This window comes from Caretta caretta, chromosome 11 (genome assembly GCF_965140235.1).
Source record: "Caretta caretta isolate rCarCar2 chromosome 11, rCarCar1.hap1, whole genome shotgun sequence".
Taxonomy (NCBI): Eukaryota; Metazoa; Chordata; order Testudines; family Cheloniidae; genus Caretta; species Caretta caretta.
Genome location: NC_134216.1, coordinates 50,046,889 through 50,335,246, shown reverse-complemented (window position 1 = coordinate 50,335,246; position 288,358 = coordinate 50,046,889). Strand labels below are relative to the sequence as shown.

The following is a 288,358-nucleotide window of genomic DNA, read 5'->3' as shown; positions in this document are numbered from 1 at the left end:
CCCCCCCCCCCTACTGTTTCTCAGACGTTCTTGTCAACTGCTGGAAATGGCCCACCTTGATTATCACTACAAAAGGTTCCCCACTCCCCCGCTCTCCTGCTGGTAATAGCTCACCTTGCCTGATCACTCTTGTTACAGTCGGTATGGTAACACCCATTGTTTCATGTTCTCTGTGTATATAAAACCTCCCCACTGTATTTTCCACTTTATGCATCCGATGAAGTGAGCTGTAGCTCACAAAAGCTCATGCTCAAATAAATTGGTTAGTCTCTAAGGTGCCACAAGTACTCCTTTTCTTTTTACAGAAAACTATGCAATTTGTGACCAATAATGTATGCATTACAAATAGTTTTGATATTTGCAAACTACCCAGCCTGACTAGCAAATATATAAAAAGCTAAATTTAGTGAGACCAATACAGTCAGACAATTTATTAAACAAGTAAAGATGCAGGTGATATAACTTATGCTTTAATGCATACCATTTATCTTCAGCGCAGCCTGAGAAAAGTTACTCTGTGCTACAGAAAATCCTTTTCCCATGCTGAGCTAGCAAACTGTTTCAAAGAGGAAAAAAGGAAGAGAATTTTTTTAAAATAATCAACAATCCCTTTCTTCCCAAATAAAGTCAGACTCAGCAACTGGAGTTGTGACTGTCTGTGCAGCTGTTGAAACAGCCTCAACTTCTCACTATTATTCTGTTGCTCAGTGAATGTCTTCCTGCGATTATAAATGCTGGAACTAGTACATAGTGTCCTACAGAGGCATGCAACAGAGCTGTAGAGGTACTGTGGTACTTTGCCCTGTGAGGCGTAACCAGAAGTATATTTTACCACCATACTCGGGAACAAGTTTTGACCTCAGTGGGAACTGCATGAACCCACACGAGTGTATTATTTGACTCCAAGGGTCATGTACTTAAGGGCCTATTTTTCAAAAAGCAAAACGCTTTTTATTATCTTTTCTCCCCCTCACTATGTAAAAACTTCTCACTACTCCCCATTCTCTAACCATTTAAAGAGTACTATTAAAGAGAGCAAGAGCCATAATAGCATTAGTTCCACTCTTTATGGAAATGTATCACTTATTTGCAAGCCTTTAGACCAATTTTCAGCCTTTCTGAATAGCAACAGTGGCCACACCTTGCCTTACACTGGCAGGGTGGATTTAAACGAAAGAGAGGATTACCACTGCACTTCTACAGGAAACAAGGGCATTTTACTAGACCTGTAGGAAACCAAGGAAAAAGTGACATTTTCCATCATTACATTTGCCCATTTTTGCATCTGCAAAATTGGGGGCTGGGGGGTGAATGGTAATTTGGCTGGTAGCAGTTGCCAATTCACAACATTTCACAAGTATTCGTAGGGAAACTGGGCTCATTTTTGCTAAAAAGAATTCTAATTTCACAAAATGTTTTGTTTAAATTAGGACAGATGTCATGCCTATAGTTCTGTTTATACCAAAGGTACATCTATAGCAACACTGTGTAATGGGCAATAGCATCCCATCAGGAACTTATGCTATGTACCCACTACAGCTTAAGTCAGTATAACTTATGTCACTCAGGGTGTGAAGAAGCCTGAGCGACATAAGTTACACCGACCTAAGCACCGGTTCTGGACAGCGCTATGTTGGTGGGAGAGCTTCTCCCACCAATATAGCATGTCCACACCGGTGCTTAGGTCGCTGTAACTTATGTCACTTAGGGGGTGTCTTATTCACACCCTGAGTGACAAAAGTTATACCAAAATTAGTGGTAGTGTAGACATAGTCTCTGTGTTTCGATCAGTAAGTGAATCTTTGCATGTGTAAGTCTTTCACTGTAGGAATGCATGAAACACCCTTGTTGCTACTTCCCTCCACAGCAAGAATAAACATTCCATGCCGGAATACATGTGCAGCCTGCCACTCGTCCCCACCAGATGGAATCCTTTCAGTAATAGAATTTAGCCACCACTGTCTCCCACATTAACCTGCCCAGAAAATATAACACTTTCAGTGAAAGAGTATTCACTACTTCCCTTCCTGGGACCTCCAGAAAAAAGCTCTAATCGTGTGGCACTGGAGTTCAGCGTTCAAGTCACTCCTCATCCAACCACAGAAGATAACAAAGTCACAGTCTGGTGGAGGACCCAGGATGTGGGGTGGGGAGGTGGATGGAGAAACTCTTTGGGGTTATGGAGTTTCTTGGAGGATTGGACCCCAAAGACCCTACAAGACTGGTTAACTGGTTCACATAACTTGTATGAACCAGCTAGCATCAATCACACTTATACTGTAATTTTTCCATTTAAAATGGATTAAATATTTCCCATCTGTTAATATCAGTTATTATTCATAGAGTCACAGAAGAGGGAGATAAAATAGCTGTGAAAATCATCAAGCCTCTCTCTCTCTAGTGCAGGATACAATCTCCTGGTAGAAGATGGATGAGATAGTAAAGTGGAGAAGTTTAATCAAGATAAAGCATGGGGTAGCAATTAAAAAATTCCACAAGGATTCTTCATACAGACAGTCTGTGCAAATGAAAGGATCTACTGAGACAGAGAGGTGAAGAAACCAGAACACGAGTTCCAGCACAGCATAGTTTTACTTCTTATTTAAGGCACAATTTCTGTGACAATGAAAACTGATTTTTTCTTCAACATTTTCACAACGCCATGATTTACTGCTTTGACTTTCTAACTCTCGCCAATTTCCTTTCCCTCCCTCTCTCTCTCTCTACAAATTGTGTCCAAAATATATAGCACTGGGGGAGCGGGAGCTAGACTGACAGAGAACAGTTCACCCATTGCAATGAGAGATCTATGAATAATAGAGATGGTCCAAAAAATCACAAACACCTAAAGTTTGATGGTAGAATGTAAGTCTTGGAGATTTGTGTTAAGCGCATCTCTAGAAAAAGAGACAAGAGCTAGCTGTTTAAATGTCCTGGTAAAACAATACACAGTTAGGGTTAATATATCCCACATTCTAGGACTCAAAAACCCAAACTTGGGAGCTCAGAACTGAGAGATAAAACCTACTCAGCCTTTTCTGTTTCTTGTTTTACTTGATAATTTCAATAGCTAACCTTTTTACACTATGGCTCTTTTATAGATATTACAGTTCCAACACGCAGCTGCACCGCCTCAGTATCAGGGACATCTGCTATGCCCTCTATACAACTGGAGAAGCATAAATGGGCCTTGAGGAAATAGTGAATTGGACCCTTACAATTTAATAAAAATAGCCGTGCTAACTTGCTTGTTTCAAGATACATACAGTCATCTCACTAATCATCCATATTCCCCATGCTAAATCTTGCCAGTGTTATTAACTTTGCTCTGATTTATTAAGAAACAATAGTATGCAACTTTGTCCTGCGTATTAAGTAGTCACTTCACTTTATTCTTTTTTTTATGAAGCTGTAAAACATCATATGTCAGCGGTAGCCTTAATAATGCTATCACAGACATACTAAAAGCATCCATGCTGCTACTAAGTACAATGCCATTTATTATGTGATTGCAAAATGGGATTTATGGTAGGTGGGAGTTTAATTACTAAGCATCATAGTTTACCTGTCAAGTATTTCAAAGCAATTGTTTAATAGCATAAAAGTATCCCACATCAAAATGATTTTACATATATAGAAAAAATTACTCAAGGTTTAACTCCTTGCATGCAGCATATTGTATTGTCTACTGTTTGGTGTGGCACAGTATAAAGATTTTTTTGGCCATATTACTCACAAGAGGGTAAACTACAAGTGATTTATGCAAGTCACCCAAAAGAATACCAGTGAAATGTATATACAGCACCACACTACATCACCGTGTGTTCTGTTCTCTATATGCCACATACAGTACAGCAAAACTACTTTACAGATATCCTAGAGTTTTAAACATTCTCTCTGGTCAATTTTCCACATCCATCAGTCTAGACCAATGGAAACTAAGGCTCCTTCCTTTATAACTTTCCACAGCTCAGAAGAAGCCCTATAAACCTCTGAAAATTAGCTAAAATAGCTTGCCTCAACATAAAAACGGCATGTTTCTAGCCTTCCCGAGATGCCACATTAAATATAACTCAGTAACATACACATTACTGTATTCTGAAGTTAACCTCACTCATGGTAACAAACAACTACATGTGAGCTTGTGGCCAAGTATAGGTGAGTGCATCGTGTCAGTCACTGGACCACTGACTATATAGTTGCACTGGCACAGAAAACTGGAAGGCAGCAACCGTTATTCCAGCCTGAGGGCTGGACCAGGGGCTGTCCCACAGCTCTGCCAGCCACAGGTTGGGGAAAGAATTCCATTTATCCGAAGCCTGCATGGATATCCCTGCCCAAAAACCAGTTACTATGGGGATAGGTGTGAGGGGTTCAGTCACAGAGGCCCCTGGGGACTGTCACCTGACGTGCTGAATTTACCTCTGAGCCCATTTTTCCTGCCAGCTTGGGACTCCAGAACCCTGCCTTGTTGAGCCAGACTCGCTAGCCTGCTGCAACACAGACCCAGGTCTGGTCCAAGCCCCCAAAGCTGCAGACTTTAACCAAAAACGGCTCAGCAGCTCATTTATCCCCAACACCCAGAAACCCAGTCCCCAATGGGATCCAAACCTCAAATAAATCTGTTTTACTCTGTATAAAGCGTATACAGGGTAAACTCATAAATTGCCTACCCTCTATAACACTGACAGAGATATGCACAGCTGTTTGCTCCCCCAGGTATTAATCACTTACTCTGGGTTAATTAATAAACAAAAGTGATTTTCTCAAGTATAAAAAGTAGGATTTAAGTGGTTTCAAGTAATAACAGACACAACAAAAGTAAGCAAGCAAGCAAAATAAAACAAAACACGCAAGTTGAAGCCTATTACATTAAGAAACTGTTTACAGGTAAATCTCACCTTCAGAAATGTTCCAATAAGCTTATTTCACACACTAGACTCCTTCCTAGTCTGTGCCCAATCCTTTCGCCTGGTACAGTCCTTGTTAGTTCCAGCAGGGATTTTAGGTGAAAATCAGGGACTTTCTCATGACTGGGACCCCTCTTTGTTCTCTTCCACCCTCTTATATAGCTTTGGCACAAGGTGGGAATCTTTTGCCTCTCTGGATCCCAACCCCTCCTTCTAAAAGAAAAAGCACCAGGTTTAAGATGGATTCCACCATTCTTTCTGAGCTGGCTTACACAAACACAGGAAGGCTTGCAAGTAAACAAAGCCATCTATAACCAATTGTCCTAGTCAATGGGAGCCATCAAGATTCTAAACCATCATCAGTGGCCCACACTTTGCATAATTACAACAACACCTCAGAGTCATACTTTACATTTCTAGCTTCAGATACAAGAATGATACATACATACAAACAGAATGAACACACTCTGTAGATTATAAGCTTTGTAATGATACCTTACAAGAGACCTTTTGCATACAGCATATTCCAGTTACATCATATTTACACTCATAAGCATATTTTCATAAAACATTATGGAGTGTAACATCACAATAAGTTCTCAATTTCATCCTATAGGCACACTAGTTACTCCTTGTCAGCACTGCTCAGTTAACTGGAAAATGTAGGGAACTTTTTTTATGATCATCTTCTCTCTATAGATACTGTTGGAAACAAACTTCAGTATCTAATCTTGACAGATCTTTTTTTATTTTTCACAAAAATAAATATTATTCTAAACCTTTTTAAAAAATCTATATAAGAATGCTATTCTGTTCTTCTTTGAGGGACACATGTAACTGCTATTACTATGACAAGGACTTATGCACACTGACTACAAAAACTGACCGCTGTTGTAACTGAGGAAAAGCACCAAAAACTCTACAAAGGAATATAGAGTTCAATGCAAAGAATAAATGTTCCTTGGAAGTCTAGTGATTCACGTAAGTAAGGCAATTATTGTAAGATAAATATTAAATTGCAGCAGTATTCCAAATCATAAAGCAATGCTACAGCTAAACAGCTAAAATTGCAAAGCTCTAGTAAATTGCAGTATTTCTTGCTGTAAAGTTGTTGTAGGTTTTGTTGTTAGGTTTTTTTCTTTCAAAAAAGGTATATGTTGACTATGTAGCACCACCAGACAAAACAGAATGTTAATGCTGCATTAATGTTACAGAGATAAATAACAGAAAATGGAAACAATACAATTCCTATAGAAATGACTACTTGGGCTTCACTGAATATATGGACTATTTTCTATTTTTGTTTTTTCTGGTAAAATCCATAGCTAAAGACATTCTTTGCCACAGATAGAATGGGCACATTTCATTACATTCCCCTTACAACATCCATCCCTCCATTATAACCGTGCTACTGTAATGTTTTTTTTATTTAATTCCCTTGTTTTTAAAAAATATTTAATAAAGTTAGTATTTACTGTGAGTGTGTCGTGTCTTCCTATTGTGGCTGCTGTCTTCCCCACTCATTCACAACCCGCTGTTTTCTTTACTCATTATGTCATGTGTGAAATCAGGTCACAGTCCTAAAATTGCATCCATACAGGCAGACCCCTGCATCTTTGATTTTCATGGAGAGATTGTGGCCTTAGACTGTAAACTCTTCAAGGCAGGGACCTCATGCAAGTGATCTCGGTTAGGTTTTGATGTGTACACCTCACTGAGATGAATGAGGGATAGGGGGATGGGTCACACTTTGCAGTTGATTGAGGTAAATAGGGAAGGAGAATGGTTTGGAAGAGTCATTTGAGGGAAGGGATCAGAGGGTGACCTCATCAACCACAAGGCATGGGATGCATTGTCCTAGGGATGAGGGTTCCATGACCACCACTCCCAAGAGGAGGAGACGGGTGGTGGTGGTCGGGAACTTTCTCCTAAGGGGGACGCAGTCATCCATCTGCCGTCCAGACCGGGAGACTCAAGAAGTGCCCTGCTTGCCTGGAGCTAGAATTCAGGATGTAACAGAATGTCTGCCAAGACTGATCAAGCCCTCAGACCACTACCCCTTCCTATTTTTCCATGTGGGCACCAATGATACTGCCAAGAATGACCTTGAGCGGGTCACTGCAGACTACATGGCTCTGGGAAGAAGGATAAAGGAGTTTGAGGCACAAGTCGTGGTCTCGTCCATCTTCCCAGGTAGGGACCATCGAATTGTGGAGGTAAATGCATGGTTGCGCAGGTGGTGTCAGAGACAGGGCTTTGGATTCTTCGACCATGCGATGTTGTTCCAGTAAGAAGGATTACTTGGAAGAGATGGAATCCACCTAATGAAGAAAGGGAAGAGCATCTTCGCAGGCAGGCTTGCTAACCTAGTGAGGAGGGCTTTAAACCAGGTTCTCTGGGGGATGGAAACCTAAGCCCTGAGGTACATGGGGACGTGGGATCCCAGGAGGAAACACAAAGAGGAGCTTGCAACAGGGGAGGCCTCCTGATTCATACTGAGAAAGTAGGGCAATTGGCTTGTTATCTTATGTGCCTGTACACGAACGCAAGAAGCTTGGGAAACAAGCAGGAAGAATTGGAAATCCTGGCACAGTCAAGGAACTGTGATGTGACTGGAATAACAGAGACTTGATGGAGTAACTCACATGACTGGAGCACTGTCATGGATGGGTATAAACTGTTTAGGAAGGACAGGTGGGGGAGAAAAGGTGGAGGAGTTGCACTGTTTGTAAGAGAGCAGTATGGTTGCTCAGAGCTCCAGTATGAAACTGTAGAAAAGCCTGTTGAGAGTTTTTGGGTTAAGTTTAAAGGCAAGAGCAACAAGAGTGATGTTGTGGTCGGCATCTGCTATAGCCCACCAGACTAGGAGGATTAGGTAGACAAGGCTTTCTTTGGACAACTAACAGAAGTTTCAAGATAACAGGCTCTGATTCTCATGGGGGACTTCAATTACCCTGACATCTGCTGGGAGAGCAATACAGCAGTGCACAGACAATCCAGGAAGTTTTTGGAGAGTGTTGGGGACAATTTCCTGGTGCAAGTGCTGGGGGAACCAATTAGCAGCCATACTCCTTGTCAAGGTTCCTCCCCCACTCTGAACTCTAGGGTACAGATGTGGGGACCTGCATGAAAACCTCCTAAGCTCACTTTTACCAGCTTAGGTTAAAACTTCCCCAAGGTACAAATTAATTTTACCCTTTGCCCTTGGAATTTCCACTGCCACCACCAAACTTTAACTGGGTTTACTGGGAAACGTAGTTTGGACACGTCTTTCCCCCCAAAATCCTCCCAACCCTTGCACCCCACTTCCTGGGGAAGGTTTGGTAAAAATCCTCACCAATTTGCATAGGTGACCACAGACCCAAACCCTTGGATCTTAGAACAATGAAAAAGCATTCAGTTTTCTTACAAGAAGACTTTTAATAGAAGTAAAGGAATCACCTCTTTAAAATCAGGATGGTAGATACCTTACAGGGTAATTAGAATCAAAACATAGAGAATCCCTCTAGGCAAAACCTTAAGTTACAAAAAAGACACACAGACAGGGATAGTCATTCTATTCAGCACAACTCTTCTCAGCCATTTAAAGAAATCATAATCTAACGCATACCTAGCTAGATTACTTACTAAAAGTTCTAAGACTCCATTCCTGTTCTGTCCCTGGAAAAAGCAGCATACAGACAGACACAGACCCTTTGTTTCTCTCCCTCTTCCCAGCTTTTGAAAGTATCTTGTCTCCTCATTGGTCATTTTGGTCAGGTGCCAGCGAGGTTACCTTTAGCTTCTTAACCCTTTACAGGTGAGAGGATTTTTCCTCTGGCCAGGAGGGATTTTAAAGGGGTTTACCATTCCCTTCATATTTATGACACTCCTCTTGACCTGCTGCTCACAAACAGGAAAGAATTGGTAGGGGAAGTAGAAGTGGGTGACAACCTGGGCAGCAGTGACCATGAGATGGTTGAGTTCGGGATCCTGACAAAAGCAAGAAAGGAGAGCAGCAGAATACAGACCCTGGACTTCAGAGAAACAGACTTTGACTCCCTTAGGGAACTGATGGGCAGGATCCTGGGAGGCTAATATGAGGGGGAAAGGAGTCCAGGAGAGCTGGCTGTATTTTAAAGAAGCCTTATTGGGTGCACAGGAACAAACCATCCCGATGTGCAGAAAGAATAGCAAATATGGCAGGTGACCAGCTTGGCTCAGAGAAATCTTCGGTGAGCTTAAACACAAAAAGGAAGCTTACAAGAAGTGGAAACTTGGACCAATGACTAGGAAACTTGGACAGATGACAGAATAAAAATATTGCTCAAACATGCAGGGGTGTAATCAGGCCAACACACAATTGGATTTGCAGCTAGCAAGGGATGTGAAGGGTAACAAGAAGGGTTTCTGCAGGTATGTTAGCAACAAGAAGGTGGTCAGAGAAAGTGTGGGACCCTTACTGAATGGGGGAGGCAACCTAGTGACTGATGATGTGGAAAAAGCTGAAGTGCTCAATGCTTTTTTTGCCTCAGTCTTCACAGACAAGGTCAGCTCCCAGACTGCTGCACTGGGAAGCACAGTATGGGGAGGAGGTGAGTAGCCCTCAGTGGTGAAAGAACAGGTTAAGGACTATTTAGAAAAGCTGGACGTGCACAAGTTCCTGGGGCCGGCTGCAATGCATCTGAGGGTGCTGAGGGAGTTGGCTGATACGATTGCAGAGCCATTGGCCATTATTTTTGAAAACTCGTGGCCACCGGGGAAGGTCCCAGATGATTGGAAAAAGGCAAATATAGTGACCATCTTTAAAAACGGGAAAAAGAAGAATCTGGGGGACTACAAACCAGTCAGCCTCACCTCAGTCCCCAGAAAAATCATGGAGCAGATCCTCAAGGAATCCATTTTGAAGCCCTTGGAGAAGAGGAAGGTGATCAGGAACACAACATGGATTCACCAAGGGCAAGTCATGCCTGACCAACTTGATTGCCTTCTATGATGAGATAACTGGCTCTGTGGATATGGGGAAAGCGGTGGACGTGATATACCTTGACTTTAGCAAAGCTTTTGATATGGTCTCCGACAGTTTTCTTGCGAGCAAGTTAAAAAAGTATGAATTGGATGAATGGACTATATGGTAGATAGAAAACTGGCTAGATCATCGGACTCAATGGGTAGTGATCAGCGGCTCAATGTCTAGTTGGCAGCCAGTATCAAGTGGAGTGCCCCATGGGTCAGTCCTGGGGCCGGTTTTGTTCAACATTTTCATTAATGATCTGGATGATGGGATAGATTGCACCCTCAGCACGATCGCAGATAACACTAAGCTGCGGAGAGAGGTGGATAAGCTGGAGGGTAGAGATAGGGTCCAGAGTGACCTAGACAAGTTGGAGGATTGGGCCAAAAGAAATATGATGAGGTTCAACAAGGACAAGTGCAGAGTTCTGCACTTCGGACGGAAGAATCCCATGCACGGCTACAGGCTGTGGACTGACTGACTAAGCAGCAGTTCTGCAGAAAAGGACCTGGGGATTACAGTGGAAGAGAAGCTGGATATGAGTCAACAGTGTGCCCTTGTTGCTAAGAAGGCCAATGGCATATTGGGCTGCATTAGTAGGAGAATTGCCAGCAGATCGAGGGAAATGATTATTCCCCTCTATTTGGCACAGGTGAGGCCACATCTGGAGTACTGCGTCCAGTTTTGGGGCCCCCACTACAGAAAGGAAGTGGACAAATTGGGGAGAGTCCAGCGGAGAGCAACAAAAATTATTAGGGGCCTGGGGCATGTGACTTATGAAGAGAGGCTGAGGGAACTGGGCTTATTTAGTCTGCAGAAGAGAAGAGTGAGACGGGATTTGATGGCAGCCTTCAACGACCTGAAGGGGGGTTCCCAAAAGGATGGAGCTAGGCTGTTCTCAATGGTGCAGATGACAGAATAAGGAGCAATGGTCTCAAGTTGCAGTGGGGGAGGTCTAGGTTGTATATTAGGAAAAACTATTTCACTAGGAGGGTGGTGAAACTGGAATGGGTTATCTAGGAGGTGGTGGAATCTCCATCCTTAGAGGTTCTTAAGGTCAGGCTTGACAAAGCCCTGGCTGGGATGATTTAGTTGGGGATTGGTCCTGTTTTGAGCAGGGGGTTGGACTAGATGACCTTCTGAGTTCTCTTCCAACCCTAATCTTCTATGAAGGAGAAGAGATGTGTATCAGCCTTTGCTGTTGCTATTGTTGGCCCCCACCTGGTTTTATATAAAGCTAGGTTCATATAACAGTACCTTTAAAATCCTCTCCAAAATGTTTGCCATTGAGTATTTATAACTCTCCCTGTTATATCACAGGAAAAATATGCAGTATCTTATACTCTAGAGATCAGAGATCAGAGAGTCAGGAAACTCACATGGCCACTTTGTTATTGCAGCCTAAGTCCCAACAAGTAATAAAGCATATCCCTTAAAGAAACACAATATTCAACATGCAAAAACACTTTAAAATAGTTCAGAAGAATTTTACAATGACTTAGATCTAATGACTGCATGGAGGAGACTATTCTTTGATCTGCTCCCAGGTGCTTCCAGAATCAGTATTTCATTCTTAAGCTCACATGCTTACATAGAAATCTATATTGAGATGACTGCTTGAAACACAAGACAGATCTCCTCCTGAGACCCATATGGAGCTTAATAAGGCACAACAGGTGTCATGGGTATCAGACCTGAAGGGCTTTCTTTCTCTTTTCCAGTTAAGATATTCATATATCAGAAAAGACTGGGAAAGCCTGTGACTGAGTGTTTTATACATATTCAGGGTGATTCCCATGTACACAGACAATGATCAGAAAACACTGGTTTTCCTCCATTTACCCCACAGTAAATTATCATTTTTCCCCGAGATCTTCCTTTCCAGTGACATCACCTCACAGAACCTGTTGCACCAGAATAGCAGATAGACCAGGAATTAATTATAATGCAAATATTTTAAAGAATAATAAATGTTTAACCTGCCTAAAGAACTGTATTTCACTGATAACCTGAAAGACCAAGTTCACATGGCTTGAAATGGGTACAGTACAGTACCCACCTGAAACATCATGATTTTCCCAGTCCTAGGACATTCAAAAAGTTCCTGAAATGAGAAAAAATCCTTGTTGTTTCCTTGATTTGGTAAAGGTTGAAGCTAGTAATTAATGTATTATCTATCAGTATCTAACATAACTTCAGTAGGGCTACTTACATGTTTACACTCAAGCACATACTGAAGTGCTCATCTGGATTTGGGCCTTACAGCATTTTATACCTAAGTGACTTCCAGAACTGCAGAAAGCAGTGCATGAATATTCAGGAAAAGCAAATGTATTGAAGTATGCACTCAATGGAATCTTTTGGCATTTGTTATTGAGCTAAAAATCATTCAAGGGGTTATCTTGTGAAGTTAAGGCCGATGATGTTTCTAAAGTTAAATACTAATGAGAAACACATCAGTTACTTACTCCCTGCATCTCTTTTCTGGATCAAATCTAAGAACAAAAATTAAAGTGTCTAGCATGGAGAAACCAGAGAGGCATCTCAGGTGGGGGTTTTGGGGAGGGGTGGGGGAAGCGGGGACGTGGTAAGAAAGCACCACTGAATAATTTCTCAGACTTGACTTTCTAGCTAGCAACAATATTGTGTGAAAAGGACATATTTGTTGGCAACATTTTTTCATAAATAGAGGAAGTGGCCAAACATAACTCCAATGGGACTATTTGTGCTCAGAGTTAAAGCAGGTGCCTACAGGCTTTGCTGGAATAAAGCTTAAATGGGCTGGATCCATAACTTCAATTCATGCTGCTATTTTTCCTGCTGCAGCTCATTCTTCACTACCAATCTGAGAAGAATGACTAAAATGGCCATTCGTTGTACAGAGAACAGTGAAAAAAACTGAAATGCAAGCACCATTATAAAAGGTAAAGTACTAATGAACTCTCTGAAGACAATATACACTGGCAATCAGTTTTAGGAATCAATGCTTGTAGTGATAATATGGTTAGATGGATCAAAAACTAAAATTTCCAAAGACCATTTTCAACTGCTGCTCATGCATTTGCTGGCACCTTAACCAGTTGCAAGGATCAGTTTGGAAAAAAGTAATTTCTTTCACTTTTCAAACCTAAAAAAATGAATAATGAATTGCACACCTTTTTCAGTGCCACTTGGCCTCAGGCAAGAATGTCACAGCTTGTGAAAAATCCATATAAAATCTGACCAAATATTGGTATCATGATACCTAGAAGAACCTGTTCTGACTTTGCAATGGGGAAGTTTTCTTGTGTGCATGTAACTGGTTTGGGGAGTTCATTGTTTTATGGATATAGATGTAATGATTAATCAGAAATAAAAGTCCAAAAGAGAACTACCACAGTAGTCACATTTATTAACACTGAGAACTATGTTGAGAAGGACTACCGAGGTTTCATACTCAAAGTCTTGTTTACCGAACTCTGTGGTACCCAATAAAAATCTGAGTAGAGTCCTTAGTTGGTAAACCATTTGGAGAAGGGACCTTTTCTGACTCTGCAGCACCTAATGTCATGATTCTGATTCTGAACAAAATCTCTCTGCGCTACCATAACACTGATATTTGATCAATATCCCTCTGCCATGGTGTGGTAGATTTTCCATTGTTGTAGGTACGATAATTCAGTTTTTGGTAGTCCCTGGTTCAAGACGATGGTCAGCAAATTTGTGCTAAAAGCTGCACTTCCAGAGAAACACTTTAAAGAATGTTAATTCTTGGTACGTGACAGGATCCAGAGATGAAGATACTGGTGCAGGGATCTCATTATGCTCTTCAGTTACTGTGATGGATTAGGACTAAGGTGCAGATCCTCAGATGGCATAAATTGTCATAGGTTTGTTGAAGTCAATAGTACTATGAAAATTTACACCAGCTGAGGATCTGCCCCTAACCATTGCCCTCTGCGATTAACTTCACACAAGCTCCTTGTTTTCACATGCCAGTATGTGTAGATTATAATAAAGTATATGCTTCTGTTTTAAAATCCTCTCACCTTAATTTAAAATCTATCTGTTGGGGTTTTTTAAACTGACATCAGATACTCTCTTGCAACCACATTAGCCCCGTTCACCTACACCCTCACTATAGTCTCTAACAAAGAAAAACAGACAAGAAAACAGTAAAAATAACCACAAAAAATGGAATTATGGTTAACAACCAATGTTCAGAGCAGAGCCAGCATCAAAAAATGAATGGTGCTTAATCTTTGTGGAATGCAATTCCGTCTGGTCCAATTTACAACATGTACGTTGTGGAATTTCATGTTTGTAGATCTGTTAACACATTGTCATTAGACTAAGTCAGGAAGCTGTGTAAAACTAATGGCACATTTGGCTTAAAGTACATGAGCTGAGTCTGCTATAAATCACATATCACTGCACCATAGCCAGTGAACAGCTAACCATTTCTATAGTAATCTTAGTTTAATTTGTTGCACTGACAGCTATATATAAGTAAATGATTATCAAATGAAGAGTTCAGTCCATTAAATATGTAAATCCCAACATAATCAATTACACTGGCAAAAAAAAGGGTGGGTGGGGGGAGACCACAGAGTCTCCCCTTTCTAGTTGACTTTTCTGGCACTGACCGCTGCTAAGCTCCCCCACTAGCCGTCCATCCTCATGGAGGGTGAAATTAACTCCTGTGCAAAGGGCAAGCATACAGCCTGTGCACCACTTAGGCCTTAAAGTGGTGCATAAGCTTTATGCTGGCCTCTGCACAGTGGGTGAATTTCACCCACATTGAATATCAGGCATCTGGAATGACATTTCTTTGTTCCAGGCCATGATGTAAAATTCTCCGCTGCTGTCACAAAGATTTTTCAAGCAAACAGCTTTCACCTTGGAAACCTATTTAAAGTCTCATACCGTAGTGGAAATCTGAATCAGTGTAGTCTGGGTATTATTTCATTACATAGAGTAGCAAAAGTTAGATTGGATCCTTAAGAATTGCAGTGGGCATTAAATTCCCTGGTGTCCAGTGGGGAAAAGTGTTCTATTCAACTCCCTTGTACACATGCTGGAGTTCTTGAATATCCTGCTATTGTGCACTTTTTGGATCACCTTATTAATACTAGTAAACCAGCAATCCACAAAAGCCTACATGGCCACAAGGCAACCAGACATGGGGCATAGCTCAGTGCCATTATGTGGAGGGCAAAGTAAAGAGGGACTAGTTAGGAAGGATGATCTAGCAAAGAAGTCGCTGAACTAGGCGACAGGAGACCAGGTTTCAGTTCTCAGCTCAGCCAAAGATTGCCTGCATAACCTCAGGGAAGTGACAAACTATCTGTGCCCCAGCTCCCCATTGGTAAAATGCGGATAATACTTCTCTAACTTGCAGAAGTGTTGCAAGAATAAAAATCAGTTAGCGATTTGAGGTACTCAAACGCTAAACTAAACCATGATGAGGCCCGTACAACCACCTAGATCAGGGGTGGCCAATCAGAGCCTGAGAAGGAGCCAGAATTTACCATTGAACATTGCGAAAGAGTCACATTAATATGTCAGCAGCCCCCCATCCACTACCCCCCTCCAGCCCCCAGCGCCTCCCACCCACCAGCAGCCTCGCCACCCGTTCCCTCCCCATGCCTCCTGCCCACCGCAATCAGCTGTTTTGCAGTGCATAGGGGGCTCTGTGGGGAGGGGGGAGAAGCAAGGGCATGGCAGGCTCGGGAGGAGGGGCAGGGGCCTTGGGGGAAGGGGTGGAGTGGTGGCAGGACCTGGGACAGAGAAGGGGATTGAGCAGTGAGCACCTCCCAGCACACTGGAAAGTTAGCATCTGTAGCTCCAGCCTCGGAGTCAGCACCTATACAAGGAGCCGGATATTAACCTCTGAAGAGCCACATGCAGCTCCGGAGCCACAGGTTGGCCACCCCTGACCTAGATAGTCTATACTGGCTTACGTTGACATCTCCACCAAATTTGTGATGAAGGCATTTCGGAGTGGCTCTAATATCATGGAGATGTTTAATAACAGTGACCACCACACAGCGCAACAACATGTGTTTTTCATACACACATCTACCCCATACAGCATCCTCCATAAACTATCTAACACCTGACGTGTGAGTAAGGCAGTGGTAGTTCGTATTAGCAGCTAATCGACACAAAACAATGGAAATTTCCTCATCCACAAAGATTGATGCTTGCAGGTAGACTGGCACCTTAATGTCAAGGCACTCAATGCTGAAAGTGAAAGTGGGCCTGGTAATTCAAATGTCGCTCATTGTCACTTCACCTCACAGCATTACAACAACTTGCCAGCAAGTAGAGCTTACATTTGGTTTTTCTGACCATCTTCTTGCTGTTAAGCATGAAACAAGCAAAGCCAGGGTGTGTATCCTTCCGAATTGCCAAACCTCTCTGAAAATGTTCCCAATGTCTTAGGAGGCTGATGGATTCTGAAGACAGTGCAAAAAAATCCCAGAATGCTAATGAACTCAGTGTGTGGTAGGGTGAAATCTTAAAAACACCCATAATCCTCTGCCTCTGAAGCAAGATATAATAGATGCCCCAATTTTCCCAAATGCAGCGATGTAAATAAAGTTCAAGGACAGTAGCTGTGAACAGGTCAACACAATTCTGCTGGGAAGAATTATGCTATGTGGATGCATTGAACCATGTTAGAGCCAAGTTACACGTAACACAGTTATATCTGTCTATCTGTAGTGCAAATGGGCCCTAATAAGCAAAGCAGCCTGGTCTCAACTGACAAGCTCCAGCTATTTCAAACCACACAACACTCTTTCTGGGGGGCTAGTAATACATCTTTTTATTACACAAATATTTCTAACCAATTTATTTGAGCATAAGCTTTCGTGAGCGACAGCTCACTTCATCGGGTGCATGTAGCTCACGAAAGCTCATGCTCAAATAAATTGGTTAGTCTCTGAGGTGCCACAAGTCCTCCTTTTCTTTTTGCAGATACAGACTAACACGGCTGCTACTCTGAAACAAATATTTCTAACCGGAAAAGAAACAGTATAATTAGAACATTAGGTAGTTTGAGACTGAAGATAATTAAGTAAGAATAAAATGGTAGGAGCTTCGGAACATGCTGTATCAATTACGTTCAGCATCAGTAATTTTAATAATGTTTTATAACGCCATTAAATTTACCTGCAGATCATGTCTCAGGCCTCCAGAAAAGAAGATTTCTTCACCAAATATCATTAGCCCTCAGCAAAAATTCTTGGTAAATTACCATGGATCTGCAGACACTACCTGAGTGGTAGAAAAATATTTCCTTTACGGACTAGGGTGTGGACACTGAGGGTCACAAAAGTTACTGCCCACAAGTCACGAGTTATTTTCCTTTGGAGGGGACTGCTGCTTTGAAGGATTTTACATTTCTGTGCAAGCTGTCTGATTTTGGAAGGTTTTTGCCAGTAAGCATTACAGCTCTCCATCCTTCCCCTCTGTTGCCAGCAGTTCATTCCTGTCTCTGAATTCTGTTCTCAATGAGGGTCTCTCCAGAATGTTACGATGAGGTATTTTTATTTATAAGGCAGTTTTGATTTATACTCTGAGAATCCTGGAGAGAGGACCCCTTAATCCCTCGGTTGAAGTCATCATGTTGAGATTAGTTTCATTAGTAGGGAAGTGTCATTACTCATAAATTAGACTTTTCTTTTCACAGGGCTGTGTGTCAAACGTGCTAATTTCAACATTTTATTTGAAGGTTCTGTGCTTCCTTTTCTTCTCCCTTCCCCCATCCCCACTCCCCCACCCCTCCAAAAAAATTCAAAATCTGGATTTTGGACACACATGTATACGTTGTATCCAAATCCTGCTTCTTCTCCCACAACGTGTCATACTCAAACTTCTTTTTCTGTCCATACATCTAAAATATATCTATATCTATATATCATAGCAGAGCTCATCAGCACTCTTCTTGATTACTGAAATCTTACCTAGCTTCCCCAGCAACTCCAAGTACTGTCTTCCCACTTGTAAGCAGTGTCAGGATGAGCTCCACCCTGACATCTGGTGGTGAGGTGTGGCAGGTTGTGGAAAAGAACTTCAGGGGCCGATCTCATTTGCATAGGCACACCCACCCCGCCTAGAATGAGACCATAGCTGCCCAAATGGTCACTTTGGCTGCTGTGGGATCCCCAGTGTCTCTGTTATTGGGGCAGGAAGAATAAATTGTTATTACCCTGATTATGGGAACTGTGCTTGGAACTGTACGTGGCCTTTTGTTATGATGGAGGGATTCACCATCAACTAAGTAGCACTCGCTAGGCAAGGGTCATGGGTTCCAAAACTGTGTGAATGGAGAGAGGCTGGGGACAAGTATTAATACTTGGTGGCATGGGCCCCTTGGTGAGGGCCTTACATGCTAATTGCACTTCCTCCTCTCTCCACTGTGGAATATCAGAGCTAATTTTGATTTCATTAGAAGTCTAGTTATAGGCTGCTGAGCTCACTTTGGGCTGACAGTGCCCCAGCACTGGGGCTCCCCTACTACAAGCTGAATTCACCTAAGAGCTGAAATCACTGAGTGTTGTGTTAAGTAGTGGGGGAGCCTGAAGATATATTGTGGAGCAGTTTGCGGGACGGCTGGTGAAGCAGTTCGACGCGGAGCAGTGTGTGGATGGCAGGAGCGGCTTGTGGGCCGTGGAGCTGAGCGAAGGAGTTCGTGGGGCGGCTGGCGGAGCGGAGCGCAGCTGAGTGAAGGAGTTCGTGGGGCGGCTGGCGGAGCGGAGCGGAGCGGAGGAGTTCGTGGGGTGGCTGGCGGAGCGGAGTGCAGCTGAGCGAAGGAGTTTGTGGGGCGGCTGGCGGAGCGGAGTGCCGCTATGGGGCGGTCAGCTTCAGATCACGTAAGGTGCCTCTTACCCCCGTCCCATTTCCACCCAGGTTGGGAGGTAAAGCTCCGCAGATAAACTTTCGAACTCTGGGGCTGCCCTGACCAGGGACAGAGACTTTTGGGGCATTGGACTTTTGGGACTTTGGGTGATTTGGGGTTGCTGGACTCAAGAACCAAAGGGAAAAGGGCATGCCCCAATTTGCCTGGGGTGGGTTCTTTTTTTTTGCTCATGGGTTGTGTTATGAATCCTGTTGGTGGTGTTTCCCCAACATAATGCCACATTGTTTCTCTCTGTTATTAAAAGGCTTTTGCTACACTCAGACTATGTGCTTGCGAGAGGGGAAGTATTGCCTCTTGGAGGCGCCCAGCGGGGGTGGTATATATTTGTCCCAGGTCACTGGGTGGGGGCTCGAGCCGGTTTGCATTGTGTTATTGGAATGGAACCCCTAGATATTGAACCCGGCCCTTGTTGCTGCCAACTCTGACGGGCAGAAGGGTTACACACTCCAATCATACTAATCACAATCACTAAGCTTTTCTTACTTGTCTCTTTCACTGTGTCAACTCCCCTTCCCTAGTTCTCTCTTCTCATCACACCGAGTTTAAACATCTTGTCCTCATCTTCACAGCCTTCTACAATTCTGTCCCCATCTATTCACTGAATTTAGTCTCTTATGTCTAGACTTATAATTTTGGGAGATAATATAGATGATTATTTTAAGCTACTTTTATTTGTATTAAATTTTCACAGCTGTGCAAAGTGATGGGTTTGAAGCATTTTTTTCAATTTCTATCACTTTACTTTGCACAGTTGAAGAAAATTTTGGGGGCCCGACAATAATTATTTAATGACAGTAGAAACTGAGATTCAAAAAGTTAAAGCTTTATAGCTGTTAAAACACAAATTGCATTTTTTGACTTGTGATGTTGATAAATAAGTATCCTTAAATCAAACTCAAATAAGTTCTCAAGCAGCATTTTTCGTACTTTGCCTGTCTGTGAATTTCAGTTACTATTGATGGAAATGTTTTTTCATCCATTTGAGCGTGGATGGTGAAATCAGTTTACTGACATTTACCAATAATAACCTAATACTTCCAAGCCTACCTATACTCTTTCCAATTCCATACCACACTGCTGCAGCAATGCCAACCTTGATATCCTGTTTGTCTGCTTCTCCTACAATAGTCTCCATATTTTTCTCCATGCTGCCCCTAGACCTTACTTGAGTGGAAAAAAAGTGGAAGTTTTTACAACCCAAGAAACACCTCCCGCATATAACTGGAAACATTCAGCATGTTTTGAAAAGTAGAGCTGGGGATCAAAGGCCTATATCTGCTGATCTTTTGATGACTGGAGGGGAGAATGCAATCTATTATACACTGTACATTTTTGTATATAGGACTTACTTACAACACAAGAAATGTGGTCAGAATGTTTACTGCTGAAATTGTCCAGCAATTAATTAGGCTGGGCAAAATAGAAAATGGCTAATGGGTGTTCAGTATACTGGTAAATTTACTTTTTTAATGAGAGATCATGTGTCTCTTGTCAGTTATACTAACCCAGCTCTGGGTTAACCATGTCACTGTGGCTATCAAACTTTACACAAACGTATACAAGAATGTTACAGGTGTGGGGTTTTTTTGAGAGCTAATCTTGAACCAGCATGGGCAGATTGCCACAATGATGCCAGGTCTGAATTGGTGGTGGGAGGCTCAACTGCAAACTATTTACATCCTATTGCTCATTTACATAAGAAAATATTGCTTCTGATGTTTTTCAATTTTTCACACTTGTGAATTTATTTCTCATACACTCCAGATAACATAGGACTGGAAGGAACCTCATGGGTCATTGAGTCCAGTCTCCTGCTGTCACAGGCAATCCATTCACACTTATGTCTCCTTGTTTCTCTCTTGTGCATCTTGTCTATTTCTCAAGTCTCTTTCTTATATGTTTCTCCAGACTTGCTAGGGTGCGACTCCCAAGACATCGCGGGAGCGGTCCCGCGGCAGTGCTTTGAAGTGCGAGCGTGGTCGCGTGCGAGCGCGGGGAAAGAGCTCTCCCAGCGCTCCTGGTAATCCACCTCCACAAGCGCGGCTCCCAGTGCTCAGAGCCTGTCTACACTAGGGCTCTAAAGCGCTCTGACTTGCTGCGCTCAGGGGGGTGATTTTTCACACCCCTGAACCAGCAAGTTAGAGCGCTATAAAATGTAAGTGTAGCCAAGCCCTTAGTTTCAGCTGTGTATTCTATTTATGGCCTGCTTTGTGGTTTAAACCAGCATCTCTCTTTTAATTACATTTTTTATCCTCATCTTAGGTTTTTTAATGCTAACACCGAGTTTTCCTGATTTGAGGCACCAATAAAATATTCCGGGAACATTCAGTTAAAAGGAGTAATCCAGTAGTTCAGATCAATTTCTTTGTGGCATATAGAAGGGATAAAGAGGAGAAAATCTTACCAGCTACTGTGGTGGGTAATAAATGCATTAATTGTGGAACCTGTCTTAGTTAATATTGATGGTACGATGCTTGCCTCTGATCATCAGTAAGTCTTCTAAATGAACTTCACTACATTCACAAGGAGCTCCTCTTTCATGCTGACCCTTCTTACGTCTGTTCAAATTGTATCTCTACGAGTACAATGACTTAAAGGGAAATAAAGGGCATTCTCCAGAGTGAAACTGGCCTCCATAATTCATAATGTTCTATAATTAGTTTGAGTGGAAAAGTGGAGTCTATAAAAAGGCAGTAAGTATTGTAGACCAATGTACCTGACTCTTTCATTCTCTTAATGTGCCGTGCTTCAGTGGGCATCTTACACCAACATAAACTATGTATATGCTGCATTTCCTTCTGGTTTCTATGAGTTACAGTCTATAACTTAATGATGAAGGATAAAAATATCTCGCACTCTCACAAACTCAATTTTCAGGTTGTCTGAAACCTGGCCCCAAGAATTACACCAGCATAAAAATGGGTATTTGCCAATGTAAAATAGATAATTATGTACTTTGTCTAACTGGCAGGTGTTGCATATATAAAACAGGCAGGTGGCATGCTGGAGCTTTCTTTGAAAATCTAGCCCTTTTATGTTGTCATTCTACTTAAGAATGTTAAGATTCAAAGTTTCAGTCCTAAACTACAATGTCCTTAATGGATTAAGACCTAGTTAAACCAGAGGCCAACTCATCATATACATTCTGCTGAGTCAGTTGCCCTCCAGAGGAATGATGCACCAGGCAAGATCCAGAATAAGACATCCAGGCTCTTGGGACACAGTATTTTCAGCAAGATGACACCAGTTGAGGAACTCCATGCTGGAAAAGGCCAGACTGAGCCCAAGCCTGATGGTGATCGGTTCTAAATAGAAGTCCCACAATCTTTTCAATAAAGCCCTTACCTTAATGCCTTCTCTTAGGTCATGATGAAATGAACAAAGGAGAATACTTTACGGGGGGGAAGGATATTTTTCCTGTGCTTTGTCTGCATTTGGTGTTTATATACCAAGATAATAGGTGCCATATCAGTACTTAAAATGCATAGATTTAAACAACTCGGTCATCTGCACCCTCTTCAACATTTGTCTCCCCTTTTGTTCTTAGACTCCTTTCTTGCATTAGCCTAACTGCAGCACTTTATGAAACACCTTCTGGGAACGGACATCTTTGTCCATGCCCTTTCAACTGCTACCTCTCAGAAGGGTAATATTCCAGACATCCCTTTCACTACCTCCCCATTAAGATAAAAGGGGTTTATACTCTTTGGACAGCCTGTGAGTAATTGCATACATAACAATAGAAGATCCACAGTCTTATTAAAAACCAAAGTTAATGGGAATTTCATGTACTGCTCTCCAAGGTGGCTTTGCAAATCACAACCCAAATTTATTAAAGAAAAAAAGGTACTAAAAGAAAAGAAAAGTTGATAGAACAAATCTAGATTAAAATTTTTCAAACTAAGCTAATTAAGGCACCCTCGTCCTAGTTACAGAATAATAAAAGAAGAATACATTGTATTTATGGAAAGTACATCTATTTTCTGACTCTCTTATTACAGGCAAGCTGTCAACCATCCCAATCTCTTCCCTGCCCTCTAGACTGCCTCTTCTCAGATTCTCATGACCTGCTTTTCAAGCCCCATATACATATCCAGTCTTTGGATGATCACAGAGGTTTCAGAGTTCATTATCCTATTCATCCTGTTTAACAAAAGAGATTTAATTCAGAGGTTCTGGCATATTATCCTACCAGACAGCCCTCATCTCTACACCCCACTTTACTGTAGGTTAATATTCAAATTTGTGATTCTTTTCAGTAGTGCTCCCACCTAGTCAGTTCTACCCCATGTTGTATTTGTGCATTTGAAGTGTAGTACTTTGCACTTGTCTTTATTGACTTTCATCTTGTTGATTTTAGACCAATTTATCATGGTCATTTGCATTCTAATCTTGTCCTCTAAAGTGCTTGAAATCCCCTTATAGCTTGGCCTCATCAGCAAATTTTGTAAGCATACTCTCCACTCCGTTATCCTAGTCATTAACAAAAATATTGACTAGTACCAGATCCAGGACTGACCGCTGCAGGATCCCACTAGATACGTCGTCCTTGTTTTACAGAGAACCTTCATAATGACTCTGATTCCAGTCTTCCAACCAGATAGATACCCGGCTTATAGAAATTTCTCCTAGAGCACATTTTTCTAGTTTGCTTACAAGAAGGTCATTGAGGATTGTGTCAAAATCTTTACTAAAATCAAGATATCACGTCTGCTGCTTCCCCCTACCCATGAGGCTACTAACCCAGTCAAAGAAGGACATTTGGTTAGTTTGGTATGATTTGTTCTTGACAAATCTATATTGGTTATTCCTTATACCACTATAATCTTCTAGGTGCTTACAAACTAATTTTTTAATAATTTGTTCCAGTGTCTTTCCAGGTATTAAAGTTAGGCTGACTGGTCTATAATTCTCTGACTATTTCAGCTAGTTCCTTAAATACCCTATGATGAATTTCATCAGACCCTGCTGACTTGAATATATCTAATTTAAATATTCTTTAACCTGTTTTTTCCCCTATTCTGGCTTGCATTCCTTCCCCCTTGCTATTAATATTAATTGTGCTAAGAATCTGGTCACAATGAACCTTTTCAGTGAAGACTAAAGCAAATAGGCATTGAACACCTCAACATTTTGATGTAATCTATTATTAGCTCTCCTTTCCCACTAAGTAGAGGACCTACACTTGCTCCTGGTGTATTTATAGACCCTTTTTTAGCTTTTTATGTCCCTTATTAGGTATAACTATTTTGTGCCTTAGCCTATCTGATTTTGTCCCTACATGCTTGTGCTATTCTTCTGTACTCATCTCTAGCAATTTATTCATGGGATAAAAGCACTTTTTTGTGGGATTCCTTTTTGATTTTCAGATCATTAAAAAGCTCTAGATGGAGCCATATTGGCCTCTTACTAGTCTTCCTATCTTTCCTTAGTATTGGGTACTTTGCTGTTGTGTCTTTAATGTTATTTCTTGAGAAACTGCCAACACTCTTGAACTTCTTTATCCCTCAGATTTTCTTCCCATAAGAATTTACCTACTAATTCTTGAGTTTGTTACAGTCTGGTTTTTTGAAGTTTGTTGTCCTTATTCTGCTGCTCACACTCCTTCCTTTCCTTAAAATTGTGAACTCTATCATTTCACGGACGCTTTCAACCCAAAATTGCCTTTCACCTTCAGAGTCACAATCAATTCCTTCCTGTAAGTCAGAATCAAATCTAAAATGGTTTCTCCCCCACCCCAATTACTTCCTCCACTTTTTTTTTTTTGAGAACAAAAAGTCATCCCAATACATTCCAAGAACTTATTGGACATTTTGTGTTTTGTTATATTATTTCCAAACACATATCTGAGCACTTAAAGTCCCCCATTACTACCAAGTCTTGTGTTCTGGATATTTCTATTTGTTCAAGAAATTCCTCATCTACCTCCTCCTCCTGATTTGGTGGTATGTAGTATACCACTATCATTACATTGCCCAGTTTTTTTCCCCTTTTATCTTTACACAGAGACCCTCAACTGATCTGCCGCTCACCTCCTTCTGGACCTCAGAATGAGTGTATATATTTGTGATGTGTAATGCAATACACCTTTCCTTTTTTCCCTATCTGTTCTTCCTGAACTAGCTATGCCCCTCTATACCAATGTTCCAGCCATTACATTTATCCCACCAAGTGTCTATGACACCAATTAAGTCATAATTTAGCTTATGTAGTAATATTTCCACTTCTTGCTGTTTATTCCCCATACTCCTTGCATTTGTCTATAGACATCTAAGATGTCGAGCATATCACCCCACTGTTTCCTGTCTTGTTACTCCTATGACCCTATTGTAGTTTTCCATCCACACCCTCGTAACATCTGGACCTCTGCTAAGGACACCTTTTTTTATACCAACCTCTGTGCTTTTGTCACCTGCCCCCTTTTTGCCTATTTTAAAGCCCTTCTCAGTAGGTTGGCAAATCAGTGTTCAAAGATGCTTTTCCTCCTCTCAGTCAGGTGGACCCCATCTCTTCCCAACAGTTCTCCTTTCCAGAACAGCATCCCATGGTCGAGAATGGAAAGCCCTCCCATCAACACCATCTATGAAGTCCTGCATTAATCTTTAGGTCACATGTCTCCCTGCCTGAGCCCCTACTTTCAACCAGGAGGATGGATAAGAACACTACTTGGGCCCCCTCACTTCCAGAGTCCCGTAGTCACTGCTGATCTGCTCAGGGTCGTACCTGGCAGTATAATTAGTGCCTTAAGGATAAGAAGCATGGGGTAGCAGCCAGAGAGATGGATAAGCCTTGGTACTCTTCACCTCCCAGATGCCTACAGTGTCTTACCAGCCACTGGAAGTCTATGGTAGCCTGTGTGCTTTTTAAAGTCTGGGCCACACATAGCTGAAATGGGTGACTCTGCCCCTCTTACTCAGCCACCTCTAACATCTGGCCTATTCAAAAAAAAGAAACATGCTGCACTGATCTCACTTCAAAGAGCCCTGCTAGAGATCAGGTGCTAATCCGCCTAACTGCAGGGCAACCTAGCCCAGACAGTGAGCAACCAAGCCTAGATTTCAAATGCACCAAATCAGTAAAGCAGTCCCAAGTCCTACCAAACTTGATGGCAAGTTCCCAGCACAGATTTTTGCCCTCTCCCTCCCCCCCCCAAAGTTAATTAGTAGCAATATGACAGAAGTGCCCCAGAGATACTCACCAGCTGCATAACTCTCTCAGTCTCCCAGTTCAAGTACTGGATTGCTTCTTTTACTTTTCTTTTCTTTTTTTTTTTCATAAGTAAACCAGTTCTGAGAGTTTATAAAGTTTCAATAGCTTTGCCTATCATATGAAGCCAAAAATTCATGAGTGAAATCCTAGCTCTATTGAAGTAAATAAAAAAAATGCCTATTGACTTCAGTGGATCAAAGATGTTGCCTCCTAATTCTAAAATGACTGCTTATTAATCCTTTGGATGTGCCTCACCTATCACACTGTAGAAAAGGCTATTGTTCTGAGAGTTAAGCATAAGGATTTTACAATATAAAGTTCTGGCTCTCCAATTCCATTATATAAGCCAAATTCTATAGGGAAAGTAATATAACCCCTCTGCCACCCTCAGGACAAATACACAAACTGTAAAAGAAGCATTATTATTGTGGTGCTCTATAAAAAGAAAGATAACTAGTTACACCACTCATAAAACTGCAGTAAATCTTGTACAAAGTATGTCATAGAATTAATGGAAAAATTATAATCTGCTAAGTATTATTATCCTGTTTGAATCCACGTATCATCTTTGTATAGGGAATTATGAACATTTGCTACGTGTTTGTATCTCAAACATGTTGTTTTCTTGGGTGTCACCCCAAAAGAGATTTGCATCAAGGCTAGCCAGCCTGCTTGATGGCCTAATAAGGACAATCAACTTGCCCTGTGAGACCCTCCTGGAGATATTTCAGACCGCACTGACACAATAGCTGCCCCATAACTCAATGAGGCATGTAAGGACATGTGATCTAAGACTCCATCTTTCCAGGCACATGAGCTGAAAGTATAAAAGAGGAGACTGACATCACTGCTTTTTCTTCAATTCTCTGGACTGTGATTTCTAACAAGAGGGAAGCTTTGAACAAAGAACTGATGATCCCCAACCTTTTGCGTGATCCAGAGAGACTTACTGAAAGCTAGCAGACTTAATATCACTGCTATTATCCTGACCTACAGACTCTGAAATAAATTGTAATGTATGATTCTTTTAACCATTTATTATCTTCTTTTCTTTTTATTAATAAACTTTTAATTTTTAGTTCACTAAAAGAATAGGCTGAAGCATGGTTTTTGGTGAAAGCATAGGTTGACCTGGGGAAGTGGGTGGTCCTTTGGGATTGGAAGAACTTTATATGTGATTTCTGGTTTTAATAATAATTTATTACCAAAATCCAGTTGTTGGGTGGCAAGTCAGGGGCTGGAATGGGGGACAGTGTCTCAGCTTCTTGTTAACCAGTGGGGTGATACAGGAGCTCACTTTTATTACTGGCTTGGTAAAATCTAATTATAAAATAAGCCACCAGTTTTTGGGGTCTGTTTGCCCTGTTTCTTACAGTCTGTCCTGAATTTGGCAGTCTCATTGGTGACCCATACCAGACAGTGTAGCAATAATGCCTAACACCATTCCTATAAATAGTCTACTTCTGTTAAGAAGTACCCTAATCCAGTGGTGAGCTGGAGCTGGTTTGCTAGAACTGGTTGTTAAATTTAAAAGCCCTTTTAGAACCGGTTGTTCTGCGAGGGACAACCAGCTCTAAAAGGGCTTCTAAATTTAACTGGCCAAAAGTGGCACCTTAGGTGCTGACTCCATGGGTGCTCCAGGGCTGGAGCACCCGAGGGGAAAATCTGGTGGGTGCAGAGCACCCACCGGCAGTTCCCCGCCCCACCCTTGGCCCCAGCTCACCTCCGCTCTGCCTCCGCCTCCTCCCCTGAATGCGCTGCCCCGCTCTGCTTCTCCGCCCCCCGCTTCCTGCGAATCAGCTGTTTGCGCGGGAAGCCGGGGCGGGCTGAGAAGCAGGCAGTGGCTTCGCACTAAGGCCCAGGGAGGTGCAGGTGAGCTGGGACTGGAGGGGGGGAGTGGGGGGCGCAAGGAGGGCCTCCCACGCTGCAGCAGGTAGCCTGGGGCGGTTGAGGGGGGGGCATGCAGGGGAACCACTCCCCACCCCAGCTCACTTCCGCCACCCTCGGCCTGAGTGCAAAGCTGCTGCCTGCTTCTCAGCCCAGCCGAACAGCTGATTTGCGGGAAGCCGGGGGGGCGCGGAGAAGCAGAGCGGGGCGGTGCATTCAGGGATGGAGGCAGAGCGGAGGTGAGGTAAGCTGGGGCCGGGCAAGGGGCGGGGAGCTGCTGGTGGGTGCACCCACCAAATTTTCCCCGTGGGTGCTCCAGCCCCATCCACCCCGCCCCTAGGAGTCAGAGGGACCTGCCAGATGCTTCCTGGGAGCTGCCCCAGGTAAGCACCGCTGGGACTCCCCACCTCATCCCCCAGCAGGTCCCTCTGGCTCTTAGGGGTGGGGTAGGCACCCACTATGGTGGCCCACGAGACCCTCCTGCCCAGTTCTGGGAGCAGTCAGGGGACAGGGGCGGGGGGTGGATGGGACAGGGGTCCTGGGGGGGAACGTCAAGGAACGTGGGGGGTTGGATGGGGCAGGAGTCCCGGGGGGGCGCGGGTGGGCAACGTGGGGCGAGGAGGGAACCAGTTGTTAAGATTTTGGTAGCTCATCACTGCCCTAATCCTTTTATAATAAGCCCTGTTGCAGGTATTTGATGCGATATGAAAGCAGTCACTGGTCCAAGTATCTGCCTACTTATTCACATAGACTATGCCCACTTCCACATGGCCATTCCCTATTATACCTTCAATGGTAAGTGATAGGGGAAATGGCTTTTAAGTAAATTTTAAGATGGACAGCCCGATGCTGGGACTGGGTGCTGGGATGGATCGCTCAATAGCTGCCCTGCTCTGTTCATTCCCTCTGAAGCACCTGGCATCGGCCACTGTCTGAAGACAGGATACTAGGCTAAATGGACCACTGGTCTAACCATGTATGGTCATTATTATGTTCTAATGGCTTTCTGTGGAACTTAGCATTGGGGGTAGCCCTGGGCTCCTGCAGGTTTCCTAGTGTGTCTATAGGCACATTAACAACTAGGATTTAGCCTGTATATTGAAAAGCAGTTTAGTTGCAGAGGTGTCATCTTTTCATTATGTTCTTCCCCTTTACTCACTTGACTTTGGATTAATATTTTTTAAAGTACTGAAATATTCTTATTTTAGTAAGAATTCCACAGCAATTTTATGATTGTCTGTCTATGATCTTTTCTTATCACAGTTGTGCATATATTTATGAATTATTTTCCGCTACTTTAGTCAGTAACGTCACACACTGTAGATTTCTAATAGGATTTTCTTATTCCTATTCAGCATTACACGCACATATACCATCTTAGCAGCAGACTCTCATCACCAAATTATTCATTAGCTCCTAAACCTAATTATTAGCATTCTGCCCAGAATAACAAAGAAAAACATTTGTCAAATTGTAAAAGATCCCTAGGGTCAGCAAATGCTGACATCCAATCTTAGTGTGATACTCACTTTATTATCTAAATTGTCCATGAATTAGTGTCAGTTGAATAGCATGAAAAGAAAAAAAATTGTTAGAAACTGTACGTTGACATTTTCAGATTGGCTTTCTTGTTAGCTGGAAAGCATTTTTAATCTTTGATTTCCATGACAATTTTTTTAAGTTACATGATTATTATGCTATTTCCAATCTGACATATGCAACCATAGAAATAAACATTTAGAATATGAAATGCACAGTTCTAGGAGCTGGTTCTGCAGCTCAGCTCTTACAAAAATTGATTATTTCTACTGTTCCCACCATCTACTGGGAAGAGGATGATCCCATTACTACAGTTCTGCTGCTAAAAACTGATCCAAAATATTTATTTCAGCCCCAAAGAGCTGTCAACTTTCCATAGGTACACTTTTTAAAAAAAAAAAAAGCCAGACATCCATAATTCAAGCACCAGGGTCTCACACTTGATAACATGTTAATACTCTAAGGTGAACAGTAATATTTTGAATGAGAAAGATGAATAACTCAGTAAGCAATTAAATTTTCACTTCAAGAGCCGGAATTCAAGGACCTCTTTCAAGAATTGCATTATTGAACATTTTCAGAAAGTGAAAAGTGGATGGGGGGGGGGGGGGCTAGGCTGTCACCTAGCGGTGTCAGTGGATTTAAAAAGGAAGGTGAATAAAAACTGTCAGCTAGACTCTACTGTATAGGCCCGAAGGAAGCCTGTTGTGTCGAGGACTGACTTATTTAGAGAAAGGTCTGGCCAGTGTGGAAGGGCCAAACAACAACAAAACACACATGCTCTGTGGTCCAAAATGGGGAGCTCACATAAATAGTTTTCCTTGAACTGAGCAATGTTATTCCTAGTTCTAGATGCCCTCTTACCCTGGCACCACACAGAAAGAAGAAGTTGCTACTACACACAACTCTCAATTTACAATAATCCTTTCCACTGGATATGTTCTGGGGATTACCCAGAGCAGTTGATTCTGTCACCATCTGCCTTGTAACTTTGGGTACCTTAATGCCATGTTGCTATGACTCAGAACTCTGACACTAGTAGACAGCCTACAAGCATAAAAGTTGTCACCCTGACTTCCAACCACCTAGTTATTCCTTTCAGGTGACCCCAATAGCTCTTCCGGCCCTGAGTCTCCCCAAATACTTCCCCCAAGTTCTTAACTACCAGATACTTGGTCTTTTCCCCTTTTGTTTGTCACTCCTCCAGGAGTGAAACCTGCCTCCTGTTATCAGTCTGCTTGGGGCTGCACACTCCACCCAGATTGCACAACAGAGACCTGCCTGAGACAAAAATAAACAAAGAATTTATTTAATAGAAAAATCATAGATTCAAAGATGAAATGGCAAGACAAAGACAAACGCATACAAGTTACACAGAAATTAAACATAAAGATACAACCTCAGACTTCACACTTCTATATTAGCTACATTCCCTTCTTTATTACAAGTTACCTATTGCCTCTGAACAGTTTCCCAGCATGACCTCTGTCCTAGAGGGGATTCAGTTTTTTACAGACAGCACCCTACTTAGATGCTGGCACTTTGTTTCTGAATAGCCTTCACTTCAGATTCCATTTTCTTCCCTTTTAAGTTTTAACAGGGTTTGCAGTTCTCTCTCTCTCAGACTGTGGTAATTCATGGTTATAAAGGGCAGGGGAAACTTCCTTAGTTTTCCAAGACTGGGGTTTTATTTTCAGTTTCAATGTCTTTCCATTAACTTTAGTGTTCTACCATTGTCTTTCCCAGCTTGTACAATGCTAGGTGCTTGTAGTTAGTTTTCTGTAAACAACTAGCCTGGGAGGTGCCCCACCCACCCCGCCTGATTGCTTCCCCACACTGCTGTGAGGTGATGCTGTAATTGCTCCCTAATTACAATTACACTTTTCTACATATATGTAGATGCATACATTCATAACCATAACCTGTATACATATCTCCTAATGACCATCAAGTTCAGAACATTACACACGTTCACAAAAGACCTAACTTGACATACTTTTATATGCAATAACATTCTATACAACCAGTGGATTCAACTGCTTATTCTTTGGGGTTCAGACCCCCTGTTCTCTCCTTGGGGTGTCTGGACCCCAAAATTGTCACACCATAGTTCTAGTGGGATGGAGAGAAGGGAACTAGCCCCATCTTTGAAAGATGTAATTCGCAACATTGCCAACCCCAAATATTCAAAAATCATGAGATTATGTAAAAATAACAGCTTTGTGTTCTTTTTATTGGCCTTCTGTTTTTTGAGCCTTTAGGGTGCACCAGGGTCACATTTTGAGGCTTTTTCCACAGCTATGAGGGCAAGAAACTTGCTTTTTCTTTAAGAATGAAGACTGAAATCGTCACATATCCAAAGTCTGGGGCAGCCAGACTGCAAAAGGAAGGGCTCAAACCGGAGATCTGAGTCTGAGAAAGAGCCCTAGAGAGGCCCAGAGCTAGAAACAGTGACTAGAGTCAGCCCAGACTTGGGGGTATGTTGGATTCAGCAGTTGGATGGGTCTACTCACTACAGACTGGCGTCTATCCAGAGGGGGCTGATTTTGCAGCTTTGTATTTGGTTGCAAACATTTCCTATAAGTGCAGGGAGAGGATTCGATTGGATTCTTTTACTTGTGCAGAAAATATTACATCCCCTCCTGCCCCAGAAATAAATCACTTCTGCACAGCTACCTGTTAGCCTACTGTTTGCAAATGATAAGTTTAATACTGATCTCATTATATTAGATCAGCTTAATTTCCTATATTTAATAAAAGGTTGTATGTATTATGCAATAGCAATAGTGTTTAACAATAAGAAGCTACCTTTGTACGCCCCATCATCTCAGGCATTGGCACCCTGACAGCAGGATTGTCTGGCTACACAGACTCCCTCCTCAGGCCCTACGCTACCAGCACTCCCAGCTATCTTCGAGACACCACTGACTTCCTGAGGAAACTACAATCCATTGGTGATCTTCCTGAAAACACCATCCTGGCCACTATGGATGTAGAAGCCCTCTACACCAACATTCCAAACAAAGATGGACTACAAGCCGTCAGGAACACTATCCCCGATAATATCACAGCAAACCTGGTGGCTGAACTTTGTGACTTTGTCCTCACCCATAACTATTTCACATTTGGGGACAATGTATACCTTCAAACCAGCAGTACTGCTATGGGTACCTGCATGGCCCCACAGTATGCCAACATTTTTATGGCTGACTTAGAACAACGCTTCCTCAGCTCTCGTCCCCTAATGCCCCTACTCTACTTGCGCTATATTGATGACATCTTCATCATCTGCACCCATGGAAAAGAAGCCCTTGAGGAATTCCACCATGATTTCCACAATTTCCATCCCACCATCAACCTCAGCCTGGACCAGTCCACACAAGAGATCCACTTCCTGGACACTGCAGTGCTAATAAGTGATGGTCACATAAACACCACCCTATACCGGAAACCTACTGACCGCTATTCCTACCTACATGCCTCCAGCTTCCACCCAGATCACACCACACGATCCATTGTCTACAGCCAAGCTCGAAGATACATCCGCATTTGCTCCAACCCCTCAGACAGAGACAAACACCTACAAGATCTCTATCAAGCATTCTTACAACTACAATACCCACCTGCTGAAGTGAAGAAACAGATTGACAGAGCCAGAAGAGTACCCAGAAGTCACCTACTACAGGACAGGCCCAACAAAGAAAATTACAGAACACCACTAGCCATCACCTTCAGCCCCCAACTAAAACCTCTCCAACACATCATCAAAGATCTACAACCTATCCTGAAGGACGACCCATCACTCTCACAGATCTTGGGAGATAGGCTAGTCCTTACTTACAGACAGCCCCCCAACCTGAAGCAAATACTCACCAGCAACCACATACCCCACAACAGAACCACAAACCCAGGAACCTATCTTTGCAACAAAGCCGGTTGCCAACTGTGTCCACATATCTATTCAGGGGACACCATCATAGGACCTAATCACATCAGCCACACTATCAGAGGCTCGTTCACCTGCACATCTACCAATGTGATATATGCCATCATGTGCCAGCAATGCCCCTCTGCCATGTACATTTGTCAAACTGGACAGTCTCTACGTAAAAGAATAAATGGACATAAATCAGAGGTCAAGAATTATAACATTCAAAAACCAGTCGGAGAACACTTCAATCTCTCTGGTCACTCGATTACAGACCTAAAAGTCGCAATATTACAACAAAAAGACTTCAAAAACAGACTCCAACGAGAGACTGCTGAATTGGAATTAATTTGCAACCTGGATACAATTAACTTAGGCTTGAATAGAGACTGGGAGTGGATGGGTCATTACACAAAGTAAAACTATTTCCCCATGTTTATTCCCCCGCCACTGTTCCTCAGACGTTCTTGTCAACTGCTGGAAATGGCCCACCTTGATTATCACTAAAAAAGGTTTTCTTCTCCACCTCCCCCGCTCTCCTTCTGGTATTAGCTCATCTTAAGTGATCACTCTCCTTACAATGTGTATGATAACACCCATTGTTTCACGTTCTCTGTGTATATAAATCTCCCCACTGTATTTTCCACTGAATGCATCCAATGAAGTGAGCTGTAGCTCACAAAAGCTTATGCTCAAATAAATTGGTTAGTCTCTAAGGTGCCACAAGTACTCCTTTTCTTTTTGCGAATACGGACTAATACAGCTGCTACTCTGAAACCTACCTTTGTACTGTACTTCAGTTCAATAAAAACTGCCTCCAGAGAGAAAAATATTTTCTGCCTTCACTGTAAATGCTGTTCTACTGTGCAATGAATTTCCACTAAACCAGATGAGTTGTTATGAAATGAAGGGACAGCTATATTAGGAACACAAGATGCACTCACAGAAATGATAGACATTAGGAAGGTAAAATGAGAAAAATAAGTGGAAAAGATTCACATTTCATTAACTGTTAAGAAGACCTTCATGCAATAAAAAACAGAGACAGTGGACAAATTATTGGCAGAATGACAAGCTGCAGATGGCTGTCATATAGGCCAAAGCTAATTTTCCATTTATTGGCCTCTGCAGACAGTATAAATCTATTAAATCAAATAACATGACAAAGTTCAGAACACTGACATTTAAATTATGGCTCTGTGGTATTTCAGATATATAATCTTGGTCTCCTTGGTGATGGATTTACGTATCTAGTCCCAATTTTTAAATAAATATGTGCCTCAAATGCAGAGGAAAAAAAGGATAGGGGATATTTGGTACAGAAGCAAATCATCTCAATGATTAGGAGCATGTAGACACAAATAATTACCACTGAAAACTAAGTATGGAGCAGTTATTGATGACAATTTGTGATCTCTTCTATTTGCAATTACTTCACACAACAGCAGCAAAAATCTGTTGTTGGGCCACCAAGTCTGGGTGTACTGACGTGTCAGCCTCTCAATCATCTCATAAGACCTTTCTCTCCTACTTCCCTTATTCCCAAACTTCAATAAAGAGGAAAGTGTTGGCTAGCACAGAGGAGTCCATACTCTTGACTTGTCTGCGCTGTTCAGCTCCAGGTTGGTCTTCTTGACACATGGCTAAAAATGTGCTGGACACAAGCACTAAAAGTCAGTGCTGCACCATTGATGACAAGTAAAAAATGTTCTTGAGTAAACCAGTGTTGTGGGTCCACCTCCAAATCCAGGTAAAAAAAGAGGCAGCACCCAAAAGGCCCAATCCTTCACTATCAGCCATCGAGGGCTCAATTCTGCAGGGTTAAGCACCCTCAATTCCCAGAGACTACAATGGGAATTGAAGGCACTTAGCAGCTTGCATAATCAAACACCAAAAAGCCCAAGATCTGTCATTTAAATGTGGTGCCCATACCTAAAACCAGTCCTGGACTAGCCCAGCTCCTATTCTGTTCTGACATCCACTGCAATTTAAAAGTCCAGAAGCGAGTTGCATCATACTCAGTTGCGAAACATGGAGTGAAACAGAGGAGTATTGGTACCATTTACAAGCTCTATTCTAGAGAAAACCTACCGTTGTAATAGAAAGAGAGAGCCTGAAACATGGGCCTGGTACGAGGCCTGAACTGAAGTCAGGTCCTGCCGCTATAAAGCGAAGTCAGCAAGTCAGGCTATGAGCAAACATCAGGCTCTGTTACAAAGCAGATGCTTCCTTACAAATTCACTGTCCGGTACATGAACTTGGCAAAAAACACAGGCACTCCCAAGTAGTAGTAAGCCCAGGGTATTCATGTATGCACATATCAAAAGATGCAGGTACCCCCTAAGATAAAGTATGTCATAAACACAATTCTGAGAGATGGAACAGGAACACACCAATCCCAAGTGAAACAAGGACAGGAGGACAGGATAGGGTGATAGATGAAAATGTTTTGGTCGAACTAGCAGGTACAAGGCGTAGGGTTGGTAACTAACCACATCAGAAGGGTAATATAAAACTTGTTTGTAGCAGAGTATAAAAGAGAGGTCGCAGAGGGGTTGTCTTTCTCCAGCCTGCGGGGAACAGAATTTCCTGCCGCTCACTGAGCTGAGTCCATTATAACGGGCATACATGTGTTTGTGTCGCCGTACAGTCCACCGGGCATTAGGATTATGCTTTGTTAACAATAAGCCTGGCCAAACGCCTTTGCTACCGAACCGAATCTGTGGTCTTCCTGGGCAGTTCAATAGAGGTCTGCTGTACCGGCTATCTGGCCAGAGCCAGAACAGCACACAGAGAAAACACACGCACACAGCCAACAACTGACAACAACTGTCTTTGTCTTTATAAAAGAGAACCCAAAGGCTAAGTGACATGAGCTTGTTTTGCAATCAAAACAATGAATTGGTTGTATTTTGTTCTGCACTTGTTACAGACATAATAATGTTACTTATGCTACATACCAACACAACTAAAAAGATTTCCAGTTGCAGCATTAGACACAAAATCTCCAAATACATCAATGTAACTTTTTTCGCAACACTCTAGATACTGCATATTAGACCACAGAAATGAAAATATTCATTATGGATTGATTGTCATTGGTTATGCAGCACCCACCACTCAGGAAAGTATTTATTCGTAAATGTTACATGATTTTCATCATTTAATGAAATTGAACACTAATTGTTCACTATATTAGCCTTTAAAAGCATGTCACAAAGTCCACCTTTTCTCTCTAGCTTGTGAGGAGAATAGTGAGGCTCAGTAACAGGGATATATTGAAGGGTGGGAGCTATAATGTTTACAGCTTTTGTTGTTTACCTGTCACTAGGTAATTGTCATTTGGGGAATGACAGAAAGAGACAATCATTTTTTTTTAATGTCGAAGGAACCTAGAGTCATGAATTGATGCTCTTTGTATTTAGTGGGATAAATAAAATAAATGAATAAAATTATATGAACATTACCCATAGCTGGTAGCATTATTCATAACCACTGCTCATGAATTAAAGCATCCTGAAACATTAGCAGCTATGTTGTCAAGAAGCAAAACAGCTCACCAAAAGCTAAACCCAATGAGAGCATCGTGCAGCAGTCCCTGAAGCTCACCAAATGCAGGCTCTTGTGAGCCAGAGGGAGGTGCAACTATCAGAGGTGAAATGACTCTTCACCAAGAAAGCCCTGCCACTGGTCCAAGAAAGCATAACCTCAGAAACTAAGAACATGTGTAACTGCTGTGACATGCTATAGAGCAGTGTTTCCCAAACTTGGAATGCAGCTTGTTCAGGGAAAGCCCCTGGCGGGCCCGGCCAGTTTGTTTACCTGCCGTGTCCACAGGTTTGGCCGATCATGGCTCCCAGTGGCCGCGGTCTGCTGCTCCATGCCAATGGGGCGGCCAGTATGTCCCTCAGCCTGCGCCACTTCCTGCAGCCCCCATTGGCCAGACACAGTGAACCGCGGCCAGTGGGAGCTGCAATCTGCCGAACCTGTGGACACAGCAGGTAAACAAACCGTCCAGGCCCGCCAGGGCTTTCCCTGCATAAGCGGCGTCCCAACTTTGGGAAACACTGCTATAGAGCAAAAGAAAAACAATTCAGATGACCTGGCCTCAGACCATTAAATGATTCCAACCAACATCTTTAAGTGCAAGCAGAGGCAAACAGGGAACAAGTACAGAGTTAAAATGTACACTCATAACGGCTCCTAGTAGCTCATCCCACAGGACGCAGACTGAACTAGCTGAAGATTCCGGATGGTCTTGAAGGTTAACCCTAAGTATCATGTGTTACAGAAATCTAGCCCAGAAATAACAAACATATGGAGACCAGCTGCAGAGTTTATGTTAGAGAGGAATGATCACAAGCTGTTGGCCAGTCAGAGATGACTAACAGCATATGGACCACACTGGTGTCTGAGACCTCAGGATCAACGACAGAATCAATAAAAAACCAACATTGTTAACCATTTTAGAAAGCAGAAAGAGGAGATATTTGTTGTCGGAGCAGCAGTGATCTGTACGCTCTGTATGACTATGTTATGTATAACCTGTATGCTCAAAAGGTCTGTTACACTTTCCCCCACCCCCTTTTGTTTCCTCTCCCTCTTTGAATACCTGTGAAGTGGCTTTCCCCCTCCCCCTCCCTCCTGAAATGCTTGTGGGATAAATGGACTGGTTGAGCAGCTGGAAGATCAGAAGAGGTCCAAGGCAGACAAGGTGTCTGGGACGCTAATTAGGCAGCACTCACACACCCAATGCATGGACACTGGCCGAGGTGGAGTGTGACCAACCAGACACGGCCAAGTCATCTCTAGTCGCAGGCCATGAGGAGCAGGTCCTTAAAAGGGAAGGGGCCATGTGCTCAGGAGTGCACTCACAAACTTGCATCTCCCGTGAAGGCCCTTCACCCGGACCGCCTGGCCAGTGGTTCGCCGCGTGGCATTCCATCATGCCTCGGGAAGACTTACCTTCATCGCACCATCCATTGCTGCGCTGTGGGACACTTAACTTGAAGGATCCTGACATCTCCAGTGCCATACCTGTCCTGGGAACGTGAGTATGTGAGTGTGAGTGTGACCCCCCACTTCTTTTGAGTTTAGCAATCAGTATAATAAACATGCTGCTTTCTGCCAAACTCTGGTGGGTCATTAGTCCTCCCTAAGCTTACTAGCTGGCCCAATTTCGGGTAACAATATTCACCATTTACAGAAACTGCATCTCTTCAATTTTATCTATGCTAAATAAACAGACAGTTTACTTTCATCCAAATCCCTCTCTTGATCAGACACTGGGAGAGATACTTAAGTCCACAAGTGAAGTCTGGAATAATTACATTAACACAACTTTCCGATCATGCAACCCAGTTCTTGTTTTCTGAAAAAACAGTAAAAGCTTTCCAAAATGTGGAGAATATTGAAAGAACATAAAGACATCTTTAAAAAAATGGGTAAGGTGTTTAAATAGTCAAAACTATACAGTGATATTATATACTAAATTAGGGCTTCTGACACTGGGAGATTTGCTGGCTTTACTATGCCAGTATAATTATACTGTTAATATCACTGCTTGTCTGAATACTCTTATTATGGAATAAGAGTGTTCACATTGGAAGTTATACTGGTATAAATACACAGGTACATTTCCCCATGTAGCTAGGCCTTAGTGTAGTATATTCAAAAGCTCTCAGCACTGGCCAAATTTTGGTCCCATTGAAACCAAAAATAAAACACCCATTGACTTCAATGGGAACAGAACCAGCGCTGAGTGTTTTTTTATATCCCACCCTATGTACTCCGCCATTTTGAAAGACTGCACTGTTTTCCGTTTCCATGCGGCTCCGGGGAAGTTTAAACTGCTCCTCTCCAATGACAACCCTACAGAGGGTTATGGCACTATTAGAATGAATACCTCTTGGGCTACAGGTAAGCTGTGGTGCTGCAGGGATAGGACACATTTTCTTGTACATAATACATAAAGAGCAATGTGCTATCTGCTCAACATACTAATGCCACAATTCCGTCAGACGCTTCTCTTGCCCATTTTAACCACAAGAGGCAACTTTGAGTAACTTATCATAGCTACCAGAACCCTGTCATGAAATTACAGTCTTAATTTATGTGGATACATCATTTACACTAGCTCCAAATCCTATCCCACTACCAGCTTATTTAGCTAGGCTAAGCTCTGAGTAAATTCACACACGCCAGAGGGAAAAAATCCTCTCCACAGGTCACGAAGCAAGCAGTAGAGCTGCTCCACTGACGACACTGCAGCCTCAGCAGTGGCTGCAGTATTTTTCATAGAGAGGAATAACAGGTGGATCTTTGTAGCTGCATTTTTTTTCCTTCTCATGTGCAGAAGGTGACTTTATTATGTTCCTTTGGTAAACATTTCATTCCCGTTATCTATTGTTTTCATTATGTACTGTCCTAATGAAAAGTACGTAATTAGACTGCAAATAGCTATTAGTGATCAGCCTGTTACAGGCTTCTTTATCTAATATTATAATTAAAACCAGATAATACAAAGAAAGACTTACATCAAACCTATTTTAGAATCTGAACCTCCTGGAGAACAGCTTAGAGATGAGTAATTGAGGAACATTTATCCAAGAATTAACGAGAAATAGCTTTTTTGGAAATAGCTATATGTTTGCATGTTGACCAGTGGTGGCTGGTAGCTCAAAATAGATTTAAAAGTATAAATAGTAGAATGATCGTATGACTCCTTTAGAAGGTATAAAGTGGTATCACAGTTACAAAAACCCATTAAAGAAAGTATTTACATTATTATAGGGACAGTAGAGAAAATGTCTGAACAAAACAGCATGCTATATTGTGAAGTTGCTCATTCAAGTGTTGAATCTGAAAAGAAATTTTCAGTGTTCCCTTATGGGATACATCTATTACCTAAATAAAGTGGATATGTATTATAGATTTCAATGTTGTGTTTGTAGTCAAGTGTCACAGATTACTTATGGGGAAAGTACAAAGCATAACCTGTAAGGTTTTTGAATTTGCTGTGCAGAAATCAGCAAAAGAGAGCATCCCAAGAGGTAAGAGGAAGAAATGCACTCCACATTGGAATGATGTTGGCATAGCAAATCTTATCATGGAAAGGAATCAAGTTCAACTAGAGACTGAATGGAACCCTGGAGATGAAGAGACCAGATGAAAATGGAACAAAGTCTCAAAAGAGGTAACCACGAAATTGCTGAATGTAGATGCAGGCAACAGAAAGACTTGTGAAAGGCTGAATCTTCACAAAAGAAAAGAATTATGGGTGATACTGAAGTGAACTGAGAACAAACAGACTAAGGCTTTCAATCTAAAAAACACCAATATCCTGAAAATGGAAATACAGCGGCATTGGGCGATAACGTCCGTCAATATGTTGGTCAAAGATTACACCGCATATAAAAAGATGATAATGGAGCTGTTGCAAAACACACAAGATGAATTATTCAAGAGTAAAGACAAAGAGAATCTAAAAACATGCACACAGCCCCAACTGAGTACCCTCGCTTCAGTAAGATCTTTTTCATACCTGATCTAGAAGAAGATGCAACAGGAAGCTCAAACCCAGCAAATGCCTGGTACTCAATGTCATTTTTGGCCATATGATAAAGCACTTTAGGAAGCAAGCTAAAGCCAGGTTATTGATCATCATAAACAAATCATGGATAAAAGGGAAGGTACCTAAAAAGGCAGAAGTCAGCAATTAATGTTCCTCTTCTTAAGACTAGCAAGGATCCCTCTTCCTCAGGTAGCTATCTTTAACTAGACACGTTTGTAAGAAAATTGAAAGAATGGTACAATCAAGTCTTCTATGTGGCTGTTAAAAAAAAAAAAAGACAGAACCTACCCAGATCTCATACAGGTCCTTGTACTCGAATATGGACCTACTGGTGGACTTCTGCTAGCCGATTGGTGGATTTCAATGAAAGCCTCCACAATCATCAATAGGCATCCATTTGGATCTTATTGCAGCATTTGATAGAGTGTCATGAGATGCTCTTAGTGAAATTCAATGAGATGGGAAACTGTGGCAAAACATAGTTCTGGACAAGAGACTTCCTGCAGTACAGGAAAATTACAGTAAGACTAAATGGTACTTTTTCCAAAGACAAGGCCACTTGGAGTGGGAGAGCCTCGGGACTAAGTTCTAAGTCCTCTTCTTTTCCTGCTATAGACTTCTGGACTGTTACGCTGCTTGAAATCATCTGTATACACATATGTAGAAGATATTGTGCTTGGTATCATGGGTCATGAAACTGATGAACTGGAGAATGCATTTAATGAGGACTTAGAAATTGTAAATAGATGGTCAGAGGAGCATAAATTCCATCTGAAACCAGCAAAAACCAAGTCCACCTACTTTACCACAGAGTTTAAGAGGTTCAGGTATCATCCAAAATTGACACTGGATGAAGAAGGTACTGGTGTTGAGAGAAACCCAGTATACCTTTTAGTGACCTTGGGACACAGAATTAAGGTTCGGACCAAGAGTCATAAAGATGGTAGCCAAACCAAAGAAGAGACTGAATCTTCTGCAATGTATTGCTGGCACCAGTGGAAGCTCATACTGTAGGACACTGAACTCAATGTACTGTTTGATAGTTTGCCCAATACTCAGCAGAGCAAGTAGGGAGGTATGGTCCGGTACGCCGTACCAGCACGATACGGCATACCAGAATGCCAGCAGCTCCTCCAGTGCAGTTCTACCGCCCCAGCCCTTCCACACAGGGTCTTCTCCATCTGTACAGCAGCCACGCCAGAGGACAGGGCTGAGGGCGGTACAGTAGCCACGCCGGAGGAGCTGTCGGCGTGGGGCCAGCCAATGGTCCCACGTTCTGCTCCTTTCCCCACTGTGGTTCCCGGAAGAGCCCTTTCCCTCGAACTGCAGTGGGGAAAGGAGCCCCGCTCCCTGTCCTTCCACGGAGCTGTGCCTCCTCCGGCTCCCAGCAGCAGCCCCGCCGGAGGACAGGGCTGGTGGGAGGGAGCGGGGGGTGGAACAGCCACCGGAGGAGCTGCCGGCCTTCTGCTCCTTTCCCCACTGCGGTTCCCGGGAGAGTCCTGAACCACAGGGTTTTCCCAGGAACTGCAACGGGGAAAGGAACAGAATGTGGGGCCACCAGCCAGCCCCATGCCAACAGCTCCTCCAGCGCGGCTGCTGTACCACCCCCAGCCCTGTCCTCTGGCGGGGCTGCGGCTCTACAGACGGAGGAGACCCTGTGTGGAAGGGCTAGGGTGGCCCCACATTCTGCTCCTTTCACTGCTGCGGCACCAAAGACACAGCAGGAGAAGGACAGAGCCCTCCTCCATTCCCAGGTAAGGGGGGGGTGGATCATGGGGAGGGCATAGGGAGATCATGGGGGTCTACTGCCAATACTTGAATATGCCTCATCTGTCTGGTCACATGCTGCTGTCAGTAACCTTACCAAGACTGATGTTGAGCACTTGTCCCCAGTTCACATGATAACTGGAGTTGTAAGATCAACTCCAAGTGCAATTTATTTGTGAAAAAGAATGATCTTCCACCTCTTGAGAACTGTAGAAAAGAACAGCTAATTCAGTATGGAAAGCATCTTTGAATGTCATCACTGTTCAGGTCTATTCAGACTGAAACAATTGTCTTGTATAAAGGTGTATAAAGGCTACAGAAGACATGGAAGTAATTTATGATGCTAGGAAGATGAAGAGTGTGAAGAAGCTTATATGCCCACTAATTCCTCCACGTGAACCTACTTAGATTAGTAAATCTCTCCCCCTTTGGAACTTTCCTCCGAGGAACACATGAACATGCCTACACTAAGGAAAATTATAGAAAAGACCTTCCAACAGTATCAGTCACAAGGCAAACAGATTCATATGTACACTGATGGTTCATCAGACAAATCCTTCTAGAATGGTGGTTGTGGTTCTTCATCCAGTGGTCTAATGGACACAATACAAAAAAGAACACTAATTCAGGACACATCAGCTCAAACTATATGGCTGAAATGAAAGCTATTCTCACTGAATTGAAAGAAATAAACGGAGCAGAAACAGAGGCGGATGTTGTGATGTTAGTTGACCCACAGGCAGAATTCCTCAGTTCCCTTTAAAGAAATCAGAACACTATTATCAATCATAAGGAGGCTTAGAGTGTGAGGCAACACTAACTTCAGTGAATTCCATCGTACACTGGTATATAAAGGAGGTAGCTGATGATCTGGCTAAAGTAGGAAGATTGGAAACTCAGTTGAGGATACCTATGCCCTATCAATGAAAATATTAGCTGGAATAAATGGCTGAAAAATAAAAGATCTTCTGATTGATATCAGAGCATCTCAGAAAATAATATCCACTATTATGAGACTGCAGACAGGGCACACAGCAGGAATGAACATTAGTAGACAAAGGACCAAGATATATCCACTCTACAAGTTGTGTTGGGAGCAGGCTTTAGCACCTGGCCATGCTTTTAAATGTAATTTTGTAAGGAAAATGATACTCTTTGGATTTGGATCAACCCCTAACAAAGGACCCCGTAAGAGTCGCCAAATTCATTCTTGAACTTAATGGCCTGATATGATTATTGTGGGACAATAACAACAGCAAAACAAAACATTCTTATGCTAGAGAGGGGACAAATCTACCCAAACCATATCAAAGCACCTCAATTCTTTTCTTTCAGTGGACGGACTAAATTGAATACAATCATTTATCCATATGACTCTAAAGTGTCATGTCATCTTATTAAGCTTTGATTTATAAAGGTTTCTGTACTAAATTGAAATACTTATTGACTGTCGTTTTAATCTGCATTATATTAGAAGATGACTTGCCGAGACAACAATGTACATTGGCTTGGATTCAGCATGCTACTTCAGCACATGCCTAGTTTTAAATGAGTAGTCCCATTGAAATCAAGAGGATTACATACATGCTTAAAGTTAGGTATCTAAGCTTGCTGAAGAAGGGCCAATATTGCCAGTATCAGATTTTCAATTTTAAATAATTTTACCAGCTTTAATATTGGCAAAAAAAAATCTCTCAAGTGAAGTAACATGGTTAAAGGTGGTTAACTAGATTTAGGACCACACTACAACTTATTAAATGCATTTTGGAACTGTGTTAAACAATAGCCTTTGAAGCCTGCTTTGGAAGATAGTTGAATAAGATAGCTGAATATGACTTTGCTTAAATCATTTTAGCAATAATAAGGTCCACACCTGGGCGTTCCAGGATTTGCTGCAGATCCATGTTAGTTATTCATTCCAATCCAGGGGCACCGGAATGGGGGGGCCAGGCACCTATGGCCCCATCACTTTTAAAAGCTCTTCCGCTTTTTACCTGCCTTAAGGGTGAGTGATGGAGGGAGGGGCGGAGAGGAGAGAACAGCGGTGGGGCCTCAGGAGAAGTGGTGGAGTGAGAGCAGGGCCTTGGGGGAAGGGGCAGAGCGAGGGTGGGGCCATGGTTCGGGCACCGGTGTCTCTCCCACCCTTCTAGGGATCATCTGGCATGCCTGCTCCAATCAATCTACCACACACATTGATGGGCAAAAGACACATGGGCCAAATTTTCTAAGTCACCAACAAACTTGTGCCTGCAAGATATACATGTGCACCCATTGCCTGCACAGACTGTAGCTTTGCACATGCAAATGGGTGTTTGTGCACAGAAATGGTATATTTTCCAGTACAGATATTCATTTGAAAGTATTTTGCACCTAAAATTTAAATGGCCAGCTTTGAAAATATAGCTCCGCAACACCAAAACCCTAGGTCCAGATTATCAAAAGAATCCTGTAAATCTAAACCCACAATTTTACATGAGGGGGAAATTGAATGCCAGTCTCACATCCCAGATAAGTACCCTAACCACTTGGCAAAGCTTATAAGCACCAAGCACCACCACTTCCTCCACCTCCAGCTGTTTTATGCTCTTTTCTTTGTTTTCATAAAAATGCCTAGAAATCTAAACACAACTTTTCAATGAAGTGTTTCATTTTGACTCATTGTTACTCAACATTTTTTCAACTTTTCAAGTCACTGAAAAACAGATTTTGGTTTAACCCAAATAAAAAATAATTCCAATTTTTTGAAATTGCCAGTGAGCTGAAAAATCCATTATTCACCCAGCTCTGTATAGGTGTTAAAAAAAAAAATCAAACGAACATTCAGGTTGCACAAGCAAACTCTGTAAATGTCCACCCACTTTCTGCAAATGAAGCATACATGCAGCAACATGAGTTTTAGGATCCAAAATTCGCACATAAAAACATGCATGCAAAATGGGAACACAATTTTAGATGCTTTGTTAACATCACTTACAATTTTTGGACCAAATGGTCAAAAGAACAAGAAAGACAGATCCTTCATATCACATGTGGATATACAGAAGGATAGCAACGATTACCAATTGCTTCTGTAGTCAGGGGTCTATAAAAGTGTCACATTGTTCTTTACCAGCAGAGACTCTCAAAATAAATCAAGGATCATTTAATAACCTACTAGGATGGCTCTGAATTTAAATAAAATCAGTTTTCAGACTCTGACTATTCTCTTGTATTAGTCTAATTAAATTAGTTAACTGTGCCTCAGTGATTTGGCAGAGATGCCTATTAATCATCAAGATGAAGAAAGCCCACTAGCAAACTGCTATTTATAGTAGAATTCAGTGCATGGTAATGATGAGAACCTGAAGCATGACAGGAAGGTGAAAATTAAGATTGCCCATGTGTAGAAAACATATTTTCATAAACTGTTAGTGTAGCAGTAACTGGAAAAATTTTAAAATGACATGGCAAAGAAAAATAGAAGTATTATTTTGATTTCTATATCTTGTCTCTGCTTTTTTTGGAAATTCTCCCAAGGGCATTTCTGGTTGGTGTCCTTTTTTTCCCCATCGGTTGGCCTGCTGGGGTTTCTGAAATCCAAGCTACATGTAAAGATATGGGTATTTTATGATCGCATCTAACACTAGACCACATTAATACAGAAAAAATTAGTGTCTGTAAATTAATTGGAATAATGTAATTAACAAAGCCAGCCATGGCATTTTTGTGTGTGCCTACAAAACAATTGCCTCTCTCCAGAAACAACTGCCCACTTCTCAACGAGGTCTCACAACACTATCCATAGGACCAGCCTCAAGATTTTGGGGAGGAACAGTAAAAACAACTTTAAAATTCATCTCGCTCTTCCACTATACTGGATATATGGAGAGAAAGAAAAATTATTAAGAAACCATGGAGGAGTCTTGCTCAGTAAGTGGCTGGCCAAAGTGACAAGTACCATAAGAAAATCCTAAAAGTGATGAGCTTTGTTACAAAAGTCATGGCTGTGATAAAAATGCAGTTTTAATCATTAATGTTCATTGGTTAAACTACCTACTGTGGTTGAACACAGTATACTAATTTAGCTGACCACAAGTGGTGAGACAGCACTGTCAACACTGGTCCCTGAGGAACACGAGAGCCCATTCTGAATGGAGCTGTTTGATTTCTAATTTAAAACTAAAACAATGGAGGGCTCAACTGGTTTCCAGTGTTGTGGTGAGGCAGAACATTTAGGGACAGATTCTGACACACTTACTTGTGTTGAAAAGCCATTTACACCTAGAATCTTCCCACTGAATTCAGTTGGACAACTTGCGGATTGAAGTGCTACTCGCTCTGATTAAAGGGATCAGATTCTGCCTCTTATTAAACAAATATGGAGCCATTGGAAGCCTCATAGACACTACAGTGATAGAAGGAATATAAATGGATAGACAGGCAGAAAGAAAGTGGAGGGATCTTTCTTTCTCCATGTTCCAATGGTTGTTTGAATTGTAAGCTCTTTGGGACAGGGACTGTCTTTTTACTACACTTTTGGCCAGTGCCTACTACAATGAGGCCCCCAATCCCTGACTGAAATCTCTATGCTCTATCACAATATAAACAAAAAATATTTTCCGCAGACATTGGCTATTTTTCAAATAGTTAAGGAGAAAGTTTCTCTATCCCCTGGGGGGGGGGGGAGAGCATGGCAATTCCTCACTCTGTAAACAGTAGTTCTGATCCACACACATCTCCTCTCTGACTGCTTAATACTATTTCTTCTGCCCTTCTTATTACCCCACTCATTTGTTGTACTTTATAAATACAAAGCCCAGCTGCTCACTAAAGTCTCTCCTAGAAGTGTTAGAGTTTCCTTTCCCAAGTTTAGTTTATATTTTTCCACCATCCATAAAGCAACTGTCAGCAGAAAACAAATTGGCCTATAAAGATAATTACTGCACTTGAGCCTCTATTCAAAGTATCAGAGTGGTAGCCATGTTAGTCTGTAACAGCAGAAAGAATGGGGAGTACTTGTGGCACCTGAGAGACTAACAAATTTATTTGAGCATAAGCTTTCGTGGGCTAAAGCCCACTTCATCAGATGCATGCAGGGGAAAATACAGCAGGAAGATATAGATATATACACACATACATACATACAGAGAACATGAAAAAATGCGGGTTGCCATACCAACTCTTAATGAGACCAATCAATTAAGGTGGGCTGTTATCAGCAGGAGAAAAAAAACTTGTGTAGTGATAATCAAAATGGCCTATTTCAAACAGTTGACAAGAAGATGTGAGTAACAGTAGGGGGAAAATTAGCATGGGGAAATAGTTTTTATTTAGTGTAAAGTCTCATCCACTCCCAGTCTTTATTCCAGCCTAATTTAATGGTGTCCAGTTTGCAGATTAATTCAGTTCTGGTGTTTCTCATTGGAGTCTGTTTTTGAAGTTTTTTGGTGAATAATTGTGACTTTTAGGTCTGTAATTGAGTGTGCAGAGAGGATGAAGTGTTCTCGGACTGGTTTTTGAATGTTATAATTCTTGACGTCTGATTTGTGTCCATTTATTCTTTTGTGTAGAGACTGTCCGGTTTGGCCAATGTACATGGCAGAGGGGCATTGCTGGCACATGATGGCATATATCACATTGGTAAATGTGCAGGTGAATGAGCCTCTGATAGTGTGGCTGATTGATTAGGTCCTATGATGGTGTCCCTTGAATAGATCTCTGGACAGATTTGGCAACAGGCTTTGTTGCAAGGATAGGTTCCTGGGTTAGTGTTTTTGTTGTGTGGTGTGTGGATGCTGGTGAGTATTTGCTTCAGGTTGGGGAGCTGTCTGTAAGCGAGGACTGCGCTGTCTCCCAAGATCTGTGAGAGTGAGGGATCGTCCTTCAGGATAGGTTGTAGATCTTTGATGATGCGTTGGAGAGGTTTTAGTTGGGGGCTGAAGGTGACGGCTAGTGGCGTTCTGTTACTTTCTTTGTTGGGCCTGTCCTGTAGTCGGTGACTTCTGGGTACTCTTCTGGCTCTGTCAGTCTGTTTCTTCACTTCAGCAGGTGGGTATTGTAGTTGTAAGAATGCTTGATAGAGATCTTGTAGGTGTTTGTCTCTGTCTGAGGGGTTGGAGCAAATGCGGTTGTATCTTCGAGCTTGGCTGTAGACAATGGATCGTGTGGTGTGGTCTGGATGAAAGCTGGAGGCAAGTAGGTAAGTATAGCAGTCAGCAGGTTTCTGGTATAGGGTGATGTTTATGTGCTCACCGCTTATTAGCACTGTAGTGTCCAGGAAGTGGATCTCTTGTGTGGACTGGTCCACGCTGAGGTTGATGGTGGGATGGAAATTGTGGAAATCATGGTGAAATTCCTCAAGGACTTCTTTTCTATGGGTCCAGATGATGAAGATATCATCAATGTAGCACAAGTAGAGTAGGGGCATTAGGGGACGAGAGCTGAAGAAGCGTTGTTCTAAGTCAGCCATAAAAATGTTGGCATACTGTGAGGCCATGCGGGTACCCATAGCAGTGCCGCTGACTTGAAGGGTCACTTGCCCCATATCCTCAGCCGTGCAGAACATAATGCCATCCACAGCCTCAGGAACAACTCTGACATCATAATCAAAAAGGCTGACAAAGGAGGTGCTGTTGTCATCATGAATAGGTCAGAATATGAACGAGAGGCTGCTAGGCAGCTCTCCAACACAACATTCTACAAGCCATTACCCTCTGATCCCACTGAGGGTTACCAAAAGAAACTACACCATCTGCTCAGGAAACTCCATGAAAAAGCACAAGAACAAATCTTCACAGACACACCCCTAGAACTCCGACCAGGTGTATTCTATCTGCTACCCAAGACCCATAAACCTGGAAATCCTGGATGCCTCATCATCTCAGGCATTGGCACCCTGACAACAGGACTGTCTGGCTATGTAGACTCTCTCCTCAGGCCCTACGCTACCAGCACTCCTAGCTATCTTCGAGACACCACAGACTTCCTGAGGAACCTACAATCCATTGGTGATCTTCCAGAAAACACCATCCTAGCCACTATGGATGTAGAAGCCCTCTACACCAACATTCCACACAAAGATGGACTACAAGCTGTCAAGAACAGTATCCCTGATGAGGCCATGGTACACCTGGTGGCTGAGCTTTGTGACTTTGTCCTCACCCACAACTATTTCACATTTGGGGACAATGTATACCTTCAAGTCAGTGGCACTGCTATGGGTACCCGCATGGCCCCACAGTATGCCAACATTTTTTGGCTGACTTAAAACAACGCTTCTTCAGCTCTCGTCCCCTAATGTCCCTACTCACGCTACATTGATGACATCTTCATCATCTGGACCCATGGAAAAGAAGTCCTTGAGGAATCTACACCAAAAGAAACTACACCATCTGCTCAGGAAACTCCATGAAAAAGCACAAGAACAAATCTTCACAGACACACCTCTAGAACTCCGACCAGGGGCATTCTATCTGCTACCCAAGACCCATAAACCTGGAAATCCTGGATGCCCCATCATCTCAGGCATTGGCACCCTGACAGCAGGATTGTCTGGCTATGTAGACTCTCTCCTCAGGCCCTACACTACCAGCACTCCTAGCTATCTTCGAGACACCACTGACTTCCTGAGGAAACTACACCACACGATCCATTGTTAATCTCTAATGTGCCACAAGTACTCCTCGTTCTTATTCAAAGTATGTGTTTCTCACACTCTAAGGGTGTGTGTGCCCTACAAGAATAATACATGAGTAAGCAAGTGCCAGCAATGGCACCACAAATCCCTTTCTCACACAATTTCTATGGTAGTAAGGAAAATATGGCTCATGCCAGTGTATCTAACATCTGAATTTTAAACTGACAGAAGTGTTATACACCTGTAACCTGATTATCGATGCTGGTTTCTGATAATAAAAGCAGGTGATGAGATTTGCTACAAAATCATTAATTTAGCAAAGTGTTGACTGTATTTTCACAGTGAAGCATCCAATTACAGTGATTGATAAAATTTTCTGTGGGAATGGTTCACTGTAAACAATATCCTTACAATAGATCCATTAGAAAATGTAAGTTGCTCCAAAAAGAGTGCTACTTAAGGTGTATTAAATTATAGCTTTTAAATAGCATATGATGTTTACATAATTAGAGTTAAATTTGCAAAAAGATGTGGGTTTCCAACTGCTGGTTTCCAACTGATGGTGTGTAAAAGCAAGGAAACTACTGCATGAGAGCCCTAATCCTATTGAGAAATCCTATGTGGGGGAACTAAAACAAACTGGCAGACTTGGAGGGATAGCCCTTTATTTAAGGACAAAACTGAATATCTAAACCTAATTAATAATGTGCAGTGTTTACATATATAAATAAATATTGTGGCAAAAGTAGCCTGAACAATATCTAACAACTTGTTACTTATTTGGGCTTGTCTACACTCAAAAGTGAATTTGAAGTGCAACCCCTATTCCAGAGTAACTCCATTTCTAGGTAAGCCCTTAGAGATACTGTTGTCTTTAAAGAAATAAAAAATACAAAGGGAATTTTTAAGCCTTCTTTGTTATACATGGTACGACTGATTATTTTAACAACATAACCAAAGAAAACTGAAAAAGCTAACCAACCCAGACCTCATTAAAAATTGCTCAAGTATCCAATTCACAAGGGTCAGCACTGCTTATATTGGAATGTATCAAACACCCAAATTTTTCCTATTGACGGTGGATGGATTACATGAGACCAAGACGGCATGTTGCCTAATACTACCCATTTGCATGTGTTTTACTGGCGATTCAACATCAAGAAACTAACAGAATGGTGGGGGAATATCTCATGGGACATCTCTGTCACTTTTACTTATGCTAAATTGCACTTGTCCCACTGAAATCAATGGGACTATTCACAGGATAAAACTATTGCAGCGGGCAAAAAAGGCCCTCAACTCACTACATTAAAAAGATTAAATGGGTCAAAATGAGTGACATGAGCACACACATTTCAGGAGATAGAGAAGAAAGAAATTGCCCTTCCTTCTTTTAAGTTTGGAATTAGTTTAATCTTTTAGATAATCAGGAAAAAAATCATCATTATGAGGAAGATTTTGCAAAATAAGTATTTTCTGCCTGAAATTTAGCACCTGTTTCCTTGGGCTCATGAGCTGACTTCTCAGCAGGGGAGCAAAAAGCAAAAGTACATTATTTGAACAGATGACGTATGGTGCGAAGAGTTTATGATGGGAAGACTGTGACCTAGAGGCACTTTATATGTTGGCAGCTGTTTTAAAAGCTTGCACAAATTCAAATGGCATAGAAGTCCTTTATTACATCACAATAGAGACACTGAACTTGCCAATGCATTAAAAAAGATACAAAGGTTCTATTTGGTGCATTAAATAACTGCATCATCTATTTCAGAGACTTAGTTTGAAATATTAGTTTGAAATATTCTCATTTATCTGGGTGTCCATTCTTACGAACAATATCTCCCTGCCTAGATGAATTAAGTTTTATTGGTTGCTCAGATAAATATACTTTGTTTCAGTCCAGGTGACATGAAGATCAAGCACAATAAATAGCTAGCCAGCAAGAGACATATGGTATTGTACAAAACCACTCTTGTATTGTAGATTACACATACTCAACAGTTTTACACTGCAGGTCATACGAAGCCACAAAATCCATGGTGTAAAATGTCCACTCCAACTTTAGTTATTTCCTAAAGAAATTTCATTGCTGAAAAGGAATCTATAGCAAAATCTTCACTGGACTCCAATTAAAATTTTAAGTGAAAATGTTGCTGGATTTAGAAAGAGGGAGAAAGAGCGTGTCCCCATTTTAACATAGAGTTAACGGTGCCAAGAGGAAGACGACTTAGAATTCCAGTATTTCTAGTAATGTGATAGTTTTTTAGAGTGGAAGCAATAATACCATTCCACAGATCCACACTGTGTCATTCAGATTTTAAACATAAACCACAGTGGGTACATATTTTAATAAGCAAAAGCTATATGGAGTTATGCAAGTGTGGGAAAAAGACAAGTGTGGGAAAATACAAAGGAGATGGTTAATGAAACTTGTGTTGACCTTTGTTCAACATTCCCAGAAGCTAATACAGATTGAGCTGTAACTCATGAACTGTGGCAATGCTTTTATGATCCCCTGCATTGGATTTGTGAGCACCGCTGTACCTTTAAGAACAACAGTATGAGAGAATAAGGACATAGTCTCTCTAGTTCTCAACTAATTCTAAAACAAAATCAGTTAGAGAAGCATGGGCTCTTTTTACTAATGCTACATCCATGGATTTTTCGGTTTCTCCCTTTTTTTTTGTTTGAGGTTTTCAACAGAAAATCTAGATAAATTTAACAGAGCTTAAGAAAAAGAAACATTCCTTTTTAAGAGTTAAAAATGGACCTATGTAAAAACTATTCTTCTTGAAGGATGCATCCTGTCCATTAGGGCTTCATGTACAGCGAGTTACCATTATTCTGAAATGATTCTTGCCTGACTTCATTCAGCATAAAGGGTGTTTTTCTGAAGTAGACTTGTTGTTGCCTTGAGAACCACTTCTGTCTTCTAAAAGACCTTGCTTTTTTATTATTACCCTAGCAAAGCTTAGGTGCATGTAGCCTCTGAGAACATTTAAGCCATAAAATGAGAATCCAGAAAGATCACTCTCCAAAGCCTTTCAGTGGTAGATGGGAAAGAGCTTCAAGGGGCCCTTCTCAAGATTTACAAGGCTTGAATTGCTCCCAGACATACGCAACTTGGAACTTTTTTTTTCTTTTCTGCTTTTGAGCTTTACTGGACAAGTCCAACCTTGGTGATATTCCTGAGCAGTCATTGCACAATGTAAAACGCTACAAAAAATATAAACAAAATGGCTTAAATAAACTCAGTGGATGGTTTTCTGAAAAGAGTTAAGGATTTAAGAAGCAGCACTTCAAAAAGCCATGGGTATGGCCATGATCTTCCCAGAACCAGAAAGACCAGGAAGGTTTAAGTTGCCCAACAAACAGATACAGGACTTCAGCCTTTCTTATCCCACAACGTTCACGACTGAGTTTAACTTGATCTTTGTAATCATGTAACCTCCACTAAATGGGGGGACTACACTCCTCAGACCCCCATGCAAAGGAAACCATCCTCACACAAATCCCCCCCATTCATCTATGAAAGAGGGCCTCAGCCAACTTTGCGCTACAGTTCCATCTTTACCGAAGTCCTGTGAGGATGCTCCACAGGGGCTGGACCCACATGGTAGGAAGGGGTGGTGAGTGGATGAGCCAAGGACTCACATGGCCTCCTAACCCTCCGAAGCCTACAGCATTTACCAAAAAAGATCATGGGATTATATACCATATGAGATTACATTAGTTCTATTGAGCCCTCTCTAATAGCACAGTTACTTTGGAGTCACTTTATCAGAAAACTGGAGGGGAACTGCCACAGAGATGGCCCTGGCCTCCTGAAAAGCCCCAGGAGTAAGGGGCAAGATCCTCACTGGGTGTAAAATGTCATAGCTCCATTGACTTCAGTTGAACCACTGATGACATACAAATTAAGCACCTGTCCCTTGAGCTGAATCCTGCGGCCTGTTCCCCCATGGAATGATTGGAGGGGATGGGGGAAGGGAAATCTGCCAGGGGATCCTCACAGAGATTTCCTCCTCTGACTCCACTGCCATAGGTTTCACCAGGCAAGATGGAGGGTGATCATGCTCAGTAAACCTTGATACAGACACACAAGTTATTATTTTCTTATCATATGAGTGCAAAATACAAAATAAAAAGTAGGATAACATGGAATACAATGATACATATTATATATATCATAAATACTCATTTTTCAAACTAATGATTCTTTAGAGTTTTGCCAGTTGTTTGGACCTGACCATTTCAATGGGCAACTTTATCCTCTCTATTTAAAAATACAATCCTTTAATATCAAGTCTAGAGGTGTTTTTGTATTTTTTTTTTTTTTTTTTTAGAGAAAGGTTACCCTATATTGAAATGGAACGTCAGCTTTTATAAATTACAAAGAACTCTGACTCCCTCTTGTGACTGAGGAACAGAAAGCGAACAGACCTTCAAGTTGAAGTTTGTTTCACAGAGTGTGCAGTATGTTATTCTTGCAAATGAGACTGCATTCAGAATGAGTCCCAAAAACCTTTCGCCCATTGGAACTAGAGAGAATTAATTCAGATTAACTACATTCCAGATGGTTTCTTCCAAACTTAATAGCAGAGATTCCAAGGGGAAATGGATCATACCGCAGGGACAATAATATTGTGTGTGTGTGTTCTATGTCTGAGTGCCTTTGCTTTCATTGTGAATTTCACCTGGTCTTTATTCCTGAAGCACTGCGTCTTAAGATAAATAGAATACTGACCATCAAGTACCATTCCACCAGCCAAGGATCAGAGATGTTCATCACGCTATCTGCTACCCCTGCAGCACGTCCCCGGCCTGGGCCTCCAGAAAGCCCCTATGACCCCTATGCGAAGGTACAATGGAATGGGTGCTATAAAACTAACTTTCCTGGCTTTTTGTCATCCACACAGGGGAAATCCTCGGATGAACCTTTGGGGCAGCTTTAATGTTATTTTGTGCTGTTCTAGTGATGCAAAGTAACATTACAGGGACTGCCATATTATCAGGATGTCTCCCCAGGAACCAACTAATGGTAAGAACTGCAGCTTAATTTATGCAATTCCTCTTAGTTCCTCTTAGAATTTTCCAGCCTGTGTCAAGTGACTATTTAATGTTTTTATCTTTAAAACAAACAAACAAAAAAAACCTCTAGCTTTTATACCGATGTTTACATATTAAACATGCAGAAATAGCTTGCTGAATACAAACAATGACCATTAGCACTGCCTGGAATTTCCACAGGGCTGTGTGGGCCTGTCCTCAGCACATCCCTCCTACCCGCAGCCTTGACCCTGCACACGCCTTACACCTGAGTTTGCAAATAGGTCACTGGAAGGTAGCCTTATGGCTGTTTTCCACAGTGCTTCTCCTGGGGCATTTCCACCACAACTGGAACCAGGGCTTTTCGGGCCCCTTTATGTGGCATAAAGGGGCTGGATTGTATGCGTGGGTGAGTGGGGGAAGGATCTGTGGTGTCTGAGGCTGACAATCCTATAATTACAGCAGAAAAGAGAAACTACTCCCCATTTTTTCAGATCATCAAGAACCATCATTTCCACAGTATTGGTGAAGTAATAAAATCTCTTTTCTTATCCATACCTGGCGTGACCTAGTTTGAGATGACGGTTTCTTCCCTTATGTCTGGAGTGAGCTCGGCAAAGTCTTCAGTCAGAGATCTTTCCCAAATATTCCAAGAAATCCCCAGATAGAGAAGATGGCCACAGAGCCTACTGAGCCTCTTCAAAGGATTTTTCAGATGGCTGCCAGAATAAATAGATGGATTTAGTGTGGCCTACTTAGTGCTAACGAGAATCTGTGCAGAAAGGGACAATAATGATGTGCAACTATGCTGGAAAGAGCCACTTCCACAGTGAGCCCAATCCCTTCTTGGCACATGGAGAAAGTGACGACCTTGTGAGAGATGGTCAAGCGGAGGGCAACCCCCAATCTGAAAGGGGAGTTTTACAATCATTAAGGAACATATACAGCATATTTATATTACTAATGAAGTTCATTTGTTATGAGACCACAGTCAAGGTGCATCTGTCAAAGTGAGTGACTTTCCTGGTTTGACCATTTCTGCCTTTCCCATGACTTTTCTGAAAGTTATGCGTCTGAAGCAAGTAATATCGCCCTGAGCAGAGGATGGTCCTCAAATGAATAGCATAAGAGGGGGAAAAAACATCATCTCAAAGACGGTGTACATATAATGGGGCAAAACCTTCTGTCTTCTTAAATGATTGTGTCATTTCCTGCTATTCTCCTTATGGAAATATTTATTTTGTGACCTCAAATACTGGCTAATCAGGAGGCCTGATTCTTTGTAGAAATTTTCAATGTGCAGTTGAATAGAATATTATTTAGAATGAATTCTTGGGCAGTGCCCTTCCTGTCTAATGAGGAGTTGTTCTGCTGGGAAACTGCAAAGGCAAAAGATATATACAGGCTTTTATTAAAACAGGGTTTTTTCCTTTGTTTTTCTCAGATGCTACCAAGGACTAAAACAGCAAACTATAGGGAAAGTGGCCATGACAGTGAAAGATGACATTCAGGCCCACTCAGACACTGAGATGTAGAAAATGCTGCGCTTTTTGGGACAAGAAAAAGTCAACAAAATAACAACACATTTTTACAACTATGCTACGTTCCATTTGGTTGATAAGCAACACAGATGTAATATTTTTGCTGGTTTTCTGAAACACCAGGAGGGCATTAATGAGTGCATAGTATTATAGTGGAAGCATTCGTGCATACCTCTGGTAAACTTCTAAAACACAAAAGGATAGATAGACTAAGGGATTTAAAATAATTAAATATCAATGGGGCCAGAAAGTGAGAAAGTGACTTTATAGCCCGGTTGTGAGGACACTCACCTAGATTTTGGGAGCATACGGTTCAATTCCATCATCCAATCAATATTTAGTTACACAAAGTGAAACAGCTTCAACAGGAAAGACTGAGAGGGACCCACCCAGCCTGAGGCTGAAGGGACTCACCTGGGACACGGAAGACCCAAGTTCAAGTCCCTGTTCCAAATCTGGCAGAGTAGAGGTGTGAAAACAGGTCTTCCACATCCCAGGAGAGTGCCCGAACCACTGACCTATTGGCTATAATGGGGTGCAGTCTCTCCTTCCCTCTTGAGCACTTAACTCCAGAAGAGGATTCACAGCTGTGAATCTGAAGCAGAAGTAGTACCTCCCTCCAGCCCAGAGCTAGGCGCTTAACTACCTTTTGAGATACCTCAACCCCTGTTGGTGACTATCACATCATCTTGCGGGCACATGATTCAGTAAAGCAAAAAATAGGGACAGAAGAAATGTATCCTTAAGGAGTTGCTGTTCCCAAGCAGATCCATAGGCAGCCAAGAAAAATGTGTGTTTGTGTGGAGCTATGTAGTGGCACATCTGCTCATCACTACCTTAGTTTCTGCCAAGATGGAGAATCCAAATCGATTTAAAAAATGACAGGGGGGCACTACAGGTGTCCCCATAAATTTTGAAACGTTGATGCAGGTTAATTCTCCTGCATGGTAGAAGACTGAAAGTCGTTTAAGAAAAGATGTTATACAAAATCTGATCTCTTCGGTATTATTCATGTATATTTACCTCCAAAAGTACTCTCTATCATTCCATTGACTCACAACACTCCTGACAAGATACATACCTCATCATTCAGCAGGGACTGCTGAGTCAGCTGGGGTATTCATGCCATTGCTGCTCTGCTCCAAGGCTTATGAAGGGTGAGAGCAGTTTTAAAATTCATGTGCGACTCCACAGGCCCCCAGATGATGGAGCTGCACCCCCTTTCCAGGTGGACTTACTGTCAGAATGGGCCCACAAGCCGGGTTGCACCAATGGAAGTGAACATATCCTCTGGAACAAATGAAGTCAGGGTGCATAATGATGCTGTTGTGGGTACACACCTGAAGCACATATGCAAATCTTCCCTTGTCGCTAGATCTTTGTAAAGTACAGTCTCTTCTGAAACACAAAATAAGGCCTTCTCTACGTAATTATCAACTGAAGATTTTTTATTAACTCCTAGCATTTTCAACCATGCTATTGCCAGGCTGACAGCTTCAGAGGTAAAGAAAGAGTCTCACTACAGATGTGTGAATCACTGGTCTGGCTCTTATCAACACCCACTTTGACTGCATAGCAGGAAGATTTAATCTAATCATGATAGCCGGCAAGCAGAGAACACAGAATCGTAATAAAAATATACTATTTTAGGGCCTGGGCACAGCAAAGGAACAAAACGAGGCGCCTGTTACAAGGAGACTCAAAATCCTCATCTGGGCTAACAGAATTAGCTGTGCCCTGAAGAACTAATCTACCTTTTAGTTTGCTGAAACACCTGCCACATAATACAAGAGGAACGCAGCAAAATTGAATTAGTTTCATTATATGGTATGTCAATAAAGAGATTTTAATCACTTCAGTCTAATAAGAATTTCAAATTTGATTTCTGTTAAGAGGCATAAAAGAGCAATTCACAAACAAACAACTTACTAACCATTAGAAGGCAAATCATAAATAGCAGGAAGATCCAGGGTCAGAATGGCAGCAGCATCCTCAAGAGGAAGACCAACAGTTCCAGAATATAAACATTACTCCTAAGCCTCCTGACTAAAAAAACTTCACTTTTTAATTCTTTGTAGATAATATAGGAAGACAAAAATATTAAGGGAAAATATGATAGGAAACAAAAACTCACTACAACCTGATGTTTTTCTATATTACTACTCAAAATCGTAAGTAATCTGCTCTGATATTACTGTAAGATTTACCAAATGCAGATAAAAATAGGTTGTACCTACTATCTCTAGACCAGGGTGGCCAACCTGTGGCTCCAGAGCCACACGCGGCTCTTCAGAAGTTAATATGCGGCTCCTTGTCTAGGCACCGACTCCAGGGCTGAAGCTACATGCGCCAACTTTCCAATGTGCCAGGGGACGCTCACTAAAGCACTACTGCAGCACAGCTACACCGGTGCACCTACAGCGCTGTATATGTAGACAAACCTTAAGGCAAAACTTAGATTAGAGGTGGGAAAACTAGTTTCCTGACCTTAATCTGGTTTTGTTGTCTGCTCAGAGTACGATGAGATGTGTCTCTCTGAGTTTGACAAACAGAAGCGGTAAAGATTGAAAAAAAAAAAAATAGATGGCCAAAGCACATGTCCCTTTGAGCAATGGAAATGTTGGGAATTAATGGATATAGGAGAATTTCATGGTTTTATTGTTTATTGTTGTGTTTTTTCATATGTCCATATTTTTTTTATTTTTTCTGATGAGTTCTAGTCTGATGGATAATTTTCCTATGCGGTTCTCCAAATGTGAATGGGTGCAGAAACATTAAAAAAAAAATCTCTTTTTTTGAATACCTGTCCCAGAAAAAGCTGGGCATTTCATTTTTGCAAGAGATGCACACCGATGCTGGCAACCAAACCCACTGGCTTACTGAGGTTTTTCTGAGTCACGGTTCCACTGCAAATGCAGGGATTGCCATTTGCTTTACAGGCAGGGTGAAGCCAGATTTGGTGATTGTGCAGGAAGTTGTTCCAGGACATTTATTGACAGTTCAAGCTACTTTTCAGTAACATCATCTTTTCTTTATTAATACCAATGGTCCAGCAGTAGGGAAAGACAGGGTGTGAGTTTTTCAGATGTTGGGAGCTCATTTTGCAAATTGTTTGGTACGTGATGTTTTAATTTTGGGGGGTGATTTTAATTGTATTCTTAATGAGAGATTGGATAGGAATCATTCAGAACCACAGCTACTGCCTGCTCAGCGACTTGCAACTCTTCTACAGGTTTCTTACCTGGCTGATGTGTGGCAACATTTTCACTCTTACGCACAGCAATGCACCTGGTTGCGTTCCAGTGGCAGTTCTTTCTCTACGGCCTTTTTGAATCATTATGTTTTTACTGATCATTTGTCTCATTTTCTTTCTGGCTGTATTGTCCCTACCAGCATTTCAGATCGTGTGTTGGTCTTATTTGTGTTGTTTCTTCCTTCTATTCAAGACCATTGTCCATACTGGCATTTTAATGCTCACTTTTTACAGAATGTTCACTTTCCGGGGGAGTCTGGAGTGACTCAAAGGATGTTTTCCCCTCCTTGAAGCCATGGAGGGAGGTGGGTGGGTACTAGTTAACCAAGTGCCAACTCTGGCCAAGGCTGTAGGCGTTATCGAAGAACTGACAAACTCATAGCTGGAAACCAAACCAGCTGTATGTTAGTTTTGTTCAAAGTTGGTATTAGTCTTACAAGAACGTATTTAGTGTTTAAATTCCATGAAATGCTTGTAAATTGCTGCATGCCTTAATCTCACTTGTAGTGTCTCCATTCTATGCTACAAAGTAAAATATATGTTTGTTTTATTATTGTAAAAGGGCCTGCTCTGAACTTGTGAATTCAGACAGGAAGAGTGGCTCCCCGCCCACCCATCCAGGGACTATCAAAATGAAGTGGGCCATTACAGGACATGGAACCAGTGGAGATGTGTGGGAGGGCCCAAGCCTTCTACACAAGTCTTTTCTCCCCGGATCCGACGACCCTAGCGCTTGCAGAGTGCTTTGGGAGGAGCTCCCTACGGTCAGCGCGAGCGACCGAGACCGGCTAGAATTGCCTCTCACTCTGGCCAAGTTCTCGGAAGCCCTCTGTTATATGCCCACTAATAAGTCTCCAGGCATGGACGGGCTGACCGTGGAGTTCTACCGTGTGTTTTGGGACGTCCTCAGCTCAGACCTAGTCACCATCTGGGCCGAGTCTCTGCAGAGCGGGGTCCTCCCTCTTTCTTGCAGGTGAGCTGTGCTCGCCTTATTGCCGAAGAAGGGGGACCTCCGCGATTTAAGAAATTGGCGTCCCGTCTCTCTCCTCAGCACGGATTACAAAATCGTAGCAAAAGCAATCTTGCTGCGGCTAGGGTCTGTGCTGGTGGACGTGATCCACCCAGACCAGACCTACACCATCCCGGACTGCAGTATCTTTGATAACCTATTTATGGTTCGGGACCTTTTGGAACTCGGGCATAGAGACGGTCTGTCGTTCGCCCTCCTGTCCCTAGATCAGGAGAAGGCGTTCGATAGGGTGGACCACGGGTACCTCCTGAGCACTCTGCAGGCATTTAGCTTCAGACCCAGTTTGTGGGTTTTCTCCAGGTGCTGTACACTTCCACAGAGTGTCTGGTTAAGCTCAACTGGACCCTGACCGAACCGGTCAGCTTTGGGCGAGGAGTACAGCAGGGGTGCCCCCTCTCGGGCCAACTGTACGCTCTGGCGATTGAACCCTTCCTCTGTCTCCTCCGCAGGAGGTTGACAGGGTTGGTGCTGCGGGAGCTGGAGCTGCAGCTGGTCCTGTCGGCGTACGCTGATGACGTGCTCCTCGTGATCCAGGACCCCGGCGACTTGGCGCGGGTGGAGGCTTGCCAGGACATCTATTCGGCAGCCTCCTCCGTCTGGATCAACTGGGTCAAGAGCTCTGGCTTGGCAGTAGGAGACTGGCAGCAGGCGAGCTCCCTCCCACCCGCGCTTCAGACCATCCGGTGGCGTGCAGGTCCGCTGCTCTACCTCAGCGTTTACCTTTCTGCCATGCATCCCTCTCCACCAGAAAACTGGGAGAATTTAGAGGGTGGGGTGATAGAGCAGCTCCAGAAATGGACGGGACTACTCCGATGTCTCTCCATCTGAGGGAGAGTGCTGGTGCTTAATCAACTAGTCCTGTCCATGCTCTGGTATGGGCTCAACACCCTGGTCCTGGCCCCAGGTTTCCTGACCAACCTCCGGACATCGATTCTGGGGTTCTTTTGGTCAGGAACGCACTGGGCCCCTGTAGGGGTTCTTCATCTACCCCTGAAGGAAGGAGGACAGGGCCTGAAGTGTCTACACACTCAGGTCCATGTCTTCTGCCTCCAGGTCCTACAGAGGCTCCTCTATGGTGCAGGCAGTTCGGTGTGGAGCACACTGGCGCATGCCATCCTGCACTGCATCCGAGGGCTCCAATATGACCGGCAGCTCTTTTATCTCCGTCCGGGAGGTCTTCCGCAAGACCTCTCCGGGATGCCGGTCTTCTACCAGGACCTCCTCCGGACTTGGAAACTGTTTTTAATGACCAGGTCTGTGGCGGCCACTGAGGGGGTAGATCTCCTCGCGGAGCCATTGCTACACAACCCCCAGCTCCATGTGCAGGTGGCGGAGTTCCGCTCGGTGTGCCAGAGCTTGATCCTGGCAGAAGTCACGAGAGTCGGAGACCTCCTGGACTACAACCAGGGAGACTGGCTGGATCCCCTGACGCTCGCCCGGCGCATGGGGCTCTCCAGACCTCGCACCCCCCAGCACGTACTTCAGGAGGCGAAGGCCGCTTTGCCGCCCGCTGCTCGAGCTTACCTCAACCGGGTCCTGCTCAAGAGCACGCCCCACCCACCCTCTACCCCAGGCCCGCCGGACCTTTTAATTGGACCCCTACCCCGCAGACCCAATCGACCCCCTCACCCCTTCACTGCAAGCCGGCTACATGAACTGCAGCCAGTACGCTTCGAAACCGCGCCAAGGAAACATCTATACATGCTCGTGCTCCACAACCTTCACACCCTCACCCTAGTGTCCCAGCCCGACACAAAGTGGTGAGACCTTCTGCCACCTTTGGAGGGTGAGCAGCCCCGGTGGGCCAGCCTATATTCCACCTTGGTTCCGAGGCCCGTCGGGAACATCAATTGGCGGCTCCTTCATGGAGCTGTGAGCACGGGCACGTATTTGGCACGGTTCACCCCCATCCCAGATATTTGTCCCTTTTGTGGTGTGAGGGAAATCCTGGCACACATATATTTGGAGTGCGCCAGGCTGCATCCCCTGTTCCGGTTCCTCACAAATTTCCTATTACGTTTTTGGTTGCATTTTTTCCCTCATCTTTTTATTTATGCACTCCCCATCCGTGGCCTCACAAAGTTGCAGGATCTCCTAGTTAACCTCCTCCTGGCCCTAGCTAAAATGGCCATCTATAAAACCAGAGAGAGGAGGTTGGCCGATGGAGTTTCCTGTGACTCTGGGGCCGTTTTCCAATCCTCGGTCCATTCACGTATCCGGGCGGAGTTCCTCTGGACGGCGTCCACCGACTCTCTTGATGCTTTTGAGAAGCGGTGGGCACTGTCCGAGGTTCTTTACTCGGTGTCCCCATCCGGGTCCCTTTGTCTGACCCTTTGATTGAGGGAGAGAGTAAGGGACCCCAGCCCAGCCATTGCTGCTGTGGACACCACCACCTTAGAGGGGTCCTTTCACACGTGAGTGCATGTGCCCCCCCACCGGATTGTCCACCCCACAGCCTGCCCCTCTTGTTGGGTGCTTTCAGAGGAGGGAATTGTTGGTGACACTCGGGCGTGGCGCCAGGTAACTCGAAGGGGGTGGAAGACCACGAGAGTCGATGAAGCCCCCTTGCTCTGGGCCACCAGGTAACTCAGAAGGGTGGAAGACCACGAGAGTCGAGGAAGGCCTCCGCTCTGGGCCCAGGCAAGCTTGAACACTTCCCTCCCCTGACACTAATGAGAAAACAGTTGTGATTGGTTGCTGTGTTACACATTGCATATGCTGCTGTTTTTACTTTGTAAGTGTGTTAGGCAAATAAAAAACACCTTTTGCTTCAAAAAAAAAAATTACTCTCCTATAGCCATCTGGCCCGACCCTGTCACAATACATGCTTGCTTGCTTGCTTTAACCAGTAAATAACTCTCTGTCTTTTTCCTAGTTAATAAATCTTTACTCAGTTTTATTACAGGAATGGCTACAGGTGTGAAATCTAAGGTACAAATTGATCTGGGATAAGTAACTGGTCTCTTGGTACTGGGAGCAACCTGGGTGGCAAGATAGAAAAGCCCAAGGGTACTGAGACTCCAGGGTAAAACTGGTTTCAGAGTAGCAGCCATGTTAGTCTGTATCCGCAAAAAGAAAAGGAGTACTTGTGGCACAGTAGAGACTAACAAATTTATTTAAGCATAAGCTTTCGTGAGCTACAGCTCACTTCATCGGATGCATGCAGTAGAAAAAGTGGCAATTCTTCAACAAAAAACTTCAAAAATAGAGTCCAACGAGAGACTGCTGAATTGGAATTAATTTGCAAACTGGACACAATTAACTTAGGCTTGAATAAAGCCTGGGAGTGGATGTGTCATTTCACGAAGTAAAACTATTTCCCCATGTTTATTTCCTCCTTCCCACTGTTCCTCAGACGTTCTTGTCAACTGCTGGAAATGGCCCACCTTGATTATCACTACAAAAGTCCTCCCCCCCCAACCCCGCCGTCCTGTTGGTAATAGCTCACCTTACCTGATCACTCTCATTACAGTGTGTATGGTAACACCCATTGTTTCATGTTCTCTGTGTGTATAAAATCTCCCCTCTGTATTTTCTACTGCATGCCTCCGATGAAGTGAGCTGTAGCTCACGAAAGCTTATGCTCAAATAAATTTGTTAGTCTCTAAGGTGCCACAAGTACTTCTTTTCTTTTTTCAGGGTAAAACTGTTACAGTGATCTAGGAATTCACATTTGTTACTAGGTTGGTGAAATCTAATTGTAGAACATACTACTAGTTTGCAGTGCCTCCCTTGCTTTTGACAGTCGGCCCTGAGGTTGGCATGACAGTAGGTAAAGTTAATATTAAGTATTTTTGTCAGCAATACACTCAGTATTCAAGGTGTGGGCATACCATGTTTTTAAATAGTGATGTTATGATATTTTCTTATCAATATCCCTTTTCTAATGGTTCTTAAAATTCCACTAGCTTTTTTGACTACCACTGAACACTAAGCAGATGTTTTCAGAGAACTATCCGTGGTGACTCCAAGATCTCTTTCTTGAGTTGTAATAGCTAATTTAGACCCCATCATTTTGTATGTAGAGGTGGAATGATGTTTTTCAATGTGCATTACTTTTCATTTATCAACATCTGAATTTCATCTGCCATTTTGTTGCCCATTCACCCAGCTTCATGAGATCCCTCTGTAACTCTTCACAGTCTGCTTTGAAGTTAACTATCTGAAAACTTTGCCACCTCACTGTTTACCCCTTTTCCCAGATCATTTAGGAATCTGTTGAACAGCACTGATCCCAGTACAGATCCTTGGGGAACCCCGCTATTTACCTTTCCACTGTGAAAACTGACCATTTATTTCTACCCTTTTTTCCTATCTTTTCACCAGTTACTGATCCATGAGAGAAAGTTCCTTCTTATCCCATGACAGCTAAGTTGCTTAAGAGCCTTTGGTGAGGGACCTTGTCAAAGGCTTTCTGAAAGTCCAAGTACACTATATCCACTGGATCACTCTCGTCCACATGTTTGTTGACCCCCCTCAAAGAATTCTAATAGATTGGTGAGGCATGATTTCCCTTTACAAAAGACATGTTGACTCTTCCCCAACATATTGTGTCTGATAATTCTGTTGTTTACTATATTTTCAACCAATTTACCTGGAACTGAAATTAGGCTTCCTGGCCTGTTGTCAGGATCAGGATCCTTCCCCTGGAACAGCAGCACCAGATAGCCAGCAAAAGGGAAAGTCCTTGCGCCCACCAGTCCAAGAGCTATGACAGCGGCCAGGAGAAAGGAGAACCTCTGAGTCCAGTGGAGGAAACTCTCATGTGCAGTACTATCCACATGACCAAAAGCCCTACCTCCTCTGATCTCAGCAGGAATAATAGCAGCTACAGTGCTTAGCTCTTAAACAGGGCTTTTTACCAGAGATCTACAAATGCTTTACAGAGGAAGACAAGTATCATTATCCCCATTTTACAAATGAGGGAAGTGAGCCACAGAGAGATGAAGTGATCTGGCCAAGGTCACTCAGTAGGCAGAGTGCAGGGAATATAACCAAGGTCTCCTGAATCCCAGTCAAGTGCAAGCCCATTTGACTGTTCCAGGTATGTCAGAAGCTTGGTAAGATATCTGTGGACTAGTCCATTAAAGATGGAATCATTTAGGGCCAAATCCTGCACACACTGAAGTCTCTCATAATTTGGCCATTGATTTTGAGGAGTTCAGGTTTGTGGCCTTAGATTGCACATGCAATAAGGAGGGAACCATTTTCCTTGTGATTTGTAAACCATCAGGCATATGATCCATACTCAATAAATCAAAATGAGCAAATGCTACTACTGCTACTGACTTTAGAAACACTGGAGGTGTCACACTGAAGACAGAGACCTCACACACAATGGGACAGAGTCCCAAGATGGGGCACAGCCCCTTTGTGCCAGTGAGGTGGTGTAAAGGGGCCACAATCTTCTGGGCATTTGCTGCAAGAGAGTGGGGGAACTCTCCGTTGGTGCATCTGTGATGTTGCTGGCCCTGAGCCTCTGTCTTCAACTCTCTTCCCAGAATAGGGGGCATGTTGGGCGGGGTAAGGGGAGCATGGTGGAACTGTGTTCAGTTCCACTAATCCTCCACTGATGTAGGATCCATTGAGGATCATACACTGATGGCAGGGCTACTGGAACAATTTTTATAGTGTGGGTGCTGAGAGCCATTGAACAAAACTGTAAACTCTGTATATGATGGAAACCATTTCAAACCAGCACCTATTTCCAGCACCTATGATTGGTGGTGCAACCTAGAGCTTCCTGGCAACAGTTGTATGTTGCATCAGAGCTTGGGCTGGCCCTTAGAACCAAGAGCTGGACCTGGCTCTAAGTACTCCTGGCCCTCACTTCTCCTGAACTGAGCAAAGCCCTGAGTAGAGAATCTAGACCATTACGTGCAACTGTAAAAAAAAGAAAAATTAAAAAAAAAAAGCTGGAAAGACATTCCTCAAGGAGTAAATGTACTGGAAACGGAAGACAAACTGCAATTGGATCCAAAATTAGTACTAATGACCATAATTCCAGAAAATCAGCCATCACTGCACAAACCACAAAACTCCTATTAATAGTATTCTGATATGTCAAAACTATCATTACAAAGAAGTGGAAATCCCCTACAAGCCTATAGTAAAACAGAAATGATGACTCAAGGCTGTGAAATAAATGAGACCATTGTATATGTAGATTAACAAATTTGACAAGGCATTTTTTTGTAACACATGGGAACCCTAGATTCATTACTCAACATAGTATTAACTTGCAACATGAGATCTAAGTCTTTCACAGTGAAGTATATATTGCAGTTATGCTACAGCTATTATCTCTATTAGAGAACTAGTTTTTTAAAAAATGTACAAACTGTAACAAACACTCTCTAAGAGATGACACCTCCTGTAAAAAGTTTTACATGGTTGCATGATTTTATGCTATAGGCATATAGCACCAACCAAAAATATGGGGAAACATGACTGTGAATCAAATCATAAACAGTATATAGTATTAGTTTAATATTCTCTTAGCAAAGTTTCACCGCCTTTTGACCAATCTGATACCCTTCCTGTATTTGTGCTCTGTTGAACACAAGCAAGCTCACGGCTTCCTGTGTGATGGTGATAACATATGTCTGACTTTGTTGTTGGCTGCTGGAGTGGAGGGGAAGACAATGCCCTTTCACCTGTCTAAAGCAGCACAGAGCTTATCAGATCCTCTCCAGATATCACTGAAGGAAATGGGCTGGGAGGGCTGGCCCCACATAGGAAACATATATATAAAAAACTGTCAGGGGCAATCTTTTTTTAATGCCATTAGAAAAGCACTTCTGTGAAATTTAGTCCTAGACAATGGCATTTGTACAAGGTAATTTGAAGCAAAAGAACAGGAGAAAGCATACGATACAGCACATTAAACTTAGGTTCGTATCTTCTCAAGTGATTTTATAGTCACACATAGCAAGCGTGCTTCACTTTATGGTGCCAGAATAATTTGTTCTTCACTGTTCTTCCTCTTCTCTGTTTCTACAGTGGACCAAGCCTTTAGAGGTCATACATCGAGTTACAAGCCTCCTTTTCCCCAGTAGGTACATTTTAGGGTTTTGTTAATCTGCTAGGGCTTCTCGCCAAGCTATGGCAAGCACATTTTCTTTAAAACGACCGTAAAGGAAACCATATGTCCCGGTGACTATTAGGACCATTTCTGAATGTCCCAGTGCAGCAATCTAGATAATATCCGTACTCTCAACTGGTAAATAAAAAGGACTGTACTGTTTAATGAAACACGTGATCTCCTCTACAGTTACACTAAGTCAATTCACAATAAAAATGATAAAAGGGCCTCAACAAACCAAACTTGATTCTGAAGGGTTTTTTTCCCATATTGTTAGCAAGACATACTTGAACTGATAACTAATTGGGATTAAACAAACAAACTCTCTTTTTCATTGTGTTTACTTTGTGCATTTGACAGCACTTCCTTTATAATCAGTTTCACTGCTTCCTGTATATAGGGCCTGATCAAAAACTTCCACTGAAGTCAATGGGAGTGTTTCTAGTCATTGGATTCAGAGAGAAACGCACTTAAAAAAAACAGGATGTAATTGACAAAACAAAAAAATTGCAGGGGGACTCTGGGTCAGACGTAGCACCTGAAATGACAGAACTTCCATTTTTGAATTAACAAGATTTCAAGCTGGTGTTCTCCCTTTATCTTTATATATTTATTAATGTTGTTACATTTCATTCTCAGAATCCTAAATTCTTTCCAGAAACAAACCTGTCGATACAATAACAAAATTGAACGGTGAAATAATTTAGAAGTCAGGAAATGGTGTTGGAACGCATATTAAAGCATATGAAACAGAGGAGTGATAGTAAAACTGAACTTTATTCCCTGACCTAGTTACCTGACATGGGTCAGGGTTACACAAGGTTAGTGCCCGTTTCCTGACAAGAGTCAGTATCCACTTATTCCAGAGAACCTCTGAGGATTGAGAAACTGGCTTTACAGGAAACCCTAAGAACAGCTTTTTGGCCCGAGGGCCACATCTGGGTATGGAAATTGTATAGCAGGCCATGAATGCTCATGAAATTGGGGGTTGTGGTGCAGGAGGGAATGAGGGTTCTGGTGGGGGTGCGGGTTCTGGGGTGGGGCTGGGGATGAGGATTAGGGGTTCAGGAGAGTGCTCCGAGCTGGGACTGAACGGTTCAGAAGGTGGGAGGAGGATCAGGGCTGGGGCAGGGGGTTGGGGCACAGGAGGGGGTCAGGGGTGCAGGATCTGGACAGCGCTTACCTCAAGCAGTTCCCGGAATCAGCGGCATGTCCCCGTTCCTGCTTCTATGTGGAGGTGCATCCAGGCGGCATACCTGCAGCTCCCATTAGCCGGGAACCCATTGGCAGGGGTGGCGCTTGGGACGGTGGTAGCATGTGGAGCTCCCTGGCTGACCCTACGCATAGGAGCTGGAGGGGGGACATGCTGCTGCTTCCGGGAGCCACAGTACACACAGAGCGGGGCAAGCCTGTGACCCTGCTCCCTGGCGGGAGCTCGAGGGCCAGATTAAAATGTCTGAAGGGACAGATGTGGCCCCCGGGCCATAGTTTGCCCATCCCTGATCTATATACACCTGTGGTAAGGTTTTACATCCAGTTTGCAAAGCTGTAAGGGACTACACAAGAGTTGTAGCTGTAGCTCACGAAAGCTCATGCTCAAATAAATTTGTTAGTCTCTAAGGTGCCACAAGTCCTCCTGTTCTTTTTACACAAGAGTTGTAAAAGCAATAGAGAGCCCATACTCTTTCCTCCAACAGTACACTCCAACATTATGCAGCCTTTTATTACAACATTAAATACCTGCAGTTATGCACAGAGGTCACAAAAATAATGAGACTGGCCTAAAAGTGATGAGATTTCTTTCTTTTCTTTTTTTTTTCTTTTTCTTTTTTTCTTTAATTGTGGTTTGGTCCATATCCTGGCTTTGGAACTCCCCATGACCAGACCCAGGGTATGTTAGAGTCAGTTACAGGGTAAAAATTCAACCTTAATGTATGCCAAGTATGCACATAAAAAATGCAAGCCTCCACTCCACCAGGAACCTGCTCTCCAAATTCCCCCCTCCCCTCACCCAGATCCCTGCTGGCTCTTCTCAGGCTGGCTCCGCCAGGCCCTATCCCAGCAGGGTCTCATGGCCCCTCAGAGTCACTCATTGTCTCCAGCCTGCAGAGGAAATGGGTCCTCCTGGCCTCTTACTTACATGAACTCCCCCTTCCTGCACTGTGATGGTGAGGGTGAAAACACTGCTGCCCAGCTGGCAGCTTTGCTCTGCTGCACCTGCTCCAGAACTCCACTCCTCTCAGAGCACAGGCACGCACCTGCACTGCCAGCAACAGCTATGGCGGCCTGCTGGAGCACAAGTAGCACAGAGGCCACTAGTGGCTGAAGGAGCTATTGCAGGCAGTTTGGGCAAAATTCCTGAGCTGCCTGATGACAGGTTTCAGAGTAGCAGCCGTGTTAGTCTGTATCCGCAAAAAGCACAGGAGTACTTGTGGCACCTTAGAGACTAACCAATTTATTTGAGCATAAGCTTTCGTGAGATGAGTTCTCTTGCAATATCACAAATAGGAATATGGCAAAATAAGCCCAAAATTACCACACATGATAATATCCTGCATGTTAACAATACCGCATCTGTAGTAGTTCATAGTTCTGTGCAGTGCTTTGTGTGTGAGAGAGAGAAAGAGGCACTGCATCAAAGTCTGAGCTATGTACTTTTTTTTGTGGGGGAGGGAGAGTTGTTTATTTATTTTGGGTTGTAAAACTGCATGGAAAGAATGTAGCTAGAGAGGTCTGACGAACTGACATCAGCTTATTAATTTGGAACCTACTGTCCAGTTCTCAAGAGGTCACAGAAATCATTGGCTGGTTTTGTTGATTTGTTTGACAAAAACCTATACCCCAAATTTATCATATTTGTATTGTATATTTGTATTACAGTAACACCTAGCAGACCTAACCACAATCAGGGCCCATTGCACTAGACACAGTACAGATACATAGTGAGATAACCCCTGCCCCTATGAAGTTACAACCTGAACAGACAAGGTGAACAAAGAGTAGGGAAAAAGGACACATTACCCCTATTTTACATAGGGGAACAAAGGCACAGAGAGGCTAAGTCAGGAGTGCTGGAACAGCATGTATAGTGGGGGTCCTGTGAACCGTTGAACCAAACTGTAAATCTTGTATATAATGGAAACCACTTCAAGTAAGGGGGTGCTGCAGCACCCCCCGCATCCCTAGTTCCAGCACCTATGAGCTAAGCGACTTGCTTTAGGTCACACAGGAAGTCTGTGGCCAAACAGGAAAATTAAACCAGATCACTTGAGTCCCAGTGTGGTGGCTAAACTACAAGACCATCCAACCTTTCAAGTCTAAATATATTGACCTGATAGTTTTCAAATATGTTAAAACTAGGGCTGCTATAAAGAGGACAGTAGTCAATTGTTCCTCATGTCCACTGAAGGTGAGACAATAGTAATGGGCTTAATCTGCAGAAAGCAAGATTTATATTAGATATTAGGAAAACCTTTCTAACTACAGGGTAGTTAAGCTCTGAAAGAGGCTTCCAAGGGAGGCTGTGGAATCCCCATCATTGGTGGTTTTTAAGAATAGGCTAGACAACACCTGTCAGGGGTAATCTAAAGTTTACTTGGTCCTACCCCAGTGCAAGTGACTAGACTTGATGACCTCTCAAGGTCCATTCCAGCCCTACACTTCTGTGATTCTGTGTAGATACTTATAGACAATGCTCAAGTCTTTTAACCTTCTCTTTGTTAAACTAAATAGATTGAGCTCTTTGAGTCTGTCACTATAAGGCATGTTTTCTAATCATTCTTGTGGCTCTTCTCTGAACCCTCTTCAATGTAGCATTCCTGGACATTGCTCCCCTTTCAGTGAATAATTGATCGTAATGGGAGTTAGGTGTCCAAATAACTTTGAGGATCTAGGCCAAATGCTTATGCAAAGATTTGCTTAACTTCCTTAGAAACTATACTGAACTATTAGGATAACTGGTATTTCTTGGTTTCAAATCAGAATGGAAATACAGCATGAATAGTGGGAGAAGAGTTTCCCTGCCACCATAAAGGGGGATTTTTCCTCTCTTTTTTCAGGACAGATTAGTTATAACAGGCATCTTACAGCTCCTTAAATTCCATAGTCCTGGCACCAATTTTTTTTATTAGATTTACAGTTAGTGGCTAGGACACATCCAAGCTTTTTGTTCTTATTATAATTATTATTTTATAACTTTTTGGGGATTTTAGAACATTACGAACAATGCGTGGGAAGTTTCTATTTACCATAAATACCCTCCTTGCACTCTGGACTTGCCTTGGAGAATTGTAGTTTAGTAACTGCGTAGTTGTTTTATTCCAGACATTGTGCTTTGTGATTCACTGGCTCTGTTAAGAATGTAATTTTATTAGAGGTGTATAGGAGTGAACAGCAAATTCAGCCTAGGGCTGACAGTTGTGATGGCAGTATATGGTCCTGCTTTGAGCAGGGGGTTGGACTAGATGACCTCCTGAGGTCCCTTCTGACCCTGATATACTATGATTCTATATATACACCTGGCTTTCTGAGAATCTACTGCAAGAGAAAGGAACTCCCCTCCCCCAATATCTTTCACATAGGGTGAAAAGTGATCAACTGGCAGAAGAATTACCAGGAAACTCCATAAACTGTACTCTGTGGAGTTTCCACTCCTCTAAGTCAGAGTAAGCACCCGCATAGGGAAGACTATTGCTTGTGTTTATATACTTCTAAAGTAATTGGAGGAGCATTTAGTATGTATAAATATAACTTAAGCCATGACCCTGTGCAAGGGAAACCCTGTAAAATGGAGTTTCCGGGGAAACCCCAGGTAGAGGAAGCACTTGTACCTTTCCATCAAACCATGCAGTACCAATGGAACAACTTGGGAGGGATCTTTGTGAGAAAATCCTTGGGTTTCCCTGCCATATAGCCTCCTCATGTAGCTTTTACCAACAGGGGAGCAGTAATCTGGCCTAGCGATCTCGTATGTCCTGTCCGCATCAAACAACATTACATTAAAAAGATGCCATCAGAGAAGCAGCATGATCATTTCACTTTGTATTTGCGTCTTACAATTTTCTTCATTTCTCATCTAAGTCATTTGAGTCTTAAAACTTTTCTCAGCACCGTCACCCCAATATTTTGTTAATTATTTACCAACAGTGCTCTGACTAGGACTTGAAAAATATGAAATACAATGTAAAATATGTAATAAAGATATAATAGGGATAAACTTATAGTCTTTGCTTTCCTTATAACATATCACTATATGGTCCTCCTAAACCTGCACTACTTAAGTCAATGGCAGTTTTGAGATTGACTTCAACAGTGCAAGATCAGAGTCCTTTTATAGCCAGTGAGTTTCACATGTATTTGCTGACAGCAGAGGAATGGTGGGACTCAAGAATCTTGGGTTCCATTCTAGATTTGGCAGGGAGTATTCTAAGATAGTCACAGATCATTCTGCCTGTTCCCTACCCAAGTTTGAGTCATTCTGTTTTGTCCACTCCAACTCTGTCCCTGTCCTATCACTTTCCCACCTCTGGCTCCTTGTCTCACTGCCATTCTCTTTGCCTTCCCAATCCCAGTCTCCCTTCCTCAGATTTCTCAACCCAGTCCCAGTCTCCTCACCCAGTCAGTCCCAGTCTCCCCCTCTGGATGCCTCATTCAAATCCCAATTTCTGACATTCTCAGCCCGTCTCCTTGCCCAAACAATCACAATTCCCTCCTCACAGTCTTTCATCCAGTCTGCCTCTTCCTCCCACCAAATTTTAACAGTGGCAGTTACCTTCTCCCTACCTAACTCCCCCTCAACCTCTCTTTCCCCAACACCAGTTCCCTGTCTCCACTCCAGATTCCTCATCCCCTATCAGTCTCCCTCCCCAGACTCCCAATTCCTTGTCCCAATCTCTTTGGACAGCCAGTCACAGTTCTCCCCACATATCTGACAAGGAGCAGGGTTGTCTTCCCTCTTCCTGCCCATTCCCCCCAACAGGTTCCCAGCCCCAGTCTCCTTGTTCAGCTTGTCCCAGTCTTCTCCCCTCCCCACAGCTCTTTGACCAATCTGTCCCCCTGCCAATAATTAGCTCTTAGACTCTTCCCCTTACCCTCACCATCTCCCAGTCCCAGCCTTCCCTACTCCTAGTCTCCTTGCCCAACAAATCCCAGCCTCCATGAGCCCCAGGCCATCTCCTTGCCCAACTTATCCCAGTATCCCTCCTCCAGGGTCTCAGTCCCAAGACTTCCCCAAATCAGTCACAGTTTTTCTCTCCCCCCAACTCACCCCAGTATCACAGGCTCCTTTTCCAAATCTGCTCCCTTCCCTCAGCCCCTTCGTCCAGATCTTGTCACCTGTGCATTTGAGTCAGGCTGCCTGGGTGCTAACGGGGCATGGGAGAGTGTTACTGACAGCACAGAAGAGACATTATTCCTGCTCTCTATTTTGGTGCCCAGCTCAACGCAGCCATTAGAGGGAAAGACTGGCTTAGCTCCTAGGCCTGGCTAAAGCATGCCGAGTCACTTTCTGGAGATAATTCATGCATAGTCTGGTCAGCAGTAGGAGTTGTGAGAAGTCTGAGCATGCTCAATGTACATGGAATCCTTGGAGACTTTAGATACTAAACTCTAAGGCCTCGATCCACAAATATATTTAGGCTCCTAACTTTCATTGATTTCAATCATCTTTGTGGATCTGAGCCCAAGTCTGTACTGAGCATTTGTGAACCAAGATGTTTTGAAAAGGGGTTATAAATTGGCCAAATTTGGGTACATTTTCACAAGAAGAGCAAAGGGCATACCCCTGACACAAAGACCACTTCACTGCCTGATTTTAAGTGTCTGCTCCAAAGCATATTGGCGTTAGAACTTCTCAAAGAAAAGGAGGACAGACTATTATTAAATAGCAAAACAACATATTTCCCTCATCCTCAAAAATGGCTGGACCTTTTCATAAAAATTCAGTCTAAGGCAGATAACCATCATGGAAAATTTCAGCCCAAAGAGTTAAAGTATGGCAAAAACTTACTAAAAATAGGGTGTTATAATGGGAAGTGTTGGACAACTTTAAAATAAAGCCCTGTCTTCTACCATCCCCACCTATATCATCATCTAATTCTCTGTTCACCTGCTCTTTTTAGTTAATACCTTGTGAAATCAGACTGGTGATGTCAGCAGCCAATCTTCTTATTTTTTCTAGTGACAGGTATACATAATATAGTTATTTTAGAGTAGGTAAGCAGGTACAACATATTCCTATAATGTACAGCTGGAACATATCTGGGAAACAACTGAATGAGTCAAAACAAAGAAAACAGCCTGATAAGAAATGAATTAAACTAATCCAATAGATTTAAGATGCAGTTGATTTTTGGTCACTTTCAACTTGGCTGAAATTTGATTGAATATCAAATAGGTCAATATGCTATTACTAATCTAAATCATCCAAACCAATCTAAATCGTCTGTACAATCTTTCAAGTCAACATACAACTTTACAAAAATTTAGAAGATGTCTGCAAGACTTCTTGTATTTCCCTTTCCCCCACACCCATGTTACACAAGTGAAGCTTCATATTTGGAATTAGGATCTGTTCATAGCAACACTTCCAGTAAATACAGGAAGTTGTGTCATCCTAAGTGTTTGGTGGTTACAATTTAAATGAGTGGAAAGTCTGCAAAGGAAATCTTTTGAACCTGAATAATTAGCGATTTGGGTGGAGCACTGGGATAAGGCATTGCTTTACTGTATTGACCTTTCACCTCTGGAATTTAAGCTTGGAGTCCAGAGATATGTAATGGAAAATTCACTTTAGCAATTTAACATTTAGTATTTAACATTAGTATCACATTTAGTGTGCAATTAACTACAAAAATATAAAGGCCTCCACAGCTAATATTTTAACTCATAGGGTAACCATATTTCCCAAAGGGAAAATGGGACACCGCGCTGGGATAGCCCAGGGATCGGCAATCTTTGGCACGTGGCCCATCAGGGAAATCCGCTGGTAAGAAGGGATGGTTTGTTTACCTGCAGCGTCTGCAGGTTCGGGCCGATCGCAGCTCCCACTGGCCACGGTTCACCATTCCAGGCCAATGGGGGCTGCGGGAAACGGCGCAGGCACAGGGATTTCCCTGATGGGCCACATGCCAAAGGTTGCCAATCCCTGGGATAGCCCAAGCCCTCCCCTCCCCTAAGCAGGGCTGGCCCAAGCTGCTCGCCCAAAACCCTCTCCCTGCACAAGGCTGGAGCTGGTTTCACTGGATGCCCAAGCCCTGTCTTCCCCATGGGCAAGGCTGGAGCTGGCCAAAACAGGATGTATGGTCACCATAAATCCAACGATCAATGGACTGCTGTGATGTGAAAATAAAAAAATAGCATGATCTGGCATGTTTCATGATAAAAAAAAATATTTAAAGTATACATTTTACCCACTCCATTAGGTATATTCTAATTACATAATTAAAAATGAGATTCGCTTTGAGATTTAAAAAGTACAGGACCAATGACATATAGCTGAGCAGGTCTGATTCCGTCCTGCATAGAGCAGTGGTGGGTATATATATTTATATATACACACACAAACCATTTCATGTATTATAAAGTAACACATGCACCACTACGCTAACCCCAGTATATGCCAGAGGTAGAAACACAACTGTTAACATACTTGGAAACCAATGTATTTAAATTAGGCAATGAACCCAGCCACACATCAATGCATATCTAGAGTCTCCCACAGCAGAGTGTCAACAGTAGTGGTTCTCAACCTTTCCAGATTACTGTACCCCTTTCAGGAGTCTGATTTGTCTTGGTAACCCCAAGTTTCACCTCACTTAAAAAATACTTACTTACAAAATCAAATATAAAAATACAAAAAAGTGTCTCAGCACACTAATACTGAAAAATTGCTTACTTTCTCATTTTTATCATGAATTTTAAAATAAATTGATTGGAATATAAATGTTGTACTTACATTTAAGTGTAAACTATATAAAGCAATATAAACATGTCATTGTCTGTATGAAATGTTAGTTCATACTGATTTTGCTAGTGCTTTTTATGTAGCCTATTTGTAAAACTAAGCAAATATCTAGTTGATGTACACCCTGGAAAACCTCTGAGTATCCCCAGGGGTACTTGTACCCCTGGTTGAGAACCACTGGTCTACAGCTTATTTTTAATCTGCCAATAAAAGGGTTGGTATAATCCTTCCAATACACACCTGCTATGCTGAACTTCACTAACAGGTATAAAATACAGTGGGGGAAAATCACTAGGCTAAAATCTATGTTACACATTATTTCCTGCGGCATCTGCCAGTGGCTTAAAGATGCCCATGATCTGACAAAGATTAATTGATAACATGAATATTACTTCAAGAAAACCATGTCACTTCAGCTTCACATGTTGTTTATGACGCTGAGCCCTCATCGTCATCAATAATGCAATTCAGCTGCTCATTACAACCCTCCACCACAAACTCAGTTGTCTGTCATTAAAGTAGTTGATTAGCAGGGATGAGTCTGATGAATAACAGACAACCAGACTGTGGAAGGAAGAGCTGAAGAAAACACACCATTGTTTAGTACAACATAGTCTGTATCAGTGTGAGGTTATGATTCCTCTGCATGCAGACAGTGACTGCAAGCACCCCTTAAAATAGAGCAATACAAGTAGCAAAGATCTGAAAGGAGCAGGTGTGGAAATTTCAAGGAATCAGTTCAAAGAAAGATGTTAAGTAGCAGTATTTGCTTGTTCATCTGTTCCAGTGGTTCTCAACCAGGGGTCTGGGAGCCCCTGGGGGGCAATAAGCAGGTTTCAGGGGTTCGCCAAGCAGGGCTGGCATTAGACATGCTGGGGCCCAGGGCACAAAGCCGAAACCCCACCGCATGGGGGTGAAGCCCAGGGCCCCAGGCTCCACCACCTGAGGTTGAAGCCAAAGCCTAAGCAACTTAGCTCTGCCGGGCCTCCTGTGGTGTGGGGCCCCAAGCTATTGCCCTGCTTGCTACCCCTCTAATGCCAGTCCTGCCTTTTATATGCAGAAAAAGTTGTTATGGCACAGGTTGGCCATGGAGTTTTTATAGCATGGAGTGGAGGGGGCCTCAGAAAGAAAAGGGTTGAGAACCCCTGCTCTATCACACAATCATACTGCAGGGAGTGTGCAATCAGTAAGCAGCCAGCAAGCTCTTACTGGTGCCCGTGCCCCATAAACACTACAAGCATCTATGCAATGGCTAATTCACAGGTGTCTATGACCAGACATATTACACAGAGATGGAGTGAGAGATTACAGTTGCCCATCTACCTTTGGAGAACACCATGATATGCAGCTGTACTGGATGCTCACAGACAGAGTAAGTCTACTGCACCTATTAAATGCTGCTCAACCCCCAGGACTAGATCAAATGATCAAACTTCCATTTGAATTTAATAGATAGTACAATATGAGAAATAGACTGTGATTACATAAGTATACATAAAGAATCAGAATTAAGGTGGAGCACTGAGCTTTAATTGATAGTTCTTGACATTGGAGTGCTCCATTTTACAATCTTCACACAGTATCAGTATTTTAAATTTAATTTTCTAAATTTGGTGGACTTGTTTGTTTGTGGAGGTACTACAGGGTAAAAAGCAAAGGGCACTTCAGTCTCCAAGGTTTCCAAGCTCCTTGGGTCTGAAAAAAATTGCAAATGGAAGTTGTAATATCTCTATATATAATTTTGAACTAATTGGCTTCAGTGCCATTGTCCTTTAACAAAGATCATTAGAACCCCGTTGCTTTTGACAGAGGGTTGTGGATAATCAGAGAAAACATACACCTCCGTCTTGTTTTGGTAAATACCTAATAAAGTTACTTAGCCTCACTGTGCCTCAGTTAGCCCACTTGTAAAATAAGGATTAATATTATTAATCAGGTTTATTATGGTAGTTCCTAGAAACCAACCAAGAATGGGCCCTGCTGTGCTAGGCACCGTACAAACAGAGTAGTAATCAATCTCTTACCCAAAGAGCTTATACCAAAGGAATATTTACTAACATCACAGATATGGTAGGAGATCTCACTAAATTACGGTTGTAAAGTTTAAAACCTTCCTAAGGTCACTGGTTGGAAGAAGAATAATTCTATTCTAGTCTATCTTGTATACATTCTTATACCATACATAATGCACTGCTGGAAGAATTCAGATATTTGAATACCTTCCAGCAGTGCATTACGAGTATGTCTACACTACAATCAGGAAGTGTGATTACAGCATACGTAGACATACCAAAGCTAGCTTTGATCTAGGTTGCTTGAGTACCAATATCAGGGAAGCCACAGCAACACAGGTGCCAGCTGCTTGAGGGTCCTAGGTGGGCAAGGCTAGCCAGTACTGCAGCAACTTCACTACTAGTGTTACTCAAGCTAGCTTTGACCTACTACAGACCATCTACACTTCAAACTTCCAGCTCAGGCAGACTAGCTTTGATTGGACTAGCATGCTAAAAATAGAAGTGTACCTGCAGCAGCGCAGGTGGTAGGGTGGGGTAGCTGCCCAACTAAGTACTTAGGGTCCTGGGCAGGATTGTACTTGGGATATCAAGCCTGTCCCACTGCTTGTACCTCCTGGGCTATACTTCTAATTTTAGCATGCTCACTATAGGGCATTTGGTAGCCACAGCTTTATGAAATGCTGGCTTTTCCAAAACATTTGCTTTGATTGTTTGCCAGGTTTGGACCAAAGCATGACATCCAACATTCCACTATACTGTTATATCACCACATCTGCATATGCACTGCATCTGAAGTTAAAACCAGACTTTTCATATTGCATGTCCATCAGGATACATTTTCAAATGTTCTCAATTTTTTTTAATATGTCCAGATTTTTCAAACTGTAGCAAAGGTTCAGCCACTTTTAGTTTTCCTTTAAATGTGAGAATATTTCTTCTACCAGAGTATTTTCCCCATTCTTCCATAACTCAAAAACGGCTGAATACATTTTCCCTGTGAGTTAACACACAAGTACCTTTGCGCAGAGACCAAATATAGAAAATTCCGCCAAATAGGTGAATGTTTTGGAAATCTGAGCATATGAAAACAGAAGGAAACTGTTTATCAGTTGTATTGTTCAAGTGAATTGTGTGCTTAGCACAATGATGTCTTGGTCCCTGACTGGGGCCTTTGCTAGCTACCATGTACAAATAATAAAAGAATAGCATGCACAATCAAGCAAACCCTATCATATCTTCAAGAACAAGTTGTTCAAACATTTAAGTTGATATTTTGATGTGCCCAAAGTTTGTTTCCTGTATAGTCAATACAAACAAGGATCCAGTTTTCAAACACATCCAAAAGGTTGATTCTCAGCTGCTGGAATCTTATGTGACCAAAATTATAAGTACAGACAACAGAAAATTATTGTGATGCTTGAAAAAAATCAGAGCTATTTTACAACTAAACATCAATGATTAGAGTTAGTTACACATGTTTTTGTTGGTTTGCATAACTTTTACATTATCTATCCAAGTAAAGCCTATCAGCACCTACTGCTGGACAGAAATATTGATACAAACATAAAACTCTCCTTTATGATAGATTCAGAGCAAATGTGTTTCTGTAATCAACTTGTAAAGCTAAAATTTACAAAAATGAGAATCTTCCTATCCGAATTAGCAATTATAGTTTATCCGCTTAAATTCACAGTTATGTCACAAGAGCATAGAAAAAGAGCTAGTTTTTATTATTCTTACAAAGTTGTTATGTAATAACAGGGAGCAGGGGTAGTGGAGGACACTGGGGATACAGAACTGGCAGTCTGTGGACTCCTGCTGATCCCCTGGAATCTGTGCAGACAAGACTCCAGCCTCTTCTACCACTGAAAAAAGAGCAGTATCAGCCTACCTCCCAATGGAACAATTCTAAACCGAACCCGGTCAGATACACGCACAACATACATGAGCTAATATTGACACAAGATGGTAGGAACTGTAATATCCTCTGAATAGACACAATTCCATCATAATTACTTTCCTGTACCTCTGGAGGAGCGATAAGCAGATGGTAGGAGAGGTTAAATCACTATGTGGCTTCAAAGAGGTCCGTACTATTTTTGTTGCTGAGTATTTTTCATTGAAATGGAATGAGCTGTCCATTTTTAATATTATTGGGGGAATTAATTATGTAAGGATGCCTAAAGAATGAGATTGGTAATTAATCAAAAAGAGATACATAAAATAACTAAACAAATAATGATCATCAATATTTATGTAAAGATTAAGAAAGAAACAAAGTGCAACAGTTCCCCCTATTGGCTCCACAAAAACCAGGTTACTAACAAATACTGTTCCCAGAGTGGCACTCACATTTTATTATATTACATTACTGGTACATAAGCAAGAAAAAATATATATACAAAAGAAAAGATTAATTTCAACTGCATAAGAAAATAATCAAATTTTTCCAAATGGTAGAGGACAAAGTGTTATTTTCAACCTTGAGGAAATGCTACAGACAGTGAAGAGTAAAAATAATATTGAATAAACCACTGAGTGTTCTTAGGTTTACTTTTAGCTACTCAAAATAAAGAAGGAAATGCAAAAATGACATTAAAGAAAGGTAAAGAGTTCACATAGCATTTCAATTAAGTTCTAAATTAGGGCTGCTATTTCTGGGCCTGTTACCTATGATGATGTGAATGATTCTGGCACAAGGCAAGTATCCATTCCCTCCCAGCTGGTGTTGTAAACACTGCCCCTGACCATTCCTAAGGTTCTCCTGCAAACAAGCATCCCTTCCTTATCTAGATTGAATTACAGCCAGGTCACTTCCACCAAGATTTTAATTCAGTGAAGCAGACTCTGGCAGTAAGACTATAGAAAGGTGGAGTTAATGAAGAGAGAACATTAATAACACTGCAGTGGAAGACATCTCACAATGGCCATGAAAAATTAAAGGAAAAGGTAAAGCCCACAGGTGAAAGGCCCTGCAATAAAAGAGCAGTTACACACTGGGAAGAAGGGCTTGGATGCTGCTCCATAAGTCCCCATTATCTACTTGCCTATTTGCTCCAAACCCCTCCCAGATGCCCCCTGAAGCTAAATCTATTGTGAGGGAGGCTGTAGGATGTTGTGGTGGGGTTATAGTTCTACTTACATGTGACTTTTTTTTTTTTTTTTTTTTTTTTTTTTTTTTTACACATTGTGAAAGAACACAAAATCAGATGAAAACCAAAGAATGGCAAAAACCTGGCGGGGCCGCAGCACTACGGCGGTTTGGCCTGGCCTCTGCCCCCCTCCACACAGGCCAACGCCAAACTGGAGTGGTGCTGCGACCCTGTGCACCAGCTCACAACACCGGCGTGGGAGCAGGCCCGGGCCCTGCCAGGGGAGAGCGTGGGGTGGATTTATTCGCCAGCACCCCCCGGCCGGCCCTCCTCTCCTCCGTACCTGGAGCTTTGCTTTAATCCCCCCCGCGGGGGGTGGGGGCAGGACGCCCCCCAGCCTCTTACCCCGGGGCAGGACCTGACCCGACCCATCCCCACCCCCGGGGCAGGATCTGGCCCGACGTGGGCAGGTGGTAGCACGAAATAACACGAATTTCCCGAACAATACGACGGAGCAGTCCGAGCCCCACGGAGCTGCGCGGCTCTAGACGGGAGCCCCGGGATCGAGCGCCGGGCGGAGGCCGATCCGCGGACGCCCCCGCAGCACGAACGCTCCGTGGCCTGCAAGGGCCCGCGGCTAGAAGCCGGCCGCCGCCGCGCGCCACACCAGCAATTAACGGCTCCAGCCAGTCATCGTCACCGCGTCGCTTTGCCCCCGCCCCCGCCCCGCACGGGCGCGCGCGCGCGCTGAGAAGCGCCGAATGCTCGCGGGGACGCGCCGTTTCTATGGGGACCGGCATCCACGGCAGCGGCTGCCGTTTTGGACCCTCCACCAACTGCCAGCCGGGACCCCGCCATGTCCCGGCGGCGGTGCGCGAGCGCCGGGCTGAGCTGGCAGCAGGACCAGGCGCTGGGCAGCACCATGCGCATCGTGCGGGAGCTGGGCCCCACCGGCTTCGTGCTGCGGGAGGAGGGCGGGCCCGCGCACCGGGTACGGAGAGAGGGGAGGGGGGGCGCGCGCAGGGGCGGGCTCGCTATAAGGCCCGCGGTGCCGCGCCAGCCCTGCCCGCCGCTGGGTGCTGAGTGACCCGCCGCCCCGCAGCGTCTGCCGGGGCGCCAGCCAAGGGGGCCGCGAGGTCCCTCCCGAGGCCCCCGCTCTGTTGCGCCGCGACCGACGCCGCTGTCCGTCTGTTTCCCCAGGTGCTCCTGGGGGAGCCCCACTCCTGCAGCTGCGCCACGTTCCTGAGGGAGAAGGAGCTGTGCAGCCACATCTGTTGGTAACGGCGTTGTTCCTGGGGCATCTCCCCCCTCTCCACCCCGGCTGCGGGGGCAGTGCCAGCCCTTACTCCTGCCTTTCCTCCAGGGAAGATGAAGCACTGGTGGTACAGATCAGGTGTCAAAACAGGACTTGCTGAAACAAACCCCCTTACCTCTTAACTTCGTAGTACACATGAAAGAGCAGGGAAGGAACCCAAGAATGAGGGGGCTGAATTGCTACCAATCATGTGCAATTTTCTCATTAAAGTTACCTATTTTAAATGTAGAATGGAGGGTAGAAAATTTCATTATCTTTCTGAAAGAGAGTAGTGGGAGTGAAGTTACAGACCAGTGGTCTTACTTCAGATTCAGGTAAATTACAAACCCCTCGGTTAACATCAACTGCTGGGGACCTACTAGCTGTGCTTGCTGTAAAGGAAAAGTGGTTGCTTTCTAATTTATCAGTTTGCTCTAGCACCTCTTCTTTGATACCCTGATCTCTGAGAGGACTTCATCTTTATTACCAGGAGAAAGCAGGCCTAGGATAGATATCTGCCACCTTTACTGCAAGGACTTTACTTGCAACTTTAAGGCATTTTTGACTAACCATCTCATTTTATTTAACTCTCCCCTTCTAAAGTTTCTAGAGTATTATGTTTTGGTATCTTATTTCCTCATTCCACTCAGGGTGTTGTTACTATTTAATGGCTATTTCTACTTTTTTTGAATTAATGCTTGTGTATCACATAAGACTCAAACAACAAGTTTCTCCTCATGTTTGCTCTAGAATTAACTTTTCCAAAAAGCAATCCATTAAAGCATGAAATTGTTTCTCTAAATGTTATGCCAGTGTGCAATTTAACCAATTAGATGTAGTCAATTATGTATTTCCACTCTAAGAGAATTCTTTGACTGTGAAAACAAAATAGTGGATGAAAGAGAACAGGTGGATGTAATTTTCATTTGGATTTCAAAAGTGTCCCTCACAAGAGACTCTTAAAGAAACCAAATAGATCTGGGGTAGTAGCTAAAGTACTGTCATGGATTAGAAAATGGCAAAGAAATGGGGGGAAATAGCAAAAAATAATTGGTAGTTTTGAGCTTTCAAACAACCGGCAGGGGCACAGAGGACCCCAGTTTGGATAAGACCTCATTTGTAGCTTAGCACTATAAACTTTTGTTCTTACAGTTTTAGTCCTAATATTTTCTCTCTGAAGTATTTAAGATGGCTGTTGTCCTTGAAATGTAAATGTGATGGGTTCGGTCACAAAAACTTCCTTGGGACTGTCACTTGACGTGCTGGAATGACCTCTGAGCCCATTTTCTCTGCCAGCTTCGGTCTCCAGAACCCTGCCTTGTTGAGCCAGACTTGCTAGCCTGCTGCAACACAGACCAAGGTCTGGTCCACACCCCACAAAGCTACAGACTTTAACCAAAAAGTGCTCAGCAGGTCACTTATCTCCAGCACCCAGACATCCAGCTCCCAATGGGATCCAAACCCCAAATAAATCCGTTTTACTCTATATAAAGCTTATACAGGGTAAACTCATAAATTGTCCGCCCTCTATATCACTCATAGAGAGATATGCACAGCTGTTTGCTCCCCCAGGTATTAATCGCTTACTCTGGGTTCAATAATGAACAAAAGTGATTTTATTAAGAATAAAAAGTAGGATTTAAGTAGTTTCAAGTAATAACAGATGGAACAAAGTAAGTCACCAAGCAAAATAAAGCAAAAACACACAGTCTAAGCGTAATACATTAAGAAACTGTTTACAGTTAATGTAAAATCTCACCCGCAGAGATGTTCCAATGCGCTTCTTTCACAGATTAGACTCCTTCCCAGTCTGGGCCCAATCCTCTTCCCAAGTACAGTCTTTGTTAGTTGCAGCAGACATCTTTAGGTGGAAACTAGGGGTGTTCTAATGACTGGCCGCCCTCTTTGTTCTGTTCCACCCGCTTTTATAGCTTTGGCACAAGGCGGGAATCTTTTGTCTCTCTGGGTCCCCACCTCTCCTTCTAAAAGGAAAAGCAACAAATTTAAGATGGATTCCCGTATCAGGAGATAGGTTTCAGAGTAACAGCCGTGTTAGTCTGTCTTTGCAAAAAGAAAAGGAGTACTTGTGGCACCTTAGAGACTAACCAATTTATTTGAGCATGAGCTTTCGTGAGCTACAGCTCGCTTCATCGGATGCATACCGTGGAAACTGCAGTAGATATTATATACACACAGAGACCATGAAACAATACCCCCTCCCACCCCACTGTCCTGCTGGTAATAGCTTATCTAAAATGATCATCAAGTTGGGCCATTTCCAGCACAAATCCAGGTTTTCTCACCCTCCGCCCCCCCACACACAAACTCACTCTCCTGCTGGTAATAGCCCATCCAAAGTGACCACTCTCTTCACATCTGATGAAGTGAGCTGTAGCTCACGAAAGCTCATGCTCAAATAAATTGGTTAGTCTCTAAGGTGCCACAAGTACTCCTTTTCTTTTTGCGAATACAGACTAACACGGCTGTTCCTCTGAAACATCTCTTCACAATGTGTATGATAATCAAGGTGGGTCATTTCCAGCACAAATCCAGGTTCTCTCACTCCCTCACCCCCCTCCAAAAAACCACACACACAAACTCACTCTCCTGCTGGTAATAGCTTATCAAAAGTGACCACTCTCCCTACACACTCCCTACAATACGTTCACATGTCCTTCCTGTGGGACCCCAGCTTCCATTCTTTCAGGGCTGGCCCACACGTACCCAGGAAGGTTTGCAAGTAAACAGAGCCATTTACAACCAATTGTCCTAGTCAGTGGGAGCCATCAAGATTCTAAACCACCATTAATGGCCCACATTTTGCATAATTACAATAGGACCTCAGAGTTATACCTTATATTTCTAGTTTCAGATACAATAATGATACATGCATACAAATAGGATGAATACACTCAGATTATAAGCTTTGTAATGATACCTTACAAGAGACCTTTTGCCTAAAGCATATTCCAGTTACTCATAAGCATATTCACACTCATAAGCATATTTCCGTAAAACATTATGGAGTGCAACGTCACAGTAAAGTTGAAAGTAATAGCCAGTAGTTAGCTTTAGTTGACTTCCACAAGCTGATGGTTATTTTATTATCATTGTTAGGATATTGTTGAAAAAATTCAAAATTCCAAGAAACCATGAATGTAAGTATAATTATTTTTGCTTGCTTGTTTTATCTTGCATATAGAGTTTAAAGGCAAAGTTCTCTGGAGGTTGGATAAGCTCAGCTTTTAGATCAATGATTGTTTTCCCTTAACTAGCATACCAACATTTTTATGCTTTGGGGCATTTTCAGAATTCTGAAACATGATACCTTTTTCCTATCTGACAGGTTTCAGAGGAACAGCCGTGTTAGTCTGTATTCGCAAAAAGAAAAGGAGTACTTGTGGCACCTTAGAGACTAACCAATTTATTTGAGCATGAGCTTTCGTGAGCTACAGCTCACTTCATCAGATGCATACCGTGGAAACTGCAGCAGACTTTATATATACACAGAGAATATTCTCTATATATTATAATATATATTATATATAATATATAATATATATTCTCTGTGTATATATAAAGTCTGCTGCAGTTTCCACGGTATGCATCTGATGAAGTGAGCTGTAGCTCACGAAAGCTCATGCTCAAATAAATTGGTTAGTCTCTAAGGTGCCACAAGTACTCCTTTTCTTTTTCCTATCTGTAATACTGCTGCTAAAGGTACAACTGTAAAGTACTTAAAGAAAAATCTAGTCATTTGCAACACTTTCAGGGCCTTAGAGTAGAAGATCATGTGATTTAATAAAGCACTTATCCCACTCAGAGTATCCTAAAACATTTTCAGATCCAAGTACTTCATTGATTTGGCAAACATATAATCCATTTTGCACTTGGACAGATTCTGCACGGCACCTAGTACTACTCATTACAGTAAGTGAAACTCCCTTCTAGCCATGTTTGTGCCACACAGATTCTGGGGGTGATGGGTCTCCTGGAATAAATTAATAGCTGCAGTTTTGGGTTGCTTCTGATCATAGCTAATACATATACACCACCATATTTTGGTGCTGTTTCAGGAAACTTGACTTGAGTTGTACAGAAAAACCTTTGAACCAATTTTGCCATAAAGATCAGATTTAGATGTGAAGTTGTACAAAACTATCATTACAAATTGCAAATGAGAAATGAAGATTTACAACATTTCTGGCAGTAGAAGCACTGACAGAGTTATGATTTAGCCTGACAGTTATTATAGCTGAGTATTAGTAAATGTAAAATTTTTGCCAAAGAGCTTTAATCTGAGTTTTCTATAGATGCTTTTCAGCTGGGTCTTCTGGAAGGAGAGATCAATGACATGCTTCAGGGATTACAGCAAGAACAGACCCTCCCCCCAAGAGCAAACACTCTCTCCACCAAAACATTTCAGAAAGAGGATGATGGATACATTAATCAGAAAGAAATTGATGCAGAGGCTGTCTGTCCTATTTGCCAGGAAGAGCTACTAAAGAAAATGTTTCCCATCACTTACTGCAGGTTAGATATATAGTTTTTCTAGTTTGTTTTCATGGTGGAAACTCAGAAAATGTTTGTTATATTAGCTAGTGATAGCAAGTTTCTACACAATTAATGTTGCAGGGGTCCCATTGGAGGGCTGGTCTTGACATGTAAAAATCATAATTTTAAATAGTTAATTTTTACCGATGGCTTTTTTTTTTTATAAATGCTCTTTGAAACAAAGCAGTAGTAGTGCATGACTTTTGCATTGTAGCTGAAAAACTATTGTATTAATGATACTGGATTTTCTAAATGTTTATGGACAGGGTACAGTAATTGATGCCTGTTTCAGACCTTGTCTATTCTCTACAGTTTTGTCGACAAAAGTCAGCTTTCGTCGACAAAACAGTGGAAGTGTACACCCTGACATGCTCCTCCTGCTGATGTAACTCCCCTGCTATGCAGACATAATAAAAGCACCTCAACAAGAGTCGTAGGACTTATGTCAGTGTAGTTAAGATGCTGCAGTGTCTGTGTAGACACTGAGTTCCTTACATTGGCTGTCATTCTTGTCAATTTCATGAAATTGACAAGAAAGCTGGCTCCTGGCTCCCCAGCCAGACTGCTGCCCTGTCTCCACTCCAAGCTGGGTTGCTTCCTGGCTCCCTGTTCCTCGCTGGGAATTCTGCTGCCCCTTGGGGTCCTGGCTCCCCGCTCCCCACCAGGAGCATGGCAGCTGACCAGATTCTAGGCACGAATATCCCCATCAAAGCCGAGAAACCCCTGTTGTCTGCCCCTGTCCCGTCCCTGCTCCCAGCTGAGAGCATGGAAGCAAGAAGGACTCCCAGTGGGGAGCTTCATGGAGCTGAGACCCCTGACTCTCAGTCCTCCACATTGCCCCTCTTCAGTTGGTGGAAGCACTTCTGCTGAGGACATGCACCACTGACAGAAGGAAGGTAGTGTGGACATCAGCCACTGCCGTAATTAATGTCGTGGCTGTAAGTTGACCTAAAATAGGTTGACTTAAGATTGTATAGACATAACCTTACTTTTTGTAGGTACAGCTGTGGAAACAACGTTCACATCACATGCATGAAGATTTGGGCTGATCACCAGGGTGAATTGGAGAGTGACTCTGTGGTGAAGTGTCCCCTCTGTAGAGAAGAATTTGCACCATTAAAGCTCATTTTAGAAGAATTCAGAAACTCCACTCAGCTTGTGACTGCAGCAGAGAAAGAGAGACTTGACAAACACCTTGGACTCCCCTGTAATAACTGCAGAGCATTTCCAGTTGAGGGAAAATGCTACAAGTATGTACTTTTAAAACACTTCTAGTTTAACGTACAATTCCTTGTAACAACCTATACTTCACTACTTATTCCCCTTTGTCTTTATTATAACCAAACAATGTTTCTCTGTGAGTTAGATGACTTTGGTTCAAGTCTGATTATACACTCAACCCCTTGGTGCTGATTTCTGGTCAATTTACATTACAGTGATCAGTGTAACAGACTCCTAATGGGATCTTTAGCTCAATGATGTATGAGGTTGAGTCAGCACCTCAGAATTCCTTAGTGTAATGCATTTCATCTGAAGACTTATGGCTATATCCACTGAAACACACAAATAACTTTACTCACACAAGATGTTGCATTGCCAGTGATGAGAGTAAAATTATTTGTGTTTGCAGTGGTGTTGTAGATGTGTTTGTGCCAAGATATTAGAGAGACAAGGTGGGTGAGGACACACAGGGTTCCAGAAGGTGCAGTCCAGGGAGGGGTTGTCATCTCTTACCCTTTAACCCACAATGCCTTGCCACTGTAGATCCCAGTTTGGGATGTTCACAGCCAGCAACAAGCATGCAGGTCAAGTGTCTGTGCACTACGCAGCCAGCCCTGGTTGAGGAACTCAGCAGCCTGTTGACGGCCCCTCTCTGGCTTCCACAAGTCTTGGTTAAGACCAAGGTGACCCCAATACATGCCCAGTCCCAAATTTTCCTCAAACCATGAACTCTGCAATGTCTAGCCCTCTCCTGGACAGTTCAGAGAAATAATAAGGTTTGTTTGTTCCTTTAAAGAAACAAAAGCACATCACAGCTTGTTTACTGGGGTAAATACACCATTCCCTGCAAACACATCACTAAGTTGGTTTATAATAAATTGATTTTATTTTTTAATAATAGGACAAAGGTTAAATGACACCAAGTAAAAGGAATAAAGTCAGAAAGGGTTAGGCCTGGTCTACACTACAGAGTTAGGTCAACGTAAGGCAGCTTATATCAACCTAACTTTATAAGGATCTACACTACAATGTTCCTCCTGCCAATTTAACTCGCCTGCTGTGGCAATGTACTAACACCACGTCTGCAAGAGGCGTAGAGATTAGATCAATGTAGTTAGGTCAACACACTGTCCATGTAAGACACTGCATTGCTTACATTGCCTGTTGCTGCCTTTGACAGCCCAAGCCCCACCACCCCACCTAGGACAGACGGCCAGGGCTCTGGCTTTCAGTGCCCCACAATGCCCCACTTTAGTCCGTGCAAGCACTCCTGGTGAGGACACACACTGCCTACAGAAGGGCAGAGTGTGGACATCAAGAGCCAATTTAATTACTACAGTGGCTGTAGGTCGACCTAACTTAAGTCGACTTAATTTTATAGCATAGACATGCCCTTAAAAGAAAAAAAAATCTGAAAACACATCTAAAACTTTAATCTAGCTAGGTACAGGCTTTGTTCAAGACAGTTGTCTCTCACCAGTATTCTTCTCAGTTATGACTGACTTTTTCCTCAGTCTGGACCTTTCACAGAAGTACAAGATGCTGTCTACCCTTGTCTTCCTAGGTGAAGGATCTTTGCCTAAGCCCATTTCTCACCTATTTTCAGTTTCCAGAGACTTCAACCCCTCCTTGGTTGAAGGACTCATCTTTCTCATCTTGAAAAAGCACTGGCCCCTTGTCTGTCTAGTGATGGATGCTCTGTGTAGCTCCACAGCTTGTCTGTTTCACCAACAGAAATTGATCCACTAAAAGATTTGCTGGACAGCTTGCCTGTCTCAAATTATTCATGTAATTGTTTGCCAAATCAGGGTCATTGTGCTGACTAGTTGCTTTTTCCTTTAGATCAGCTGTACTGAGAATTGCATCAAGGTCAAATGTACCAAAGCTATGTTGAACCATTTGTGTTTTAAATGAAATACTGTTCCGCTAGAATCTTCTTTTCAATAAATATAGACAGCCATCAAGTTATTTATTTTAAAAAGTGATTGTTCAACCCAAAATCACCTTTGGAAAATATTTTGCCCATCCTCCCATGCAGCATGTGGCCACAAGGTTTGCTTTTTCCCTCCCCCCTTGCCCTTCTTACTGAGAAGAGCATCCTCCAGGATTCCTTCATCTTGAATTACTTCTTGAACAGTAAAAAGAAAAGGAGTACTTGTGGCACCTTAAAGACTAACCAGTTTATTTGAGCATCCGATGAAGTGAGCTGTAGCTCACGAAAGTTTATGCTCAAATAAATTGGTTAGTCTCTACAGTGCCACAAGTACTTCTTTTCTTTTTGCGAATACAGACTAACATGGCTGCTACTCTGAAACCTTCTTGAACAGTGTGCATGTGCCACTTCATCATGAGCTTTAGTATACTTAGGAGAAAAATACAGAAATGTTGCTGTACAGCAAGCTGAAGGAATGTATATGGGTTTTCTCCTTCAAGTATAGAATCCACCAATGGTTTTTTCTTTAGCAGACCCCTAAAACACTTTGAATGGAGGTACAGGACCCCTTTGGAAAGTTAAGATATAGTTCACGGACACCCAGGGGTCTGCAGACCACAGGTTGAAAACCACTGTTGTGTTGTAATGACAACTTTTCGCTGACCCCATTGAATTAGTCTGTGGACCCCCGCAACACTGGCATACACTATTCACTTTTGTATAAAATTCAGCCAGAAAGAAAGCAACAGGTTTTATTTTCTAAAAACTTTCACTGGTGAAATGGGCTTGAGTTTGGATAATTTTATACTGTAATATGGGACTTCCTGATACTAAATAGTAGAATTTTCTACAAAGGTTTTTCATACATTAATAAGTTCTCCTAAACTTAACATTCCACTCCAACTACCTTATATTTTTGTTTTTTAGGTGCACTGAGTGTAGTGAATATCACCTATGCCATGAATGCTTCACTAGCGTTTGCCATCCTCCACATGTTTTCACCTTTCGACAGGTACAGAACTATATTTTATTGCATCATATCCAAAGCTCTCTAATGGTCAGACATAGAAAACATTTTATGTGGGAATGTAAAGCTGATCTTGTTTTTTAAAAATAAAAACCACTGTTACAATGACTGGGATTACTTGTGATGGACTGTAGACCACTATGAAATACTTAAATAGTGAGGAAGGAGTAGAACCATAAACTGAAATGATACTTCAAAATAGGCTCAATTGTGGGGGTGAGGAAGACAACATGACAGCTGCCTCTGTACTATTTGTCTTCTGTCTTGCTCTGGACCTTTCAAATTACTCTGCAGAACCTGGGAACAGACAGATAATGGGTCATTTCGGGGCTGGGGGACTGAATGCCGTCATCCCCTCTCCTGGCCCTCATATCCAGTGGTATTTTCTATAAAAAAAATACAGAACCATACTGTATTAACTTCTTGGAGCCCCACTCCATGGTAGGATCACCCTTTTAAAAATGCTCAGGACAGCCACTAGCTGGAGGAGCCCAGTCAGCATAGCTATATTGGAACCATAGTGTCAGGGGAGTGCTGGGAGCACAGACCTAGATCTAAGGCATGCGGTTATCACTGTCATCTAGCTTGGCCTTCCACTGTGCCCTACCCCAGGATCTAAAAGTCTTGGGCCGTGATCTAGCCTATTATCAGTTGGTGCATTTCCATAGTTAACTAATTTTTACATCATTAACTCACTGTGTAGAGTCAAGGCACAAACCATGTGAATGAGGATTGCCATAGGTTCAATGACAGGTTCAAGTGTATACATTTGATTTTTCTGCAGCTTTGCTTCTAAAGACCCAGAAATATTAACTCTTCAAGTTTACCATCCATAAGGATAAGTTTGTTTGGGTTTTTTTGTTTGTTAGACATAAGGGCCAAGATTGTCCTCACTGTTGTGAAAGACAGCACAGCACTTCAGAGCTTTTGCAAAACCTCATACAACAAGAGTGTCTTTTAAAATACAGGGACTTCAGTCAGAATGGCGATTAATCTGTTTTTGTTGCTACAGAAAAAATTTGTTAAATTGTTCATGGTTTTGTAAATCATGAAAAGAGAAACTCATATTTTGGCTACTGAAAATTGGAGGTCTTTTTCTCAATTACTTATTGCACCATATTCTGTGATCTTTCATTAGCTCTTTCTGTATTCAACAGAAGAGAAATCAGAGGTGGAGGTCACTTGACCAAGTTTCACAATTGTCAACTCCAGGAGGAAATTTAAAAAGCATTAATCCAGGCAGTAATTCTAAAGAAAAGATGTTACATCTTCAGGAGAAGTAAGATAAAAAAAATTTCATACTATTTAATGTAATCAATTTCAACATTCTTTAAAAACAATTTTTTTCCAATTCATTAATATTTACTTTTGTTTATAGAAATGATCCTGTAAAGGGTAACAGGAAATGCTTTAGAGAAACCAGATGTGTATTAACTTTGTATCTTCTTAATCTTGTTAAAATAAAATTTTAAATGCACCTTGCAAGTGAGTGCGGTTCTTCTCACCTGTGTTTAGAGACTAATGGCTTGAGCCTTGGAAAAACATTTGAAACCGTCACATTATGAACTAACCTTTGAATAGCTGTAACAAAATCTTCCAGCAAAAAGCAAAAGCTATGCATTTAAAAAATTTAATGTGTTTGTGGAATTTCTGAATGGAAAGAGAAAGTACCAGCAATATCATAAGAAAACCTTATGAAAATAGGCTTACCAGCCGGGTTTGCAGATGAAAAAGATTTGGATAAATATGAGTTGAATTGATGTGCTTATTGAAATCAAACTCTTTGCAGTTCATTGATAACTAAGAGCTAGCATTGTACCTCTTTGTACTAGAACAGAATAGTGCTGTAGTGCACTGTCTGCAACAGGATCCATACATGTAAACAAAATCTGTGTACACCTCACAGAAAGTCTTAGTGAGGAAGTATAGCCTTGTGGTTAAGACACTAGCCTGGGCCTCAGAACATAAGGATTAATTTCCGGGCTCAGCACAAGCTCCCTATGTGACCTTGAGCAACTCACTTGACCCCTTTTGTGCCTTGGTTCTCCCAGAAATAAAAAGGAGATTATAATATTTCAACCAAAAGTTATAGGCTTGATGCAAGAATTACTTGAGTGAAATTCTCTCACCTGTATAACCCAGAAGGTCAGACTAGATTATCATAATGGCCTCTTTTCTGCGGAGAGTAAGGGTCCACTGATGATGGTTTTCTAGCAAGATCAGGGCCTCAGTAATAGTGGTCAAACACATTAATCTATTGAACCATCAGCCTGTAAAGTGATAGTCCCATCACCAAAACTAGCCTGCCATTTTGAAAGTTTCAGTTTCTATTGCTATTTTCCTACTATGTACTAAAAACATGTTCTGTATTTTCTGTTTAGATCCAGTTGCATCCCAAAGCACATTGTAAAATCTTTACCTGTGATGTGGATTAGAAAACATAGCAACTTTCTTGCTCCAGGTCTCCAATGTAGGCTCTGCTTGAAGATCTTTTGCCTTGGTCAGTGTGCAAGACTCTTGCCATGTAATCACAAGGTAGAGAAAACTAAAGGCTCTAAATTTTACTGAACCCAAAACCCAATGTTCATTCCAAAATCTCACTGTTAGCCTGTGTGTTCATGCTTGTGGTTCAGCTCTTTAACATAGTCTAGACACTTATTATTCTCTTCTGCAAAGTTGATGAAAATGTAAGCATTGGAGGGAATATGTGAAGTATTCTGTATGCAGGGTTGTTGTAGTCGTGTCAGTCCCAGGATATTCGAGACAAGGTGGGTGAGGTAATCTTTTATTCTTCAACTTCTGTTGGTGAGAGAGAAGCTTTCGTGCCTACACAGAGCTTTTCTTCATCTCTGGGAAAGCTTACTCAAGCTATGTCTCCACTACAGCTTATGTCGGCATAAAAACGTCACTCAGGGGTATGAATAAGTTCTCTCCCATCAGCTTAGAGCATCTGCACTAGCAGCGTTACAGCAGCCCAGCTGCATCGGTGCAGGTGCGCTGCTGTCAGCTCTGTAGTGTAGCCGTAGCCTCAGTGTCACAACTATATACAGGATGGAACAGATCGTTTAATATAAGTAATTAATATATTTCAAGGAAACATTCAGGGTGAAGTGGGCCGTAACACCTTTCCAGTCATAGGGAGGAAAGGAAGGGGGGGGAACAGCTGCGGGGGGAAGAGTCAGTGGGCTATAGATTGTTGTAATAAACCATAAATTACAACAGTTACGCCCAGCCTTATAGTCAGAAGCAATCTCCCCACAGACCAGGACACACCAACTCAAAGGGGCACCACACCCTTCCAGAACAGATGCAAAACCTGCAGACATATCTCCACTGCTACAATGATTAACACCCCCCACAACACACCTTTCACGATCCATGGGTTCTACACATGTCTATCACAACATGTAGTGTATCTCATCCAGTGCACTAAATGCCTCTATAGCTACTATGTGGGTGAAACCAGACAATCACTACACTTTCAAATGAACTTGCACAGGAAAATGATAAAAGACAAAACTACCACGTCCCCTACGGGTGAACACTTTTCACAAAGCGATCACTCTAAATCTGACCTCTTTGTCCTCTTCCTCAAAGGAAACCTGTACAACACTTTCAAAAGACGAGCCTGGGAGCTTCAATTCATAAATCTTTGCTAGACACTAAAAATCATGGACTGAATAGAAATACTGGATTTATGACTTATTACAAGAATATATAACCTACTAACAACTTCCTCCCAGTAGTTCTCTCCTTCCTTTCCATGCTATGACTGGAGGGGTGCTAATCGCCCACTTCACCTTGAATGGTCCCTTGAAATACGTGTTAACTACTTATGTTAAACAATATGTTCCGTCTTGTATTTAGCTGTGACACTGAGGCCAGGACTACATTACGCACTTACTTTGGAATAACTGTGTCGCTCAGGGCTGTGAAAAATCCACCCCCCTGAGCGACGTAGTTATACCAACATTAACTCCCCCATCCCCTGTGTAGACAGTGCTGTGTTAGTGGGAGAGCTTCTCTCGCCGACATAGCTACCGCTTCTCATGGAGGTGGAGTTATTAAGCTGACGGGAGAGCACTGTCCCACCAGCTTAAAGCATCTTCACCAGAAGTGCTACAGCAGGGCAGTTGCACTGATACAAGTTTGTAGTGTAGACCTAACCTGAGTACATTTCCAAGACCTGAAGAAGAGTCCTGTGTAAGCTCAAAAGCTTGTTTCTCTCACCAATAGCAGTTGATCAAATAAAAGATATTACCTCACCGACCTTGTCTTTCTAATATCTTGGGACCGACACAGCTACAACACAGCAACCCAAGTTAAAAAGCAGAATTGACAGGTCTTCACTGCTATTTCAACCCAAGTTAGGATTTTTTTTTTTTCCTGCAGTGAAGACATACCCCGTGAGCAAATTCCTTTTCTCCTTTGGAGGGAGGAACATCTCTGACCTGTGCTCTGAGGGGTTTCCTGAAATGGAACCTATAGTATTTCCTGACTTTGGAGTGCTTAGCTTTGCAACCTTAGAGTTCTCTCAATATACATTTGTAGAAAGGAGCTTCACTCCTCTGAACTCAGATGTCTTGCAACAAATTGTCAAACATTTTTGTAAATGCCATGGTTTGGGACTACCTATTTGATTAGACCACTCTAATACCCTACCGCGTGCATTATAAGTAGGCTGCAGGAGAAGTCCCTTCCCTTCTCCAGCACACCTTAGGAAGCCCATAGAAGACATCCTTTTTCGGATTTGCATAACTGCTGGGGATCTTCTAGTTTACTAACATGATGAACTATTTTTACAGCAATTCACACCATCCTGTAAAAAGAAAAGCCAGTGTTGCCTGAAAGTACACAAACAAATATTAATCTAAACATCTATAGTTAGTATCTTTTATAGATTTCTAGAAAGAGTGCAAGTGAAGTGCCAGGAGAATTAGGCTAAAAGAAAAATACTGAAGTCAACATTGAATCTGTAGATCAGTGAGCATAGGTGCAACTATTTTCTTCAAGGGAGGTAATTAAAATGTATTTGAAATCTGAAGCACATCAATAAATGTATTGATTTACAGCAGCCAATCCAAGTTGATGTAAGGCATTTTCCATAGTAAACTAGAGTTGGGACTTTTTACATGAAAGGAATATGCCAATTATACACTAATGTAGCTCCAGTGAAGGTACTTCTGGTTTATAATGGTAAGAGAGAAGAATCTGACTCCTTAGAATATCCTTTCTGCATGCAAGAATAATTACTTCTGTAGTATTCTTCCAAGTTGGATTAATTATTATTATTATATTGTTGATAATTATCAGGACACAGCTCCATGTATCTTAACTGACTCTCTTTTTTAAGTTCCACAGAGAATGTATTGACAACTGGTTATTGCACCAAAAAAATGCATGTCCTATTGATGGATATATTGTGTATAATCCATTAACCTGGAAGGATATATCAGCCATTCGTAATGTCAGTCAGCCAGGATCTCAAACAAATACTACCAAACTTGTAAAGCAGATGGAACCAGAGCTTTTCATACCTGGAATTGGATTGTTCTTCAAGCAAACACTGTTAGGCCATACACTTGAAAAATCTCAAGATAGCCTCCAGAGACTTCATAACAATAAAGATCCACCACATTCTCAACAGGGTTTAACTTTAAATGGTTTAAGCTACTTTCATTTAGGAGATTCTGATTCTAGTCAGCACAACATTGATAGAAATTTAAGTCTACAGTTTTCCAGGCATGGTAAGGATTTAGCTCATAAGCCTTTCCAGAAAATACTCTCTCAAAAATCCTATTCTGTTACATCTAGTAAAGATGCAATTTCTAATGGTACGAGAGGCTTAAATGGAACTTGTACCAATAAAGAGAAAGGAGCAAAAGTGTACCACGCTGACCATGCTAACCCAAACAAAGTAGTTGCTTTTGAAGACAGGAATAACCATGAAATTTCAGCATGTGTAAGATTTCCTGGGAAATTGAACTTTGAGGATAATTTGGGGAGTACAATTGGCTTTATGTTTCCAAAAAGGGACAATAAGTGTGTGGGAAAAGCCAGACAGCAAAAAAGGCTTCTAGCAAGACCACCTAAGCATAAGCCTCTGAGTCTTAAAACTTCAGAAGTAGCTTTATTAATGGAAGGAATTCCACTGAACAACAAGTCATAATATAAAGAATGTATGAAATATTTAGAAAACAGCTATATTTTTATAGTTTTAAACTCATGCTTTTTGTCTGAGTTTTTATTTTCCATTAGTGTATTCCCAAGAGGCTGTTTCTACCAAGTTTAAAGGTCCTTTACACCACTGGACTGGCTTAATGGAGTCCGAGAATCAGCTCTAATAACTAAGCGGAGGTGAATAAAGTTAAGCTGAAAGCTGAAATATTTATTGCAAAAACACTAATAATTTTAAAAAAAACTTACAGCTCTTAGTTGGCTAGTCAAAGATATAATAGAATTTCTGAGAGAACAGGAAAGACTTACACGTTACAATATTGAAATAAAATATTCAAATTTTAACTGAGACTACAAAGTGGGCTTCAGAGTACTGTAAAGTAAGCAGATTTGACATACACATCTCACACTAAATATAGGAATCCACAATGCTATTTTTAGTTGCTTTTCAGAGTAGAATCACACCATTAAAGAACAATCAAAGTTTGATGCACCATTTTTTAACCTCCAATTAACTTCTTCCAAAAAAAGGGGAACTTAATATGTTTGAGAGGCTGCAGGGGGCCAAATATCAGGGTCTTTAATTTATCTGAAATTAATTGGAGCAAGTAGTTTATCTAGTTATATCAAATTATGTCCAACTAGTATTTACATATTGCTGAAATACTAAGACTGACCCTGTCATTTTCAATAAAAAAAGATTTAACACAAAGAACCTATTTATAATATTGAATTATATTAAAGCCATTCTTTCTCTGCTGACATTCTAACTCTTTTCCTATACATTTCCATTGATGTAAAAACAATATAGAAGACATATTATGGTTAAATGACAACTCATTTTCTAAAAGTTGGTGGGCTGCTATCTGACATCGGACAAGGAGCTCTTGGGTAATTTAACAAAAATTGCATTCATTTTCAGAGTACAGACCAAAGGAAAAGAGTCTGTCATCTGAGGAGTAAATTTTTAAGATAATACATAGGAATTTAGCCACACAACTCCCATTAACCTTAGTGTATGTCTGCATCCCTGTGTATTGTACTGTCACAGGGCAGGTACATCCTGTCAGGGTACTGGGTCACATATGGACAGAAGAAAGGGAAAGGCTGTATAGCAGTCAGTTAGGTCCCACATTAGTGACCCTGACTGTAAACTGGGGTAGTAGGGCCTAGTGGCCGGAGTCAATAAAGCAGCCCTCCCACTCAGGGCAGCGTGGTCTAATAGCCCAAGTCAAGAGCGTAGCCCTTCTACTTAGGGCAGTATGGCCAAATAGCCCAAGTCAATAGCACGGGCCTCCTGCTCAGGACAGCATAGCCTAATAACCAGAGTCAATAACGCAGTCCTTCTACTCAGGACAGAGTAGCTTAAGGGCCAGAGTCAATAAATGTGTCCACTTCTGGGGTACCCTGTGGCTTACTGGCTTGTTGGGGAAGTGGGGTGCCACCTAGGGTTATGTGGCGCCCAGGGTAGGGGGACTTGGGCCCTCCCTGCTCCTCTACGTCCCAGCCCATGGCTCTGGCAGTGATCGGAGTGCTCACCACCAAGTCAGCGGGGATCCTCCCAAAGCATGCTGGCCAGTTCCCTGGTTCACTCACGGGAGCAAAGTCTAAGTCCCCGGGCCGCTTCCTACCCTTTCTCCCTCAGCGATACTCCATGGTTCCCTTGGGTCTCTGGGGTCCTCCAGCTGTGTAGCTCCTGCTCGTGTGTCCTGTTCTCTGGGTTTGTCAGGCAGCCTGGAGTCCATCTGGAGCTGTGTGTGTCTTGAGTCTGTAATCGAGGCCTGTAGCAACTCCCTGAAGAGATCCTGCATTCTGTGTCATCCCACTTCAGCAGCCTGCCCAGACTGAGGTGGGCCGCTTCCTTTTATACTCTGCCTCCAAGCTGAGCATGTGCAGCAGGGTCTGAGGGATGGGGCTTCCTCAGCCTGCAAAGCACAGTTAACCCTTTGGGGGCTGGTGCAGGGTAGGTACACCCCATCACATGTACCAATAAGTTAATCAATTACTAATACACTAAACAGAAAAACTTCAAGTATTAAAATGTAGATATTTGTGATAGCAAACCACACATTTTTTTATGATTTGGTACTGATAAACTGAGAAATGGGAGGTGATTTTATGAAACTTACTCAAATAATTTGACATCTGTCTTTTCCCAGCCATCTTTCATTGCTTTGGTCTTTAAATCAGATGCTGTAGATTTTGGTAGTGCTTGCAAACTCTCTAGTTGCAATATTTTATTGCTATCTTCCATCCAGTTGCTTCAGATTATATTTAATGAGATCCATCAAGTATGCTATGATGTAGTGTCTCTGTTTTAATATTTTTGTTGTATTTTTTTTTAAAGTACAACAATCTACCATAGAACTCAACACAGCCTTTAATTTTGCAAGTATTTTTTTGCAGATACAAATCAGGTGGGGACCCATCAGATGTAACTTTGAGAAAATGTGGCCCTCTTTACTCATAGAAGTGGAAATAATCTATTAAAAGTCTATGATTTCCAGTAAAAAGAAAAGTAGTTCTTCTAATTTATAGCATATGTCTAATGAGATTACAGTGGTAATGGGATGCATTTTGTTGAATTATTGAAAACATACTGGATATGAAACTATCAGTCAGGTGAGCGGCACATAAAGTCATTACGTACAACCAGGGAACTTCCCAATATTTAATAGGTCAGAATTTAAGAATATTTAAGCAACTAATGAGTGAACTCTACTTAATTCACTAACAGTCTGAAGTCTTGTGTTAGAGGGAGCAGTCTTGAATGTATATGGTTTCCTCTCTTGATAAGAGAATACCAGAAAAATGGGTACCACTGAAAAGAAGAAGCAAACACACTCACTGAATACAGCTGAAGATTTGAGTGACTCCTGAGTGACAATTCAGGACACTTTTTAAAAGTGCATTTATAAAGTGGAGGGGAGAACAGAAAAAAGAAACAAAAAAGTAAAGAAATGAAGGGAGGGAAAGAAAAGGAAGAGGGAAGAAAAGAGACTGACATCTGGTTCCATCCACTAAGAATTAATCAAATATTTTTTTTACAAAATAGACTAAAATCTTTTAAAGTTTGTCTAAGGTCCCTCTTCTCCAAAATGTTACCTGCTCATCTGCAGCTTAAAGGACATATTTGGTCCAGATGCACTGGGAGCACCAGAGACTCCAAAATTGTTGTTTAGGTGGAGAAAGCTCCATAGGTTCACCCGACTAGCTTAACCTGTTAACGATTTCCTGAGAGAGGGTTTGAGAGATGAGCGTCCAGTGCTGGGCACCAGTTGGTACAAAAGCAGGACAAGAAGTCAGCATGGTGCTGTTGTGTAACAATGTCTTGCTGGAGTTGTGAAGATAGAATTACTTGTGCATAGCTTTGTTGTGGCTTTTGCCGACTCTGTTCAAGATGAACTGGACAGGAGGTCTCTTATCTGTAATCAGTATTGGGGCCTCATTATGCTGCATGGTGTACAAACGAGTAGCACAGGGGTTCTCAAACTGGGGGTCAGGACCCCTCAGGGGGTCACAAGGTTATTACATGGGGGGTCGCGAGCTGTCAGCTCCACCCTAAACCCCGCTTTGCATCCAGCATTTATAATGGTGTTAACTATATTAACAAGTGTTTTTAATTTATAAGGGGGGGGGCTACATTCAGAGGCTAGCTATGTGAAAGGGGTCATGAGTACAAAAGTTTGAGAACTACCTGTGTAGCAAGATAGTCCCTGCAATCAAGAGCCAATATAAGAAAATACTTTTCAGTAGGTTTAACAATTGCAGTGAATATGGGGCAGAGTGGAAAAGAAACCACATATGAATGAAATAGATTAGGAAGGATACCCTGAGCTTCTGGGTAATATTACATGACCTCAAGAAAATCAACATACTTAAGTAATAATTTCAGTTCTGCCTTTGGCTGCTCAGGAGCCAGGGAGTGGGACCAATACATAATTGTGGGTACGAAATCTTTGCACCTTTGAAGAAAACAGAAAAGATGAGTATGAGGTATCCTATCCAAGAAAGAGCACCAGTCAGTCACATGATATAACACTGTATAAAGAGATATTTTCCCTTCCTAAAACCGATCTTTGCAGCCATATGGCATTTAGAAACAAATTCAAATACCTCTATCCAAAGTTACACAAACGTCATCAAGTCCTAAACAGCATTTAAGATCAGAATTTCACAGCAGTAATCTGAATTTATATAAAATGATGGTAATCAATACAGTACCTTTGGGAAGCTGTTGCTTGACTAAAGTGTACCACAAAAAACTCAATTCTCACCAAATTGCTAATTTTGCTCCCCTTCTCTGGTCCTCTTTATTCTTTTCCTAGTTTTATGCAATTTAAACTTAATTTATATAATGACACACATGACAAAATATCTCTAGGATTAGGACCTGAAGCCATTCCAGTGTTATCAGCCAATATCCTGACATTTAGTTAGTTACTGCTGAGTACAACAAACTAACATAGCTAATTTGATTTAAAGCACATTCTCTACAAATCTGGTTAGGTAAATCAATCCTGCAAAAGACAGCACCCCTTCATTTGAATCCCAAAGCAGCTGCATAACTAAAAACCAATTTCTCACCTGTTAATTGTGTGTGTGTGAGAGAGAACACACTGGTACAGATAAACTGAGTGTTTTCCTTTCCTCTGGACATTGGATAGGTGGTATCCCATCAGAATACAGAAGTTTTTTTTTACTTTGCTGTACATAGGTAAACTCCTCAGTTGATGACTTCCAAAGCTGCAAAATATGGATTGTTGACCCTATCGTCCTAATTCAAGTTACTCATACCAGGCCTCGTATCTAATGAGACATTTGGGGGAGTGTCTGTTACTGGTCAGACCACAAAAAACAAGAAATTTGTTTTCCTTGTGGTGTAATTGCCAAAGGTTTGTGTGCGTCATAAATATAAAGGGAAGGGTAAACACCTTTAAATCTCTCCTGGCCAGAGGAAAAGCCCTTTCACCTGTAAAGGGTTAAGAAGCTGAGATAACCGCGCTGGCACCTGACCAAAATGACCAATGAGGAGATAAGATACTTTCAAAGCTGGAGGTGCAGGGGGGGACAAAGGGTTCTCTCTGTCTGTGTGTTGCTTTTGCTGGGACTAGAGCAGGAATGCAGGTCAGAACTCCTGTAAAAGGTTAATAAGCAATCTAGTTAGATATGCATTAGATTCTGTTTTGTTTAAATGGCTGACAAAATAAGTTGTGCTGGATGGAATGTATATTCCTGTTTTTTTGTGTCTTTTTGTAACTTAAGGTTTTGCCTAGAGGGATTCTCTATGTTTTGAACCTGATTACCCTGTAAGGTATTTACCATCCTGATTTTACAGAGGTGATTCTTTTACTTTTTCTTTACTTAAAATTCTTCTTTTAAGAACCTGATTGCTTTTTCATTGTTCTTAAGATCCAAGGATTTGGGTCTGTGCTCCCCTATGCAAATTGGTGAGGATTTTTATCAAGCCTTCCCCAGGATAGCGGGTGTAGGGTTTGGGAGGATTTTTGGGGGGGAAAGACCTTTTAACCGAAGCTGGTAAGATTAAGCTTAGGGGGTTTTTCATGCAGGTCCCCACATGTGTACCCTAGAGTTCAGAGTGGGGAAGGAACCTTGACAATGTGGATAGGTCTGACACACTAGTTATTTGTCCAAGGAACCAGGAACCAACAGCAGGGTCATTGAGGTCATAGGGGCTGCTCAAGCTGTTGAAATAGAAGTGTATTTGCTCCACAGATTACGTCACTTGAGGGCATTAGATGATTTTCTAAGAGGTAAAGCAAACAAACAATGCAGAGCATGTAGTGAAAACGCTCTTTGCCAATGGGAGAGAGCTCTCCCGTCCACATAATAAAACTACCTCCACGAACAGCGGAAACTATGTCCGCGGGAGAAACTCTCCCAGAAGTGTTGTCCACACAAGCACTTTTGTTGGTGTACCTTATGTCTCTCAGGGGGGTGGTTTATTCACACCCCTGAGCAACATAAATTATGCCGGCATAAGATGTAGTGTAGACATAGCCTAAGAAAGAACTGAGAGAGAAAGCAATTCAGATTTCTTATTCAACTTAAAATAGAGTAACCTATCAAGCTACTGGTAAGAAAGGCATGTTTGTTTCAGCGAGAGGACTTCGGATATATGAAAACAGTAATCTTTGCAATATTTATAGATATACAGTAGTGAAACTCTTTTTGTATATCACATTACCTAGAGAAAACAATCACCCTGAACTCTCCTTCAAAAACCCCAAACAGCAGCAAACAACCTCCTTCTGGCTGGAACTCAGGTTCCTGAGGGATGATAGAGGATTAACTTTATTTTAACCTATCATCTTTGTGTGTAGAGAATTAGAGAAACTAGACACAGACCGCTTTGGGAGCCAGCTAGTAAACATTTGTTTAAAGTTACAACAACAAAGTATGTACCAGAGAGAGCGTGAGAATGAACAGGGTATAATCTCCTCTAATTCCCATTATAATAAACAAGGTTACATTTGTGCATCAAGAGCACTCTGTGTGTCTGCTGAAGAGATAAAATATAATTGTAATTTAATTGTTAAATTGTGGGATTATAGCTCCTACTCATTTTCCAATCTCAGTTTCTCAGGGAAGTGGACTATACTCTTTTGAAATGAGAAACTGGTTGAGGCCCTGGACTCTCAAAATCTCAGTTCAATTCCCAGCTCTGCTACAGATTTCTTATGGGCCTTGGCCAAGTTATTTCATCTCTCCATGTCTCAGTTCCTCATCTGTAAAATGTATTTCCCCTTTCACATCCAGTGTCTTGACAATTTATATTATAAACTCTCGGTATTGTCTTGTACATCTGTACAGTTCCTAGCCCAGTGAAGGGTCTGATTACAGACAAAATACATGTGAGAGATGGGCAGGACAAAGGAAGATGTCAAATCTTAGATTTATTGATAAATCAAGTACCTCTCTTTAGGTATTGTCTTTGTGATGTCACAAAACAGTTACAATGTTGTTCTTATACTGCCAGGTTTGTCAATAGAGCCAGACTATTTAGATAACATTCTATGGAGAGCACTTCAGATCTTATTTAATCCTTTCATGGCTTCTCTGTGAACAGTCAACATTCCACTGACATTAACAGAAATTAGGCCTTACTGTTACAGTCAGCAATCTAGTTACTACGGACATTTAAAAAAATTGTACCGACCCCAAAGATGTAACTGGGGACCAAAACAGAAGGCAATTAAGTGTAATAACACAACATAGACTTCAAAGGACTTGCTCTGTTCTGAAGGTAAAATCCTGAGATTCTCTGAAGCGGAGCACATTATGCAAGCAGGACTGCAATGAACCAAAACATTTGGGCTTGGGTCTGAGAATGTTCCTGCAATTCCCAGTGACGTCAGTAGAAATTGTGGGTACTCAGCACCTTTCAGAATCATGCCCATTGTAATGACTCAGTCCTGCTCTAAATTAAGTCAATAGGGGGTTTTATCAGGACATAAGGTCTCAATTCTTTAGTGAACTCCTTGAGGACACAGATGACTGCCTACACAGAGCTTATTACTGGATTTGGAGCCTAAGTAAACAAATTAATAGTAAGTACAGTTTTGGTGACCAGTGACAAGCTCTTAATATAGGAGTGATTTGGTGGGAAAATTTAATTTCTTGTCATAAATCTAGCAAACAAAGTTCACATGAAACTAGTGTGTTCCTGAATAATGTGTGCTGCTTAAAGAAATTCAAAATACAAATTAAAAATAAGGCAGCAATAACTTTTAAAAACTATTTTATTATATTGCATGAGCTATGTTTTACAAATCTTAATTACATTTTCAGCAATAAAGAGAGTAGTACTGTAGTAAATACTCTGAGACATGAAGACACCTGACAAAAGGATACAAAAAAGATAGAAACACCTAAAAAGAGGGATGCAAAATGTCAATTATGTTTGAAATAGAAAATAAATGTTTACAAGACTGTGTGTTTGAAAATGATTGCCAAGGCAATGAAGTGCTTGTTCAACATTTAAGGCGCAGTCCTGCAAGATGTTAAGCACTTCCTGTGCCATCAGCTCCACGGGATTCATCATCTCACAGAATTGGACTCTTTGTGAGCTTCATGCTCTACTGAGCATTAAAAAGGGCCCTTTCCCCAACACAGCTGCAAAGATGCTGTAAAAATAGTTACAAAAGACTTGAGATCATAAAATGCATTAAAGTCTCACATCATATTATGCTTTAACTGAATCTATCAGTTCAATTGAGGAATAATATATCCAAATACTTGGAAAACATGTATAGAGATTTATTAAATCTTAATTTGTGACTAAAATTACGGAAATTTCAGTTGGTAAAAACTAATTTTTAAACTTTAAAATGTTGAGAACATGAATTACTACATAAATTTTTTTTGTTTGGTTTTTTGTTTTTTAAAAGGTTTACTACAAAGGGGTGAATGGCTTCAGATTTTTAGCAGGAAATATTTAATAATACTTTTAAAAGTAAACAAAAAAGCTTGGATAAAAGTGTTTATCATTAAAAAACGGCTATAATATCCCAAATCCTTAGCAGAATGCAGAGTGCCTATGGCCAAAAGAGTAACACACATTTACATTTTAATATGAACAATTTCGAGAATAGCATCCTCACTTTTTAAACATGATGGGCCTACTCCTGTATCTCTTGCATGCCCAAAGGCCCACTAAATTCAATGTCAAGGAAGTCAGTGGGGGAACTTGGAGTACGTAAGCAATGCAGGGTCAGGCTCAAAAGTGTGATTAAAATTAGCTCCCTCATTGTAAGTCATAAAATACCTGTCTCCATACTGCTTCTACCTCCTGCTAGCCAGGTAGCTCAGCACTTAAAGTAGGATGTATAATTTTTTAGCTATGTGTACATTCCATTTGAGATAATAAATGTATTAGATCTGATATCGAGATCATTTAAATCAGTTTTATACTTTGACATCAATGGATTTCAACACATTTACTCCCTGATTTAAGGAGGTGTGATCAGAATCAGGCCCTGTGTGTTTAAAAAAAACCCTTGACTGTTGAAATCCCTGGAGAGATGTGATTTCATTGATAATTTCTGACTTCTTTCCAACAAACATTTTCTTAACACTTCCCGAATAGAAAATGTAAAAACATGGCTTACAGCAAACAAGTGTTGTTATCTACATGCAGGAGGCAATGTTCCAACATGAAACACTAGATTAGTCTTTCAAAAACTACAGAAACTACATAGTTTTAGTCATGATCTTTTTTGGCTAACAGAAAAAAATTTACATGTGCTTTTCATATAGTGGAGCGTCCGACCGATAAAATAACTCTCTGAGGAAAAAGAAAGGCACTTTAGCAGGCTAGTTTACTTTCTTCAGCTCTTCCATGCCTCGGTTGTTTACTCTATCCGTGTAAAGGGTTCCAAATACAGTACTACTCATTGAAAGTCATCCGATTTCAGAAGTAACTGCATTTTAACTTGTAGACTGCTACGTTAAAATCTACCATTAACCCACTTTGTTTTTATTATAATTAATGAAAAAGACTGACAACGAGAGTGTGAATTCAGTTATTGTGGAATATCCACAGGCAATTTCCTCCTCTTTGGTACAAATCACTGCACGTGAGCAAGACCGTGGAACTCAAACAAAGTATTTTCCCTCTTGCATCATGGATTTTGTTGCGAGGGTCTGGTTGTGGGAAGCTTCTCCAGATCTGCATTGCTCGAACATGCTCACTGTTCGACTAGTAAATCTGGCAGTACACAAGTATTTTTTTCAGGATGTCAAACATAGAACAGGATGCCAAACATAGTTATGTTCTAATCAGAACCCTCTATGTACATTCTTGATTAGACAACAGTCCCCTCACACCAGGAATAAACAATTCCTCTCCTGTGGTGTTTGCCTATCTATGATGGTGTTTGCCAAGTTAACAGAAAACTACCTCCATTTGGCGCCTAAGAAAACATCAGTAAGTTTAATATTCTCAGTTTACTCCAACATAGTCACTTATCTTCATTACAAAGAAGTGCTTGGTCTGAAAAATGTGCTATATTGCATAAAACACACATGACTAAATTACCCCCCCCCCCTTTTTTTAGGGACTCCATTAGCCTACCTTATACAAGGCAGAAGAGATTTGAAACTGGTGTGCTACTCTGAAGTGGGAAAATTCTGGAGCTCCTTAAGTCACACTTAAGCAGCCACAGGGGAAAAAACCTATAAAGTTACTTATTTGAAGTCTGCCCCATGCATCTGACAAAATCTGACCCTCAGGGGAAATACAAAAGGTACATTTGTGCACACACATTCTTAACTCCTAGTGTTTATGCTCAGAGTAAGTGATACCTAGTTTTTCATTACATGAGGCAACAGCAATAATCATCTTTTGAAGAATCTTGCTTCTCAGAGACGGCGTTCTTTTACAATGCCCAACACCAGCAGCTCTGATCACAATTGTGAACTCCACTGCCCAGGGGTCATGGAGACTAGAAGCCCTCCCCCCTTTAAAACTCCACGAATTTTTTGAACTCCTTTTCTTGATTGTCCATTTCAAAAAGCACACCTAGCAGCTCTCCAATTGTGTGCAGCAGCATAGTTGATTATGCTAGCCACAGGCTCCAGACATGCACCTGCCCAAGTACACAGAAGATATTGGCTCCCCTGGGCCTGTGGGGAGAAGCAGCTGTAGAAATGTGGACAATGACCATGTCTTGTTTATAACTTTAGGGAGGAAAGGAAGGGAGGTCTGAATCTCGACTTTTGCCTTCTGTTGTGACTATCCTGAGAATGGTATCTCTGGTGTGTTTTATCTGCAGCTGCTGCCATTGCAGCCTTGAGGGGTCCCCCCACAGAACACCTGGGCCAAATAAGAGAAAAAAAAGGACTTGGGATGAGACACTCAATGAGAGTCTACAAGCCAGTGAACAGAGGCCCTGGAGGATGAATACTGTATGGAAAAGGAAAGAACAAGAGAAAGACCCAGGAGTCCCAGCAGGTAAGAGATGGAGATGCACCAGGTGATAATGGGGCTTCTCCAGCAACAAACACAGAAACTGCAGGACTCTTGTGGACCTACAAGATCGTTAACGCTGCCTGTTGTGTCCTGCATAGTGAAACAAAGGGAGAAGAGTTGCCACCAGGATGGAGGGCAGGGATTGACCGCCTATCTGCTGAGTTTGAACAGTCAAACAAAAGGGCTATCTGTATAGGGAAGCTCTGAAAGAGCACTTTAACAGTGAGCCACAGCAATGCATTGTGGCGTACCTCGCCCTGCAGTTTGCAAGCCTATTAGGAACTACGATGTGCTTGGTGCACATCTATTAATATAACACTGTCAATGCACCTATTAATTTTGTGGCTCTTACTGTATATTTATCATTATTACACTGTGTTTGTCACTGATCCTACAAGTTGTCACAGTATGTAATAATAAGTCAAGTGAGTGCTTTTGCTGTCACCAGGCACTGTGCAGCATATGTTGGGAACTAATAAAGATGAATTGTTTTCCAAACAAAGTTTTATTGAGTAACAAAAACACTTCAGAAAAAATTCAGTGCAAGTTAAAAACAAATACATTAAAACCTTAAATTTATGAAAGAGAGCTTAAAGAGGAAGGAATGTTCCTGTGCATTTTACCCATGCACACATCAGCCCTGGCTTTCGTAGGTCAGTGTATGTGAAGCTGTGTCTGAGTAGAGTGGTAGGGATGCAGCCCGATGCTACATGAAATGTTGGGGGAAGGCACAGGGAGGTGCTATACTTGAGTTTTTCAAAGACTGCAAAAGGAGACAAGCCCAGGATTGTTGATTGGGATATTTTTCTCAGAGATCCAATCTTGTGAGTGAACAATGCCTGCACACCTTCAATCTACCAAAAGCACATTCAATTACCATTCTGCACTTCCTAAGCTGGTAGTCAAATCTTTCCTTGGTGCTGTCAAGGTGGCTAGTGTATGGCTTCAAGAGCCAGGGGAGCTAGAGTTAAGTTGGGTCCCCCAGAATCACTATGGGTATTTCAATATCACCAGGTGAAAGAATGTCCCTGTTTGCAGCTTTCTGAACTGTCCTTGTTCTTAAAAATGCAAGTGTCTTGCACCTTCCCTGACCAGACCACACTGAGGTCAGCGAAGCATCTCCACCAACACTTGCATAACTAGAGGAAATAGCCCTTTCTGTTGATGTACTCTGTGACAAGGTGGTCTTATGCCAAAATAGGGATATGCGTGCCATCTATCGCTGCTCTGCAGTTTAGGAACCCCATTGCTGCAAACCAATATGTTATGTTCTGCATGTTACTAATAGTCACATTCCTGCATAGCAGGAGATACTTAATGGCCTTGCACACTTGTATGACAACAGCCCTGTGATGGGGTGTACCAGGCTCAGAGGTCTCCTGCTGTTCTACCACACCCCGTCCCAGAAAAGAGCTGTGGAACTAAGTCCTCCAAATGGCCTAGAGAGACTGTTCAGGAGGCAGCCAATTAGGGAAAGGCTGCAGGGAGAAGCCAATCAGAGGTTTGCAGACCCATACAAAAGAAGCTGCAGAGGTAGTGTCAGGCAGTTGCTGTTTGGAGCCTGAGGAGTACACACAGTGCTCCTAGCAGGCTGAAGGACTGCAGCACCACAGACAGCTCACTGCTGGCAGTGACCAGAGGAGAAAGAGCTCCTGGCTGGCTGCTGGGCCTGAACATAGAAGAGCCCTGAGGTAAAGGTGAAACATTAGTTGAAGGCTGGGGCCATGGGGAAGCAGAGGGGGCATCTTAGGACTGCCATTCTGTGTGAGGTGGGGCCATGGCATGTGGGCAGGGAGGGTTAATATCATGGTGCACTTAGGGCCCTTAACTGCCTTAATATGACCCTTCCTCTCTGGAGTCTGTGGCCAATATTTTTCCCCTGGGCCTGTTACAGGTCAGCCTTTTATACCCTTCTGACATCTTAAAGGGTGAGGAAAAATAAAGGAAAACCAACCACTGAGCTAAGTACTACAGACCTTCTGGTCTACAAGCACAAAAATGTAGCAAACAAGGATAATGTAGCAAAGCCACTTGACATGTCTCACTATTGTGAGAGTGCTGGAGACAAACAAGCAAGCCAGCCCTCTGATCACCAATTAGTTCCCCTGGAGAAGACTCAGTGGCAGATAGCTAGCTAATTGGTCCATCAGCCCAAGACTGATTAGCTAAGGGCTAGAAAAGTTGACACAGGAAGAAAGGGGAGAGATTGGGTTAGTGAACTCAGCATGCTCTGAGATCCCAAGGGAGGGACGTTTCTGTTTCTTTCTGGCCCTGGGGTGACAGGGCAAGAAACCACTGTAAATACTTGGCTGCACAAGACTGTACTGGTGGCAGTGGTGGGAATATAAATAAATAACATGAAGGTGCCACTCACTGGAGAGTCTGAGGTTTCTGGGCATACAAGAGCTGGGACAGAGTGCACCACATTACAACTGCTAGTAATACTTAATCAGTTCATGCCAGTAAATCAAAAGAGAGCAACAAAAACAGCACCAGTGCTAGCAAGTGGGAGGTTGCGAAACAAAGATGGCTGTAGTAAGGCCACTATGACAGATGTACTACTGCAATTATCACCAAACCAATGGCTGGTGGGAATAGTCCAGAAAATCCCAATACTGACACTGGACAAGAACAGGGCCAGGTAAAAATGAGAAAATCCCAACAGAGATATCAACCAACATTTAGATACTTCAATGAAGGTATTGCTTGAGATGGTGGTTCAACTGTCTTAGAACCTTTGTTGTATAGACATGTGCTTTCTGTATGTTTGCAGTGTTGTTGCAGAACACCTTCAAAAGAAGAGCCTGGGAGCTTAAATTCATAACATTGCTAGACACTAAAAATCATAGACTGAATACAGACACTGGATTTATGGCTTATAACGATATGTAACCCACTAACCCATCCCCTGACTTTTTTTTTTTTTGGTCCTATGACTGCAGGGGTATTCCCTGGCCACTCACCTTTAATGGTCCCATAGAATATGTTAACTACTTATGCTAAACAAGCTGTTCCACCTTCATTTAGCTGTGGCACGTTGCAATTGTTTCCCAGACCTGAAGAGCTCTGTGTAAACTCAAAAGCTTGTCTCCTTCACAACAGAAGTTAGTCCAATAAAAGACATTATCGCACCCACCTTTCCCTAACGTGCTTCATCTACACAGATACTGTGTCCTTTAACATGTATTGCCTTATCCATCCATCTTGTGTCTCTAATATCTTGAGATCAACATGGTACAGCATCACTGCACACAACATGCATTGCCTTGAAATGTGTATAAAGGGGACTGTTTTAACAAATCACTCATTCACCTCTGAGCCAAAATATAAGCTCCCGAAGTCCAAACATCAGCTGTATGATTTTGCATAAAAAAAGTGTATATATTTTTTGATCCATGTTGCTGCTGGAAGCCTAAAAGCAAGCCAAATTTTCTGGGGTCTGTTAGCCTAACACACCAGATCTGAGGGTATCAGCTGAAATGCACTACTGGCATATGTGCTCAGAAGGGGCACTTTGTATTGCCACATTTATACGGTCAGATTCTGCCTGATGAGCCCAAACAGCACAATGTTTGCTTGGGGGGGAGGTATGCAAGAGTGCAATCCCCTACTCTGCTGGGGGTGGCAACCTGGAGCTAGCCAGCACAGCCCATCAGGTAGCTGCACCAGCCAATACAGTGCACATCCCAGCCAGCCACCACTGGGCTTCTATGGAGTCCCAGACTTAAAACTGAGCCTCCCAACAAACGTACACATCCCTGGGGGGAGTGAATCCCAGCTTTGGTGCATAACAACTTCTTGTGGGAACAGCAGAATGCCAAACAATCTCTCTGAGCTTGCAGGGATTAAATAAAGCCATTATTTTATTGTGTCCTATCACTCCCATTAATGAGCCACATACAGTAGGCTTGAGGAATCAATTATTTTCTTCTCCACAGAATGGATTTATTCACAAAAATTCCATGGGGGAATCTGCAAACTAACATTCATCAGTGTCAAGCTGCTGTAGTTCACAAAGTGACATAGAAGCATATTCTCAGTATTGACTGGTATCTGACAAACCCTCAACTCATGAGAGAGATTTTTAGCTGCTCTTTTACAGGGCACAGCATTAGGAACACTATTTTTCCCCTCAGCAAATATGCCACCATTAGCTAAAGGGAAAAGTAGAAACAACATTAATAAAAATTGGAGTGGCAGCAGTAGATCCTAATAAGATGCATAAAAATATATTAAGGAAATAAAATAACTGTTTATAAGGTTTGTGTGTATGCTTGAGATAATAAAGTTGGATGCCTGTGTGTGCATGTATGTTTGTTATTATGTACAAAGTTTAGTATTTAATTGAAATTGCTGTCAGCATCCATCTGATTGATCACCGTATGTAGAACGAAATCACTTAAGCCACCTCCAAATGTATGATACTACAGTATTTGTTATTTTAATGTACACACTTGTGCTCACAGAATTTGTGTTTCTGTTTCTTAATATATGCTTTTAAGATCTATTGTATTAAGGAATATTGGTACGTTAAATAGAGAATATTTTGTTTTCAATGACTACTGCCTAAGTGTCAATCCTTTAAGCAGAAGGCTGTATCCATCCTCCCAAGGGTAAACAAAGTTAGTTAGTTCTGGAGAGTTTCCTGAAGGTCATAGGGGAACCCCTGGTAAAACCCTAGCAATTCCTCTAGGGTGGGCCACCTCCTTTTATGTACCAAAACAGACAATAGAGTTACTGGAATAGGCAAACCATTGTGGGCATGCTCCAAGTCTGATTTTGGGGGTAACAAAGCTTATCAAGGACATTATATTAGTATCAATGTAAACCCTGGTTCTGTATTTGAAGGACTGAACAAAACTGGTGCAACAATGAAAGCACTGACAGTGACAATAACTTATAAGCTTGACATTCAAATAGTCTTTCAAATGTATATCGGTTTTGAAGTGTGGTTGATTATTTAACCATTATGAATCCATCAGAGAAAAAAAATTCCATCCAGAGGGTGGAACTTGATGAAGGATATATGTTATAAACATTTTTATATGAATAATTAGTTACACAAATCAAAACACATTACCAAAGGCAAGCAAACTTGGCAAATACCCACACTCAGCTGTAAGGCAGATGACTTGTGTAATCTTTCAGATTTATTTTTCTGTTGGCCAAACAATAATCTACTTACCATATTTAATATTTCTCTCTGAACATTTTGTTTTTCATTGTTATATTCACGGGATCGATAAGGATTTTATATGTTCAGGAAGCAATGGCATACTAGGAAGAGTCAGAAACATGGTATTGTTTGCAATTTGGTTTGCAAATTCTTCTAGTAAAAGAAGGAATGGTACCAACGCCCAAAAGACAAAGGTGTTAACCGAGTTTGATGGTATTATTTCCTGAGTGAAGATGACTGCAGCCCAGGTCCATAGCGTATATATATATATTTTGGTTGTGTTACTTCAACCATATTTATTATATAGACAATAAAAAGCTTTTTTTTTTTTCTTTAAAAGGAATTTTCTACTATAACACTTTTTAAAGCAATCCTTTATAATCAAATTGCCAAAGCCAAAATGCTGTGACTTATTTCTTCAGAGAAACATCTTAAAGGGCATAGGAAATATTCTGTTTCATGTGAAGCACACTAAAAAGTGCGAGTCTACTTTTCTGTTAGCCAAAGCTAAATCTATCACTTTGACAAAATGACCATTTAAAACAAAGAATATATTTTGATGGACATTTCCTTCCTCTGTACATATGGAAGTTACATCTCATGCATTCAAAACTTTTGGTAGCTGTTTAACTTAGTAATAACTCATAATCAAGTGTCTCTGTTGTACTGTGGACCAAGTTTGGAGCTCAGCTTCCATACGCTCAAAAGTCTAAACAATCAGGTTTTTTTTAAGCCTGTTTAACACCTCTGTGCTGCATGGCCTACTAACAAAAGTAGCAAAAAAGGGGCACGTTAGCCAATGTGATCAAATTTACTATTTGTTTTTAAAAACTTTTAAAAGTGAATGAACTTAACAGTACAGGTCATTCCTTCTAAAAGTACCTTTTCTGCAAAAGGTGCCATTTGCTCATATTTACAAAAGTATTTTCATTAGACATCAAGTTTTATCCTAAATACACCTGTGTGAATCAGGAATAGCTCGATAGCCTATGATAGAGCGCCAAATTTGACTCAATATGCATTGAGTAACACATGAAAAGGAAGATTTTTGCAGACTTAACAAGTGTCTGGAGTTGATACCAAGTCCCTGATTATTTCCAAGAACACATTGAGAGTAATGTGGTGAAACTTTATACAAAATAGGAATTACTACGGTCAGGGCTCCAGTAAAAGTTATGTGTAAATGCTACACAATAGCCTGCTGCTCACACCAGTTAGGAACAACATTTTGGAAACATTTTAACAATCGCTACCCAGAAATATGCCTACAAAAAATAAAATACTTTCTTTTTCTGAGTGCCTAAATTTCTAACTATGCACCCCAAGAGGTGTACCCCAAGAATGAAAAATTTAAACAAACCATTGTAGCATTTCTTAGTGACAAATTCACATTTTATATCCAATGCTCTGTTGAAATCATAATCCTTAGTCTGCACGTTAAGAAATGTAACTTTACCTGATACTAGAAAACCATTTTGACTGCTCCTTATAAATCCAACATTGCAAATTTACCAGAAGCAAAGAGGAAAGAGTGCATAAACTGCTAGAAAAAGCAAGAACACTGAACACACTGTGTTTCAATTTATAGGAATCAGTGGTCTCTCCTCTCTTTTTTTCCAGATATTGGTTTGACTATCTCTCTTAGTTACAGGTGGTCTACCTCTTTTTTTAGCTGGAGGAGTATTGGACTCATGACCTTTTGTTGTGTTTTTTTTCCGAGGTGGTTCTTCAGTGTGCTGTTCTAGGACCTGCCTACTTCCTCCGTCCAATAGGTGTCTCACAGACTGATCATCAGGGCTACAAACAGTGGTCCCACTTTCACTGCTGCTCAGATCCAAATCTTCCAAATAAAGGATCTTAGAATGATGCATGCTTTTAATGAAAGTTTTCTCTCTCTCCAGTTTTCGACTGGGATGATGCTCATTCATGTCCACGCCAGAGTCCAGGCTGGTGTCATTACTTTCTGTTTTCCTTCCCTTTTTCAGATCTATAAAAGAGTGCCTCACTTGAGCGACTGGCTTTCCATCTAGTGACACGAACCATGCTCTGGGGTGTGGGGATGGTTTTCCTTTAGAAAGCTCCAATAACGTTTGCTCTGAAATACCTTGAAGTTCAGATGAAAATGGTGTCATAACTGCTTCGTTCAGTGTCCCAGGAACAGAGACAGACTCCAGCAAATTATTGGTATACCGACCCCAGTTTGAAGTTTGTGAAGATAAGCCCTGTTGACCATCTAATGTGGCTCGCTCATCTCTGGAAGTGGGGGGCTGGAGTGGAGAGTGCATTGGCATTTTGGGTAGTGTCTGTGTATAGCTGTTTCGATTCATGGGCTCCATCATTGGGCTGTAGACTAACTGCCCTTTTCTTGGCAAAGTAGCTGACTTAGCCGCATGCAATTGCTCCGGAGAGTGGAACAGGTCAGAGGTTTGAAGGATGGCAACAGGCTGACTGTAAATATTAATTAGTTGTTCTGGGATATGGGAAAGCCCATACATCTCTTCGTTCACTGCAAGATATCGGTTTTGGTCTTGAATGTCCCCGGGAGATTGAGAAACACTGCTGTTAATGTGCCTTGGCGGCTGTAATTGTCTAACTCCAACATTAGGCTCCAAGGACTGGGCTGAATTCCTCGAGTGACCACTCTGATTGGATGATTGATATGAAACATTTTCTGTGTAGATTTTAAAATTGTCCCAGGCTTTTTTGTCCTCTGTTTCCATAGAAGTCTTTCTGTGAGGGCTATAGGAGGAAAGCTTGGGCATGTATAATTGTGACTTATCCTCTAGCTTTACTGACCCCTTCACAGCACTGATGTGATTTATGTGAGTTGTTGATGTTGTCTGGTCTTTTTTTAAGACCTCCAGTTTAGTTGTATTTTTTTCCCTCCTATGTGATTGGCCACATTTATCCCTATGGGGGAAAAAAAAAAAGGGGGGGGGGGAGAGAATTGTAGGACATATGATTCAAAATACTAGTGATGAGCGCAGATTGCACTTAAGACTTCACAGACTAAAAGGTATGATGTACAATTTGAAAGCCAGTAGGTACCAACTTAAACCTGTTCAAAAACCAATGAAATCATTTGTGATTACACTGCATATTAATGTAGTGTATATATTTAAATTAGTACGTTTGAAAAAGACTTTAAACACATGCACTTCCTAGATATTACAAAGAAAACAACTATTTTGTCTCAAAAGAGCCCCATTTGTTAACTTTAAACTCCATCCATGCTAAGCATATTAAAGCTTTTCTTTTTCCTTACCTGCAGTAACAGAGAAGAACAGTGAAGAATCCAACGATAATGACTATAGTACCTCCAAGTATGGCTGTAAGGAACACTGTGTGATAGGCTGTTATGTCCTTGGAAACTGCATTAATAATAGAGTCTAGATTTTTTAAACACAAAACCAAACAAATGAGATGTCAAGAACTAAGAATTGTGTTTCTCATGCAAAACTGCATTTGATAAATTGCACTGTAGTTTTCTAGCTGCTGTTCTGCTCCCCTGCACTATCCTGCTATTGGTCATTTTAGTCATTATGGAAATGTGGGAACCATCACCAATATCAAATCACACTTCAGGGGCTGATGTCACAAACACTGACATATTGCCTTTGCTCAATTCCAGCCAAATGGTGTTCATGCTATATGTCCGAATTTGCTTCAAAATCCTAGTCCCTAAACAGAGCTGCTGTCACATCATGTCACATTAATTTTAAAATTCTGAAACCACATTTTCTCTTTCAAAAGTTGTCCATATGAATCCCCACTCCAGGGATAAGTACAACTTTATCTGTGCAAGCTCAGATTCTTCTATATAAACTGTAACCACTGTGGCCAATCAATCCAATCCCATCCTCCTCCCCACACAGTTCCAGGGGCTAAAACAGACAGAGGGTTCCAACAGCTTTTCAGTTCATTATGTTGATACTTCTCTTCTAGAGTACGCCCAGAAGAGGGCAGTAATATATATACCTAACATGGCTTGGCTCTCTCTCCCTCCAAAAATGTATCTGACAAGAGGTCTGAAAATGGGGAAAATGAGGGAGACCATGTCTGCTCTGAGGCACCAGCTGATCTGGAAGAATACTTTTTCCAACTTATTGGAAACGATTCCACAAATCATATTTCTTCTTTCGAAGTATGCTGGGTTTCAGGGCCGTCCTTAGGCATATGCAGCATACGCGGCTCCATAGGGCACCTGAAAATTTGGGACACCTCCTAGGTCTTCCTATCCCTGTTCTGACCCTTCCTGCAGGCTCCCACCACAGCTGGCTGCTGGTGAGTCTTCCTCCAGAGGGTATCTAATAACTTAAAAGTGAAAAAGCCTTCCAGCCTGCCAGATCAATTAGCACAACATTGAAACTGTTAAAGAGCCATTCAAGTGGCAATGAAGCCATTTAACAGGCATTTGCTAAGCCCCAGGTACATACTGTCAATTTCTGAATTTACTGACAAAAACAGTTGTGCATTACTATAATATTTACTCAGAACATGTTAGTCCATAGGACCTTAGTTTAAAATTTGCTTTAAAAATATTTCATTAGTGAGTTGGTGAAGATTATAAAATCACATCTCTAAAAATCCTTGCATAGATTTTTAGATGCACAATCGTCTTTAGCCTTAAATGCTTGGATCTTCAGACATGTAGTTTTTTATATAAATCCCTCAAAAGACCACCTTTATCTAAAATACACATTTTAATTTTAATTACAATAGTAAAAAAGAACTTGCTTCCAAAGTCTTCCTGTCCTTCCCTTTCTCCCTTCACCCCCGGCTCCCCTGGTTGAAGAGAGCCCTGAATGGGACAACAGCCCTTTCCTTCCAGATAGGTAGACAGAGTTTCTCTTTCTTTACTTCTGACTATCTGATGAACTAGTTTTACGAGAACCCTCCAGCAAAATCAGTACCTAGTAAGATATCAAATCCTTTGTTATGCCTAAAATCTTTGGAAACATATTTTTTAAAGTTGCTGAAATTTCATAAACATGTCTATTGTTATGGAGATCACACAGGGTAAATAAATTAGTGTTCTCTTTTTCTAAAAGCAATGAACCTTGTTATGAACACACTAAACCTCTGTGACTGATTAATTTAAAATAATATCTTTGTTTCAGTGAGTTAAATATGTAGTAATCTGGAAAGATTACTTTATGAAGACTTAAGAGTACATTTAAAATATAAAATCATCTTAGAAATACTGATTAAGAAAATGTAAAACAGAGAAGAGCTGCATTATGTATTCCATAATATTTAATGTTGTATTCAGCAAGACGGCTGACTCGCCCTTACTACAAAGTTTTTGCAAATAAATCTCTGACAAACTTCAGGGCATATCAAAAAACCTGCGACTGACATTTTTTATTCCCAAGTTTAGTGCTTTTAATTAGGTACGTTCTGCATGTCCAGTCTTCACCACCTGGCATGCAGTGGAAAACATGCCCCGTTTTCTTTAGAAAGAAATTGCAGAAGAGTATTTTTTTCAAATGTCATTTGCTTCGTTTGGGTTCTGGGATTTGGCTGGAAGGGAGTGAGCAGGGAGAGGGAGGGAAGAGAGGAGGGAGACAGTGGGGAGAGGACAGGGCCTGGGCAGAGGGGGACGGGGCCTGGGGTGGAGCAGGATTGGGGCCTGGGTGGGGCCACAGACAGAAGAGGTGGGCTGGCGGCAGCTTCACCCACCACCCATGAGAGCAGATAAGAGCGGGTCAGCTCCCGCACACCCAGTGCGCGTTGCAGTGTCCTTAGGCAGGAGCCGTATTCACAGAACCGAATGCGCCGGTGCTGCGCATTCTGCATGAGGAAGAGGGTATGGGGGTCTCTGCGGGGAACTGACTCTCCGCTGCTGTGAGTTGGGCCGGGTGGCTCAGTATCCTTTGATGCCGCCGCCGTGAGGCAAGCCCAGGCTGCAGCTGGGCATAGGGGCACCAGTTTAATATTACTGCATAGGGCCCCATAAATCCTAAGGACAGCCCTGCTGGGTTGTGTTCCCTGCAATCCCCAAGTCAACTGTATCACTAGCAGTTAAAGGACACAAGTACGCACGTGTATGTTGTATACAGAAGCAGAGGCACCCTCAGAATTCCATCTTATTAACAATGACTCTCATCAGATTGAAGCCAGCTGCATACCAATTTTTCCTCTATTTTTCAAGAAGCAAATTATACTGACAAACAGCTATTAAGTTATTATTTGGATAATGTAATGATTTTTGTGTTCTAATAATATGCAATACCTCTGGTTCCAGGCACTGGCGCTGCTATCCAGTATCCCAAGTGCGGAGCAACATACGTCCATACTAAATGGTCATTTGCATTCTTCACCATTCCCAGCCCACGATTTACCCAGGCACCTGAAAAAGAAGGCAGCCATTAAACATATCACGGCACATGGTTTTGTTTTATATATGGTTCTACCACTGAAAAAGGCATTACATAAAGCAAGTCATCAGAAAAGTATGGAAAATCAAAAAGGAACCATTTAAAATCAAGCTCTTCTGGGACTTTCATCTTATATACTAAACCCTGTCGACACACAAACTTGTATGACTTAACTAAATCTTTTTCTACACCCGATTTAGATATTTCAGTGCAATTCTATGAGTGGACAGTTATTTTCGAAGAAGAATAACTAAAGTCAATCTAGTGGTTTGTTAAATGACTTTAGCCAGTTTTATTCCAAAATAATAATAAATAATAATAATAATAAAAAAGAGTCCACACACAGACTTGCACCAAAATAATTTTAATTCATACCTTCTGCTACTTTAGTGCAAGGCTTAAATTTATTAAGGGTGGGTAACTTAAGCACAACTAATAGAATTTCCAGCATTAGTTATTAGTGTACAATGGACAAGCAATGGTAATCCATTAAGACTGCAACGGGATCAACAATACCTGCCTTGAACATTTTTTTTTTCTGTTTAAATTGTCTAAGGCTGAAACAGCTCAATTAGCCCAAGGAAGACTTATTGTTAAGCCACAGATCCCACACCATCTGTCTTGCAGTGCAAAACAACAGGTTTTGGGTCATGTCAAGCTTCTGCAAGGTAGGATACTGCACTTGCATACTGTGAAGAGCTTGCAAAGAAGTTTGCTTAAAAAACCTTGAGGCCTTGGTCTCCCTGCCACTAACCCCACCCCTGGGGTGGTGGCCTATTCACAGTAGGTGGAGCGCCTGTTGCGTTTGGGGCTTGCACCAGCCAGGAGGCTGTGAGCCCTAGGCTGTGAATTGCTAGGAGGCGCAGGCTAAAGAGTGCTTGTTATTGTGCCCCACCCAAAAGGACCTGGGCTGTAGACTGTTAATTGCTGCCTGCCCAGCCAGGAGTCTAAGCTAACTTCTAATTCCCTGTGATTTGACTATTCGAGGTAGTAAGTCAGCATGGCCTCCCTCCAAGCCTAACAACGAAGCATGGCCACAGACCCACTACAGAGAACCATTTTACAAGGTACAAAATGGTGAAGTAAGGTAACAGATGAGAAGACAGCACAATTCGTCCCACTCCAAGCCGTCCAGTCATTTGTAAGATGCGGGGGCTGTGTATAATGTGAAGGAAAGAAGAGGGTAACAATCGATATACAAAGCCATATGTTTAGTAAAAAAGGAAATTATTCCATGTTTTAGAGGTAGTTTTATGAGAAGTACAACCTAGATTCTCATGAGAATTAATCTCTGTAAAAGTCCTACCTGGAGTGAGAATAAAAATATCTATGCAAAGTAACAAAGATTTGTAATCACCTTTAAAATTAGAGAGTTAGCATTCTTTAATTTTTTTACTTTCTACTCCATAGGAAACAGCATGTACTAAGAAAAATGTAGGGGTATTTATTTATAATTTAATTGTCCTTTAGTACCCTTTAAACAGAGTGATATAATTTTCAGTTATCTTATACCAAGTCTGAAAAATCAGTTTAACTACATGTTGAGAACAAGAGTACTTTAAATATTATTGATGCAAATACTTCAGTAAGAGTCAAGAAAAGGATTAGCTCTATATGAATTAGAATAGTATCCATGGTAGCTGGGATACAATTACATAGGCTTATATTTCAGGCATAAGCTAATTGCCAGTGAGAGTCAGGACCACCTGCCAATATAGTACTGCAAGATGAGCTGCATTATGGAGGTTTCTGCCTTCCTCTAGTGATCTGAGCGGGTCAACAAGATCACTGGTCTATTTCAATTTAGTTGTTACTGTAAATATTTGACAGGAGATATTTATATGTCAGATTACAACAAAAGAAAAACTCTAATTTAATTCTATTATTTCTCCTACATAACTTTTACTTTCTTAACTGTTTGCAATAATCATAAAATAATAATAATAGTAATAAAACAGACTAAAGCTATGTCTGTCCCAGTATTAACATTTAATTTCAAGTGAACGTTAGGGGTATGACTCTGGAGCATAATATATTCAAATAATTCTTAATTTTCAATGTCAGTGAAACCATCAGCCAAGACACCATCATCATGCTTAAATTTACATCAGTTTTAAAAAGTCTATCTTGTCCCAAATACTTATGGAATTGTGAAAATAAAGATCAACATGTGATCAATCCTTAAAACTACTCTTTGATATAACTCATTTACATACATATGGTTCATGGCTGAATTCATCAAAGCAGGGATATACTTTTGAAAAAACAAAAATGCAAGTTAAAACATTTACAACCAGGAAAATCCTGCTAAAATATCTATGACCCTACTTGAAAAAAAACCAAACCAAAACCAACAGGTTTTAGTGGTATATATTATTCAACACATGCACTCAGATTCAAACTACTCCACATCACACTAATACTACATATTGCAGTGTATGATATACAGCATTAAAGTGGGATTCCAAAGTATATAGCAGACATACCAGTTTTCATATCAAATGTCCATGCAGGTATAGCATCTCCTGATTTTACTCTACTTGTCGGTAGAAGAGGCAGCGTAATATGAATTGGACCAGTCACTTTCAATTCTTTCCCAGCTGAAAGGAGGTTTACACATATTGCAGCAAGAGGGGTCAATTCAATGCTTTTAAAACCTAATCAACAGAAGGAATAATTTGTCCATAAGTAATACACACTCAAGAACATTATTTACTATTTTTTTAAAAATGGGTTTTCATTTGTAACTGAAGGCAAGCCATCATGAGAATGTATGGTCTGTACCACGAGATGTCAATATAACTTGAGAAAACTCAAGTCTCAAGCATTTCACCTCTTCAATGAATACTTTTTAATAATTGGTACACAGCAATTCCTATTTAAGGCCTGTAAAAGAGAAATATAACTTTTAAACAAAGCTGGTTCGACAGTATTCACAGAATTCAATATTAAGCAAATTTGGCTTTTGGGGAGCGATACCTGGTAGCAAGTACTTTAAATCTCAGATACCAGACTAGCTATTCTATGTTGAATATTGCAGACCAAGTCGAATGATTTGTGAATCCACGCATATTAAGGGGTGTTCTGTTACAGATTAATCAAACTGCAGCTCCAGTATTCATGATATATTTGCATGTCTTTTCCAGCATTTAAGTAGCTCTGTTAATAAAATTTACTGAAAGGATTAATTTGTTAATTTAGAAGTTTCTGTAGCGTTAATCATGAGGTACAGTACTTATGGCTTGTCAAAATATTCAAAGGAACCACTGTGTTCGTACTGCTTTATTGTGTGGGCTGTAACTTTGTTTCCCTTCATTCTTCTTGCACTAAACTTGCAATAACTGATACTATGTGATACAAATATTTCAGGATCCAGAGTGTGACAGGTTGCTCAAGAAAGACAAACAGAATGATTAAGTAGCAGAATGATATTAGAGCTTTGCACACTGTTAGAAACTAGTTGCGAGACAACTGTCAGTGTATCAGATATCAGCCTCTACCGGCTATAAAATACAGTCCTGAAGGAACAGGCTCTATGAATAATTTAAAAAGACACCAGACAGAATTTAAGAGAAGAACACCGCTTATCTCTGATGCTTCAAGTTCAAAAGTTGTATTATAAACAATTTTTTTAAATCTTCAAATGTCCACACACAAATAGGATACTGGTATTTGTGAGAATTTTGATTAAATATAAATTAAACTAGAATATGAAACTCAGATAATTTGGCTAGAAGCCACGGCAAGGACATCATCCAATTCACATTAATGAAACCATAAAACTGCAGTGAATTTTTAAGAGCCTTGTTGTACCGTGGGCATTGGGAAGAAAAGAAAAAAACATTTAAGTAGGATGGAATAAAGGATACAGCATGGTGATCTCTTGGATACCAACATAACTATGTGGATTAGAAAGTAAGCGTGAATCAATATGAGGAATGCAGTCAGTGGCTTATTTCAGAGTGCATTAAAAAGGTGTAGCACTACAGATGTACAACGTATTACCACGGCTACTACTACCACCACCACCAGAGGTGAAAGCAAGCCTGCCCAGTCCAGCGTACCAGCAAGAGCCGGTACACAGCCGACTCTACTGGCAGGGTGCAGCTTCCCCAGGCTGGCAATTTAAAAGGGCCCTGGGCAGCAGCAGCCAGAGCCCCAGGCACGTTAAATTGGCGCCAGAACCCCGTTGCCAGAGCCCCTGGCCCTCTAAATCGCTGCCAGAGCCCTGGGGCTCCTGGGGATTCAAACTCCCTGCCCCTTCCGGTTGAGGCCACACCCCTTCTGATTGAGGACCCCGCCCCTGCGTACCGGTTAAGTCTTTTAAGATACTTCCCCCCCCCCCCCCCCCCCGACTACTACCAACCCATGAAACAACTTAGACCTGTTTCAAAATGTATTTTTACTCACTGAAACAGATGTGGAGAACATACTTTATTTCTTCAGTTGCTCTCCATATATTTAAAGTGCCTGTTTGGTATCACCAGGCTTACATGGATTAACTGCAAGTAAATCAATAATGCTGCATGGATTAACTATCTGCAAGTCAAATGATAGTTTCTGTGTTATCCTTATGTGGGTGGGTGGGGCAAAGTGCCCACGCTGACTAGGTAATAGAATTAAAGTGAAAAATATAGGCAGATCTCCACTGGTATAAATTGATGAAGCTCCATTGACTTCAATAGCCCTAACCCAGTTTACACTACTTGAGGATCTCGCCATAGAATTGTGAATGCATTCTGGAAAGTTGTGAACACCTTCAACTCTCAATAAAATCAATGGGAGCTGAAAGTGTTCTGCACATTGCAGGATCAGACCCTACTTTGGTTGCACTGAGGGGTTATATAGTATGTGTGGAACCCCCCAGAGAAGGAAATCAGCATATGGCCCTCTGTACCACTATTTATGCCTGTGGAAAAGAGGTGTTTATTATGTTCTTGAATGAGATGTAAAGTGATGTAAATTACTCATCTACAATTATAACATGTATTGGTTCAATCCAGCTCTCGTGAAAGTCAAAAGGAGTTTTGCTATTGCATGAAATGGGCGCAGCATCAGGCCCTCGTGACTACAGGGGAAATGTATATTTACATAAGCACATACATACTTGTATTATGTTTTTAAAGTGCAGATTCTAACAAATTTAATATACCTGATTTATTTAGAAGAATTCCTGTTGTATAAAGAAAATTGTCCACTTTCAAAAACTGCTGTGGCACTGTCAAATAGGCTGTCACGTTTGTAATATGGTGGCTTATAGGAAGTTTTATTAAAATTTTGGGAAACTGAACACTTGGTTGAGATTTGGCATCTGGAAAAAAAGAGTAACATTTCAAATTAGCAATAATTCAATCTGAATTAATGCTTTCTATGGCCAAACAGCCCAGAAATCCTTTGTGCAAAACACTGCTTCAAACCCCTACTCTCGAGTGTTTGCAATTGTCTAGATTTAGGCCAGTACTTGCCGCTAGCATATATACAACAGTATCTGAAAACAGAATAATTTCTTCTTGCTCCCATCCCTAATCCTTGGCTTCTCTAAACACTCTCTGCTACAGCAAATGTTCTCCAGCTTCAATCTTTCCTGAGGCAGATACATTTCAAATAACTATCTTGGGTAACCATATTGAAGACTACCAGAGCCTTTCAATGCAGTGGAATAATGCACATGCACGCCAGTGCAATGAGCTCCTCTGAGATTTCTGGTGTTTTTAATAGCGCTGGTTCTCCACAGGACATGTCTTCAATCCATTAATCTCCCCCCTCCTCCACCTCCCACCCCTACATGTACAGAGTGCAAAATCAGCAGCTTTCTATTCAGACTCCCTTGTGATTTGACATGAGAAGGTCAGAAATAAATAATAAATACAGGGATAATAACCTAATGTCTACATGGCTGTAAATAACACTCACATCCGTGGAAGGCTGGAAGATTTGGAAGGAGCTTCGCTTGCTACATTATAGAATCTGAGGGCCAGCTCTTCAGCTGGTGTAAATCAGCATAGCCCCAATTCAGTGGAGCTGTGTCAATTTAAACCAGTTTGGAATTTGGCCATAAGTAATAGGTCTATTTATTTTTAGTGGAAACCGGTGCCGGAAGCCATTGCTTTGCTAACTAAAAGCTGGCTATTTGTGCACAAGGTGGAAAAACATTCATGAATAACCCCTTAAGTGCACAGAAAACAACACCATCATTTGGGAGGTCACTGACTTCTCCCCACAGAATTTGTTGGCAAAAAACAGTTGTATTCATTAGTTAAGGCACATAGTTTTCCATATAAAAAGCATTTACATCCTATCCCATGTAGTGCTGTACTTACCAGACAGTTTTCCAGTGATTAGAACTGTATCTTCAAACAACCATATATTAGCTTGGCTTTGTGGGAACAGAGAAAGTGTTACAGATGAGTATACTGTGGAAAGACAGACATTAAGAATATCTGATTACATGTGTAAAAGTTTCAAAGAAAGTTGTGGTCAAACATATGGTTCCAAAGACAGGGAAAAAAATGGGGAAAAAGAAAGAAGGTATGGGAAGACCGAAGGACTAAGCGGTCCCACTAGTCCAGGGATGAATCATACTAGTTAGGCAGTGTGGACTACCAGTGTTCATGGTGTACATGTTCTGTGGATTAAACGATAGCTGGAATTCCTGGACAGCCCATCCTCTTTTAAAAAAAAACAACAACAACAACAAAACAGGCACTTTAAAAACACACCCTAATAGAATTATTAAAAACAAAATGTGATAGTTAAAAGCAGGCCATTCATGATGAAACAGTGCTGCAGTCTGCTGCAGTTTCCACGGTATACATCTGATGAAGTGAGCTGTAGCTCACGAAAGCTCATGCTCAAATAAATTGGTTAGTCTCTAAGGTGCCACAAGTACTCCTTTTCTTACTGCTGAAAACATAACTAAACTGACAGATGGAAGAGTTCAGAGCAGTAGCTCTGAGCCACGATCACATTTCAGCCTCTCGGTACCCCATAATCCTAACACTTTCTAACATTCCTAGCTGGCCTTTCACTCACTCTGCTATGACCATGAAAAATACACATGTATGTGTACATATATTACATGTATGTATGTATACATATATGTATATGCACATGCGTTCACTTTCTTCAAATCATACCCCCACTGCAGTATAATCTCTCAGCATGGACAGATAATTTCAACAACAGTTAAAAATATTTTTATTTCAGTTTTAAAAATCCATGTTATAATTTTATCAAGTCTAAAGGGTCATTTACCTTTAATATCTGGCGTTCAATCATGACCGACTTTGACTGCATTCAGTCATGTACAGCTCATTACAATTAGGTGGATTACCCAAGGAAGAAAGAAGCTTCAATTGAACACAGTGTAATAATAGGACTTTAAAGGGTTTACTTACTTGGCATTCTCCCAGTCTTCCAAGGCAATGGTGTTAACATGTAGCCCTCTTTGTAAGATGCAATAGTTAAACTTAGACCTAACTTGTAGGGAACTTTTATCAACACTACTCCATTGTTTCCAGTGAGGGTGGAATTTGTCTTTGTGTAGTTAACAAACACTTCTACAATTGCTTGGGGTAGGTACTGATGACTGATGATGTCATTTACTTGAACTTTCAGCATAAACACAGATCCTATGAAAAAAAAGGGGGAAAAAAATTAGATAGGTCATAACCCATAATGACTAAGCATAATATTTAACTAAGCAACAATATTTGTCATACTTTAAATTACCAGAGTGACGACAGACAAAAGTAACCATATTCTGTGGTTTACTCGTTGTCAATTTTGCATATTTCTCTTTTTCTCACATCCCAAATTTTAGCATTCAAAATGCATTTGTCCAACAAGAATAATGTGATTGTTCAACACTAGCATCAGTGCAAAATTATGCTGATGGAATGCTTAGGGGATATTTTCTTTAAGGTACTTTTTAGTCCTTTTCTCTAGGTTTTCTTCTACCATCTTGCAAAGCCAGCTTTGTAGAAGTGATGTCATAGCTCAAAACTGTAACCTACCAAGAGGAAAAAAAGATAATGCTATTGGGACACAGCATACTGAGATATGAAACTCTGAAGCAACAGATACTGCAGTTACAAACCCAAAATAAATGATAGCTCCACTGGGGCCCAGATTCTCCTGTACTTTGTATGAAAGAAGTATCATATTACAGTGTGCTGTGCATTTCCAATAGAATCTCAGCAACTCAGAACATTATTTATCCTATGGGATAGATTTAGAGTTGTCTGAGATAATTTAGGAATATTATGTGTTGACTTGTTTATCAGGATGTTTATTGTATGAAAATGCAGGTTTGGTTTGATAGGAGGTGGGAAAAACAAGCAGGTTCCTGATAAGACACCTCCAGCTAAATGCTTCAAAGCCCTCGTCTACACTACGGGATTAGGTCGAATTTAGCCACGTTAGGTCGATTTTAAAATGAATGCGTCTACACAACCAACCCCGTTCCGTCGATCTAAAGGGCTCTTAAAATCAACTTCTGTACTCCTCCCTGGCGAGGGAAGTAACGCTAAAATTGACCTTGCTGGGTCGAATTTGGGATAGCCTCCAGAAGCTATCCCAGAGTGCGCCATTGTGACCGCTCTGGGCATCATTTTGAACTTCAATGCACTAGCCAGGTACACAGGAAAAGCCCTGGGAAATTTTGAATTTCATTTCCTGTTTGGTCAGCGTGGCGAGCGCAGCAGCACAGGTGACCATACAGTCCCCCCAGAATCGCAAACGAGCTCCAGCATGGACTGAAAGGGAGACATTGGATCTGATTGCTGTATGGGGAGAAGAATCTGTGCAGGCTGAATTCCGATCAAAAAGAAGAAATGCTAACATATATGCCAAAATCGCACAGGGCATGGTGGAGAAAGGCTACAACAGGGACACACAGCAGTGTCACGTGACAGTTACGGAGCTCATGCAAGCCTACCAAAAGACAAAGGAGGCCAATGGTCGCTCTGGGTCAGAGCCCCATACATACTACCTCACCGCTGTTGGTGGACACCTGCAAGGGGGGAGTCTCACGCAACAGGGAGGAGGATTTTGTGGATGAGGAGGAGGACGAGAATGCACAGCAGGCAAGCAGTGAATCTGGTCTCCCTGGCAACCAGGACCTTTTCATCATCCTGGAGCCAATACCCTCCCAAGGCCGGTTCCCGGACCCTGAAGCCAGAGAAAGGCACCTCTGGTGAGTGCATATTTGTAACTATAGTACAGGGTTTAAAAGCAATAGTGTTTAATGTTTGATGTGCCCGGAAGAATTGGGACGCATTCGCGGCCAGTACAGCTACCGGAAAAATCTGTTAACGTATCTGGGGATGGAGTGGAAATCCTCCAGGGACATCTCCATGAAGCTCTCCTGGAAGTGCTCTGAAAGCCTTTGCAGAAGGTTTCTGGGAGGGCTGCCTTATTTCTTCCTCCATGGTAGGACACTTTCTCACGCCAAGCCAGTAGCAAGTAGTCTGGAATCACTGCAGCACAAAGCATGGCAGCAAATGGTCCTGGGTTTTGGTCGCATTCAGTCTATATCTTTCTGTTTTAGCCTCAGGAAAGTGATATCATTCATGGTCACCTGGTTGAAATAGGGGACTTTTTGTAAGGGAACAGTAAAAGGACCCCGTTCATGCTGGGTTGTTTGCACTTGGCTAAAAGGGATCATCCTGGAGAATAGCCAAGCAGTGAGGGGAGGGGTGAAGGAATCACCCTGGAGAATAGCCACGCAGTGAGATGGGAGGAGGTGTGTGCTGCACATCCACCCGAAAACGGCAGCCCCTCCTTTTAAATGTGAAACCCAACTGGCATTGCTTGCTATGGGAAAGGATGGTGCTGCAGTTTGAAACCATTCCCACATGTTATGAAGGTGTAAGAAGCCAACCCCACACCAAAAGGCTTACCATGGCTGCCCGGAAACAAAGTTCTGTTGCCCAGCCGTTTGTGATGTGTCACCATACCGGCAGGCGCTCAATATAAAAGGCAAAATGCAACCTTGTACCTAAAGCACATGTGCTGTCTCCTATGAATTGCTTGATTCACTGTGAAAGAGCCTCCCTTTTGTTCTCATAAATGTATCATCTTAAATTTTACTCTTTTTATCCCCCCCTGCAGGTGCAAATGTTTCTATGCTCCCCCTATCATCTCCATCTCTGAGGTTATCTCAGATTAGAAGGCAAAAAACAACGCACTCATGCTGATATGTTTTCTGAGCTCATGCACTGACAGGGCACAGCTTAATGCATGGAGGCATTCAGTGGCAGAGGCCAGGAAACCATTAACTGAGCGCGAAGAGTAGAGGCGATGCTGAGGCTAATGGGGGAGCAAACGGACATGATGAAGTGTCTGCTGGAGCTGCAAGAAAGCCAACAAGAGCACAGACCCCCGCTGCATCCATTGTATAACCGCCTGCCTTCCTCCCCAAGTTCCATATCCTCCTCACCAGACGCCCAAGAACGCACGGAGGGGAAGGGTCCGGGGACCCAGCCACTCCAGAGCATGGCCCAAGCAACAGAAGGCTGTCATTCAAACAGTTTTGTTTTGTAGTGTGGCTACAAAAAGCAATGTGGCCTTGTCCTTCCCTCCTCCCGCACCCCACCCCACCCAGGCTACCTTGTCAATTATCTCACTTTTTAAAAAATTAATAAAGAAAGAATGCATGGTTTCAAAACAAGTGTTACTTTATTTCCTTTGCCAGCTGTGATCAAAGGGGGGAGGGTGGTCAGCCTACAGGGAATTAAAATCAACAAAGGGGGCGGGTTTGCCGCAAGGAGAAACACACACAGCTGTCACAATGTAGCCTAGCCAGTCATGAAACTGGTTTTCAAAGCCTCTCTGATGCGCAGCGCGCCTAGCTGTGCTTTTCTAATCGCCCTGGTGTCTGGCTGCTCAAAATCGACTGCCAGGCAATTTGCCTCAACTTCCCATCCCACCATAAATGTCTCCCCCTTACTCTCACAGATATTGTGGAGCACAAAGCAAGCAGCAATAACAATGGAAATGTTGGTTGCGCGGAGCTCTAACCTAGTCCGCAAACAGCACCAGCGAGTTTTTAAACATCCAAAGGCACATTCTACCACCATTCTGCACTTGCTCAGCCTATGGTTGAGCTGCTCCTTACTTCTGTCCAGGCTGCCTGTGTACAGCTTCATAAGCCATGGGATCAAGGGGTAGGCTGGGTCCCCAAGGATAACTATTGGCATTTCAACATCCCCAACGATAATTTTCTGGTCTGGGAAGTAACTCCCTTCTTGCAACTGCTCGAACAGCCCGGAGTTCCTAAAGATGCGAGCATCATGCACCTTTCCCGGCCATCCCACGTCGACGTCAGTGAAACGTCCCTTGTGATCCACCAGTGCTTGCAGCACCATTGAGAAGTACCCCTTGCAGTTTATGTACTGGTTGGCAAGGTGGTCCAGTCCCAAGATAGGGATATGCGTTCCGTCTATCACCCCACCACAGTTTGGGAACCCCACTGCAGCAAAGCCATCCACTATGATCTGCACATTTCCCAGAGTCACTACCCTTGATAACATAATGTCAGTGATTGAATTGGCTACTTGGATCACAGCAGTCCCCACAGTAGACTTGCCCACTCCAAATTGATTCCCGACTGACCAGTAGCTGTCTGGCGTTGCAAGCTTCCACAGGGCTATCGCCACTTGCTTCTCCACTGTCAGGGCAGCTCTCATCTTGGTATTCCTGCACTTCAGGGCGGGGGAAAGCAACTCACAAAGTTCAAGGAAAGTGGCCTTACGCATGCGGAAGTTTCGCAGCCACTGTGAATCATCCCATACCTGCAACACTATGCGGTCCCACCACTCTGTGTTTGTCTGCCGGGCCCAGAATCGGCGTTCCACTGTATCAACCAGCCCCACTGCCACCATGATGTCCCAATTGCCGCAGCCCGTGCTTTCAGAAACGTCTGTGTCCATGTCCTCATCACAATCGTCCTTGTGCTGGTGTCTCTTAGCCCGGTTCTGCACATTCTCTAGGATAATGCATGAGATGTATACAATGCTCACAACAGCCGCGGTGAGCTGAGCAGGCTCCATGCTTGCCATGGTATGGCATCTGCAGGAGAGCAGAGTTGCAGCGGAAGTGGTGGATGACGACAACATGGAGAAATTTGCTATTGAGACTGAGCTTATTTACAAGAGCAGGAGAGCAGAGTTGCAGCGGAAGCGATGGATGATGTCGGTTAGAAGTCGTACTGCATCAAAACAGCAGCAGTGACAGTGAGCTGAACTGAGCGGGCTCCATGCTTGCTGTGGGATGGCATCTGCATGGAAAAAAGGCGTGAAACGACTGTCTGCTGTTGCTTTCATGGAGGGAGGGGCGACCGACGACATGTATCCAAAAACACTTACGACAAGCACTCCACCGACTTAATGCACTTAGTGGGGACATACATAATCAACTGTAAAAAACTGATTTCTAAAACCAACTTCTATAAAATCGACCTAATTTCGTCGTATAGGCATACCCAAAATGTCTAAGAGACAATGCCTGGCCTATTGAATGGGATGATCTCATTTCCTTGGCTCCAGTCAAGTTACACAGCTTGTTTTGCCAATATGGAACAGAAGAACTACAAACAGTTTAAAAGTCTCTGTCAAGAAGGGAAGCAGTTGTTTGAGGACACATAAACAGACCCTGCTTGGAAGGTCTGAAGCAGTTAGGTCTTCTTAGGCTTCCAACACAATGGGTAGATAAGCCTTAAATAAGGTAAGTATTTTGGGGCAGGGACTGACTTTTTGTTCTGTTTGTACAGAATCTACCACAACAGGGTTCAGATCCATGACTGGAGCTCCTAGGTGCTATGCGAAGAGAAATAATAAGTAATAATAATAGACATGTGTAGATAATTTGTTGTTTTAAAACCCCTTCTCTCTTATTTTATGCGTTGCTCCTATGGTTAAAATAAACAATACTTTTTCTTTAAGAAGGCCATTTTGGGTCACTAGATCCATTGGTCACAGACGCTCGAAGGGATGAACTGCAACTACCCAAACCCAGTCGGACCTGTTGGGTTAAACATGTTTCATCTACAGAGTACTGTAGGACAGGACCTGGTCTAAGAATGAAAGAAACGCATAATTCCACGGAGGATGAGAATACATAAGAAGGTGTTTGCCATTGCCTCTGCTTCTGCTAAATGATCCAGAATCAGAGAGATTTCCTGCATCATCACCAGAGTTTATGACGGGGCCCCAAAACCTATTGAAAAGGTCTTTCCTAAATACAAGAACTCACATCACCACAAGTCCTCGTACAGAAATGAGGAATCTCCACCAATTTACAAGCTCATAGTGCAGTTGTGCTTTCTGGCTTGAAGAACAGAGTGATAATCCTGGAACAGCCAACAGAGAATGCTACCAGAGCAAAGGCTTATGAGATTTCTGTACTATAACCAGATGGTTAGGATACATCACCAGCCAATCAGGTTGGTAAAATTACTAAATGCCATTTTGTAATGTATTATATTGCATAAAATAAATACAGTTCTAAATTCACAAACTAAGGAACTGCAGATTGTAAGATAACCATCCTTCCAGGGTGTTTTATTCAAGAGAAGGTCCACTTCGATATATTGATCTCAATAAGAGAAATGAGAATTTTGCTAACAGACCAACAAGACTTCATTGATTTTTTTAAAATGTTTTTGTTTTGGCAAATCGAACTTTTTAAATCCAATGAAAAATATTGTAGTTAATTTCAACAAACACCCAAAGCAGTATATTTTCATTCTATTGCAGGGATTCCCTATTACAGAAAAAGCACAATTTGACTAATGGTCATATTTTGTATGCCTGCATTTGAGCAGCCCTTACTTGTGAAATTAGGTCCATTGAATGCCACAAGTCTATTTGGTGGAATAAGCATAAAAGGAGTGTAACAGTGAAGAGACAGTGTAGGCCAAATTCATGTTAGATATACCTGTGCAGTTCTTACAGGTATTTTTAGAGTGGAATTTAGAGACATCTATTCCAATAAAGGTCTATACAATAAAAGGAAAGCTAACAAGAAGCTGAGTAGGAACATGACAAGAGAAGAAATTACCAAAAAAAAAAAAAAAAGGGGGAGGGGGCAGATTTTATGCATGTGCTTAAGTACTCCATGCACATATGCTTGTGCTTTAAGTTAAGTACAAACTTAAACACTTTGCTGAATTGGGGCCTAATTGATGATACAAAATGAATGTCAGTGCAGGACTCAGGCAGGTCAATTCCAAAGTGGATTGCTGAATATCTTCAAGAACAGATCCAAAACCATATTTATTTTTACACACTTGCTGCTTTTAGACAAGTCATTTCAGAATCTGTCCAAAGCTCTAGGATTTGTGCTGAATCCCAAAGACTTTGGATTAGCAAGTAGATGATGAACGGCATCAAAAGCTTTAGCTAAATCCATAAATAAAACAGTACACATTCATTTACCATCCAAAGCTAACAAAATAGCCTTTCAAAATGTACTTGTCAGAGTAACAGTTAAAGATATCTTCCTAACCCCCAACAACAATCTCTGAAAGATGTCATTAATCAGAGGTTTCAGAGTAGCAGCCATGTTAGTCTGTAGTCACAAAAAGAAAAGGAATACTTGTGGCACCTTAGAGACTAACAAATTTATTTGAGCATAAGCTTTCGTGAGCTACAGCTCACTTAATCAGAGGCTTTCCATTACAGCTAGACTCTACGATTATTCACCATGTGCACCATCACCAACTACATATAAAAGTTTATTTAATACACTTCTCCAATGTTTAATGAACTCTTTAAAAACAGGTTTCAGAGGAACAGCCGTGTTAGTCTGTATTCGCAAAAAGAAAAGGAGTACTTGTGGCACCTTAGAGACTAACCAATTTATTTGAGCATGAGCTTTCGTGAGCTACAGCTCACTTCATCAGATGTATACCGTGGAAACTGCAGCAGACTTTATATACACACAGAGAATATGAAACAATACCTCCTCCCACCCCACTGTCCTGCTGGTAATAGCTTATCTAAAGTGATCAACAGGTGGGCCATTTCCAGCACAAATCCAGGTTTTCTCACCCTCCACCCCCCCACACAAATTCACTCTCCTGCTGGTGCTAGCCCATCCAAAGTGACAACTCTTTACATAATCAAGTCGGGCTATTTCCTGCATAGATCCAGGTTTTCTCACATCCCCCCCACCCCCATACACACACAAACTCACTCTCCTGCTGGTAATAGCTCATCTAAACTGACCACTCTCCAAGTTTAAATCCAAGTTAAACCAGAACATCTGGGGGGGGGGGGGGGGGGGGGAGGAAAAAACAAGAGGAAACAGGCTACCTTGCATAATGACTTAGCCACTCCCAGTCTCTATTTAAGCCTAAATTATAGGCTTAAATAGAGACTGGGAGTGGCTAAGTCATTATGCAAGGTAGCCTGTTTCCTCTTGTTTTTTCCTACCCCCTCCCCCCAGATGTTCTGGTTTAACTTGGATTTAAACTTGGAGAGTGGTCAGTTTAGATGAGCTATTACCAGCAGGAGAGTGAGTTTGTGTGTGTATGGGGGTGGGGGGGATGTGAGAAAACCTGGATCTATGCAGGAAATAGCCCGACTTGATTATGTAAAGAGTTGTCACTTTGGATGGGCTAGCACCAGCAGGAGAGTGAATTTGTGTGGGGGGGTGGAGGGTGAGAAAACCTGGATTTGTGCTGGAAATGGCCCACCTGTTGATCACTTTAGATAAGCTATTACCAGCAGGACAGTGGGGTGGGAGGAGGTATTGTTTCATATTCTCTGTGTGTATATAAAGTCTGCTGCAGTTTCCACGGTATACATCTGATGAAGTGAGCTGTAGCTCACGAAAGCTCATGCTCAAATAAATTGGTTAGTCTCTAAGGTGCCACAAGTACTCCTTTTCTCTTTAAAAACAATGACAAGATCTACGAAATTAGAAACCAGAGTTCAAGTATAACAAATTTAATAATCATACTATCAGCTAATTTAAAATATAATAATTGGGACAGTTGAGATTTTAGCCTGTCCATTTCAGAATACGAAAAATTTCATTGAGATGCTAATTTAAAATAAGAATGGTTTAAAACTGTAATTTTTTAAATTCCTGAAACAGAAGTGCAACTTCAGAATAAACTCATCACTACACTTCTTTCAAAAGGCCAGAGTGGCCTTTATAAAAAAGCGTTTATTAGAGTGTATAAAACCATGTTTTGAAACCGCTATTCATAAGCCACCTTTATTATAATCACGATAGGCATGATTTTTGGTTTTTTTTGTCTGCCTTGCCACTTGAGAGGCAAAAATGATGGCTGGTTGAAAGTCACAGATCTCTACAAAGTCCCATGCAAATAATAATAAAGGATAGCCATAACATTTTTAAATGTCAGCTATCTACTGAGGTAGTTCTAACCTTTTAAAATTTAATGTTAAATGTCTATGTATTTCTTTTCCAAATCCAGCAAGTCTGGAAAAAGTCTTAATTTAGTTGTTAGTGAATAACGGGTCTCACTCAACTCCATTAAGCCAACAAATAAATAAAAATACATAGAAAGGAATTCCATAAAATTAATACGCTAATTTCCCTCTTTCTTCCTCCACTAATATCCTCCATTAATCCCAATGGGCATTACATGTGCATCAAGAAAAAAAAAGGAATACAGAAACAAAAAGCAGCCAGTTAGTTCAGCTTTCATCCGATTAAATATATTGTCTTTGCGTGTATGGATTAGTGGTGTTGCCCTCTACTAGTGAGTGGCCTACAGGAAAGAACTAGAACATGCTGTTACTTGTCGGCTAAATGACTTCTCCTTTAGATCAAGTGGGAAAGGTTCGTCGTTTTGGAAATGAAGGTTCAGAGTGCTGTAGCCCTGACTCCCGCTGTTCATGCAGTTTATACAGTATTTATGTCTGTTTATAGGATGCGTGTTCATTGCAGTGAGCCCCTCAAAAGTGACTGTACAATGCAAAGGAAAATGCCAGAATACTGAACGGTCTCTTTGCATCGTAGCACTAATACTACAGCCATGTATAGAATGCCCATGATCCGCTACCACGAATAGAATGTTCATGAGATGTCATCTCTGTAGAATTCATCTGGGTTGGTCACAGAAAAACAAAAAAAACCCACCATACATTCAATTACATCAATTTTAGGGGGTAACACAACCTTAGGGTGCTGTGCTGGGAACTTCTACAGAGATCTTCCTTTGGGCTTAGAAGACTCCTAGGTGCGACTGTTTGGATCTCCATGCCCTCCATTACCTGAAATTTGTTTTACTAGCTGAGGGCTTGTGAAATTTTTCATTGGTCCTTGTCCTTTTGCCCAGGGAGACAAGGAGTGCTTCCCAAGAGCACTCCTTGGTGGAAAAGACTGGAATCAGGCCATAAATCCTGGCTGAAGCCATAAGACTGAAGGCACAAAAACTGGAAGCCAGGAGGGAATAAATCTCATCCACTGCTCTCCAGATGGCTCCCAAGCACGTAGTGAAACACATGGTAGTCACAGAAACAAGTGTTCAACAAAAAAGCATTTAGCCTGGGATCAAGGGGCTGGGAGAGAGAGTCTGTAACTTTCTTCCAAGGCTTCTATGGAGAGCATGGTCATCATTACAAAGGTCTAGCTGCACCTCTGTCCCTTTGAGGTCTCTGAGCTCACCCCCCTCAGGTTTTAGGCCTCATGGGGTAGAATTTCACAAGTATCCTACTCTTACCTGAGCCTGTGACCAGAGGTATAGACTGACCAAAGTGTTGTTTATTTAGCAGTAGGTGAAAAGAAAAAAAAAAAAAAGGAATTTTTAAAAAGCCTACACATGTCTATCTTACCATCTCCTGATGATAACCAACGCAGGCCTAACTTCCTCATATACACCCAGAGAGGTCCTGTGTCAGTCTGGTTTTCCAGAGCAACCATTGCACTGCCTCTCTTTAGAGAGAGTCCCTCTTAATACTTGCAGGGAAGTGCATTTGTTCCCAGGCTTTGACCCTTCTGTTCAAAACACATTTTGTAGGTTCACTGGAGATGGAGGTAAAATCATGAACGCTACCAGTTCTGGCATTGTCCCTTAACAACTCTTAACTGTTTGCTCGGTAGCTATCTTGAGCCATTCTTTTCCTTCCTTCCTATTTTTCCAGACAGTCTCTGGCTGAATTAAACCAACAGCCAAATAGAAATCAAGCCAATAACCAGTCCAACATACAGTATTCATAAATCATCACAGAGTATGTCCAAATCCTTCACAGCAGCCAGACAACCCTGATTGCCTGGACTAAACCTGAAAGCGAGAGGGAGAGGGGGGAATGTACATCTGGAAACCCCAGTAAGTTTCACTCTCTCTCCAAAAACTGCAGAGTCAGCTGAAGAGCCACTATTAGAATCTGTGGACCTGCTTGAGAAAGAACGCATTATTCGGTAAACGTGTTTGTTTATCCTAATGAATAAAAATATACGAGCAATACATCACATCTGTTGCTCCCCATAAGATCTTCATTCTCTCAATCTAGTTCTCAACTCTCTGTATCAGATCTGCTGTATCGTATTTGTCTGTTTTTTAAACACTGCTAAGTAGAGGATTGGACTTCCCCTTGTGATACCCAGCCTCTTGCAGAGATTATAATTACAGTGACTTTGAGAATGCTTCAAACTGGGGTTTCACTGATAATAGCTGCATACTACACTTACTCTCAAGATGTTCTGCATTACCTTAATTAATCTTGCATCCTGGATTCCAAATAAGTTATTAGGGAATCCCTGGCAGCAGAAACACAGGAGTAGAGGGAGTACCATGCTGTCATCAATATGACCATATGCTTTTTGGAAAATGAGTTCTCTCATCACCACAAACTCAAATATGTATGTACCCTCATCAAGATGGACAATGACTAATCACTTTTGTAGCATTATGCATCTTCGCTACAGAATGGACTGTTAAACAAGATGACATCTGTTTTATATACACGTGTTTAAGTATTTTACCATAAACAGGACAGCATTTTAATTATGTCAACTGCCATGTAATTTTTATTTAAACAGCACTAAAATGGCTAAGATTTTTCAGGATAAAATATAGTTATCTACTTATAAGTGCGAGAATAGTCCCGCTATTGTGGGGAACTTTCCTGGCTTCTGCACTACCCCGGTGAAGTGGGCTAGCGAAAGGATCTGAGTCCTTACTCCCACTTCCTTTACCCAGTGGCCTCCCCGCCCTTGAGGACTCCCCTTCCACTCTCCTATCTGGCAGAGTCCTCGTAACCCCAACAAGGCTGGGCCCAGGATTCCTGGGGGGCTTGACCCCCAACCCTGATGTGGTCACCTAGGACAGGGGCTATGGTGACCCACTCCGGGATACTCTGTCTGCACTGGGCACTTCTCTAACCCACTGACCATTACATACAAGTTAAAGTTATTTAATCACCAATTAATTTTAAAAAGAATAAGGAAAAATGGGAAAGGTGAAACGAAACACATCACCCCGCTTTGAGGCAGGGAACATCACAAACAGTGTCTCTGGAATGTCAGGGCAGTTCACAGTCTGTTCCTTGTAAGTCCCCGGCCGCCTTCTCAGGCCCTGGCTGTGCTGCAGGGATGCTGTGGGTTGGACACTCGCTCTGGTGGTGGCCACACGCTCTCAGGCTTTAAGTGGTAGGACCCTTCTTCCCAGTGTCACCCCTGCCCTGTCGGGGTTATGATCCAAGCCTGGCCTGCAGAGCCCCTTGGCTGAGGGGTGTCCCTGTGCTGGGCCCGCTGCCCAGGGTCCCCCTCGCACTCCACAGCTGCTCACCGCACCCAGCTCCAGCCCCAGCTCCACCACTCTGCCTCAGCACTGCTGCTGCTTCTGCTCTGCCTCCAGCTCCCTGGGCTGCTTCTCTGGCCCCTCTGGCTCTGGTTGCTGCAGCTCTGCTCCCAGGACAGGTCTGCTCTGCAGGCTGCTTCTGTGACTCTGCTCCCAGCACTGACCTGCTTCCTGGGCTGCTTTTCTGACCCCTCTGGCTCTGGTTGCTGCAGCTCTGCTCCCAGGGCAAGTCTGCTCTCTCTGGGCTGTGCCTCTGGCTTTGGGGCTGCAGCTCTGCTCCCAGGACAGGGTCTGCTCTCTCTGGATCTGGCACAGCTCTGATCCCCAGCTCAGCTTAGACCCCTCCTTTCTCCTTAGCTTGGCCCCACTCTCTCTGACCCAGGCAATTCCAGCTCACGTGGAGGACGGGACCTCCCTGGCCTCCTGACTCCCTGGTTAGCCTGCTCGCCCTGTCAGTCAGGCTGACCTGGAGCATTGGCCTCTCCCCATTGTTCCTGGGGGCTGTCAGTCTCAGGGTCCTGATTCCCCATCGACCCTTCTCAGTACTGGGAGTTAGCAACTAAAACACCCCCACTGAATGTTAGCAAGGGGGCAACAGTCCCCTTACATACTGATAAAAAGCAGATACCAGTTCACCACAACTATGCTATCTTTCCTACGGTCTGTATTGTACCATGATAATTATTACTGCCATTGACCCATAATTTGCTTCTCAATGCCTTTTTTCTTAAAAATAAAATAAATAAAACCAAGATAGAGATAAGTACACGAATAAATGCTATGTAATGCAGGGATCTGAATGAGAACCTCTGTAGGGATTTAATTATTTCCATTTACTACATCTAAAGTATACACAGTACATTAATCTGCAGTGAAGAGGTACAATAAAAACTGCCCTGGATTAAATCTAGTAATAATTATGTTACATAGGGTGATAATGTGCCATTTTGGGATGTTCTTTGTAAAGAAATGTTTAACACAGAAACAAAACTGTTCTTACACATGGACAAGAAAACTAAAAATAACTGGAAAGCTTAAGTACCAGCTCTTTAGCTACTTCAGTAATTACTTTGTTTTTTTCCAGAGTAGCAGCCATGTTAGTCTGTATTCACAAAAAGGAAAGGAGTACTTGTGGCACCTTAGAGACTAACTAAATTTGTTATTATCTAAGGTGCCACAGGTACTCCTTTTTGAGGATATTTTATGTATTTCCTAGGCGCCGGTCACTGTAAAACTTGAGTAAAGAGTTAGATGTATCTTAAAAAGTTCAAGTAAGGACAATTTTTTCTGTTTTTCCTTCAGCAGAGGCATCCTTCTGAGAGTTAAAGTTCAGTCAAGAAGTCTAGGAGTGGAAAATGCTGGGTCAGTTTCCTCCTCTCTTTTTTTTTTATTTACAGAGACATTTGTTGAGCTCTGAGAAGCATGCTGTGCTCATCCTGATTGCCAGAGACGTTTTACAGGAGGAAGCTCTTTACTGAAAACAATCTGGGGGAGATCCTCTTCTGCTTCTCTTAAAAGCTCAGCACAGAACTCGCAGCCCAGAGGGAGGCAGGGCTAAGGTGGCTTTTATCCACCTTTGCACCCTCCTGATCCTGGGCTGCTCCAGCACTCTCCTGATTCTTTGTTGCGTATCTTAAACGGCCATAAGCCCTGGCATATCTCCTATGTTGGGGCTTGGAAGGTCACCCAACTTACCAGTGGCAGAGTAGGGAATAGAACTCATGTCTCCTGAGTCCCAGTCCAGCGTTCTATGCATTAGGTCACACTAGCCCTCTAAGGCATACAATCCTAAAATAGAATAAAGTTGGTTTTAAAAAAAAATTGAGATTTTTTAAAATTTGTTTAAAAAAATATCCTTTTTTTTCCCCTTTTTTCTTTTCTTCTTCTTCTTCTTCTTTTTTTTTTTTGTTATTGAACCATTTTGGAACTTTAGATTTTTTTGACCATCTCTAATCGGGACCTTCAAGTGGATCCGGTATTAAGTTAGGAGCCATTTTGGAGATTACAAACTCGTGTTATGTGTTATACATCAGTTAGGGTGGCTCATAATAGAAGTGAGTTATAGCCAAAATGTTGTAGTTTTAAAAAAAATATTCTGGAAAAGGGTATTAATAAAGTAATTATTAATGTCTGATTATGTGCTTTGTAGTGTGTAGGAATTAGGTGGTATCCCTTTAAACAGTTTGTGAGCCCTCTGATGGCTCTCACCATCTTCTGTGTTTCATAAGCTGCCAGAACCCTGCCAGAGCAGTGGTACCTATATGTGGCTAAGCCTTGTATCTTAAGTAAAGAGTTATCTGAACCTCACCTTCCTTGTGTTTTGATTCCTTCCTATTACTTGTGTAAATGCAAAAGACAGAACATATGTATGTATTACATTTTTTGTTTGGTAGCTTCTTTAAAGCAAAACTTTCACAGTGTGTAAAAGAAACAGCTTCTATGTTTAATTCTAATAAGCACATTCAAGAAATACCATCTGGAATTTAGGGAGGTATCCCTCAGTTAGGTACATACATATACAGTAAAACCTCTTTAGTGACCACCTCTGAAGAGAAACCACCTGTCACAAGTGACTACTTGCAGAGGCCACAGAGCACCTCTGCTCTCTGGTGTGCAAACCTTTGAAGAGAGACCACCTCTTACAAGCAACCACTTTTGTTAACTCCCATGAGTGGTCACTCTTGGTACTGTAATTTTGAAGGTGTTAGAAAACATTCAAGAGTATACAATCCATTGAATTGCATAGGAGAGGCTGGCACATTATCACCCTATGTAACATAATTATTACTAGATTTAATCTAGGGCAGTTTTTATTGTACCTCTTCACTGCAGATTAATGTACTGTGTATACTTTAGATGTAGTAAATGGAAATAATTAAATCCCTACAGAGGTTCTCATTCAGATCCCTGCATTACATAGCATTTATTCGTGTACTTATCTCTATCTTGGTTTTATTTATTTTATTTTTAAGAAAAAAGGCATTGAGAAGCAAATTATGGGTCAATGGCAGTAATAATTATCATGGTACAATACAGACCGTAGGAAAGATAGCATAGTTGTGGTGAACTGGTATCTGCTTTTTATCAGTATGTAAGGGGACTGTTGCCCCCTGCTAACATTCAGTGGGGCTGTTTTAGTTGCTAACTCCCAGTACTAAAAAGGGAGAAGGGTCGATGGGGAATCAGGACCCTGAGACTGACAGTTATCATTTAAAGAAGTTATCATTTAAATCCCCGGAATCCTCACATTCTCCAGATATAAAAACACATCAAAATCCAAATGTCAACCTATTCCCTTTCCCCACCTTGTAGAACTGCTGTAAGATGCAATTCTGGAGACAAAGACTTCTACCTTCATGAACTATTTGGTAACCAATTCAGATGTTTGCTCAGCTCCTGGCATTACTCTGCTCATTGAAGTCAGACTCATAAGAAAAATCCAGCCAGGCTTCCTCGTTTACATAATGTTGAGGCCGTATTTTAAAACATTTTTTAAGAGCTGACCTCTTAAAAGTCAAGCAAAGTTTTAGCAAAAATATTTTTTTCTATGGCAGAGATTATGCTTTTGTGGGATGTGACTCAAACATCTGAATTTTGCAGCACCTACAGAAAAGAGCCTTTTCTCTCTTTACCTTTCTTGTCCTCTCTCCCCAATGTCCCTTCTAAAAGAAAAACAAAACTTAAAGGGGAACATTGTCTACCCAATAGCTAGTCAATTTAAAAAAACAAGCTAAAAGCAATTTCAGATTCTACATCTGGGTGTTCCCCTACCCAGTTTTTGTGGTTTATTCCAATCACACATTTTAAAAAAATATTTCTATCTTCCCTGGTAACATGGATCTATTCAAAAGAGAGGAAAACTGACTGTATGGGAGGAGGAGTGTAGCAACGTGCTGTCAAATGCACAAAGTAAACAAAATGAAAGGATATTTCTCTTTCATTTACAAATAACACCCAAGATGACTGTAACAACAGTAGGTTAAAAGAAAGATTTCAAACAGCAAGTATGATATTTGATGTGACAATCTCCCTTCTAGTTTATAAAAGATTGCATACTCAAACACTGGAGTACTGTAGTGGGCAAGAAGGTAAAAAAGAAGGGGAGGTACTACAGGTTCATGTAAACTGATAAAAGTTGCATCACTCCCCAGCGCATTAGCCCTCCTCACCTTTTAATACTATTTACTACCTTGGCAAGTGGAATTTTCATTGCATTTATCACAGTTGATATTCTGGCTGAAAGGCAAAGGACTAAATGAAAGAGAAACATGCTTTGAAAGCACGTGTACACTGGAGAAATTACTGAAGCACAGTGTTCCAGCGTGAAAGTGTCACACCCATCATAATACTATTAGAGTCAAGGTCTGAAAGAGTAATCACCTGTTCAATTATTCTACTGTGTAAATAACAGTCACCTAAATTTAAAAAAAAATGCTCATCTCACCTAAATCAAGATTATATAGAGCCAGATCCTTGGCCCTGGCTGCTTTGCATTGCCAGAAAAAGCGTAACCAAGGATTGATACTAACAGAGTCTGTGTGTTTTTAAAAAGTAGGTCAACAGGAAGGAAAAAATACCTTGTCCCCATACCTGCAGTACAAATATCAGTGCTTTAGCTCACACATATTGAGCTTTAGGCAGAATATACTGTGCCAACAAGCCCTTTTGATTTTATGTGGAATGTCTTTGGAAAGTTTATTTTAAAAGTCATCCCGTTCTTCCCTAGACAGTACTGACACTAGGACCAAAAAAATGACTATACAATATGATGTATCAACATAAGTACATACAGTGACACAGAAAAAGTGTGTAGTGTCAATTTGTGAAATAGCTTCCCTCATTTTTTTTCCAGGAGCAATTTCAGTCTTGGTTTGTGTAAAACTGACTGCCATGAGAAAGAAACTTCAGATAGCATCCTGCTGCAGCACAACCATATTTATTAGAGATCTAGTTAAGATAAATAATTGCTAGGCTATAATACCTTAGGTTTTAAGCCCACTGATGCTGTGATATATAGAGCTGGTGAAAAAATTTCAAATTTTGAAAAAAAAAAATTGGATTTACAAAATAGTTTTCTTGCAAACAACTTCCCCACTTTTTTGGGAAGCTCTAGTAATATTGCTGATAATACTTTGTTCACCTTCTGGTTGTAAGCAAGTTGTAACGACACTACACCATTAAACAACACGTTATTTAGCTACTCCCCCTCCCCCACTTTTTCACAGTGCTATTAAGGCATGTATTTATCTGTCGTGGTTGGGGACATGCAGATTAAAAATGAAACTATTTCTCCACATAAAATGGAAAACAAAGGTGCTTACAAGATGGTAGGAATTTCAATTTGCCTTGAATACTACTGCTGGGGATCATTTACTAAGAAAACTCTGTATTTTCTTACTTCTCACAGAGATCTTAACTACAGTTTTCTCTTCAAGCCTTAAATATGCAAGTGCTGTGGTATGAACTTGTATTTATCGCAATAAAATGGGATGCACAACATTACACAACAAAATTAACCGCTGGGTAATTCCTCTACAATACTGAAGTTTCAGATATAATGAAATCACCCAACTTGCAAACTCATCATGTTCATTTTTGGTGGTGCACATATGTTTAGGCTGTATCTCGACATTGAAGAGATTCAACAGAACTCCCAGAATTAGAAAGATAACTCAATCTTAGCTAGTTCAATTTGCACCACTCCAGAGGAGGTGGGATTTTGCTTACTGGAAATGCTAACCTGTAAAACACTTAACCAGTTGCTGCTAAATGGTCTCACAAATACAATCGACATTGATACAGAAGTGAACACAACAGCTAAAGCTCTAATTTATTCAACACAGCTATCATTTTAAAATGTACAAAATCTTAAAGGTAATAAAAGATGGAGTTTGATTTCTTGCATTTCTGTGAGCAATAACATTCCAAGCTACCATGTACTTCGGGCTTCAGAGTATTGCTCTGCTATGAACATGTCAAATGCCTTGCTTAACTATGGAATTGCATTTATGGAGTCACCATGAAAAGAAAAAATGACTATTCTACAATCCTAACCTCATAATTCTAAACCAACAGGGCACTAGACTGAATTTTTTTACATTACGTCTGCAGCTATTTTCTTTTCTCAGTGGATGTTCCTTGAGGCAAGCTGGTTATATCAGCTATACTGTTTCCTATACTGAATACATCAAAATGCACCTTTTGGGGAAGGGTTTGATCAAGGGCATATGAATGCAGATTTCAACAGACAACCCCCACGCTCTCATAGTCCCACGCATGGTTTTTATTGAATTTTATCAAATACTAAGAAACTGTGCAAATCAAAGAACACAATGTCCACTTTATATACTGTCCTGTACCACTTCATAGCAATAGCTATTGCCATTGGATTAAACCAAAGAACTGCTTGGGATTTTTAGAAAATTGGTGTTTGTGCTATCTCTGTACAGTTTGCTTATACTCCTAATGACACTGCATTGCAACTCCTAAACAGCTGGTGCGTTCACATCCTCCATCGCGGCCGACTCTTGGGAGATGGCACACGGGCATACTCTGGCTCTACATATTCCAGGATGAAGATTATCAGTCTCAGTTGTCACTGGGGACAAACAAAAATTAATCTACTGATGGAGAAAACGAATAAATTTAGCCAATTACTGCCAAAAGCCAGCATAACTAGATCCCATGCTAAATTCCCCAATGAACTGTGGTCAGAGGATTTTGAATCTGAATGGAGATGGGACCTCCCCCTCTCCTGCTACTCACAATAGCAAATGACAGGTTTCAGAGTAAAGGTTAGTCTGTATTCGCAAAAAGAAAAGGAGTACTTGTGGCACCTTAGAGACTAACCAATTGGTTAGTCTCTAAGGTGCCACAATAGCAAATGTTGGTCAAAAGAAAATACAGGAGGAAACAAACTCTTCTTAATGTCTGATTTGGAAGAAAAACATAAGAACGGCAATCTATCCCTTTCTTAATGATTCCCAACATTCTGTTCGCTTTTTTGCCTGCCGCTGCAAATTGACTGGGCACTTTCAGAGAACTATCCACAATGACTCCAAGATCTCTTTTTTTGAGTAGTAACAGTCAATTTAGACCCCATCATTTTATATGTATAGTTGGGATTATGTTTTCCAATGTGCATTACTTTGCATTTATCAATATTGAATTTCATCTGCCATTTTGTTGCCCAGTCACCCAGTTTTGAGAGATCCTTTTATAGCTCTTCACAGTCTGCCTGGGACTTAACTATCTTGAGTATTTAGTATCATCTGCAAATTTTGCCACCTCACTGTTTACCCCTTTGTCCAGATCATTTATGAACATGTTGAATAGGACTGGTCCCAGTACAGACCCTTGGGGCCAGCACTATTTACCTCTCTCCATTCTGAAAACTGACCATTTAGTCCTACCCTTTGTTTCCTATCTTTTATCCAGTTATCAATCCATGAGAGGACTTTCCCTCTTACCCCATGACAGCTTACTTTGCTTAAGAGCCTTTGGCGAAGTACTTTGTTAAAGACTTTCTGAAAATCTAAGTACAATTAGATCTTCCGTGTTCACATCCTTGTTGACCCCCGTCAAAGAATTCTAGTAGATTGGTGAGGCATGATTTCTCTTTACAAAAATCATGTTGACTCTTCCCCAACAAATGATGTTAATCTATGTGTCCGACAATTTTGTTCTTTACTATAGTTTCAACCAGTTTGCCCAGTACTGAAGTCATGCTTACCAGCCTGTAATTGCTGGGATCGCCCCTGGAGCCCTTTTTAAAAATTGGCGTCACATTAGCTATACTCCAGTCATTTGGTACAGAAGCTGATTTAAATGATAAGTTACAAACTACAGTTAGTAGTTCTGCAATTTCACATCTGTGCACTTTCTTCTATTTTCTCTGTCTCGATATAAAGGTGAATGGGTTAACTACTAACTTCTGTAGATCTGTACAGGTTCTGGTTTTTAAACAGGCAAATAACTCCATTCTCCTAGGCAAATAGAGGTTTCCCCTACAGTAATTGGTTTAGGACTTGAGGGAAGAGAATAAAATTAAGACATTCGTTAATTATTCCTTTTCTTAGTAGAAGGCTTCCCCCCCCCCCCCCATCTTTGCCTACAGCATGTTTAAATCAATGTAGGAGAAACTGTTCTGGCTAGAAAATGCAAGATATTCATGTAAGCATGTTTTACAGAAACTGTCTACAACATATTAACATCCCATCAGTAAGTAGATGAGAGCACCGTGCTGTGAGATTTGTTTGGTCTAAGCTGAATGAACAATCATCATTTTTCCACACTTCACTACTGCCTTTATAGAACATGGTATTTTCAGCTCAATCTAATTAGGGATATGAAAGGTGCACTGACCTGTAAAGAGGAAATCAGAGATGTTCCAAGAATAAGAGGGCTTACCATGCATTAGCACAGCATGTGTAGAATCATGGAGAGCTACCAATGTGGTAGTTAGTTAACTTATATAGTCAACAAACAGCCATGTTCAGTGATGGTGCTTATTTAAAAAACAAACTAAAGCCCAAAAGAAAAAAAAAATTCCTTTCCTGGTGTTTCCATAAAAACAGAATAATCAGAATCAAGCAAGAGTGACAAAATAAAGGAGCATTCCAACAAAAGCAAAACCTATTATACCTTCAAAGCAGTTTTTTTTTTAAACCCAGCATACTTGAAAGTGAATTGTGACAGCAACTAATTTATAGGGGACCGATTTAATGCTGCAGTAAGCCTTCCACACTACACAGCCAGTCAGCAGTTATCCTTCATTCTTTATTTCAGTATAATGCATTGATACCCCTCAGATTTTACTGCACAGTACATTAAAATGACAAAAAGCTACCCTGAAAATACAGTGAAACTATTTTACTATATTCTGACAACTATTAGCACCCTTTGATCAGTTTTCAGTTATCATTCTTTCCAAAGAGATCTGATTACCTGTGAGTCCAACCAAAAAGATTGCAAACTAAAAAGTAGTTTATCAGAACTAATTCACAATCACATCTTACTATACTGTAGGTATTGCACTATTAGCTAAACAAATGCCCAGATTTTCTGTACAGAACTTTTAAAATGGATTGAAAGTAATTTCAGAATAATTTAATCACAATTGTTATGGTTTCAAGAAAATAATATGCTATTTGTGCATCTGTGTTCATTTTAATGGGTTTCACTAATACTGGATTATGCTGTAAATGGTTGCACACAGAAGAAGACATCTCTTTTGATACTAAAACATTATTTATTTATATTTTCAAATGCTAGAAGAGCAGATTAAGAATCTAATGGTAGCTTTCATTTGAGAAAGACAGATTTTACTATGTTAATCTTCAATGAAACAACTAACTCACTAACCGTGTGGAAAGTAAATTATTTTTTCCTAAAGGGTGATATATGGAAGCCATTAAAACCTGGAAACCACCAACGGTATAAAATGTTTAATATCAGTCAATTTCAAATTTATATTGCATAGCATTTACTATTATAATATAAAAACCCATAAAGTTACCTTCAGTACACATAAAATAAACGGGGGAGGGAATTAGATATCTAATTTGTGGGTACAAGGAAATTACAGAAAACTTCACTGCCTTTTTTGTTGTTGTTAGAAAATCATCTACTTCAGAGTACAAACAGAATTTCAAAGCCTGAACAGATGCTATGGCATGCATCGTTTCATACCAGATTAAAAATGCAAATGGTGAAAGTTAGCTTAAGTAGAACAGTTCTTCTGGACTTAAAACAAGGTTAAAAGTTGACGTATCCCTCTATAATATTCCCCTAACCAGATTAAAACCCTGGACACGATCACCACTCACCTACAGGACAACTTTTAACCTTGGGTAACTGGGTAGGGACATGATGGTTTAACTAGGTCTCTGACAGTTATAGTTTTTGCAGGGCCTTACTCAAACACAGGCACAAATATAGCATCATTCCACCAATTAACTCAGGGTGAGGGATGACTGCTGCTTGAAACTTTCTTAAATTTTTTTTCCTATATATAAAAATAAAAGTTAAGGACATCTTGATAGACTATTTGATTTTCACATTTGTGCTATTGCTCTACAAAATTCAAATATGCAGAACAGTGGTTATCAACCTTTTCTGGCTCAGGACCCATTTGTGAACTTTGATGACTTGTTGTGACCCTATAGCTTTAGTACAAAAAACATCTGGGTTACTAAATATTTCTTACTCACAATATACAATACACACATTAATGTAACAAGTACGAAACAAGTACACCGTGTGTACCATATGGGGGACTCCTGTGTTACAGGGCTGGCTGGGCTTGGCTCCCAGCTCCAGGTGTTGCAACACTTGGGGTCACAGCGCTGCTCAGGTTTGGTATGGTGCCTCAATGGAGGGCTGACCAGGCCAAATTTGTGGCACTGCGACCTGGCCAGAAAGGGGAGCCAAGCCCAACCAGCCCCAGGAGATCAGAGCTGCCGCTGCAGGGTGAGTGCAGGGCAAACTCTACATACACACCTCCCCCCCAGAGCCTCCCTCCTACCCTGGTAGCAGGACCCAACCTCAACCCTCAGGCCTCCCACACAGCCCTTTGACACATTCCAGTGAAGCAATTTGGGGTTGCAACCCACAGGCTGAGAAACCCTGAAGGCAGGGATGTAGAAAAAAACAGGTCCTGTACAGGTTTTGTCAACTCCAGGATAAGTGAAGAGAGAGCAGATCTTGTGTGAATTTTTATAGCAGTAAACAGCTCCCAGAACTAATCAACAGACTTTGAATCTTTATTGTACAGTCCTGTAGTCTAGTGTTCCCTGGAGATTATTTTTAAATGCAGGACTGAACACTGAGATGCATCCTGTGCAACTGCAGAATATTTTATCAAAAGATACTGTTCTTGAAATACATTATTCACTTCAATAGTAATCAAGTGCAGCACAACAAAAAGCTTAGGACAGGAGGAAATGGGTCAGTAAGACAGCCTAGGTTTCAGACTGCCCTGTTTCCAGCGATCCAGTTCCCATTGAGGTCAATGACAAAATTCCCATTTACTTGTAAGGGGCTAGGATTTTGCTTGAAGAGCACAATACCTTTTATACTGGGTAAGTACTTGTACATTCTGTACAATAGCAGAACGTCACAGTGTTCCCACTTGTCCTAGATGGCTCCAGCAAGCTCTTCTTGATATTCAGGTGACACGTGGGACGGCAAGGTTACAAACTAAACTAAAAAAAAAACTGCAACTAGTGCTTTGACAGCCAATGGCTCAAGCAAAAAATCTTCTCAATTAAAAAAAATAAAACTTCACAGTAGTTTGTTTAAATTTACTGCTGACACATCAACATTTCAAACCTTTCTCCTGGTTATCAATGTTATTTTTACTTGCTCCAGTGACAGCGTTGTTTCAGCTATAAGAAAGCATTAACTTACTGCCACACCTCATGCAATACCTGTCATGTTGAGATGTACATGGAGCACATGTCAGCAGTCCTCTAAGCAGATAAGAGTATTCAAAACCGGTCCAACTAAATTTGATAGGAGACAGATGTTATTTACTGGGAACCCTTCCCCATTAATGCACACATTTTACTGTCAACACATACTGGAAGCTTCAGTTGGTCTTTTTTGGGCATTTACAAGATAGGACTGGTCAAAAATCACACAACATAGCAGTAGGGTTTACACCTTCCTACTTGCACAAAACCGAACACCCCTGCCGTGCCCTGCCCCTCCTGTGAAGCCCGGCCCCTGCCCCACCCCTTCTGAGGCCCCACCCCCTCTCACTGCACCCCCCACCCTGCTAATCCCTCTCCCCACCCTCACTTACTTGCTCATTTTCACTAGGCTGGCTTAGGGGTTTGGGGTGCAGGATGGGACTCTGGACTGGAGGGTGGAGCTCAGGGGTTCAGAGTATGGGACAGGGCTCCAGGCTGAGGCAGGGGTTGGGGTCTGGAAGGGGGTACGAGCTCTGGGCTGGGGTACGGGTTCTGAGATTGGGCCAGAAATGAGAGATTCAGTGTGCGGGAGGGGGCTGTGGGGTTTGGGGTGCTGGGGAGTGAGTGCTCTGGCTTGGGGTGTGGGCTCTGGTGTGGCGCCGGGGATGAGAGATTTGGAGTGCAGGAGGGGGCTCCGGGCTGGGGGGTTTGGAGGGCAGAAAGGGGATCACGGCTGGGGAAGGGGATTGGGGCACAGGAGGGGGTCACAGAATCATAGAATATCAGGGTTGGAAGGGACCTCAGGAGGTCATCTAGTCCAACCCCTGCTCAAAGCAGGACCAATCCCCAACTAAATCATCCCCCCCAGGGCTTTATCAAGCCTGACCTTAAAAACTTCTAAAGAATTCCCTAAGTAACACATTCCAGTGTTTCACCACCCTCCTAGTGAAAAAGTTTTTCCTAATATCCAACCTAAACCTCCCCCACTGCAACTTGAGACCATTACTCCTTGTTCTGTCATCAGCTACCACTGAGAACAGTCTAGATCCATCCTCTTTGGAACCCCCTTTCAGGTAGTTGAAAGCAGCTATCAAATCCCCCCCTCATTCTTCTCTTCCGCAGACTAAACAATCACAGTTCCCACAGCCTCTCCTCATAAGTCATGTGTTCCAGACCCCTAATCATTTTTGTTGTCCTCTGCAGGACGTTTTCCAATTTTTCCACATCCTTCTTGTAGTGTGGGGCCCAAAACTGGACACAGTACTCCAGATGAGGCTTCATCAATGTCGAATAGAGGGGAATGATCATGTCCCTCGATATGCTGGCAATGCCCCTATGTATAATCCCAAAATGCCATTGGCCTTCTTGGCAACAACGGCACACTGTTGACTCATATCCAGCTTCTCATCCACTGTAAGCCCTAGCTCCTTTTCTGCAGGACTGCTGCCTAGCCATTTGGTCCCTAGTCTGTAGCGGTGCATGGGATTCTTCCATCCTAAGTACAGGACTCTGCACTTGTCCTTGTTGAACCTCATCAGATTTCTTTTGGCCCAATCCTCCAATTTGTCTAGGTCCCTCTGTATCCTATCCCCACCCTCCAGCATATCTACCTCTCCTCCCAGTTTAGTGTCATCTGCAAACTTGCTGAGGGTGCAATCCACACCATCCTCCAGATCATTTATGAAGATATTGAACAAAACCGACCCAAGGACCGACCCTTGGGGCACTCCACTTGATACCGGCTGCCAACTAGACATGGAGCCATTGATCACTACCCGTTGAGCCCGACAATCTAGCCAACTTTCTATCCACCTTATAATCCATTCATCCAGCCCATACTTCCTTAACTTGCTGACAAGAATACTGTGGGAGACCGTGTCAAAAGCTTTGCTAAAGCCGAGGAACAACATGTCCACTGCTTTCCCCTCATCTACAGAGCCAGTTATCTCGTCATAGAAGGCAATTAGATTAGTCAGGCATGACTTGCCCTTGGTGAATCCAAGCTGACTGTTCCTGTTCACTTTCCTCTCCACTAAGTGCTTCAGAATTGATTCCTTGAGGACCTGCTCCATGATTTTTCCAGGGACTGAGGTGAGGCTGAGTGGCCTGTGGTTCCCCAGATCCTCCTCCTTCCCTTTTTTAAAGATGGGCACTACATTAGCCTTTTCTGAGTCATCTGGGACCTCCCCCAATTGCCATGAGTTTTCAAAGATAATGGCCAATGGCTCTGCAATCACATCCGCCAACTCCTTTAGCACTCTCGGATGCAGCGCATCTGGCCCCATGGACTTGTGCTCGTCCAGCTTTTCTAAATAGTCCCGAACCACTTCTTTTTCCACAGAGGGCTGGTCACCGCCTCCCCATGCTGTGCTGCCCAGTGCAGCAGTCTGGGAGCTGACCTTGTTCGTGAAGACAGAGGCAAAAAAAGCATTGAGTACATTAGCTTTTTCCACATCCTCTGTCACTAGGTTGCCTCCCTCATTCAGTAAGGGGCCCACAGTTTCCTTAAATTTCTTCTTGTTGCTAACATACCTGAAGAAACCCTTCTTGTTACTCTTAACATCTCTTCCTAGCTGCAGCTCCAGGTGTGATTTGGCCTTCCTGATTTCACTCCTGCATGCCCGAGCAATATTTGTATACTCTTCCCTAGTCATTTGTCCAGTCTTCCACTTCTTGTAAGCTTCTTTTTTGTGTTTAAGATCAGCAAGGATTTCACTGTTAAGCCAAGCTGGTCGTCTGCCATATTTACTATTCTTTCTACACATCGGGATGGTTTGTCCCTGTAACCTCAATAAGGATTCTTTAACATACAGCCAGCTCTCCTGGACTCCTTTCCCCCTCATGTTATTCTCCCAGGGGATCCTGCCCATCAGTTCCCTGAGGGAGTCAAAGTCTGCTTTTCTGAAGTCCAGGGTCCGTATTCTGCTGCTCTCCTTTCTTCCCTGTGTTAGGATCCTGAACTCGACCATCTCATGGTCACTGCCTCCCAGGTTCCCATTCACTTTTGCTTCCCCTACTAATTCTTCCCGGTTTGTGAGCAGCAGGTCAAGAAGAACTCTGCCCCTAGTTGGTTCCTCCAGCACTTGCACCAGGAAATTGTCCCCTACACTTTCCAAAGTGTGTCGGGTGTAGGCTCTGGGCAGCGCTTATCTCAAGCAGCTCCCGGAAGCAGCAGCATGGCCCTGCTCCAGCTCTTACGTGGCCAGACAGCTCTGCGCAACGCCCCGTCCGCAGGCACCGCCCCCACAGCTCCCATTGGCCACAATTCCCAGCCAATGGGAGCTGTGAAGCAGGTGCTTGGGGCGGGGGCAGTGCATGGAGCCCACTGGCTGCCCCTCTGTGTAGGAGCCGGAGGAGGGACATTCCACTGCTTCCGGGAGCCGCACGGAGCCAAGACATGCACGGAACCTGCCTTAGCTCTATGCGCGGAGCTGTCAACCAGACTTTTAACAGCCCAGTCAGTGGTGCTGACCGGAGCCACCAGGGGCCCTTTTTGACTGGGCATTCTGGTCAAAAAACGGACACCCGGCAACCCTACATAGCAGTGCTCCACATTGGTTTCCCATCCAATTCAAAGGTCTTAACGCTGAGCTCTAAAGCCATTAAATCTAAAATGGACTTGGAACTAGACATCTCAGTGCTTTCACTTTCCAGGACCTAGCAGCACTATGTTAAAGTGCGCTAGGAAACCTTCAGTGTGCCCCTGCAGGATCTACACAAAACAATCAATGTGCAACACATTAGTGCATTTCAGAAATCACACCCCTGTAGTGTGCATTACTGTATGTGTAGGCAAGCCCTAAGGTGACAGAAGCGGTAGAAATCAGAGAGGAAGACAGCACAGAACAATTACTCCAATCATCAAGAAATAACATTATGTTGCAGTGGAGGCTCAAAAATAAGAAAATAAAATTATATTAAAACAAAAGATACCTTCTTCCCCATTCTGTGCACCACTCATTGCAGTTAATTTATTGGAATAAAGCTCTTTCAGTGGAAGACTCCAGAAGGGGAAGCAACTCCGACTGCCTGAGTGTATACCACATAGGGTTTCACTGAACCGCTAAGCAAACATTCTGAAGTTTTAAGGGGCACATATGTTAATTAATTTTCAAAACTACATGTTCCAAAGCATCAGCTGTGGGAGGACTTCACTGAAGACTCCATCAGCCACTATCACAGATGGGCACTTTCAAAATAGCCTTAATTGATTAGCACACATAGAACCAAGGTAAGTCACAGTGCCACACCTTACACGGACTTCAAGCAGCCATTGCTCTTGAGGTTCAAACACTCAGAACTATTTGTTGTAGTCTTTCTGCACATGGCAGTCCCCTCGCCTCCTGTTAGTTTTGAAACTGTCCAAGGTTTGCGTTACACATTACTTTGTTAACACAGGGCTGAATTTACTTCAAAGGATTCTGTTGGGGATCATAGACACACTCATAGGGTTGACACCATCAGAAGAACCATTCAAGTGAATAATTCATTTTGCAGGGTTTATATTCCTATTAGCGGAATGATCTGACGGAGGCATCTTCAGAACCAGGACACTTACTTGCAACCCAGGCATGGCCAGTAGCCGGAGTATTTTTAGTAGCCAGAGTATATGTCTGAAAGCCTGAAATTCCTCTGTGCTAATCTTGGCTGTGCTACTGACTTACTCTGGGAAAGTTTAACCCTGGGAAAGTTACTTAGACCTGATCTACACTACAGTTAGTTCAACACAAGACAGCTTACTTCAACCTGTGACTATGTAAGTGTCTACACTAAAATTTTGCTGCTGCCGACATAACTGCCCTGCTACGCCGACTTAATAACTCCACCTCCATGAGAGGCACAGTGTCAACGTCCATGTAGTTAGGCTGACCCAGTGTCAGGATAGACCCTGTGTTGCTTACATCAACTTGCTGGCTTTCAGAAGCTGTCCCACAATGACAGCACAGTCAGTACAAGCGCTCCTGGTGAGGACGCACACCGCCGACACAAGGAGCGTAGTATGGACATGGAAAAGCGATTTAATTACTGTGGCAGCTGTATGCTGACATAACTCAGGTTGACATAATTTTGTAGTGTAGACATGGTCAAAGGTCTGTATTTATAAAGGTGGAAGCACTGATATGCTAAACGTGAGCATGAAAGTTATGGGGGGCACGTACATACCTTTGCGAATACAATAACTCTAACTTGTGTGCAGGTATTTTATAGACAAAACCAGAGCATGTAAAGTTTTCATCCTTAGCCTCTATGGTGTGAATGGGGAAAAGAATACTTATCTAGTTCATTAGGGTGTTCTGAGGCTTTACATTTATAGTACACTTTGAAGACATAAAGTGCTATGTATTATTAATGAGTCATACCAAATAAAATCCACAAACAATTAAAAAAGCAGTGTTTTCATATTGACCTTAAATGAGCAATTAACAGAAGATGCTACCCAGATTAGCAATAAAACATTTAACACATTAAATATAGTAAATTAAAGCACTTGATCATTAGAGTTTATTTAAATATTTACTGTGGGACAATAAAAAAGCAGGATTCTTGTAACACTAATACATGAAAGGCACTTTCATGTCTTAAAAGTAAGTCTGTTTTAAAAGAAGCAAAATAATTAGTGCAGAAGGGAGGCCAACATTTTTGGACAATTCATTGCATCTCATAAATAATATACTGGTCCTCATCCTTGCTCTCTTTTCCTCCTACTCACCCTCCTTGATCACCTCATTTTTCTCCAAGAGAAATATCTGTTCTCTCACTCCGCTTTTCATGTTGTTCCTTCACTTGGAACAACTTCCCACCTGTCTACCAACTATCCTCCTCCTTCAAATCCTTGTCAACATCCATTCCGTCCTGGGATGTTCTCCTTTGTGCTCTCTCTACAACCCCATACACCTGAATCATGGCGGCCCTACATATTTACATCTGTGACAGGTTGTAAACGATGGGGAAAGAACCTTGCCCTCTTGTTTCTCTAGAGCACCATGCACACAAATGGAACTACATAAATTATTAATCACAAATGCATCAAATTACAGTGAACATGTTAAACCAAATCCTTCAAAAACGAGTGCTGTTAACCAGAATCTATAAACCCATCAGATTTCACAAACTAAACAGGATCGAGCCCAGCAGATAATTCCAAAATCCAGAAGAAAACATAGGGTCCTTAAGAAACCGACGATGGTGAATCAATAGGCAACATTCAGTAATAAACTGAAGTCCCTGTATTGTCCAAAAAGCGCTGCCTCTCATACAAGATGAAAAACTGAGCACCTGACAGTTTATGGCTATTAAAGATCCCAGAGCACTTTTTATAGCCAGATAAAAAGCTTGAATTTTGTCCTTATTCAGAACATATTGTACAGACAACGTAAAGACTAGCGATAAAAACAACTTCACTTATTTTGAAGACTTGTCAGTCATTTTATCCACATCTCAGCCACGATTTGATAAATACTTTTACTGCAAAAATGTTAAATTGACTTAGTTGTATACAATTCAGTGGCATACAACTGAAATGAGGATAATATTGTGTTCTTATCTACTGATTTTGCAAAATTAGAAATAAAATAATATTAGAGAGGCAAAATTACTGTGGCTGTATATTCCAGTTCTGTTAGAAACAGAACAATGATAGTTACGTTCACTATTAACATAAAGAACAGGAGTACTTGTGGCACCTTAGAGACTAACAAATTTATTAGAGCATAAGCTTTCGTGGGCTACAGCCCAATTTAGTAGAGCATCAGCTTTCGTGGGCTACAGCCCAATGAAGTGGGCTGTAGCCCACGAAAGCTTATGCTCTACTAAATTTGTTAGTCTCTAAGGTGCCACAAGTACTCCTGTTCTTTTTGCGGATACAGACTAACACGGCTGCTACTCTGAAACCTGTCATAAAGAATAAAGAAGATAGTAACATTACTTGTTCCTCCGTTCTTCCAAAAATGTATTAGAAAGTTGATAGTCATTTCAGTGCCTCTCCTTGCAGGAAAGTATTTACTGACATCTCTGCAGTCTAAATAAACAAACATTACAAAAAATTTCAGGGTAACAATATCATCAGGTCATCTGTGCTCAAATAACTTTTTCAAAATGAAAATTTTATTTCTATAGAAAAATATTTCTGTAAGAGATCTTGGTCATATTTTTCAAAAATACGAGCCTAAAATTAGGCCCCTAAATCCGTATTTAGGCATCTAAATAAGTAGCCTAATTTTTAAAGTGCTGAGCACCCAGAAGTTCCCACTGAAGTCAATGAGAGCAGCTGGCTGATCAGCACTTTTGAAAAAACATGCTACTTCTTTAGCTGCCTAAAAATATGAATTTAAGAACCAAACTTTAGGCTTTGGTTTTTGAAAATCTGATGCCAAATTTCAGTCCTCCAAATTCAGATGATTCCAGTGAAGGCCTTGACTAACCAAGCCCTAATTTGGCCATGGACACTGATGAATTATTTTAATCTCCACCATTTTGGAAGCTGATGTGAAATATAAACTAATTCTTTAAATAAGCAAAATGGTTTGGAAATTTCCCATTCTTTAGAATTACTCTAGAATACATATTCCACAAATACATCAGCTAACCAATGATATTATATGTCTCTACAGATTTATCTCCAAGTAACAGCACTCAGACACACACAGGTTTCAGAATAGCAGCCGTGTTAGTCTGTATTCGCAAAAAGAAAAGGAGTACTTGTGGCACCTTTGAGACTAACAATTTTATTTGAGCATAATAATATAAGCTGTAGCTCACGAAAGCTTATGCTCAAATAAATTTGTTAGTCTCTAAGGCACCACAAGTACTCCTTTTCTTTTTGCAGACACACATAAAAACCCTTTTATCACTTGCACTCATTTTAGTGGTCTAGAAAAGATTGATGATTTTATATCTAATCTCTCAGAAAACCACCACATTAAACTTTAGACAGCCAGCTACAGAGAACAATATCTGCAGTATAAAATTAACAGTTCCTCACAAATAAGACCGAAGCACAATAAGTTAATATCTGAAAAAATTAGAATGCTACAAAGTAGCTAAACTCGCTGAACATCGGAATTAAAGTGACCTAATTTTACTAAAATACAGAAAAACATCTATTGCTTAGGCACATTAACATTTCACTTCCCATACAAAGTCATAAATATGAGAAACAGAGAGAATGCATGCATTATTTACTGCAAAACTTTCCAGTACCAGCAGCTTGGTAACCCAGCCAATACTAGTAAGGCTTTGGAGCAAGATCTCAATCTGAACACTCAGTAAAACAGACCGGAAGGCCCTTCTAGAAACACGGACAAAGGCCAAATGTCAAATTAAGGCCCTGATCCTGCAAACTTCCATTAATTTTACACTCATTAGTAGTTCCACTGACTTCAAAGAGACTCCTCATGCTTGCAAATTAAGGAATAAACATTTGCAGGCTTGGGACCTAACATATCACACTGCATGCTGCATTACCTGCTCTAAATTCAAGAAGACACACAGTGCATAAGTGGATGAATTTGAATTTACTACAGAAGGAAAAAAATGAGGGCCTGCTTAATAATAATAATTTTAAAAGTCTGAAGTGCCGACTGCCAAGTTGATCCAAGCTCTGCAAAAGCCATTAAAAAGCAGCAACATTCATCACCAAATACATAATATCTACATCTAATGAAATATTTAGAAGCCAAGGTGGTTATTTACATGAAACATTTACTGATTTATAGGCCCTAATCACATTCTTTTAACATTCTTTATCAAATTTTTCATATAGAAATAGTCAGAAGGAAAAAAGCAACTGAAAAATACACTACTACCAGAGTTAAATGGCTAAGAACAGTTCCAACTATATAAGCTTATTCAATACAATCTTTACATGGCCTGTCTAAAAGCAGTAGTTCTAGAGATATTATGAAAGATAATTTCCAAAAGTTCATTAATTCCTGGAAGCTTCATCATATGTTTAGTACCAAGTTTACATATTAGCCTAATTTGGTTTTAACTGCAACTCCCCATCCTTTCCCAGGAGAATTCTTCTTCAGGAAACCTAAAAACGTGAAAAATACTGAAGTGCTCTCTCTAACTTCAGGGTCTACAATCATTTAAAGACCTGAAGAAGAACTCTTTGTAAGCTCGAAAGTTTGTACCTTCCATTAACTTGGTGCACTGAAAGACATTACCTTACTTAGTTTCTCTCATATCCTGAGACCAATACCGCTACAACAACACCGCAAACAATCATTTAAAGGGTGAAGTGACAATCTGAACTTCTTTAAATTGACTAATATTTTGAAAAATAAAAAATAGAATTTCACCTTTTTAAAAAGCATGCATAGTGAGACAGTTTGGGGAATACATGCCCAATGATAGATTCTACTTGGTATTATGAACACTATTTGTATTTGTAACAATCATTGTGAATCAGATCATCCATTTGCAGGAAGAACTTGGCAGGTAGTTCGAAGCTATGTCTGACCGATAGTAATCTGACATTGCGATCACCACTTGTTTCTTAACTGTCAGTGCACCTCTCATTTTGGTATCCCTGTGCTGAAGGGCTGGGGCAAGCTTGGCAGGCAGATGCAGAAACGTAGCCTTTTGCATCCAAAAAGTGCCATGCGGGTTTGTGGGATTAAAAAAAAAAAAAAGGCATGAAATTATGGGCTATGTATGGCATTATGGGATGGAGAAAGTTGTGTACTGAAAACTTGATCCCTAGCTCCCAGAGATTCTGGGTGACTCATTTCTATCCCACAACAAATTGTGAAAAGTTCCCAAAAGGCATTTGCACCTGACTGCCATGCATGATGCACTGGGACATCGACTTGGGGTGCACTGCACTTTGCATCAACAGAAGTACACCTGTTCAATACACACAGTGCTGATGCAAGCAGCCACATGGGCATGAGCAATATACCAACTGTGATAGATGTACACCAACATTTGCACTGATCAAAATTTGAAGTACAGACAAGGCCTTAAGAGTAAAGACACCATGCTTAAATTCCTTTGCTAAGCCTGAATTCCTTTCTTTCTTGCCACATTGTCTCCAAAGGGACTAAACTAGAAGTCCAGGGAGTCCACAACCAAGGTGGAGCTCTGGAGGAGCACATGTAAGCAATTGGGCAGGGGGGAGAGGAGCGCTGGGAGGTGACAGACACCATTTTGGGTCTCTGGCTCCTGAGTAGTGGCCCCCGACATCCCAATGAACGGCATCAGACAGGATGTTTGAGCTTATCTTAAGAACCCTGAGCGAGAAACTGTGACTAAACTCTATCCAGACCCAGCTGGCTTGGAAATGACTGGGTCCATTCACAACTAACTGGTGACCATACAGCATGGTTCTGGGCCAGGTTATAAGAATGCCAACCTTTTAATTATGTTTCTAGTAAATTAGCAAATGTGAGGGAGAAATACCTGAACTTCTGTAGAAGTACAGTATCCCATGCTGTACCTTATATAAGTATTTCATCCTTTCCGTCAACAGCGACAATGAATAGCTAAAAGTACTCACCGGCTAAGATAGGTGATATTTCAAACCAGGAGGGTAGTGAAGCACTGGAATGGGTTACCTTGGGAGGTGGTGGAATCTCCATCCTTAGAGGTTTTTAAGGCCCGGCTTGATAAAGTCTTGGCTCGGATGATTTAGTTGGTGTTGGTCCTGCTTTGAGCAAGGGATTGGACTAGATGACCTCCTGAGGTCTCTTCCAACTCTAATCTTCTATGATTCTATAGCAATTCTGCCTATTTTGCATTAGATACACACTCACAGATAATGGTCTTGTGCTTTGACAATCAGAGTGAAATTCCATTAAAAAACCAAACCAAACCAACCAACAAAAAAAGAAAAACAAAGTCAAGCACTCAAAAATCAGGAAGTGTCACTCGTAAAGTTGCCCCCTTGTATATATGCATTATGATTCAATCTTTAACAACACAATCGTATCCTTTATTTTCCATTATACCCCTGCCTTACTTAGTGCACAGGATGAAAACTGGGTCTGGTTTTATATATGTCTTGGGGATATGGAACATATTTTAGTAATCTCATGAGTTACCAGAAATTTTATTACAGTGTTATTAAGTTATTTGTGTAGTCTTCACTTTACCGAAAGCTCTATACTTTATCCAGTACATAAACTCTAGGTACATGACTGTGAAGTTATGCCCAGCATTTTAGTTACCGTAGTAATTTTGCTTTTGCTTTTTGATGTAACTCTTAAGTGCCACAGTTAGATATCCAGCTGCATGAGTTTTAGAACTTTGGCTATTATGATACCCAGAAGATTCACCCTCCTGAGTGCAAAGACGCAAAATGAAGGAGAAAAGAAAAACTATGGTCCAGGGAGCTTTCAACTACACAGGAATAATTTCTTCAGCACAAATAACATTTTCTGTAACCTTACTTAAATGGCTCAGCATTTCTGATGTAAATAATTAACCACATTACAGCAACAATTAAATAAGACCAGTTAGGTGTGGGATAAGATAAATTCATGTCCTGGACTGTTAAGAGAAACTGATCTAAAGTACTTTAATGAGCGAGTTCTGCCATCACAATCTGTAAAACATACTGACAGAGAACATCTCTGTACATATACTTCAAAGGATTAATTGTTTTTAAAAGGTGGCTTTTTCTCCTCCAGTCCCCTGCAGTTCTTACCTTTAAATCTGAGCTTTCATTTTTATACTGAATGACAATACAAGTCTGTCTTGTAATGAAGTGGATGGTATTATGAAGGAGTATCAAAAATATAATCCCCATACAACATTTTGGGGCTTTATAATAGTCTTGCATCAGAGTGCTGTACAGATACTAGCTTCAATATCTTGAAAAAGTTTTGACAAATGGTGGTTTCATAAATGGCATTCCTGTTATGAACGGTATGTATTTCCTTCTGACCATCTTCACAGAACCATAGAAGTTAGACGTGGAATGGAGCTATTAAATCATCTAGTCCCATCTTCCTGCCAATGCAGAGTTGCTTCTACAGTATATTTCCTAATATTGTCCACTCTGATATTTCTTTGTCCACCGAAGCATTTTCTTTGGGGGACAATTCCACACCTCAATAATCTTATAACATGTCTTTTTCTTACTATCATATTATGGGAGTGTTTTCCAGCATGATACAGGGTTTGGTCTAGATTGATTTTCATTAGCACTACTGGGTGTCAGGGTGGATAAAAGTGGATGATTTAACAACAATGGACTTCTTTATGTTAAATGAAACACTTTTTTTTTTAAATAATCCTATTTAAAATTAAATTTGAAATTGACAACCTACGTTAAGACCTGTATTTATAATCTATTAAAATCATTTAAATTATGTATTAAAAAACCCAAATATTAAGCAATGCATGTCTGTTGCCAAGATTTAAAGAAAGGCACTGCAAGGGGGAGGGGAGCTGATAAAGGGCTGCCGGTGGGTGCTCAGCACCCACCATTTTTCCCCAGGGGTGCTCCAGCCCCACAGCACCCACGGAGTCAGTGCCTATGAAACATTAGATGTGAGAGGATGAGATCTACATGTTCTAAAATCCTGAAGGACAGAAATTATCAGTTCAATTCACTAGCTACAGATACTTCCTACAGTTAATAATTTGTTTTGTTTTAAATGTAAAACATGTTTTGATAAACTTTTTCTTTCTTATGTATACAGGCCACTTACAGTATAATTTAATACAATAATTAATATGCTGTTTTTGTGAATTTAATTGAATTTGAAGAGATAGCTGTTGGTCTGTGCTGTGCTGACAAAGATATGCTCTAATAAATTTGTTAGTCTCTAAGGTGCCAAAAGTACTCCTGTTCTTTTTACATATATAGCTGTTTCTCAGACCACATCTATAGTATGGGGACTACTGCAACAAAGCTACAGTGCTGTAGCCATGCTAGCATAACCCCAGAGTGCAGACAGAGCCTACAGCGACAGAAGGGTATTTTTTCATTGCTATACCTCCCCTAGCGATGATAGCTCAGGTTGACGGGAAGCATTCTTCCATCAATCTATCTGCATCTACATCAGGGATTAGGCTGACAAAGCTACAGAGCTCAGGGGTAGGGATTTTTCACACCCCTGAGCAAAGCAGCTATCTGTATCTAAATCTTAAATGTATACCTCTCCTCACATTTTCTCTAGGACAACTGAGACACCAAGGGGTAGGAGGGACACACAGTAAAGCAGAAACGTAAAACAGAGAGTAACAGTGCTTCACTTCATTGCATTACCGAGTATGCCAATTTAAATAAAAGTGACTGAGCGCTGTAGGGACAGTGCACTAACGTATGGTGCCTTGTGAAAATCAGAATTCAGAGCTAGCGGCAAGTTCCATGCTTCCTTGGGGAAAAGGGACAGAGAGAAGGAAAGCTGCAAGAGTGACACTAATGAATTCTGGAGGGAGTAGCTTTCAGAATCTTTCTAGACCAGAGAATGCTGCTGTGATGCAGCACTTTTCGGGGAGGGATCACAGGGAAAGGAGGGAGCTCACAGAGGAATCCCAAAAGTGAATGCAAGTTAAGGATTCCTGAGCAATCTAGGTGGGGAAAAAAGGGTAATGCCACCCACACCAAAACTCTTGCTAACTCGGGATGTGGAAGATCCAAGTCTGATTCCTTGCGGCACCACAGGCTTCCTGCTGACCTTGAGTCAGTCACTTAGTCTCTGTGCCTAAGTCCCTCATCTATAAAATGTGGATTATAGTTAAGGCCCTACCAAATTCACAGTCCATTTTGATCAATTTCACGGCCAGATGGTTTTTAAATTGGTCAAGTTCACATTTTCAGATGTTTACATCTGAAATTTCATGGTGTTGTAACTGTAAGGGTTCCAACCCGAAAGGTACCCGAAGGTGGGTCTGTTCTCCCCACCTTTGCTCCCCCCTCAGCAGCCCTGCAGGGGAAAGACAAGTCCTTTCCCTCCCCAGCCTGGTGGGGGGACTTGTAACTTAGAGCCCCCTGGCTGGGATGTTCCCAGCAGCATAGGGGAGATCAGATTTCACAGTCCGTGACACGTTTTTCATGGTCATGAAATTGGTAGGGCCCTAATTGTTGTGTTTCCCTACCTCGCAGGGCTAGACACATCTCCAGTAGAATCTGGAATCTATTTTGAATAAACTTGCCTCTCTCAAATCTCAGCCTTAGTCTTCAGAAGTGATACCAGTCAGCTCTGTGTTTTTGGAGAACCAGGGCGCAGTATCTAGCTTGTCTGACTCATGAAAGACACCGCCCCACCACCAGTCTCTTCCTGAACAACACTGATCAGAGAAAAGAGGGGCTTTCAGAGAACACTAAAGGGCAGATGGGAGACACACTTAGATCCCTCCTGACAAGGGTGACAAGATTAAGACATCTCCATTAGCATTCAGAATGGAAAAAAGAGACAACTCCCCTAGCCTCATCTGCATGAAAGATGGGAGAGGGAGACATCTCAATTTATATACAGAATGGAGAACAAAGAACCGCACTGAACTCTGGGACCAGAAAAGCAGGGACGCACTGCATCATGGGAATCTCCGCTCCAGATGTTAATGAACCTATGCCTGCACACACGCAGCTCAGCAATTATCAGACCAATTCTAGTAGTAAATCCTTGATTGATATCCAAAATACTGAAGCAGCCTAGCTGCATTGTGAGCTCCCTGGAAGAAAACACCACCCATAGCCAAGAGTGATCAGCTCCTATTGTCTAGCCTAAAGAAAACTCTTAAGTCATCAAAAAGAAAAGGAGTACTTGTGGCACCTTAGAGACTAACCAATTTATTTGAGCATGAGCTTTCGTGAGCTACAGCTCACTGAGCTGTAGCTCACGAAAGCTCATGCTCAAATAAATTGGTTAGTCTCTAAGGTGCCACAAGTACTCCTTTTCTTTTTGCGAATACAGACTAACACGGCTGTTCCTCTGAAACCTGTCTTAAGTCATCAGTTTACATAAACAAATCTAGTGTTCTCCCTTGAACCACTGTATTTTCTCTACAAAAACCCCTACCTATGCCCAAGTAAGTGTTCTGATGCTTAGATCCAAACTATGCATGAGTTCCACTAGGAATCCATCTTCTCCTGACTGATCATGCTGGGGGCTCTGCCTGTCTCCAGCACTCAGGACCCTGAGCTACCACCATCACCTGGGAACCCCGACCAGTTCAAGCCTCATGGAGTGGGTGAGATCCCCCTCTTTCTTGGTTTTCCTTTCTACCCTTAGGTATTACATTATTAAAGGTTATGCTATGTTGGTTTATCCCTCCTTGTGTAGTTATCACTATTATTCAATAAATAACTTTTATGGTTAAGCTGGTTGCTTCTCTTTCTCTCTCTCTCTCTGCACTTTACTCTTTTGGGTTTTAGCTTCCCCCATTTACTCTGCAGCAATGCCTCTTTTACCTAAGCTAAAGATCCTTGTAGCACCCCAAAATACTGTGGGGTTTGCTCATCAAGTGGGTTACTACCAGTACAATCGTGATGTGAAAGTGGGATAGGGACGTGTTAAACCTGTGGCACATAAGGGGGTCTGGGGCAGGTGAAAGTGCTGCTCAGACCACCCTACTGAGACCAGGAGCACATAAGGATGACAGCTTGAAGGTGCTGCTTAACCCAGCCCATTGAGTACAGGGACATATAAGGGGATCAGGTTGAGAATGCTGATTGACCCGGTCCTCTCAGACTTGCTCTGTTAGTGTGTGTGTGCCCGCATATTCATCTAGTTCTAGGGCTGGAGGAACCCAGCTCCAGGGAACCTAGGTCCTGCAGAATAGCTCCATTGGGAGAGGACTTGCAGAAGGAAGGAGCAGAGCTCCATATGAACACACAAGTGAAACAAGCAGTACATTAATAGAATTACAGAACCCCCCCTGCCCTCCAAAGAGCAACCCTAATAAATGAGCATACCCCAAATTAACAGGCATATCTGGTAACAGAAGTTTTCCTCTACTAACAACTAATTCATAGATAAAACACACGCCCAATTACCTCCTTGCTCTTCACTGAGGAAATTAATGCCAATTTGGGCTTCTTGAATCACACTGGAACATTGGTGCTACTACTGTTCAGTATGATGGTCCTCAAATTTTCAGTACAACTGAATTGTTTATAATAATTCTCCTTTCTTTCGCCCCTCACTACTTCACTGTCACAGATTGCTTATATCTCCTACCAACTTTCCCTTTTCAAATATTGATTTTTTTGTTTCAGTTTTTGGGTTCACCTTTCCCATGATTGCTCCTGACAGCTGAGCAATCACCCTTCATAAAACACACAGAAAATAAGCCTCCCTCCACATATATTCCCTCTTCTCCATTATATGTTCCTGTCTCATATTCCACATGTCATATCACCTCTCAATTTCTTCCCTAACTTAAACATCTTATCTCATTCCTTTATTGCACTATTCTCCTGTCTCCAGTCTACTAGGTTTTATAGTTTCATCCAATCTCCTCCTGTGCTGTGCTACTATAGTCACTGACAATTATCTTCTCTTGCCATTTCTAATAACTTGAGCGCTCTGAATACGGGTCCTGAATAAATGGAAAACCACTATATATAAAATTGTGTTTCCCCCCTCTACTTACTTAAGAAACTAGAACTAAAAATGCCAGCAAGAATCGTATTTTAGAGAATAGCAATGAGCTTCCACACAACAATGTGCATTCAGAACTTGTTTCTGGAGGCAGCAGGGGTTAGTACCTTGCATTGTGTTCAATGACATCTTCTGTCTGTGGTGAGAACTGTACCGAACTTCAGTAATTCCACTTGAAACCAGGTGCAGATTTGCCAAAAGGTTCATGTTATTTATCTGGAAATGCATATTGGTGCCTATCTTCAACTGCCTTGGCACCCTACATTCCTAAACGCTACACAAAAACAAAACATTAGCCTTTTAACTCAGGGCTGCAAGGCACCCTCCCCCACCCCATAATAAATTTAAAAAACCCGCAATTCCTGATTTCATCAGTAATCTTTCAAAGGCTTGAATATATAAGTCTTATCACACTGCACCCGGACACTGGCTAAACTCTGGCTCCAATGACCCTCCACTGAAAAAGCCAAGCTGCCAGTGGAAAGTTTAACCCCAGAAATGACGGCAAGAGACAATGGATCTTAATTTCTGTGATAGGAATTATGCCGGCTGGCCGCATCAATAGTCCCTAATTTGACAGCCCTGACCTCATGAGCAAGGCCCCATGTCCTATGCAATTATGCAGCCAGGAAAACGGCTGCACAATTTCCTTCTTTCTACAGATGCTTTCTACACCCTTAAGAAACCAATCCGAAGAAAGATCTGTCCTTTTGAGAATGTGCTACCAATTTTTTTCAAAATATTTAATTTGGGAGTATAAGGATGGCCTGACAGGGTGGGGCTGAAGAGGGAAAGCCGGAGCAGGAGCCCAGAACAAACTATGGAGGCAAACAGAATGGCTATAGAGTTGAGCTGCCATATAGGAAGCAGCAACCTGTGGGTAGCTACACAGTCAATTCAATAAGACTTGGTTGGTATGACAAGCAGGCTGGTTTGATTTAAATCAGCCAGCAAGAAACGTGATTTAAACCATTGATTTTAATCATGGTTTGCAATTGAACTTTTCAGTTATTTTCCTAAAGAAAGGTTGATTCTCATTGGTTGATAATCATTAAATCATTAAAAGAAAAGGAGTACTTGTGGCACCTTAGAGACTAACCAATTTATTTGAGCATAAGCTTTCGTGTAGCTCACGAAAAGCATTAGCTTTTTGCAAATACAGACTAACACGGCTGTTACTTTGAAACCTGTCATTAAATCATTGCAATCTAGTACTTCTTTTTGCTAACCAGAAGGATACACTATATTGATACCCATTTGTTTCAGCAATTACATAGCTTAACATATATTTACTCATATTCTTAATTTTTACTTTTTTATTATGTTAGAAAATGGTGAATGATGTGTTACTATTTACTAGATTTGCATCAAACTATCTGGATGGAAATAGGAATTAAATTAAAAACGCACAAATGCATTTTAAATTTAGTTTTACTGAACTGTTAAACAATCTTAAGTGTGCTGGACATGTAAGGGGAAAAAAGTTAATCAAAACGTGTTTTACATTTAAAACTAACTGATTTATTAAGCAAAGGAGGTATTCTCTGTAGTTAGTGAATTGAAATTATTGTTTCTGGTCACCCTTTAGAACTAGTAGAGCACATCCTCTCACACCTAACTTGTATTCATAGATTGGAAAGGAAAAACAAGCTTTCCTACCTCTTCAACTTCCATTGAGGGTCTCAGTTCTGAATGGACTAGTCTGCAAAAAACTGTCAAAAGCTATTTTAGAACTTCAGAAAACACTGGTTCTAGTTGCTTAGCCAGTAACTTCCGTCAGCTCAGTAGTCTGACTTGCTTTAAAACTTTGGCAACAAATATGAACTGTTTAATGTTATTTTTGTGTAATTTAAATTTAATTTAAATTTAAATAGATTCTAATACACTTAGGCCTTAACATCAGTTATCATAAGTCCATTTAAAATTTAATTTGAAATTATTTTTAAAACAAAAGTATTTTTAAAAAATCTCATATAAATCAAAAAGACTTTGTGATGCATGGCTAGAAAGTGTTACACATCCCGTAAAATAAATGGCTCAAATTCAACCCTTAAAGACATGTGGAAAGATAATGTTTGTGGTTTTGCGTATTTACATGTATATGGGTAATGGTCAACAATGTAATCAACAGTCCCTGTCTATGCTGTATTCTGATAATTCAGGTATCAAAAGAACACCCTAGCATTTAAATGAATTGTGAATATGGGATCTCTCTGTATTCATCTCTCTTTGAAATGTGTAGCAAATTATGTGTGAATGGTGGAGGAACAAGCCAATCTCGTATGTTAATTATATAGCAAAGTACAGGTGATGGATCTCCTTCAAAGTCATCCAAATTATCTTTTGTTCCCAAGGAACGCCCAACTTGTCAAAGAGGACATGAAATTGTATAAAATATCCTTGGGTCCCAATTCTGTCATCTCAGATCTGCTTGAGACTTCATACAGGGGAAGCTTAGGCATAAGGACTGAGATCCCAGTCCTAAATTGGAACACCCTGCAATGACTTCGGACTGTAACTATGAACTATTTCTGAAAGAACTCTTTGCAACTACAAAGCTCACCATCTCTGCTATGAATCTGAACCTCAATGAATTGAACTCACGTCCGTATGCATATTAATCTTTTAACCATACTTTCTGTTTTTTTAAATAAATTTTAGTTTAGTTAATAAGAATTATCTGAAGCGTGTATTTGGGTAAGATCTGAAACATTAATTAACCTGGGAGGTAATGTGTCCGATCCTTTGGGATTGGTAGAACCTTTTCTTTTTTATGATGAAATAAGATGAAATAAGATTTTCAGAAATCATCATATTTGACTTAGGTACCTGAATGGTGGCCTGAGGCCGGATCACTTTAAGGGAACTGTGTTGTTTGCCTCCTGAATAACCAGTGAGGTAATTAAGAAGCTGTTCTATGCTGGTTTAGTAAATCTAAGTATTGGACTATCCACCAGCTTTTTGGGGATTTTCTGCCCCATTCTATACAACAGTTCATCCTAATTGAGTGACCTCAGCTGGCCCCCACTAGGACCCTGGTCACAGACTTATTTAAAAAAGAAAAAATCAATTAGATTTATCCACCTGCTGACAAGCTATACAAGTGTTTCCAACATGTAAGAAAAAGATGGATCCCTTTTCAGATATTTCTCAGAGTCAGACTGGACCCATCCTAGAAAGGGGCGGACACTGTGTTTGGAGTTTGATCCCCTCAGTCCATTTGTTGTTACTGTCCATTCCTGAACCAGAAGTATATTGCTATGCCACGCAATGCCATCTTTTTTTTTCCTTCCAGGCTCAGCCACAGTGTTTTATTCATCGGTTGTTGATGAGATGTCTTATGAATCCTGACCATTGAAAGGAATGTCTTTCTTGTGCTTCCTTGTATCTGGGACACTGGAGTACAAAGTGTTGCTTTATCTCAGTATTTCCTCTGCCACATTGCCTCCTCTCTGGATTTAAATGATTTTGTGCCTCCCAAATTCCTCCTCTATTTACTGATCATTGATTAGATTTTTAGTGAGAGTCTGCTGTGGTGATGTAATGTGATGGTTCTGTGCAGGTGTCTAACAGTCAAGCTTGTGGTTATTTTTTGATTTACTCTCCCAATTGACTCATAAATTAGTGTGATAGATGCTGTTCTAACAATGAGCATTTTTGGTTTTGATAGCTTGCTCTGGTGGTCAGGGGGTTCGAGTTGTTGAGCCTTCGGAATTATGACAAGTAGGAATGCACTGTGTTTTCATTTGAATCTATTTTTTGATTTTGTGGTGGAAGGAGTATTTACCACTTTGGTTGAGATATCACTAGAAGCTGAATATTGTTTTCCACATGTTAATTAGTTGAGGGAATTGGCTCAGTTCTGCTCTGGCTTGCCTCTCTCCCTGGGCTTCAGAGCCTGAGTGCAACTTCAAAGCACTGTTTACACAGCTATTTTTAGAGTGAAAGCCCCAGCTCAAGTCTGTAGACTGGTCTGCGATGCTCAGTTCTGTAGCTTGTGTAGAGGTACCGTGAGAGCCCAAATTTCTTGTCTTGCAATGTGACGGGAAGGTTCTTTCTTTTTAACTCTCTGCTCTAAGGCTGAGGGGTGGTGGGGATGGCCTGCAGTGGACAGACATATGGCCAGTCCTTTGTTTGTTCATTCTGTGATTTCTCATGAGTGGGGTAGGCCCACATGACTGGACGGGTGCCTGTAGTTGATTTTTGAAAGCTGAACAAACTAATAACAGTTAAGGTATGTTAAAAGAACATTTTTTAGATTACGAAGTCAAGCAATCAAAACTTAGAGCCAGAATTAAGGTTACCTGTGCAACCTCAATTCACCCCCTGACCCACCTTGTGCAATATGAGATAGTCTTTAAATACAGTATTACATACTATTTTTTCCCCACAGGAGCCCTCATTTATTGCACAGAATAGACCATGCTGTGGGGATGAAACAGATATTTATTTTTATCCTTATCATTCAATTAGTGGCCCGACTCATTTACTGCACATCATCCAAAGTCTGTATTTTACAGAATTATTCATTTTCTCAACATCGTCAGAGTAATGGAGTGCCTCACAAACATTAATTAATTGACCTCCATATCTGCCTTGCAAGGTAAGAGATTATCCCCATTTTACAAATGGGAAAACTGAGACAAATCTTTGCCTGAGATCAAAGCCATGGGTAGAACTCTCAGTCCTGAGCTCATTCCCCCAGACCTCACTTCCTTTCTGACAGAGATGTTGAGCATTCACAGCTCCCACTGACTTCAATTGCAGTGCTCAGCATTTCTACAGATCTGACCCCAGGTGTCTCAAGTTGGGCACACAGAAAATGAGGAATACACAAAATCTTTGGAGCAGAGACAATCTTTCTGGTCTGTATTTGTACAGCACCGAGGAGAGTCCTGGTCTATTACTCGGGCTTCTAGGTGTTACTGCAATTGAAATAAATAATATTATGAGTGGCCATCTGCCAAAATAATGGTTCAAGTGGCGAACTCAGCATCACATAGGAAATCTGTGACAGAGGGAGAGAGATAAGCCATAAGCTCCATCCCTCTCTCTTCCTGTTAGGCCTGTGACTTGTTCTCTACACATCTTCTAACTTATAGAGAAAATAAGGGAGGAACCTTACAAACAGCCTCATTCACTTATATAACCCTTACTGATTCCCTGAATACTACCCATCCTGTGCACACTGCAGCAATATGAACATATGTCTACCATAGTTCTTTAATACAATTCTTTAGGTTTTTTTAAACAGGAAAAAAAGTAAAATACAAATTCTATTATACACAACCATACATTTGTATGGTGAGCTTAAACAAAAATGGAAGCTTACAAGTGGAAACTTGGACAGATGACTAGGGAGGAGTATAAAAACATTGCTCGAGCATGCAGGGGTAATCAGGAAGGCTAAAGCACAATTTGAGTTGCAGCTAGCAAGGGATGTGAAAGGAACAAGGAGGGTTTCTACAGGTATGTTAGCAACAAGAAGGTGATCAAGGAAAGTATGGGACCCTTACTGAATGGGGGAGACAACCTAGTGATGTCAATGGGTAGTGATCAACGGCTCAATGTCTAGTTGGCAGCCAGTATCAAGCAGAATGCTTTAGGAGTTGGTCCTGGGGCCGGTTTTGTTCAACATCTTCATTAATAATCTGGATGATGGGATGGATTGCACCCTCAGCAAGTTCACAAATGACACTAAGCTGGGAGGACAGGTAGATATGCTGGAGGGTAGGGATAGGGTCCAGAGAGACCTAGACCAGGGTGGCCAACCTGAGCCTGAGAAGGAGCCAGAATTTACCAATGTATGTTGCCAAAGAGCCACAGTAATGTGTCAGCAGCCCCCCCATGAGCTCCTCCACCCCCATCCAAGCACCTCCTACCCACCGGCAGCCTCACCGATCAGTGTCTTCTGCTCCCTCCCTGCACTTCCCAATTAGCTGTTTTGTGGGGTGCAGGAGGCTCTGGGGCGGACGAGCAAGGACACTGCACGCTCAGGGGAGGGAAGGGGTAGAGTGAGGGCAGGGCCTGTGGCAGAGCCAGGGGTTGAGCAGTGAGTACTCCTTGGCACACTGGAAAGTTGGTGCCTGTAGCTCCAACCCCGGAGTCAGTGCCTATACAAGGAGCCGCATATTAACTTCTGAAGAGCCGCACGTGGCTCCGGAGCCACAGTTTGGCCACCCCTGACCTAAATAAATTGGAGGATTGGGCCAAAAGAAATCTGATGAGGTTCAACAAGGACAAGTGCAGAGTCCTGCACTTAGGATGGAAGAATCTCATGCACTGCTACAGGCTGGGGACTGACTGGCTAAGCAGCAGTTCTGCAGAAAAGGACCTGGATATTACAGTGGACCAGAAGCTGGATATGAGTCAGCAGTATGCCCTTGTTGCCAAGAAGGCCAACAGCATATTGGGCTGCATTAGTAGGAGCACTGCCAGCAGATCGAGGGAAGTGATTATTCCACTCTATTCGGCACTGGTGAGGCCACATCTGGAGTAGTGTGCGCAGTTTTGGGCCCCCCACTACAGAAAGGATGTGGACAAATTGGAGAGTGTCCAGTAGAGGACAACAAAAATGATTAGGGGGTTGGGGCACATGACTTACAAGGAAAGGCTGAGGGAACTGGGCTTATTTAGTCTGCAGAAGAGAAGAGTGAGGGGAAATTTGGTAGTAGCCTTCAACTACAAGAAGGGGGGTCTCAGAGAAGATGAAGCGAAGCTATTCTCGGTGGTGGCAGATGACAGAACAAGGACCAATGGTCTCAAGTTGCAGTGGGGAAGGTCTAGGTTGGATATTAGGAAAAAACTATTTTACTAGGAGGGTGGTGAAGCACTAGAATGGGTTACCTAGGGAGGTGGTAGAATCTCCATCTTCAGAGGCTTTTAAGGCCCGGCTTGACAAAGCCCTGGCTGGGCTGATTTAGTTGGGGGTTGGTCCTGCTTTGAGCAGGGGGTTGAACTAGATGACCTCCTGAGGTCTCTTCCAACCCTAATCTTCTATGATTCCCAATGCCTCCTTTATGTCACATCAATAGAATCTGAACCCTGAAACTGGAGCACTACAACTCACGCTTTGACCACTTGAGCTACCAGACTAAGTATTTCAATAAAATGCTATTGTGCTAGAGGACAATGGGCCTCTGAAGCCACATGCTTAACCTGGAGTGGTGGTGGTGGTGGAGGGGGTAAAGTAGAACCCAATCCAACTCTCCCCTCTCTCGTTCAGGAGTCTGGGGAAGCTCCTTCCTCCTTCGGTGGAAAGGTTACCAGGGCAACGTGATGGGTTAAAGAACACAGCCAAGTCCAGCCCAGTTCTTTTTTACCTCCTGGAAAGATTGTCTGCTCCTGGGGCTCCCAGTGCAGTGTGTGCTCCTGCTGCAGCAGCATGGGACCAGTGCTTTAGAATGTTCATGTTCAGTTATTCTGCTGCCTGGACATTGCTGGTCATGGAAGTGACAGAAGGAAAATTACCATTTTCAGCAGCTGATAATTCAGCTAAATCTGAACAGAATTTCACAGGACAAAGAAAAGATTTATTTCTGGCCCCAAGGCTTTCTTCTTGTTGAATTTCAGTGGCTCATTGTGAACAATTAAGTGTTAGAGAATCTTGAAAAAATGTCACAAATGTTATGATAAACAAATCTTATGACAGACAACCTAAATATAAAGCTGGCTACCAAACTGCCTAATTCTCAAGTAAAGAATGATAGTTTAGTCACAGCTATTTAAAGGCAATATATGGTTACATAAATTGGACCAAGATCATTTCTAAAACAGACAACTGGAACAGTAGCTGAAGACTGAGACACACACTAACAGAGCTGTGAATATATTTAAACAGTACCTAGTCAGTGCATTCAATCACTTTGATGAATGGTAGTTGGCTTGGACTGTCAACAGGAAATGTGCACCAAACTGCCTTAGACTTTTTTTTTTTTTTTAAAGCCCAGCCATCAAGAATTTTTATTTAAAATAAAACCAAATAGAATCAGCGAAGAATGTGGTGCCATTTATTTTTCTGTGAGTGACTTGACAGAAAAATAAATGTCTTATAAATAAAAAGTTTACCACACAAACCAGTAATGTTGACACAATCTTTTAACTTGGGCTAGGGTGAATGGTAAATATTTTCCATTAAAAATTGGGAGGGAAAATACAGGAATTTTTGTTTTTCTTCTAAAGCTAAATGACAACAATGCAGTTTTCAGTTCCCACATCTTAGCCTTTTTTTCCCCCTTTGCCTACATTAAAAGGTTTCTGAAAAACAAAAATGTTTTGATTTTCTGTAGAAAAACAAATGTGTGGCATCAAAAAAAATTTTTTCAACCCCTTTCTCTCTCAAGCTTTCCTGATATTTGTTTAATTATTTCATTAGCGATTGTAGATGGAAAAGGAACAAATCCCCAGATCTACAACAATAACCATGAATTGTATTCATGTTCGACAGAAACTTTTTCCTTTCTGTATGCATGTTCTAGTGGGTATAAAATAAGTGTTTCCAGCTCTACAATTGACCTATCTGTACAATCAGTCTAACACTTGGACATACTTCACATGGGCTTCATTTCAGCAAAGCACTTAAGCACACGCATAAATTTAAACATATAGTTAGGTCTGCTAGGCAGTATTCAGTGCCTGACTGGACTGAACTGAACTGAAGCTAAATCTGTGCTTATTTGCTAAAATGAGGCCATGATAATACAAAGGCTTAAATAATGTTTGGACACATTTTGAAATCCTTAGATGAAAGCCAGTATGACAAGTACAAATTTTTTTAGGCTGATTTCGGAAGATAGATGTGTAGAAAAGAGTCTTTTAATCAGAAATATTTTTTTAAAACCGTATTGACTGGTTCCCTGATTCTGCACCTGGGTCTATCTACATGGATTCAATTGCAGGATTGAGACCTTCATTTGTGAAATAACTACATTGTTCTACATTCACAATCGTTGGGAAAATTAACAGATTTTTTTGTTCCACAGAGTGCATGTGAAAACAAATGAGCTCACAGATTGTGCCACTCATTTGAGAGATTTAAGAAGCCTACAAATGCATCATCCATTACATTAATCTAGCGATTACTGCCTGCATATAGGAATTCACCAAGGCACACTTTCCTGAACAGCATTATCCAGTCACTTAAAGGACCATCTCCGGCTATCAGTAGGTCAAAGCAACCACATAGCTGAAGGGATACATTCCTCCCTCCCACCCTGCAACAACATGTTATAGTATCCGCACAGTAAAGAGATCCAGCGATAGCAAAGATGGATTCTGTTTAGGTGTTAGGAACTAATACGGATCTACTATCTGCTTCCCTAAAAAACACTTTTTTCGGGCTTCGGAAAAATAAAATGTTCCACTCTTTGCGTAAGCAACTTGAAGCTGTATTTTCACAAATTCAGTCATCACTGAGGTGTCGCAGATCGCAGCCAGCAGTGTGTGTCGGCCCGGAGTGCTAACACAAGCAGTTTAAAACGATGCTGAACCTGCCTCAATCCCAAACCCGTTTTTCGCACGGCGCAGGATGAAAACACCAGGCGGGGGTGGAGGGGAATAAAGACCACCGGGACACGTAATTTCTCCCAAGCCACGCAGAAACCTAGATGTGTCTTATGGAGACTAATCATGACGCCTTCTTTTCCACTCCCACAAAAATACTGTGTCACCCTTCCCTTGGGACCAATTTTGTTTTTCAGACAAGAAAAAGCTAAGTCATGGCCTTTTCAGCGCTGGGTGCTGGGACAGCTGCGGAGAAAGGTCCATTCAAAGGCTCCCACGGGCTCTGCCTCCGGGCGAGCCCCAAGTCGGGCAGCTGCTGCTGCGACCTGCCAGGCCAGCGAGCCGGGAGAAGGGGGCTGGGAGGGGGAAGGAAGAGCAGCTCCTTCGAGGCGACTTCACGTGCCCCAGAGCCGTGAAAGAGGCTTCGCTGGACACGCAGCGGCCACGACCCTGCCCCAGCAACCCGCTCCGCGCAGCGCATGCACAGGCGTGTCCGGGCAGCCCCCGGGGGCAGGGGGAGGGCTCTGCAGGGGAGCGGTGCAACCTCCGGGGGTAGGGGCGAGCGCCCGGCCCCGCACCCGGGGGTCCAGCGGAGGGCGGGCTGGGGCGATCTCCCAGGGGAAAGCGGCAGGTGCGCTCCCGGGCATGGGGCAGCGCCGGTGCCATCTCCCCGGGGCAGGTGGCCGGGGCGCGAAGGCGCGGCGGGGTAGCGGGGACGGTACCTGCAGTGGCCGCGGAGGGTGCCCCGGGGCGGCTGCGGCTCAGCTCGGCGGGGCTGGTGGCGGCGGCGGGGAGCAGCCGCCCCCGGAGCAGCAGCGCGGCCGCCAGCGCCAGCAGCAGGGAGGGGAAGCGCCCGCACAGCCCCGGCATGGCCAGCGGGCAGCGGAGGCATATTGCGGGCGAGGCGGCGGAGGCGGGGGCCGGCAGCTCCCTGCTGCCCGCCCGGCTGCGGCGGCTGCCGGAGGAGGATGGCGGGGCGGGAGGCGGCCCGCGCCCCCTGCACAGACACACGTGACGGAGGGGGCGGGAGCCCAGCGGGGGAGCGCGGCCCGGCTCGCCCCAGCCCCCCACAGGGGCTCGCCGGGCTGCCCCGGCCGGCCGCCGCCGCGCGGGAAGCTGAAGCTGGGCAGAGTCTGGCTGGGAGCCGGGATTCGTCGCCAGGGCCCTGCTGCAGCCCTGGCGCCTGTCAGAGCAAGCGGGGGAGGTGCTAAAACGTCCGCTGGTGGGGGCGGGGGGGTGTGACCGCCATGGCCCCTTGCGAGGTAGGGAAGCTCTGACTTCCCTGACGCCGCTCAGATCCAAGTGTGAGTTAATACCTGCCCCGCCCCTGTTAAACCCCCCCGGGGTGTGGGCGACCCTGGGCCTGCCCGCTGCAGCTGAGCTCAGCGCCGCTCAGTACACTTCTTGGGAGCCGGAGTCTGCCCCCTCCCCCTTCACTGCCACTCAAGGGGACCTGGCCCCCCAACCAGGCCCACCGGTCACGGCTCAGGTCTAAGCCAAGCACCCTCAGGCCCCCGGCTTGCTACGTCTTTTGGTTTGACAGCAAGTCTCGCGGCTCGGCGGTGTTTGTCTTAAAGGCTCGGCTCCCGGAATCAAGGGATTAAGTGAGAATCTCAGCTTTAGTTTAAAAAATTTTTCTAGGCCTCACGAGGGGGTAGGGTGTGGGGGGGGGGGCTTGAATATGTGAAGCAAGTGTATCCTAAAGGTAGGGAAAATAGAAGGCAAATAAAACAAATCCAAAGTTGTATATTACTGTTTTAAAAGCACATCTCCTGAGTTTCAGACTAGGCTCATGATTTTTGAAAACTGAAGGTGGGAATAGGGCAAGTCTTGACTACTAAAGTTACATCTATCCCAATTATTTCCCCCCCCCCCCGTGAATCCTATCCTGCTTTTTAGATCATACGTGCTATACAGCATCTTGTACAATTAAGAGATTTTTTTGACACTTAGTGCTAAGCACTCACTAAGACTAAAATGCAATCATAGAATTGTAGGACTGGAAGGGACCTCCAAGGGACCTCTGGTCCAGGACCTGCCCTTGAAGGTAGGACTATTATCTATCTTTTTTTATCTTTTATTATCTTTTTTTTTTAAAAAGGGCCATACTATAATTTTACAATTATTATTTCCCCTTCAATAAACAACGGATTAGCCAAATATAGTAGGTTGTAGGGAGATATGGATGTGTCCTTATCTCAGAAACTTCCATAGCGGGGGAGTAAGAGGAAGGGAAAAATATTTGCACAATTGTGCAACAATGAAAGATTTCCCAAACCTAAAAGGGAACTATCAGGTTAAAAATCTTTACACGTTATCAAAACTAAAAGAATTTTCGAAATCTAATTTACTTTTTCTTATTTAATTACTTTAATGTCATTCTCTACAGAACAGTGTAATTAATTCATTGTCATCAATAATGACTTCATAGAGATGAAGAGTTGAAGGAATAAAAATCTAATTTAATTTTAACCAGGGGCGCTGATGGTTTACTGCCACTCCTTTTGGACCTGGAAAATAGACAATTAGTTTGACTCTCCAGATCTCATGCTCTCGTCTAATATAATGAAGCCCCCACTAATAACTACTTGCTGAATCCAGCTGAGCAGGCATGGTGGAAAATGTGCATCTCTCTGCACCTTAGTCTGCTCCCTTATGATTTCAAATGTTTTTTCACCTTTCCTCGGGAATGGTTGGATTAAATGTGGCATCCCTGCATAGAGTGATGTAAAGATGAGGAACATGGGGCTATAAAAGACTTCCTAGTTCTGTCTCCTACCTGCTTCCCCCTTTGAGCTGATGGCTGATGAGAGATTGTATGGCCCTGGGAAAATGGTTGGATCCCTTAAATGTTCATTTCCAAATGTTCTAATATTTGGATTTTTTTAGTTGTTTTAATATTTGGGCTTTTTAAAAAGTATTTATTTTTTTAAAAAATAAGTTATTTTGGGTGTTGGTTGGACCCATTCTCCACCTTAAACTTTTTAAACTAAGCTTTTGGTTTACTAACATGCAATTATTAGTTATGTACAAAAATTATGAAATGAATGCTGAAAGACAAAAATGGTTGTTGGAGATGATAGATGGCTTCCAAAGGGGAATAATATTGTATTTAGATGAATTATTGAGGTGGAACTACCTCTGACATATCTACAATTGTTCATTTACAAAAAAAATTGTATCAGACTTATCTTTTTTTAACCAACCTTGCAAAGATATGAAAGCCAATAATAAAAAATTTGTTTCACTTACCTGAATACTACTTTTCTCTGAGGTATTATGTCCGGCAGTCCCTTTTAGGGCGTAGCTCCTGCAGTCTTCAGAGCTCTCCCTCAACTACTGCTTAAATTTCAGAAATGATAGTAATTCATCAGTCTTCAAAAGGTTGCAGTAGATGAAACACAAGTGTAGGGCCTGGGTAAAAATGTAGCTGTATCTATACTAGGGGGAAGGCGAAAATGCTACAGATATTCTGAAGGAAGAAGAAGTGGCAAGATTTAAAAACTGCCTGGACGTGAAGATCTAGAGAGAGGGTTTTCTATGCTGTTTTAATGGTGGCCCCTCATTTTGGTCTTTGTCTCACAGGATAAAAATGGTGGCTACATATCAGCTGTCCATCTTGTCCAGTGTCCTTTCTCCGCTAACTTAAAGCGATTTTTCTTTAGCTCAAAAAATATGCAATAGCTATGCTTGTGGAGCAAAAGACCTCATTTATGTTCCTGCTGTTGCCAAGAGGTGTCGTATGGAGCATATTGACATTATTGTAAATATTGTATTGTAATATTGTAAACAATTTTGCACATCTTTCTTAGTCTCCTTTTTTGGTTTTCTCCTGTTAGAATCCAACCCACTATTTGTTTTGGTAATTTGATATTAGTCAGGCAAGCAGTCCTCGCTTACAGACAGCCCCCCAACCTGAAGCAAATACTCACCAGCAACCACAGACCACACAATAAAAACACTAACCCAGGAACCTATCCTTGCAACGAAGCCTGTTGTCAACTCTGCCCACAGATCTGTTCAAGGGAAACCATCATAGGACCTAATCACATCAGCCACAGCGTAAGAGGCTCATTCACCTGCACATCTACCAATGTGATATAGGTCATCATGTGCCAACAATGCCCCTCTGCCCTGTACATTGGCCAAACTGGACAATCTCTACGGGAAAGAATAAATGGACACAAATCAGACGTCAAGAATTATAACATTCAAAAACCAGTCAGAGAACACTTCAACCTCCCTGGTCACTCAATTTCAGACCTAAAAGTCACAATTCTCCAACAAAAAAAAACTTCAAAAACAGACTCCAACAAGATACTGCAGAATTGGAATTAATTTGCAAACTGGACACCATTAAATTAGGCTTGAATAAAGACTGGGAGTGGATGGGTCATTACACAAAGTAAAAACTATTTCCCCATGCTAATTTCTCTCCCTCCCCCCCTCCCCCCGGTTACTCACACCTTCTTCTCAGCTGTTTGAAATGGGCCATCCTTATGATCACTACAAAAGGTTTTTTCCTCCTGCTGATAATAGCCCACCTTCATTAATTGGTCTCGTTACAGTTGGTATGGCAACACCCATTTTTTCATGTTCCCTGTGTATATCTATCTTCCTACTCTATTTTCCACTGCATGCATCCGATGAAGTGGGTTTTTGCCTACGAAAGCTTATGCCCAAATAAATGTGTTAGTCTTTAAGGTGCCACAAGTACTCCTCTTATTTGTACGGCAGTCAACATGTCGTGGTCTTCAAAAGAAGCAGAACTGAGGGAACATTAAAGCCCTGACAATAGTACTACTCAGTGTGTAAAGGGAAGCACATGCATAAGTCTATGCAGGACTGGGTCAAAAGGTGCAACCTGACCACCTGAGCTGTATGTACGTGTGTTCTATAGACACACAACCTTTGTGCAGACGCTGTGTCTTATAGAGCCAGTTGAAAAATGCCAAAGTTTCCACTGAATTTCTGAATATCTACCAGTCTAAACTGGTTGAAAAACCAGCACACACACACACACACAAATTCTTTTGAAATTTAGAAAAATTTCAGTTAGCTCTACTTCCTAAGTAAACATTTATTCAGTCAAAAGAAAAATAATATGCACCCCTTTATTTTGTCCAGCAAAATATTTACAATCACCCAGAACATAAAGATGAATACAGTTAATTTGAAAACAATCCAAGAAATTGTCCTAATATGTACAACTAGAAAATTAAACACTCGTTCCCAGACTTTACACATTTAAGGAAAGGATAAAAAGTGACTGTTTTCCGTCAATAAAATAATGACCATGGAATCCTTGCAGATGTAACTTCCTGATATTGAGATATGCAAGATGTTTGTCATCCAGCAATGAGAGAAAATAGATTGCAACCAGCTTCTCTTTCCCCTTACTGCAGTAACAAATCCCCTTGTTGGAAGTGCAACTTCAGCTGAGAAAGTGACGTATGTGTTATGTGCACCTTTTAATACTCAATGAATCCTTGTGGGCTGCAAGCAGCTACTCTGGAACTTTTCCACTGACTATTTTATATAACTTTTTAAAAGTGCATATTCTTTTGAAAGAATTCAGAGAAGATTTTTTTATTGAGGTATTTTATTCCAAAATTCTAATACTAATCAATCTAACATTTACAATCAGATTTTGAAAATCTGTTTATCCAATCATGAATATTTTAAATTATTTCTAAATGTAATTGAATACAGAGCTATACAAATATAACCCAATGAAATCAATTGTAAGGTGTCAGTGGATTTCTGGGATTAAAAATGGACTTAAAAAGGAAAATAAGGCAGGCTTGCTAGCCATGTCTGATGCTAATGCAGTTCTGCCTGCTGCAATACACAATTTGTGTGATTTATATTTTAATAAAAATACGGTGACTGAAAATGAATATTGCTCTCTTTAAATGTTCTGTAAGGCCCCTTGAAACCATTTTGTAACTGTTAAAAATATTTCCATTTGATTCATGAATATATTTCTCAAACAGCTAGGAACTCTAGTGGCCCAAATTGTGGCAGTCTTGTTAGTAAGTTAATTTTCTGCTTGTGCAGACAACATTGCACTAGCAAAATGCATGCAAAAACCGGTCTGTTATAAAATGAAGAATTAAATGTTACATTTTCAAAACAGCATTGTCATAACAAGTAAGTTTTCTTTAGGGATCAGAAAGGGCCACTCAACTAATATTTTCATTGCAGTTTCTAATGTTATGTTAAATCTTTATTTATTTTGCAAAAGTCAAGGGTCAAGTTATTCAACCATAATGTAAAATATTTTTACAAGGACAATGCATTTAAACTTAGATTTCCTTTGCTATTATTAAAAAGTTTCAAATACCTTTTGAAAAAAATTACACTGAAATAAGAGGCACAAACGTATGAAACAGTAGTAGCACTACAGACTCAAATACATTATTGTACAGTCACTCATCAAATTTTCCACAATGGATTTAGAGAAAAACATTGTACCAAATCTCATTAACCCAAACCAATGAGTTAGCAACTGATAAACTTTAGAATATATACTCATTATGTCTGACCCAATGTGGGTGATCAAAACTCTTTCTACAGCATTCATGTATCAACTCAATTTAATACATTTGTTTTGTAAAAGGTTCTTAAAAATATTGACTACTATAAGTCAACAAATGCTACATCACGTCTTAGGTCAGGCCTATTAAACTTAAAAACAACTTGGCAGTGAATTAGATCTGATTATAATGTTATATTGCACATGAGAACTAAAATCTAGGGACTGAGTACCAAAAAGTTCAGATCCCAAGGAACTTCGAGAGCTCAGCATCTCCCAGGATTAGATCCTAAAGGGAACAAAAGGTTGCATTTCTTTGTGGTAGGAGTACACAGTACACAAAACTTGTTTCTCAGCTCTTGCGTCAACAAGTGAAAGAAGCCCTTATCTCCTCATGGAAGTGACAAGGTCAGTGCACATTCTGCCACCTACCCATTCATTCTGGGCTGCTATTTTCCTATTACATAACCTTAATTCTTTCCCATTCACAGACAGCTCCACTGTACATGAGCAGCCCAACTGAAAGCCAACTGAAGTAAATGGAAAGTCTCCTGTTGAGTTCATAGGACTTTGGAACAGGCCCTACTCTGTAGTAAGACAGAGTTGACTAGATTTTGTCCATGCTAATGCTCCTCTCTGATGCGATTTGGTAGTGCTCAGTGGTGATACCCCATAGCTCCCTCTAGCATGAGCACTGGTTCTAAAACAAGATGTTATACAATTTGAATCTTTCTCCCCCCAAAATGGTCAAAATCTTTTAACCCCTCTGAAATAGTAGCAGACACTCCTAAAAAACTTCTTTAATGCATTTTTTGCTGTGTAAAGCTCTACACTTTCATAGCTATATATTAATAAAGTGAACATTTCAAAAGCACCAAGAATCCCCTAGTTCCAGCTGAAATACGTTCAAAAGATACCTGTTAGAGTTCATTTTAACAAGGTTACAAGTATTCAAGGCTGGACACAATTTTAGGAATAACTAATACTAAAATCTCAGTTTGAATTTAAATCTTAGCTATACGTAAAGAGATATCAAAATTTTTAGTAAAGAAAGGAAATACAGTAGCAGACTTTCTTTAAAAGTATCAAAAGCACCAAGATCGTTTAGTCAATCATAAATTTAAAGGATAGAACTACAAGTCTAATATAGACATTTGTGAACATTTATAAAAGATTTTGACTTTTGATATATATATATCTAAAGTTTGGCTTCCCACTTGTGCTTAACAACAATATATCTACTACTGAACTTTAATAGTGTTTCTTGAAAGACAAATTTAAACCTACAAGTGAGGTTACATCCTTACACCTCATGAATCTTTCCCAAGTATGGTACCAGACAATATAAATTTCTCAATATAAATCTTAACTTTTTAAGATACACCATAAAAAGCTGCAATAATGTAAGTTGGAGTAGTTATATAAACTCATAAAAGATCTGGATTTTTTTAATTGCCCTCTTAGGCTAAATAATTTCACAAGTTGTTAGTGCATATACATGAATTTGGACTTATGAAGTGAGTTTCTCTGAAAAGAGGACTAAATAAGCTATCTGCCATATGATTTTATGCACAGCACTTGCTTCAGGGGCATTCATTGCATACAAAAATATCACATTTTCTTTATAAAAAAGTGGACATTATAAAACATTTGCTATAAGAATACAAGTAGCATTTGTAGGCCACTACGAAAACTATTATGACAGTAGAAAATATAAATTCTATAATCATCTTATTGCCAAATCTAAATTGTAAAAACAAAGACCTCAGTTCAGGAAAGCATCCCTGTTCAAAATATCCCTTAAGCATATGCTTAACTTTAAGCATGTGCATATGTGCTGTCCTGAACTGGGGGCTGTGTGCACAGTTGAATTCATGATGTAACCTGAACACTGCAGCTACTTTACTGTTTTCTAACAATGAAACTGGAGATTAGTGGATGTACAGGGATTTTAATCAAAGAGGGGAAACAATTATTTGCTGTTATTCTTTAGTAGAACATAAGAAATACAAATAATTTCAAGAAATATTACTTTATGTAACTTAGTTCAGATGGAAGTTTCCATAGTTACAGCAGTTGTGCTGAAATGACACCTTTGTACCCTAATTGCCAAGAAATGACACGCTTTCATGACCGTAAAATCAGGGGGTAGTTAATACTAATGTTAACACCCCGCCCAGATGAGCTGAGCTTTCCTGTGCTTTTCTCCATCTCCCCATAATGGCCTCAGTCCTGTGCTCATCCTTAGACAGGTGAGTTGTCCTGCTGATTTAAAATCACTGTGGCTACTCAGGTTCTTTAAGCACATACATGTTTGCAGAATCAGAGCCATGTTCTCTCTACTGATAGTCTCTTCAACCTCTAGGCTTAGCCTAAGTTTCAGATTGGACCCAAAGAATCGAATGGTCCTTCCGTATGCAGATTTCCCACTAATGTCAATGGGAATCAGGTGTGCAGTATAACTGCAGGATCAAGCCTTGACTGAAGCTGAATTTAATAAAAAAATCACTCCTGTCTCATCTTAAAACACATACAACAAGGCCATCTAGGGCATGTCTACTCTGCGTCTGCGATACCCAGCCTGGGTCCACAGACTCAGGTTAGCAGGGTTTGCACAAGCACTGTGAAAATAGCTGTGTAGACGGGTCAGGTTGGAGCTTGGATTCTGAAGCCAGGGTGGGGTGGGGTGGGATGGGCTTAGGAGCCTGAATTCTGGACCACGATGCAAGATCAAAACATTATTTTTAGAGTGCTAGCATGAGCTCCACTCTGTGGACCCAGGGTGGGAGGCTCACCCCCAGATGTCTTGTGGACATGCCCCTAATGCCATGGGTCCTGATTCCTCCCTCTATGATTATAATAACAATACTATACAATTAAAGGCTGTGGGTAAAATCCATTACGTCAGTGAGGCCAGGATTTCCATTATAAAGTAATTTCACTTAAACAGCCATCTAAAACAATATGTAAATGGATAAAAAAGCAAGCTGCCCAATACACAAATTAACCCCCTACTAACTTTGGACTTTCTCAGTAATAATGCAGATACAATAGTGGTTCAGCTAAGAATGCAAAGAAGACTGAAAATCAGTCCTGGTTTTCCAAAAACCGGACATGAGGCAGAAATGAAAGTCTAAACAAGCTATTAACTTCAGGTAACTTGTGGCAAAAAGGTTCTCTGGTCATTTGGGGTATTTACAGTGGAGATGCTGCCCCAAGCAACCTAGAATACATGCCAAAGTGCTCTATCCTTGCTGTTACTCTTAGAGCTTGTCAAATACAGAAGTTGCATCAGTTCAACTATCCTGATATAGTTAAGTAGTATACCACCACTAGTGTGGACACAGTTACATTGGCATAAAGGAATTTATACTGGTATAGTTTATTTCTGTTTAGGAGGGTACTAAGCTATCCTGGTAGAAGGAACCTTTATATTGGTATAACAACATCCACACTAGGGTTTGTATCAGTATAACTATATTGAGTTAAAAATACAGACCAAGACCTGTGGAGCACCATCTATGAAATCAAGAGAAGTGGGAGGGGAAGGAGAAATGGTCCCATGGAGGCAGCTAGCCCCCAACTCCTTACAGAAAGGGAGACCAGCATGCAGAAGAGATGGCAAATGGGAATGATCCTGCTGAATATTCCCATGTATACTTTTCTGGGGAAAATCATCAGCAAGAGTCTAAGGACAGAAAAGCTTTGCAATCAAGGCAGACTTGTAAAACAAGCTATACTCATTTTGTGCATCTAGCCACCAAGAGCTTGAAAATTAAGTGTAGTGTCTGAATGTAAATGTCCATCAACAGAGAACATACTAAATCTAGCAATTAACTATGAGAACTCCTGGTTTACAGAGCGTAAGTGAAATCTATGTAGCCGTTTGTACAACACCTGTCTGTGCATCAAAGAACAGTGTCTCCTGAAATTAGATTAGTAAAATCATGGCACAAAATATCATGTATGTTTTTGACATCCAAATCAGTGCATATGCATTAGGTCACATCTATTAATGTGATTAATACAGGGGAAGATTTAAATATATTGCTTTTAATCTGTAGTTAAGGCTATTCCCAATGCCAAAAGACATCAACAGTAGTGCAGTCATGGAGTGTCTGTTCCTTAAGAGGGAAATCAAAATTTGTAACCAAGATGCTGGCATTTTTACAGTTTCAATATGTTACACAGATAAAACTCTTTTTAAGCTTCTGATGTTCCTTCGCCGTTTTCATGGGGTTGCAGCTGTTCTCTTTCTTGTTCTTCCTGAGGAGGTCGCACCCGTTTGAAGAACCCCATCTGTAATTTGGAGAATCACACGTATTTGGAAAGTGAGAGTCATGTCATTTACAAGCCATTTCTCACTGTGAGAGCGCTTAAGAAACAACCTAACTACTCAGTCACTTAGGTTTTCCTCCATACTCTCTAGTTTCAGCTCATCCTCTAAACCCAGGAAATCCTAAGTGAGCCAAACAACAGCCCAGTCCTCCCACAAACACCAACCCTTATTGCAACTCCTCCCTTGCTCAACAACCTAGGATGAATGGATGGACTCTGCAGTTTACCCAATAGATAAACATATTCAGACTATTTAGGACCAAATTACTAGTGTCATTTTCAGTAATACATCAATAATGGACACCCCCGCCCCCCCGAAAGTATAATGCTTACCCTGTACATTACGAAGACTAGAACAGCCAGGAGCAATAATCCTGCTAGGACAGCCAAAATTATAACCCACACTGGCACTGGCATGGGCTGTGGTTGAATGCCCCAGGTGATATTTGTGGTAACCTAATGAAAAATACAACGGATCACATTTTATTAGGCAGTGGCATGAATGAGTTTGTCCATACAGTTTGTGACATACATATTTTGAACCGGTCATATTTAAAACACATCCTAATTCACCATGAATTAACATTTCTTTTGGATGAGATGGCACTTCTGTAAATTGATAGAGATTATCCAAGACTATGAAAGCCTTTGTACCATACTAAATACATATTCTGTATATGCTCGACATTTTACAGAAGAAGTGTGGTATCTCACAAATGTTTCAGAGTTTTACAAGTATTTTTGGCATTTTATTTTAAAGTTAGGCACCCTCTCAATACCAAGAATCAAACCTTATAGGGCTTGGAAGGAGAGGAAAATTGTAACTAATATATTTTAGAAACCAGATACTGTATAAGAATGTCCTCTTCCAAATCCCTCTGTAAAAACTCTCTTTTGCTGTGATGCCTACAAAAATCTTGACAATGGTTAGAGAGCTGGTGAGCCGAGATCACTGTTTGTCATGATGACCACTGCTTTCTAATTGTTTCTCCTCCTCTTCGTATCACCCTGTTGTCTACTGCCTTATACTTTGATTGTTAAGCTGTTTGGAGCAGAGCTCATCTTTTTGTTCTGCATTTGTACACTGCCTAGTGCAATAGAGTTCTGGTTCTTCACTGGGGCTGTTGGGCACGACTGCAGTACCAGATTATTATTATTAATTATTAGTAATAAAAATAGTAATAAATAATAATGTCAATTTTAAGTTCAAACTCTCCCACTCCATGAGGACTAGAAAACTAAAGATTTCTACCATTCCTGGTTTTCTTATTGCACCAGTTTGGTCACAAGATATTGGACTTCACATCTGTCAATGGTGCAGGACTTAACACTGTCCATTCTGGGGTCTAGCAAATGTAATGTGCATGGGTGGGGAGGGGAAGAAGGGAATATTTCTCTGGAAGACTTAAAGGGGGGGAAAGCCCTGTGACATGGTAGGTGTTGGAAAGCTTCTCTAAGCTTTGGAATATTAGCAGCAGTCCCAGCAGATAGATTAGTAGGCAAAAAGCAGGTGAAGCCATCAAAGACAAATGATAAATAGCATTTATCGCATATGTCTGCAGAATTGGGCTGTAAGATATGTTTGGTAGTACCACCACTGAGACATCAGTAAATTGTATTTCCCAATAAAGGGCTAAATATAATCCTGAACATCAGAACAAGTTTTATAGGCTCTTTGAATGATTCAGGACTGTCAGTATGTAGACTGAATTGTATCTATTAACCGGGTCTATTTGCGCACAGTATTGTCAATATAGATATATGAAAGCCTACATGCCAAATGCTAGAATTCTAGTTTTCAGATTGAAAATGTTTGGTTTTATTTTTAATTTTATGTGTATAAATAATTTTAATATATAAAACTAAGAGTTAGTTAAAATTTAGTAGCATTATGAAGATGAATGTATGTGCTTCATTTTGATCATTCTATTTCTTATATTAATTTCAGCTGAATGTGCATTGGACCAAACCATGTTCAGACATAAATGACTTACTACTGTAGAATTATGGATATCTTCAAATGAAAGGTTCTTGTAAGGGAACTCTATGACATTGAATGAGGCTGATGACTTGAGTGAGTACGAATGATTCTGGTTTTCTTTCTGTGCAAAAAAAAACAAAAATTGATTTTACATGCTGGATGTAAAAAGACTTTTCATGTTTCAGAAGCGGGGAGAGATTGTGAATTATTAATAGGCACTTACGTTCATAAAGGTCTGGGTCCAAAGGCGAGATTTTACATACAATATTGCACTCTTTCCCCTCTCCAGGCGGCCAACTTGGCAGACTATCTTTAAACATTCAGCAGTTCCACAGCCCTACGTGTGACGAGAGGAATGGTTACCTCACTGATGAAAATGCATTACTATGTCTACATTCAGTCTAAAAGACACAAATGACAGTACATCAATTGCTACACAGATAATTTCTATATTAAAATGTGCAATAAAAACTCCATAAATCACTCAAGTGAACAGGAAATCCATAGCGAAATTCCATAATTTTGCAATTAATAAGCTCTATTGATTTAACCCAATTTTAAGGCCCCTTTGTACCATGATTAGAATAATAGAATCATAGACTTTAAAGTCAGAAGGGACCATTATGATTGTCTAGTCTGACCTCCTGCACAACGCAGGCCACAGAATCTTACCCATCAACTTCTGTAACAAACGTCTAACCTATGTCTGAGCTACTGAAGTCCTCAAATCATGGTTTAAAGACTTCGAGGTGCAGAGAATCCTCCAGCAAGTGATCCATGCCCCAAGCTGCAGAGAAAGGCGAAAACCCCCCAGAGCCTCTGCCAATCTGCCCTGGAGGAAAATTCCTTCCCGACCCCAAATATGGCGATCAGCTAAACCCTGAGCATGTCAAACCCTCACCAGTCAAACACCCAGGAAAGAATTCTCTGTAGTAACTCAGATCCCATCCATCTACCATCCCATCACAGGCCACTGGGCATATCTACCGCTAATAGTTGAAGATCAATTAATTGCCAAAATTAGGCTACCCCATCATATCATCCCTTCCATAAACCTATCAAGCTTAGTCTTGAAGCCAAATATGTCTTTTGCTCCCACTGCTTCCCTTGGAAGGCTGTTCCAGAACTTCACCCCTCTGATGGTTAGAAACCTTCGTCTAATTTCAAGTCTAAACTTCCTGATGGGAGTTTATATCCATTTGTTCTTGTGTAGACATTGGTACTGAGCTTAAATAATTCTTCTCCCTCCATGGTATTTATCCCTCTGATATATTTATAGAGAGCAATCATATCTCCCCTCAGCCTTCGTTTAGTTAGGCTAAACAAGCCAAGCTCCTTGAGTCTCCTTCCATAAGACAGGTTTTCCATTCCTCGGATCATCCTAGTAGCCCTTCTCTGTACCTGTTCCAGTTTGAATTCATCTTTCTTAAACATGGGAGACCAGAACTGCACACAATATTCCAGATGAGGTCTCACCAGTGCCTTGTATAATGGTACTAACACCTCCTTATCTCTACTGGAAATATTTGATGGCAATTCCAGGATATGCATTACAGATATGTACTTTAGTAAGATGTGTGCTGATCTGAACTCTCACTGAATGCTGGAGTTTGTAATTGTTCAGTGTGTGAATTAGGAAGGTTACATATTTCTACAAAATATGGTACATTGTACCTGATGTATTCTCAGTTACAGATTTACATAGCATTGTATTTCACAGTTGGGTATCACAAACTCATGATGCAATATAATTATTGTTACAGAAGACTGTGCAACATGTAAAGGCCAAATTCCATTATTTAAGATAAATACCCTTAAACGAGAAGCACAAATCCTTCCAGAATGTTGTATCCTCTAATCCCAGACATAGCTAAAAAATTATTTCAAATAGAAATTATTCCTGTTACTATAACAACTGACTGGACTGCTTTACTTTCTCCCTTTGTTCTAGAAACTGTGGAAGTTTTGGCTTCTCATTTTATTGTATACTGTGTGCCAAATAACTGCACAACCTAAGGGCTTCAGTGTTGTTGCCCTTCATACAAAGGTCATAGAGGTTTTAGAAAAAGATTTATGCCAAAGATTCCACCTGCTGTATCAGACACCGATGAAACATTGGGGGGAGGGATAGCTCAGTGGTTTGAGCATTGGCTTGCTAAACCCAGGGTAGTGAGTTCAATCCTTGAGGGGGCCATTTAGGGATCTGGGGCAAAAATTGGGGATTGGTCCTGCTTTGAGCAGGGGGTTGGACTAGATGACCTCCTGAGGTCCCTTCCAACCCTGATATTCTATGATTCTGCTGCTGCATTGTTGATAAACTGAACAAAGGCCTTCAGTAAGGGAGAGTGACCCTATGACACTCTATACCTTGAGGGAGCGCCCTGTAACCCCCATGTTCCTCATCTCATAATTGTGAGATTGCAAATAAAGCATGCCATGTGAGGTATCAGGGGATCTGCTGAAACCCATTGTTCCATCTAAATATGTGCATCATTAATGCATATAAAATTATAAGAATTGTGTTGTATGGTTTTCACTAAAATATGCTGTGGGTTTGGGAAGTGCCCAGATACTAGCTCTCCAGAGACAGTGACAAGGGAGGTAACCAACGCCCGGGTGGGTGCAGAACACACACCACCAGCCTTTGTCCAGCAGAGGAGTTACAATTCAATGACATGCCTGGACCACCACACATGCCTGGGCTTGTGTTCTCCAAGCACAGAGACTAAGGGTATAAAACAGAACACAGGGGGACCATGCTTCACCCGTTCTCCTCCCCCTATGCTGCAAGCAATAAGGACACTCCAAAGACTGAAGACTCCAACAGAGAAGACTGGTCCAGGTTTTAAGGGTGAAAACTGCTATGAATTGCAATATCCAGTGGGATGAGAAAAACTGTTTAACCTAGATGTTGCCCAGTCTAATAGGATTGAGAGTTTAGACTGCGTGTTTATATTTTAATTTTATTTTATTTTGGTAACCACTCTGACCTTTTGCCTACCTTTTGTAGTCAATAAACTAGTTTTACTGTTTATCTTTACCAGTGAGTTTGCCTGAAATGTGTGGTAAATCTGCTCAGGTTGACAAAGGCTGGTGTATATCCACTTTCCATTGATGAAGTGTGAACCAATTAATAAACCTGCATTGCTCAAGAAAGGGTCTTGAGCAGTGCAAGACGGTATATTCCTGAGGTACAAGGCTGGGAGGATTTGGCTAGTGCCTTTCCCTGTGTGATTCACGAGTGGCTCTGGGAGGATTCATGCAATCTAGCTGGGTGAGGAGCTCCACATGTTGTGCTGAGCAATAACAGGGCCTGGAGGGGTTTGCTGCTTGTCGCTAGCAAAGCATTATGAGAGAGAGCCCAGGGTAGAGAGTTAAGGGGGCACAGCAGTCCCACAGTCCCAAGCTGCACCCCAGGGATCCCGTCACAGTCCCTTATCTGTAAATAATGCCAAGGAAATTCAGAGTTTGGCTGGCTTTTCTAACCTGGATTAAACATTTCTATTTTCCACTAGCATCCTATTAACTAATGGGATTAGATCATCAACAGTTCCTGAAAGAGGAACAAAACAAGGCTGCCTCTTTTCCCCTTCATTTTTGACGTGACATTCAGAACTGTAGCTATGCTTATACAATACCATTTGGATGCAACCATCACCCTGCCTTGGAGGGAAAGAGTAGAAGATAAAAACGTAAACTGGCAGCATATTCTTGTCACTCAGAAACTGTCTCTCCTTGATTTAACCTGTCTCAGAGTTTTTTGAAACACTGAGTTATTCATCAAGCTAGTGAATCAATTGAAATATCTCACATATAATAAATCTCAGATGTTAGAGACTGAAGAAACCTACTGTATTGTATCATCTATAATAGGTGCTGTTAAAATTCACTATTTGCTATTCTGCAGTACCTCCTCTTCTAATTAGGGGAAGCTATTGGGGTTATTGCAGACAGTGCAAGTTGCATTTTAAATGGAACCGACCTGTAATCAGTCTTCCTGAAAATGCTAAAATACAGACTCCAGATATAGGATATAATTTTTGGTGGTTAGAGAGTCCAACCAAACCATTAGGAAGGCTGGGCAAAGGCAGCTACTCTTAAGAAAGGAGTGTTTGGCAACTGGAGGTATAGGAGTTTGGAGCTCTTATGTGGAGAAGAATCAGACTGTCAGATCTTGACTCTTTTTCCCCCCCGATCAGATAATCCCCATTTTCTCCTTCACAGACCCACTCCCCACAACATAGGATGTAGGTACATTTTAATCCTTTTTTTTCCTCTCCCCACCAAGGCCTTATAGCAAATAATCCTGGGATTGTGATATTGAAAATAAAGCATGCCATGTGAGGTTTCAGGGGATCTGCTGAAACCCATTGTGTTCAGGTGGCTCTGCCTTGATGCTGGCCTCTTGAGCAGAGCACCAATCCCAGAACTCCCACCACTTCTCTCAGGTAGATCCAGCAGACTGCCCTTCCCAAAGGTCTGACAGATTCATTCCACAGAAATGGGGAGAAATTCACTGTCCATTTCGGCAGTCTCAGGGTTACAGGTGCTGTACAAACACTAGGTGGACACGGTCCCTGCCCCAGCCAATTAAAGACAAGGAACAAGAACCGAGCATAACTAACAAGAGAAAGAAAAGGGGAAGGGATGGAAGGAAGACATGGGTGACAGCAACAACAGGTGGATACACAGCTTGATGGTTCCAAACCATTGAAACATTTTTTAGAATGATCCTTTCTAAAGAGTCCTCATTAAACCATAACCACCCCCCACCCTGGATTCCCTTTACATTTGCTCCCTCACCTACTAGATAAAGTGAACTCACTACATTATTACTATATTATTACTTTTTCCTCCTTTTGCAGAGTCGATCCCCAAACCCCTCTATCTAGCACTACTGGCCCTTTTCAAAGAGAAACACAGATGATCCCCACACTTCCTGTGAATAATGGGTCCCCTTGGGAGCTGAGAGGCCACAAGAGTTCAGAAATTTTCCCACTCCCTGCTGTTATCCAGAAAACAGGGACAGGTCCCTGCAAACATCAGGAGCAGGAGGGCAGAAAGTCCATTGGTCAGTTAGGCGGAGTATGCACTGAAATCCAGGGCTGTGAAGATGCCCCCAGGGTTCATCCAGTCATTATACCTCTCCTCAGTTACCCCAATTTCTCACCTCCCCCATCCAACTGTCAATGTCCCAACTCCACAGAAAAGCATAGTCTATGGAGACCCTGATGTTGAAAAAGGCCTCAACTCAATTCCCATGCCTGCAAATAACTGTGGGCACAAATGCATTCAGACATCTAACTAATAATAAGCTATGTTCCACTAAAAATGGAAACAACAAGGCCCTAGATTATCAAATGCATTTTTCCTTTATAAAACTATTTCCACAGTTTTCATCTCTTCATTAAAAGAGCAAAAGATGACATCTGAAATATATTGGTTTAAGAGCTACTATAGCGCTTACCAAAGTATGTACATCTCCTTCAATGGCAGTTATATCTCTTCGATTTATATGGTGATCACGATTATCTTCATCCCTAAGTGTTTCATTCTTCTCATCTGCTTTAGGAACTGAAATCTAAGGTTACATCAAGAAAAACACAAATAATAAACAATATCTAATATAAGAACATAATGGCCATACTGGGTCAGACCAAAGGTCCACCCAGCCCAGTATCCTGTCTACTGACAGTGGCCAATGCCAAGTGCTCCAGAGGGAGTGAACCTAACAGTGATCTCTCTCCTGCCATCCATCTGCACTCTCTGACAAACAGAGGCTAGGGACACCATTCCTTACCCATCCTGGCTAATAACCATTAATGGACTTAACCTCCATGAATTTATCCAGTTCTCTTTTAAACTCTGTTAAAGTCCTAGCTTTCACAACCTCCTCAGGCAAAGATTTCCACAGGTTGACTGTGCGCTGAGTGAAGAAGAACTTCCTTTTATTTGTTTTAAACCTGCTGCCCATTAATTTCATTTGGTGGCCCCTAGTTCTTATATTATGGGAACAAGTAAATGACTTTTCCTTATTCACTTTTCCCACACCACTCATGATTTTATATACCTCTATCATATCTCCCCACAGTCTCCTCTTTTCCAAGCTGAAAAGTCCTGGCCTCTTTAATCTCTCCTCATATGGGACCCGTTCCAAACCCCTAATCATTTTAGCTGCTCTTTTCTGAACCTTTTCTAATGCCAGTATATCTTTTTTGAGATGAGGGGACCACATCTGAACGCAGTATTCAAGATGTGGGCATACCATGGATTTATATAAGGGCAATAAGATATTCTCCGTCTTATTCTCTATACCTTTTTTAATGATTCCTAACATCCCGTTTGCTTTTCTGACTGCTGCTGCACACTGCATGGACGTCTTCAGAGAACTATCCACAGTGACTCCAAGATCTCTCTCCTGATTAATTGTAGCTAAATTAGCCCCCATCATATTGTATATATAGTTGGGATATTTTTTCCAATTTGCATTACTTTACATTTATCCGCATTAAATTTCATTTGCCATTTTGTTGCCCAGTCACTTAGTTTTGTGAGATCTTTTTGAAGTTCTTCACGGTCTGCTTTGGTCTTAACTATCTTGAGCAGTTTAGTATCATCTGCAAACTTTGCCACCTCACTTTTTACCCCTTTCTCCAGATCATTTATGAATAAGTTGAATAGGCTTGGTCCTAGGACTGACCCTTGGGGAACACCACAAGTTACCCCTCTCCATTCTGAAAATTTAATATAGCATCTTCTATCCTAAAGGGTCTTAGGATGCTTTACAAACGACCAAATACATATACAAAAATAACTTCACAGAAGCAATCACCTCTGGAGTAGAACATAGCAACATTTTAACTGCGGAGAGCAACATTCCACCACAGTTTAGTATAGGAATGCAAGAACACTGCCACATACTACTGGGAATGCTGGGGAATTTTAAGTAGACAAAAGTGATTACCTAAAAAGAACTTGTCTAGGATGCAAGGCTAATACCCCTACTCTTGGCAAATGTGATTTGAGATCTTTAAGAACTACTACTAATGATTAGACTTAAGAGTGTGCAGAAATTGGGTTACAAGCCAACAGCTAGCCAAACTACTTTGAGCGGGTCATTCACATGTTTTGTGCTTCGTTGTTATTGCTGTTTCTGAGTTCTAGAGAAAGCAAAAAGAAGTGATTTTGCAAATGGATTCCTTGAAATCAGGGATAATTTTGTTGCTATGTCATTGCAACACAGACATAAACATACCAATTGCATAGCAAAACCATTTAATAAACTCAAATTTATTAGTGTTTTGTATTGACTTTCTGAGTGCCTGTAAACTTCAAGCAAAGCAAAACTAGGTCAAGAAAAAATTCAAACTGACCTCACCTGAGAGATTTCACAAAACTTGGGCAAATCAAAACCTATGACTTGCACACAGCCCTACGTGCAACAGAATGGAACCTATTCAAAAGAGGTGTCTGTCCTTGTTTCTAATCCCCATAGGTCCCTTTGTCTCTGTCCTAGCTGAGGTTTGCAAATCTCCAAAATTTATCATCTTCAAATTTAATTAACATGCTGTTCACTCCCTTTCCTAGATCATTAACACAGATGTTTAATAAGACCTAATTCAGAGCCCTGCAGTGTCCAATTCTTGCCTCACCAAACTTAATACTTTGCCAATTATTAGCACATATATTTTTACAGTTCAGCCAGTTCAATTAGTAGAATGTTAACTGATGTCAATGGAAGTTTCATTCCTGGAATGAGCAAAGAATCTATTCTTAAAGCTGTCAATAAAGCACTTTCAATGTAGCTATCTCATATTCAAGGGTCTCTCCCCAACACTTCTAATGTATTTATTTGAGTCTCAGAAACTGGTACAAGCACTGTAGGTTACAAATGTGTGTATGTAAGTGTATCATTTAAGGAGGAATTTGAAATAGGGTACTGTGGGTAGGATATTGTGGGCCTTAGCAATTCCTCCAATTTGGGAATCTTTTTTCCAGATTTCACACTTGTCACTATACTATTCCACATATGAAATACCCCTTTATCCCTGTGATGAATTTGAAATTGCATATATATGTACACACTATATTTATACAGTATATTGAAATTGCATGAGAGAAATATATATCTTCATGTATTATATATAAAATACTTTTGTGGCACGCTGGGCCTCTAAAGGCCACTGAAATTAATTAAAAGACTTCCATTGACCTCACTGTGCTTTAGATCAGGCCTTAGATAAATAAGTAGTAATAAAAACAATAATGCAATGTCTCCTACTAAACTGAAAAATAAAAATATTACATAAACAACAAAACAACTTTTGGAATGTTGCTGTTTAAATCTAGGTTAAGTAATGTTCCATTTGTAGCCCATGTTTTTAGTTATTATTCATTTATTGCATGATGTTATGATGAATCAATGTTATATCATATATATTCATTCTATGTTAGAGTTAATTTGTAAGATTATGAAAGTATAAGATGGAACAGTATTTCGAGGAACCATGTATCAGACATGAGTAAGAGAAGCTGAAACACAAGAACCTGTAGGCTGAGGCCTGCAAGATTATAGCTTAGCTATTTTAGGTCTTGGAGACAAGAAATGATGACATAAGCGACCAGAAAATAACTCGATGCCCTAAGATTATGGGAAAAGAGGTACCAAGTGGTAATACTGCATAAAATTACCCAGAAAATAAATATTAGATCATAACAATACTGTATCCAACATGTGTCTTAACCAAAGGATACAGGCTGTGCATCAATGCCAATGAGAATAAACGGAACTTACACAGCCTATAGAAAATTGGGGTCCCTTAAGTTTCCAGGAGACACAAACCAATAAGAGAAAAGAGGGTTGACACTTTTATGGACATGCGCAGAATGTAGGTATAGACAGAATCACATTATAAAAAGGGGATGCCCAGATGCCCAGAAAATTGAGCTCCCTTTGGGAGACTCCAGCAGGAACCATACCACTACTGATGATCAAGCCAGTTGACACACATTAGACCCTAACACTGTTGTTAAGGATGTGAATATAACTATATTTGTAACTCAGGCATGTATAGAACTTCTATGTGCTTGGATAATCATAACTTTAATTGTAACTTTAATAAAAATTGTAAAACAGTCTAGACCTTGTACTTGTGAATGTATGTGTAGTCACTACCTTTGGTCTTTATGTGTTCCTAGAGACTAACTCTGAAGCAAGTAGCAGAGGTGACTTTTACCCTGTTAAGCTTGAAACTGTAGCCGCCAGGGCTGAACCCACGGTGGTGGTATTATGTTACACAGATTACAAAATTCACTTTAAATAAAATAAAAGGCTACACATTGCTGTGGACTGAAAACTATGCCAACATGAGTTTAAAATAATAATTAAAAAAAAAAAGACGACTACATGGGATACTAGATCTGAACTTTTGGCTGAAAAACTGGTGTCTACCTATTCTTCCAACTGGTGGTGTCTCTTCATACAAGGAGCTAGGGTGTAACAAGGTGTTCGCTTGCCCTCGCAGCAAACCAGACAGAGACCTCTTCTGAGTGCATCACCAGTGCCTTTTATTTACAGTGTCAGCTCCCACCACCTTCTATTTACAGACGTTGCAAACTAGCAACTTGGGGGACAGCTAGCTTCTCCAGCCAGCAGGGATCCACACAGCCTTTGGCTCCTCCCTTTCTTTCCCTTCCCCCCCTCCCCCCCCAGCTTCCTGACAGCCCAATATAGCCCCCTGGCTAATGAGGCCCCCAGGCGCTTCCCTTCTAGCAGTTAGGCGTGGCATACTCAGCCAGCCCCAATTAATGCTTCTTAATTGGAGCTGGACTAACAGAGGGCTGGCTCAGGACCTAATGGCCAGCACCCTGTTACACAGGGTATAACAAAAAATAAAAGGGAATACGTAAAAAAAGAATAGAGAAAATAAGCAGATTCTCAATAGGAGTAAAACACAGCAAAATTAGCAGCTATGCTTATTTACATTAGCAGGGAGTCTGGTCTATATAAATAATCTTACATTTCACAGTTTATAGTATGCAGCAAAATGACAGGAACAAAAACCCAACTCGACTCAATACCCAAACATGGCATTACAAAAGTCTCTGCTTACCTTAATTTTCAATGGGTTGATCTCCATATCTGAAGTGCAGTTCATGGGTCCATCAATTTCATATTGCATAATATACAACAGGGTGTTATTGTTGTATTTGTAAGGCCACTGAAGATTTAGCATCACCTTGCTAAAGGCACTTGGACCATTGTTTCTCAGCTAGTGATGAGAAGAAAATTAATGACTGTGTAAGACTATCCTCTTTCCTTTGTTAATGGCCCAGGAGGCACTAGTATATACTTAAAATTATATGAAGGAGCATCTACAATATATCCCCTGACTGTCAGTACAATCAGAGTATCACCAGTGTTACTATGGAAAGAAACTCAATTTCATCTCCCAAGAAGCTAACTTATAATTACTTGAAATAATTTGCTGGAAAGGGGAGAGTCTTCTGAAAAACTTAAAGGAAAGATATTTTTCTGCCTTCAAGAAATTCCATTTGTTAAATGTACTACATTGCCCAAAGTGAGAGATATTGTACATTTCTTATCCAAAGTTGTATGTACGTTATGGGACAGGTCAGATATATGAGAAGAATAATTGTTTTAGATAAGCAGTACCTTATTGGTTGCACAATAACTTGAATTATAGTCAGACAGTCTTTCTAAAAAGAAATTCTTTAAAAAAATTAATTGAACACAGATGAAATCTGTGATAGTTGCTTACAAAAAAGAACTCTCAAAAGACTAATTTTCAAGGCAAAAAGCTTTTTTAATAATGACTGCAGAATTAGAGTACAGCTGAGTGTCCAAAATAATTAACACAGTGAGTCGTCATTTTATTGATTTCACTGTTGCAAGATTAAGGTGACCAGATAATTTGTGTAGTTTTCTAAAGGACTGGATGATTTTATGGCCAATAACATGCAGATTTATGTAAAATAGCAGAGAGGTTTATGATTCAGGTATAAGCTGATTGCTGTAAGGATCAGAGAGGAATTCCTTCCCACTCCCACTAACTGCAACGTATAGCACTGCACAACTGGCTATATTAATTGTTAGGATTTTTGCCTTCCGCAGAGGCTTGGACCAATGAACTCAATTGACTCAATGCAGCAAATTCTAAGTTCCTACTGAACAACGACATGGAGTAAAGCACATTTACCATAAAGGAAATCTTAACTAAAATATTTCCTCCTTCCCCATTATTTCTTGGCTAAAATGCTGGACCTCAAATCAGTAACTATTACATACCTCATATATGTGCTGAACTAGAGGTCCTATGTCTTCTTCTGTCTCTGGATTCTCCTGGGGTTGCCAGTTTGCAATGGGGAGGAAGATGTGATCAGGAGAAGAGACACTACATAGTGAAGGGAATAAACAAAGCTATCAAATACACCTCTACCCCGATATAACGCAACCCAATATAACGTGGGTTCGCATACAATGCGGTAAAGCTCTGACACACTGCTCTGAGCAGCATGTTATGGGGGCCGGGCCAGGGCCGAGGCCAAGGGGTTGGATAAGGGGCAGAGGGTCTCGGGGACTGTCAGGAGCTCCCCCCCACAAGGGACTAGGAGGCAGGAGCTGTGGGGGGGCACTTTTAGGGGCCCCGCAATCCCAGAGTGGCCTGGGGGATTAGCGGGGGGCTGGGAGCAGCCCACTCCAGTCCCAGCCGTGTCCCTTGGGGGAGGGGGCTTGGGGGAAGGGATCCCCTCCGCATTCACCAGCAGCAGTGGAAGTGGAGCAGCCCGGCCCCAGCCCGCTCCACTCCACCAGCTCCCAGCCACAGTGCTCTGCTTCCCGCCGCAGGTGAGTATGGGGGGCGTCCTTTCCCCAACCTCCCCGCACTCACCGGCGGCAGGAAGCAGAGCGCCATGGCTGGGAGGTGGCGGAGTGGAGCGGGCTGGGGCTGTGTTGCTCCACTTCCTGCCGCTGCCGATGAGTGCCTGTCAGGGGGCGGCGGGTGTGGATGGGGTCGGAGCAGTCTGGGGACAGGGAGCAGGGGGGTTGAATAGGGGGTGGGGTCCTGGGGGTGATTAGGGAATGGGGTCTCTGGAGGGGGCAGGTCAGGGAACAAGGAATGGGGGGGGCCAAAGTAAGTTCGATATAACGCGGTCTCACCTATAATGCGGTGAGATTTTTTGTCTCCCGAGGACCGCGTTATATTGGGGTAGAGGTGTGTTTAGCCTAATTTCTAAAAAGTGACCCTAAGCCTTTCATAATGCAGACTCAAGAAACCGAAATTTACAAATATCTAAAAACTAACAATGACCTTTCCATCCTAAATACTGGACATTGGAATGAGCAGAAGTGAAGTTTTTTTTTTTATAAAATGCTTGATCTTCTGCTCAATATACTGTTAAGAACAATTCTCTCTCAGAGGGATCTTTCTTCATATTCGGGGTCATTGTATAAAATTAATACATGCTGTCTGGACAACCTTCTGTGGTGAAAAATTCAACTGTGAGCAGGGTTGACCATAGAGGCATCTAATTGGTAGGGTCATACATGGAACTCAGCCAGCACCTGGTTGGCAATGGTGGTTTTACTAATTTTTCTTCCTTTTTAAACATGATGGTTTAACAGCACCAGGATCTCAAGAAACTTATTAATGCAGTAGATTTCTGGTGGGAAGGAAAAATTAAAGAAAATGGTGCCTCTTAGGAGATTTTCATTTTTCCCCTAAAAAATATGCAAGGCCTCAATGATTGTAAGCAATATTAGTGTTCCAGCAGGAGAAAAATTAACATCTTCACTAAACAGTCAGGATTCTTTAGAGGTTTAAGAGCTGCACAGAAAAGCACTCTTTGTAAAATAAATATATACATAAAAGTTATTCAGGAAAATTAAAATATGTAGAGAGAGGCATCCTGAGTTGACTGGCTGATCAGAAGGACCATTTAATGGTTAGGTGAATTGTGCCTTTCAATAAATAGAAGCAGGAGAGAGTCATCACAGCCTCACAGATAGTATACCTAAGGCTGAAAAGGACAAGCTACTCTAAACCTATATTTGGACAGTATTTTGACATTCTAAAAAAAGGTTTTGGCAGTTTTGGACTCAAAGTGTATTTTCTTAGTCTGTTCAGAAGGTGATTTTTTGGGAATAATTTTTACAAACTGTTCTTTGAATGAATTATAAAGATGAACAGCAGCATTTTCAAAAGCACTTAGGAACCCAAGTCCCATTTTCAAAATTGACTTGGGATCCTAAATTACTTAGGTTGCACTTAAAGCCCCAAAGATGACGACATGAATCCGTGTTTACTTTTCTGTAACAAACCCTCCAAGGCTCAATAAGAAGCAAGACCTGCAGACCTGCAAGGAAGTTTACCAAAAAAAACCCAACCAACCCCAAAACAAAACCATTCATCATAAAAGAAACACTTGCTAAATAAGTATCAACACTCACCCTCTAATTTCAACAGATGCTAAGATGGCAAGGTCAGCCTGATAAGATGTTATTGGGCTTAAACTGTCAAATAGATTGGAGCTGAAAAAGAAGATAAGTCCATTTGTTAAATGGAATGAACAAGGTTCTTTTTTAAAGTGTTAAGCACATGTTATGTAACATTATTATGTGACTCCTGTGTCATCGGGGCAAAAGGAGAGGTACTAAAAACTCAGGGCCACATACGCTGCTCCACTGAGGTCTACTTTGCCATATTGTACAGAATAAATGGGCCTTACAACCTGCCCTAAATACTCTACTTGCATGGAAAAAACAAATGGCATAAAGCTGGTGTAGCTGACTATGCCAGCCCTTCCACTTTAACTCTCCTTAGCATAAGGGACAATTGAAGGGCTAGAGGAGGCAGGGTGAGAGCAAAATGCACTCCAGTGATCATTGCTACATAACTGCCCCTATCTAGCCCTTAGGTCACTCTAACTTGCCCAAGGGCTGGTGTGGCCTTCACCTAGCCCCAGTGTTGGGGACGCAGGAAAGTGCCTTAAAAGTCATCTCTGCACACCTCATCCCCTGCCACAGCTACACTAAACATCAGCTAGGCACTGCTGAGGATTGACCCTATATTTAAAACCTACAGAAGGGTGTACTAGATCATAGAGCAGTTTTCACTTACAAATGCTAGGATTACTCATACCAATACAATCTAGCACTTTCCTAGCTCCGATATAAAAGCGTTTCATCAATATAAATTCTTTATCCCTATTTTACAGAAGGGGAAACTGAGGCAGAGAGAGGATGCCCCAGGTCATCCAATAAGCCAGTGGCAGAGCTGGGAATAGAATCCTAGACCAGTGCTCTATCCACTACAGCACATTGCCTCCTTTGTAAGGATTTCCTAAATTTTCTCTATTTTCTTCACAGCTGTTGTAATTACAAATTACATGTAGCAGAGTAATATTTTCCTCCTAAACAGCAATCGTCATACCCTTTTGGATGCCGGGTCGTACCTGTGACATTGGTGGACCAGGTGACAGCTCATGTCATGGTGCTCGTGTCTCAACTGGACACTAACAGATACATAGCTGGAATCTGTATGGCTCACTTGTGGGTTAATATTGATAAATTTTTAGAACTTTAAGAAAGTGTTCAGACGAGAGTTGCTGCATGCATTCATCTTACTTGCAGTATCTATGTTCCATACTGTAATATGTGAGCAGTTTTATTGTGGGCCTCTGTGATTCTCGCCATATAGGAGAGGGACATTAATTAGTGCAGGGAACTGCTCTTCTGCAGAAGTTTCTTATGCTCCTTCTGAAAGAGGAGACCCACCATACCAGAGGGGCTTTGGTCGGATCTTGCAACTGAAAACTCCGTATGTCTGGACTGAGAAACCCACAACAAAAGGACTGAAGACTCTTGTTGTTGTTCTGCTCTCCTCCCCAAGAATATGAGTCATGCAAATGGATTCCACCCATTAGCTGAGTTTGCAGCTCAGAGCACGTGGCAGGAGGGGGAGGCGTTTCTAAAAACCCCAAACCAAGCAAATAGGTATCTCCATGCTGCTTGGAATCAGGGAGGGGGAGGTGTTTCTAGGCATAAACAAGAGATCCCCAGCTGAAGCATAAGTTAGCTTTAAAGGTCAAGTAGAGCTTGCTCGTTATAGAAGCCTATATTATTGTTTGAAACCTAAAACTAACTCATTCGTGTCTGTGTCTGCTTGCTTTAACCTGGTAATAATTCTGTTTCCTTTTCCTATTTAATAAATCTTCATATAGTTTATTACAGGATTGTCTACAAGTACAGTCAGTGGTGTGAGACTGTAAGTGCAATTGACCTGTGGTAAGTGATTGGTCCTTTGGGAGCAGGAGTAACCTGAATATTGCTGTGATCCTTGGTATAAGGAGACATCTATCACAGAAATATGCTCGCCCAGGTGGCAATACAGATCAGAGTACTCAAGGGGACTGTCTGTGACTCTGCGTTAAGGCTGTTAAAGTGCCTGAGGAGTTTGCACTTGGTACAGTTTGTTGGTGAAATCTACGTTTAGATCTCACAACCAGTTTGGGATTTGTGCCCTGGTTTTTAAACAGTCTGCCCTGAGGTTGGTACATCCCTTCTTGTGTCACCGTTGGGAGTGTTACAGCCATTTTTTTGACTTGGGAGCCATTTTTTGACATGCAGTGCACACCTCTGAGTGCAGCGAAAGGCACAGACTAGATAAGTGGGACACGTCTGTCATATTACTTGGACCTGTCACATGTCACTAAATGCTGCAGTTCCTCTCTCACATTCTGCAGAAGCAATTTCTATCCTGTTGTGCTTGCCCTCTGAAACAGTTACATAAAACTTGCATTTTTCCCTTATTTTAACTTGTAGTATATTATGCTTGGATTGCTGACTCAGTTCATTTCCTCACAACTGATTGCCCTACTGAGGGATCAGGGGTGAAAAGGGTGGGGGGAGCTATCAGAGGTAGGTGGTGGGGGATGTTTTTTGAGGGAGGTGGCAATCAGAAGTCAGGTAGGCGAGTTTCTTGAGGTGGGACCTGGGAGGTGCTGTAGCAGCTCCCCCTCTCTCCATCAGAAGTATTGCTCCTTCCTCCCCCACCCAACCCCCCCACACTTCTGTGTGGAGGAAGCTGGGGAAAGAGGATCGGCAGGGACTGTTATTCCTCTGATGGAGGGAACCAGGTGCCTTGGTGATTGCTCTCACCTTTAAGGGAGGGAGAAGCTAGGAGGCTCAGAGGTGCCCACCTTTTCCAAGGGAGGTGAGCTAGAGTTATATGCCACTGGCCAGAAGCAACAGTACATTGGCTGATAGAAAGGATGGGAATAAAACTGAACCAGACAGCTATGTGAGATCAAAGGGTTTGTAGTGCTGCAAAGCCTTTGATCACCAAAGCAAACTGCTGCCACTAAAATTATTATTCTTATCATCAGTTTTGGAGAGGGAAAATGCATATATGTGTGAGAGTAATCCATTCATTGGGTTCTGGGGACAAAGTCCCCAAGGAGTGTGACAAAGTCACATGATGCCTCAAGGACAAAGTGCTACATTTGAAGCTTGGAGTTAACTTAAGAGGTGTAAAAATCATAACCAGAGAGATAGATTCCCATTGACTATGCATCACAGGAGGCCTGTGTGTTTTCTCCAGCAAGCACATAAATCTACTCCATTCAGATGCTCCTGATATATTTACTATTTTTATAGTATTGCCCAGAAGTCACCATTCAGGTTCTAGGCCTGGTTGTGCCAGGGGCTGTACAAAACACACACACACAGAAATAGTCTCTGCTCTCAACAGCATAGGTGAATAGCCCTGGCATGGAGTAGCACCTCCTACAATCACAAGTTCATTAGACATACAAGCTGGGCCTAACATGCTCTTAAGAGCATGCCTGCAGAGGAATGGGAGGTACTACCGAGCCTCAGGTCGGTGTAACTGCACTAGCTTTAATCTAGCTAGCACAGCTAAAAATAGCAGTGACGATACAGCAGCACGGATGCCAGCTCGGGCTGGCAATACAAGTACATACCCAGCGTTCCAGGCCGGCTCGTACAGCCCGAGTTGAAGCCCACGCCTTCGCTGCTATTTGTACCTTGGTCACTAGATTACAGCTAGCGCAGGTGTGCCTAACCCAGCTGCAATCACACTTCAAGCTGCAGTGCAGACGTACCCATAGAAGGACTGGAGTGTCCAAGCAAAGGTCATTTTTAAAACAGAGGCTGCTGCTAGTCCTTCAAATGAACACGTTGTTTCACATTTTGGCACTGCATGTGTGAAGAAGAGATCCAAACTGAACCCAGAATGCAAAATATTAAGCTCTGCTTCAAATACCTTTCCTGGTTTTGTACCCATTGTCACTAAATAGCACCATTTCATTTGTGCCACATCATGTGAAAGGAAAATCAACTGCATACAAACAGAACTGACCTTTTCCCTACATTACAAACAGAGAAGTGTTTTAAAGCAAGTTAAATCCATGATAAAACATTTATGAGATAGAAAGGAAGAAATTAGCTCAGAACTAAATTGTAAATGATCAGTTCATAGCTTCATCATTTACCAAGGTATCTAATCAGTGCTAGCTACAGCGTAAAGTAGATTGGGAGGCGTGGTGTTAGCATCTACTTCCATACCTTCTGATTTGTAAGTCAAACTTCACGGAGGTGTCCATCTCTGACTGCTGATTCACACTGAAACGCAGGCCAGCTAATAGCTTAGAAACAAAACCAAGTGACCAAGGTTTAGTGGAAACAGACTCAAGTTCATAACAAAAAGTGCTCAGCACTACTATTTGTCACTGAAATTGCACAAGGCAGGGGGTCACAGAGGAAGCGAAGGCAGGCTGAACTAGCATTAAGGGCATCCAACTGAACAAGTGTGCCTCTCTCACTTGGTTGAGGTTGAGTTGTCATACTGCTGCCCCAGAGAAAAAGTAAAATTTGCTTCACATTCCCACAGTTGTTTTTACATATTCCCAGACCCCATGTGCTGCACCAGGAGGCAGCATGGTCTAGTAAACTGGACAAGTGCCTGGGAGTCAAGAAAATAAGATTCAATTCTGAGTTTTGTACTAATTCAACCACGGTCATGCAGTGAATCACTTACTCTCTCTGCACCTCAGCGTCCCCATCCTCAAAATGGTTGGAAGTGACATGTATTCCCTCATGTAAATGGCCTCGAGATTTATGGGTGAAAAGTGCTATATAAACAGTGCTTAGAATTATTACAGAATAATTCTAGGTAAAGTTGCATCATAAAAACCACGTACATTTTTTTCAGACCTTAGTTTACTGGCAAACTGGCAGCCAATTTTCGGAATGTTTTCTTTGAACTACTCTAACATGTGGGTGGCTTAAAATATATTTTGAGATCTAAATGTCAATGAGATTATATCTTCTAGCAGTATGAGCGCGCATCTTCCTCAATTAATATGAATAGTCATCTTCCGACCTCTTTTAAACCCCAGCCACACATTTGACTTACTTTAGTCCCAGCCTTCATGGGATTTCCAAGGTCACAGACCACCAGGCGAGTTTGATTCTCAGTTTTAAATGCACAGGATAGCCGTGCTAAAGCCTGCAATAAAAACAGGCACAGCTTAAAGAAGAACAGTGCAATATTTTCTGGCATCAGTATGAAAGACAGGAAAAAATTGCAAGCAAGTTGCATTAATTTAAATATTACTGGCCAATCTTAATATAATCTAGTAGCAAACAGCTCTGAAAAAAATCTGGAGGTGAAAACCTCACGAGGTAGAAGTGTTCTGTTTTTCTCGAATATACAGTATAAAAGTCTAATACTCCTACTCATATTGGGTAGCAATAATGATTTTTGAGGCCTCAAGTATTTCTCAGGTTGAGTTCTCCACACCTATGTGAAGTACCTATGACTTTTTCACAGGGGAGTTAGTCTCTTAATATTCCACTTTAAGAGAGACAAGTCTTTGAAGGCAAAATGCTATGAAAAGTCAGTAGCTCCTCAGAAGCAGTCCTTATCAGAGAGTCCACAGCGCACAAGTTAACAGACAACAGATCTAGGGTAGCAGAAGGCAAACCTCTCTGAATATGCCATTTGAAGTATGACCCAGGATACCCAGAGGCACACTATCATATGGGACTAAAGGAGTGGTGCCCACTATGACAGTGAATAACAACAGAGCTGAGGAGGCTTAAACAAAAGGATTCCCCCCGCCCCTCTTTCTTAAGAGCAGGTGCTCTCTTTACAAGTGTGGAAGAGGGATAATCCAACTTCATTTTGTGCATCCTACAGACCCTGGCTATCAAAGAAGTGTGATAACTTGCATCAAAGGTAAGCTTTGTCTTAGCATCCTGGCAGTCCAACTAAACCTAGGATTCTTCAGCTGTTGAGGGCTGTTCCTCCTCCCTGGGCTGACTAGTTGAGGGTAGGAGGACAGTGCATGTGTGTTGACACATCAGAGGTCACCATGTACAAGACATCAGAAGGAGAGCAATCCAGTCAGTCTAGGTTGCAAGGACTCATGGCAAAAATAGCATTTACTGATTTATCTCAGCATTCTCCAACTTCGTGGCCATTTTAAACAATCCTATAGGTCAAAGGCCTAACTGTTGAGAGAAAACTAGGATGGGGGAAGTTCTGGAAGCACAGTGGGATCTAAGCACCCTCTAAGGCAGAGCACTGCTGGGAAACTTCACAGAAGCTTCAAGAATCAGCATTGGTGCTTAGAGATTGGTTGCTTGTGCCTGTGCAACTGTGATGCCAACGAAAACACATTTAGAGAATCTGTGTGTTCCTTCCAAGAAATACAAACATCTCAGAAGGCTATGGGGGCAGCAGTTAAAAGTCAATCCCATATACTCCATGTGACCAAGAGAACTGAAGCCCCTTAATTTATGAGGATTCTGCAGTTACAAAATTTCCAGCAGAATCCACTCCTTGATTTTTCCCTTTGTTCTTCACTTGCGTGGCAGGGAGGGAGCAGCAGAACCCAGATATTATTCTTTGTCTCTTAGATTTGCTCAGCTCTTTACCCAGGATATGAAATGCTGAGTCTGAATATAAATTAATTAGCAAAGGTGTTGTTCAAAGACCTGTGCCAGAAATAATTTGTATGTATTCACTGCGTCTGTGTGCAGTCTATCCATCGTTGCTTAACACCTCTCTCCTGAATCAGAATAATTCAGCTTTGAAGTTCCAGCTACACATCTGCTCGGGCAATTTCAAAGTTATTGTGATCACCTGACTAATTGGAAGGCTAACACAGAATATCTGTAATTTCTGGGACCAAGCTAGTGAGAGTTTAGAGCAGGAGAATATTAGTGCACCCAGTCTAATAACTGGTGATCTAGAGCCCCTCTTAGAATAGCTTACTTTTGGGAACTCTTTCCTAAAATGTAAAATAGTGTGTTGTGCTACTGACATATATGCTTGGAGTGCACAAAACTACATAAGGCAAGCAAGAGAGTGTGTGCTGGGAGGCCAGAACAATTCATTAGAAAGTTGTGGTTTTAATATTTCCCACACATTGCTTTGACTTTCTGGTTTCATCTGCTACCAGAAACATAAGTGTCACTGTAGATAAAGTTTCAGAGTAGCAGCCGTATTAGTCTGTATCCGCAAAAAGACAAGGAGGACTTGTGGCACCTTAGAGACTAACAAATGTAATTGAGCATAAGCTTTCGTGAGCTACAGCTACACTTTCACATTAACCAGAAACAAAGTAAGTACTGTACCACAGAATTCCTGCAAGGGCATCCGTTCTAATGAAAGCTCCAGTCCAGTTTTACACAGCCAAGAGGTCTGGGTAAACATTTGAATGTTTAGGCTTAGTTAAAGACTGAAGCTTGTGCAGCACTAAGAGCCCATTCCTGCAAACCTCCACATGAGTAAATGCAACAGGACTAGTCACAGGAAGAAAGCAAGTTAGAAACTTACCTCATTGTTACGAACAACACCAATGAAGTCTGCTTGGGGTGGAATGATAACAAAGAGTTCGGCTTCATATGCTCCTTCCCCTTGGTTCTGGGCATCGACAATCAGGGTTAAAGGATTGTCATCACCAATATAGATCTGCTTCTGATCACTGAGCAAGCACAGCAAGTGCAAAAGTGAATACTGTGTTCACATAAAGTAGTTATGCTTAACAGTTAGGATTTACAGAAACAAGAGGCATTCTGACATTGCACTAGAGCATTAGGGGTCACCGCAGTTAACTTGCAATAAATGTTTTATAGCTCAAAAAATACAACTTGCAATGCATTTTAAAGGGGAAAAGATACAATGTCACTGGCAATAATGGAGCAAATATGAAATGTCATTAGGAGGAACTGTCCCTGACAAAGCATTTTGTCAATTAAAAAACAAACAAACAAACAAACCACAACACCACACACACTTCCTAACGGCAGAACAGCAGATCAATGATAAGGGCCAGATCCCCATGTATGCCCTTGCCATTTTAATAACCACAAACATGCTTTTTATATATAAAGGTACACACACACACACACAGTGCCAAACTCAACTTAAAAGTTAACTACAGAGCCGCAAGCAGCATCTTCAAAAAACACACACACATTTATATCACTTTCTAATAATTCCAGATAAATGTAAAAGATTTCCCCTAAATAATCTTTGAAAATGTTGCATATAAACTACAAGGGACCCAAATTTTCTCTGAATTGGTATAAAATTTCTCAAGCGTAAGAGTATAAGAATGGCCATACTGGGTCAAACCAATACTCCACCTAGCCCAGTGTTCTGTCTTCCAACAGTTGCCAATGCGAGGTGCTACAGAGGGAATGAACAGAACAGGACAATTATCAAGTGATCAGTTCCCTGTTGTCCTATCCCAGCTTCTGGCAAGCAGAGGTTTAGGGATACCCAGAGGACAGGTTTGTGTCCCTGACCATCTTGGCTAACAGCCATTGATGGACCTATCCTCCATGAACTTATCTCTCTCTTTTTTTAAACCAGTTATACTTTTGGCCTTCACAACACCCTTGGCAATGAGTTCCACAGGTTGACTGTGTGTTGTGTGAAGTAGTATTTCCTTACGTTTGTTTTAAACCTGCTGCCTATTACTTTCATTGGGTGACCCATGGTTCTTGCGTAATGTGAAGGGGTAAATAACACTTCTTTATTCACTTTCTCCACATCATTTATGATTTTATAGACCTCTATCATCTTCCTCCTTAATCATCTCTTTTCTAAATTGAACAGACACGGTCATTTAAATCTCTACTCATGTGGAAGCTGTTCCATACCCCTAATAATTTTTGTTGCCCTTCTCTGTATCTTTTCCAATTCTAATATATTCTTTTTGAGATGCGGTGACCAGAACTGTACGAAGTATTCAAGATGTGAGCATTCCATGCATTTATATACAGTAGAACCTCAAAGTTAGGAACAGCTTGTTCATAACTCTGAAATGTTCATAACTCTGAACCAAAGTTCAGGATTGTTCTTTCAGAAGTTTACAACTGAACATTGACTTAATACAGCTTTGAAACTTTACTATGCAGAAGAAAAATGCTGCTTTTAACCCTCTTAATTTAAATGGGGAAAAAAAAAAAACACAACACAGTTTCCTTAACTTGTCAAATCTTTTTTTTAAACTTTCCCTTCATTTTTTTTTAGTAGTTTACATTTAACAGTACTGTACAATTTGTGTGTGTGTGTGTGTGTGTGTGTGCGCGCTACCTGATTGCATACTTCTGATTCCAAATGAGGTGTGTGGCTGACCAGTCAGTTTGTAACTCTCGTGTTCGTAACTCTGAGGTTCTACTGTAATGGCATTATAATATTTTCTGTCTTATTATCTATTCCTTTCCTAATGGTTCCTTACAGAGCTCGCTTTCTTGATTGCCACTGCATACCGAGCAGATGTTTTCAGAGAACTATCCAGAGTGACTACAAGATCTCTTTCTTAAGTAGTAACAGCTAATTAAGACCCCATCATTTTGTATGTAGAGCTGGGGTTATGTTTTCCTATATGAATTACTTTGCACTTCATCAGCCACTTTGTTTCCCAGTCGCACAGCTGAGTGAGATCCCTTTGTAACTTTTTGCAGTCAGCTTTGGACTTAGTCTTGAGTAATTTTGTATCATCTGCAAACTTTGCCACCTAATGGGGTGTGTATATGTGTACATACTCATGCATGCATGTACGATTGCCCTCTGCTGGATAAAAATCACACCTTCTCATGTGTCTAACTGCGTCTAGTAGCAGCTAATGAAACTGTGGTATAGCCCTTTGGTTTGTAGCCGAAGATTCTACATGCTCTGCTTTCCTTGTCACATGTTTTCACTTTAGCTGAGACAATTACGACTATATACATGCAGCCACAGAGTCTTTACAGGAATTTAGTCTCTCCTCACAACTCATTTATGTTAACAGCACTCAGTCACAATGGGAAAACAGGTTCCCTTATGCCATGATCCAGCAAAAACAACTTACGCACATGCTTAAATTTTACACTCTGAGTACTCCCAATGATTTAATTTCATTCCATGCAATGGGACTACTCACAGTACACAAGATCTATGTAGGGTTGGAGCCTTACATAGGAAGTTTACCTTTCCCAATAGTATTATTCCATAGTATTTATTAGGTGTTTATTTTTCCAGTTCACCCAACACTGAAATTTACCTGCGTACTGCAACCTGCAATTTTGGTTTGCAGATATTATCTTCACCACAGTCCAGCAGGATATGTGTCTATGCAAAAATCAAATACATATGGCTTTAATAAGTTCAGCCCATTAATTCATACATGTATCTTCATCAGCACAATTCCCTTATCACTGCTTTTTTCAAAGGCTTTTTTGGAACAATTCTAATTAGGGGAACTGTTTACTTGTCTCTATATACATAAATTATGAAAAAAGAAACAAACACAGTTTTTATGCATGCTGTATGCCCTTTTTACACTTGCCCACTATATAATTCTAAAGCCAATGTCTGCAGTTATCTATCGTATTTGCAGATCATCTTATATAAATCATATCTGTTTCTTTATCGTCACATCTCCACTATGCTTTCTGTGCAAAGCTTGGAATAAAAAGGTAGAAATTAAGTTAAGTTGTTTGAAAGAACCGCAAGGACAAATTACTAGTCTACAGAGCATCTGTAGAAACTTATAAAAATGTAAGCATGAGACTGTAGGCAGCATAAGATCAGGAACAATTTCTAGGAACACTGTGCTCCAGAATGGGAAACAGCAAAAAAATTTTCAGAGGTGACTGCATCTTTTGAGGTATCGGGTTAAAAAGGGAGGAGGAGTGCTCACTGATGTATGAACACCAATAAGCTGCAGGAGTGAACTACATGCTGCAGTGAGTAACTTACTCTTTCCTCTCCCTGGAAACTTCACATAGGTATGTCACATACAGCAGTTCAAAATGAGAAAATGGATTAAAAGCTCTCACCCTTCTAGACCAGCATGCCTGATGCTGACTTGACCTCTGTTTTCTGTAATACAGCTAAATACAATGGGTGAAAAAGAAGCTCAGCTCTAAAGACTAGGGTGTGTCTAATGCCAAAAAGTAACGTATAAAAAAAGAGAAAAAAAAATACATACGTGTATTTGGAAAACATTTTCAAAATTCAGTGCCTACAGCTAGACCCCTATATCCACATTTAGGTGTCCTGATATTTTCAGAAGTGTTTCAAAAAATAAGGCCACTAGTTTAACATTATGTGGATTTAGGCACCAAAGGCTAAAAACATTGTCTATAATGTTTAACCAAAAACTGTCAGGAATATACCTGTCTGCTAATGTTAGCAGGAGTGAACTGGTTGAGGATGGGCTGTAATCCAGATGAGTCTGTGGCTGTTTTGTAATCCAACCGATATTCCATAAAAACAGTGATCGGAGTAAGTTTGTCTCTAAACTCAGATTCATCCTGAGGGGAGAAATGATTCAGGTCATTCTTAAATCACAACAAAAAGAACCCAGAGGCGCACTGGATTCAAATCAAAAGCCTACCAGTATTGGGTACTATTATTATTTATTGGTTGTATTATGCACCCGGAGTCCCAAACCAAGATCAGAGCCCCATTATGCTAGCTACTCTACAAACAAAGAGAAAATCCCAGCTCTAAAGAACTTACAATCTAAATATACAAGACAGACAATGTTAGTGTTAGAATGTCCATTTTACAGATGGGAAATTGAGGCACACAGAGAGATTTAAATGATTTCCCCAAGGACGCATAGGAAGTCTGAGGCAGGGCTGAGAACTGGCTCTCCAAACCCAGCCCAGTGTTTTAATCACAAAACCATCCTCCTTCCATAGCAATAATAATTCAGGGCAAACAACAACAACTCTGGTAATTACAGCTCTTTATTCAATGTGTGCAATAAGGCAAAAAAGACATTTGCCCTAAAAGTTTAATTGAAGTGACCTCTTACCCTCAAAAAAGCCTGAAGTTCCTCACAACGCATTGTGCCTCCTTTGACAACAGTCATATTCTTAGAGTGACCAGGCTGTTTGTTGTGGAGAAACAGAGCTCTCCTTAAGGCTCCTTTTTGCTTAAGTTTATCCAACAGCAGCTCCACTTGGAAGGCTATCAAATCCAAAGCATTTGAGTTAGGAATTTCTTGACCACCCGTATGCATAGCAGGTTCCTCTCAGCTAATAAGTCACAAGTGGACTTCAGCTGTAATGGCAATCTAACAGCTGTGCCCTCTTAAAAACTTGTATTTCTTTCAAGTACTAAATCTGTCATCACAATATTGTAACAGAGGTTGATATTGTACTAAAATGAGACCTCAAATCTTCTGCTCAACAGTGTAAGCATATTATTTTTGAAGACAAATCTTCAAGTAATAGGTTTGCCTCTATATTGGGATTTCTTTATGAAAGCAGAAGTCAGGATTTTTTCCAGAGACAGCAGCAATCTTACATCCACAATATATATCCTCCAGTTTTATTATTACTAATCTAATCATAGCTTAATATATTTGATATGGATCCCACAACTTAAAAATACAATACATTTCCTTCTACATAAACCTTGCCAGATATATCTATTAGCTACACATTACGTAGAAAACACTGAAAGTTTCCTGTAAGTGGCAGTATAATCAGCCAGAAACCATCAGTCTGTTGCATTGCAAAAATCTACATAGAGCCACCATACAAGCCTCTTAGAATGAATCTTTTATTGAAACTGGTCCGATTCCTGATCCGATTCCCATCCATGCCAATGAGAGTCTTTCCATTGACTTGAATGGGAGTTGGATTAGGCCCTTAGCATCTGAATTACCATCTCCACTGTTAGTTCTATTCATATAGCCACGGGAACTGTTTATCTACAATTCCCTTTTGTAGATACAGCTAAAGAGCTTGATCCTGCCAGATGACAAGTGCTGTCAGACCTCAATTCAGCAAGCCCACTTAAGCACATGCTTAAAGCCCATTCAATTTCGTAGGACCTAATATGCTTAAAGTATAATAGATATTTAAATTCACTGCTGAACTGGGACTTCACTTCCGAATAACTTGAAGGGTGTCTAAAGGGGCTCAGCACTGGGAAGGATCAAGCTCTATACTGAAAAAGCAATTACTTCACTGATTAAGAAACAGTTATGACCAGGATTCATGTTTACAGACAATTTGAAAAGATTGACATTTTTTAAAACAGTAAAACTTACTGAGTTTATTCGGGAGCTTTCCTTTGCCATCAGCTGTTAAGCAGAACTTTACTTTAAAGCTGTTTAAAAAAATATTTCAAAAAGCATATTTGATTACATATTTTTCAGCAGAATGTGGTTTAAAAGTGCTCTCCCATAACTTTCCCAGTTCAAAGTTAAAAAAAAAAAAAAAGAGACTCCAAACCCAGTCCACTCCCAAAGTTCAATCCTCATAGCCAAAGAAACCAGAACAGATTCATGACTGTTTCTTTTGTCCCATCTCATTCCAGCGGGGTCATGGGGCACTGTCCAAAACCTGCCCTGCTCCTTCTCTATTTATGAGGACAAGTGAATATACAAAAACAGGTCATGTGTTTTTTCACCCCAACTGGAGCAGGTAGAAAACTCAATGCATTGCTCTCAATCTGCACTCCTAACCTGGGAGAAAACTGGGAATTTCAGAAGATATGGATGATGTTCTTTCCATATGGGGAAGTTTAACGCTGGGGAGGTTTTCAAGGGCGGGGGGTACAAGAATACCTGAAGCATGTTGGGCAGCCACTCTTTAGGGTTAGGAAGTAAACCTTGCAGTATTATAGTTCTGGGAACTGAAGTACCAGAGAGTGTCATCAACCTTAAAACACGATTGTGGAGAACGCATATAGCAGTTTATTCGGCTCAGGACACTTCTACACTGAAGGGTCATTGTTGACTGGGGAATAGGTCTTACCACTGTAACAATTTAAAACTTCAAGATGTACAGTGACGGTAGAAATGCAGAGCCTTTAGAGCTTGATTAGCCTAATAATATTCATTTGTGAAGATCACAGTTCAAATTGTGCTGTAGGCCAGAAATGAAAGTGAGCTGGGGTTGCTGACCTAAATTGTTAAAGCACTCCACAGTGGGAAACAACTGGCAGCCTGGGCTTTGAGGAGTCCAGGCCTAAAAAGGCAGGGTGACTGCAGTCCAGAACTGAATTGTTAAAACAGAACTGCTAGAGGGAGTTTGCAAGACATCTGGTCCCAACACACCCGGCTCAGACCGACCTTAGTGGTCTCTTACTTTCCTGAACAATGAATTAATTCTTATCAGTAATATTAAATGTTTATGCAATAACTTTGCAAGCGATTATACAAGCATTCATGCACAAGATGCAGAACATTGGTGCTGACATTCGTTGGGAACCCAGGACCTGTAGAAATTTCCAAAAGGAAACTGAGGACTCTCTTATTTTCACTGATATACAGCTGTTCAGCTCTGAGCTGATTTAATTGCAGAGATTTTACTCTATTCAGTGGAAATAGTGCCATCTGTGAATGAAAGGTGAAAAGTGAGGATCAAATCCAAAGTCCACTGAAGTCACTGGGAGTCTTTCCATTGATTTTAATGGCATTGGCTCAAGCCCTAAGTGTGTTTGCTTTGCTTTGCCTAGCCATTCAGAAAATCTAGTTCCATTTTTTAAAATCTGTTTATTAGTTAAACTCTCAAGGCCGAGAGGGTAGAAGTAAAAACAAACCACTTTACCAGGAAACTTTCACACCAGTATCTGGCAGTTCACAGATTTTTTCCTCAGGATTTAGAATGGTCGGGTTAACTTCTAGGCCAGCGTTTACACTGATAACTGGTCTAGCCCTGAAGACGAAAGTAAATAAATTTGTGTGAACGATGACACTCATATAACACTACATCACAAAATTCTTCATAGTATGAAAAATGTTATACATTAAGTAAAGCCAAAAATAATAGATACAGAATGTAATGATAGAGCAGCAGATGGGAAAAGATACGAGAAGTTTTTTCATTGAATTCAAAGAGATGGAGAGTAGATGGGGCAGAGAGTAAAAGAAAAGCTGCCCCAGATACCAGGAGCTGTGGACTCTCACATCAGTACTACCAAAACGTCAGAATGAATCAAGAAGAGGCATATGCTAGACAAGTAGAGGGAACAGGGAAGGGAGTGGAATGAGATCAGTCTCCTCCAAAGAACTTGAGTGAATACACGCAGAACTGAAGAATCTTAATGATACTTTTAAACTAGATTCCTAATGGTTCTATTGTAACTTTACACCCTGGGTAAGGGGCAGGGAACAGCTTCATGGCTCCAGAAGCAGATCAGAAAATGAGTTGGCACTCTGCTGCAATTCCTCCCCTTCTCCCCCTTTCTCTGAGGAGAGAAAGTTATTTCCCTTTTTCGTGAAGTAGCCATCAACTTTTTTGTGCTCAAGTTAATACTCTGGCCTCAGAAAATGCCCCACTCTGCCCCTCTCTCAGCGGAGGAGTTCCCCTTAATGAGTCAGGAGCTCGCAGAACTGTCAAGGATGAGAGCAGGTTTGCACATCTCACCAGGCAGCAGCATTCTACACCTGCAGGCCTCTGGAGAACTGTCACTCAGGGGAGGCCATGGAGGAAGAGCTCATGCAGTGTTTTCTCTCAGCTCAGGACACATCCACCAGAAGCAAATAATAGATTATGGACCGCATATTAACACAGTGGAAAGAATGAGGTAACCACTTTTATCCATGTCATTCTGCAATGCAGCAAGACAGAACTTCAGACTCTCTCTCATTTCTGTTCCACTCTGTAATCTACAATTTGCACTGAGCTTTCCTCCTGACTGCACTTACATGAGAACATGCACCATGCGCCTACCTGTACAAAACAGCTGTGTCAACACCAAAGGCTCCGACAATCAAATCTGGAAAGGAGACAGAAATGCTAGATTTGAGAGTTTATCCCCCCCCCCCCTTTTTTTTTTTTTTTTTTTAAAAGGGACACTAGTTGGTCAGACATACAAAAGCGATGCAGTCAAAATACTGCAACTGTTCTAAAGCTAAGTCAAGAAAAAAGCACCTGGATATCCATTTTTATCCACATCAGTGGCTCCTTTCAGTGAGTAGCCAAAGCTTGGTGGCATAGTACGGGCAGCCCACTGTCCTTCAAGAATCTGAGATGGCACCGCATTCAAACCTGTCGCTCTTCCATTGTAGATGTAAACAACCCCTCTTTTGTCCTCTCCACCATAGGGCGCAGCAACTGCGATATCTGTGACCCAAAAGCAAGAGCCTTAATGTCTCCAAATATAAACAAAGAGAACTTCTTTGTGCTGACACTGAACAAGTCACATGGGCAAAATATAGTTACAGCAGAGTGATTTCAGTACATGGCAGCAAGTTGATAATTCTCTACTATTCTCTGAAAGGTTTATCTATCTACACCCTCTTTTCTGTTTTATATAACTTGTAGGGTCCTGAGATTTTCCGGGATGACACCAAAATTAATGTTTAAGGAGCACGTGTACTGTAGACTTATCTGCAACACAGAAGGGCCCAGTCCTGCAAACGCACTTTTTCAACCTATCTGGAGTCTGGGTATTTAACACTTCCCCCTAAAACACCCAGGATGGTCACTTCTGGAGACAACTCACCAAACTAGGTTTCATTAATATAATCATGTTCATCCAGAGGGTTCAAGATTTTTAATAGCTCCTACATACTTAAACCAGCCGAGTACAACATAGTTATTAGATCCTAAATGCTATGTTGATGAATGTTTGGCCATATATCATAGGAAGAATTTTAAATTAATGCAATTATGCCACAACTCAATAAGTCTGAGAAAACATATGAGCAGTGAATGATAAATGGGAGTAAACAAAATGCTAATCTGATTCCTTACAGGAAACACAACTAAAAAACAAGTCAGAACTTTGGAAGTGTATCTAAAATCTGAATTTAACAGTGTCCATGCTGATTCAAGAACAGCATTGGCACCCAAAGTATTAAAATATGAAACAACATGTAGCAGATGTTAGAACATTACTCCCTGTAAATTTATATAAAGCCGCATATTGAGAAGAAACTCTCAAATATAGTACTGTTGTCTTATGGGACTCATCTGCACTGAGCTGATGAAAGCAGCAGAGACAATGGTCCTGTACCATCCTGGGATGGAAAGCATGTTAACCAAATGACCCTATCACAGAGTGGAACAGTCGAGTTTAGGGAAAAGACATAGTAATGATTAAATCCTAGTAAATGAATTAACTTTAAAAAGGTGAAGATTTTGTTCAGTTACCTAACAAATGAATTAAGTCTGATTAAAATACCCTGAGCAGAAAAGCATTACAGAGTAGAAAATGAATCAGAAAAGACCGTTTGTGTCATCTAGTCAGATGATCAGAATTTTGCCGGACTATTCTTAGCCTTGATCTTACTAATGTCTTATTGAACTTGTACTTGAATGGCTGCTGAGATGTTACCTCTGCACAAGGATTCCATGCTACTAACAACTAGAAGTCCAAATATGCACTTTTGTTGAAACCACTGGCATAGACTATTTTGAGCAGCAAAACACGTTTCTTTAAAAGCTGAACATTAAAACTGTTTTCTCCTATGAAAAGAAGTTGTAACATATACACACTAATACTGGGCCTGAAATCAAATTTTTGCCTCTCATGCATGAGAAGAATCTCCTGGACAGATTTTCACCTTTAATATTGTTCTTTAGATCTAGTTTGTATTTCTTGTTCTGTTTTGTAGCATGACTATTTCTGAACTATAACATTTCCTATGGACCAAATGAAATGCTAGAAGATCAGCTATAATCCCTAATGTATTAATCCTTCATGAAATATCCTTTGTTGAGGTTGTATTTGCTATCATAAAACTTCGAAATTTCACCAGAGCTGTCCTTCCAACTCATTATAGGAATGAGGTATTTGATCAAAGTTGCTACTGTACTTATTCACAAAGAAGTTCATGGACTGATATAACAGCTTACAATAGTCATTGTTGTAGTTTAATTGGTATAGTATCTACGTGTTGTGCACATGTAACTCCTGTTAGCATTCTTGGGAATAGCATATATGCATCAAAGGGAGACTAGACTTTGGTGTCCAACAGTCTAATCTGTTTGTGTTCAGAATTCACATTTCACTATGAATTTAATAATTCACAAAATAAGGTCCTACCATTGAAGCCATCCTGGTCCAGGTCTCCCAGAGGTGCAATAGAACTGCTGAATCTCGCAAAGATCTCAAACCCATTCAGCTTTACAATCCGAAAACCTCCAGAGGCTTGTTGAAGGCATATGGAGACCTGACCCACCTCTTGAAGCTTGCCATCAGAACCACGCTCCATAAAGAGGGGGGCTCCAATAAACAAATCAGTGTAACTGTATAAAAAAAATACAGTCTTTCAACCACCCACAAGAAACTCCAGTTTCAATTTCACATGTTCTCATCACCCACTGCCACACAGAATTGTACAGTTTTGGGTAAGATGAATGTTTCAAATAGATCTTTAGGCTTCACTTGTAATTTAAAGAAATTTAGTGATGAAGAAAGCATGCATTTCTTATTTGGACAGTGTAGATGACGTATTACAACTTTAAACAAAAAAATCCATGTTGAGTGCTCAAAATAAAGCGTGTTGTGCAGGGAAGCCCTAATAAAATGCAGTTAAAAAGCCACAGGGAGAGAGAAATAAGTGTAATAGGACATATTCTTTACAAAATTGCTAATTTTGTTCCAGGAAATTAATTTTGAGAGAGACAGATAACTGTTTCCACAAACAACTACAAAAAAGAAAAGGCACTTACTTATCCCCATTAATATCAGTGGCAGCTACTGAATATCCAAAATAGGCAGCCATCTGGAAAACAACAGAAGTTTTACATTTGATCCAAATATTTAAATGAGTAAATTTAAACATTAGTGTAATTTTTGCCCCTCCTCCAAAATATTTGGTACATGTATTTCATTAGGTGCCACCAATCGTTTTTTCACTCCTTTCCCCTACTCCCTCAGTAAACTGGTCTGTTTCTAGAACAGTATAAGAAGAATTGATGACTCCTTCCCTGCAACTAGTAGAATCCAGTGGTCCATCCTCTTTTCTAATTCTTAACAGACTAAACTGAACTACAACACCAAGCAGCATGAGCACAGCTCCAGTCCAATGACTCTTACAGGTTTCTAAAGGTTCCACAGATTACTAAAGATCTGGAGGCATGTGAGCTAACAACAAAATATATCTCCTAGAGCCATGGACTTCATATCTATGTTCTGTCATTCTGAAGAATTGTTCTCTCCTGCACCCCTACAGCCACCTCATTGGTATAAAGCAGAACTATATACCTGTTCTCCAGTAAAATTGTACAAGGATGACATATTTTTTCCATTGTAAATAGATACCTGCATAGGAAAAAGAAATGAGCTAGTAGCATGTCACTATACACTACAACAACATTTAACATTAGGTTTTTATTATTTTCAAGTTTAAGATTTCAAGTTTCCTACCATGCCCAGCGTTCTTGCTGCTCTTGGAACCCCAGATACAAAGTCTGAAACATAAGAGAAGACAACTTGGTAATGTTCAGATTCCAGTTGAGCAAAGAACAATTGCTCAAGCTAGATCTTCATTTGCCTGAACCATTTTGCTCATTCCTAGAATTTTATGTATTATACTGTGTATGCATACAAGTACATTTGGGTTTGTTTGTGTTTGTTTGAATATTACTTCAAGTTTGCTTCCTGCTGAACACATTTTTACATACCAACAAAATAAGAACAAGGCTGTACCTTCTATGCCATCACCACTGAACTCTCCAACAGCCACCGAATAACCTGAGCAACAATAACAAAAGTGATAAGTCACTATATGAAGCTAATTAATTTTTGCTTTTCATGTAATTTCTCAACACTTCCCCTATGATCCCCTTTGCCTGAACATTCTGTTGAATGATCTCAAAAGTCAGTAAGATAAACAGCTATTCCAAACAGCATATCCATTGGATAACTATACTACCCAACTAAAAATAGTCAGTTAAAGTCTGCATGAGATGCACCAATTTCAGTAGGAACAGCCATGCCCAAATGGGCAGGTTTGTTTTGCCAAATGGGGATCCACCAGTTTGAAACTGGAATGGGTAGGTTCAAACAAACATACAGAACCTATAGATGGTCCAGAGCTGACATGTTTGGGTCCACATCTGAACTTGCCCAAAGTCTGAAAGGATGTTGCAATCCAAGTTTCTCTCTAAAGGAATCCTTTGATGAATTTATGGTAATAAAATTTGGTGGTGATCGAGACCAAACGAGGGTTTACTGGTCATGTTGAAAAAGGGCACATCAGGAACAGTAACAGAATGCAGAACTATCCTAGTTCTGGACTCAGCAGTTGAATCTTGGCCCAGGTTTTGTAAAAGCGTTTTGAATAATGTCTAATACAGAGAGAGCTCCTATTGGAGATATTAATATTTTAACCTGACTTTTTTTGGTGGACGAGGGGAGGTCACATAATAATTCAACTGATACCACAGACAATGACGTGTTCTGTGTAAATTCAGACGGCAATGGTAAAATAATCGCAAAGCTCTCTGCTAACTTAATAATACAAAAAAGCCCAATCGCAACACCAATTTTACTGATAGGAAAAAACAAACAAACAGATGCACAGTGAAGTGCACACAGTTGATGATTGATCCAGGCATGCAAGACAAAAATGCTTGGCTCCTGGGCCTCATGTCCGCTCACAAGACCTTCAGGAAAGAAAACAGGAATTTTGCGAAGACTTCATTACTGGCACTTCTGCTTTTGCGAAAAGACACCTGGGATTCTGAAATGACCACCGCATTCAGGACCTCTGTATTAATCTCATCATTCAGGAGTACATATTCCCCATTCTCCCAATCATTACACTGGGCCATTAGTCCAGTACAGTTTCAGAGGAAATAGTATTACAAAGTCACTTTTTGCAACACAACACATTTTTTTTTTTTTGAAGGTAACACATCCACCGAAGTACAGATCCTACTTAACCTGTCAGATCTGACAGACTCCAACATGCTCTGGTTCCATTTATTTTAGTGTGGAAGAACAGTTTCTTCCTTTAGATAAGGGTTTTACTTGGAAGTTGAAGGCACAGTATTTTTTGAGAACTTCCAGGAACTGTAGCAAGAGCACCTATATTAATTTGTTACAGTATTAAATTATGAACATGTTCAGGTCCAGATGGGAATACTTTTTAAAAAGACAATTATTGAAAACAAACAAAATAAAAATGTTTCCCAAACAGCCTTCTCTTAAAGGAGTCCCTGGTCCTCTGTTTTGCACGTGCAGTAAGATGGATATATACCAACTATTTCTGGAATACAGACCTCACATTGGTATCCATAGGAATTCTACACACTCACCCAAGGAACACCCTAAAACTACTCTCTCACAGAAATTTTACTCCAGGTTCCCTAGGAACATTTTTCCTTTCCTTTCTTTTGTCTAAGCAAGACATATATAAAGCTAAATGATTACTTCCTTCACCTCTCCTGGAGGACACTTTTATTTGTTATTCCCTCAACACATTGTGTTTCATAGAATCCAAAGGCTACTTCCAACTGCTGTATTTCTAAAGTAAATACAATATGTGTCATGGGGTGGGGGGGGATGTGGATGTGAATCTCCATATAGAATCATATATAGTGATATAAGGCCTGATTGAAAGCCTAGTAAAGTCAATGGAAAGACCCTGCTGGCTTCCCTGCGATTTGGCTCAGGCCCATGGAAAGTTAGCAGCATCCACTGTGTTGACAAAAATGAAATGACGTCTCAAGTGAGTGTGACATATTGATGAATTGATGCAATATTGAAAAGCAGACTTTCACTTGTTCCCAACCAAAACATTTTTTTTTAAATCGAGAAGGGGACTGCTCAAGCATGAATTTAAACTAGAAGTAGGTTTCAAACTCTTCTAATGTTCCAGCATTTTAACATAATCTCCAGCACTTACTTACCTAGGTTTATGTAAGGGTGGGGAAATGGGTCACTGAGATAGATCTCTGTTCTCATATTAGCAGGGTCTGCTTATACACTTTTTTGGGGTCTTTTATTCTCCTTTAAGACCTCTCAGGGAAAGCTGAATTTTGAATTACCTGGGAAACTGGTATGATTTGAACAGGCAAGTCTGATTCAATGCCAGACTGGTGTACATTAGACTGATCTGTAAAGGCAGAATGGGGCTTGTACCTTTACTTTCACGATTTTAAAGTAATAAAGGACTTAAGAACTAGGGGATTAGGGGATTTTCTGTGTTACACCAGCTACTGACTTAGAACACTTCTTTTTTGCAGGGCAGAGGGAGAGGATTATGGACTAATAAGTAATCCCACTGAAAGATTTCTGGTCACACATTTTTTCCCCCCAAGGGCCATACAGAGTCACTGAGAAAGTGAAAAATGTCTTTGACCCCATTTAAAAAGCAAGCGCAAAGCAAATATACATGGATTAGATAACACGTCCAAGAGCTCAAGATTGACCATGTGTCACTCTCCATATTAGAGAGACAAGATGGGTGCACACACAATCCTAAATGGACAGGCATTTAGCAGGTAGAAACACTCTTATCAACTGCTATCTTTATCAACATTAACATTCAGTAAGGGTTCAAACCTGCTCCTGTTGAAACCAATGAAGTCAATAAAAGTTATTGGGTCTTTTGCAATTGGTGCAGGATCAAATCCAATGAGACTTGCTGCCATATTGATAAAAATATCCCTTTATTTTCAAAATGACCTACCCAAGTAGCTGTCATCAAAAGCAGCACTAGCGGACCGTGTTGCTAACTGGTCATCATACTTTATACTGTAGACTTTGGAATTGTATTTAGCCACAATTTCTGCCACCCGATCAGAAATGAGTTGACCTGTGAAAAAACAATACATTAAAATAGATAATTGCTCTGGTGAATTTAACTGTGAAGAATGGGACTTAATCAGAGAATGTTTGGATTCTAAATCAATAGCATTTCCATTAGACTAAAGGGGAAACCTCCATTAGACAACAACAGTAGACATTGGGAGGCATGAAAATAAAAATGTAGACCATGATCCAGCAAAGACTTCGGCTTTGTCTACAGTGGACTTTCGTTGTTAAAATCTTTGTCAGGGGTGTGGAAAAAAAAACAAAACAAAAACACACACACCCCGAATGACAAAAGTTTTACCGATGAAAAGTGACAGTCTGAACAGTGCTTTGTCAGGGGGAGAGCCTCCTGCCGACAAAGCTACCAACCCTCGTTGGGGGTGGAAGTTTTTTTTTGTCAGCGGGAGAGCTCTCTCCTGTCAACAAAGAGTGGCTACACTACTCGCCTTTTAGCGGCATTTCAGAATTTAGCTTAAAAGAATTGTAGGAAATTATGAAACTGCAAGCTCAGGAGCATTACTTTATTTTTAAATTACGGTTACATTTAGAATTTTTTTTCCTTTCCAGTTTTATGTAAAAGATGACAATTTCTCCAAGGAGCTAACAAAATAAATATTACTAACTCAGTTTGATGAGCTTCAGTAGCATCTGTAATGCATTTTTACTCACTCTTCTTTGTTCAGGGTCTGCACTAATACAGAAACTATGTTACGTACATGGAACATGGGCAACTGCATTTGGCAGCTGCTCACTAGTGGTGGTGGCAGCAAGTGAGTTGGCTTTTGTATTCACAGGCTTGGTCTATGCTGCTGTTGAAAGCATGTCTCTCACCCCAGGTGGACAGATGTTAACTCTGCCTGAGCTAGTGTGCTAAAAATAGCAGGGTGGACATTGCAGCACAAGCTAGCTGCCCAAGTACAAGCCCAACCGACCCCTTGAGTCCATACTCAGGTGGCTAGCCCATGCCACCATGTTCACACTGCTGTTTTTAGCACACATTCGCTCGAGCATAGTTACTGCGCGTCTGTCTGCCTGGCCAAGAGGACTCTTCCCCAGCTGCAGCGTAGACACACCCACAGTGACCGTGGATGCGCAATGGTCAGTTGAAGGCCTTCCCTCTAGGAGAAGATATATGAAATGTTCTTGTGGAAACTGTAAAGTCAGAGGTAAGGTTTGTGTTACAGCGCAGGGCAGATACACGTGGAGAACGTAGCGTCTCTCTGTATCCAAAGGAAATGGAACATACTTCTCTTTGTGGGGCCTGTAGTGTGTCTCATTGACAGTGAATAATTTGATGTCTGTGTTATAAGATAGAGGAAAGACCATTTGCTTAACTTTGCACTTTCTTGCTTTTAAGGTTTTGGGTGGACAGGCAAAATATTCCCTGAGATAACCTCATCAGGCTTGAAGTATTTGCCTTTAGGAACAAACACACACACTTTATGTATTTAACAGAACATTTGTATGGCTATTTAGTTAATAATCAGTGCAAAGAAGTCTTTTAAAGCTGCCTCAAATATTCAGTAAATGTTTTAAGGGGATTAAAGAAATACATTTCTCCTGTCTCATTCACTGAGATATTGATGTTTATGGAGGAGTCAAGATAGGTGGAGTGGGGAGTGGAAAATCAAAGATGTTAGCATTTTTTGTCACCTAAGTGATTTGTCTCACCTTGCCAGTAGAAACTTCCAGGTCCTCCAAGAAGTACCCTGTCTCCCTAGACAGAATAAAATAAAATAAAAAAAACCAGAGCCCTCATTACCATACATCTAAAGAATAATAAACAATAATGAAATATATGGTAATTCTAGGGGCACACAGTTCTCTTGTACTGTACAGTTGCAGTAGCTGTAGTAACCCAGCTGTGGTGTTAGATTTTTTTATTAGGATTTGAGATTACACGGGCCTACTAAAAGAGAATCAAAAAACAAAAAGGAAATAATTAAAAATGTTGATCTTCTAGAATGTTATTAGGTTTAACACTACTGAAGCAAATCGACATCTGCTTTTGATCAATTTCTTTTCCCTCCCCTCTGCTCCTCCCCCATCCAGCCTCTTCTTTTTAAACTCTGAACTGAATGATTCATGTCATTTTAGCTGAGACTCCTACAGGCATAATTTTAAGACAATAGAATATAGTTAGAACAAAACCCTATGACATTTTGCTAGGAGTCTGTCATATGACTGGTTTCTGTGGAGGCATGCGGACGATGCCTTCCCCTTCCCACATCCCTATTTTTTCCTTAATCAACAACAGACACATGGTACACAGAGAAGTTTTGGTTTTGATCTTTGTCTATATTACAGTAAAAGCTTTGTTACCAGTGTTGGTGGAATGGGGGGTTGACAGTTAAGTCAAAAATTCCGGTTAACTAAGAGGGAGGGAGTTTGGGTGCAGGAGGGGGCTCAGAGCTGGGGCACGGGAGGGGTTTCGGGGTACCGGCTCTGGGCAGCTCTCACCTCGGGAAGCTCCCCAAAAGTGGCGACATGTCCGGAGAGGCGTGGCCAGCTGGCTCTGCATGCTGCCTCCGCCTCCAGGCGCCGCCCACATAGCTCCCATTGGCCGCAGTCCCTAGCCAATGGGAGCTGCAGAGTCAGCACTTGGGGCAGGGCAGGGGCTCCACCTAAGAGCACTAATCTCAGCCAATGGGAGCTGCGGGGGGCGGCGCCTGTGGGCGGATGCAGTGCACAGAGCCACCTGGCCGCGTCTCTCCGGACATGTCACCGCTTGCACAGAGCTGCCTAAGGTGAGTGCCGGCCAGATCCAGCACCCCGAAACCTCTCCTGCACCCCAACCCACTGCCCCGAGCCCCCTCCAGCACCCAAACTTCCTCCCAGAGCCCACACCTCGCACCCTGTTCTGAAAGGCCGGATTATAAAGCTTTCTGGTTTGCAAAGTGCCGGATAACACAGCTTTTCCCGTACTTGGTATGGCTTTCATCCAGCAAAACATGTTTGTAACTTTAAGCACGAGCAGTCCCATTTTAATCACTGAGACTACTTGTGTGCTTACAGCAATGCACATACTTATGCGCACTGCTGGATCAAACCCTGTTTTTTTTGTGATGCTTAGCTTTGAAAACATTTTGTCTATGTTTGGATTTTAAAAGAAATCAAACAAAAATAAAGAAAGAAAATTAAAAGAATATATGAAAAATACATTTTCAAACAGCAACCTACATATATAAAGAAAAAAAACATAAGGAATAGAACAAGAGCAAGAAGATACAGAAAATTTAAAGCTGTGGCTCAATAAGGAGTAGTGATTTGGGTCTAAAAGCACAGTCTACTAATGGAGTTATCAGGAGGGATTACACTGTCACTTTCAGAGCAAGTCATTCCTGCAGGAGAACTTAGTGATTTGAAGTGACCAGTGTATGCTTAAGTGTCTAATAAAATTACAAGATTACTGTAGTTTCATTTGACCTGAGGACCAGTGGCAGCAAAGATAAAACAAATAATCAGGTACCATTGACAGAAGCTGGAAATGCAGGGTACTTATGTACAGCATGATCTTTCAGAGCTTAGGTGCTAAGCACCTTGCAGGATCAGGGCTCATAATGATGGCTTGTTCCAAACTTTTTGATTAGTTTACTACATTTTTACTTTCAGGAATAATGGATCTTTATTTTAAAAAATAGATACATACCTATATCAGGTACTGGTTGGAAATGCTGTAATTTATAATTGTCTGCTGAAATTGAAAATGTGTGAAAACAGGCTACATCCAATGAGCATCACATACCTTTGTAAAATCAATGCTAAAGCCTCCTTGACAAAATCCCTGTCCATCAGCATCAATAATTGCTACAAAAAAAAAGATAGGTAGAGAGTGATAAATTAAACTTTGTGACAGGGAATGGTAAGATGGTTATAATTACATTGATCCATTCTGCTCAAACATTCTTGGATGGCCAGAGCCTGGATTGGGTTAACTTGAACTCCAGGTGATTTTGGTTTGGTGTCAGGGAGATTTTTGTCCCATTCTCTGAAGCAGTGGTCAAAAGCCAGAGGTCAGATACCAAGTTAGGTGCTTCAATAGTTTGTTCTAATATGGCAAAGCAGATATTTCTTCCTGTTCTTCAACTCATAATCAAATAACTTTAGGATTAGTTCTAGGCCTAGCCGAATAGAAGTAAATGGTAACTCCATATTCCTGCTGAGTTAAATTCCAAAGGTCTTTGGGAAAAATAGATGTAAAGTATCTGGAAAAAGGAATGTATTTTTCTCTTTCTATGCAAAAAAACCAGAAAGCTATATAACTATAATATATTTCAAGGGTTGTCTGAAGAAGAAGAAAAAGCATTCCAGGGCTGACAGTTCCCATGCTAGGATTTAGCCTAGAGAGAGTTTTTATGACTGAGTTAATCCCCTGAATATACAGCTTTAGGGCAGAAATGTGACAGGCCCTTATTTATAACAGTGTGACTAGTTGAATATTCGTTAAGTTTAAGACATAGTCGTTTATGCTCCTTTTATGTTGGATGACTATGGAATGCACTCCCTGCTGTTCTGCAGAACTTCTCATGCTTTGTGTGTATAAAATAAGATCTTCTACACTTTCCACAGTATGCATCCGATGAAGTGAGCTGTAGCTCACGAAAGCTTATGCTCAAATAAATTGGTTAGTCTCTAAAGTGCCACAAGTACTCCTTTTCTTTTTGCGAATACAGACTAACACGGCTGTTACTCTGAAACCTGTCAGTCCGTTTTGTGATTCAAAAGTAGGTTAAAGAAATATGGTAACAAATTTAAAAAGTAATCTCTTATTCTGAGTGCTCAAGTTGAGACACCTTGGGTCTGATTTCAGAGGTGTGAGCCACCGCAGGCCCTACTGATATGACCAGGGTTTGTGGGTGCTCAACACTTTCAAACAAATAGGCTCACGATATCTGAAATGGAGTACAAAAAACATGAAGGCACCAAAAATCAGAGACCACTTTTGAAAATGTTACCCTAAATTTACTGCTACTTTTAGTTGCTGTTATTTGACACAGCTAAGCTGCACAGAAGTGGGACTGTTCTATGCAGGGCACTTTGTACTCATAATATGTTGCAGTATCCTAGTTATTTCTCTTCTTCAGTAGTTTACTGGCAGAAACTTTAATCTGCCATGGCACATTTCAAACAGTTAAAAAGGAGTATCAATTGGAGCATTAATATTATATTAATAATTCCAGAATCAGAAATTCATGCCTTGGAGGTTGCAATAGAGCAACATCCACATCTCAGAAGGAAAGTGGGCTCATTTTGAATGCCACACCAATTATCAATGAACTGTGAAATTCTGGATTTTTCAAAGTTCTGGGACATTTGGATCCATGGTCTTAGTTTGATCCACTGTAGGGAATGGGGGGGGTTGGGGGGGGACCCGACATCTGTGAAATTTAAATGCAAATCCTGAACACCTCGAAAGGTCAGAAGTGCCCAGACTTGGAGCTCTGGGTCAGGCTCCTCCCCAGTTGCCAGAAGGATAAATGCCAACCTGACCATGGAAAAAAAGGAAAGGCACAAAACAGATTCTCTTCTTACTCCCCTTACAAATATACATAAAATTGATGTAACAGAAATGAAACTGAAATTACTAAGTTAAACAACAAAACCTTCTATACATACTCGATCTGCAGGGAGCATATTCAACAGCCTTAGATCCATCATGAAGGTAACAAGTTCCTACAGGCTCTCTCTCCTGTTTCGCTTCAGTTCTCCAGTGATACAAGGGAGCACAGGCCTGAGGAAAAGACATGACAGTCTATAAAACAGATCTCTTTCAGAATGCCTGAGCAGGTTGGATGGATCTTTGCACCACTGTTCTACTGCATGCCCAAGGAAAAATGACCCAAAAGCACTGCTTTTAGTAAAAATAAAGCACATTACCTACACAATGGGCAGTTGTAACAACCTTAGACGAGGAATAGTCCACTTGTATTTTAGAAATGTGCATTCGTTGATAGAAGGCTGTTTACAACTCTCATAAAAGTCTGTTGGGAAGGGCTTTAGAGGAATTTTTCAGAAATAACTTCAATGTCCACTAGCCATGAATTATACTAGACTTTCCCTAGCACAAGAAGAAAAGCCAGCCAATAAACTCCTAATGAGAAACTCAAGTTGGATGGCAAGGCTATGCTTAATTCTGAATTGTCACAGTCCTTCCATTGCAGTTTTTTCCTGTAGAAGTGTCCAAAAGCAAGCAAGCAAGACTTACCAGAATTTTATCATTTTTAGACCTCACGGATGCTCCAAACCACTGATGAGACTTAAATTCCAGTGGATCATTAGGTGCAAAATTTCTATCGCCTGCAAAGAAAATTAAAAACACAGCATTATTTCATGAGCGCCAAGTGATCTTTAGAGAAACAATACGAATACAAACAGAGATAAAAAGCAAGCCAAAACCAATAATATTTGAGGGCAGAAATAGCTTTGAAAGAAGTAATTTTTTTCTGATGTGCTTATATATTTATGGGATACATGACTATTTACCAAACATGTAAGAAGCATAGGCAGAATGCTGAATTACTGTAAGAACACAAATGTTGCAATTTCCACTCTGAATGTTATCAAATCAAGTAAAGATTCAAAAAATATACCAACTGATATGATCAGTCACAAAGCAGGAGTAAAGTTTTGCTGTCTACAGTAACCAAGGAGTTAAAACGTAAGTAAGTTGAATAAGACAGTTATGGCTAACTTGCACATTCCTAAGGGCATATGTGCATTGACTCCATACTTTAAGTTAATTCCCCTTCACTTTCCTGAGTACGCCCATGTATACATGCCCTAAAAGTTAACTGTTGTGGTGGAAGCTTGGGAGGAGTAAGTTAACTTGAATGGTTTCTTGTGTAAGTGTAAATGTAAAAATCATCTAACATACTCAGTCCTGATCCTTCTCCCATTGAGAGCAATGGAAATTTTGCCATTTCAGTGAGAAGATAATCAAACCCCTAGGGTACAGCACTCAGAGTGGGAGATAACTAAGGGCTTGTCTACAGAGGGGAAATAGCCTGGAATAGCCTGAAAATGGATTAACCTAGAGGCACTTTTAGTACAAAAACGAGAGTCCGTACAGGGAGGTAGTGAAGAATAGTTACTGCAGTTTAAATCCACACCCTAGCTTATTTTTCAATAGCTTCCTTGTATAGACAAGACATGAAAATTACTGATATTTTGCTATGTCTGAGTTTAAAGTATCAGCAAGCTGACTAGTTGATACATCAGTCCCACATGCTGCAAAAAATACCCTTTCTTGTGAATCAGCAGCTCTGTTACTCAATAATTGTGACTACTTGAATCAAAACTTCCTTGTACATGATACACCTTGTAAGGAAATCTGTGTCCATAGGCATGCTATTACTTCCTGATGGGGAAATCCTGCGGAAAGGAAAACAAAGCAGACTCCAGTCTCCGCAGGCAGCTAAAAACAAACAGGTGGCTGGATAACCCTTAGTCTGATCTTCATCCAGAACAACACAGAAACCAAGACAAGTTTTCAAAGAGAAAAGTATTTTATTTTTCTAATTTCAATAGCATAAAGAGGCCAATAAAAAAAGACATTTCAGTCCCTTCTGCTCTCTCACCATATTCCTATTTAATACTTCAGTGGCCAGTAAAAGTGAACATCTCTCCACCATAGGGTGACCATATAGCAAGTGTGAAAAATCGGGACAGGGGGTGGGTATATAAGTAGGTAATAGGAGCCTATATAAGAAAAATCCCCAAATATCGGGACTGTCCCTATAAAATCGGGACATCTGGTCACCCTACTCCACGATCAGCAGCCTGTAGATTTATATTACCACCCAGCAGTAGCAGAATTTGGTCAATTTCTGTCTGGAGCAGAAATCTGTAATTTGGAGTCAGGTATCTTCTGAATGCGATTTGATTATTTACAGTATGTACACAAGTCCTGTAATCTTTCAACAGGTTTGGTAACACAGCACAGAGGCAAACCCCCTTCTTCCAGAATCCTCAGGGAAGGCACTTTTTGCCCTGACTCCAGAAACATCTGTCTAGTCTCTGAGGGGTCCCCGCAAGTCTCTCTCTTTACAGGCTAATCCCTTCAATTTTACACCTGGGGAACTCCTAATCCCAGGCTGCTCACCAAGGCTTCATGACCTGGAAAAGTGAACCTGGGGCTCTGTAGTACCAAGGAAGTTGGAACCTCAATGCTTCAAGTGTCAGACAAAGGAGAATGTTTTAACCCACACAATAACAATACCCTTAATGATGTGTTGGGTTGTGATTACTGTATGCCCTCTAACTCTTTTTATGGGGAGTTTTATCCCAGGTGCTTCCATCTCAGTGATTATGCAACCATTAAGCACTTTTTGCCATAACAGTATTAAAAAGGTAGAGAATGAGGTAGGATTAAAAAAAAAAGAAAAAGAAAAAAAAATTAGTTTCCCTAATTAAAGCTTTCCCTATGCTGACGAAAATTGGAGTCTGCAATATATCTAGGACTTGACTTAACTGAGTTGTAGGTTAACAGTTGAATTTTCTAAAGCATCCTGCATGACTGTGCTCCCACTGAAATCAAGCACCGAGTGCTTTTGAAAAATTCCACTCTAAACTTCTAGAAAGGTACCCACCTTGTATAAGGCTATGTCTACACTGGCAATTGAACGACAAAACTTTGGTCTTTCAGAGGCGTTAAAAACAACAAAACCCTGAAAGACAAAAAAGTTTTGCAACGACAAGTGCCAGCGTGAACAGTGCGTTGTCAGCAGGAGCGCTCTCCTGCCGACAATGCAAATGCAAACGATGCTTGTTGGGGGTGGAAGATTTTTTGTCAGCAGGAGAGCCGACAAACAGCGGCTACACTGCATGACTTAGCGGCATGGCTGTAGCGACACAGCCGTGTCACTAAAAGCTGTGTAGTGTAGACATAGTCTAGGGAGTCTGGCAACTCGCTGTTGGGGTGGGACGAGAGATTTAGGCATAGTTGTTTGGGTACATTCTACAAACACAGAAAATGATACCTTTTGTTCTTCTGCACGCACATGCTCAGAAGTGTTTAACATACAGTATTAATGCACAAATGTTTGACATGAGAGATTAAAATTTTGTAACTAAGCCTTACAAAGAAGCTCAGTTACTAAACAAAGTAATCATATTGCATAAGCAGGGTTTGGACAAAGAGAGAAAAAACAACTGGCTCTTCTCTCAAGCAAGGCAAAAACATCTCACCTACATGTATCAACAAGTGAGAACTATATACACTGCAACAGCTTCTCCCTAGCAGCTTTTTGTAGATTGTGCCAAAAGTTAATGTTTCATGAGTGTATTGGTTAGGCCTAATTTACTTTCAGTGACTGCCAGGCTAGAGTCCTAAGTGTGCAATACTGATAATCAATAAAAGAAAAGGAGGACTTGTGGCACCTTAGAGACTAACAAATTTATTTGAGCATAAGCTTTCATGAGCTACAGGTCACTTCATCGGATGCATTCAGTGGAAAATACAATGGGGAGATTTATTTACACAGAGAACATGAAACAATGGGTATTACCATACACACTGTAACGAGAGTGATCACTTAAGGTGAGCTATTGGGGGGGGGGGGGGGAGGAGAGGAACCTTTTGTAGTGATAATCAAGGATAGTGATTATCACTACAAAAGGTTTCCTTGTACTTGTGGCACCTTAGAGACTAGAGACTAACACATTTATCTGAGCATAAATAATTGTTAGTCTCTAAGGTGCCACAAGTACTCCTATTCTTTTTGGGTACAAGAGTTCACACGCTAAAACCAATGTAAGACATTTTGGTGGACAATTTTTTGAAATAAACCAAAGATAAGAAAATTACATCTAGATACTATAAGAATATAAGAATGGCCATACAGGTCAGACCAAAGGTCCATCCAGCCCAGTATCTTGTCTACTGACAGTGGCCAATGCCAGGTGCTCCAGAGGGAGTGAACCTAACAGGTAATGATCTAGTGATCTCTCTCCTGCCATCCATCTCCACCCTCTGACAAACAGAGGCTAGGGACACCATTCCTTACCCATCCTGGCTAACAGCCATTAATAGACTCAACCTCCATGAATTTATCCAGTTCTCTTTTAAACCCTGTTATAGTCCTAGCCTTCACAACCTCTTCAGGCAAGGAGTTCCACAGGTTGACTGTGCGCTGAGTGAAGAAGAACTTCCTTTTATTTGTTTTAAACCTGCTGCCCATTAATTTCATCTGGTGGCCCCTAGTTCTCATATTATGGGAACAAGTAAATAACTTTTCCTTATTCACTTTCTCCACACCACTCATGATTTTATATACCTCTATCATATCCCTCCTTAGTCTCCTCTTTTCCAAGCTGATATTTTAAATCAACAACTTTACAAACTGATTCATATCTTAATACATTTTTAAATTACTGTAAAACCATCTCAGTGAGCATGTCTCCATAACCATAATGTTGCCGACCCCAAGCAAATAAATAAATAAAATTGGTCAGGTCCTCAAAAATCATGATATTGTCTTAAAAATCATAAGGTTTGAAAAATAATTAATTGGGGCTTCTTTTTATTTGCTTTCTGGTTTGGGGGCCTCAGAGTTCAATTTTGTTATGCTTTTGTCCACCAGCTAGAAATTTTTTAAATGGAAGCTGAGATTTTCACGTAACCATCAATTGACTGTACTAGCTGGGGCTTTAATACCAAATACCAGGAGACTTGTGACTAAAGAAAAGAGTTGGCAACACTTTCACTGTTAACCCCTGCCCATTCTCTCCATTTTGTTTGTTGCATCATCTTGTCTTGTTTTAAACTTAAATTGTAAGCTCTTTGGGGCAGATTCTCTCCCCTACTATGAATCTGTACAGCACCTAGCACAATGGACAATTTGGTTTCTCTGCAGTACAAATAAAATAACTACAAAATGAAAATCCAGTGCAGACCTGACCCGTCCCCTTCTCTTGCAAAGTAAAATGCAACTTTAATCCCAACCAAAAAATCCCCTCAGGAAAAATATCATCTAAGTAGGCCTTGCAGCATGCTCCACTGCCAACTGACCAGAGTTCCACACAGAAAACACCATGCCACCAGATCCTCTCCTGTTTAAATCCAAAGCCATTGGGCTTGTCTTCACGGCTAAAAGAGCTGTGTTTTTTACCTTGAGGTAGCTAATGCGCATAAGGTATCCTGAGGTAATAACCCAGTGAAGACAAGACACTTAGATTGACCTTGAAGTAAACACACTGAGGTCAGCCCTACTGCCTCCTCCCCACTCCCCCGCAGACTGACAGCAGCAAATTTACCTCACAGTTTAAAAAAAAAAAAAGGGGGGGGGGAGAGGGGGCCTCGTCTTCACTATGTCTTTACCACAGGATAGCCCACGCCCATTAGTTACCCCTCAGTAAAAAATCAGCTGCTTTTTTTTTTTTAAAGGCATTGAAGACAAGCTCATTAGGTCAACTGCAATGGTACCAACAAGGAGTGAGGTGCCTTTGAGGGTACCGTCTACACTGCAAACAGACTCCTGTGACAGCATGTCTCAGCCTAGGTCAACTGATTTGGGCTCGTGCTACGGGGCTAAAAATAGCAGTGTAGCCATTCAGACTTCAGTTGAATCCAGGCTCTGAGACCCTCTCCTTCTCCCTCACTCAGTTTCAGAGCCTGCAATCCAGCCCGAATGTCCACACTGCTATTTTTAGCTCCATAGTGGGAGCCCGAATCAGCTGATCTGGGCTGTGAGACCCTCTGCTGCAAATCTTTTTTGCAGTGTAGACATATCCTAAAATAGCCAGGGTCTAACCATGCAGGGCTTCTTAGGTCAAAACCAACACAGGTGGATAACATAGTTAACCTTCCTGCTCTAACAGTTTCTACAGCAGCGTTCATTGTTCTTTTATTTTAACTCTTTTGTAGCTTCTCAAGGCTGCCTAATGAAAACCTGTGTATGTACCCCACACTGGGCCAGCAACCAAAGAGTTAATAAAGGCACTGCTGGCCAAGGCTGATCGGAAGTCTTGCAGCAGCTGGAAGGCTGGGAAACAGAGGGGTGGGTGGCTACCAGAGTAGCGAGCAGGTTAGAGAAAGGAACTACTAAAGAGCTGCCCAGAAACAACAGCTCAGGAGGGGATGAACTGATGGACAGGCTGGAGAGCCTGCAGAGATCCAGGGGAAGCAGCTGTGGGCACTGTCAGAGTCAGAAGAACCCTGATTTTCCTTATCTAACTTGAGGGCCTTGAACTGGAACCCAGTGGAGTGGGCAGTCCTGGGTTCCCCTATCAACCCCCGGTGGACCTGGAACTGGAGAAAGGCTTTTCAGACTCCCGCGCACCAGAATTAGATGGACAGCTCCCCTCGGTTGGGTGAGCCCAGGGGCTGTGCCATAAATGGCCAGAGGGGGCACTGTTGCACTGACGCACTACCTCACAATGCCTTTAAAACACTGCGTCCAATTTTTAAATGGGTATTTGAACACACACCTAGGAGGTACATCTTTTGCTCAGACAGATTTGTTAATTTTTTAAACTACATCTACAAGTCCCCTTGCCAAATTAAAATGCATCCATTACAAGGGACACAGTTGGTGGGTAAGAGACATGCCAGATTCTTTTAGAAGGTAAATCATGGAAAACACAAATTAAACACAGGCACGTAAGTACAACTACTTTGTATGTTAATAAATACATAGGTTTGATGAAACATTTTTAAAATGATTACTGTAATATACAAACAAAAATATATCTAGGTTTAAAGAACTGACCTACTTCAACGATTTTTGATAAGGGGTGCGAGAATATATTTTGAGAACCAAAGGAGTGCAGGCTGCAGTAAAGGTTAAGAACCTCTGATCTAGAAGATACATACATACAAACAGGCATGCACTCAAGGACTGAAGTGCGTGCACATCTGAATGTACTGATGAATCACACATCCACCATGTACACATTTCAAGATGTTAGCAGATAATGGTTTAAAGATTTGATACACTAAAATGGGAAGAAAACAAAAATCTGTATCAGAATACGTTTCAAAACACAAGGAAGTATTCAAAGGTTTTTAAAAAATCAGGAGAAAAGGATGAAAGTTGAGTGTATGCAGTGCAAATGGTGTGGCCAATTGTTAAATGTAAATATTTATAGGCTAATAGTTCTAAGTCTACAACAGCAAACTGTTTATTCAGATGAAAAGTTTTATTTGGGGATTAGAAATATATTGTTTTCTTAAACTCAGGGGTAGTATTGTGTTTTGAGTTCAGTTTTAGTTCTGCAGCAAACCACATTGAATTCCTTTCATCAAAGCATTAACCTATTGAATCCCCCTCCCCCCCCCCCGGTACTTCTGTCCACCACAATAAACCCTGGTATTTACCCAGAAAAAATAATTTTGCACCTATTTTCACCTGTTTTTGTTGCTGTAGTGAAACTCCCCAGAAACATTAAATAAAATAAAAACTGAAAACGAAGGGCCCTAATCATGGGGTACATGTCACAAATAAAAATGAACGTATAAATGCCTGATTTATGTTGGGGCTTTTCCTTTGTGTATCTGTTCCACCATCCTACTTATCATGATCTTATGTATCTTTCCATTAGGGAAAAAGACCTAATGTGCCAACTCAGTAGTGCCCAGCCCCTTGAAATCTCACCCCTAGGACTTTTTCCTCTTCCTAGTCAGAGCAGGCAACTACTCCAAACAAAAAGTGCCTTCACCTAACTGGTCCTAACACAATTATTCCTTGATACATTCCAGTTCTATTATATTCAAGCCTCCTGCTCAAGAACAAACTTGGTATCCTTTAATGATTAGTTTTGTGGGTGTATTTTTTGCTGTTGGAGAAATGGGACATTGACATTATTATATTAAATAGGACTTAAATTTAAATCTGGAAGTTGGGATGGAGAAAAATGGCACGAAGAGGAGGAGATTAACCACTCTCTGTCAAAGAAGGCAGAGAGATTCAAGGAGGGGGAGGTTTATTTCTGACATATTTTTGCCCACCAGTCTGCTACAGTCTATGCCTCCTTCATTCAATATAAATGCTATTTGCTATATAAACAATGGTGAAGTTACTGTTAAGTGACCTGCAAGTTGTGCTATGCAAACCTTGACATGCTTGGAAGCAGGAACTCATGAAAACTGCATGGTAATGAGAAGATCGGATTGTAAACACTGTCCCCCTCTCGAAGTGAGAGTCTGAATTGAGGTAATCGTATGAGTCAAGACAAGAGGCACTGAACTGGTGACATTTGGCCCAGACTATGAATACTTAAAAAGCTGTAAAATTTAAAGTCTGACCTAATTTACAGAATAGATTAAAGTCTCTTCAGTAAAATCAGGACTGGTGCAGTTAAAATGAGTTTTAATAAATGGAAACTTAATGCAGCTAGCGAAAAAAAGGCAACCTTATAAAATATACAGGCATGCTCTTCTCAGAAAGCAGTATTGTAGATGGTTTGAAGCTGGACATCTTCCACTTAAAATCTGAATAAAGGTTTCAATGCGGGGGATTGTGAGCCAAGAGGGCAAATGTTAATCATCATTTAAAAATCCCATGCTGTGAAGGGACTGACTCCTGCATGAATATCACTTGTTTAGCAAGGCTGTTTGGATAATGACCCAGTGATAAACGGGAACACAAAGCTCCTGCTTACCTCTCATTGGGGAAGAGAATCCTGTTACTTCCTCCAGGCTCTGTTGGAGCAACAGAATTCACCACCGCCACCTCATCTGATGTAAGCAAGAAGCTGTGTGTTCCAGCTAGTCCTTAAATCATGACCTAACTACACCCAGTGAAACAGTATTCTGGCAGAAATCTACCTAATCACAAACACACACACACAATGAGTGATTTCTCCAGCGTTGGGAACTGACAGCACATTGGTAAGGTTTTACACATGTAACACCTCTCCCTGCGCTGTAGTCACTGGAATTACCCTGAGCCTGATTCAGATTTCACTTACTCCAAGGTAAATCACAGAGATGACCATTGGGTTTCAACAGAGCTACAGGAGCGTAAAGGAGGAGTTAGCAAGATTAGAATCGATCCCTCTCATTACAAATGGGAAAATAACCTTCACACAGGTGATTGGTTTGTTTTTGAGATTACCAGGTTAAATCTCTGCCCATGTCAGTGGCCAGATCTACACTACCACTTACTTTGCTATAATTTTACATTATTCACGGCATACTGCATTTTCACCAAGTGTGTTACAACAGCGCAGCTGCACCAATGTAGCACTTCTAGTGTGGGCTAGTCCTACACATTTAAAAACCAATATCTTGCTAAAAGTGGATAATTTCCAAAGATACCAACTTCCCTAGTCCTCAGATCCACTGATGAAAAGTGCTATACAACAGCTATATTATCATCCCAGCTTCCCTTCTTTATCCTGCTCTAGGGAAAAGCAGGAGTTCCCCACTATTTCCTCCTCAGTATACATAAATTTGCCTTCAGGAGTTTTGTTCAAGTTCACAACATGCTAGTTCTGCCCTTAGCTCTCTATCAGAAGTTCCTAAACTGTGGAACACTGAAAGGATGAAGCTGCACAACGCAGCTAATACGCCCTCCTAAAACTAAATAGGTCACAGACAGAGCCAGGCCAGACTGGGCCTTCCAAACAAAGCCTTTTATTGTCTAGAATCACCCCCACCTCAGTATGGAAGGAAGCTGGGAAATGTAAGAGGGGGTAAGAGGGGACTAGTATTTATTAATTATTATTATTTCCCTTTGAAAACCTTATTTCTCTTTTAGCATGGATCAAAACAATCTATCTCAAACAAATTTCAGCCAAAATGAATTCAGGACAACTCCTTCATAAAGACTGTGGTAGACTAAATGTGGGCAGTGGAAGAATACAGCTAACTGGGAAAGTGCCAAACTGTACCCGGTCAGACTTAGCCTACCTAACTTTTTTTCCCTGGAGCAATCAGGAAAAAACTGGAAGGGACTCAAACATTTCAACCAGTACATGAAAACCCCAGACTTGAAGCTTGGTAATTTTTTGTAGATGTTTTTCCCCGTTCCCGATTGCAGGAAGTGATACAGAAAAGGCAGAGAGTTCTGAAGAAATCCTCATTGCCAGGAAAAAGCCAGACTAACAGTGAGTCACAATTGGTGGTTAAAATTGTGTGTGTGTGCGTGTAATATACAAAAATAAAGAGGTAGGGACACAGTTTATCACTGGGGAGCCAGCACTTTCTGTGCTAAAATGGAATTTGCCAAAGAAATCTGTAACTCATTAGCATGGAATTTCAAAGTTGTTTTAAGAGCATATTTTACTTTAAAATAGTTTAATGGAACTTTCTGTATTTTGTCAGATAACTCAGTATGTGAATTAGCAAGGAATCTCTTGAAGCAGGGACTCAAAAATACATGTTATGGACCTGACTGCACAGGGCTGTACACAGAGGCATTTTGAAACGTAACAGTCACGTTTTCCCAATCTAATACGCAATTCAAGAGCTCACAAGTACACTGCGTTGGAACTTTAACAAGAAAGTTTGTCATTGCAAACTTAAAACTTTTTACTATTCTTTTCAAAAGCTTATGGGATTCCAAACAATGCCCTAAACATTTTTGAAAAAGGAAGAGTTAATTTCAATCTTGCAGGCGTGATACTCAAGAGAATTGCAAGAGACTTTAAAGGAAGAAGAATATAAATTTCCTTTTTGGAAGCAAGCACATAACAGAATCTTTTGGTTCACGTTCATTTTCTACATATTGCTCACATGTGTACAATCTGATGACTCCAACTGGTCATGTAGGTCCTTGAAAGTGTGTGTGTGCCCAGAACAAAATTTCATAGCTTTTAGTGATCCACTCCCCCAAAATCCTATGGCAAAAGAATGGAGGCATTTATCTAGACTGCATAAAGCCAGTAAAGGTTACGCACCCTGACATTCACTACATCACTGGTAACAAAAAAATCTTAATGTGCCTTGTACGCCACTGCTAGTGGGTGTGTAGTGGAGATGTAAACTAGGAATCAGAGATTTTCAGAAAAAGCTCCATGTAGGTGCGCAGTTAGGGTTGCCAGGTGTCCAGGTTTCAACCAGAATGCCGGCAACTCTGGTCGGCACCACTGACTGGACCATTAAAAGTCCAGTTGGCGGCGCAGCATGGCTAAGGCAGGCTCCCTACCTGCCGTGACTCTGCACAGCTCCCGGAAGCACCGGCATGTTCCTCCTCCGGCTACTACGCATAAGGGCAGCCCGAGGGCTCCACATACTGCCCCCTCCCCAAGCGCCGGTTCCGCAGCTCTCATTGGCTGAGAACTGCGGCCAATGGGAGCTGCAGGGCAGCGCCTGCAGATGGGTCAGTGCGCAGAGCCGCGTGGCCATGCCTCTGCTTAGGAGCCATAGGGGGGACATGCCACTGCTTCTGGGAGCTGCTTGAGGTAAGCACCGCCCAGAGCCTGCACCCCTGACCCCCTTCCGAACCTCTCATTCCCAGCCCCACCCCAGAGTCTGCACCCCCAGCTGGAGCCCTCACACCCCCACGCACCCTAAGCCCTTGCCCCAGCTCGGAGCCCCTCCCACACTCCAAACCCCTCATCCCCAGCCCGAAGCCCCCTCTTGCACCCTGAATCTCTCATCCCCACCCCAGAGCCCTCATCCCCTTCCACCCCCCCAACCCCCTGAGCCAGCCCGGTGAAATGAGCAAGTGAGGTAGGGTGGTGAGAGCGAGCGACAAAGGGATGGAATGGACGGGGCCCCGGAGAAGAGGCGGGGCCTTGGAGCAGGATGGGCAGGGCAAGGCAACGGTGTTTGGTTTTGTGCGAGTAGAAAGTTTGCAACCCTATGCACAGCCCATAGTCTGAATCATACCTTTTAGCAAGTTTTATATAATTTGGTTTCAGAAGGAAAAGAGAGAGGGTGGTGTGGTAAAATTTAGCTACAGTTCAATGCCTGTGCAGATTTTCACTATGAACAAATTACCAGATCTGGCTGCCACCCAGCAAGGGCAGGAAATCAGATGCAAAACCCAGAGTATCACCTTCTACATTAAAGGACCTCTACACAAAATTTGGTGGGGAAGGAAGGAGAGAAATGAAAAAAGAAACTGTATTTGTTATAAGGATGATAGTTTTCCCATCTGAATCCCAAAAATCAAATTGTTAAAGCTAGAGTTTAAAACACAAGTTATGTTTTCACAGATAGGTTGTGAGGGTGAAGGTAGACAAGGTTTTCCCAACATGCTCTACAAGTTTTGTTTATAGCAATTTGGTTGGGAAACCAATAACTCTCAGTATCTTCAAAGGAAGAGAAATTACTACTACGTGAGCTCTTTGCAATTATACAGTGTATATTGTTCTGGGAGTAGATTTCACCACAGTGTTTGTATTGAAGAATCACTGAACACCCACTTAGAGCTTCGTAACAAATGCTGAAACGTATTTGAACACAGAAAGAAAACTCGAGATAGTTTTAAGAAGTAATTCAGTTCAAAGGAACTGCGCTAGTGTTATGTTATATTTACATTGTTAAAGTACTAAGAAGTCAGGAAACTCAAAAAATTAAAATTTCCAGTGTTAACACACTTTGACAGTGCTATATTAAGCTACTCAGTGAATATGATAAACAGAAATGGAAAAATTACTTAGCACTTATACAGTACACTCATCAACAGATCTGCAACATAGTCAAGTTAAAGTTACAAAAACAACATGCACTACCTGACATTTCATTTTGAAACCTTAACACTGTGTTAACACAAGATATTTTGCATTTACCCTAAAACAAGTATTTTTTGCACTGAACGTCCAATGTATTTTTTAAAAGGAAAAGAATTTTGAAGCATTTAACTGGTGGTGTTGTGACACCATGACATCCCAATATTCACCACTGTCATATAATTAGGTTGTGTTTTGTACAAAGTAAGTCTTGTGAGGTATCATTCAGAAGTCTTGATCTGCTAGACCAGGGGTTCTCAAACTGGGGGTCGGGACCTCTCAGGGGGTTGCAAGGTTATTATGTGGGGGGTCGTGAGCTGTCAGCCTCCACCCTGAAATCCCGCTTTGCCTCCAGCATTTATAACGGTGTTAAATATATTAAAAAGTGTTTTTAATTTATAAGGGGGGGTCGCGCTCAGAGGCTTGCTATGTGAAAAGGGTCACCAGTACATACGTTTGAAAACCACCGTGCTAGACATTAATATCTCGTTGGATTGTATGTGTTAGCATCATATGTGAAATGACGTCTGGCTATGTATGTGTAACTGAAACACGTGAGGTGGAAAGCACCCATAATCAGCCTTTCAGATACAACAGTAAGAAGGCCAAAGAACGTTAATAGCTTGACGAAATGCACACAAGCCCAAGGATTACCCCAGGAACTACGTACAATAAAAACCTCTCCGAGATAGCACTACACCATGGGAAGTGTTTGATCCAGGTCACAGCAAAAGAGCTTTCCAGCAAGTGAGAAGAAGATGAAAAAGGGGGCCAATGACATCACGAGGGGTCCTCACTCTCCCTGCAACAACACACCTGGAAACACCTGAGGGACAAGGACTGAACTGGGGGAAGTCCCAAGCTAGAAGGATCTTTAGCCTGTGTATGAAAGCCATGACAACTTGTGCCTTAAGAATCTGCCAGCCTGTTTATCACTCAGGGTGAGAATTTGCTAATTTACATCCTACCTATCTAGAGTGTTAAACTCAGTTTGCGGATTTTGTTTATTTACTAAAGTAATCTACTCTGATCTGTTTGCTATCCTTTATAATCCACTTAAAATCCATCCTTCGTAGTTAATAAACTTATTTTTGTTTCTCTAAGCCAGTTTGTAAAATTCATATCTGGGGGCAAAAAGCTGTGCATATCTTCCTCCACATTGAGAGAAGGAGGGAATTTCATGAACTTACGCTGTACAGTTTTCTGTGCAGCACAACACAATACAATTTTGGGTTTGCATCCCAGAGAGGGAGGAGTGCACTTGAGTGCTGGGCAATCCCCTAGCTGAGTCTTCCCATGCAGAGCTGATTTCAGCGACTGTGTCTTTCTGCAGCTGGGCATGTCCCTACCTGTGTGTGTGCTAGAAGAGGCGTGAGGGCCTGGCTCAGCAGGACAGAGGGAGGGAGCCCAGGCTGGTGCAACAGGCGGGCTCAGTGGTACCTCAGTACATCAGGTGGCACCCTGGGGAAGGGGAAGACGGCAATCCATCACAGAAGTTTCCAAGCCTTAGCAGCAGAGCATGTAAATTCTTTTAACCAGTCATGCTTATTCTAGCCCTGCACACACAGGCAGCATAGCTATGTTTCAATGAACATGAGGAGACTTTGTACTGCACATGTTCAGTATGCAATTTTCATGCCATCATAACTATATTAAATCAAAGCCAAGTGACGCACGTTACAATGCTTAGAAGCCATGCAGGGAAGCATCTTGTAGTTTACTTTTCTTTACATTTGGGAAGTGTTAATATGCAACAGAAACTGTCTGCCTTTCACCCTAAAACGTCAAGAGCAATTAGTTTAAAATGGTGAAATAAACAAGAAAATACGGAAGATATTTGTTAGTGGCTGGTACTTTAGACTCTTGCAGCCTTTGTAGTAGAGAGCAAACAAGACAATACCCTTTATGGAGGAGGTGGGGCAAGCTATCTCCAGTTTTAAATTAGAAAGTGTCACTTGTAGAAATATGGGGGAAGGATTTAACCAATTGATAGTTATTGATTTTAAAGATGACTGTCTTTGTCCACACAAAGGGCAAATCATCTTTTACACTGCGAAAGTTAACATGGTTTTCTAACACAATGCATCCCTTCCTTACCCCTTCCCCTCCCTACCCACAGCACTATAGACAAAAGCCATAGGGTAGTTCTCTCTGCATGGTTCTTCAGTCCTGAGACTACTAACCAATGCCAATTAGGTGCTAGGTGTGGCAACAGCTTAATGATGTGTGGTCTTGACTGCTTGGTACTAGACAGAAGACACCAAATCATTTCACACACTGAAAAACCTTCAAGATAACTTTGGGTGTCTCTGCATTTGTTCATATTTGTGAGGTGCCCAGATATTGAAAGAGCTAAGCCGTACAAAGAGAAAGGAACAAGAATCTGGATTCAAAATGGGTGACCAGTGATTATTAACCTGATTACTATCCCCTCCCCTTGCTGCTCCCCTTTCCAGGAACTGGGGAGAGGACGTAGCATGGGGCAGGCGAGCAGCAGTGGGTGCAGTGAAAGCTGACTGACCAAAGATCCAGAGGCTGCAAGTAAATCAGTCAGCGACTCCATGGTTGCAGCTCACCGTACATGGTTGCAGATTCTCTTACCAGATCAACCAGTGGAAGCAAACGTAACCCAGCTCCATGTACCATTGCTCTTGAGCATTACGTAGCCCTCTTATGAGCCAGAGGGGGAACGTGACACATGGGGGAGGAAGAAGTGTGATAAAAACAAAAGCCAAACAACAGAGGGAGGGAAACAAAAACAGAAAAAAGTATGGAACAGACAAGGAGAAAAAAAAGGGGGCAGAAAAAAGAAGAGACAGATGCAACTGGGCCTGGGCTAGGGTTAACACCTGGCAGATATTTGACTGGCCTGGCTGGTATTTTTATGGACTTGCCAGTTGCCAGAAAAATAATTTAATCCGCCAGGTTGTTTTTGCACATGGGTCTAAAGATTTGCATTATCACCACAATACACTGGCATACCTCATGTTAAAAGTTTCTGTGTCCAACTGAAGATGCTGCAGTGTTCCCACTTCTTCAGCTTAAGCCAGGGGTGGGCAAACTTTTGGCCCGAGGGCCTCATCTGGATGGAGAAATTGTATGTAGGGCCATGAATGTAGGGCTGGGGCAGGGGATTGGGGTGCGGGAGGGAGTGCGGTGTGTTGGAAGGGGCTCAGGGCAAGAGGCTGAGGTGCAGGAGGGGTGTGGGGTGCGGCAAGGGGCTCAGGACAGGGGGTTGGGGTGAAGGAGGGGGTGTGGAGTGCGGGAAGGAGCTAGGGGGTTGGGGGCTCAGGGCAGGGGTTCGGGGTGCAGGCTCCAGGATGGCAGCGGCACGCAGCAAGGCTAAGGCAGGCTCCCTGGCCGCCCTGGCCGTGCCCCGCTCCCAAAAGCGGCCAGCATGTCCGTCAGTGGCTCCTGGGGGTGGGATGGGGCAGGTGGCTCTGCAGCGCACTACCCTTGCCTATGGGTACCACCCCCGAAGCGCCCCTTGGCCGCGGTTCCCTGTTCCCAGCCAACGGGAGCTGCGGGGGGCAGTGCCTGCAGATGAGGGTAGCGCATTGATCCCTTTGCCTCTCCCTCCCCCCGGGGAGGCAGGAATGTGGTTTTGGCGACTTCTGGGAGCGGTGCGATGCCAGTGCAAGCAGGGAGCCTGCCTTAGCCCCGCTGCACCGTGGGGCTGGCCATCCCACAGGCCGGGCTGAAAGCCCTGACAGGCTGGATTTGACCCATGGGCTGCAGTTTGCCCTCCCCCGGTTTAAGCAACAACATATCAAATCTGTTGAAAATCTAGCAGCTGTCTGCCCACCAACACACAAGCGCACCACACGTGTGCGAGAGAGGGTTTGAGTCACATGAGAGTGGAGAGACATGCAATGTTATCAATCTCTCTAGATACTGAAAGTGGCTGTTGAAGGGGGGTGGACTGCAGAGTTGTCTTGTTGTTGGGGTTGCGGTGGGCTTGTCTTGGGGGTGGGGGGGGTGGATTGCTGGTTCTTTTGCATTTCAAAAGTAGGCCATTCCCAGGCTAGGGTTACTGAGGGCTTACCACCAATTCCCAGCAGCAAAGCCTTTTCAGAGAGAACCATCAATGCAGAATTCTGGAAACTACTGATGAAGGTAACTTGGACCACATTTTCATTTTGACCTTTCTCTTCTTGCTTGTACATTCAAAGAAACTGCAGTACTTATTCTGCAGGAAGTAAAGAAGAGATAACTGCCCCACTGATTTACACCCATATATAGACCTTCACAGGCATGGAATGGCTTTTAGGAGGATCAGCGACTGCTTTAGAACAAGTGCCTTTCAGTGTCTGAAAGCAGTTTGAGCGGCAATTTTTAAAAAGCCCCAGGTGGCACAATAGCATCTAGAAATCTTCAACTCATGGGGAAGCACGCCCATTGTGTCAACCCTGAGGAGGGTGTAGTGCGTGCTTTCTTCTGGGACCAGCTCTGTACAACCTTAGTACAACCACCAGGAAGCAGTTCCTACGCAAAGGAGTTTCAAACTTGTCTAACTACATCAGTGGCTAAAAACCCTAATGTAGGCAAGGCTTCTACTGACTCCAGCTCCTAGTGAGTTTGAGAGTGAGAGAGAGAGAAACTTATGTCTTTGACCCCAGAACCACTTAAGACTGAAATCTGCCTGTGTTATATACCACAGGCAGGAAAGCCATTAATTAAGTTCCATATTACCTTCATAAAATGGAATTCTCACTGGATATGAACAATTAAATGAAGAATTTTGAAGAAACCCACTCAATTAAATGTTAGCCCATGCACAGAGAGAATACTAAGTTTTCCATTAACAAAACAGTCAAATACTCTTGGGAGTAATCTGTTTTACATTGCCATTTCCAAACAACAGTCAGGAATTAGCATTTATCCAACATATGAGAAATAAAGTAGTGATGGATGACCCTGCAAAGCTGCAGAGGTTCCACTCAGTTAACTACTCAAAATAAACAGAGAGAAATATGTACATGATGTGAGACTTAAGTCATTCCCTCCCTACCCCCCACCATATGCTGTGGAGGAATTACAAGCCTTCTCCAGTTCCCTGCATATGATCTTCTATTGAAGAGTCCCTCAGTAAATGACAATTGATTTTCCTTAAGAACATAAAAACGGTCATACTGGGTCAGACCAATGGTTCATCTAGCCCAGTATTCTGTCTTCCAATAGTTGCCAATGCCAGATGCTTCAAAGGGAATGAACAGAACAGGGCAATTATAGAGTGATCCGTCCCCAGTCCTAGCATATGGTTCTCAGACAATGGGGTTGCATTCCTGCCCATCCTGGCTAATAACCATTGATGGACCTATCCTCCATGAACCTACCAAATTCCTTTTTTGAACCCAGCTCTACTTTTGGCCTTCCCAGCATCCCCTGGCAACAAATTCCACAGATTGACTGTGTGTCAGGTGACCAGGTGTCCGGTTTTCAGTTGAAATGCCCAGCTGAAAAGGGACCTTGGCGGACCTTGGTTAAAAGTCTGGTTGGCGGTGCTGCGGAGCTAAGGCAGACTAGTCCCTACCTGTCCTGTCTCTGCACTGCACTGCACCCCAGAAGCCAGCAGGTCCGGCTCCTAGGCAGGGGGGCCACAGGGCGCCGTGCGCTGCCTCTGCCCCAAGCACCAGCTCTGCAGTCCCATTGGCCGCGGTTCCCCACTGTTGGAAGTTGCAGGGGCAGTGCCTGCAGGCGAGAGCAACATGCAGAGCTGCCTGCTGTGAATCCACCTAGGAGCTGGACCCGCTGGCAGCTTCTGGGGTGCAGCACGGAGTCAGGACAGGCAGGAAGCCTGGCTTCCCCCGCGCCACTGCGCTGCAGACCAGGAACCACCAGAGGTAAGCCCACACCCCAACCCTGAGCCCCAACCCCCTGCCTCAGCACTGAGTTCCCCCCCAACCCAGACCCCCCTGCACCCCAAATCCCCCATCTCCAGCCCCACCCCAGAGCCTGCACCCCCAGACAGAGCCTTCACCCCCCTGCATCTCAAACACTTGCCCCAGCCCAGAGCCCCCTTCCACACCTTGAACCCCATTGCACCACCCCCACAGCCTAAAGCCCCCTCCTGCACCCCAAACCCATTCATCCCCAGCCCCACCCTAGACTCTGCACCCCAGACAGAGCCCTCATCCCAACCCCCTGCCCCAGCGCAGTGAAAGTGAGTGAGGGTGCGGGAGAGTGAGCCACCAAGTGAGGGGGAAACGTAGTGAGTGGGGGGCAGGGCCGGACCTCAGGGAAGGGGTGGGGCTAGGGTCGTCAGTTTTGTGCAATTAGAAAGTTGGCAACCCTAACTGTGTGTTGTGTGAAGAAGTACTTCCTTTTGTTTGTTTTAAAACTGCTGCCTATTAATTTCATTGAGAGCCCCCTGGTTCTTATGCTAGACTCTAGACCAGGGGTGGCCACATGCGGCTCTTCAGAAGTGAATATGCGGCTCCTTGTGTAGGCACCGACTCTGGGGCTAGAGCTACAGCCGTCAACTTTCCAATGTCCTGGGGGGGGCTCACTGCTCAACCCCTGGCTCTGCCACAGGCCCTGACCCCACTCCACCCCTTCCAGCCCTCTCCCCTGAGCCTGCCATGCCCTCGCTCCTCCCCCCCCAACCCTGCCCCCGGAGGCTCCTGCACACCATGAAACAGCTGATCAGGAGATCCGGGGAGGGCAGCAGGCAGCCGGTGGGTTGGAGGCGCTGGGAGCGGGTTGTGTGGAGCTGATGCAAGGCTGCTGACATATTACTGTGGCTCTTTGGCAATGTACATTGGTAAATTCTGGCTCCTTCTCAAGCTCAGGTTGGCCACCCCTGCTCTAGGGTCTCCCCATAAACTATTTTGAGGATTCTTATAGGCCCTGCTTTGGAAGACTGCTTAAAAAGGTCATAGGAAGAGAAATATAGGAACACAGAATTCTGAGGAACATCTGTTTGCAAGTGGCTGACTAAAGGGACACAGGATGAAAGAAAATGAGAATCTCCAACACAGAAATAACTATTATGGGCAAGATGCTTAGTTTAACTTTCTCACGGACTTTATCACAAAAGGTTGTGTAACAGACTTACATCCATTAGCAACCAAACTTCACATGTACTTTACAAAGTATCTGAATAGATTTCTCCTCTAAAGAAATCAAAATGCCATCCTTGTTCCTGCCATGGGCTTTAAAAAAAAAAAAAAAGAAAATATGATTCTGCTTTGGCAGTCTGAAATACTGGCCTGATAATGGCAGGGAACCAGCTACAGCATTACACACATTAAAAGAGATTGCATTGTTACAATGCATTGACTACCCTGTTTTTTTGGAGTATAAACATACTTTTTAATCTCCCAGACACAATGTGACAAATTCAGCATTTCCAGAAACACCCACATGAAATTTTAACAACTGAAAATGTATCTGAATAAAAATTCTCCTGAGCCACCATGATTCTCAACTATGAAATTCTTATCTTTAAGTTCCAGGAACCTAATGTGCCCACTACCTAAGCTAAAAATACATTAAAATACTGCTTGTTTGCCCAGTAGTACATAAGTAGAGACACGCATTATAGTAGTGAGGCCTTTTCCTCTACCTACTTTGCCTGGCATATGAGAAAGCCTATTGTAAATATTCAGAACCTAAACTGATTCATTAATTGTGATCACCACAGAAGAGGCACATCTCCCTTTGCCACTTGCCCCGGAGGCTTTTTACATCAAAATGAGGATTCTGTATCTAGCAGAAATCTTTCAGCTAGCGTAGAAAGATCTATTAATTACAGAACTCTTACAAAGATTGCTAGCAGTGTCCAAGACACACCTTTAGCAGAATCCAGAAACCATAAAGCTTATCAAAGACAGAAATACAGACAAATTCTGCTCTCTTACACGGGTGTAAACAAGAGCAGATTTTGTTCCACTATCAACATTTGAAACCATATTTAAAACAAAATTCTCATCTGTTTTACTTAGACCAGCTTAAACCCCAATCCTACAATTTGAGTGGCATGACCCGGGTTCCCACTGAAGTCACTGACAATCTGCACAGAAGTCCTGCGTGGAATGGATTGCAGGATCTGGGCCTATGATTATTCATATTGAAATTATGTTACTATCTAATATACTTTACAGCATTTACAGTTTATGTTTTTTAATTACATTCAACTTGGACATTGAAACCATACTCCTTCAATTCACAGGTTCACATCATTTAAGGCCAAAAAGGACCATCTGTAGCCTGTATCAGAGGCCACCAAATTTTATCCATTTACCCCTGAATTGAGCCCATTAACTTGTGTCTGGCTAAAGTATATTTTTCTGCTTACAGCTCCAATTTAAATACAGCTTTACCTCTACTAGCAAACAGTTTACAATCAGTTTCGCTTTTTTGATCTTGCACACTAACCCAATGCAAATATAGCTACTGTACGGCAAGGGAGTGTTTAAATAAAAGTTTGCAATAAAAATACATTTTTATAATAGGTTTAAAAAAAAGTAATTTAAACTTGTGGCCCGAACTGCATAGTGTCCTTGAAAGAGAGCTACTGTGAATGTATAGAGGTATCTGAGCATCTTGGAGTAGACTACAAACATATTTCTCCTTAATCTGTTGGACAGATGCTAACTAACTAACATCCAGTGGATGAAAATGAACTACAAGATTTGAAAGAACTATGTTTAACTGAACTTTTAAAAATACAGCCTGCACAGATGGGGCTGCCATCTTGCTTTCCTTGACTAGATAGTAATATCTAACTCTTATATAGCGCTTTTCCATCAGTAGAATTCTCAAAACCTTCTTCCTACACAAGAAATTTTACTCCTTTACATCATTTATGGGCTCCTACATGGATTTCTGTAATCGTGGCATACTTATCAGTCTGCTGTAAAAATGCTATAAAATTGTACTACTGACTTAATCCAGAATACCAAATTTTCAAAAGAGATTGCTGCAATGAGGAGATGTACATGAGCAGTATTCTGGTCGACAAAGACATCTGTATAGAGGTCATTGTCTTGATTGACAAGCCTCAACTATACTAAAACCAATCTTACCCTATTGGAAAGGACTGTTCAGGGTGGTTTGCAGAAGTGTTATAATCAATGATTTGGAGTGAATATAAAACACAGGACACCTGAGAATCTGAGTTTCTAAAGCTCATGTAACATCAGAAGTGTCAGCTGTGTTAAACATTCAGATTCCGGGTGTTCTGCTCTTCAGTCTTGTTGCCTGAATACGGCTTTGAGTACTAGTCCATCCCTTATGTGAGAGTCAGAGAATATTTCTGATATCAGGAGTATGTTTGTAAGATTTATTTGCCTAAAACATGTTTTATACTAATCTTTCAGGACTAAATTAGGTAACCACAGGTTCATATTTAAGTTGTCCTCCCACAACCTACACTCTTTTACCACCTAACTTTGGACATGAGGGAAACGAGAAAAGGTTTCTTTGAGGCAAGGACCTGGGGTGAAATCCTGGCTCCACTGATGTCAATGGGAGCTTTGCCATTGACTTTGATGGCGTCACGATTTCACCCTTGTTGTATTTGTGCTGTAAAGCACTTAGCATGCTTTAGGGCATTGTGAAATAAAGGTAAAAAGATTAGTCTTATTTCTAGATACATGTTAAGAAATATTTTGAAGAACAAATATGTGATAGACCATTATGATATGTAAAGCTAGTGCCCCAACTCTACTTTCCAGTCAAATCCAACCCCCCAATTTCATGACTCTTACCCTACCCTGTTCAGAAGCGGAAAAAAGCCTAGTAACTTGAAAATAATCATTGTACACAGCTTTTATGCCCTAAGCAGTCTGACAAACTGACAGCTGTGTACTGAGATTTTACAGCGAAAACAACATGGTTTGTTCTCAATGAAGAAAGAGCCAAAATCTTGATACAAGTTTTATACACACTATGCCAAGTACAGCTTTCAACTATTTAGAAATTAATAAACAGAACAATTTCCAGTATCGTATGCAGATTTCAGAGACTTTGGGGAGATACCTTGACAAATTAATGCAATAGAAGAGTAGCATCTTCATTGTACTGTAGTATAATTTACAAATTCTGAATAAGCATGACAACCTATCAAGCCAAAACTCACGTGCGCATACATGTACATAGATAGTACTGACAGACATACGGATGGATGGTGACCTGTAATGATCTAAATCACCAGTACTTCCTCAGGCCACATTAATATAGGTCTTGCTAATCCACACTCATGACATGCAATGGTTTTTCCACATTCTGGCCTAAAACAAGCAGTGGGAAAAAGGATTCAATACCCTTTGGCTCAAGTGTAGGAACACGTGCAGTGGATTATCGCATAGCCTGCTACAGCTGGTGGAAATCACTAAGTGTAACAGAGCGTGAAGACTGAATGGAACGATAACATTGCACAGTATAATACATCACAAATATTGTTTTCCATTTCAGTACAGTGCTGACATGGGTTAATTTCTCATTGCATACCTATTGAGAAATCCTGACAAAGATGTGAGGTAAGTATTGTGAAATGACTGGAGTTGTAAAAACCCCATTGATTTCTGTTCATGAAAACCTTTGCTTTTGTTTCAGTTTACACCCACAGGTTTCAGTTTGAGGTTTATGAATAACCTGAGTGGGAGTTGCACACATGTAAGTCAGGGCCGTATTTACCATGTAATGTCTTATATATTTCAGAATACAAAAGAGAAAGTATGAATTAATAACCAGGGCTGTATCAGGTTAAGCAAAACAAATTAATAAAGAATTACTTATGATCACATAAGCTTCTAGCACACACTGAAATTCTCAATGAGAAAGAAGAATAAGCCCTGACTAGTGAACCAAACCAAGAGAACTTGCATTCAAACTAACTGGGACCACAGCCCCTCATCTGAATCTGAACGGTCGCACACTGTCAGACATTGCTTAGGCACAGCGCTTCTCAGATGTGGCCACCAGGGGCCTTTCTTGTGGCCATGACAGCCTCCTGGGCAAGTACTGGCCTCTCCCTCTCTCTCCCTGTTGCTCCTGGATGCACTGCCCTGCACCGTCTTGGGAGACAGGTGGGGCACAACGCTGCAGGAGCAAGGCGAGTTCTTGACCAACCTTGCGGAGGCGGTGGGTTTCAGGTTCCAGCAGCAGGGGACGGTTGGGCAGCAGGCTCCAGCAGCGGGACTTCAGGAGCCTGGTTGCAGGGCTTCGGGTGCCCTCCAGCCCTGGCTCCGGTCCCAGGCTCCCACTGCCACAGGGCAGGAGATCGCCCTGGGTGTTGACTCTGGTCCTGGCCGCACAGCAGCAGGTTTCAACCTCTGGCTTCAGCTGCACAGCCCCCTGCTCTTACCAGGCAACAGCAGGCACTGACCCCTAGCTCCGGCCCTGCAGGACACCCCCCCAAAATCACACTGGGCCTCCACTGCCTTTCCCAGCCCCACAACCATCCTTCCAGGCCTCCCTGCCTCCCCCCTCCAGGATTTAATTTGTCCTGGTGCTTGCTGAGAAAAGTGATAAACATACAAGTATCATTTTTCACCTGGGAAGCTGTGATAAATAATACTCGTTGTGAAAAGTACTATTCGTATGTTCTTTAATATGAAAAGTGATATTAAAGAGCATACAAAAATATTGCTTTTCACACCATTATTCTTATTACTAAGTCCACAAATAAAAACCTACATAAATAAATTACAATGATTTGGATGTGTACATGTCCATATTTATTTGTTTTTCCTAAAGTTAATTAAGTATTTTAGGAAAAAGTGTCAGTGTGTGTCACTCTGAGGCTACCAAAAACTTTGTTGTGAAAGCCCCCTGGCTTAGGAAATCTTACCAGGTCCATCTACTTACAGCAAGTAAATCACACTTTACCTGTGGAATCAAATATAACTGGCTGGCAGTTTTTGTTGGAATTCCAGTTACACTTGAGCACCTGGCCTCCTTCTACAATGTCAGGTTGTGTAGTGTTCGCTTTTGGAGCACCCACCAGAAGAAATATCCTGAAGTAAAAAAGAAAACAAACAGAAGGTTCAAAAGCACAGTCACTAATTAATAATAATAATTCTTAGCTCTTATACAGTGCTTTAAATGGTTATGTAACCATGGTTCTAAGACACAAACTTAGAATTTGGATCCAAACTACTTCAAGTTTCAGGGATGTTTAGATTAGGGGGGCTGTTTTGGATCCTGTGTAAATGCAAGTTAAAACAAAATTTTGACTAAAAACCAGACAGCTGAGAAAGTGTAAATAGAGATTCATGTTTAAAATATTTCCTGATGGATTCTGATTTCAAACAGACCTTTAGCTGGACAGCCTGTCCTTCCCTCCTTGCATTATTCAATCTCGTGTGTGTGTGTGTGTAACAGAAAGGGATGTAGTGTACCCTGGTTAACAAACAAACAAAAACAAAAAATAGTCTGGCATCACATCTAGTTCATTTCATACCTAAAAGCAATTCAAGGCAGATAGTCAAAGGCCAACCTTGATAAAAATCTGGGATTTTTCATCTTACAATATGCTTACTGGTAAGTCAGCCTAGTAGTAGCAAAACTTTTTTTTAAAAAAAATTAGGCCCTCCAAGAACCCGAGCTGATGTCAACCACACATTTGCATATTTGGCATATGACTAAGTCTTTATTGAAACCCATCAAAAACGAACCTTTTCTCTCTCACATCCATTCTAATTTTTAAAATCTTTATGTGTATTTAGATTTGCATTCTGCCCAGTGGCTGCTGTGACATAAGGCTGTGAGAACTTGCAGATTGCAAAAATCTATTTATATATATTCAGATTGGGAGTGACAAAAAGAGAGAGAAACCAATTCAACTCAAGATTATTACATCTTTCAGAAACTTGGACAATTCCGTGAACCATGTTTGACTAATCAGCACTTTCTTTAGGGTCTGAACCTGAAACACAGTGTGGATATATAATAAGAAGAGGCAATTACGAAGCACTACTGTATTATTTCCATTTTATACTGAATACTATGACACTGTTCCCCCCTTTAAAGCCACGGATGACCATTTTCCTCAAATACTTTTTAAAATGCAGACAGTGAGTAAAAGTGCTACTACCAATGCAGAGAGGAATGCTTAATAAAACAGAATCACAGAACCATAGGGTTAGAAAAGATCTCAAAGGGCATCTAGTCTAACCCCTGCAAAGATGTAGGATTTGTTGTGTCTAAAACCATCCAAGACAGATGGTTATCTAGCCTCCTTTTGAAAACCTCCAGTGAAGGAGCTTCCATGACCTCCCTAGGCAGTTTGTTCTATTGTCCTACTGTCCTTACAGTTAGGAAGTCTTTCCCTGAGATTTAATCTTAATCTGCTATGCTGTAGTCTGAACCCACTGTCTCTTGTCCTACCCTCTGTGGCAAGAGAGCAACTTTTCTCCATCTTTTTTATGGCAGCCTTTTAAGTGTTTGAAAACCACTATCATGTCCCCCCTTAATCTCCTCATTTCAAAACTAAATACACCCAGTTCCTTCAGCCATTGCTCATATGGTTGCATTCCATCCCTTTGATCATCTTTGTCGCTCACCTCTGGATCCTTTCCAGTTTCTCTACATCCTTTCTAAATATTGGTGACCAAAACTGGACACAGTACTCCAGCTGAGACCTAACCGGCACTAAATAGAATGACTCACATGCTATGCCTCTGTTAATGCAACCTAAAATTGCATTTGCTTTTTTTTTTGCAACAGCATCATATTGCTGACTATTGAGGCTGTGATCCACCATAACTCCCAGATCCTTTTCAGCAGTGCTGCCGCCCAGCCAGTTAACTCCCATTCTGTATTTGTGCATTTGTGTTTTCTTCCCTAAGTGTCATCATCATGTTCCCATTACGCCTCTGGCATTTAGGGCAGCGATGAAGCTCCTCCATTCCTGTTTGTTTTTGGCAAGTCTTTCAGTGGTTCCTCAGCTGTGCCCCAGGTTTTCAGCTCGGCTTCCACAGCTCTTCGCCATGTTGTTTTTGGGCGGCCTCGTTTTCGCTTGCCTTCAGGTGTCCATCTTATTGCTACTCTGATGATGGAATCAGTTTCCAGGTGATGCATGTGACCGATCCATCTCCAGTGCCTCCTGGCAATGATGATGCTCAGATCCTCTTGGCTGCACTGTGTCAATAAATCTGGATTTGAGATTGTTCTGTGCCAAAAGATATGGAGGATTTTTCTGAGGCAGGTTGTACGGAATGAAGACAGTTTGGACATGTCATACTTTCTCATTCCCCAGCATTCTGCACTATAAAGTAGTGCTGAAAGTACACTGCTCTTATAAATCTTCAGTTGGTTTTGGTGTTGTATTTTGATGATTTCCAGACTGTATTTAAGCTCCTGAAGGTGTTTCTGGCTTTATTGATTTTGTACCGGATGTCCTGGCTTTTTCCACCGTCCTGGCTGATGGTGCTGCCCAAGTACGTGAATGTTTCTACATTGGTGAGCACATAATCCTCTATCCATACTGATGATGGTGAGGCAATATTAAAGGTCATGATGGCTGTCTAACTGCAGTTGATTTTCAGTCCAATTTGCTGGCTGAATGTGTCGAGTCGAATGGTTTTTTCTTGTATATGGTGTTGGGTATGTGATAGGAGAGTGACATCATCTGTGAAGTCCAGGTCTTCAAGGGATGAGAAGAGTGTCCATTTAATGCCTCTTGGCATGTGTTCTGTTGTACGCTGCATTACCCAGTCGATGGCAATGCTGAAGAAGATTGCAGACATGACACACCCCTGCCACACTCCTGTTTTGATTTCAAAAACTGAGCTCACTGTGAATGATACTGCATGTAAAGCTGTCCTCTAGTGTCTGTCCCTAAGTGTAGCACCTTACATTTGTCTTTGTTGAATTTCATTTTGTCATCTATAGCCTAGTTCTCCAATTTATCAAGATCCCTTTGAATTTTAGCCCTATCCTCCAAAGTGTTTTCAAACACCCTCCCCACAGCCATCTTTGTGTCATTTGCAAATTTGATCAATATACTCTCTAGTCATACACCAGGTCATTAATAAATATAACAACACCAGACCTAGAACAGATCCCTGTTGAACCCCACTTGAGACCTCCCTCCAATCTGACATCATTCCATTGATAGTTACTCTTTGTTTGCTGCTACCCAATTATGTATCCACTTAATGGTAGTTCCACAGAGCATGCATTTCTCCAGCTTACTTATCAGACTGTCATGTGGGACTGTGCCAAAAGCCTTGCTAAAGTCCAAGTATATTAGGTCCACAATATTCTCCCTACCCACCAAACCAGTTACTCTGTCAAAGAAGGATATCCAACTGGTTTGGCATGATTTGTTTTTAGTAAACCCATGTTGGCTGCAAGTGATTACCCCTGTTTTATACATTGCTCTAGTAGCTTACCAGGTATCAAGGTCATGCTGACTGGTCTATACTTCCCCGGCTTCTCCTTTTTAAAGATGGGCACTACATTATCCCTTCTCCAGTCTTCCAGGATTTCTCCTGACATCCATGAATTTGCAAATATTATTGCCACTGATGCCAAGATTTCTTCACCTAATGCCTTCAGCACCCAAGGGTGAATATCAGGCCCCTCTGACTTGAATTCATTCAAATTAGACAGAACATCTCTGATGTGTTCTTCACTTATCCTGATCGGCATCCCTTCCCCTTTACTGCCTATGGTAACTTCACCAGTCATCTGGTCACATATTATTTTTGTGAGAAGACTGATAGAAAGTAGGCATTGAGCAGCTCTGCTTTCCTATTGTTTATGTCAAATATGTATTTGTCAGAGCCAGAGACTCCAGCCAGTAGTGGCAGAAGCAGCCAAAGCAGGGTCTGCTGCACTGGTGGGAGGAGGTAAAATGGGGCAAACTGGGGCAATCCCTCCTTCCACACCACCTGGACACAGAACTGTGCAGAGGAGACCATACAAACATAATGAGGACCCTAGGACCCAGGAAACATCGCCTCCCTCCTTATCTGCTCATGTGGGCTCCATATTCAGAGAACCTTCAACACTTTGGAGTGGACTTTTTCTGCCCTATGCTGAGTGGCTGTTTGTTCCAGCTCTCCCCTGTCCTCACTGGGTATGCCCTGTGGTATAGCCACGGCTAGCCTAGGACAGCTGACTTTAGCTTGTGGGGCTCAGGCTAAAGGGCTAAAAATCATGGTGTAGATATTCAGGCTTGGGCTGGAGCCCAAGCTCTAGGACCCTTCATCCTTGCAGGTCTCTGCTCTGTACCCTTCATCCCTCTTCTCTTCCCTTTCCATTTACCTCATCCCCTCCTAACTAAAGGAGGGGAAAAATTGTGGAACCAACATGTTCTTTGCTGTCATCACATTGTTTGCTCCGCTTATGTGTTCTACCCCCTCCCTCACCCTGTGTCTGTCTAGTCTATTTAGATTGTAAGCTCTTCAGGACAGAGACTGTCTATTACACTGTGTTTGTACAGAGCCAAACACAATGGGACCCCTTTGTTGGTTGGCCCTTACGTACAAGCAAAATTAACGTGTTAAATAAGAAAAGAATACTTCTAGCAAAAGGAAGAGAAAAGACAGCACACCCAGTATATCTCACCCCTAGAAACTCGTAAGAACATACTATGTTATAGGATCCCCCTGTCTATGCTAGGAATATTTTCAGATAGATTTTAAAACCAGAGAGAGCCATAACAGAGACCTGGCTTTAGAGAGCTTTGGATAGCATGGCTTGTTTAAACAGAGTCAGTCTTAAAACTGATTCAGTGAAACTGATTCAGATAGCCATAGTGTAAGGCTGGCAAATTAGTTAGCTAACCAACTTCAACACTGGTTAGAAAATATCCCCTGTGTAGACACAGCCAGGTTTCTTAATCTTCTCTACATTTCAGCAGCTGCTTTCTAAACTGTCACTTAAGCAATTCTTAGTGCACTTACCAAAGTGAAGCAAGGGTGCACCAGATTTTCAGTTGGGGTAAATCAGTATAGTCAAGGGAGCTACGTAAGTTATACTAGCTGAGGATCTGGCTCACTGTTTTGAAATCAGTCAGAATGATTCCTGAACAGCTAGTCATGTTACAAGTGAATCCCAAAAACTTAAGGCCTGATCCAAAGCCCAGTGAAGTCAATGAGATTCTGTTTTTAATGTTGCTGGTTTTCATGCAGGGATAGTAGGACTGGTGGTGGCAGTCAGAAATGAAACAAAAAGGTACTTGATGTAGTCAAGACAAAGGAGTGCTTGTTTCAATGCAATATGCAGTGCACCACGGGTAGGTATCCCAGTGTGCAACTCACTACTGTCCACCAGTGCATTGTCTTTTGGAAAGTTTTAGCAATGCATGGTGGGGTCAAAACTAGTCGTGCCTCCAGGGTCAAGTTCCCATCATGCAACTTTCTCCAACCCATAATGCCATCTCTATTCCATAATTTTTGTTCCTATTTTGAAAATCCCATGAACTTGCAAGGGACTTGTCACAGTCCGTCATCTCTGACGGAAGCATGGAGCCGGCACAGCTCTGAACTATTGTCATGAGCATTGCAACCACGGGACACATGATACTCCGATATCTGCAGAGCCTCAAGAAGAGCCACGGAGAACATGATGATTCTCTGGAGAAAAGACTGCAGTGGGACATAGTGAGAACCAATTCAAGATTGTTGGTGGTGTTCACAGAGCAGCTGCAAATGGTGGAGTGCCAGTTCTAAGCCTGAGAAACGAGCACTGACTGGTGGGATGGCATTGTTATGTAGGCTGGGGATGATGAGCAGTGGCTGCAGAACTTTTGGATGCGCAAGGCCACATTCCTGGATCTGTGTGCTGATCCCCCCCAGCCCTCCAGTGTAGGGACACCAGAGTGAGAGCTGCACTGACAGTGGAAAATCAAGTGGCATTCACACTGTGGAAACTTGCAGTGCTGGATTGCTACCAGTCAATGAAAAATCATTTTGGAGTGGGAAAATCCACTGTGGGGAGCCGTTGTCAGACAAGTGTGCAGGGCCATTAATCATCTCCTGGTACACAGGGCTGTGACTCTTGGCAGCTTGCAGGGCCCAGAAGATGGATTTGCAGCAATAGGGTTCCCAAACTGCAGGGGCAATAGAGGGCACACATATCCCTACTCTGGCACCAGACTGCCTTGCCACAGAGTACATCAACAGAAAGGGCTACTTTTATGCAAGAACTGGTAGATCACTGAGGATTCTTCACAGACATCAATGTGGGCTGGTCAGGGAAGGTGCATGATGCTCACATCTTTAAGAACAAAGGGCTGTTCTGAAAGCTGCAAGCAAGGACTTTCTTTCCCAACAGGCAGACTGCTATTGGAAACATTGAAATGCCAACAGTGATCCTGGGGGACCCAGCTTTCCCCTGCCTTACGAAGCCATCCACCGACCACCCTGACAGATTCAACTACCAGCATAGTATCTGTGAAGCAAAGGGGGAAGAGTTGTTGCCAGCATGTAGGGCAGAGATAGAGCAGCTGTCTGCTGAGTTTGAATAGCCAGACACAGGGGCTATCAGAAGAGCTGAGCATGGAGATATAGGAGCTATATCAGGGAAGCTCTGGAAGAGCACTTTAACAGAGAGCCACAGTAAGACACTGTGGTGTTCTGTGTTCTACATGGCTCTGCAGTTTGGGGACCAGTTACGAATTGTGCAATGTTTGATGCACATCTACGATCATAAAACTGGCAATGCACCTACTAATTTTGTGGTGCTTGCTGTACATTTATGATTGACAGACACAACGTCACAATGATCCTATGAGTCGTGCCACAGTTTACAATAAAAACTAAGTGGGTGCTCTCATTGCCACCAGACACTCTGCAGCATATGTTCAGAATTAATGAAGATTAATTATTTTCCAAACAATAAAGTTTTATCGAGTAACAAAAAATGCTGCAAAAATTATGTGCAAGTTAAAAATAAACACATTACAGCCTTAATAAATTTATGAAGAGGAGCTTAAAAAAGCTAGGTCAAGTAAAGAGTCGGTGACCCCCTAAAAAACAAAAAACACATTCTACGTAGCAGCAATAAAAAAGGCTACGAGATCAATGATCCATGTCACAAGTTTGGCAGAAATCGTATACAGGAAAAGCTGTGTTATCCAGCACTTTACCAACCAGAAAGCTCTATAAACCAGCATTTCTGATCTTCCCTACCTGGCTCAGTGTGGCTCACCGGAAGTGGTGGAGGGACAGCAACAGGGGCTCCATGCACTGCCCCCATCCCATGGGCAGAGGCAGCACACACAGCCGCCTAGCCACACCTCTGCCTAGGAGCAGCAAGGACATGCAGCTCCCTGCAAATGGCGACCTGAGGTGAGCGCTGCAAGAATCTGACACCCCGCGGCCCCTCCTGTGCCCCAACACCCTCAGCCCTGAGCCCCCTCCCACACCCAAACACCCTCCTTCTTAGTAACTGGAATTTTTGACTTACCAGCAAACCCCCCTCCCCCCGCCCCCATTCCCCCAACATGCCAGATAACAAAGCTTTTATTGTAACATGATCCAATGTTATGTCACTAAATGCCTTTTCCTAATATAATGAAAAACAGTTTTCTGGGATTTCTGCACAATGGTCCACTGAAGATACCATGTAGTTTGTTGTTCACTGCTTATTTTCTCTCACATAGTGGTTGGACCAAATGGGCAAGCTATGTTTTTACATACATTGTCAAGCTTCTGCGTACCACAAAGGAAGAATCATGGATCTGATCCTGCACCACTGAAGTCAATGAGAGTTTTGCTATTTAGCCACAAGCATGCAGTGGGGATAAAGAGAAGGCTAACTGTTCAATGTGTGACACAGGAAAATTTTGTACACAAGGGACAAGCTTCAAGATTTATAATCAGCTTTTTGGAGGGGACTAAGGTTTATAACTTGTGCTTCATTCCATTCTTGACGTTAAATTTTCTGGACGTTAAACTTCGCAGCTCCCATAGGCCAGGACTAGCGCTCTGGGTGGAGCAACGCACAGAGCTGCCTGGCCAGTCCTCCGTCTAGCAGCTGAGCAAGGGGGATGTCACAGCTTCCAGGGATGTCACCGATTCCAGGGGAAACCCCCAGGTAAGTGCTGCCCAGAGCCCGCCTCACCCCATCCCATGCCCCAACCCCCTGCCCCACCCAAACTCTGCTGCTTCTGGGAGGGGGAGGCACGGAGCCAGGTAGGGAGCCTGCCGGCCCTGCCAACCACCCCCCAGCACCAGGAGGGTGCCCGGGCCGCATGCCACCACCCGCATGCCCCCAGCACAAGCAGGGATACCGGGCCGCACGCCACTGCCCATGCATCCCAGCACCAGCGGCGGTCCCAGGCCGTGTGCTGCCACCCGTGACCCCCCCCAACACCAGTGGGGGACCCGGGCCGAACCCCAAACCTACTCAGAGCCAGTGGGGGGCCCAGGCCGCCCTACCCCAGCGCCCGTGGGGACCCCGAGCAGCCCCCTGCCAAGCAGCCAGGCTGCCCTCCCCCAACATCCGCAGGGGCCCAAGGAAGCTCCCCGCCAAGTTTTATTCACTGGTATTTTTAGTAAAAGTCATGGATAGGTCACAGGCAGTAAACAAAAATTCACAGCCCTTGACCTGTCCTTGACTTTTACTAAAAATACCCGACACTAAAATATAGCCTTAATTATGATCACTGCTTTGTATGTATGCAATCTGGTGTAAATATCAATAAGTTGATATTTCAGAATGTGTGTCTCTTTCGCAGCAAATATATACATTTATGAAATATGCAATACAGCTAATGATTCTGCAAACACCTGAACCGGTCCATTGTATAAAATGTAGGGTAGCACATAAAACCTTGATCCTGCAGAGTTATACATGTTCTTAACTTTAAGGGCATTAACAGTGAATAATTTCATTGAATGGGACATGCTTAAAGTTAAACAGATAGTAAATCTGCAGTATTGAGGCTTAATTTTGTAGGGTAAGCACACAAGATACATATTTTGACTGCATAAAGATATAAAAAAATTAAACAGGTACTGTTCAAAAACAAAACATAACAAAAACAGTCTCTCTCATTTGGCTGGTCATCTGGAAAATGCCAGTACTCTAAGGGTTAAAAGCAAACAAACACTATAGTAAACCAAAAAGAAAAGGAGTACTTGTGGCACCTTAGAGACTAACCAATTTATTTGAGCATGAGCTTTCGTGAGCTACAGCTCACTTCATCGGATGCATACTGTGGAAAATACAGAAGATGTTTTTATACACACCGACCATGAAAAAATGGGTGTTTATCACTACAAAAGGTTTTCTCTCCCCCCACCGCACTCTCCTGCTGGAGAAAACCTTTTGTAGTGATAAACACCCATTTTTTCATGGTCGGTGTGTATAAAAACATCTTCTGTATTTTCCACAGTATGCATCCGATGAAGTGAGCTGTAGCTCACGAAAGCTCATGCTCAAATAAATTGGTTAGTCTCTAAGGTGCCACAAGTACTCCTTTTCTTTTTGTGAATACAGACTAACACGGCTGTTACTCTGAAACCTATAGTAAACCAAGACCGTTTACAATAAGGCATTAAGAGGTCAATCTGACTCCCATTAAAATCAATGGGAAAATCCCCCATAATTGACTTCAATGGGAGTTGGATCAGACCTTTAGTGCCAGAAAACAATAGGAGTATCTCATTTGTTTACATATTTACTATTGTTACTCAAGATATACAACCAAAGATAATAGTATCAAACTTGCAGAATGAAGACAGCACAAAAAAATGTTGCAACCTTTACAAGTTAAGGCAGGGTGACTTCTATTTAACTGGAGGAACAAAGAATGCAAACAAGACTGATACTTTGCAAAAAGTGTTACTCAATATTTATATAATTTTATAAACAAATTCTAGCTGTTAAAACCAAGAGAGGAGTAGAAAAATCACCCCATATGTCAGATGTATGCAAGTCTTCTACATCTAAAGTTGATTTTTGGAGGGGTGGGAAGGGCACAAAAAGGGAGAACTATAACATGTATCCCACCTAAAATATATAGATTAATTAATTAATTATAATACTCTAATTTGAGAGTTGATAGAAGAACTATGGAACACTTCTGTGAATCACCAACTACATCATTCTGAATCCTTATTTTAAGGTGCCAATTAAAATCGGACCGCAACATCCTCAAATCTCACACCTTCAAGAAGAGCACACGAACAATAACAAAATCTCTACAGCACTTTTGATCCTTTAGAACCCTCAGATACTTCTCAAAATTTATATACCATTGAAATACCTCCACCTTTTCAAAGGGCTATATCAATGGAGTCAAACAGCTTCATACACAAGATTGGAGTGGGAAACAGATATTCTGATTACACAAAGTCAGCAGAAAAAAATCCGGTATTTTTGTTACCTGCCAGGGGAGCGACTTGGGCAGATTTTTAAAACAGGATACTCAGTGTATTGTACTCAACAACGCAAATACAAATCCGTGCCTAGATTTGCATACATAATATTTACCATGATTATGACAGTCTTGCAATACTGTTAAGAAAATTTTCCAGCCCAAGCACATAATCTATTCCCCTGTCTGTAACTCTGAGGAGTATGAAGAACTATATATTTTGCACACCAGTTTTAAAACAAAAGTGACCTGTCCTATATTTGCAGGGAGTAGCATTTTGTATACCCAGTTTGCGCAGACAAAGCATACGCAGGCACACATAAAAGGATGGATCTGTTTTTAAAAATGGCCCTTAGTGCCCACGCAGTACAATTTTTATGTTCTCATTCAAAAGCCAAGCCAAGATTGAACTGCACAAGATTATGTTTGGGCCTAATGAAATCAGTGGAAGTCATTTTGTTTCAAGTGGGCTTTAGATCAGTATACCCTGGAAGAATGAAGGGATGATTCCATCCACCTGGGATTTAAACCAATTGTTTCAGGGTGTGGATATATTTAAATCCTTAATGTTAGGCCATTTAGCCATCCCCCTCAGAGCAAACAGGCCAGCACTAATGCCTGCCATCCGCTTTCTTCTGAAAGGCTTAATACAGAGAACTTGGTTGATTTTCTCCCAAACAAAATATAAGCTACAGTAGCAATTTAGATGCTTAGGTAGCCTCCTTTTAGCTCGGTTCTTATTATTGTGTGAACTTCTGAATTACTTTTCTGGCTGACAAAGTTCTTTGCCACTGGTGATAATGGATCAGAGTTTCAAAAACAGAGTTTCCTTCAGCCACCCAGTTATGACTTCCACAGCCAAAAGCCACTCACACAACGACCTCACTCTTTCATAGAAAGCGACCCTCAACATTGTACGCTTGGGATGCATCTCTTCAATCTCAAAACCACAGTGCGAGGGGACGAGAGAGGGGAGAGGGCCGGGAAAGAAATCAAATGTTTGGAGAGCCGAGCTAGAGTAGAGCAGGATGTTCGCCCGCTTCGGGGGCCAGGGGAAGAGGACGGGACTGGAGGCTTTGTTCATTTCACGAGTCTCCCAGCCCTCCAAGGGTGACCAGATGTCCGGATCTGACAGGCGCAGTCCCGATAGCCGGGGCTTTGTCTTATATAGGCGCCTATGAGCTCCCTACCCGCGTCCTGATTGTTCACACTTGCTAGCCCCCGACCACCAGGGGCCACAGCCCCCCTGGGGACTCACGCGGCCCTGGAGACGCCAACGGGGACCCAGGCTGCAACACCCCGCCAGCAGCGTGCGGACCCCCGCCCCAGATACGTACGAGGAGGCGTCCGGGGCGAAGAAATCCACGGCGAAGCCGAAGTAACTCCCCTCCGAGCCGGAGTACACAGCCGGGCGGTCCACGTCCAGATTGAAGGCGCCGCCGAGCGCCAGCCAGCGGCCCAGGAGCAGCAGCAGGCGGCAGAGGCGAGCCATGGCCGGTGCCCCGGCGCCTGGCGATGCCCAGCGGATGCCCGAGCGCCCGCCGGCCCCAGCAGCCCGAAGCGGATCCCGCGGGCGGAGGGACGCCTGGCAGTGCCCGCTGCCGGCAGGGACCGAGGCGCGGGGCGGCGCAGGGCTCCGCGGCCGGCTCGCTTCCTTTTCGGTTGTGTTCCCCGAGCGACTCTCCCCTGCCACTGGGGCGGGCGAGGCTCCGCCTCTGCCCGGCGGCCAACGCGCCGCCCCACGCCGGGGCGGGGGGAGCCGCATCCTGTGGCGCTGGGGCAGGAGGGAGGAGCGTCCGGCCGAGGCGGGGACGCGACAGGGGCGGCGGCGGCCATGAGGGCGGGTGCTCGCTTCGCTCCGCGCACCCCCTCCGCCCCCCGCCGGCCGGGGAGGGGAGCCCGCCGGGGCCACCTGCTGGGCTGCTCGTGCGGCGGACCTGGGGCGCCCCTCTGTGAGCGCCAGGCCCCGGGGCGGCAGGAGGTGGCGTAGGACACTTAGGTCGCCAGTCTAAGGTGCAAAAAAACCTGGGACGTCCAGGATGCTTCTGATCCCAGAAATCCAGACAGCGGCAGCGTGTGCTGAGCACCCTCCCAGGACAGCTGCCTCCGAAAAAAGGGAGGATTCCGGGAGAAGGTGGGCAGGTGGCACCCCTACTCGGGCAGTTGCCACTGGAGGAGAAGGGAAATGATGACAGTACAAAAGCCTGAAATCAGAACTGAGGGAAGAAGGGATTTTTTTTTTTTTGTCAAACTATCTACAAAACCAAAGAGTGTACCTTAAAAGATCCTTGGAACAGGGACTGTGTCTTCATTCTCCCCGGGGTGAAATCATGGCTCTGTTGAAGTCAGTGGTAAAACGCCGGTTAACTTCAGTGAGGCCAGGATTTCATCTTGTTTCTGTGGACAAATGCAAAATCATCATAATGAAGGCTTTTTTCTCACACATTTATTCTAATCCAAAAGGTGGAATGTTTTGGAAAGTTTGCTAAAGTTATAAGGCTATTTTTGAGTACTTTCAGGGTCGAAAGAAAATATATTTGGCACAGATTAAGAAATCAGATTTCTTACTTTTAAAGTTTAATTTGTCATACACTTAATCTTTAATGAGGTCAAGTGTTTTGACATTATTTAGAAACATCTGAGTCTACAGACAAGGGAGAAATGGTTGATGTTACATGTTTGGACTTTCAAAAAGCCTGTGATGAATTCCCTCACAAGAGGCTATTAAGGAAAAAAAGGAGGAGAGGGAAAGTGCCTTCATGTATTACAGTCTCGCTACAGGGGCAAAAGAAGTGTCAGAATGAATGGTCAGTTTTCAGCATAGCAAAAGGTTAATAGTAGAGTGCCCTAGAGTTCTTGGTGGGATCATGGTTGCTCAGTATTATTTGGAAGGAAGTTGTATGGTCTGTGTTACACAGGAAGTCAGATTAGGTGATCAGTCCCTTCTGGCCTTAGAATCTATTAATATAGTTGTCAGTGATCTCAGGAAAAGGTTTAAATAGTGAGGACCGCATTTTGGAGACTGCATAAAACTTAGATTAGTCCAAGCAAGAGAAGATTCTGGGGAACTTCAGAATACCTAGGAGAATGGGCAACATGATGGCAGATGAAATTCAAGCAAAGTAATAAACATTGTAAGACATAATTTGAACTGTCCGTACACTGTGATTGGTTCAAAATTAACTTTATTCCCTCAGGGAAAAAAGGCCTGGATCCCATTATGGACACTCCATGGAAACCTCCGCTCAATGTAGAGTAACGTTCAAAACTCCGAAATAAAATGTTAGGTTACGTACAAAATGGGATAAAGTACTGAAAATGTTATGCTATTACATCAATCACTTGTACACCTTCACCTGCAATACTGTCTTCGGTTCCAGTTCCTTGCTGAAAAAGAAAATACTGGCAATAAAAGAGGTTCAGAGACAGATGAACGTGGTAGGGAGATACCTAGAGGCAGAGAGAGACTTTCAAATGGAGGAGAGACAGAAAAAGCTGGGGCTGTTTAGTTCAGAGAGGAGATAAATAAGAGGGGGAATGATAAGGATACATAAGATGACTGGTATAGACAAGGTAAAATGAGTGTTCAGTCTGGCTTTTCTCTTGATATTGAACAAAGGAGACATTGAATTAACAGCAAGGCAAGAAAATTGAAAACTGATAAAAAAGCAATGCAAAATTAACCTGTGGAACTCACTGTCACACAGCCAACAGTTTTGCAGACTCCAAATAGGAATACAGTTACATTAGTTAACAAGTTGGCATCCTTTTGTCTGCAAGAGATGATGGGAATTGCAGCCCATGATGTAGATGGTTTGCAATGTCTCATGTGACTGAATAGGCCAATCTGAAATTTTCTTGATCTTTGGCAGTTATTGCAAATGTATATGTCTTGGATAGGAGCTGCTTGCTTCCTATGGGCTCTTTTCAAGCTGTAGGAGCCAGCTCCTGTCATGGACTTTGATACCCTGATGGAGACAATGGCGCCACTTGTTACAGTCACTTGCCAAGATTTTCCATTGGTCAGGATCAATTCTAAATTTAGACAGATTTGAATAAACAGTATCTGAATCAGCGTTCAGAATAAACTTCCTCTATGAACATGTTGTTCCAGAATTGTCAGAGTTTTGGGCACCTTCCTTTAAAGCATCTGGTACTTACCACTGGCAGAGAAGGGGGGGAGCGAAAGTGTTGGTGATGCACACAGGTACTGAACTAGATGGACCTTGTGTCTGAGCCAAGTAAAAGCAAAACCAATGACACCAAATAATAAAGGCTGCACACAATATATTAAAGATACCAGGTAGGTAGATATTAAGATATCTTAATAGATACATTTCTGATTTAAGGTCAGATGCAGAGTTCTGGGAATCCCTCTTAAAAAGAGGGAATCAGCAAGGAAATAAGTGTATGAAATACACCTGAAGATGGGGAGAAGATTTCTATTAGTAGAGAGCTCTTTAACCTAGCAAAGACATAAGATCCAATGCCTAGAAGCTGACGTTAGAAATAATGCACATATTTTTAACAGTGAGAGTAAGTAATCATTGGAACAATGTGCCAAGGGATGTGATGAATTCTTCATCACTAAGGGCTTGTGTACACTACTGCAGGGGGTCAATCCAAGATACGCAACTTCAGCTATGTGAATAGCTTAGCTGAAGTCGACGTACTTAGATCTACTTATCGCGGTGTCTTCACTACAGTAAGTCGACAGCTGACACTCTCCTGTCAACTCCGCTTGCACTCCTCATTCTGGTGGAGTACCAGAGTCAACAGGAGAGCGCTCAGCAGTCGATTTATTGCTTTTATACTAGATGCGATAAATCAACCCCCGGGATCGATATTTAAGTATTTAAGTCAAGATTGGATGTATTTCTAAACGATGTTCTTGAGCTTGATGAAGGAATCACTTGTTGAAATTCTGTGGCCTGTGTTTTGTAAGAGATCAGATTGAGTGATCATAGTGTTCCCTTTTGGCTTTAAAATCTGTTAATTGACTAAGTGGAACTGCGGGTGTTCACCACCTCTGAAAATCAAGTGCAAGATGCCTGAAGTTGGGGTTCAAAAAAGGGAGGTACCCAACATTAGAAGTCGCTTTTAAAAATGTATCCTGTGATTCTGGGAGGGCAATCAGCATCTATAAGAATTAGACTCTTTTTTTTTTTTCAAGTGGAAAATACATCCAATAGGAAATAATTCTTAAAAGTGCTAAATTCTTAAAGTGCTGTTTAAAAGAACTACTATTAATCTATCCACCAGTGTTCCTGAACAAAATCCCTTTCCAAAGGAGGAATTTTAATAATTTATCTTTTGATAAAAAGGCTTAATCCATATCTAATCAAATTAATGTATTAATATTTAATAGGGTTGTCTAGTCTAACAAGATTTGTCTTTCCTTTCCTGTAAGAACTAACCCTCTTAAGACCCTTTCACAAACAGGGGGAATATGATCTTTTATCCACAACCACAGTAATGAATCATATATTAGGATTAGTATCAGAATTTCCTGTTTTCTATCCAATATGAAATCACAGTCTTCTATTTTCTTTCCCAGATAGTTCTCAACAACTCAAATGCATTGATCTCTGAAGTCTTTAGGGCACAAGCTAAGAACAAACTATGTAAGGGTCCCATTGATTATCAGTATTGGAGATGGAGACATCATCTAGCACTAGATTAAAATCTAACAGAGAAAGTCACCTTAAGTTTAAAAGGCCTAACGTATTTATCTCTGGATAAAGTATAATTATATTATTTTGGTTATATACAATATAAATTAAGTCAGTCTGAAGTCAACTAAAGATTGCACAGATTATGGTAGACTAAAAAGGAAAGATCAAGATAATGGTAACCTTTGGGAAAGTTTCTGAATCTATTTTGGATTTAATAAATATGGAGAATTACTGCTAAAAGCATAGTAATGCTGCATACTTAAAGTCGCAAGGCAAGTTCTGCCCTTGCTTACACAGTGTAAAAGAGCAGAATTTGAGGCGTAGTTTTGAGTAAATTTGGAAAGTTTGTCAATAAAAAAGCTCATAAGTTATGAAGGCAGTGGCGTTTCTCACACACACTGATTTTATGTAATATGAGCAGCAAAAGAGGGCAGGGCTTTGGAGTGGAGCCCGGAGCTGGAGCGCAGAGCAGCTCCGGAGCAGTGGAGCTGCAGGTTTTTGCCTGGAGCTGGAGCGGAGCCAAAGCACAGCTCCAAAGCCCTGAAAGAGGGGGGAAAGAAAAAGAAGAAAAGTTTCATCATAAAACTTTCTTACCTCTGAATTCTTTTTTTCCAAAACAGAAATACTAAGCTGCTTTCTACATCCATAGAAATTGACTGATAATCTGTCTAGTGGGCCATTTATTCATCTAACCATGCTAGTGTAGTTATGTTGGTTTTGAGAAATGCTCCTATGCCTTGCCTAATTTTTCTTTCCATTTCACTGCATCTGGGAAACTTGGATTGATTTCATATGCACTATAGGGAAAGGATGAAGATGAGGATTGGAGGAAAGGTTAAAAATGAGGGATTGAGCTGCCTGTGGGGTATTATGCTATACTAACGGTCTCTGCTGGACCCATCAGTGTCTGCAGAATCTAGATTTCATTTAGTTTCTAGTCCTTGTAGCAGAGAGGATAAATGCACACTGACACGCGTCTGAGTCCTCACACGAACAAAACCAAACAAGGGCCAAAAGTATATCCAGGTGAGTTTTTTCTGCAGAAAATATCTTATGACAATGGGAGAAGTATATACTGCCTCTTCCATTCACCTAGCTCAAAAACAATTGAAGATTAACTTTAATTAAAAATAATAATTTTGCTGATACTCCCCGTGCATCATGTCACATTATATATAACTCACGCTGTAAAACTCTCAAAGCAGGGATTGTGTATTTATATCTAAAATGCCATGCATGCCTGTTGTGCTAAATATAATTTTAAATCACAATCCTTATAAATGATAAGCAATATTGTTTTTAATTAAATAACAAAGTCAACACTCCCAGCCAAGCAAACACTGCCTTTAATAACTAGAGTATGGGATATATTCTCAAAAGGGAATTATATAGTTAAACTGAAAAGATTTGTCCCTAAATCCAATAATAAATACTGTACCTTATATTCTTAAATACTTTATACTTCTCCAGAAGTTTTCATCTGATAATCTGAAAATGCTTTATTACTACAGCTAGCTGAACATTTTTCTATCAAAGCTTTTTTGACAGAAAACTGGGGTTTCACTTACATGATTTTTTTGTTTTGCAGAAAAAAATTTTCAATATTCTGTGAGATTGGTTTTTAAAAAAAAAAGTCATTTTCCGCAGGGGAAAAAAAAGCACTTTCCAGCCAGGTCTCTTTACTACCACTAATTAATTCTCACAATGTGAACACTGTCAAATAGTGAAGTCGTATACCCATTTTATGGCTGGAAGTACTGAAGCACAGAGAAGCAAAGTGGCAGATAAATCCTGGCTTCCAGTGATACTGGATAACACTCCCTCTTGAAGAACACAGACTTAAAACCCAATAGATTAAGAACAGAAGGAAAGTTAGGCCATGTCTATACATACAGTGCTGCAGCTGTACCAATACAGCTGTGCCACTGCAGACATCTGGTGAAGATGCTCTATGTCGACGGGAGAGAGCTCTCCCGTCAGCAAAATAAAACCAGCTCTGTGAGCGGTGGTAGCTAAGTCAGTGGGAGAAGCTCTCCCGCCGACATAGCCCCGTGCACACGAGCACTTATGTCGATGTAACTTATGTCGCGTATGTCGTTTTTTTTCACACCCTTCAGCAACAAATTATGCTGACACAAGCTGTAGTGTAGACATAGCTTCAATAATTTCAGTTACTACACCTGCCCTTAAGCGCCTCTGGCAATTTTCCTGCTTTTTAAAAAAAATGTTCTCTTCCCTGCTATGGATGCGTAAAAAACGTAAACAAGATGAGGTCAGCTAAGTGACTTGACTATAAAGGATAAAAAGTGAATCGACACAAAGTGCTGGCAAATGTGCAACATAAACTCAGAAATCGAAAAATGCTTTAATCTCTTTTGGTTATAGACAGTTTAGGTGTTATTGCAAGAGTAAGTAAACAGAAAGAGAAGAGTGGGGTTTTTTAAGTTGACAGTGTCCCTTTAAAACTATATCCAAAACACTGAGAAATGCTTTATTTTCAGTGTCAGAGCTGCTGTGTCAAATTATAAGTTGTAGTGGTGACTCTTCCTGCTTAGCTGTCCAGTGTTATCTTCCATTGTCAGTGAGGAGAATTCATTAAAAAGAGGTATGTGAAAATATCACACGCTGGGTTCCTTATCATCCTTATCATTTATCTAACTTCTTCAAACAACTTCCCCTCTGCTCTTTCCTTCACTACTGTTTCACATGCATATCTCTTCTCATTTTATCTTGAGCTATACCAAAGGGAGTAAGGTAATAAAGCTTGTCATTTTCCTGACTCAGCAGACAGCCTCCCACTCTTCTCCCACCAAGTTTAGTCACTAATCCAGCTAAGCGGAAGTCATGGAGTCATTACTGTCTGGGCTTAATTCAGAGCACAATCAGACTCAGTAAGTCTAGACAGTGTCAGGGTGTAGCCACATCTCCTAATATGGCATTATTACCCCTGCCTCCAGTCCAGGTAGAGCTGGAAAGTGAAGGGTCATATTTGGTTCTCTGCTGATGTCTCTTAAACTGTTGCACCGCTGTGTGTCCTGATCAAAGCCAGTTTACTCTGCATTTAACAAGGAAGAGTATTTTGTGTTCTAGAAAAGCATAATTCATCTCTCTGTTTATTGCTTGCACTGAGTAATTAGGTCTGGCAGAGCGATAAGATGGACTGCTGTCTGAATACACAAGAATGGGTTTGTGAATATTTACAAGCAAAAAACACTGTCTCACCAGACAAGGAGATGTGATTTGGGGGGCAGGGTTTCCTGCTTGCTCAGTGTTCCAGCATAACTATAAAATGAAGCCTGTAAAATCATGTTTCAGACAGTGAAAAAGCAAAGTATGTGCTTATGTGTTTGCTTTCCTGTTATCTCCACTGTTAGATTTGCAGTTACTGACTAGGATACTTGGTGATAAAAGCTAACAATTAAAGAGTGGATGGGAGGACAGGCTCCATTTTTTAGAAATGCTAGGGATAGGGTTATAGAGAAAGGCAGGATTAATTTAAAATTAATCTAGCCTCTTTTAGGGTCTTACAGTCTAGGGATAAACTCTGCCCCCTATTGGGATCTGCTAACTCTGGATTAGTCTTGCAAGCCTCTATTTGTGTGAATAGTTATTACACGAGGACTGCCAGTGGAGTCAACAGGACTACTTACCTGAATAAAACTTAGCAAGATCAGGCCCTAAGAGAGATCTGGGTTCCAGTCTTGGATCTACCACAAACTTCCCATGTGCCCTTGGACAAGTCACTTCCCCCTTTCTGTGCCTCAGTCTCCCATCTGTAAAATGGGGATAATATTTTCTTTCTTCCACTCTGTGTCTGTCTTGTCTATTTAGTATAAATTTATTTCCTTTCCTTGTTATTTCCTTTCACCATGCATTGTCGCAGTGGTGAAAGGAAATAAAGGTGTGTTTTATTGTGACCAGGTCAATAGTAGCAGGGATGGGAGGACACAGAGTTCTAGCTAGTTGGAGATGATGGGAAATATTTCTCGAGCACACTGATATTTGCAGGCCCAGCTTCATGCCAGATGAATTGCAGACTGTCTTGACTATCTGTAGGCCTGCATCCCCAGTGCTGGCTGTGGACAGATACATTTACAAGCTTTTTTTAAACTTGCCAAAGAAAGGAAGATTAGATAGTGGGTAATAGTGCCAAAGAAAGGAAGATTAGACTGTGGCATTGAGGGATGGTTTCTTCAGGGTTGGTCTGGCCATTGTAGTCTTTAAGACAGGAAGAAGGATGTACAAAAGAAGCATTAGCAATCTCAGTCTGGAGATATCTTGGTTGTTCATTACTCTTCCTTACTAATCAAGAAGGCCAGGCATCTGATTCATAAGTGTTGGGTCATGACTCTGTTATAGTGTCCCACATGTTTTGAGTGGGATGAATTCATGGAGTGAAGGAGGGCTGATCATGGATTTGCTCATGGGTTCCAGTACCATGCCGCCTGAGAAGCCCTTACAGACATGGACAGTGTCCTCAGTGAAGAAAGATATCCCATGATATCCCAGATATAGCATGAGCTATGGGTAGGTTGTGCTGTGGACTGTAGACACTTGGGGTTGGTGAAATCACTCACCATCTGAATATTTCTACTGGGCATGGTTTGGTGCACTAATGAAGGTGAGCAGCAGTAATCTCTTGGCCTGAAATACAAGCTTTGGATAGGCCTGGAAACAGCCTCAGGCTTTTCTTTTGGTGTGTTTTTGCTTTTGATTTCCACCATTGTCACTTGAACTTCTGCCCATCTCATCTGCTAACACGGGACATCTGTGAACCACAGGAATCTGTGAGAGCAATGGAGGGGGGTGGGGGAGGGAACTCTGGGGACCACTCTATCTATGCTTCTGGCTAGCATGTGATGAGTCTTACCAGATCTGCAGTGCCTCATTCAGTTGTTGGGCTAACGATGCCCTCAGTGATGGTTTCCAAATTGGTGGAGCCCAAAAGCCTTAGGATTCAACCATGATTGTATGGCTTTCATGCAGTATAGAAGGTGCCAAGACCCCTGCCTGAATAATGCAATAGTCCAGTCAGGACAATGGCTGGATGAAGATGTCCTTTGTGTCAACATTTAGCCCAAAGATCACGTCTAAGGTGTGGCTGGCTAAGTAGGTTAGGCCAGAAACAACCTGAAAGAGTCTTGAAGAAAAAGGAAGTGAGTTTCAAAACATGTCTGTGTTTGGATTTAATTCCTTGAGTATTGTTAGTAATATTACTTCAGTATAAGACAATGACATTTTCCTCCCATGTTTCTTTGCTTTCTGTAGAGGATAAGTTACTCATCAGAGTTTTATTTCCAGGACCTCAGACAGTCAGAATAAGAAACAATGCCACTGACTTTAAAAATAGACTCATATTTCCTTGTTTTGGCCAGAATTAAGTCCTCATAACTCATGCCTGTTACTAAACATTCATTCTGATTAGCAGTCCTGTAAACTTGACAAATAAAGATTTTTTTCTCCCTTAGAGAAACAGCAGAAAATAATTTGATAAATTAGTAACTAATAAGGGGAAAGAACCATGAAAGTTTCTGGGATCAATGTTGCTGTTTATGTAGGAAAGAATAACTACTAAATTGGATTTTGTATAGCATAATGAAATTTTTTTTTCATTATATTAGTGTTTGATGAGATATACCAGAATATTTGCCTGTAGTTGCAATGAGCTAAATGTTCTCCACTCCATGGAAAAACACAAGGGAGGAGGAAAACTGCTTGAAAAATGCTCCAAAGAACATTTGGAGTTGAGGCTGCATTTTCCCCTCAAGCGATGAGGGGGTTTGTAGCTTCAAGGAGATGGGGCCTGCAGGGCTTGAGGATCTGCTGAGAAATCTGGTTCCAGCCTTGTAAATCCTAGTGCAGATAGACTGTGGTCTCTGGTGCACTTGCAGGTAGTCTGTGGAGAGCTAGATGGAGCTGGCTCTCCGGATCTCCAGTTAAGAAAAACAACCGCTGTGAGAGGAGATGAAATGAAGAGCAGAGAGCGACTGTGATTAACCTTTTGCCCACTCCCAGGAAGGACAAAACACCATGCACTGAAGACTGCTACATGCACACTCGTAGGTACATTTCCTAATATTACTTTTCCTTATGTAAACAATTGCTAGAGTTGCACAGGGATGTTATGTGACATGAATGGGTTATTAATACCTAGATGACACTTCCCAGGGGTATCCAGCATTGTGAGGCACCTCACCACCACCTGCCCGCAGCACGAGGAAGCCTGTTGTGGAGCAACTCCCTGAAACCACCAGCCTCTGCGGGCTTTGCTGTCTCTGCACCACCTTCCAGCCCTCTGCAGGCTCACTCTCTCTGCACAGGTTAGCAATAGGCACACGCCAACCCCTGGGAGTCCCTTGAGCATCCCTTTGGAGTAATCAGCTCTGTTACACTGAACGCTCATAGAACTCTTAGACCCGCTGCTCCCTAAAGAATAGTACACATCAGCTTGTATGATTCAGCTTGTGATCGCCACTGTACTTAAACACAGCACTTAGCTATAGAGAGACAGTGAAAACTAGAATAAGTTTTCACTATCAAAGAACAGAGATTCAAGTGATAGAGAATGAGACTACTGGAAATTTTCTTTACATGAAAAAGAAAATCATAACATCCTTTCAGGAGCCTAAACAGTTGTGGGAGCAGTGCCTGCCAGCAGAGGCAGCACGTGAAACTGGGAGCTGAGGGGAGGAGCCCCTGCCCAGGTAAGCACTGCCCCACACCCCAATCCCCAGCCCTGAGCCCTCCCACACCCAAATGCCACTGCTAGGGGCTGGGGGTGCTCAGGTGGCTCCAGGGCCAGGCACACCAGCCACTGCAGAAATCACGGAGTCATGGAATCCGTGACTTCCATGAGCTCCGTGACAAACATGGAGCCTTAATTATGATGATCAGTGTGACAAAGGCTTTCATCAGAAACTTACATGGCATTCTTTGGCAGACTGCTATGTAGATATCAGATCCAGGGGATTCCTGTAACCCCTACCTCTATACCTTCTGGTCACACACATATCCTCGCTCATCTTATCTCCTCGAACACCCCTGGCTGCTCCCTCAGTATCTCACGTCACTCTCCTGATGACTCGTTTCTCTGTTGTCCATCTTCATACAGCCCTACATCCTGACTCTCTGTCAGGGCCAATAATAATACAAAGGAGCCTAGTGAGATTAGCAGCTTGGGACAATACACAACATGAGATGAAATTTAGAAAATATAAGATACTACATTAGGGTAAATAATTTGAAACATACATAATTCAGTGTCAGCAGGAAACTTTGGAAGCAATAATATTAATTACTGCATATTCTGTTATCAGTCAAAAAGAAATAAGATTCCCCTTCCATGCAGCCAAAGTGTATATGCATATGAAATAAGAAAGGGCTTGATGCTGGAAGTTCTCCATACATGGAAATCTACTGAAGTCAGTGGGAGGTCTGGGGGCTTTCTGGATTATGCCCTTTCTTATTTCTTTTGGTCCATAACAGTATATCCACTAACTGGCATCACAACTGTTTTCCACTACAGGAATATCACCATTATTCTTTTCAATTATATATATCTCACACCTTTCCCTGTGTGTTTTCTGACTGCACAGAACACACCTCTGCTGCATCCTTCTGACTCGAGGCCTCTGATCCTTCAAAGTGTGAGCTCTTAAATATATACCGGGAAGAGCAATAAACAAAAGTTTAATACACATTGATATGGTTATCCATTGTGTAATGATTGCATATTGCTTAGCATGTATGGATATAGCCAAAAGGGCAAATACAACTAGCTAACTTCCAAATGCAGCAGTTATTCAAGCTAATCAATGTAAATTAGAGAGTTCTATCTGAAAAACAAAAGAAAAGTTTTCTATGTGAATGCTACATACGAGTCACAGTTTTGAAAATTACAGCCATTCCTGATTAGACACTCAAAGCTGCATTGCCATTCATTTGTTTGGACTGGACTCTTGCGGTTTCAAAGGAGAGCTGCCCTTGTTTAGGTACACCCCTCTGTCCTGGCCATGAGATCTCTGAGGCTGGTGGAAAGCATGGGAGGATTGATAATGTGATTCAGAGTCTTTCATGTATCTACAAGTTGTTACAAATGGCTGCTTGATGGCCTTCAATCCACTCTTTATGGACAAGTGGCCAGGGCTTAAAGAAACCCACAAAATTGACCCCCTCAGTGGCAGAAGAAAAGCCCAGGATTAAACCAGCATAGAGGGGAAACAAAACTGCCACTCCCACATGGCTGGTTCCTCTGGAGAAAGGTTGAGGCAGATGACGGGAGCAGTGAGAGGGAAAGATTTCACTGCGCTTGCCTGCAACGCTCCTGTTCAGAGGATAGAAAGATGACTTCAATTTTCTGAGTTGTCTCTAAGGTCTAAATTCATTCAGTTATAAAAGGACTGGTGTAGTAAATGCTCAATTTCACAATTTCTAGTGGTCAGGGGATGGCAGGAATGGTTTGGCTAAGATTCCAAAATGACCACAAGAGATAACAGTAATTTTTAGGTTTTATATAGTGCTTTGCATTAGTAGATCTCAAAGCACTCTAAAAAGTTCAGTATCATTATCCCCATTTTACAGATGGGGAAACAGAGGCATAGAGAGAGGACATGACTTGCACAAGGGCATCCAGCAGGCCAGTGCTAGGGCTGGGAAGAGAACCTTTGTCTTCCAAGTCTCAGTCCAGTGCTCTAGCCACTTGGCCTCACTGCCTCTCACTACCTTGCTATGCACTGAAACTGATGGAAGGGGGCATTAAAATGTCTATACAGTTTTATTTCAGTAGATCCATGGAGCCCCAGCATAATCTGTTATTTTTAGAACACATGTACGTGAACCATCTGTTGTACAAGGGAATCAGATTTTCTCACTGGGTCTTGATTTGCTCTCTGACACACTTTTTGTTATAATCTTATTCTGCTGTAGTTTGTTCTTTCTCTCTTCCCTTTTAAAATGCCTCTGGTTCTTTTTTCCTCTTGTTGTAGAAGATTGAAATGAAAGTGTGGCAGAATGAGCAGACATTTCCTTTTCATTTTTTTGTTTCATTCTACCTCTTGTTTTTCACGCTCTCTTCATTTCTCTTCTAACAATTTCCCCAGAGTTACCCTGATCTACACCCAATGAGGTTCTGGTCCATTGTTCTCGTCAAAATATTAGGCACATATGTGATACATGGGGGTGTGAAAAATAACGCTGAGGCTATTTGTTCTTGACTTGTTATAGCTTGTGATAGTAGCAAGATGCATCTTTAAACAAAGGCAGCCTGAAAATGATAGACAAAATTTCAATCGCTGATCCTCCCTAAACTGTTACTCAGTTGCAACATGCCCCACCGAGGCACAAAGCAACAATCTCAATGTTATTTCTGTGCCCTCATATCTATTCAGGGGACACCATCACAGGGCCTAATAACATCAGCCACACTATCAGAGGCTCGTTCACCTGCACATCCACCAATGTGATATATGCCTTCATGTGCCAGCAATGCCCCTCTGCCATGTACATTGGTCAAACTGGACAGTCTCTACGTAAAAGAATAAATGGACACAAATCAGATGTCAAGAATTATAACATTCATAAACCAGTCAGAGAACACTTCAATCTCTCTGGTCACGCGATTACAGACATGAAAGTTGCGATATTATAACAAAAAAACTTCAAATCCGACTCCAGCGAGAAACTGTTGAATTGGAATTCATTTGCAAATTGGATACAATTAACTTTGGCTTGAATAGAGATTGGGAGTGGCTAAGTCATTATGCAAGGTAACCTATTTCCCCTTGTTTTTTCCTACCACCCCCCCCGAAGTTCTTGTTAAACCCTGGATTTGTGCTGGAAATGGCCCACCTTGATTATCATACACATTGTAGGAAGAGTGGTCACTTTAGATAAGCTATTACCAGCGGGAGAGTGGGTTTGTGTGTGTGTGTGTGGGGGGGGGGGGGGTGAGAAAACCTGGATTTGTGCTGGAAATGGCCCAACTTGATTATCATACACATTTTAAGGAGAGTGATCACTTTAGATAAGCTATTACCAGCAGGAGGGTGGGGTGGGGGGAGGTATTTTTTCATGCTTTGTGTGTATAAAAAGATCTTCTACACTTTCCACAGTATGCATCTGATGAAGTGAGCTGTAGCTCACGAAAGCTTATGCTCAAATAAATTGGTTAGTCTCTAAGGTGCCACAAGTACTCCTTTTCTTTTTGCGAATACAGACTAACACGGCTGTTACTCTGAAACCTGAATAGAATAGGTAATTTTTCTCATTACTAGGTATAATATTCAATAGTTCCTGTAGTATGAGCATATCAGGACCATAATATCCTCAATGAATAAAGCAGCAAAGGCTGCTCTCTCTTAAGGACAACAGAGCATCTATTGAAGTAAATGGAAGACAGTTGAAGAGAGACAAGCTAAGGTCACTTTCTTGCATTTGTATATGGGAGCCAAAGGGAAGGGGCAGGCAATTTGGATATATAACCACCCAAGGTCTCTCTAAATCACTTTTGTGCCTTGTAAAACATACTGTAGAGAACTATGGGCCAGGGCTACCTACACCTTTGTACAGGGCTTAGTGCACTAGGCCCCATTCTTGGTGGGTCCCTAGGCACTTCCATAACAAAGATTGTTATTAACTGACAAAGCTACAAGCATACTTGAAGGATTAGGGTCCTGACAAGATCAAGATATATTGATAATTTTATGCAGTTTCTCTAATTTGGATTAAATGAAATTATAAAAATGTAAGAATAAAAGAATTTTTTTGGCACTGCTTCCCTCCCAGCCTTCTGGTTTTACTACACACCATTTTTCTTTCTAACCATCTTCCTTTTTTTCTTCTCTCCTAATGCTGGCAATTGTGAATAAAGAAACATACTACAGAAAAACAAGTGAGATTTTTTTGTTACTGTGGAAGCTAAAACGTTTAAGAAAGGAACATGAATGTGGAGATGGATCTTCCCAAGTTTAAAGCTATAGTGATTTTGGTGTGTTAGGGGAAGGCAAGGATCTGAACTTGTGAATTTCCTGGTTGGTGCATTTAAAAGGATAACTTCTAATATTTCACGAATAGTTCAAGATAGGCATAGAAGAAATGCAGAACATGTGGCTTAGAGTGTATTTCCAAACACAAGGGTTACAAGGTAATGATTAATCTTAGAAACAAAAACTTGAATACATTGCAAGGCTTAGCTACTTTTAAGAAACTGGAACAAAGAAATAATCGAGCTACGGTAGAAGAAACAGCCATTCTCGCTCCTCTTGACCTTTGGTTTTGTTCTCTCACTACTTTAACTGAATATCTGCATATTCAAGCAAGTTAGAGTTCCTACTGCTGACTTGGTTACTATAATGTTCTATTCTGCAACTTTTGGGAAGTGACTGCAGTTGATAAGCATGTACACAACACAAGAGCCAAGGAACAACTGAACCTTCATTAGCTAGAAAAAACCTGTGTCTTCACTGAATGTTAGTGTGTATAAGGATTTTAAAAACAAACAAAATACAGCAGCTATCGGTGAACAGATAGATGTAGGGCCTGGAAGAGGGGTGAGAAGAGGAAAAGAATCGATAACCTAATCAGTGAGCCTTTTTTTTCCCAGCATGTTTCCTGAACGAGAAAGAATGAAGAGTCCCTTTCACTGAATTAATACACTATCTATGGCAGATTAGAGTAAGGGAAACTACTTTTTATTTGTATAGATACATGTTATATATATTTCTTGTATCTAGAGTTCAGGGAATTGCATATAGGCAATGTTTCAGGTAACTTATTTCATTCAAGCAGGACCTTGTCCCTCACTTTACTGTAACTGACTTTAATGTGAGGCTATTCCACTCATGACAGAGAAATTAACACCACAGAAACGAGAACAAAAGCCTCAACTTGGCAGTAGTAAGAAAAATATCTGTGCACCAAATCACAGATTGAGGTGCACCCACTTGTATTACATCAGTGTTCATTTGCAAAAACAGATTCGGTTTCCATAACTCATTCAGACAAAGAGGAAGGTTTGCATTTATTTTTAATTTAGCACACAGACTGGAATAAGTACTTGTCATACTACTTGATTTCCTGGAATATGAGCTTTGTACAAGACACGGGACTGGAAAATATTTTAAAAATAGATTATGTTTAAGCCGATCTTCAAATGACAGAAGTATTGAAATACCCTGAATTTAAAGAAGCACATTTCTGTGTTCATTTCTTGAATTTTTCTTCAAAGCTGAAAGTATGCTGAATCACCACCCAAGCTTAAAGATTTTTTTTTTTTAAAGCTAAAGGCTGACATCCTGCTTTCTACTTTAGAAAACAAGACAGGGCAAAAGAGCTGAGCAAGAGAGGCCACTGTAGAATGGGCAAAGAAGAAAGGACACAGATGAGGGCAGTGAATGACAATATTTTTCTGGCCCCGGGGAATTATTTATTTGAGGTGCTGAGCACATGCAGCTATTGTCTTGAACTGAAGCTGTGGGTATGTGGAAAGTCAGGCCCCAAAGCGCTCAGTGTTTAAATGAAACACATACTGCTTAAAATGTACAGAACTAGAGAGTATTTTCATTGTACTATAACATCTTTTCATTGAACACTTTACTCTCCTCTTCCACAACTTTTGAAATGACGTTGGTGTGGCTACTATAATTTGTTTAGGCATTTCTCATCCCTTGGCCAGATGTGGTACTCTGGATATTGTGGACCACAGAATTGTTACTTACCCCATAGTTCATGAAACTTTGGAACACTAAATTTAAACCCCCTATTATTCACATTCTTGCAATCAGAGTTGGTGGATGTAGGGGGAGGGATAGCTCAGTGGTTTGAGCATTGGCCTGCTAAACCTAGGGTTGTGAGTTCAATCCTTGAGGGGGCCATTTAGGGATCTGGGGCAAAAATTGGGGATTGGTCCTGCTTCAAGCAGGGGGTTGGACTAGATGACTCCTGAGGTCCCTTCCAACCATAACCTTCTAAGATTCTGATGGGGTGGGGGAGCAAAAGATTTCCAAAGACACAATTTCACCCCTTTAAAACCACTGCAGTTATAAGAGTCAATACAGTGTGAGTGTATGTGTAATAGATGCCTGCTTGCAAGAAGGCACAAGAATTATCATCTTTCAATTGCCAAAAAGTGTCTTGGGCAGCCGATTACCGAGATTGTGTTATTGTAGGGCACACCTCACTGACTGGTGGCTACACCCTAACAACTTCAGCTTCAGCACCAACTTCTAATGACCAAGCTAGCTGCAGGTTTAAGATCGCTTTAGAATTTCAGATTTTCTCAGGAAAAGCACTTTGCACAGCAACAGTGAGTATATATCTGTTAAAATCAGTTGAACTCTCAAGTAACAGATTAACATAATATTTTTATCCAGATATAAAGTTTTAATCCAGCATGAAGAAGGACACTTGCCACTTTCTTTGTAGCAATACTGGTTTCACAACATATAGTCCTATACCTAACTACAAAGGGAAACAGGCTACATAAAGTTCTGTAGGTATTTGACAAGAAAAGTTGAAAACAAAACAAAAAAAATTTCAGTTAGACTTCCTTTGGGATTACCAGTGCTAAGAGTAGGTCAAATTTTGTAAGGAATATTTAAATTCCTTCCCATTTCCCTTTTCCCCATACCCCACCCACTATTCCTTTTTTTAATACTTCAGTTGGGATTTTAAATCTCCTTTCCTCCCCAGTATACATATACATATCAGATGCTACAAGCCTCATCTTCATTTATTCATCTGCATATTAAAGAGGTTGTATGAGCAAAGGGACTACCACATCCCATAGAAGCCCATAACAGAGCTCAATAACTATACTGCTAAGAGATGTCATCCATAACATCAAGTGTTCGAGAACTACTAGAACATGTTACTGTTATAGACAAACTTAATCTTGCCAATAGTGTTACTGCACTGGCCAGGAAATGCACTGACATTGCTGGCACCAAGGAACTGAGAAATAGAATGGGTAGATAAGAGGGAGATTTGGCTAGATTCCAAATCCAATACTGATCTCTCTTTCTCTCTCTCACTCAAATCTGAAGCCTCACATCAACGAATAACAGAAAAGCTAACAACTGTGCTAACATTCATTGTGAAGGGGAGGGAGTCACACTAATATATTTTAACCACCACATTTAAGTAGGAAAAATTACAGGCCTAAAAGTCGTTTATATATATATTAAATATGAACAGAAATAGGAAGATCTTTCCAACAGACTGATAAATGACTGAACTACTTTTTTAACCCAACCTAAAACAAATATTTTGAAAGTTATGTATT

At 41.7% G+C, this 288,358-nt stretch overlaps 3 protein-coding genes across 11 annotated transcripts; 1 reads left to right on the top strand and 2 right to left on the bottom strand.

Moving 5' to 3' along the window:
* The first annotated feature begins 83,100 nt into the window (after window positions 1-83,100).
* On the top strand, window positions 83,101-99,276 carry ZSWIM2 (zinc finger SWIM-type containing 2). 7 transcript variants are annotated; one of them, XM_048868831.2, is made up of 9 exons: window positions 83,101-83,346; window positions 83,556-83,632; window positions 86,767-86,807; window positions 87,963-88,182; window positions 89,202-89,453; window positions 92,285-92,369; window positions 93,542-93,663; window positions 94,766-94,919; window positions 97,738-99,276. In XM_048868831.2, exons 1-9 carry the CDS (start codon window positions 83,212-83,214, stop codon window positions 98,551-98,553), a joined length of 1,902 nt encoding a protein of 633 aa, XP_048724788.1. In that variant the 5' UTR covers window positions 83,101-83,211; the 3' UTR covers window positions 98,554-99,276. The 7 variants fall into 7 exon arrangements, with proteins under 7 accessions (XP_048724788.1, XP_074974108.1, XP_048724790.1 ...); XM_075118007.1 differs by lacking the exon at window positions 83,556-83,632 and having other exon boundaries at window positions 83,266-83,346; window positions 87,974-88,182; XM_048868832.2 differs by lacking the exon at window positions 83,101-83,346 and having other exon boundaries at window positions 83,610-83,984.
* A 7,030-nt stretch (window positions 99,277-106,306) lies between these two features.
* Window positions 106,307-179,439, bottom strand: FAM171B (family with sequence similarity 171 member B). Of its 3 annotated transcripts, XR_007359071.2 has the most exons (9): window positions 179,087-179,439; window positions 128,508-128,741; window positions 127,431-127,523; window positions 126,263-126,421; window positions 123,597-123,767; window positions 120,966-121,082; window positions 117,996-118,119; window positions 116,187-117,640; window positions 106,307-106,708 (listed from the first exon to the last, which is right to left on the bottom strand). XR_007359071.2 is itself a non-coding variant. In XM_048868829.2 (8 exons), the coding sequence occupies exons 1-8, from the start codon at window positions 179,232-179,234 to the stop codon at window positions 116,308-116,310; spliced, it is 2,379 nt and encodes a 792-aa protein (XP_048724786.2). In that variant the 5' UTR covers window positions 179,235-179,439; the 3' UTR covers window positions 106,307-116,307. The 3 variants fall into 3 exon arrangements, 2 of the variants coding, with proteins under 2 accessions (XP_048724786.2, XP_048724787.2); XM_048868829.2 differs by having other exon boundaries at window positions 106,307-117,640; XM_048868830.2 differs by lacking the exon at window positions 179,087-179,439 and adding an exon at window positions 128,842-128,884 and having other exon boundaries at window positions 106,307-117,640.
* A 4,025-nt stretch (window positions 179,440-183,464) lies between these two features.
* On the bottom strand, window positions 183,465-270,113 carry ITGAV (integrin subunit alpha V). Its single transcript, XM_048869332.2, has 30 exons — window positions 269,743-270,113; window positions 257,956-258,083; window positions 233,708-233,799; window positions 233,119-233,233; window positions 231,248-231,309; window positions 229,174-229,219; window positions 227,378-227,503; window positions 224,389-224,433; window positions 224,107-224,150; window positions 223,945-224,001; window positions 223,410-223,462; window positions 222,781-222,983; window positions 220,662-220,853; window positions 220,461-220,506; window positions 219,336-219,443; window positions 217,832-217,890; window positions 216,587-216,741; window positions 215,940-216,077; window positions 214,823-214,890; window positions 212,107-212,254; window positions 209,677-209,769; window positions 208,827-208,906; window positions 204,690-204,770; window positions 202,530-202,635; window positions 201,334-201,492; window positions 196,689-196,802; window positions 191,445-191,558; window positions 191,235-191,342; window positions 189,574-189,696; window positions 183,465-189,201 (listed from the first exon to the last, which is right to left on the bottom strand). The coding sequence occupies exons 1-30, from the start codon at window positions 269,895-269,897 to the stop codon at window positions 189,106-189,108; spliced, it is 3,114 nt and encodes a 1,037-aa protein (XP_048725289.1). The 5' UTR covers window positions 269,898-270,113; the 3' UTR covers window positions 183,465-189,105.
* Window positions 270,114-288,358: the final 18,245 nt, after the last annotated feature.

Coding starts and splice junctions, on each gene's coding strand:
- ZSWIM2 (XM_048868831.2), top strand. CDS start 83,212: ATGTCCCGGCGGCGGTGCGCGAGCGCCGGGCTGAGCTGGCAGCAGGAC. Junction 83,633..86,766: donor CTGTGCAGCCACATCTGTTG/GTAACGGCGTTG, acceptor TATCATTGTTAG/GATATTGTTGAAAAAATTCA. Junction 94,920..97,737: donor TCTTGCCATGTAATCACAAG/GTAGAGAAAACT, acceptor CTCTTTTTTAAG/TTCCACAGAGAATGTATTGA.
- ITGAV (XM_048869332.2), bottom strand. CDS start 269,897: ATGGCTCGCCTCTGCCGCCTGCTGCTGCTCCTGGGCCGCTGGCTGGCG. Junction 196,803..201,333: donor TCAACCCATTGAAAATTAAG/GTAAGCAGAGAC, acceptor ATGTAACCTTAG/ATTTCAGTTCCTAAAGCAGA. Junction 191,343..191,444: donor GGACCCAGACCTTTATGAAC/GTAAGTGCCTAT, acceptor TTTTTTGCACAG/AAAGAAAACCAGAATCATTC.
- FAM171B (XM_048868829.2), bottom strand. CDS start 179,234: ATGCCGGGGCTGTGCGGGCGCTTCCCCTCCCTGCTGCTGGCGCTGGCG. Junction 127,524..128,507: donor GAAGACTGGGAGAATGCCAA/GTAAGTAAACCC, acceptor GTCTTTCCACAG/TATACTCATCTGTAACACTT. Junction 123,768..126,262: donor AATTCTTCTAAATAAATCAG/GTATATTAAATT, acceptor TCTGTTGATTAG/GTTTTAAAAGCATTGAATTG.